This window comes from Clytia hemisphaerica, unplaced genomic scaffold (genome assembly GCF_902728285.1).
Source record: "Clytia hemisphaerica strain Z4C2 unplaced genomic scaffold, Clytia hemisphaerica genome assembly, whole genome shotgun sequence".
NCBI classification, from domain to species: Eukaryota; Metazoa; Cnidaria; class Hydrozoa; order Leptothecata; family Clytiidae; genus Clytia; species Clytia hemisphaerica.
The window spans coordinates 104,876-386,622 of NW_027104402.1; the positions used below are offsets into that span (position 1 = coordinate 104,876).

At 35.2% G+C, this 281,747-nt stretch overlaps 9 protein-coding genes and 1 pseudogene across 9 annotated transcripts; 5 read left to right on the top strand and 5 right to left on the bottom strand.

Moving 5' to 3' along the window:
- The first annotated feature begins 18,641 nt into the window (after positions 1-18,641).
- Positions 18,642-21,365, top strand: LOC136819945 (HMG domain-containing protein 3-like; annotated as a pseudogene).
- Positions 21,366-24,351: 2,986 nt separating this feature from the next.
- On the top strand, positions 24,352-26,218 carry LOC136819947 (uncharacterized). The gene is made up of 4 exons (XM_067076183.1): positions 24,352-24,433; positions 24,736-24,930; positions 25,323-25,436; positions 25,689-26,218. Exons 1-4 carry the CDS (start codon positions 24,410-24,412, stop codon positions 26,187-26,189), a joined length of 834 nt encoding a protein of 277 aa, XP_066932284.1. The 5' UTR covers positions 24,352-24,409; the 3' UTR covers positions 26,190-26,218.
- Positions 26,219-27,567: 1,349 nt separating this feature from the next.
- Positions 27,568-32,888, bottom strand: LOC136819946 (uncharacterized). The gene is made up of 8 exons (XM_067076181.1): positions 32,863-32,888; positions 31,766-31,872; positions 30,947-31,010; positions 30,592-30,759; positions 30,146-30,405; positions 28,871-29,847; positions 28,303-28,499; positions 27,568-28,106 (listed from the first exon to the last, which is right to left on the bottom strand). The coding sequence occupies exons 1-8, from the start codon at positions 32,886-32,888 to the stop codon at positions 27,686-27,688; spliced, it is 2,220 nt and encodes a 739-aa protein (XP_066932282.1). The 3' UTR covers positions 27,568-27,685.
- A 40,126-nt stretch (positions 32,889-73,014) lies between these two features.
- Positions 73,015-74,220, top strand: LOC136819955 (5-hydroxytryptamine receptor 1F-like). Its single transcript, XM_067076189.1, has one exon. It carries the CDS (start codon positions 73,067-73,069, stop codon positions 74,162-74,164), a length of 1,098 nt encoding a protein of 365 aa, XP_066932290.1. The 5' UTR covers positions 73,015-73,066; the 3' UTR covers positions 74,165-74,220.
- A 2,904-nt stretch (positions 74,221-77,124) lies between these two features.
- On the bottom strand, positions 77,125-82,679 carry LOC136819951 (uncharacterized). Its single transcript, XM_067076186.1, has 3 exons — positions 82,386-82,679; positions 81,778-81,933; positions 77,125-78,301 (listed from the first exon to the last, which is right to left on the bottom strand). Exons 1-3 carry the CDS (start codon positions 82,656-82,658, stop codon positions 77,246-77,248), a joined length of 1,485 nt encoding a protein of 494 aa, XP_066932287.1. The 5' UTR covers positions 82,659-82,679; the 3' UTR covers positions 77,125-77,245.
- Positions 82,680-112,199: 29,520 nt separating this feature from the next.
- LOC136819953 (calcineurin-binding protein cabin-1-like) lies at positions 112,200-208,236 on the top strand. The gene is made up of 54 exons (XM_067076188.1): positions 112,200-112,310; positions 112,490-112,570; positions 113,904-114,014; positions 114,365-114,502; positions 114,701-114,802; positions 116,435-116,513; positions 116,793-116,846; positions 117,085-117,151; positions 117,693-117,759; positions 118,138-118,241; positions 161,368-161,434; positions 162,805-162,859; positions 163,261-163,320; positions 163,750-163,844; positions 164,412-164,491; positions 164,865-164,933; positions 165,189-165,226; positions 165,511-165,556; positions 165,997-166,059; positions 166,478-166,555; positions 168,141-168,177; positions 168,537-168,601; positions 171,515-171,657; positions 172,317-172,387; positions 172,683-172,767; positions 173,220-173,272; positions 173,829-173,903; positions 174,162-174,236; positions 174,638-174,744; positions 175,000-175,075; positions 175,303-175,412; positions 175,553-175,702; positions 177,220-177,316; positions 177,627-177,692; positions 178,633-178,665; positions 179,047-179,145; positions 179,449-179,503; positions 192,415-192,505; positions 193,083-193,260; positions 194,027-194,079; positions 194,168-194,222; positions 194,760-194,810; positions 195,578-195,787; positions 196,093-196,182; positions 196,436-196,583; positions 197,259-197,780; positions 200,438-200,667; positions 201,163-201,279; positions 201,670-201,833; positions 202,459-202,501; positions 203,142-203,192; positions 203,935-204,021; positions 204,880-204,933; positions 208,078-208,236. The coding sequence occupies exons 1-54, from the start codon at positions 112,308-112,310 to the stop codon at positions 208,138-208,140; spliced, it is 5,061 nt and encodes a 1,686-aa protein (XP_066932289.1). The 5' UTR covers positions 112,200-112,307; the 3' UTR covers positions 208,141-208,236.
- LOC136819957 (uncharacterized) lies at positions 153,239-158,773 on the bottom strand. The gene has a single exon (XM_067076190.1). The coding sequence runs from the start codon at positions 158,771-158,773 to the stop codon at positions 153,239-153,241; it is 5,535 nt and encodes a 1,844-aa protein (XP_066932291.1).
- LOC136819952 (glutamate receptor ionotropic, NMDA 1-like) lies at positions 180,117-186,495 on the bottom strand. The gene is made up of 7 exons (XM_067076187.1): positions 186,237-186,495; positions 185,393-185,720; positions 184,904-185,036; positions 184,342-184,617; positions 183,466-184,033; positions 181,466-181,635; positions 180,117-180,771 (listed from the first exon to the last, which is right to left on the bottom strand). The coding sequence occupies exons 1-7, from the start codon at positions 186,441-186,443 to the stop codon at positions 180,261-180,263; spliced, it is 2,193 nt and encodes a 730-aa protein (XP_066932288.1). The 5' UTR covers positions 186,444-186,495; the 3' UTR covers positions 180,117-180,260.
- A 1,399-nt stretch (positions 208,237-209,635) lies between the features above and the next one.
- LOC136819949 (major facilitator superfamily domain-containing protein 6-like) lies at positions 209,636-211,345 on the top strand. Its single transcript, XM_067076185.1, has one exon. It carries the CDS (start codon positions 209,666-209,668, stop codon positions 211,133-211,135), a length of 1,470 nt encoding a protein of 489 aa, XP_066932286.1. The 5' UTR covers positions 209,636-209,665; the 3' UTR covers positions 211,136-211,345.
- A 70-nt stretch (positions 211,346-211,415) lies between these two features.
- Positions 211,416-226,162, bottom strand: LOC136819948 (uncharacterized). Its single transcript, XM_067076184.1, has 5 exons — positions 224,803-226,162; positions 214,140-214,405; positions 213,260-213,510; positions 212,643-212,799; positions 211,416-212,291 (listed from the first exon to the last, which is right to left on the bottom strand). Exons 1-5 carry the CDS (start codon positions 225,903-225,905, stop codon positions 212,131-212,133), a joined length of 1,938 nt encoding a protein of 645 aa, XP_066932285.1. The 5' UTR covers positions 225,906-226,162; the 3' UTR covers positions 211,416-212,130.
- Positions 226,163-281,747: the final 55,585 nt, after the last annotated feature.

The following is a 281,747-nucleotide window of genomic DNA, read 5'->3' on the forward strand; positions in this document are numbered from 1 at the left end:
CCCTGTCCTCAAACCATGGAATTGGAAGTCGAAAGGTTTCCAATGGGGAGGAATATAAAACTTCCCAGTGAGGCTGAACTGTATTATTTTTCCCATGTGAACAAAATTTGGCTAGATTTTTCAGTGGGTGAGTTCCCAACCGGTTTGTGAACAGGGTCTTTGGAATAATAGTGGTAAAATGGTTTAAAGCTACATATGAAATTTGCCTACCTTATTGTAAAATGTATGGATCGTTGGTATTATTCTGTAGAACTTACATCTATCTATGAAAGTCTAAACACTACAACTACGCCCAGGGAAGAAAGTAAACGATATAACACAATATATAATTTCAGTTGATAAATGGGATGTTGTATAATCGCTAATCAGATGAAAAGTTATAACTAGATTTTTGTATTTTTCTTAAAATCGTATGATTTCGCCCTGGTTGTGTTATGCATGCAATGAGCAGTCTTGGTGAATTGATTTGTACATACTACCAATCAGCTATCATAGATGATTAATACCAACACCACCCTTCTCAACCTGAAAATTGAAAACAACCCTCCCACCAAAGTCCCTATCCCATACCTTCTTACCAATACTACCACCCCTGTCAGCTCTACCCACATTCCCTCTACCCCGATCACTCCTTCCTATCCTACTCAAAACGCTCTCTCCCCCTCTCGCCCCCTCTGCCTCCCGCTCCTCTCGCTCTACTCCCCTCCCCGCCTAACCCCCTGCCCCGCTTCCCCACATGCCAAACAAACCACGGGGCATCTTCTCCACCGAGACTCTTCCATTTTTGATATGCATTATTGGATGCAGGTCCTGGGTGAGTGACCCTGTACAAATCGAAGGCTTCACGTGTCAGTTCCTAAAATATAATTTTGTTAAGGAGAAAATTATTTGGTTTTGGATTTTCGTTGACGAACAATACTTCCTATAGAGGTTAACGAAACCTCCTTGTTTTTTAAGTATCTTTTATTTTCGAAGGCTAAACTATTAGAATTCCTGATAATTTAAAGAATATCGTTCCCTTGTTTGTGAATGATAATACAATACAAATGACTGAAATTACTTCTGTTGGTGGCGAGTTTTCCAGTTCGTTTCCTTCCTCTAAAAGCATGTCTCTTTCGTCTTGGTTTTGATCCTCATTTTCCTCTTGGTGTTCTTTGATACTTTCCCTTAACTCGTTCATTTCTCTCTCGTGTTTCTCTTTCATTTCATTCATGCGCGCCTCCATTTCCTCTCTAACCTGCTGCTCTTTATTCACGACGAAGTCTGTCGTCTGATTGGTTGAACAACCCGTTGAACAAGCAGCTTTGGGGCTTTTTTCACAATAAAATCGGTTAAATCTTTTTTCCACTTTCATTTTAGTATTTTTTGCTGAAAAATAAAATAAATAACTTTAAAATAATAAAATAATGATATATGTATAAGATTGCCTGAATGTTACTTCCACACATAACATCAATATTCAAAAGTGTGGTATATATACATCTGCTTAACATATCAGATGGAATCATTTCATGAAATGTGAGTGGAACATACACTCAATAATTTTCACATTCATCAGCAGATTGCCTGAATGTTACTTCCACACATAACATCAACATTCAAAAGTGTGGCATATATACATCTGCTTAACATATCAGATGGAGTCATTTCATGAAATGTGAGTGGAACATACACTCAATAATTTTCACATTCATCAGCAGATTGCCTGAATGTTACTTCCACACATAACATCAACATTCAAAAGTGTGGCATATATACATCTGCTTAACATATCAGATGGAATCATTTCATGAAATGTGAGTGGAACATACACTCAATAATTTTCACATTCATCAGCAATATGACTACAACTTATCAGATTGCCTGAATGTTACTTCCACACATAACATCAACATTTTCAAAAGTGTGGTATATATACATCTGCTTAACATATCAGATGGAATCATTTCATGAAATGTGAGTGGAACATACACTCATTGTGTCTGGGCCTCCCTACCACCCTTCCAGACATGCATTAAACATAATGCCCAACTCCAATAACAACTTATACAAGTGACACCATTTCCTATTGCAACACTATTGTACAATCTACATATTTTTTATATATTTCACATCACTTTTCTCTGGCAACTGTTTATACTACTGTTCGTAACTAGTATTTTCTATTATTTATAGCTGATTCTTATGAATCAAACATCTAGAGCAACAAGGGTCCATGCAGTTGGAATCTGATATACCATCATCACAGAATAAATCAACTTCACGTAACATCTCTAGGTATTGTTCAATTGAACACGAATTGTCAGCAATTGTCTTTGCGGAGAGCTTCTGTAGTCTTTTTTCCTCTTCCTTTCTCAGTTTAAGTTGTGGGTTCTATTGATGTATTCCAAACGTTCAAAAGGAACGGTTCTGCTAAACACCAATCTTATCTTGTGTGACACGCGAGAAAGCAGTGTATGATGTTCCACAGTTTGTCTGTTCCATCCTAGTTCGGGGTGATAACTTAATAATGACATTTGTGACTTGTTGATTTGGTCCAATGGTCATACCTTGCGATTTAGCTATAGTGATAGCATAACCTGTGATCAATGGAAAACCAGTACGTCTACAACATTTTCTGACATCCTCACAAGTGACAACATTTGCCGTATTGGAACCCAAGTGGGGTGCAGTTCGTCCCAGACGGGCCTTTGTATCTTGGAAAGTCAACAATAACAAACTCTGGCATCTGGGGTGGTCGAACGTTAGGTTTATAAATAATACTAACGACAGTTCCTATTGCACCATTGTTCAACCAAGCCTAGTCATACACCCTTGATTTTTTGTTAAAATTACTCTACATCCTTCCTGCAGCGATTGACTGTTCTGTTCGGTATTTGTGACAAGGACTCTTTTGCAGTATTATGATGTGCCCCATGGCCAATACTTTTAAACTCGGCGCATACCACTTTTTCACTATTGTAAATTTTCGTATTTAAAACAGAACGGTTATACTTTTTGGCTTCTTTCCATGTCTCTGTCAAGCAAATAACATCCGAAGTTTCATTATCAAATTGAATTTTATCTTCAGCTGGTAGATTAGCATAACAACGATTATTAATTTCCTCCCAATCCTTTTTAGTAACATTACCAGTTCGCAGATTATCCAAGCGTCTCAGCAAAGCTGCTTGACCAGACTGTTGTCGCATAATTTCTTCTAATATAAATACATCAACAAAATCTTGTAGACAAGTCCACCTGCTATATCAATTGGATCTGTCGATTCAAGCACTTTATCATACAGATTGCGCTCTCCAATGGCTCTCAATTGAAATATATCACCAAAAAAATTGAATGTTGGTATACAACCAAAAGGGACATCACTCTCTGTATATTAAAAGATTCGATGACATTTCAGAAAACCGGTGATGGAACCATGCTAAGACATATTGACCAACCATTCCTCTTCATCTGCATTTAGGCACATGAGGGATAGTTTGCTATTATCGTTATCAAGGGTCAATTTCTTCAAAAGGCCACTTTGTTCTGCTGACATTGGGCGATCTGCTAGAGTAAATTTTTCTTTAGTCTTCCGTGGAATGTTGACACATGAATGTATAGTACCTCCTCCAGGTAATAACAGACCGGCTGCACTAGTGGGAGCAACATTCAATACAGCACGATTACATTGAAAAATTCGACGAACAAGACGTGTAATAATTTTTACAACCTGAGACTTACCTGTACCAGCACAACCCTGTATGATGAGTCTTTTACAATTGTCATATCCTACATTAAAATTCCCTCTGGCATATTCCAATAAAGTTTTGATGTTGTAGTATACTATTAACATTTGAATGTGATTCACCAATTTTGGGTCTACTTCTGGTAAATTACAAAGCCTTCCTTCTCTCTCATATGCTTCAGTTGCTTGTTTAGATACATCTGACAGCCAGTTTTTTTGTATCATTCATCTGTTCTTCTGAAAACGACTGAACACCTAACCATCTCAAACCATTTTGATGCCAGTCAAAATCATCTCCACCACTGTAGAGTACTTCTTCATCTACTGGGGCCTCTTCAATAGATGCTCTGTTCTCTCTTGCAAAATCTCTTAGGAGGCGATTTCCCATAGTGTCAATAACAGACTCTTGAGAAGCTTGACTATCCTGACTGTCTTGGCTACAAACTGTTGAGTGAGAAATATCAATTTCTTGTGGTACTACGCACTGCTGATGTAATCTTTTTTTTCTATCCAATTTTTTATCATATGCAATTTTAGCAAACTGCAACATCATTCTGACAGACTCTGGACAATAATCTGTATCTAAGAAATTAGCAAAGGATTCGGTGTATGTTTCAAAGCCATTTTTCAGATCTTCAACATTTCTCCAAGTACCAGGATGAAATTCATCAAAAGCTCTCTTGAAAAGTCTTCACCTGTTGGCCAAATCCAAAAGCGTTGACAGCCTGTAAACACAGGAACATGGTCTTTTCCACAAGATGTTCTTTTGGGACAATCACACTTTTTTGCCCAGTCAAACAAACTAATGTTAGGATTTTGTTCTCTTCTGGTATCACTAAGAAATTTGTCTAAGGTGTTCTGTTTAGTGACCTCACCATTTTTGGCCTGTGGGTCAAATAGTCTAAATCCACTCAGTCCAATTCTCTTAAATCTCCGACTACAATTATATAATTTACCTTTAACATTTATGAAGTCAGCAGCTGACGATGGGGTATCAACATTCCCAACTGTTTTCAAAATCAACCTTTGAGCTACTGACTGTAGTGATATTGTTGGGTCTGCTTTGTTAAGAATTTGTTTGTAGATACCAAGGAGCTCCTCGGTAGTAGAATTACCTTTACAACAGTATCCTGTAATGTACTTTATCAAGGCTAACAAATCATCTGTTACAAGGGCTTGGGTATCACATTGGGCAAGCCAAGATAATGGTCTAAGAAATATGTGCTGAACCATCCGAGGATGATCATTTCTCCCTTCATATCTTTGTATTTCACCTTTAGTTAGTCTAGGAGTGAAAGGATTTGTTTCTTTTCCCATGGATGTTTTAGTTTCCTCATCAAACTTACCAAAATGATGTCTACAATATCTAATGACTTCCTCAATCGGTTGACCATTTTGATTTTTTTCTTTGGTGGTAATAGTTTTACGTCTGAGACAATATGAACTACATGAATGTAACAAAACCTTGTTAACTACATTGATATGAAAAGATTTAAGTTCCTCTTGGTTTCCTTGACATAACAGGCATTTTTTAATATATCTTTGTCAATGTTAGATAACGTTCCATGAGGTTGAGGCCAATTTTCTTTGTTTGGAATCCATTCTGATGGTTTATCATCAAAGTTTTTTTCCTGTCCTCCAGCTGGATGCATAGAAACAAATTGAGGTGAGAAGATATTTTCTTCATTCAATTCATTTGTTTGCAACCATCTTTCTAGATCCTTAGCAATATTAACACATGGATCATTTTCATCTTGTGCTAATATTGCTTTGACAATATTATAGTGCGAGTTAGAGAAATATAAGGAGTGTGAATGAATTTGTCCACGTGATTTAGCAAATTCATATCTACTCCAACACTCATCATATTGGAACAACTCCTTTAACACTGTTTCTTTATAATTGTTATGTCTCACATCAAAATATGTTGTAATAATGTGTTGATTCTGCAAAATGGCTTGGTGGCGGAACCTAGAATCACTATTGAATTTAGCTCTCATATCATTTTCTGGTTCTCCATTTATTTGGGCAAGGTATTTGATCAAAAGATTGTGTAGAGGCACCCAATGGTGCTCTGCACAACTATTGGTATCAAAGTAAGTTGGATAAACATTGTTTTCTTTTAACATAAAGAAACAAAGAGAATCCAACTCATGTTTTCTCTCTCGCCAATATGGGGCTGTGTCAACAAGGTTAGCCCCCATAGATATGAACTTTCGTGGGATAGATTGGTCATTATTTTCTAGCTTTTCAAGTAATTCATCCCTTGTTAGATGTTTTTCATTTACTTGTTGATTAACACAAAAACTTCCTTGATTTAAAGCCTTTTGACGCAAATTAATATTCATAAGATGAAATTTTAGGAATCTGTGTGCAGGCACTCTGTTATCTTTACAGTAATAGATATGCTCTATCCATTCCTCAAATTTCAAATTCCGTGCAGCCTTGATGGTATAATCACATGACCCATTAATAAATATATGGGGATAGCACATGGTAAAAAATCCTTCTGTCGAGAGTTCAGGAATAGGTTTATCTCTTCTATTGTTTTCATATAGTTTCCCAACATCTGCTACACCACCTGCTGCAATAAATTCTTCAATATTAGTATTCTCCCCAAGGAATGAACGTAATGCATTTTTAATGTTCTCATCAGCATCAGAATTTTTAAGTTGGGCTGCAAATCCAGAAGAAGTTGTCAATTCTTCATCTACAGCAAGTTTTTCAAACTGGCCAGGGGCTGGGCCTCTGTCTTCCTCAGAGTTTTCTGTAGCACTATTACCCTTAGAAACAATAGGAAGACCTTCAATAATTCCATGATGCTCAGGAATATTTAGGAGACGGTCATTGTCAATATTAACATCAAAATGATACGAATTAGGCTCATACAAAAAATATTTTCCCTTTAAAATTCTACCAGATATATGATCTCTACCCTGATATTGGGTATAACCAGGTTGAGGATTATACAAACCAAATATTGGATAACCAAAGATTAAACCGTTAAGTGCCTCTTGTATTCTCTGTCTTGAAGCCATATAGGCTTGTGAGCTATCATTACCACTCTTGATCAAAAGAATGCCTATTTCAGAGGGTAATTGAGGTAATTTGGTGAAAATCTTTAAATTTGAGGGAATAGCAACGGCATGGCCTTTTGAGGCTAACATGCCATATTTCAAACAGTGAACATAAATGGCAACTGATACTTTTCTAATTAGTAAAGTTTCAATAAAAGTTAACCCTCTTAAAAATGGTGGTACAGAAAGAAAATTTTGGTTATTGTGTAAATTAATACCTTGGTCATTGAAACAATCTGTAGCTTGGGAAAAAGTTCCAGAAAAAAGGAGTGCTTGATTAAGATTGCCTTTAACTTTTTTGTTGAGTTCATTGTAGCACCTAACACATCTTTGATCCCTAACCTTCCAAGACTCATCATTTTTTTTTTAGGTACATGAGAAAAGAAAATTGGTCTAACTTCATGACAAGTAATGCAAGTTGCAACAGTATGCAAATCTTCCCCTTCGATGAACTTTGTTATACCCTCTTTTACTAAATGATTTTCATGGATATGAAGATCTCCATGATGATGTTCAACTAAAGGGTTAGCATTTTGTGATTCTGTTGGTTCTGACATCTCAATATCTCCCTGTACAATGTTATTTTTAGTTTTTTGCTGTTCTATACTTTTTGTTGGTAGTAAAGAAAAGTCTATGTTAGATACGTAATTTTTGCTTTTTGCTTTTTCAGTTATAATAGGTTCATTTGATTTTGACAAATCATTTTTTTTTAAATTTTCAAATGAAGTGATTTTTGTTTTAAATATACTGCCCAAGATATTATCAAGCTCGACATGTTCTTTAGCATTACGATGCTCATACTTTTTGAAGTCAGTTTTTTTTCTTGCAGCAACTTTTTCAAAATCAATTCTCAAGCTGTCTCCACAAGACTTCTTTTTTTCAGTGCAAAGTTTTTTTGTTGTAATTTCAATTCGCATAGTTTTTTTACGTTTCCTCTTTTGCCTTTCTGATTCATTTTTTAAAGGAGGTAAAAAAGTGGCATTATGCAAATCATATTTTTTTTGTAGCTTATCAGGTTTTTCCTCTTGAAATACATTTTTCTTGCTGATCTTCAAATGTTGTGTTTGGGCTTTTGATGACATTGAATATTGTATATTTTCAGAGTCCATTGCATTATTTTCTTTTGAAAAAAAACTAAGACCTAAGTTTTGATTATTGGTTGATAGGGAGATTTCACTTCCTTTATGGTTGGATTTTTTATAGATAAGAATGTAAGGAGCAATGTTATCATTGACTACACAGTTGAAATTGGGGTTTTGAATATTTGAGACTATCGCATCATTGACCCTATACCATTTCTCCTCATATTTTACAGCGGAAGTATAATGACCACTACTGAGACTACATCTCCATGATGAAAGACTACAGCATGCAAATTTAGCTTACCTAGCAATACATTTTCAAAAGAATTTTCAACGTGTAGGTTAGGGACAAATTTTCTCGAAGTGTTTGTAGCACGATCATGGCGAAATAAAACCAGTGATATAATGAAATAGTCAGATATGTTAATAATTGTTTTACACTTTGTAGCCCTTGTTGGAGTAGGGCAATTTTCACAGTTATACAGACTTTCAAGCAACTCTCCATGTGGGTCACTGACCAGCCTGGAAATTTCATTTTCAATTGAATTATGATTAAAACGATCAGTGAATTCAATAGAGAATATTTGATCAAACACATTCATCTCTGATGCAGTGGAACAACTTTGACATAATATTGACTGTATGCTAGTTGTTTTGAAAATAGATTCTCCAGATGAGCTATTTTAATGTGATGCAAAAATTTGATTGAGAATATATGTCATACATTCATGAGCGTCAAATTGTTGGAATCGGCTGTGATTATATTCATTATAACTTGGCCCAAGGTCAAAAGAAGGAATAATATGGTAAGTTTCTATAGGTAAGGCAGATGATGTGATAGAGGAAAATAAGTCTTTGATTGCTAACTTTCCTGAATTGCCAATATTGGTTTCAAATTGATACACAAATTCCCGAAAGCTTTTAACCGAATATAAAACTTGAATGACAGAATTGAAAAAAACACACATTTTGACCAAAATTTTCTAGTCCCAATGGAAATTTTCTTGATTCATGTGACATAATTTTTGTCCGAAGCAATGGCAAAAAGTATTAGATTAAATAAAGTGTTGTTTACAACGAAAATAATTCAATTATCTATTTGGGAGATTTTAATACTTAAATTTTAATTTTAAGGTATGTGTTCACCTTCCTTGACACATTCTCTTTAATTGATCATATCTTTAGAACAACAAATTTTTATACATCAAAAGTATATATTTTCTGAAAGCCAATAATATTCTCTTTCTGATGGTAAAAGTTTCAGCTGAATTTAAAAAACTGGGCAGGATATAATTAAATCTTAAGAATTTTAACCTTACCTACTTCAAAGAAGTTAAAGTCACCCATAGCTTTTGAAATTTGAAAAAATAATTTCGATACTATGTTCCCAATAGATTGAACCAAAAAAATGTCTTAGGATTTTTTTTTGGATCGACTTTAACTCGAGAAAACTTAAAAATTGTTAAAATTTGGAAAAAAATCATTCATTTCTCGAGTTTTTTCCACTTAACCTGAAATTTGTGAAGCTTTAACTCGATTAGAAAAAAAATCCTAAGACATTTTTTTAGTTCAATTCTTTGCCGAAAATATTAAAAAAAAATTAAGTTCATAGCTAAATGCTATGGGTGACTTTAACCTCGATAAAACTAGTATGGTGTGGTAAAATTTCGTTTTTTTCTACATCAATTTGAAATTTTTAACGAGATGATTGCTGTTAATTTGAGTAATCAGTGAAATGTGTCAAAAATATTACTATTCAATAGAGGTGAGAATAAACATCAGCTGAATTCTCTCTTTTGTCTTTGTTGTTTCCGAAAGAGACAATTATTTGAGTAAATAATCCATCATAAGACGAACTTTGTTTTGAAATTTAAATGGTTATAACTCTGGATCTAAAAAAGATTTTAAGATCGCGATTTTACCAAAATGAAATCCAGTAACTTTTCTTCCACTTTGAATGAAAAAAATTTTTTTGACAAAAAATCGGAAAAAAGGTGTACACATACCTTAAGTTTCAACACAGGCACAGCAGGTATGACAGGTATTAGTGAATTAGTGAATACTCAAACCTGTGATGGGAAAATGAGTAAAAAAGATAGCAAAGATACTTCCTTGACACCTGAAAACTGAATCGTTGCTTACAGGAAAGGCAATGTTGAACAGTCTTTGATCTTTCCAAAACAACAAAGAGATTTTTTCCAATTTTTAAAAGAAAGGATACTTCCTTTACCAGTTAAAATGAAGAACGAATTTGAAAATAAAGTCAAAATGAATGGTTCAATTACCAGCAATCATAAAAAATTGTTCTTTTTCAGTGGGAAAAAAAATTGGAGAGAGTTGTTTTGAGGAAGAAGGATAGGAACCATGACAACTAATTGAAGTTAGCCAATCATTTTGATGAGGAAATAGGGATAAGCCAATCAGATGATTCAGTCACAATCGAAAACTTTGAGCAAGTCACTACTTCAAGTCCCGCACTTCTGAGCGAGCAGGGTTGAGGCGGTGTGATCCGACACTTTCTCCAAATTGCAGAAATTTAACATTAGGGAGATAAAAACAATTTCTATTTACCGGAACGGCAGGGGTCAATGTTATCTCCGTAGCTTTTAAGAATTGGTATATCTAAACGCACGAGGCGACACTTTTTGAAAAAAACGAATTAAACCATCCATAATTCCAGGTCTCTCCGCCGCGATTCTAGGTTTGATCTAAGGAAGGGCGGACGGCTTTTTCAATCATTTCTGCGTTTGAAAGATTGGATATATATAGTAATTTTTCATTTGCGCTCCCCAGCGTAGGTGAGATTTAAAGGTACATATACACGATAGCAAAACTGCTTCGCTCATGTATATTCGCTTCGCAAAAACCCCGAGCTGGAGAATTTTACTGAGTAAAATCCGTCAAGATCCTCTATTTTCTATATCTTTATTATTCATGCTTGTAACGAGAAATCTATGTAGCCTGTCTTTGAGACTTCGAGAAGTGCTTAGATAACTTCCAGAACTGCGTAGCTACAAAAGCATAAAATTTTGATAAAATTAGTCTGGCTTTGAGACCACTAAGCCTGGATAGCTTTGTATACGCCAGACGGCAGACTTTGAATTATTTTCCTAAAAAAGAACAAAGCCCCAAAGTTTTTATTTCTTGCAAGCTTGCTAGACACTAGCACAAATTTGTCGCACAGTCGCTGAACGGCCTGTAGAGTTTCTGTCCACCCTACGACCATCACATGGTATGGGTTGGTCCTAGCAAAGTAGCATTTATTTTTCATTAAGTAAAACACAGCACCGAGTTGGAGTTAGTCCTGATCTCCTAGACGACGGTCAATACTTGGTACACTACTGCGCCTTCACATGGGATAAATCATATCTGGACGTCTATCTTCCATTGTATCTTTGAAGCGAGCTTCGTTGCCGCCTGTATTTTAAAATTGGTATAAAAAATCCGTTGATATTCCGTCACAATGCTATTTCTTTGAATTACTTTAGGTTAAATGATTGATAGATAGCTTGATAGTCTGAAAATCTGTATATTAATATGCTAAAACCTGTGTGTTTACAACGTTTTATAAACAGTTTTCAAAAATCTAACAAAGCTCTACAAAGCCTCCTATCTTCATGGCGTTGAACTTTTTTCTCCTTTCTTTTATAAAATCAAAATCTTGTCATCAATCAGCAGCTATCTTTCTTCCGTTGGGTTTTTTTTAGATGTATAGTGATGTGCTGGATTGGGACACGCAGCGTGTGACGCTGCGCATACGGCTAGTTACTCTTAAGTCACAAAATAATTATTTTTCACTTTTGTCATTCCAATTAGTTTTTTTATTGACTTGAAAAAAAAAGTATGCCAAAGTTGCGCGCCTGTGTCATAAGAATATCATAATTTGAATCCTATACTCTCAATCCTATACAGTATATGGCCCCCAAAACGAAGACGGCCCCCAAAACGGAGGTTTTCATTAAAATGAAGATTCTGATATGTATATTTATCAGAATTAAACGATTTTTGTTTATTTTGAAACAGTGATGGTTATACTTAAAAATGAGCATGTTTTTGCTGGTTTGAGACAGATTCAAAGGAAATATTTTAACACCAAAATTAGATAAAAATTGCATATAACTCACTCTAGCTCCTTGGATATTGAAAATAAGTTATGAAAACGGGGTATAGGAAACTTTCTACACCTAATGCCGTTCAGAAAATGCAAATACATCTATGACTTTAGAGGCTGGGTAAAAGATATAGCATCTTGTAGGTCAACCAGTATTTTGGAGCCCTAGAATCAGCATTGACAAAACCGAAAATTCTAAATATGAGAAAAAGCTTGAGTTAACTACATCCAAACTTGTATGCAAAAATCGGCAGTCATAGGAACCACTGCAATATTAAAGAAAGTTTTGAACTCATGAAATGTCTTGCTTGTTTGTTTTTTTTTGTTGTTTTTTTGTTTGATATTTTAGCACGGTTTTTTAAAGCATATTTTTATATAAATAACGAATGGGCGGGCCCTGAGAATTAAATTATCCTTTTACTTTATATATATATTTTTTCGTTTTAGTAGAATCACTTATCATTTATACTCGTGTTCCTAGCCTTTTCGTTCCTGGTCAGGAACCGGGGCTAGGTCCTATACCCACCAATGAGTGAATACCACCTCCTCGTTGAGTGTGTTCATTTGATGAAAAAAAAAAAAAAAAAAAAAAAAAAAGAAAAAGCTTGAGTTAATAGTTTATAACAAAAAATTAACATTATATATAAAAATGTTCACTGAATCAGCAAAAACGGCAAATTCTGTCATATTTTTGCAAAATATAGGATAAAAATATCTTTAAAGCTTAATATTTTCAGTTTCAGTTAAGACTTTTTTTCTAAAGTTTTCACAGCTTATTCCATACATGAATGGAACTATTTTCAAAAGAGATTTGTTTTCAAAAACTTGATTAAGACGTTGTTTGTTAAATCAAAATTGTCTTTTTGAGAATTTCTAAATTTTCAGTTTGGACTTTGCAATATCGAAAATCTTGAAATATTTCATAAAAATCATAAATTTTACACCCATCGGGTCGTAAATTTAAGGGAAAACACAAATATGTTCATAGTTTTTCCCACTATTACCACTGGGCTTAATAATTTAATTTTAACTACACCTCCGTTTTGGGGGCCCCAAACCTGCATTTTCACAACCAAGAGTATACTGTAAAATTTTTATCAAATAAATCTATGCCCAAAACCCTCTAAATCATATTTCAAAACTATGGTCAAAATTTTGTATTCATATCTTAAAGATATCTCGAGAAATCGCTAAAATTTCAAACCCCCGTTTTAGGGGCCATTAGAAAAAAGCTACCTATCTTTAAGCGATTGAAAAATATTGTTGAAATTGAAAATTTTGAAAAAGAATTTCCAGGAAATAAAGTAGAGATGTTAAAGGTTTTCATGCAGCAAAAATTTCTGTAAAATCTCTTTTCCTCTAGATTTGAGAGAAATTTCAAATTTGATCGCCGTTCTGGGAGCCACATACTGTATACTCGATATTATATCATCGGAGTTTTGAAAAATGACGATGATTTCGCATCTGTTATCTTTGTTTATGATATAGATAAAAGACTGGAGAAGAGTAGAACAACAGAGACTTTGTGTAAGTTTTGACGTTGTTTGCAAGGTATTCCCAAGGTAGATCATCAAAACCTATTGTTTCATTTTATGTTTTAACGAGGCGGCTACGAAGCTAGCAGTGCTTACGAAGGAGAAGGATGTCCAGTCGTTTGTTCATCTTCTGACGAAGCCACAGAGACCACCAGATGATTCTAAAACTTTAAAACCTCATGAAGGGAAAGGAAAATGGGATCAACATCAGCAAGCCATATCCGAAACAAATGAGAATTTTAAAATTAAGATTTCTTAATATTACACTTATATTTTTGTAAGAAAACGGGGATAATTTGGACATGTAACTTAAAACATTATTTTATATGGCAATAACTTCTTTAAAGCGCTTTTAGTTAAAATTCCTACAGTCTGGCTTCTTCAACTAGCTGAAGGCGTTGTGTTGCATTCATGTAGTTAAAGCGGATATACAATGATGCATTGGGCCATTATACGCCTCTTATAATTGTAACAGTAACCAGAATAGCTCCAAGCAGGTTCACAAATATGGCTCCATCACTAGGCTTCCTACAATGGCCTAGGATTATCGCCTCTCGAAGCCATAATTATGCCGACGTTTTTTAGCCCTACAGACAACACAGGAAGATAAAGGAATTGGCGAATTTTGACGGATTAACTCAGGAAATTCTCAAGATCGGGTATTTCTGTAGTAATCCAAAGCATTTTAGGACAAGACAAGCTCCAAGAATCACTTAAATCTGGTCTGTAAAATACGGACTGTAACGATTTACATTATTCATAATTCTTTGCATTAGTCAATCTAAAGAACAGAAGGTTCTCGTTTAATGTTGAGATGCAATGAGGGAATTTTTCATTAATTATTTGGAAATTTCACTGTTTTCGGTAGTCATATACCGTAAATCATACTTGTAAAGTGCTGACCGGACACATTTAGCCCTTACTTGTTGCTAAGTACCCCTCTGAGTGAGATTACGAAGAAGTGATTGGTTCTAAACCCTATTGGGAAACATTTCACTCATTCATTTCAGACAAAAAGGCCAATTTTGAGAGAAAAAGATCTTTTTTCGACGGTAAGGAAAGTGTACTCTGGTCTGTAAAATACACATTTTTACTGAAAACTTATTGAAAATTTGCACAAACAATTTTTAATGCCTTTTCTAGGAGCACATAAAGTTTTGATATGTTTAAAAGCATATTTCTTGAGATATGACTAAAAGAATTGCCTCATTCCATGAAAGCCCGCCTACAACTGCAGCCAAACCTGAGAAAACGAAAGTGATTTATATCTCGAGATAGGAAAGTTTTCACACCCAACTCTGTATCAAATTAATCAGTATCAAATTTCCGATCGATTGATATATATTATGCCTATATTTGGGTTGGAAGAATTTTCAGTTTTGCCTACGGGGGTCACATGACCAAAAATCCGCCATTATGGATACCCAGGTGAGAAATCCAGGTGGCCCAGAAGCTTAAAATATTCTTATTACCATAAGGAACAAGAAAAACCCCAAGAAAGTTAGTCCACCAAATGGATAAGATACTTCGCGGCTCGTACCTGTCTATTTGTACTGCTCAGCCAACTCTAGCACGTATGCGTTCCACTGGAAGTGGTATGCCTCTCAGATGGTTCTTTGACAGAAACCTGCTCGTCAAAATTAGATGCAATACTTCTGAGCATATCATAGCTGCAACCAATTCGAAGAATCGATTTCTCAGTTATTGTTCCCCGAAGTAGTTTAATTTCTTCTTTTGCCCACTTGTTGCGGTGCTCCAGCTCTCTGTCAAGCTCCACATTTGAACTTGCGTATCCTTTATTGTTGACCGCCCTGTTCCAAGTTATCTCATGGGCTAAAGCTTGTCGTTAACTTGAGCCATTAGTTGAAGGGTATATAATGCATATTTTAGTTCATACTTAGTCTGTGAGTGTGAAATATAAAATGAAATATTTATGGAGACGAATAATCCTTTCCCTGTCTGCACACTTTCTTGCATCCATAAACGATTTAACCATGTATCCGAGTGCAAGGACATTTTTTGTGTAGTTGGGTATACTGTTGGTTTGTTGGTGTGGTCGAAATTCAATTTCCTTTTCCATTTGATATGCAGGCATCAAAAATGTTCCTACCATCGCAAATCTCAGTATAGTGTTGTATAATATAGTAGTGCAGTATATACCATGTAACTTGTAACCTTTAACCATGTAACTAGTAACCATTTATAGTAAAACGAATGTTGAAAGCCAACCTTCATCCCTCTCCCTTTTTACTAAGGTTTTAAACGGTAAAGAAAATTATTTCAGGGGGTCCTGAATTAATTTATCTGTTTTGATAAAGAAAACGTGTTATTTTGCACCTTTATGCAATTAAACCTTTCTCAGATTATGACAAATTGCCAACAAATTATTTTTGTCAACAAATCTCTCTAAAATATAAAACCGTTTCTAGCCCAAAACTAGAAATTTGGTCACCATACTAGTTTTAACGAAGTTAAAGTCACCCATAGCATTTAGTTATGAACTTAAATTTTTTTAAATATTTTCGTCCAAAGATTGAACTATATTTTTTCTAATCGAGTTAGAGCTCCACAATTTCAAGTTAAGTGACAAAAAATGAAGGTTTTTTCCCCCAAATTTTAACAGATTTTAAGTTTTCTTGAGTTATAGTCTATCCAAAAAAAATCCAAAGACACTATTTTAGTTTGATCCTTCAGAAACTCGGTCGTATATTTTTTTTAGAAAAAATCAAAATCTATGGGTGACTTTAACTTACGCTAAGTCACCTAGGTCGAAATTGCTTAGAATTTTAAAATAGCACAGATGGATGCAGAATATTATTAGCTTTCAGAAAATGTATACTTTCATAGTTCTAAAATATGACAGTCGGAAGATATAGCAAATTAAAGGAAATGTGTTAAAAAAGGTGTCCACATACCTTAGCAATATAACCATGTAATCTGTAACCATTATAGCCTGTAACAATAACCTGTAAGACTAAAATTAAAAACACTTCATAACAAAATAAATTTCTTTTGAAACTATAAAGAATAGGATTTGTACAAGTTATTATAAAGGGAAAAGTATTGTAAATGATGCCAATTACTATTATTTGGTCCAATAAACAGTTAGCACAGTGTACTAGGAGGGTAATATAAAAACTGCTGGGTGAGGAAAATTAGTTCAGTGTACTAAAAGGCCTAAACGGGTGGTATCAAAACTCTGGTAGTGGAGAAAAGTTAGTACAAACATAAGTCCCATACATACCTTCATTTTGGTTCGTTTTAGGGTTGTTCAATGCTTCAAACAAGATTTTGGTGGGTTTAGATATAATGCTTGAGTGGAGAGAATATTTGAAAGATGGAAGACCGCCTACAAACACCATCCATAGAAAACTAAAAGCAATGCTATCCAAAGTAGAAAAGGTTATTTATTTGATTATTCAAAGATAAGTTTTGGTTGGATGATTAAATTCAATTGTGTAATTTTTACATTTATTGTTTTACAAGCTTGTTTTAGACACATACACAGTGGTTTATGCACTGATTATAACTTCAATGTTTTTATGTCTCGTTTAGACTTTGACTTTATTCTGAAATGTTTAAATTACTTCAGGAGTTGCACCCTACTGACAATGAATTGGAATACCTTGTCCGGACGCTCTACAATGCGTATTATGCATTTGAAATGATGACAGAGCGAAATTTAGATGATGGCATTTGTGGATATTGTGGTATAGTTGGAAGGATATATTATGGTGATGGGAATGAAAAGAATTGTTGTTCTATGGCCCAGGTATTTCATAATTTGAAATTTTGAACAACAGAATTTTAATTTTAATTAGGGGGGTCCTTAAAGGTCTGGGGGCTTAATGAAATTGCAAAGATAAACAAACAGGGGGCCTGTTTATTAGGCACCAGAGAGCACAGTTTTGATTAAAATTAGTACTTGATAATAATGATAACCCTATTTAGAATGGGAGACATCTCTGCCTCTTTCTCCCCCACAAATTGTTTTGGTGGAGGTTGTGGACTTTGAGCTATTGTTTTGAATAGTTGTTTTGCAAGTTTTATTTATCTTCATTTTCATAAAAAAAAAATCCTAGAACTGTTTTATTTGATAATAAAAAATGACCCAATTTTAACGCTTGATTTTTAAAAAAATACAAACTTAAATATCTTTGAACCAATAAAAGTAGGGCTTTGGAATTTTGACAGCAGGTCGGAATAATGGTAAGGAGCATTAAAAAAATCCTTTGTGATGACGTCATAATTTCATAATGGTCCACCAGTTTCAAAGAAATAGTTTTACCAGTTTAAAGATATTTTAGCCATTTTCTCGTAAATTTCTTATAAAAAACTGCTGAGGTCATCAACATTTTTATCTTAAAGTTCTTTAGATTAAGTTGCCCACTAAATAGTATTTTATGTTGTACAATACTCTTTTCTCTTATTAAAATCATTTGGAAATTTAGATTGACATAACCAGTAAGTCTGTAGAGGTAGAGGTAAATGTAAAAGGGTCTAAGAAAGAAAATACCAGCAAATCGGAAGCAACCAAGAAAGAAAATGCTGATAAAACTGAAGAAGCATCTACAAAAAAAAGACCAACGAAACCGAAGCAGTATTCGAGAAAGAAAAGATCAGTCAAACTGAAGAAGAAACCACGAATAAAAAGACGTCAATCTGGATGGACAGACTATCCACCTATATATTGGAACGGAATGCTTATGCTAGTCCACAATCTCCACAATTCAAAATAAATATCTCTGGTATTCCTCCTCTTATTGCACCAATGTTAAGATCTGATGAATGCAATACTGAATCTGAAAAGAAAAGTAAATAAAATTGAAGGTAACTGATACATGATTTATGAAATGTAATATATATAATATATGTAATATATCACACTGCTGAACTCTTTATTTTGGAATAGCAGGCGTGTGAGGAGAGTTTTTTCAATAGGATAATCTAAAGTTTAGGCATGTGATTGGTTACAATCCTGAAATATTGTTTAAGTGTTTGATTTTAGCCATATGCCTGTAAAGTATTGAAAATTGAACATTTTTATGCCTTTTTTATATATCAGGAGATGCAATGGTTCTGTCCAAACTATTGAGAGAGAGCAATCTTACCATGGCTGATGTGGATAAAATGAGCAAAGATGAGGTAATGAAAATTGCTAAGATTTGTAGTATACAAGTGACAAACGAATCCATGGTAAGACCTAAATTACCTTTTATATATTTAAAATGATATGTTGTAGTTATCAATACAATACAATACTGTAAAATGTTTTAACAAATTTTCAAGGTTTGGTCATAATATATTCCAGACAGTTACTCCTGAAAACGCCAAACGTTGGGTGGTCTCTCAATGCCAAAAGTTTTTCGAAAGATTTTAGTAATTATGTGTTCAAAATTTGGGTGGTGGTATGTAAAAAAATCAATTTTAGTTCTTAGAGATTTTAGTACTGACCCCCCCCCCCACCTATTTTAATATTGTGTTGTTTATACTTAATTATACGATATATAGTTTTTATCGTGATAATTTTCATAATATTTTTTTACTTAGGACAATCTTAAACTGAAAGGGAGACAATTGTATGCATCAATTTTGGTTGGAAAGTCTGCTTGTCACCAGTTTGTAAAGTTAGCTGGCCATACTGGTGGATATTATCATTTTGTTTGTCCACATGGGGTAATTCTTTCAATTACATTTGGGAAGTCTGCTTCTAAACCCCGGGGGTACTAGGTTTGCGAGGTGACGGGTATGTCCGAGCCGAAAATCGAAAATCGACCCTTTGAGAGACAAAATTTTGGTGATTTTGGGACCCTTTGAGAGACTTTTTCCTAAATTTTGGTCCATTTTTTCCGAATCTTGGTTTGATTTTCACCAATTTTTGGTCAAAATTTTTGGAAATCGTGACCCTTTGAGAGAGAAATTTTTGACTCTCGTGATTTTGGGACCCTTTCAGAGACTAACTTTTGAATTTGTACCTCTTTGAGAGACTTTTGAGGAATGAGGAAAGGTACCCTTATGGCTCGCACAAACCTGACACCCTTTTTGCCTAAGTACCCCCCCCCCCCCCCGGGTTCTAAACTAATTAATCAATTTTTTTTGTCCAAAACGTGGATGATATTCAAAATCCAACTAATGAACTAATATGGATTTTAACAATAGTCTGCGGTAATTTTGCGCATTCCTTCATATTTAATTTTGAGTTAAGTCCCTCATCTTTCTAAATTTGTGATGTCCTCAAAAGTCTCAAAAGCACCTCTATATTCGTCAGATTATGGAAGACTATTTTTGAAATTAGACATCATTTTCAATTTTCACTAATTACATTCTCAAAGATTTTCAAAGTCACACTCAAATGTCTACACACAATTGCTAAGGAATCTCTTTTTGTTTTAATGGTTCAATGGTCCAGTGTAAGCAATTAATTTGTGGTTAAAGTTAGCAACGCAACGGTCATCTTTTAACCTTGACTTGGACGTTTCAATTATTTTTTAGAGTATTCTCCTATCTCCTCAAAAAAAACTAATGAATTAGTGACAAGTCGTCTGTGATGAAGGCCTGGGCCCGCTAGTTTAACCTTTTGTTGCTTGATTTCAGAATGGACTAATTTATCCTTTGCACATTATAGACAACAGTTGCATCGAAATTCATGGTGCTGACAGAATCTGTCAGGGACGCAGCCGACTTATACTTGTCGCTGAAATATCCTCCAGTAATGTTAGTGTGTGACACACCCTGCACATTTGTACAGCACTTGAATAACAGGGAACCTAAGAAAGCCGAAGAATACTGGATGAATATGATGGTTGCTTCGAAATTCCAGATCTAGCAAAACCACCAAAAGATGTAATAGATATTTCACCTTACCTTTTTCTCCTTCTAAGATCATAATTCTCCCCATTCAAGATTTTTAAAAGTATTTGAAACAATAATTGAATCCTATTAAGTCCGAGAAAATACGTCTTGGTTCCTTGCTACACAAAGAAAGACAAAATGTTTGAATTAAAAAAAGCTATATTTCGTACTACACTAACACTCATTTGAGGGCCAAATGAGCCTTGACAGAAACTCTCATTAGAATTTCAAGACTTACCTACTGAATGGCTAAAAACTACTTTTAGGCATTTAGTGGGGGGGGGGGCGTTCGGAAATGCGGAGAAACAAATTTGTCCCTTTTTTTGGTCGGATTATCGGAGAAACAGTCAATTGTGGATTTGCGGAGTTAAGAGGTAATTGCGGAGTCGGATCTACATCATTTCACTATTCGGAGTAACATTAGGACCAAATTTATCATGCCTGAAAATTTAAGTTAGTCTATCCAATTTTGGATTTAATAGTATTGAGCTCAACCAAGACTTTTTCCAATCTTAATGTTTATTCATTAATTAATATTAATGAAGATGGGACTGAAAAATGTAAATATTTCTATTTCGATAAGAATTTGAAAAAGATTTCATAAAATAAATATCAAAGTTGTATTTTTTCTTCAGATGCAAAGTTTTCCATCGGTTGTACCATTGGAATTCCAACCCCAAAATCTACCAACACCATCAAACCTGGAACCTTTTGACCACCCTCTGACAGGAGAAAAGCGCAGATTTGTGTGTGGTGATAGGTTTCATACGAAGGTGAATCCGCATAAATCGAAGCTTTGTGAATATCATAACATTGACTTCAACAATAAAGACTAGTTATCAAGAATCGATCAATGGAAAAAACAATAAAAAACGCAATCGATCTGCCTGTACTCAAGATATCACCCATCATATGTTCTACAATTTTGTAATGAACTTTTATGACAATCTGGAGATCAGAGAGAGCAACAGAAAAAGAGTTTAATAAAGGCTGGGGAAACGAACATTCGTAGAGATCAGTATTGGAGGCTCATTTATGATGAATAAACTTTTTTTCATTTTATTTTTTTGGTTATGTAACTGAGCTTTTTTCATATTTAGTCCGAGCTTAACAAAGGCTTCGATACAATTGCACATCTTGATAAAATATGATATCAATCTTCAAGATCTGGCCCAAGAAGATGTTATGGTCTTTCATTTTACAATTCATTGCAATATCTAAAATTGCTGGCTTATTATTGATGAAACATTGTTCTGGATCAATTAAGTTGCTTGGAAAAGTCTGTGCATTGGCCAATCTTTTCCTTCATTATGTTTTTTATGTGAATAATAAGTATTTGGTTAATGAGATTTATTAACCTGAGAAGATATAATTAAAAAAGGTGAGGTCAAGCTCAATATACATCACTGAGGGTAAAATAAACCCAATAAACAATGAAAGCTTATTCGATATATGTTTCAATATGGGCAGGTCTAAAACGCCTAATACCTAATACCTAATACTTAATACCTAATACCTAATATTTACTGTATATACCTCAGAATTGCTCGAAAACACCTTTAAAATAATCAGCATGCCCAACTCGACCTAATCTGGAAATTTGGTGTTAAAAAAATTTCAACTTTTTGTCTTATAGCGTTTTGAAGACATGAAAATATTTTCTCTCTTTTTTTCTCTTCACTTTATTTTCCCGCGCTTTTTCTATAAAGTTTACAGACTGCACAGATTTTGTCGAGAAGAGGAGAAGAATATTTCGTTTGCTCATTCATATTAGCATTTTTTATAAGAATCAGTCGATCTGAAAATTTAAAATAAGTGAGTATCCCCCTGTTTCATTGGAGCAGGTAACTTAAGTAGATGGCCGAGAATATTTTGGCTTGACTTGATTTTATTACAAACCTGATTACAAATGACCCTTTCGAAACTTCATTATAGTAAGAATTATTAATGTGCTGAATAAGATGCTTTAAATATCACTAGATAGAAATTTCTAGTAGAAAATGCTAAAAGAGAGATTTTTGGAGGTGAAAATTGAACTTTTGCCTACGAACCAATCTCAAGAAGTATTATGACACTACTCGATATGATGCAGATAATACAAAAGGATACAATTAATGACTTATATTTAATTTCGAAGAGCGTTTAAATAAAGTTTTAGCCAATTGGATCTTTATAAAGGATACAGGGATGTATAAGAATAACTGATTTGAATATTTACATATGTTTTCTTATAATTAGATCAAAGTCATATAAAACACCAGGAAAAATAAAAAAAACTAAGATACAGAATGACCTTTTGCTTTGTACTTAAATGGGGCGAAGAAAATATTTACTTTAGTGCAAATATTTAAATATTCTTTTAGATAACACATTGAAAGACTTTAGGTAAATATAAAGCAAAGACTGTTAGCATTCAAATTCCACGAAACTTAGGGTGCATACCATAACATGCGAATGAGAGTCAGGGTCTGTATTAAGTATTAAGTAGTAAGTATTAAGTAGTAGGTATTAGGCGTTTTAGACCTGCCCGTTTCAATATATACCTAGAGGTAAAAGCAAACCATACATATTATCAATGCCCTATAAGAAAATGAAGACAAATTATTTTTGTTGTTTTGACACAGCTTCTACCAGACATGGTATAGAGCACTCTGATGAATTAAAGTTAAATGAAAACACATTATCAATGTCCAATGCTTCATTTAAATAGAACTTTCAAATGTTTTTCATTTTTAATGATTTTCTTAATTACTTTGAGAGTCATTCAATTCAAAAATGAATCGACAATAAAAGCAGCAGAAAATTAAACTAGGTAAAAGTCATTGATAAAAAGGTGCTAGCTACCATGGTTAAATAGCCATGGTATATCAGGATTTATTCAATTGCTGTTTTTGCCTATATGTATAATAATCCCACATGTTATGAGGTTACATGATTATATTTTGATTTACAAGTAATGCAAGTTAATGTCCTTTTGTTTTCTTAGTTTGATCTTAATTATTTTTTAGATATTTTTGACAGTACTGACTTTTGGGAAAAAACCAGGGTTGCATGGGTTGTCATAGTGTCCTCCCCCCCTGGATTCAGGGGGGAAATGGGTTTTGAAGTCAAAAGGACGTATAGGGGGGAAAGAATTTTTTTTGAAGCCAGGGTGGGGGAAAACGAGGGGGGGGGAATGGAAAATTTTCATTCTAGGCATGGGCGGGAACTCACCAAAATCAATTCAAAATTGAAAAACATCTGGTTTTACTATCGCTCAATTGGGTGTATAGCATATGCTTAGTTTTTCATTTATTTCAACTAGCAATATTACGGTTTGAAAACAACCATCCTTTCCATTTATTATTCTTGAATTAGAACTACCTTAGGGAAAACAATAAGCGTTAAATTCATCAAATTACAGCTTTTTATGCTTGAGGGGGGTGACAGAGAAATTTTTGGAGGCAGTGTGGGGAAAAATGAGGGGGGAATGGAAAATTGTCATTCTAGGTATTGGGGGAAGAGACCCTGAAGGACACTATGGGTTGTGGTGCTCCTAGGTCCAGACCTATTGGTACAGTACCACGGATTTCATAGGATGCCAGTGGTATTTTTATGGGCTAAATGGCTTGCGAATTAGTAAGACATGTATCGAGTGGAATAAGTCCTGTAATTGGAGTTCCCTTTTTTGGACCTACCTTAAAGAACCTATCTCCGACCACAGTAACGTGTTTTGGTTTGTTTCGATAGCCCAGACGAAAACGCGCTCACTTGAATTGTCAAAACGGGTGTAAGCGAGTTTCTATTGTAAAATCAAAACATCAACAAATATGGCGCATTATTACTCGACCCAGTCTGTGCGCCGTTTTTGTCATCAAACTAGCTCTGATTTCTCAGTTTTGGCGGGGAAGCGAGGAGACAAGTTACAACACAAGGATAAGATAAAAAGCTGTTTAGATAATCTGAAGTGATATATGATAGATAGAGCCCCCATTCAAATAACAAATCTATATATGCAAATTCTGAAGTGATATTGTTATTGTAATAAAATGGAAACTGTGTCAAATGGAAAGGTACTTTCACTTTACTTTGTATTATTTTGATGTTTTTGACAAGAAGGGATTCTATAAAAAGTTGCTGCTTTTATATAAAAGATCTGACCCCTTGCACTTGCTTTATTATGTGCAAATTGTCGTTTTTTTTATTTTCTCCCTCACATTGAATTATTTTTGTTCAGTGTGCAGCACAACACCACATGTCAAGCACATTTTTCTTTGAATTGAATGTGTAGTAGATACATGACACACAGCACTGAAACAAGAAAGATAACCTTTGTTTGTATGTTTTCTAAATCCATGGTTTATTTACTTATTAGAGATTCTGCAAATGCAAATCAATGTGCAGCAAAAAAGAAGGAAAGACAGGGAAAGGTGGCTGTCCTTGTAAGACGAGGGGAGAGAACTGTAATGAATTATGTCAATGTGGAGTATGGCGCAAGAAAGAACTTGTAGCTGGCTGCAAGAATGGAGGACCTACAATGACGCAAAACACAGTCCGCACCACAAAAACGGTTAGAAGCTCTATATTCTTGTAAATTAGTTTGTTCTAGCTGACCTGAGGATCTTTTTAAACGTAATTACACTAAAACTCAAAACAGAATATACTAGTAGTGATCTACTGTGAGATCGGTAACTTGCTTCAGTGGAGGTTAACATGCATAGTCCTCGAATGATTGACCTGGCTGGTCATTAAAATACAAAGTTAAATCAAAACAAAAATGGTAGAGTAGAGCTGCGTTCATTTGTTTTGAAATTTTGCTGAATTGATTGGTCAGTCATTTTATGGCTATGTAAGTTTCCCTCTACTGATGCAAGTTACCCAATCTCACGGTAACATTTTAGAAGTTCTTTAGCAAGAGAACTCGTACAGTAGACTATAAATCTTTTCAAATTTCATTTCCAGATCAACCTTAATCAACAAGCTGGTGATGCCAACTCCAATCAAACTGTTCAAAATCGATCAGATGGCTTTATTTTGATGGAAGAGGAGTTGGAAATAGCAGAACGAAAAATTAGGGTTAGTATCTATAAGTTTTTACCACCACCAGTTATGTTTCTGGAAAGCTGTGACGCTAGTTTAACTAAAAAACAACCACAATCATCTCTATTCTCAAATATATTCATAGCTTCATCCCCCTTAGGAGTAGGGAGCTTCAATTTGGGATTTTCAAAAGTTGCCACTAGGGGGTAATCAAGTTTTGTGACTAAAAATGACTATGCTCACTTTTCTGGTTTATTGCTTTTCACATAAATTTTCAATTCCTTTTAGGCCTTCTTAGATTCATTGTCACGAGAGGACCTCATGGAGATGCTAATTGTGGCTAATAACCATGGGAATGGGTCCCTCCAAGCCTTGAAGGACAATCTTGCAGAAGCCAAGGATGAAACACCAGAACCAGAGCCTGGTGAGCCAGTCATTTTGGCACCTTCTTGGTGTAAATGTGGGAAGTGCAAAGAGATGCCTACATTGATAGAAAATAAATGCTGTATGCGTAAACATTGTGTTTCCAAATTAACAAAGTTTAATAAGTATTGTTTGGATGAAGATTTGTTGGTGCTAAATATCAAAGCTAGGTGTGATGTCCGTGCAGACGTATGGAATTTTGAGACACGAGAACTAAGAAAAGCAGCATATCGTCAATTTACCCTGTGGAAGTATGGTCGGCTTGGAAAGAACAATAGGAGAGTGGTTCCATCTTGCTGTGTTTTAAAGGTGAGGTCTGAGTTTCCAAGTCCTAATGGTATTTACCTTGGATATAAACCTAACTGAACATTAAAATCTATGACTCTTGAATTTACATTTTTTGAACATGCTTATTTTTGTACATTGCTATTTTTATTACTGTATTTTTGAAAGTTTTTGCTATTTTGATTTTTATATAGAATGAATATTTTACAGATCTTTTTAGTATCCAGAAAAGTTAAGAACAAGGTTAAATAATGCATTTTGGCTCGCCCAATGACCTTTTCCAAGAAGATCACATCAATAATGGTTTCATTTATGAAATGGGTTTCATTCTATTTCTTTCTCTTGTGTTTTTATGTAAATATCGTGATCAAATTTTTGAAGAGATTTTGTTTTCATGAACGACTTCTTGTCAGTATCAAGTCAGTATATAGTATCTTTTGTTACAATGTATAGCAATGTGCCCTCCCGGTTGCCCTCCTTGACACGAAAAGAATAAGATCCTGACAATTCGGAAAATTGCATAGACCCGAAACGTTGCGAAATTGCGAAACTTTTGCGTTGTCGAATTCCGCAGTTTTACCGTTGCATAATTTCGCGGCTCTTGCCTTTGAACCGAAATCAAGATCGCATGGCCTTGACGGGTATTCTAAAGCATGTGTATTTTGAAGTACAACCCAAAAGTAAAATTTTCACCCTTCCCTTTCAAAATCGCGCACTTCAAATGGCAACGCTGCAAAATATGCGCCACATTTTTGCCGACGGATTGAATAGAGCGGTTTCTTTGTATTCGAGTTGTAAATTTTTTCAAAATCTGGCGGTAAATTCAACCGGCGTTTGTGTACGCAACGTTGTGGATCTTTGCAATGGACACCCCCAGAAAATGTTCGTACACCCCGGGTGGGGGATATATTGTCCGTAGTAAAAATTCGTCTAAATTTGCCTTGTCCGGGGGTAATTTCACGTTGTCCGGGAGGGTTATATCACTGAAAATTGTTATATTCTCCACCCCCGTTATACAATTTTTTTCTGGAAAAACCCATTTTGCCGAACTAATGCGCAGTGGAATACAAAAAATTCAAAAGTAATCGGGTATCAGAAATCTCGTGAAATAACGGTAAGACCTGAAAAGCTTTTATTGTTGAGGATAATTTAACTCAAAGAAGACCAAAAGAGTGTCAAAAAATTAGGGATACCATAATCCGCGGTGATTTTTCTCAATATTGGCAGGACTGAAGGAAAACGAAGAAAATTGATTTTGGATGAAGTATGAAATTATAGACACTGTGCTTACTGTAGTTTACACCTTCGTTTTTATACAATGTTTGTTAACATATACATAAATTTACAAAAATATATAAAAATGAGAAATTACCCATTAAACCTTTTGTCCGAACTAAAATCTAGAAGATGTTGTAACACAGTTTTGAGAAGCCCTTTATTAGTAATTTTCAAACAAAGTGTCAAATTGTTTTCTAAAAATTTCAATTCATTGAACTAAAGGAAGAATAAAATAAAAAAATTAAATGTCATACAGTGTCATACGTTAAATAGAATATAAAATGAAAAGTACTGATGCATCATTTACTTTGATCTACTCTAGATATATGTTCTTTTATAAGTATCCTGGTACTCGGAGGTTTGCCACCAATGGTTGGTAATATAAGCTTTGGATCATTGGGTAATTTAGTTGCTCGAGGTGGCAAAGGATTTGTATAGTTCTTCCGTCTTTTGATAATCTTAGCCATAATTGTAGAGGTGTGAGGGTAGGATTTAGGTGCCTTAAGTGGTTGTGCGTGCCACCTTTTAGTCATTTTGCCATATTTCCTTGCGTAAATTTGTCGTCCACTTTTGGTTTTCAGATTTTCACGAAAAAGGTGCAAATTATGGTCCACAGCAGCCAGGTACATCCGGTCAGTATAATACTGAAATTCAAATGCGTTACGTTTAGGAGCGTATTTGAGCATCATACTGTTGAAATTCTCAATTGGGCCAGTGTGTCTATGAAAGAAAAACAAATCATGACTTTAAATTCAGTTTCAGAATTTACTCCCAGTGAGTTCCTTTTCATCATTTTAATGCAAGGATTATATAAGCGGAAATTGGGGGAGAGGCTTGGAAAATCTGTGAAGTTTCAAAGCGATCTTTCTGATATGGACAAGATGGATTACCTAAAATAGTAAAATTAGATCCTCACCTGAATCGTGTGTAGAACTTTAAATGATCTACAAAAGTACGATCCAATACGATCTTTCTCAGCAATTCCATAGCTTTAGAATCTTTGGCCAAGGGAGTTTTCTTTTCGTCATCTTTATGAAGTTCTCCATGGGAGCATTCACCTGTTGCCAATACGTGCTCACCACATACATGGTGCAGGACACCAAGCCACATATCCTAAAATATAAAAATTGAAATCTAGTTAGATATCCAAATCCATGAAAATTTTCTAAAATGTTGCTGTAAAACTTTTTGCGGGAAGAAAACTTATATCATTGGCTGCTGCAATGTATAAAACAGAAATGATAGTCCAGGTTTTTGGTCAAAATGCGTAACGTCAGCAGAGGGAGGGGGGGTCTTCCTATGTAAGGGAGTCTTGACTCCTCCAGAGACTATGAACAGTCAAAAACTTTTAAAAACAACTTCAACCTTCTAAAAATTGTTGTCACACCATCCCAAGTCAAATATCTGAGTAAACCTACCGGGTGATGTACATTTTCCTATGAAAGTAAATCAAAATAAAATTCGAATTGAAACGAGTAAATTACCTTTAATTTGTCCAAGTCAGTGTTGCAGTTTTGACAACAGTGCCAGAAATGATTGACAATAGGCTCGGCCCAAACTGATAACGGTTCACCTTCTTTGGTTTTGCCTGCGGCTGAAAGTGCCTTTCGCAGAGACTTGGCTTTGTGCCAGGTGTCCAGAGAGTGAACTAATTTTGAAAGACTCGGGTATTGATCCTTCAGTTCCCTGACTGCTTTTATAACTGAGGAAGAAGCATCTGTCGTAACTTCAGAGATATGGAGTTTATCTTGTAATTTCTTCAAGAGTCTTACAAGACCCTCTTTTTCCATCCTTGTGGAAATTCCTTCCGTTTCTCTGCAATCAAGTACAGCCAAGTCCACCACTATACTTAAAACATGGTCCATCATTACATAAGTGCAATAGCGCGCACAGTGTCCTGGAGAGTCAGATCTTCCATCACCACTAAGCCCTACGTCATCGTAATCTCCAAGTACTTTCAATATACTTGAATGCATAGAATCCCAGAATTCACGTATTTCAGGAGAGATGAATAGGTTCTGCATTCGATGAAAGGCGTTTCTACCAAGAACATTGACTTTCAATGCTTTGAAGAGTGCATCACATTTGGTCCAGTTATTGCCAGTTAAGACAATACCACTTGAAAGAAGGAGGTCATTCAGATAGATTGGTCGTTTGTCTCTGTAAGCAATTATTTCAGAAGATTCCCATTTCCCATAATGATTTTTGGGACAACTCCATCTCAACGTTTTGCATGTCCCTCTTCCCTTCATCCACATGAAAGAGACTTTCTCGTTGCAAAACCCATGCTCTAACTGATGTTGACAAACATCCCCACGCAGCTTGACCAACTTCTCCAACGAAACAATTACTCGTTCTTTATCAACATCCAATACTTCATCACCCCCTGTTGAGCATAGGTCATCAAAGCAAGACTGCAATTTATCACGGATATGGGCAGCATTACCTTCCAGTGGCGCTTCTGAAAAAAATAAAATTTAAACACAATAAAATTTGTGGCTACAACGAGGGGCCACAACAGTTTGAGCACCCCTCTTATGTAGGGGGATGAGACAAAGAACCGAATGATAATGTATGACAGGTGAGAGTTGAGGACATTCTTATAAGTTTAAAAAGAGTATTTTTGCTTAAAATGCAAGCTTTTAAACAAAAAGAGAGCAAATTTCTCTCATTCCAGTGCCACGCAAGCACAAATTTCGATAAATTATATTGACTTTACTTTCTCTCTAGATCATAACAGTACTTTAAATTAACCTTACCAATAAGATTTATATTTGCATTAATGGATTCATTCATTGATAAACTCATGTCAAGATTTGTGTACGTTGTTTGGTTTATGTTTGCGTCTGTTGGATCATTCATAGATTTATCAATGTCAATAGCTGCAAAAGTTGTTTGGTGGCATGATTCATCTTGCCCCTCAGGTTGGTCCAATACCACGATTGCTTCAGGTAAGATCGTGAAATCAATCGCATCAGTATCATCCATCTCGACATCTGAAGCTTCTCTTTTTGCTGACCTGAATATTGAAACGTATTCAGTATGCTTATTTCTGGTTGAAAGTACTAAAATTGTTTGAGAAATCAATGAGTGGATAAATTTTTCATTTTTAGAGACATTGTTTATGAATGTTAAAAGCCACAATTCTAGTTTACCAAGCCATGGGTGGGTGATAGCACAATTTAACACAACAAAATTTACTTACAAGTACTCTTCCAAATTATCAATATCAGAATCTAGTACTTCATCAGAATGTTCACTGGCTGTATCAGTTGCTTCATCTGCAGAATTGTCAGAAACCTCAGATGCAGTCAGAACGTCCTCATTTTCTGAAGCTGTCATTGTTTCTTCAAAAAATTCCAAGCACTGTTTCCTAAAAATCGAATTGATGAACATTCTAATTCAAGCCAAGTAAAAAAAGGGGAAGACTTTCTTGAATAAATAGTAAAAGATTCAGAAGGGATATCTTTTTATTTTTTGTTTGACACACAAATCTCTTGTTAACAAACCGCTTGAAAAGTCACTAAACTCTCAGAAAGAATGGACAAAACAAAACTTACGCATTTTGACTACCGTGACATTTACTTCCACTGGGTGTTGATTCAAGATGCAGCGATGTACTTCCTGTAAAAAATCAATAACAAAAAATTTCAGACATTTTACTTTAGAGTGTGTCAATAAAATACGCTTTTTTCAATTTTAATAACTTTCTTTTCAAAAAAGCCTTACAAATGATTTTGTAATTTAGAAAAATTAGGTTCGAATAAATGAGGGATCAGAAGTAGCCTGGGAATCCAAGCGTTAAACTTTTTTCACAGTCTAGTTTATGATATTTTTGCTGCTGGTTTAACGCTTGGTGCAGGTAACTCGCCTGCAGGGACATTTTCCCCTGCAATGCAGGTTCGGCCTGATTGGCCAGCTTTCGGCGTATTACTTAGCAGTACTTTCGCGCACATTTTGATGATTTCGATGCGCGCGCATAATATATGGAAAAAGCTGACTTTGCAGAAAAAAGGAAAACAAATGAAAATGAAAACATAGATTCATTTAGAAACAAAATGGCTGTTGACTGGAAGTCTAAATACATGTGGCTGATGTTTTGATGTGGTTTTTAGTAGTTTTGAAAGTCTTTAGAGCTTGTGAAAGAGTTTTTATGGTAAGTTGATTATGTGTGTTTGCCTGGGTTTCCAAAGTTCAGCAAGTCTGTCAACAAGGGTTCACACACAGACTGTTTATAACATTCTGTGTCAGACTAATCTACCTGCACCAAGCTCTATAATTTTAGAACTTTGTGAGGTGAGGTTTTTTTTTGTTTTTTCTAAAATTATGAGCTTGGATTCCCAGGCTAGATCAGAAGCAAAAAAATTCAGATTATATACCTTGAATATTTGGAGTATTAATACTTCCATTGATATGTGCCAAATTACTGCTCAATTCATCATCTTTCGATAAACAAAGGCTATCTGCTGAAGTTTGACTATATCCCCTGAAAAAATGGAAAATCTAATAAATTAAAAAATCAGAAAAAATTGAGGAATCTCATCAATATTAATTTCTTAAAGTTTACTCGATTAGCTACAGTGAGATCAATAACATTGTTCATTCGATCGATTGGATATCGATTGGTTCCGATAATCGATAGGTAATCGAGCCTTCTTTGAATTCCCCAGATGATCTCAATCGAACGGAATCGACGATCGAACCAATCGAACCAAATCGAATTGTTGAACGCAATCGAATCTCAATCGAATATTACCGCAATTTTCAAATTCGATTGGTTCGATTGAAGGCATCGAACGTAATCGAACAAGATCGAACGTAATCGACAGATATCTAATAACATCGAACGCTAAAATGGCAATCGAACAAATCGAATATTACCTAGAATCTCGCCGTTTGATTGAGATTCGATTGCGTTCGACAATCGAAATTCAATCGGTCGATTGCGTTCGATTTGTTCAATCGTCAATTCCGTTCGATTGAGATCGTCTGGGAAATTCAAAGAAGGCTCGATTACCTATCGATTATCGGAACCAATCGATATCCAATCGATCGATTGAAAAAAGTTATTGATTGTATCGAGTGGGAGAGTCTGGAATAATTGATTTATAGGTCAAAAGAACTGTGAATATAGATTAGTTATCAATGACGACCTTCTGGGCTATTCTACAAAACAACACACATTCAGGTCCAAAAGTCTTCAGAAATATCTGGAGAGATGATCACACTTACAGTCTTGTGTTTTGTTGTTGGTCAACAGAAAGTATTCCCAGTTAGTCCAGTGATATCAACATCATCCTCTTCGCTGTTTTGGGATTCAACCATTGTAATTTCTTCTTCTGTTTCACTCCAGAGAGCTGACTGATCCAATGGCAATAAAGTGAGCAGATGTCCAGCAAATTGACTGTGTGATTTTTCCCCATAACCATGTTCAATTTTCCTTTTGAACCAAACATTAAAAGTGGTTTCAACTAACCAAATCCTCTTGCCTTGTTTTGTCATTTTATTAAATTTTACATATCTTTTCTGAAATGCAAGTGAAAAGCTGAGTGAAAAGTGAAAAGTTTGAGCATACATCTGTATTGCTAAAACAGTCCATTTTGCACTTTTCCAGATTGACTACTTTATCCACAAATATCTTTCCAATCACTGTGATTTATCCTTAGAAAATTAAGATGCAGCTGTGAAAAGCTCATCAAAATGTTTCCAGGGCAAAATTGTGTAGTATACGACTCCAAATAATCTGCATTTTTTCGATTTCAAAACATAAGTTTTGACAAAAATCTCGAACTGATATCCCGTCGCCATTTTAAAATATTTACCAGAATTTGTTAACTCGCTCGCTCGGCTCGACAGTACAAATGCGGGCGCGTTTTCGTCTGGGTTATCAAGACCAACCAAAACAAATTACTGTGGTCGGAGATAGGTTCTTTAAGGTAGTGTCCTATAAATTAACCCGTGTTCGTTAGTTAGTTCGTTCGTTAGTACGTTAGTTACCAACTTTTCTCGAGATTGGCTCATTCAATTTTTCTTTTCTTTCTTTTTCTGATTTTTTGCACAAAAGTGCATTACTATAAACCCTCGAATGTGACGGAGCCCGATTTTCGAAAAAAAAAATTTTCCGGCCGGTAGAACCGGAATTGTCCCAAAAAAAGCGGTTTTTTGAGATTTTCTCGAGATTTTATCATTAGTTTTTTGCGATTTTTTGCACATAGATGCACATTAGTACTGCCGAAAAAGTGTCGAAAACCGTTTGCCGAAAAAAATTTTTTTCCGGTCTGTAGAACCGGAAATGTGCCGGAAATCGTCGTTTTTTCACATTTCTGTCACATTTTTTCAACTTATTTAATTGTTTCTTTACAGAAAAATGTTCTTTATGATGATGCCCAAAACTTAGCATTGTTTGATTTCCAAAAAAATCATCCTTTGAATCCGGAACTCCTTAAAAATCGCCGGAACAGGCGAAAACCGGCGTAAAACGGTTTTCCTTCATTTTTTCAACTTATACTCGACAGATTTTCATGATTTTTCGCACAATGATGTAAAATGGCAATGCCCAAAATGTGACGGAGCCGAGTCTGATTCCTTTAAAACGGAATTTTCCGGGCGGAAATACCGGAAATATGCCGGAAATCACAGTTTTTGGGTATTTCGGTCAGCATTTTAGAAACAGTAATGGTAAAGCTTTTAGACGTATTTTTATGATTTTCACAATAAACAAGGGTCAAATCCATGGTAAAAGCCATTTTTGCCAGTTTTGCTATCGTGTGTGCGTACCTTTAACTATCCATTCCTTTCAACTCTCTATAAGGCAGGAGATGGGAAAAACGTTTCAAATCTCCGAGTTGCGCGATACCAAAATATAAAGGAGATAAAATACAAAGGATATTCAACAAAATGGTAACTCGAATTACCTCCGTCATATCAAATTTGACGTATACGTCAGAATGATACGAAGAACGAGTAATCCCTCCGTAACCCGTGACGCCAATGTTTAGGAGATAACAAACACGAAGAACATCCAGGGAAATGATAAAACAAATTACCTCCGTTATAGTAAATTGATATTATTTGAATTTATTGCAAAGCGAAAGTGATGCCATTATGCTTTTTCAAAAATCAAAACAAACATGGAAGGTTGTTGCTATTCTCTTTTACTTTGTTGTCTTTGGTGTTCATGCTATTAATGAGTTGAATTGGATCAAGATTTTTGTATGATTGTCACAAGAAATGGCTTATGTTGTAGTGTACTTATCATTCTTTCCTGAATCGAATGTTTTGTTTCCATTTTGACGGTTTGAATGAGAGATCCCAATTTCTTGCAAAAAAAGGACAATTTTGTAATTTTCAATGACTTAGGTTAGTCTTCACTCAACCTTAGATCAAAATCTTCTTCTTCTGCAATATTGACTTAACTGAATTAGAAAAAGGTGAACCAGGAGAACCAAGAAGAACGGAGGTGAACTCATCTGGTAAACCGGCTGAATCGAGGTGAACCCAGAACCCAGATTCTGCACAACTTCTTACAGTACTTTGAAATTTTCTTTGTGCATTTTGAACGTGGAAAACCTTTGTTGTCAACACACTTTTGACAAGCCTTTAAAACATGGAAAATTTTTTGTTGTCAACTATAAAAATTTTCCTCCACATTTATCTATTTAAAATGTGAAAAACTTTTGTTGCTTATATGAGAGTTAATTCATTTAATCTTTACAGCTCACCCTAATAGAGACTTACACGCATACATAATTTTGCGTTCTTTTAAACCACATGTACCGTGAGATTGGGTAACTTGCATCAGTGGAGGCTAACATGACATGNCCCCTGTCCATCTGGAAATTTATCCAAAAGATATAGCGCAGAAACTGAGAATAAAAACTTATTTTCTCCATTCACAGGCTTCGAAGTAACGTATCACCATTTAATTGCGATGGAAAACACGACCAATGCGTCAGATATTCAACAGCCTATACGATAAAGCGTCGAAAGACAACATTTTCAAAACCGAAAGGTCACTCGCTCGCGCCTTGAAATCGGAATTTCCTAACTCCATTAAGAAAATACGAATTGGATACAAACGCATTACTGTTTATTGTGGGCTGAAAATAATGGATAAAGATGAGGAGATAAGCGATTTGAAGAAGAACAAAGAAGAGCTTGAACGAAAAAATTCGGTATTGGAAAAATCACTAAAAACCTATCAAAGAGAGTTTGTTAGCGAGAGAAAAGAAAAAGAAGAGCTTTTAGATAGTTTTAAAAAGATCAAAGAATTTCATCTACCACCATGTTTTTATTTACGATCAGACCATTTGGAGGCAGTACAATCGAATTTGACAATCGGTAGTGGAGCATTTGGAAGTGTTGAGCTTCGCCGTTTTAAGGGTGAAATTATTGCAGCAAAATTGTTAATAAATGAGAAATACACTTTCGAACAGCACCACAATTTGGTTTTAAAGGAGGCTAAAATCATCGCGAATCTTCGATTCCATAATGGTCTGCCCTCTTTGGTTGGTGTCTGTGTTGATAAGTCCTTTGAAATTGGTGATGCAATTTTATTCTTTTGAATGTGGCCCGAATCTTTGTACGCTTTTTTGAAGGAAAAGGTTCCCGTTGATATTCATAAAATGCATTTCATATTTCTTCAGATAGCAGAAGCACTTAATGTCATCCACTTAATAATGAGTTAAAGCTTGATAACGTTATTTTACACGGGGATCGAATTACGATACAATCCGTTATCATTGATTTTAATTGAGAGAGGTAAACATTTTCAATTGAGTGCAGAAGAAAAGGAGAGGTACAAAAAAACTCGTCGCCACGTTGCACCAGAACTGATTGAAGGTCGAGACGCCCAGTCAATAGTTTCTGACATCTTTTCGTTTGATTACATGCTGGAGCAAACAGTCAGATGTGGTTTTAAGTCAGAATAAGCTATAAGCAAAAAGCTCGCACCAGAATTTTTTTTTAAGGTTAAAGCATAATTTAATTTTTTTGAGTTCTTTTTGAAGCCTTCACTCTTAGAAATTCAAAATCTACTCAAGATTCCGCTTTTAACGATGTATAACATGATAGGGCTATTCTCAGGCTATGATATCGGTTCTGAAGGATTTTTCGCTCAAAAAATGGCCATTTTTGGCCAAATAATTGATGAAACACTAAAAATCTGAAATGGAAATTAACATTTTATTTTTTGCTTTCTTTGAACATCTACATAATCATACAAGAAATTGTCATAAATAAGTTGCAGAAATGAAAAAATGAAGGTAAAAAGCTCCAACTATACTGAATCGGGAAATTTTGCCGATAATATCCCAAAAACGACAATGAAACATTTTGGTAAAAAAAAGGTAATCACAACTTGAAAGGTCTGTATTTATTTGAATTTAAAGACTTGAAATCTAAAATTACTATTTTTTCGAAGTTTCAGTTTAGCTAAGTCTAACACAGCAAAAAAAACAGACCTATCCGGATCAATTTTTTTGAGATTACGCATTTTTGGACACTGCTCTAAATTTTCCGTCACGCCGTAACGAAAACTCAATGACCTCATAAAAATTTTTCTTAGTGAGTATTTTCATTTATTTTCAGGTATGTGGTTACCACCAATGGGTCGAAGTTTCATTGAGAAAATAAAGAAGTCATCAAAGATTTTCCGTCACGCCGTAACGAAAACTCCTAATTGTATCTAGACCGATTTTGATGTAGATGAAGCTTGAAAAAATATGTCTATGCTCTTTGAAATATTATTTTAACATGTAAATATCAATTTAAAATCAAATATCTCCTATGTTATCAACTGGAAGGTTCCAAAATGCCACTTTTTTATATTACAGGGTATTTCAAGGCGCCAGCCAATATAGCTAAGAATCAAGTTTCTCAAAACATGGTCATGTTACATATCAAATTGTGTAAAATTTAATGCTGAATTCAAAAAACATCACAAGTAGGGGTCAAAAATCAAGCCAATTAGAGATATTACTCAATTCGTATCAACGATTTTCGATTGAACTCAAAATTTTGACAAATAACGGGAATCAAATTATTTTGAAAATCAAATTCTATGTCATGATGTGATCTTCACGAATACTTTCATCGACCTTTCTTAATACGACTATTGGATAAACAACTGCAGTTTCTTGAGTCCAATGTAACGATTGGATTTCTTCTGGTAACAAGCACGTATAATTTTCGGAAAAATCGTGAATCTTTAAAATAGTGTGACATTCAATCGATGCAGGGCAAACTTTTCAAGTTGTTTCTTCAGAATTACCACAATCTCACTTGGGGTGGGTGTTTTGTCTACAAGCGAAAGTTTCTTTTTTTCTTTGCCTTTATGCTGGTAGGTAACTCGATCAAACTGTTTAACATTGATTGTATGATTGCTGCAATCTGCATTGTTCTGAAAGCATGTTTTGCTGCATTTCAGGAGATTGATGTTTAATTCATCCAAGCGTTCGAAATGTTTACAATTTTGACAGCTTCTGTAAATACATTTTGTAGATGATGGATTGCAAATGGCAGCTGAAACTAAAGCCTCACTATTGGGAAATGGGCTGGGCTTGTTGTTTTTTCTGAAGAGAAGATTAATACACTGGCGCAAATAGTCCATATTGGTATGATAAGTGCAGCAGCACTGAAGTCGCTGAGCGTATCGGCGGAGTCTTATGTATTTGGGCCTCATTGACTCAAAGCTGCGCTTACAAATTTTGGAGCTAGGATTTTTTTACTTAAACAGCTTATAAGCTTTGTCAAGGGTTACCTCCATTACCCGAACAGGTACACGAGTAATGTTTCCATTGGCATCTTTTATTTTACGCGTTTGATTTTTATACGGAAGTTGTCTCGAAATATTGTCTTGGTTAAAAAATTCAACAACAAGCTTGTGTTTTTTGGAGTCTTTTTTGTAAACTTTTTTTGTTTTGTAATGTTTTGTGATGTCATTAATGTCCATTGAGGATGCACTTTTGAGTGATCTCCAACTCAATCTACGATTCGACTTTTTCGCTGATCTTACTGAGCCAGACTTTTGTACAATATCACTCATTAACATTCGTCGGGCTGCGTTGGAAACATGGTCACGGTTTTTTGAAAGGGAATTAAAAAGAGTTTTTTCAGTGTCCACTTGATTGGCAACTGCCATCTTTGAGCCTGGAGTTAGTGTATTTGAGCAATCGACTATTGCACTAACTTTACTTTGAGGAGAGAGAGTAGATAACGAACTCATTATTGACCTTTTAGCCTTCACAATTCTGTTCTTTCCGAAGTTCATTTTCACTTTCAGAGCTCTATGCTCTCTGACACGCTCTGTCGAAGTTTCAATGCTGGCTCCTTCTTTGCTGTTTGCTTTTCTATGCCTGTCTTTAACCTTCAGCCCATATTTCTTCTGTCTAGAAATATCTAGTCTCCATTTAGCTTTCCGTACTCTATCTTGTTCCCTTTTCCTTATCCGTTCTTCGTCACTTCTCTTTCCTGCAATTGCCTTTCTTGCCTCGCGCTGTTTCAAATTTTGCTGCTTCCCGATTACCTTCAAAATTAGAGAAAATTAGGAAATCAGTTATATTTAATCTAATAGAAAAAAAGAGTTTTCTAAATAGAAATGTGTTTAGACTTTTAAAAAATTGTTAACTGAATAAAATGGAAATTTGCTTAAAGAGTTGAAACTATTGCAGGCCAGTTAGTCAATTTTTCTATTATTACAAAAATTCCCTTTCATATTACCTTCTTTTTGATCTCCACTTTTCTTATTCTTTCTGCATTACTTGTTGGGTTCTCTTTCTTTGGCCTTCCCATAGTATTTTACTTTTACAATGCTATATCTTATTCTGTTTTGCTAATTTTTTCTTAGAGTCTAAACGAGAACAAACATCAATATATTTAATATCAATAATGACGAAAACGTCAAAACGTTTCACCCGAAACTTTTGCCTTATAGTGGGATGTGGGAGAGACTTCAGAAACTGAGATAGGCATTGAAAAGTCATAAACAGCATGCTTCAGTTTAGATCAAGATTATAAAACATCCCAAGAGTGAGAAAAAGGTCTAAAGTCTCAAAATTTTACTATCTGGGTTAAAAAATAGTTTTCGTTACGGCGTGACGGAAAATATGAGCAACCTGAAAGACTGACGTATTGGATGAAATCCATTATGAAACTAACAAACTCGTGATAATTTCTACTCTACAATCATCCCTCTTCCCTCTGAAGCAAGTTTGAAGCCTTTTTAAACTCTTATTCTCACAATATAAGGATTGAAAAATGAAAAAACTGCGAAAAATCTTGTAAAATTGACAAAAAATTGAGTATGCAAGCTCGTTTTCGACGAAAAAATTTTTTTTATTCACTTTTTTTGTTTTGGTAAGCTATTGTGGGACTATTCCATCATTTTCAAGTTAATCTGGAAAAGAAAAAAACATTAAATGTTGTTTTATACCTTACATAACCATAATGTGTATTTCATAAATTTTGCGTCTACCCTTGTGTATGCCGCGCAACATTAAAAAAAATTTAAAATAGATTAAGCTCTGATTTTTTTTGCCCTTTGTCCATGAGTGATATACCTATCCATAAAAATAGGTTATCAAAAGATTTGAGGACCTTCAATTTTTCCCAATTTTCAAAAATTCTGGTACGAGCTTTTTGCTTATAGCTAATAAACCAGCTGCGCTGGAAGGTCAGCCCAATAAGCTTAAAACGAATATAGAAGGAAGTACAATCAAGAAACCTAATTTGATGTTAAAGCCAAAGAGGTTGAAAAGCTCATTTTGGTTGAACTTAAGACAAAAAAAACTTTAACACAAAGTTGAATTTGTCCAAAGCAGACAGAGATGTGATAGATTATTTCACATACGTAAATCTTTTCGTTAGAATGTCCTAAACCTGTTCTTTATTCTCTGAGAAAGTATCCGAGGCGGCCGCTTTATAATATGTTCACTGCGGCTTTCGTCACTTTTGTTCATTTTTGGCATTTTTATGTTGATTTATGTATTTTTTCTCCAGTCAAAGCCGCCCTTCGTTTAAAGTTGAGTGTGCACGGTTCCAGGGAGGGGGGCATTGACCTTGGCGGCCGACGGGGACGTGCCGCTGGAGTTTGAAAACTGGACTCTGTCAGATATGAATTTTTGATAAAATTGGGACCCTGGTCAGAACGAAAAATTAAAAATTTCCCAATTTTGCCTCAGTGCCTCCCCCAGGCACAGTTAGCTGTCTAGTACACGCTTTTTTTATAAGAATGGTGTAAATCCATTTCATCATGGATATTCTTAACTTTTTTGAGAAAATCATCCTAAAATATTATTATAGCATTTTTAGGTTAGGACTAGACTTAACATTTAGTACTACGTCTCAAGCGTGGGCATTTTATATTGAGGAAGCTGCTTAGGAAATTCCGTCCAGTTTCGATAACTCAATCAAAAGTTATGACGATTCTAAGTTTATGTTACGCCACACTTTGACGTTCCTTTCTTACACACAAAAACTCTCCAGACAAGAAAGCCTCAAAACAACCAATCATAAAAAACTTTCTTTTACACTCTCTATTTATTTACAATGCAATAGCTTCTTTCAATTTATTGAATAAACAAAAAAATCATTTTTTACTTTTTTCTTTTAATTATAGCGATCTTTTATTATTATGCGCAAATCTTTTATTTATTGAAGTTATGTGTTTCTTTTCTCTTCCAAGAAAAAATATTTTTCGCGCCAAAGTTAGTTTTCCTGATAACTTGTTTCCGAAAATAATCCAAAATCGGAATTATACCAATAAATCGGAATAAAAAGCAAGACTGGAGACGCTGGAAAAAAGAGATTTGAAGGGTCACCGGGGCTGACCAAAAATTCAAAAAGATCATAAAGAATACAGTGGCTTATAAAAACTGGAAATATCGATCATCATTAACAGCAATCTGCAACGAATTGACGGAGTAATATAATATTGATTTTTCCGAAAACTTCTTTTAAACTTGTTGCAAAACTAAAATTTCAAACTATATTCAAAGTTCCAATGATTTATTTTAAGAATTGATTATCATTTATTCTTAATCTACTTTATAAAAGATTTATGGCTGTACATTTCAAAACGAAAGAATAAGAATTCTTTGTATTTTTCCCGTATTTCCTCATCTGCGAAATTAAGTCCAAATGGAATTTTATACCGTCGGAGGGTATTTTATTATACTTTGAAATTTCAGAAAAAAATGAAAATTGTTTATGAGGTTACATAAAAATCCCTTTAGAGTTAAGGGGATCTTCAGAATTCTTTCGAAGGCTTTATTTCTGTCCCTACGGTTATTATATTATACCTTGTTAACTTTTGAATTTTGGAAATCCCGAAAATCACTCAAAAGGTAAAAAATAATTCCTATAGGGTGTTCGAAAATTACCTGAACGGGTTTTCAAAAAATCGTGCCACGGAAGGTATTATCTTAATCCTTAAGGGCTCTGGCTACCGTGAAAAGCACAGCTCAAAATCATATATTTACGCTGTGCCGACGAATCGAGATTCTATTCATCGCGCAATCAGCGAAGACAAAAGTAACCATGACGACCATCCAAGATCTTGGATGAGCGTCATAGTCGATATTTTTATTCCCGTCGTTGAAAACACAACTTACAAAAAGTCATCAATGCTTTGTAAAAAGAGTCAGTGATAGAGAATCATAACATAAAGTCTGTCTATTATTTCGATTCAATTAAAGTGACATTTCCATAATTAAAAGTTTAATTACTGTTATACATTTGGGGATCATGTAAAAGATTTCTTTCGAAATAAACTCATTTCAACTACACTTGGAGGTTTCTGGGGAATTCGTAAATAGTAAACTGCATACTGATACAGTCTGCTAGACATTAATATGGTAATATTTGCTCTTCATCTTTGATTTTTTCTACAGTGATTAGATTGACACATGCGCGATAAAATTTCTATTATATGTCTTCAGAGGTTACTATTTTCTTTGAAAACTTAACCTGTGATACTCAGGGTAGGCTCTGGCCATAGTGAATTTTTCATAATTGCCGTGTTTAAAATGTGTTTTCTGACTGATGTAACCAACAAAACTATGGCATGTTATACATTTTCTGTTAGACAAACTATTCCTGAATCTGAAAATTCAAAAATTGCATTGAAAAAATTTGATGAAGAAGAAAATGAAGACTTTTGCGAGGAAGAGTATTTCAACTTTGAAGAGCTTAGTTTTGGCGAAGAAAAAAAATTTTGAAAAAATTTTTGCAGTAGATGGTGTATCTTTTACCGAACAATAAAAATTTTTGCGGAAAATTTTTGTAAATGCTTCTTTGTCTCGAAATCTTCAAAATAGTGGTTTTTCATCAATTTTTCATCTGGATTTTGCTTAAAAAAACAGTCATAACTTTTGACACATCTTTTTAGAAAAATTTTCCGCAAAATTTAAAATAGTTCAATTCATTGCGGACAGTGTAAAGAAATTTTGAAACAAAAAGTTAATAACCCATTAAAACTAAGCACTTTTTGTAAAAGAGGGTGATGCAACATATTATTAACATCTTTTAAAAGTTCATAACGTCATTTTTGCAATTAAATTCTTAACTACTCTTAAGGGATTCGATTAAAAATCAATTTATAAAGGCAATTCTTTGTTAGAAGTGTTAAGGAACCTGAAATATAACTTTTATGTTCAAATACCAAAATCAATTTTTGGACTATAGTCAGAGCCCTTAAAGGAATATATTTATTCCCAAAAAGGGACGAACTTGTTATCTAAAGGTAAACACGATAATTAGAACCCCAAAAGGTACTAAAATGAACCGCTAAAACTTTCAGTGTTGAGATTAATAACTTATTGGCAATTACAACATGTTTTCGTAAACGAAGGTACGCTACCTGAATTCATCTAAGATGTAACTCGGTCATCAGATAGATCACTTCATTATAAAAAAGAACAAGTCAAATTTATTTATCGACGCTGGTGTTACACAAGTGTTGTTGATTCTGACCACCAAGCTGTTATTTGTAAGCTTCGTTTGATCGTCAAATTGAAGAAATCCTCTGGAGCTAGTCGACGCCTTATACATCTAAATTGAAACGATTTGAAATTTAACGAGGTGAAAGACAATTTTTGTAACAGAGTTTTCGAGAACTTTAAAAAGCAATCAGACAATAAAAGTAAATACAATCGTTTGGCAATCTTTGTTACATCTGCTGCAAAAACTTGTCTCGGCCGTAAAACAAAACCGTCACAAGGCTGGTTTGACTCCTCGAAACAGAACCTGTTACCTCTAATACATTGAAGGAATCAAACTCTGACCTAGAAGTTTCTGTATCCAACTCGTTCTTGCGTTAAAAATCTCAGTCTTGCCAAAGCAGGTAGTTATAAAAACTAAAAATGAATGAATCACCACAAACTGCAAGTCTGCAAACGATGGTTGTATCTCTAACGATTTTGGGACATTGTCAAAAAGCTCAAAGCTGTCGATTAAAAAAACTTCAATCTAGCAACAATAGAGCCATGAGGAAGAGTGATGGGTCGATTTGCAAACCCCCTGAAGAAAATGCAGAAGTATTTCGAAGTCATTTTCAACAACTGTACGGTAGGGTACCTTCATTTGATCCGTTATTAATTCTCTTGAGCAAAAAGAGCCCTTCTCAAATTGTGATCACACCCCCGATGAGGACGAAATCCTCAAAGCAGCCTTGAAATTGAAAGATAATGGGCCTGGAGATTCAGGAATTTGCCCGCAAGTATGCAAATTCCTTGTACTACCGTGAAAAGCACAGGTCGAAATCATATATCGACGCTGTGCCGATCAATCGAGATTCTATTCGGCGCACAATCAACGCAGACAAAGGTAACCATGACCATCCAAGATCTTGGATGAAGTTCAAAGTTGATATTTTCATTCCCATCGTTGAAAACACAACTAAAGAATGTCATCGATGCTTTTTAAAAAGAGTCAGTGGTAGAGAATCATAACATAAAGTCTGTCTATTATTTCGATTCAATTAAAGTGACATTTCCATGATTAATAGTTTAATGATTACTGTTATACATTTGGGAATCATGTAAAAGATTTCTTTCGAAAGAAACTCATTTCAATTACACTTGGAGGTTTCTGGGGAATTTGTAAATAGTAAACTGCATACTGATACAGTCTTCTAGACATTAATAAGGTAATATTCGCTCTTCATGTTTGATTCTTTCTACAGTGATTATATTGACACGTGTGCGATAAAATTTCTATTATTGGTCTTCAGAGGTTGATATATTCTTTGAAAACTTAACCTCTGATACTCAGGGTACCCTTGTACAATATGAAAATTGGATGCTTTTACTGAAATCCGTCATAATAGATTTCTGGGAAAAGGAAGTTACACCAGATGAATGGGAAATCGGATTACTTAATGTCCTCCCCAAAAAGGGGGATATCAGACTCCCAGGGAACTACAGGGGTATATGCTATTGGAAACAGCTTACAAAGAAATTGGCATAATATTACATAATCGTCTCCGTCCAATCGCTGAAAGCTTAGACCACGAGACCCAGTGTGGTTTTAGACCCAGCAGAGGATGTATAGACAGCATTTTCACCGTCAAAATGGCCATGAAAAAGAGGAGGGAGCACGGTCAAGAGTCTTGGATTGTTTTTCTAGACTTGGTCAAAGCTTGATCGAGTACCACGGGAACTATTGTGGTTAGTTTTAGGAAAGTTTGGGAGTTCAAAGAAATTGATAATACTCCTAAAGTCGCTTCATGCTAATGTTCAAGTAAAATTTATTGTTAATGATGTGACTAAATCAATCGAAAGTATAATCGGTGTAAAACAGGGGGATATCCTCGGTCCCCTGTTGCTCATATTTTATTTGGCCGCAGTGATGCTGACTTGGCGTGTAAACCACGAACGTTCTGTCTGTATCTTTCACACTAAAATAGACGACATCTTAACCGGTAGGAGATACAACACCGTCAGAGATTGTGAGAAATTTGATATTCCTGATTCCGAATATGCAGACGACACGGCCGTCCTGTTTCCATCTCCGTATTTCCAAAAGATGATCAACGCTGGAGTTCCCCAAGGCTCTGAAGGAGTCTAGCTAGTTTGGTGGTACTTTTTTTTTTTGAATTTTCATTTTTTTCTAAGTCATGTTGGATGAAATGTTGGATCCATTGAAGTAAAAGCCCGAAGGGCTAGAATCGAATTTCCTTAGTAGGATTTGAAGCCAACAAATCCTACCAAAGTTGCGCGGCCTAATGCGGCCCATCTAGTTTTTACACAAATGGTAGATTGAAACTTTACCGCTAAATTTCGAAAAAAAAATCACTCGAAAACAAAGGATTTGCCAGATTGAATCCGTCGTCAAAAATACGGCGCATATTTTAAGGCTTCACTTTTTCTTGCCTGAGATAGGTTAGAGATTCGATTCTAGCCCTTCGGGCTTATACTTGGTTGGATCGGTTTGCCCCGGCCTTGATTTTCGCTTTATCCAACGCAAGTTTTTCCATCAAACATTTCATCCAACATTGGAAAATCATGCTAGATGAAATGTTGGACTGGTTTGCCCTGGCCCTTACTTCCATTTAAGCACTCGTTACTTTTTGTTACCTACTCGTCACCTACTCGTTACTTCTTGTTACGTCTTGTTCCTCGTTATAGTACAACCGTTTGAATCATAAAAATGTTTTGTTGATGGAACGAGGAAAGTCTAAAAAAGAAAAGAATTTTGAAATACTCGGCTTCGCAAATGTCTTCATTTTTTTCTTCATCAAATTTGTTCTTAACTGTGTTCTTCTTAATTCTTTGTTCTGTAATTTTTGAATTTTCAGATTCAGGAATAGTTTGTTTAACAGAAAATGTACAACATGCCATAGTTTTGTTGGTTACACCAGTCAGAAAACACATTGTAGACACGACAACTTTCAAAAATTCACTATGGCCAGAGCCCTTAATTAGGGTGTATTCACACTTTTGCTTGAAGGTTGCTTGAAAACATGGGAACAAAGAAGGGGCAAAGAACTGCAAGATCTTCTCTTTTGTCTCTTATTATCTAAGTTTGCACGAGTGCGTGACTTAAGTATTTCAAGAAAACTTCAAGCCAAAACCATTTATGATCTTGTTTTAATAATGATATACATTCCTTTGATCAGAGAGAAGACAACCATGAAGTGTATATCAACGTGAATTCGTTTTATTTCAAAAAGTTAAGTAATTTAAGTTCATTGTTTCAACGTTTCAAGTTGCTTCAAACCTACGCTGAAGAAACAAAAGAATGATTACTCTCGCTTGAACGCTTCACGTATATCAGCAAAAATTATTTTCTGACGGGGTACTCTTCTGGGAGTACATTTGGACATGTTCACGAGGAGCCACAGCAAACGAGTTAGATCGACCACAGAAATTTCCTCACTTTGTCCAGTTTTCCTTGAGTCAATGACAAAGTCATACATATCAATTTGACTAGCACCTTCGAGAAAAGAATCTCTTGAGTAAGTCTCATCGCACATTTTTTCGGACTGTATCAAAATTACAGTATCCCTGGTAGGCTGGTATCTCGTTCAGGTATATATTCATCCACGTCTCAGCAAATAAGGGACTTTTTTAGAAAGCTTAGTAAATTATCTTGAAGCTAGGCCAAGATCGAAGTATAAACATTTGAATTCGTAGAGTCCACGTAAATCGTACCAATTTGCATGAGCCCCCCTCCCCCGGGGGGACACTCGATTAAGAAATGACCGTATGTGCAGCCCAAAACTAGGCCTTTGAAATCTAACCCTTACAGTGAAAAGAATATCTAGCCAAATTTGAGTAAATTTGGTCTAAAAATCGACCCTTACGCTGCATTTTCTTGAAATCTTTTGAATATTTTAAGGCAAAATATGGTTAGAATTTCTGAATTTCACACCCTTAGCATAAACTGTTTCCTATTTTGACTCTTATAATGCAATTTGGGTAGCTTGGAAAAAGGACCAATAATAGTCCGGGAGCCAAACCTGAAAAATGGCATTTCGCTTAACCCAAGATTGTACAGGATAAACTATACATTTTTGGAATCCTTAACTATCCTAGTTTAAGAAATGGTCGGTCCCCAAAGCTAACTCCTGGTCAATTTTTTTCACTGGGTCCAAATTTAAAGGGTACTTTTTACCCTTTGTAAGGATTTGGTAAGGAAAATATCTTTCCATGTATGATATAATTTGCTATATCTCATGAATAAATTGACCAATTGCTTTGAAACTTTGCCAAAAGTTTCAAGATAGATTGGTGATCATCATTGGCAAAAAGGTTTTCCGAAATATTATTTTTGGGGGTTTACCTGGGGGAAAATAGAGAAAATTTGGGTATTCCACTGAATTTTGACACTTTATAAGACTGGGACCTACCAAAACAACTTTTAATGAGGCACAAACTTTGCGTTATGATAAATCTTACTGCGATACACCAGAAAAATTTCTTGTCAAAAGTATTTAGTATCATTTTCGACGCTTCAGGGGGGTAAAAATGCCCATTTTATTGAACTTTTACATAATTTGAGCAATTTTCACTGCTTATCTCGCCTAAAACATCTTCGAAAATAGTTTTAACTTGATCTTTCTGTAATATACACTAGAAAATTACAATGCTGACTTGCAACTCTCACATACAGGGTGAAGTTGGAGAAACCAGGGTTAAAATTGCCCATTTTTATTGAACTTTACCTAATTTGAGCAATTTTCACTGCTTATCCCGCCTAAAATGTTTTTAAAAATTGTTTTAATTTGATTTTAAAGTGATATACACTGGAAAATTACAATTCTGACTTAAAACTATCACATTCAGAGTGCAACTGGACAAACCAGGGGGCAAAGTTTCAAAGCAATTGGTCAATTTATTCATGAGATATAGCAAATTATATCATACATGGAAAGATATTTTCCTTACCAAATCCTTACAAAGGGTAAAAAGTACCCTTTAAATTTGGACCCAGTGAGAAAAATTGACCAGGAGTTAGCTTTGGGGACCGACCATTTCTTAAACTAGGATAGTTAAGGATTCCAAAAATATATAGTTTATCTTGTAGAATCTTGGGTTAAGCAAAAGTGCTTATTTAAGGAGATATAGGATTTGGCTCCCGGACTATAAGGGCCGGACGTACGGTAGGTCGTTTAACCTTGAGTGCCCCCCTCCCCCCGGCATGAGCCCTCCTCAAGAGTTGTGCTGAAATATGCGTCCTTCAAGAAATCTCAAAACTTGTTCTCTCTCTGAGGTCGATCACATGCTCTCTTTGACCTTTAGACCAACTTTTTCGGGGACTAGGTAAATATTGCTCAGAATCCCCCTTCTGAGCCCCTACACCAGAGCTAATTTCAATGTCTTTTCCAGTGACTGTTAGTAAGTGCTTTAGCCATGCTGGCAAAGGCTGGGATTCTGTTTGAAGAAGATGGGTACTGCAAGACTTTGTGTAAATAGGTGCTTTTTTATAAAATGAAAAATGCCTTTGTACCAAATGATCCTTGCTACCTTATCTTTGTACTAAAATTTGGTCTTTATAACGCCCTCCACAGTTGCCCCTTTTGGCTGTTTTTTTGGATGGGAGGACCCATCCGAAAGGGCCGACGAAATCCTAATTCAACAGCAAAACGCAATTATTCACCTGAGAATTATAGAAAGCCTATCTGGACTTTTTCTTGTATTTCAATCATTCCTTTGACTGTATTTTAAATTATTTTCAAAACAAAACCTCATCTCCATTCTTCTCTATAGGATTTCTTTCTTCTTTAAACATGGCTGATACCAGATATATGTTCCAAAAATATAGAATAGAACTTCTTCCTATCGTACATCAGTGCATTAGAAAATTGGCCTATAAGCAAGACCGACTGCTCTAATAGTTCCGCAGTACCTTAGAAGGCTGTCTTCTCTTCTACTGCTTCATTCCTCACTTGTTGGCTCGCAGATGACAAAGTGGACCCATTTTATAGAAGTATTCCTCGCAGCCATTTAGATCAAAATCAACCACTATTGTAGTTCTTTCGGCGCTCTATAATCACACTATGATATCAGACTTTAAGAAAGGGTCGCTGTGCGAAACTATTCATAGGTTGTTAGATCACTGATGACCACCCTCTCGCCCGTTTCAGAGATATTACCTTAGGGAGCGGTCATAAAGTATCTACTAGAGGGGGTGCGTAAAATCTTTGCCGCCCTTAGGGGGGGTGTCTCGAAATGTTTTTGCCATCCTTAGCAGGGGGGTACGAAATTGTTTTGACATCCCACCAGGTTGATTTAAAAATAAAGTCTTTTTTAATCATTTATCAGAGCCTTTTTTGAAAAAAATTTATCAACTTTAAAACTTTACACCAATCATGATCTATTATTTGTCTTTGCATACTGCAAAAATCTCAATTTTTAAGAAATATAGCTCGAAATGTTAGTCTTATTCCCGCACGAACAGGAAGCACTAGGGTAATCTAGGAGGTGCATTGTCCCTGCACTGTAGTAATTTTTAAATTTTTGTGATAGACTTTTTAAGAACATAAATTTTCAGGTTTTAGCTAAATGAGACGTTTAAAAATTCAGAATGTTCTCTGTCGGCGCAAACTGGTTGTGCCTCAGTTATAACACTCACAACGATATAATTTCCCAAAAAGAACACACAAAGATTAAAGGATATAAATGAGATTGTAAAGTACAGGAAGGGTGCAAATTTTTTTCCCGATTTATTAAGAACAATCCTCCACCCCCTCTAGGAGATACTTTATGACCAACCCCTTATTCAGGCCAGTCTCACAAGAAAATCTACAAAATAAGTAGATGTATAAATTTTCTTAATTCTACGGATGTCTGTAGAATTACGGCACTCGTTAATATCGACATATGATGTAGAATGTAGAATTCAACTGATTTTGTAGATATTATAGAACGATTTCACTTTGTGCGCGCTCGAGACTCTAGCTCCAAACCCCTGACCCAAGAACTTTTGTAGTGACCAGTAAACAGTCTAACTGACGAGTAAGGCTAACTGTCTAGATCGCTATTTATCCGGTATTGCGCCATCCACAACCCCGACCCCGACCCCGACTTGTCAGCGCTAAATTACTTATTGTGGTGTATACAATATAGACTCTGTTGTGTAGCAATCTACTAATTTGCCGTAATTCTACAGATGTCTGTAGAAATATGAAATCTACATATTTTGTAGAATAATAATTCTACCCTATATACCCTTCTATACAATATAGACTCTGTTGTGTAGCAATCTACTAATTTGCCGTAATTCTACAGCTGTCTGTAGAAATATAAATCTACATATTTTGTAGAATAATAATTCTACCCGTAAATCTACAGACATCTGTAGAAATTTTAAATTTACACCATCTACGTATTCTGTAGAATTATGTGTGTGCCTTATTGCAGTCAATCTATTTAGAGGAGCGTTTTCTTGTGCCTGACTAAGCGCTATAATATTGATACTTTATCTTATTTACTACACGCAGGGGATTAATATGATACGATTTTTACGAAGTGTTAATAGGGTGGGTTTACATCTGTAGGGGAGAATCGATTTGTCAATAACAATTCAGAGCATAAACGCAACAAAAGCTCAAAATCGCTTCTTCTTTTATAAACATAATCGACCTTCCCCTCGTTATTGCCATTGTTACAAGAGGTAGGTTTGGGTACCTCTGCTTAAGACAAAGGACGTAACGAGGAGAAGATCCATTAAGTTTTGAAAAGAAATCGTGTAAACGATTTTTCCAATACATTTTAAAGTTGTAAAGAATTGGAAAATGATTTTGATGAAGATGATGACAACTAAGCAAATTACTTTTTTGACCAAGCTTATACTATGCAGCATGAACTTGTATGGTGTCCAGTTGAAATGTATAGACGGTTGAATATACAAAAAACCATATTCGGATTCTAGCTGTAATAGAATTTAAACCAAGCAGAAAGCTTAGAGAAAATCAATTATGACTTACAAAGGAATAGTGATGGAATTAAAAGAAATCGTGCTATTATAATTGTATTTCTTAATCGATTCTCCCCATCCATAGCTGATAAATAAATAAAGTCATCTTCGTTTAGTTTACGAATTAGAAAATAACGTTTAATTTTCAACAGCAATTAAGAAAACAGCTACATCTATTAATTTGATGAGTTTGGTTTGGCAGAATAGCCTTTTGACTTGTGGTATACTTTTGTCAAGACAACTTTTTGACCATTACCGTAATTTGATCAAGAATCTTTAGTAGATCAATTTTGACAAAAAAAGCCAGTTATTTTGTGTTTGGGAAGTACTTTTGTTTTGACAGAGTAATCAGAGAATTGTTTTTCATTTAAAACTATTTCCTTCCTATAGAATTTGTGGTTAGGTCTGAAATTTTGATATTTTGCACTTTCCCGCTTTTACTTTTGATGTTAATGACTTGTTCTTTTAATCGCCTTAGATCATGTGAACTGAATTTCGAATCCGTAAAGCGGGGAAAGTAGACGTTTTGTGAACGTCGAACCAGCGTCTTGTGGAAAATCCTTGTTGATTAATTCTTACCTCAATACTTAAGTAGTTGACTGTAGCGTCGTTTTTTTTTTTGGGGGGGGGGGCACCGAAATACAAAGGGTGCAAAAAGACGCCTCTTATTACTAATTTTGGCGCCCCTTTGCTTTTTAACACCTCAGAATTGCCAGCTTTAGACCAAAAAGAGAAAATGCCCAAACATTTTCGTGCTCGCTTTGCTCACCTAATTTTTACAATAACCTATTAACTTTTGATAGGGCGCGCCAAAATCAAGAATTTCTGATTGATTCTTCAGTTTGCCCAAATGTTGGTCGACCCATCATGCAACAGTCACTGTAACTTTGCACTTGAAAGTTTGGTGCTGCGATATTCAGTAAATATTAATACCTCGCGAAAACTCGATGAAATAAAAAGAAACTGAGAGAACGTGCTGATATTTCACTACAGTATTTTCTAGAAATTAGAATTAACTGCCCTGTGTTTAAAAACCCTGTCCGAGAGGCGTGATCCGGTGATAATATTCTTAGGTAGAGTCTGAAGTGTTGATACAATTCGCACTATACTGGTTCTTTTCCCCCAACCTTTTAAATTCTATTAGGAGAAAAGTAAACTTACGATAATTGGCCCAGCCGCGCAGCGCAAGTGGGCCTTTAAAAAGCAACTGACTAAAAAGATTTTGGCTTTGTCGGAGCCTGTGCGCGCAATAAATTAACAAGTCCAGTAGTCCAGGCTAAACCAGCGGCCGATTTAGAATTTTTGCCTCGCCTACCCGCACGATGTTTGACCTATTCTTATATTGGATTGAATTGGTAGTAAAGTCAAATTTCATTTTCTTTATGGCAAAGTATTTTTTGATGTTTTCAAGATGGATGGAGTCACGTCAGGGAGCAAGTGGGAGCATTTGGATGTTGGAGTTTTATATTTCCAGCTTGACAGAGACTTTTTTCAAGTAAACTTATGTTGTAAGTCATTTAAGGATACTAAAATGCATCTCATGTGTAAATTTGAATAAGTTTGGAATGTTTTTCACGATGCTACCCGTGAAGATGGTCAATTTTGGATTTATCGCTCTAAACGGTCGGTGGCTGGATTTTTCAAACCTGACAGAAAATTTTTCCATGTAAACTTATGTTGTAAGTTATTAAAGGATACTAAAATGCAGCTCATGTGTAAATTTGAATAAGTTTGGAATGTTTTTCATGATGCTACTTGTGAAGATGGTCAATTTTGGATTTATCGCTCTAAACGGTCGGTGGCTGGATTTTTCAAACCTGACAGAAAATTTTTCCATGTAAACTTATGTTGTAAGTTATTAAAGGATACTAAAATGCAGCTCATGTGTAAATTTGAATAAGTTTGGAATGTTTCTCATCATGCTACCCGTGAAAATGGTCAATTTTGGAGTTGTTTGGATCTATCGCTCTAAACGGTCGGTGGTTGGATTTTTCAAACTTGACAGAGAATTTTTTCAAGTAAACTTATGCTGTAACTCATTAAAGGATACTAAAATGCAGCTCATGTGTAAATTTGAATAAGTTTGGAATGTTTTTCATGATGCTATGCCGTGAAAATGGTTAACTTTGGATTTATCGCTCTAAACGGACGGCCAGTATGGATTTCGTGTAACTAACGCTGAAGATCTTCGGCGTACAACTGAAACGTTTTTGGCGCATTGGCGTAAGGGTATTACAAAGATTGTTTATGATTTTCAGTTGGCGTAAAGTAATAATTCCAGCTCGGCGTGAATGACTCCATAATCATCGATTTTTAGCTCTCATTTGGCTAAATTTGCTTATTAATTATGTTGGCGCATTGGCGCATGCGCCTCTTTTCCCATCTTGCACCCTTATTGAAAAATTGAATGTTGGTACAAAAGAAATTTTGCTTGGCGTAAGGCTTGCTGTACGGAAAAATATCTTCGGCGCGAGATTTCGTGGAATCCATACTGGACGGACGGTGGCTGGATTTTTCAAACCTGACAGAGAATTTTCCCAAGTAAACTTATAGTAGAGGGCATTTTGTAAAATCGCTCGACTGTTTTGTTAGAAGCACTTGTTATACATTTTTGGAAAGCTAAGGGGTAGGGGAATCGAAATTACTATGTTTCCAATTTTTTTTCGGACACTTTGGTGTGATTTTCGGACAAATATGACGGTCTCAGGCAAAAATCATAGGGTTAAAAATTAATGAAAATTTTAGCTCGAGAAAACGGAGACCTGTTGTATATTTTTGGAAAGCTCTCAAAAAATTAAGATTAGAGATATATTGCAAGTATAGGTGATTTCTGTACCTAACTCGAGATATTAACCCTTGAAAACCGTGTTTTTCAGCCAGAAACAGCTATTTTGTCCAGTTTTTGCGCTTTTTGAAGCTCAATATCTCGAGTTAGGTACTGAAATCACCTATACTTGCAATATATCTCTAATCCTAATTTTTTGAGAGCTTTCCAAAAATATACAACAGGTCTCCGTTTTCTCGAGCTAAAATTTTCATTAATTTTTAACCCTATGATTTTTGCCTGAGACCGTCATATTTGTCTGAAAATCACACCAAAGTGTCCGAAAAAAAATTGGAAACATAGTAATTTCGATTCCCCTACCCCTTAGCTTTCCAAAAATGTATAACAAGTGCTTCTAACAAAACAGTCAAGCGATTCCAAAAAATCGAACAAAATTCCCCCTACTATTATGCTGTAACTCATTAAAGGATACTAAAATGCAGCTCATGTGAGTGTAAATTTGAATAAGTTTGGAATGTTTTTCATGATATGCTACTTGTTAAATTGATATTTCTGAACTTTGGCGATCAACATTTGACATTTGAAGTTTGTGAATTTATTTAAACCGATTTTATCTTTCATACTAGTAACAAAAACATCAAGTAAATCTATTATATACATACATTGCGTATCATTTATCATTAGAATTTTCCCAAGTAAACTTATGTTGTAAGTCATTTAAGGATACTAAAATGCAGCTCATGTGAGTGTAAATTTGAATAAGTTTGGAATGTTTTTCATGATGCTACGCGTTAAATTGATATTTCTGAACTTTGACGGTCAACATTAGACATTTGAAGTTTGTGAATTTATTTGAACCGATTTTTTCTTTCATACTAGTAACAAAAACATAAAGTAAATCTATTATATGTATACATATATTGCGTATCATTTATCATTACTGACCTTCCAGGGCAGCTGTTTTTTTTTTGTTTTTTTTCATTCAGCCAATTTTCGAACTTTTTTAACTTTTTGAATGTTCTGTATTTCAATCTCTGCCGAAAATGTGTGCATTAGGATTCTAAGATTCGATGTTTTCTTTCAAACCCTAAAATTGCAAAAATACGATTCCGCGAACATTGGTTCTCTTAAGGTATATACCCAATACAAACGACATTTGGTTATTGCCACGTCAGCTGGGCCTTCATGCCGCTTCGGCTTCTTGTTTTAGGATTAGTTTGGGGTTAAGCTTTCAAACTCAATTGTTTACAAATCGAAAAAACTCAGCCGAAAAAAAATCTGACCAAATATTTTATGAGACCTTTTGTCCAACGAAGCTCAAACACTAAAAGGAACCTGACCTGAATTCAAATACTCTATTTCAAAACTGCTTGTAATAAATTTGAAAGCTAATCGATTGATGAAGTCTCTTACACCGTGGCTTTCTTATACTATGCTTACACCAAGAAACTTTAAAGTCTATATTCACGATAAATGTGCACTCTTTTTTCATTTACTTATAACTTTTGAAGGAATTTTTCAATCTTTATAAATTTGGTATCATTGGAAAGATATTAGTTAGTGCAACAATTTGAAATAAAAAAATCTTTAAAATGATTCTAAAAATGAAGATCTTGTAGAAAAATGCTATAACGATCATTTTCACTGAAGTGAAACCTTGATTATCGAACGACATCACCGTAAAAAAACTTCTCAAAACCAATTATTCAGTCAAAAGATATCAAACAAAGTTATAAGCTAATTGACGTCTAAATACGCTGTTTTCTGCTGTTTTCTGCTGTTTTTTGGGGTCAATCACTTATTGACTTTGTATCATAACTTTGTATTGAATAAATATTTTTAAAGTTATAGCACTTTTCTACGAGATCTTCATTTTTAGAATTCTTTTGAAGATTTTTTTATTTCAAATTGTTCCACTCACAAATATCTCTCCAACAATACCAAATTTATAAAGATTGAAGAATTCCTTCAAAAGTTATAGGTAAAAGAAAAAAGAGTGCACACTTATCGTGAATTTTTAAATTCTAAAAAGGTAGGTTTAACAGGACATAAAAAAAGTTATACATTAATCTTTTTAAAATTCAGAAATTGCCATTTAAGTTGGTGTAAAATCGAAAAATCGGGTATGTCCAGAGCCCTTAGGTCGGGCAAGAATTGCCACTTTTGCTTCATTGGATTTTGCGACTTGGGAGGGGTTACGTGGCTTTCAGGCAATATTTTCAGCCTTATTGGAACATTTCTGAGTTTTTAGATCCTGAGATCCTAATGTCTTATATCTTAAGTCTGATGTTAAAGCTCAGAGTTAGAACTCTCCTTCCGTACTGTACTTCAAAGCACTTAAAAATCATGTGCGGTTTCAAAGTTTTGAGGGAATTCCCCTTTTGTAGCAAATATTCCGGACCGATTGAAGTCCAGGTATACGTAACCAAGCATTTGTAAACATTGCTCGTTTTTTAAATATGGCGGTTTTCAGAATGCTTTCCGGCTGGGAGTGAGTTATATCGGATTGCCCAAAGTTACCTTCATTTTTTTATTTTATTTTCTTATCCACGGATCGCTGACTGTCACCCCGGAATCTGTGTTTCCGGGGGTTTTGTTGTTTGGAATTGATTCACCAACAGTTAGGTAGGGTCAGGGTTGCTAGTAACGGCTCGAATTTCAATCAGGTTTAAAAAAGGGGTATTTTTACCCATATTATAATAACATTACCCCCGTCTTTTGCCAGTTCGGTATACAGCAGGTATGATCTTTTTTACAGGTAGAAATATAGGTGTGGGATTTAGTTGTGTATAACAGATTATCAGTTATTATTACAGTAATTATTTCAAAAGAGGGATTTATGGCAGGGGTTATCCGGAGGGGGGGGGTACTTGGGCATTTGAGCAATATTTAATCAATATCCGATAATCTAATGACATTTAAGCCAGACCACCCGGATCAATCGAACTTGTCGAAAACCAATTGAACAATTTGAACTCATCTATCATTGAACGATTAAAGTTCAAGTAAATAAATTAATTGAACTGTAAGATTTAAAAGTTGTGAGTGTTTGTTTCAAGTTTGATCAATGGGTTGGTTCCATCAGTATAATTTTTCAATTTTCGGCAAGTTTGTTTCATACAGGTCTGGTTGTTCATCAGGTCCTTAATCAGGATGTGATTAAGGAAAGCTTAATTATATACCAGCTGATCGCTTATTCAACGGTTGGCTCTAAGCTCTAACAGATTGATTTGTTAAACGGCTCCAAATTCAATCAATCATTTCAATCAGTCAATGATACAAATAAGTCGTGGTGACAGGAACCAAGCTATTTTTTTACAAATGGGCTATTAATGTCAACATCCCTAAAAAGATGTTTTCCTTTCTGACCCTTTACCTTTATCAGCGATTCCAACCTTTCATTATTTTATTATTCCCAGGTTTAAAGAAGGGTATTGGAATTAGATGAGTTGAAAAACAAGTTTCTAAAAGTTAGGCAATTTCATTAAAGATTATCATTCCCGATTATCCTGGGGAAGATTAATCTTCAAAGATTCTGGTTAACAAGAATCTTAGTGCCGTAATGACAATCTTCTTAAGGGAAGAGATTTTTGCGGAAAGAAGTTTTTGCAGAATTTAATTGTGCAGTTGAGAGGATTTTTCGTTTAAAATATGGCCCATTCCTCCTTAAATAGGCGAGAATATTTAACCGCAAAATTAAATTCCACAAAAATTTCTTCCCTTAAGATACAATCAGGTATATATAACGACGATATGAATCCAGGGCAAGTAACAGCAGTAAAAAGGTTTAAGCTTTAAATTGTCCTGCGAAATCCAAACTTAATTCCCACCCATAAGTAAATTTAAAATATTTCATGTATTTTTCCAAACTTGTGCTTGTTGAGCTGGAAAACAGTCATTATTCTTATTATCAAGTAAAGTTGAGCCAACAATTAATATTATTTTATTTTTGACTATATATTTCGGACATAATGTCCATCTTCAGGTCTAAAAGAAATAATATATAAAAACATTAAAAACAGTTAAAATCCATATCTACACTCAAAACATTTCATACACACTCATATCAAAACACATACAAGCTCCTCTCTACAAAATTACGTTTGAAAAATGAACTATCAAAGTTTAACTATCAGAATTCCGTAGTGCATTCACTAGGGAATAAGATAATTAAACTTTGATTGTCAAGGCCCTACTTTTGTATTCATCTTTTTTATTTAAAGTTGGTTTCAATTCATTAATGAACAAAGCTTCCAATGTCATTAGATAGTCTTCAGATTTGTTAGTTTGAGCTAGTATTGTGACGTCATCCATTGTTATTGTTGTATTGCATGCTTGTAGGTGTCGGCCGACTGGACTGCTTGATCGTTGATGTTCTTTAATGCGCTGCAGAGTGTGTCGGTTTGTTTGCCCGACATAGCATGCTTTACAACATGGACATAGAATTTGGTAAACTACACCGCTTTTGTAACATTTTTCGATTTCGGTTTTCAACGATGGCAAGATGGTTTTGATTTTACGGAGTCTAAACACTACTTTTACAGGTGCACCTGCATTTCTCAATGAATACTTATTCTTATTATATTTAGCAATATATTGCAAATAATACCCCTTGATGGCCAAATTTAACTCCTGTCATATTTCTTTTTCAAGGTGTCAGCCAAATTAAATACCTACCAAAGTTGATCGTGTTTGATTTTGCTCGATTGAGGTAGTACTGTTTCTAATGTCATTAACCATTATTAAAAAGTATGTGCATACTTTACTTTTTAATCATCTTCTCAGGACCCATTTATAAAGTAAAAATTTATTCATCGTTGGAAAGATATACAGTATATGAGGGTTGAATAATCTAAAAGATTAAAGGTTTTTTAAATTTATTGAGAAATTTTGAGAAAATGAGGAAAAGTAAAAGAAGATTGAAAATGAAGATTCTTACATCTTGCTTGCGATGACTTTTGGATCTCTCTCTCTGCACAATTTTTACGTACCTTACTAAGATAAAAAGTTACGAGCCCTGTGGAGTAGGACTTAAACACCCAAAAATGACCAAAATATAGCAGAATATATACTTCGAGCTTTTAAATTTTAGGCAAACTTTCACTTTATAGTTATTTTCGATACCACTTATTTTTCTTTTTTTGTGTAGTCCTTGAGTGTTTTTTTCACAGTCTTTCACAGAGTTTTTTGTCCCAATTTTGGAGTCACTTCAGATATTTTCTGGCTGGTGAATATATCCAGTGCCTTAATATTTAGCAAATTTATTTTGACAAAGAAATTTGATAATCTTAAAATAAATTTTTTCTTTAAAGTCCATTTCAAAAGTATGTGTATATATCCAAAAATTTTAAAACTTTCTTGATATATCTTAATTTTTTTTTGACATTTTCACAGCCGTCATTCATGCAATCTGTGTTCAGATTTTCGTATCTTTCTTGGATAAAAGTAGGCCTAAGACAGCCAAAAATAACCAGAAATAGCAAAAATAACCATCTTAAGTCGTTTAATATTATTATTTCATTCTATGCTCTATCTATCATCTTTGAATAATTGGTACTTTTTGCGAAATTTTCGACTCTAAGATGTCTTGTTGACTTTGCGACCACCAAGCATCGGGCCTATCAATAGCATGTCACTGTCCGTTTTTTTAAAGAGCAGTACTTTGTCAATTCGGGATCAATTCAAATGTGCTCAGTGACACTTCATACCACTTTGGCTTCTTGTTTTGCTTCGCCATTTCAAGGTTTTCAGCAGTTCAACAATCGGTATTTTTTATTCAAACACGCTTTTTGACTTCGCCCCCAGTTAGTTTTACATCCCAGATAAGAAACAAATCTGAATAAGTTTGCGTTTATCGACCCAGTGATATTCATATTGGAAGTTTATCTACCCAATATTTGGGTGCCTAACATCCAGACAGAGAGGCGAAATGGTAATTAGAGTAATGAGTAATATCGTAAATTTATCATAATTTACCTTACTCCTATGGTAACATGGGGATTCATACCTTGTAAGGAAATTACACTTGATAATTATGGGTAATCAGAAGGTCTATTAGTACAAATAGTGGGGAAAACATTCTCAAAATTGCCCGATGATGGGAGAAGAATCTCTTGAAACGTAGCCAAACGTAAATCTCGTGATCCAAGCCCCCGGGGGGGGGGGCACTCAAGGTAAATGACCTACCAGACGTTCGGCCCTTAAGGGTAGGTTTTTCATAGTTCAGCTAGTGCACTGTAAGGGTAGGAAATTACAAGACTGCACTGAACTGCACTGTAAGGGTAGGAAATTATTTTTTGGTAAAATTACCTCAAAATTGGTCAATTTTGGAGGAAAAATTCCACATTTTCTTGAAAAATTGCAAAAATTTTCGCCCTTACGGGCGAGAAATTTTGAAAAAGTGCACTGTAAGGGTATGATTTTTCATGGAAATTCACTGCACTGTAAGGGTCCGATTTTAGAAGCCAAATTTTGGGCCGAACGTATGGTCGCTTTCAGATCGAGTGCCCCCCCCCCGGGTCCAAGCCACGATAAACTTCCAATAAGAAACTAATGTTGCGTTGGCTGGAATTCTCAATGTTTTGGCCCATGCGAACCATCGTAGAAATGATTAAATGAATAAAGAAAGCGTCATGTTTCCTATAACCTAAAATACGAGTGGGGTAAGATTATAAACGATTATCACTTTGACATTAAATATCCCCTGCTTTCTAAGCCACATTGACACTTAAGATAAGGAAGTCAAAGATATAAACCATCGGATATTTTCAAAGAGATAATTAGAAGGGATTATCAGTTATTATTCTCTCTGTTAGTATACCATTCTTATAAGAAAAACCTTAAAAAACTCTTGATGTCATCGGGTGTCTTAATTTTTTGGATTTGAAACCAAAAAATGTTCTTTAAAATCTTCTTATTTTTCAGCAATTTGAAATTTTTTTACTGTAAATTTTCAAAAAGATTGCATGTTCTAGATATCACAAAGCCTTAGAATGTTCATATAATACGCTTGTATACTTTATTCTTACATTAAAAAATGTGTAAGCTTATTTTGTAGTTCTCTGCAGGTGCTCATTGTAGGTTTGATAATTGATGTTGTAGTTGGCAAACGGATTTAACTAAGGAGAGTCTACGGTGAAGAGTTTTGACTTCCGAATAAGGAAATATCTAAAAGATTCAACACTCTTTATTAAAACTTTAAACCGTCTTTGTTGAATCAAGAACCTACAGTGTAATACGGATAGTTCAATAGTTTGTTTGAGGTGTATTAGATTAGATTCTTGTACGATTTCCTGATTATTTCCGATGCTTGATGCTGACAAGGATATTGATGTGTTTTTGGAAATAATGAGATAGGATCAACTTTCAGTTACTCTAGCGCTGGCAAATTTTTAGACACCACCCGGGAGGATTTTTTAGGCCAGTATGGGCTAAAATAACGGACTGAAACTGGATGGGGATTATAATATTCCCAAGTTTTTTAGGGTAGGGGGTTTGAAATCCATTGTTTTCAAGTCAGAAAATTCATTGGGGTTGGGAAAAGTAGCAAAATATTTTGTAGCGAGGTTTTTTTTTATTTGATTATTTTCAGTACGGACATAAATTGGAGAATAATTTTCACTAGGGACGATATTTCTGTCCAACTTTTCCAGTGGGGAGAGGTCCCACCAGGTCTTTGAGATGGGTGTGTCTTTAGTTCCTAGGGCTGATGAAAGTTCAGCATTATAACTCATAGGGATGAATCATTATTTCTGAAGCGATATGTTGGTCAAATTTTTCGGTTGATAAGCGGATTCCACTGGGTCTGTTAGAAACAAACAAAATAATAATGATGTGTATAGTACTTTCAACCCAAAAATGATCTGACAAATATGTATTCAACAAATCTCTCCATTAAGAAATATTTTTGGTTTGGATCGTAGGTAAACGATTGGTATCTTAAAGCTTAAATTTTTGTTTGATAGTGGTTGGGGAAGGGGTTTGAGAGTTTCCTTGTTTCACTAATTTAAAAATCTTTGTTTTCCTTTTTTTAAATAATAAGTTGGGCGTGGTTAAGGATTTATCTTAAAATTTACATTCAGTTTAATCAAATTTTAATTGGTTTTCTTTTAGAATTCCTTTTGAACCATCGAAATTTATTTCATTTATGTCCTAAAGGGAAAATAAATTTTAAAAACATGTTCAAATTTTAAGAAGAAATAGATGTTTAGTTCATTACTTAATCAGGAGAGTTTGTTTATCACTGATGACGTCACTTGGGAAAATAATGTAAATATAATGGCCTGTAAAACCTATGTTATCTTTATACGGTTTTTAAGAGATTTCATACATTTTTTAAGATATGGAACATATCGAAAATTGTCTCATGTGATTTGCTCAAATACATCTATTTTGCTTTCTTTTTTATAAAATTTTCTCTATCAATCTTAGACACCCACATACTTTTTCATCAAAATTTTATAGCTACAAGTGATTTTTTTCGAATTTTGTTTTCACTTTGACCTAATCTAGGTTGGTTATTTAAATGGCAAAACATGGTTAACGAATTAGCTCGAGAGATTTAAGCTATTAGGGAAGTGAAATTTGCTGGTATAACGTCATATTATTGCAAAAATGATGCTGTTTAGGTAAAAGTTTCATTTCTGTCTCAGTGACCTGTGTGAATCTTTCATATTGGTGGTGATGAGTAAATGGATCTAAATCCAAACAGGGCTGTTAATTTTCACACTTTGAGGCAGGAATGTTTACTCTCGGCTGATACCTTCAGTAAGATAAGGAAGTTGAACGATGTAAACCATCGGTTAATGTCGCTTTGAAATATAACCTATGAATTAAAAAGTCTTCAGAATTTCTCACAAGATTTGAAAAATTCACGTAAATGTTTTGAAGTAGGTAGTACCCTCCTATATTTCATTTACGAAACGAAGTCCACCCAGTTATTTTCACGGACAATACTTTCTGGCCCACCAAAAAGTGGTAATGGATTTAGCAATCAAAATGAGATATTTGAAATTTAATGAATTTCCTCTACTTTTGTCAAAAAAATGGTTCAAACAAGATCGTCAACATCGAGGAAGTAAGTAATTTGTCTGTACCAATTGAATCGGCGCCTTGAAAAATTTACTTCTTAAGACATTACCTCGTGCAGTTTCCAATGTCTTAATGTTAATTTCGTTTAGTAAGTAACATTTACTTTCACTGCTCCGTCCACCAACACAACCCTATCAAGTATTGAATCCCAGGTCGACTTAATTCCGGGGGTACTACACAATCAGTGCAAAAATACTTGGCACAAAAGAGAAATTCTCCATAAGATTTTATAACCACAAACAATTTGGAAGCGCTCTAAATTAGGTTGGAAGGGTAGTGTTTTAACTCTGAGTTTTAACGCTAGACTTAACAGTTAGGACCTTAGGATCTGGGGATCCAAAATAGCCTAGAAACCAATAAATTCCTCCCAGATCGAAATGTTCGATGAAACCAAGTTGAAGGCCCGAAATTGACATTCTCACTCGAACTTCAATTTTCGAAAAATGGTAAAAATTGCCAATATGTTATGGCACTGATTGTAGTTTTGAAGAATATATGCGCAGGTCGAACTGTATACTATAGAGGGCAAAAGCAAAAAGGTTACACAGACAATTTTAATACCTTTGCTTTGCAGGGGCAATAGTAAAAGTTGGAGATAGGATAAAAAAGTGTACCATAATTTTATGGATTAGTGGATAAATCCATTTGATTTAATGGAAATTAGATTATAAATTTCATATAGATTATTAAAAATAGAGAAAGGTAGATGTACATTTTAATTTATTCTGAGTTTTTGCTCAGTGTCAGCTTTTGAAACAAGCATTTTTAAGGTAGATGGAGACAAATAGTCGATTGAGATCATAATAGATTGAAGAGATAGCTTTTCAGAATAAGCAGAGCATTAAATTGCTTATACACTTTCTTAAATGCTAATTCAAAAACATTTAAAAGCTTCCTCTTTCACTCAATGTTTAAGATTTTTATCTTGACATTATTTGATGACCGCATTGCGCAGAATTGACGTTACGTTTTGTGTCATGCATTGAATCCGGGGGTTTGACGTCACTTTTTTACGTCAAAAAGAGAAGCTTTTTAGAATTTTATGTTTTATAGCACTTTTGTATCATCAGTTTACAGTCTTTAAATTTATTTCAAAGGGCTAAGTTTGGTATTTTTGAAACCCTGAATTTTTCTTCTTTCGATTGATATCAAACTTACATTACTTATGAGTTATGACATAAAATTAAAAGTTATTTTACAAACACAACTTTTCTTACAATATCTTAAGAAAAGGCAAATTTCTAAGTGTATTTAATGTAAGAAATATTCGTTTTGTAATTTGGCACCCCTCTCAGAAGAAACTTCAGTTCTCCTTCTTTCCAACGATGTATAAATATCTATTGGTTGTAATATTTTTTCTTTACGCTAGCTTGGCTAAAAGATTTGTCACTCCTCAGATGCCCAAAAAAATCCAGCTTGTAAAAATTGACGTTACTCACAAAAAAGCTTGTATTGAAAGGGTCAGCTGGACCTAAATTTGGCACCTATCCCTGGAGAAAGTAGATAAAAAATGCCAAAAAATGATGTGTAAAAACCTATAGCTTGTAAGAGAATTTTCGTACGCACTTGTCCTCTGAAGTTTCATGAAATATTTTTCGAAGTTAGAATTTCAAGGTTTGACGTCGCTGACATAGATACTTTTTACAAATTGGTTTTGTTTTGAATGTCTGATGTACCAAAAAATATTTTTACAATGATAAAAAGGATTGAAGATTGAAAGTTAAGAGATTGAATTATCGGACAAGTTTTAATTCAAACTAGCAGCAAAAATTTAAAGATTTGGCTGTATAGAAAAAGAGTCAAAACAAAACAAAAAGTTTGAAAGAATTTCTTATTTTCACAAAGGTACAGACAAATGTTTCTATCCCTTTTCTTTTGGCATCTTTCATCTTCAAACAAAAAACAAGACTTACTGTTTCTCCTTGGGAGTTCTTGATATCCAAAAATGAATTACCATTGATCAAATTAAGCTTTAAGATAAATACAATCCTTCCAAAACCGAAGGGAAATATGTTTACAGTGAAAACTGAAGCAAAGCATTACAAATCCTTACCTTTCGTACAATCAAATTTCAACATGGAATGAAAAGTAGTTTAAGAACAGAACTTTCTCTTTAAACCTTTTCCAAGTTTTTGTAAAAAAAGAATTATAAAATCAAGAACAAAGTTGGGTTTTATTTTTTGTTTTGAAAAGTTGATGTGTTCTTTTCAAAAGCCACTCACAAATAACTGACGCGAATTGTTTTTGTTTTCATGAAACATTTCGAATTTTTTTTTTTTTTTTTTTTTTTTTTTTTTCTAATTCTCTTTTATCACCAAAAAAAACAGTTGGTATATATTTTACAAGTTCCTCTACTCTGCTATATATAATAAACAAATATATATTTTCGTTTTTGATTAAAAATTTCATTTAAAAACAGAGAGTAGCAGTAATAAGATCTCACTGAAATTGTAGAATGGGATGTCCGCTTGCCCTCTGTGGAGAAGGACCGGTCTTACTAAGCGGGGCCTATCCGGTGTTCGGAACCGGTCCATCCTCCAAAAGAGCCAAAGTTGCGGACCTCCCGATATAGCCGAGCTGGCCACTAAGAAGAGCCAGAACTTTGGAGTAGATAATTTCGGACCTAGACGGACAGAAGACTAGCAGGATGTAAACAAACCATCCACAAAAAACACACAAACCAAAAACAACGAAATAGGCGAAAAGCAGGAAGCTGGACAAAGTGGAGTGGAGTGTAGTGATTGGAAGCTAGATTAAATTAGGGCTTGGTCCTCAAGGTTATAGGGTCATATCAAAAAGGAATTAATTTCAAACATTATCACTATATCTATATAATAGATTTTAAGATAAATAGAATAAATTAAATTTCTGAATTATTACCAACACATCATAGAAGCAAAGCTAGGCTGAGGGACTGAGGTTGCAAAAAATTGGTTTCCTCTGTAAAGAGTACACCCCGATAGGATGATAGGACAGAAAGCTTATAGCTAATGGCTAAATGACGCGAGAATAGACTGAGAGCTAGGTGAGATGAAGTTAAGTTCAGGCAAAAAAAAAGAAGCTGGGCTCATGAGAAAATGGCTAGGTAATTTATAGGATAAAATTTCTGAAGTTAACATAAAATAAGTAAGATTATATATGTATTATGTGTTAATATTTCTGTTAATGATTTCACGCATTTCAACTCTGCATTCATGAGCATCCCAATTAGCAATAAGGGTTCTCAATCTTTCAACCAAGTCTAGACCAATTTCATTAATCATTGAATCTCCAGGATTAGAAACTCTAAAGGGTTTCTGGTAGTAAAGCACTAGCTCAACAATATTAATACTTTCTCGTGCACAAATCTGCATTATACTTGGGATAATCGAGTACTGTCGGTCATGACAAGCCAGAATGTGAAGAAGATATTTTGAAGTTTGACAATTTTTCATTAGCTGAGCGAGAAGGCCTACTTTTCGATTCTCGATGAACGGTGTAATATCTGCCACTTGGTAATGTTTTTCGAATGCGTGACGCAATTTGATTGGCGGGGATTCGAACACGCGCGAAAAACACTGCAACATCTTCTTTTTTTAGATGACACAAAACGTAAGCGCGATTCTCTGCCATGGATCTTTGACTTAGTTTGTCAATCTATGGTCAAAACTAATATGAAATCTTGTGCAGTCAAGTTTTCGTAAGAGAGAATCTGTACAGTATCTTAATATTTTAGCTGTCAAAGTTTAGAAGAGTTTAGTGCGCATGTTCCATAAAGGTAACTTATACTCAATACTCATCAAGAGGTTAAAATATGAGTTAATGGCGAACTGGCTCAATTTTCTACGAATTAAACTTTCAGTTATGATGCTGAAGCTTAAGACATTCGCTATTTGCTCTTTATTTAGTAAGTCAGTTTGCAACCGTCGTCGAGGGCGACCCAAAGGCTCCTTCCCCTCCGTTCTCCAGTAACCCTTGATTCATCTCTTTCATCGCTGAACATCAAGTAGTAAAGTAGTAAACACACCATTTTGAAATCTTTGTCATGACCTGGAAAGGGGTCGAACCTTCAACTTGCGCGCCGTTGCTAGATAACCTCCACCGTCATGCTATGACCACTCTAAATGGGATTCCCGCTTGTATTACCCTAAGCTACGGTGTATGCTGCATAAGACCTGCCCTATTTCAACACATAAACTCAACAACAATACAGTAGGTGCATTTAAGAAAAGGGAAAATACAAAAAGAGTAATTTTAGGATCCGCCTTTAAGGGACTTTTGACGAGCAAACATATTTGATTGGACAATTAGCTCTTGATTAACTAAATAATTATCTCTTTTAATTCGAAATTTTTATTTCATTAGTGTTACAAAATTGGCAGTGTACTTAAATGGTGATTTGTTTTGTTGTTTCTGAACTGACGTGGTGTAAATTAGAAATAAAACACTGTACCTTTAGATAACTCCTCATATCGTCTATTGCTTTTTGGTTATGATCGTCGGTGCCTGGACAGTTGCATGAGGAAGTATTTTGGATTTCGGTATGGAAAAAGGAGAAATCTCCCGGGGGTACTAGGTTTGTGAAATGACGGGGGGGGGGTGCAATCCGATTTATCAAAATGGGAAGTTTTAGTGTCTAAAATCGAGAAGGAAACGGAATTTTGGGACTTATACCGGGACTTTTTTGTTTAGGGTTATATATTGGAGTTTTTGGTTCTTTTGTAACCGTAAGGAGGACTGGAATTAGAATATTGTGATTTTATGGCCCTTACATGGACTTTGAAGGTCCAAAAAAGGCACCCTAAAGGGCTGTACCCTCCATTTCCTGGTGGCTATCGGCAGAGCAAATTTTTTTTCCGTGATCGGTTAGAAGAATCTTTCAAAGTTGGAAGAATTATTTAAGGTTGGAAAAATCTTCACTATTAAGGTTTGAAGAATCCTTGAAGGTTAGAAAAATCTTCAAATGTTAGGAGAATCTCTGGCTTTGGAAAATAATTCTTTTCAAGGACAAATTAGCAGGACAAATTTGACCAATTTTGACCAAATTTCGATCTTTTAGAGGGTAAAAAGTTGAAATTTTCCTATGATTTTTCCGACCCTTAGCGGGACTTTGAAAGTCCAAAAAAGTTACCCTTAAGAGCGGCACATACCGTATCCTCCATTTGCCTAAGTACCCCCCCCGTAATCCATTTCTTTTGGGTGATATTCCGTTTTTGGTTATTTCTTCAACGAGTACACAACTGCTTAATTTGGGTTCTATCAAAAGTTATAGTCTTTCTTTGTCTCCACTGCGGATTAATTTGAGACAGACTTTATCACTTTCATCAATGGTAAGATTTTCACAATCTCTAATAAATACAAACAGGAAGTATTAATTGAAACACCCCCTTCTGACAGACCCACTGGAAACCATTCCCACTTGAAAAATTGGCCAAAATATGGTCCCCAGGGAAAAATTATACTCTATCCTTACTAAATCAAAACAGGAAGTATTGATTGCATCTGTTGGAATTTATGCAGCTTTTCAGTAATGTATCAGCGTATCAAGTGCTCATCGTTGAAATATTCTTAGCTACAGAAAATGAAACGGTGGTGGTATGATACATTTGATGATGAAGTAAAAAGTGCTCTATTATCGTTGTTTGAGATACATAAACAAATTGCTCTAAAATTAGAATAATTACTGAAATTATATGTGGTATTAACTTTTTTTGATGTTTACGTATTAGCATTGGATTACAAAAGATTGATTTTTCAAAATGTTTCATGTTTGTTTGCTAATTAAACGATGATCTGGCAATGATCGTAAGGATATTAAGGGAAATTCACATCTTTCTGTTTTTGTTAATCTCTGCTAAACCACGAGATGGAGTCTCCATAACACGTACGGGGAATACAAATTTGTCCGAGTTAAAGGAAATTTCGATTTATATAGCAAGGTCCACAAGAAATAAAACATAAAACTTTTTCGAGTTAAGGAGTTATTTGAGTGATAGAGGTTTTTAGTTAAAGAGACTCCATTCTAGTTATACATAATGGTGGACTTTTACCTGACTCTACCGAGGCTATGATAAAAGAATAGTAAAAAAGGGTATGGGTTTCGAAAGTTGATATTCTTATCAAAGTGTTAAAACGGTCTTAAATTTAAGATCGTGTATACGGCTAGGAATTTCATCGTTCCTTTAATTTTTGATAAAATTTCAAGGCGAGACTGTAAACAATTCTTCAAATTATTTTGCTTGTCTTTGATTGATTTTGGTTATATAGGTTAATTTTTTGAGTGCATTAGAAAAGGCTATCGCAATCCATAATTTGGAAGTTTAAGCTGCCATTGATTTCTTAGCCACCAAATATTTGATCAGGCGGATGGGAGCTGAGAGTAGGTATGGTGCTCCACCTCAGCATTCAATCTCTCAGGTCTAGCGCAAATAGAAAAGGGGATAGACTCCCTCACTCCCGGTTCCACCGACAGCCACCAGATTAATATACTTACTTACTTAAATATGTATTTGGTACTTCCTCAGCCTTATGAAGCGAAGTAGTTTGATCAGACCTAATCAAATTCAGGAAAAGAGGTTTCAAAAACAAGCTTTAAGTTTGAAAAAGGAAATTCTTTTTGAAATTTGAAAATCTTCGCTTAAAGTTGATTATATAAACACGTTTCCCTTAATCTCAGTTCAGACAGGGAAAATCAATTTAACTTCAAAATTTTCAAGTTATTTATATAGGATAGCTTTTATTGTTTGTTTCTCTCTTTTTTTGAAAAGTGAAATTTTTAGAATATCGTTGTGGAACACTGGAAAGAATCATTGTCTGTTTGATGACCAAAATGACGGCGGTTCAATACATTTAGTAATTTGACATGGGACATAAGGAAGACATGGTATAACAAATATAACACCCCTTTCTCATTGACCGGTGAAGTTTTGGAATCCACCGGGGTGATTATGAAAAAACGATTTTTCACTAGGTTTGAGTAAGAGATCTAAAGTTTAAAACGTATACATCTCAGTACCATTGTTTTTGTTTGTGCAACTTTTCATATCTAGCTGCTCTTCATAATAAATAATGACGCATGTGTCGAGATAATTTGCATCATTGACAAAATGTAAACAACTTTTTATACTAAATACTGTAATTCGTTATTTTAAAATGGTTGGAAAACAGTTGTTTGGAGTTTAATTTTGATTCATCAGGGTAAAAGAGTCAGAGGTGAAAGGTGAAAGTGCCAACGTTTTTGGAAAAAAATCAACCAAAGAAATTTTTCAATTTTTCAAGACGTAAGAGGTATTGTTTTTTTTTCTTATCAAAAACAAACAATATTTGAAGAATTCTTATTTACGTTTCTACCGTTTACGCAAACTTTGAATCATTCTTATCTTGGCAATATTTCATTGTTTTTCCTCTTTCTAAAACTCATTAGTTTGAATATACAGTGTACGAGAAAAAACAACATTTGAGTTATGAAAGTACTTTAAGTTCATCTTTATCGAATCGTCAGAAGTCCAAACAGGGACAAAGGGACAAGCTTTGAAGTTGAAGCCTTTTGTGGTAGAAATCGAGGAAATATACTATCAATCTGTTTGAATACGACCATAAAACGAGCCGCAACGAATGCTGTTTGCCGTGCACCTTTTCGACCGTAGCAGTCAATTGCCGCACGGGCATTTTTTGTCCGATTTACCACCCTAAAACTGCCCCAGTTATTTTGCACCTAAAAGATAATAGTAAAGATTGCAAAAAAAGGATTAGATTGAGTTTAGGGTGGTAAATTGAATGATAAAGTGACATGCGCCTGACCACGCAACTACGGTCGAAAAAGTGTATCAGGCGTTTGTATGAGTGTAGTGGAAACGTGTTGAACGTAGGTTAGACATCACATCTGACACTCTGGCTAGGGATACTCACAATCCTGTCTCATTTTTTCAATCATTAGTTTCAATCCGATGGAGGAGGGTGTTTATCTACTTCTATGAATGCCAAATAAGGTCACAAACGTACTCTGACAAGAAATTTAATCCTTAGTAACACCCCTGTGTAACAGACTGGAAAAGTTTGGTTAGATTAGAATTTGGGTGGTAAATATGGGATTTTTTTTTCAATTCAAGATCATATTCCCCAAAACTTTTAGGAAAACTTCCAACAGTAATACTGAGCCTATTTTTTTCTCAGAGGCAATTCTTCGTCTGACATCCACAACTTTATTGTTTAATTCATTATGACGTTCCAGTTATAGAGACTAGACTGTATAAGATATATTTATTGAAATTATGCAAACTCTCTAATGATACCTTGATCAGGAAATATCAAACGGCTGAGAAGAGAGAAGAGATTATTTTGATTGTTTTGGTTTGAACATTAAAGATTAGTTCCAACATAACAGTCAAAACAACGAAGAAAATAATTCAGTTTGGTGAACGATGCAAACCAAGTTGAACCTCAACTAATATGCAAGAAATTTATAGTCTATTGTTGTGGCAGTCTAGATTTTTTGTTTTGCCTAGTCAGTTGATACAGCGGAGCCTCCGTAGCTCGATCCTCTATAAGTCGTATGTCTCCATAACTCGAACAAGATGATCCCTTCAAATTGAGCTAGTTTTGATTTCCCAGTCGTGTTTGAGTTATGGAGACTGCGCACTGCAGTAAGATTTTTTTCGCGATAGGTGTAGGTGCAGTGTAGTGAAGCTTTATTCCACTGGGGGAGGGGGTACATAGGCAAAAATGGGTGCTGGGTATGTGCAGACGGTAAGGGGTGAGTTTTTTTCACCCTTTAAAGTCTCTCTAAGGGTCGGAAAATCAGAAAGTTTTAAATTAGTCTCTCAAAAGGTCGGAAAATTCACATTTTTAGGAAATTTTTTTGATTTCAAGTGAAAAAGTTGTAAAAGAGTCTCTAAGGGTACCACTTTTTCAAAAATCGAAGAAAGTTTTTCAAAAGAGTCTCTCGAAGGGTCGCGGTTTTCGGAGGTCCTGTCCGCACATACCCCTCATCTGCCAGCCCTAGTACCCCTCGAGCTGTAAGCTTTCTAAAAAAAATAATCATATACTATTTACAGTTTGTGTATGTGTAGCTGGATAAATTGGGAGTTAATAAGTATCTGCGAGAATTGACAGTTCAACCGGATCTCGAAACTTCTTTCACTCATTTGAAAACAGTTTCGACGATTCATGATATTCATGACGCGATATTTTATATTGAAGCACCCAAAATGGCCTGGGCTTTTGCCATTATTTTTATTGCCTAAAATTCAGATTTAGTGACGAACACCCGTTCTTTTAGGGTTCTCGCTGTGTAAATCATTACGTCATAAATAACATTAATGTCTTTATCTTTCTTCGAAATTTAACACGTGAAGATGGACTATCAGACTTTTATCGCACATGTTTCAATCTCCTTATTTTTCAAAACATCGAAGATGTAGAGCACCACATATCCTCATGATGTTGAGATTGAGCAGATCATACACCCCCTCTCACAGACCCACTGGGACCCCTTCCCACTGGATAAATTTACCAAAATATCGTTCCCGGTTGAAAATGATACTCCAATTTTTGTCCCCGCTGAAAATAATGAAATGAACCAATCCTCACTGCAAAATACTATTTTTCCAGTCCCTGCTGAATTTTCTGTCTTGAAAACAAAAGAATTGAAATCCCCTATCATAAAAAATGTGAGAAAATCGATCCCATCGAGTTTCAGTCCGTTATTCTTATCCCCACTGGCTGAAAAAATCCTACCGAATCTGTGAGAAGAAGTGTGATTATATAATGACATATACACCTAGTTTTCTAGCAATTCTTCTGAGAATCACGAATATCAGGTCATCCAAATTAATTTTTTGTTATTCTTTTTTCAGCAACACCATGATAATACAAGAATAAAAACGAAAAAAAAACACAAAAAAACAACACAATGCCTTGGTTTTTACCAATCCTTTTAACCATAGCTGTTCTTGGTATCATTGCCAATGGATGTATCTTATTCTCAATCTTCAAATACAAAATACTACGAAAAAACACTTACGCGTTTCTAGCTAGTTTGGCAATCTCTGATTCGTTAAAAGTCCTTGTTATCATTAACATAATCATATACAATGAAGTGCAAAAGTATAGTGAAGTTGGCTGTATGGAGATCAGCTTGATAGGATTTACATTGTTATGTTGCACAACTTTACACCTAGCTGCTGAGGGTATCCATCGTTATTTGATGGTTGAGGAACCGTATAAATATGCTCGGACTGTTGTAAGCCGTACGAAACATATTGTCGCCGTCGTAGCCCTATTATGGGTACTACCAATTATATTTGGTATTGCTGTACCATTGGCTTGGTTTCAAGATCATTGGAAAAACAGATTACATTTCCATGCTAAAATGTTTGGATGCCCTATTGATAAGACTTCAATGCAAGGAAATGAAGCTTATATCGTTATTATGTATGTTATTTTCTTTGCGTGTCCTCTGGTAATCATGATTCTATCGTACGGGCACGTATTAAAAACGTCGTACTCAGTGGCTAGGGATTTAAGACTAACCGAGGTACAGAAAGAGAGGACGCCAGAAATGGCGGTACGGAAGACGACTTATGCTAACCCAGTCATTGAAATGGTTAGTGCCACGTATGGAGCAAGTGTCTTATCAAACGAACTAGCAATTAAGAATAAAATTGAACATCGATCGGAACGGACTATGAGTCTTGCCCAAGCGCAAACAAATCTAAAACGTAAAATAAAAACAAGGAAACGAGAGCTAAAATCATCAAAAACTGTCTTGATTATGATTTCAGCTTTTATTGTATGCAACGCACCTATCTTCACAGTGGTGTGGTTTACAGATCAATGGAATGAACAAAAAGCTGATAATCTACTGAAGGGATTTTTAGCGTTATCGCAAATTCAAGTTTTTGTTAATCCTTTAGTTTATTTCTTGAGATTACGTGACTTTAAAGATGCAAGGAAAACGTGTAAAAATGTTGGGAGCACCATTATCAGGAAGACTATTCGAAGACTTTGAATTACTTGTTGTTCATTTTTGATTTTTGTTTAAATATTTTGAGAGAATTAGAGATATTTAAAAAAATAAATAAATTCTGTTATTTTTCACTGTCGAAAAAATTCCCCAACATTTACTTAATCATCCTGGCCGAAGTTTCTCAGGGTTTCACTCTTACCAGAAAAAATCAAACCCATATTTTTTTGCCTCTTTATCAATCGGAATTAGTGGTTTGAATGTCGAATTACGAATTCTTTTTTCGGACGAATGAAGGACAATTTAGTCGGGTTAAAGTGACTTAGCTGCGAATTTGGTCAAACTAAATTTACAAATTAGAAATTTTGGTCGGTAAAAATCCCTCTGTAAACTTTAAGGCGACTTCAAAAAATATCAATTTCCGGGTCGGCCGAAAGATTGAGTACAGTCATAATTACTTTGTGGGTTTCCTTATCATTTTGATAAAATTCTTATTCTATACGCAACTTTCGATTTTCAATTTCTAATGAGGAAATTAGTTGCATAAAATCATCTCAATTCATGATTATTACTGCCAAACCCAAGCGGTACTTCCTCCTTGACTGACACAATTACAACTCACTCGGACAATTTCCCCTGGACAACTACCCCCTAGAACAATTATCTTCTGAACAAATACCGTCCCAGAAAAAAAGAAAACTAACATTTTACTAGCCTATACTAGACGTCACCCGCGTTTTTTTACGCAATTATTCAGTCACTTGCCTTGTCACCACAATTTAAGTATAATATACAGGCAAATTGCAGTTAGTTTGTTCTGAAAGTTGACAAATATTGTATCCATCCTGCTGTTTTTTTCAACCAACCAACAGGGAAACAAAACAGACTTCATAATTAACCATTTCTTGTCAAAAACCAAAGAAAAATTAAGAAGGCGACCAACAACAGTCACAGTTGTTGTACGAAGGTGGTACCTCCCTCCTAGTTAGTAGGCTATAGTTTGGCAACAACAGCACTTTAATCATCATGTAGAAGGTGTAGATAACTCTCTTTGTTGTTGAAACAGCAGAAGAAAATTGAGGATCCAAATCAATGAAACGAGATGAAAAATCCCGGTTTTTAGTAAGGTGCTCGCTAACATTTTACTGAAAAAACACCCCTGTCTCACAGCCACGGTGGGACTTTTTTCCTCAAAAATTCCTATTGAAATCCCAATGGGGATTGAAATTCTATTGTTCCAAAGCAAAGAAATTCAGTAGGGATGGGTTTGGAGTGCTAAATTTTAAACATGGAATTTCACATGGGGAGGAAATCAAACTCAATTCCCCAATGGGGCTGAGATTACATGGTTTTTAAAAGGATACATCAAAGTTCAGTAAAAATTTCCAGTCTCACAAATATTTAATTATTTTAATAAAACGCTAACCCAGCTATTTTGTTTAAACTGAACCCTTTTTGGTGCAACATAATTTCTTCAAGAAACCGATAGGCCATACCATACCATCACTTTTGGCATGAAGTTATTTTCCTTATATCTTTGCTGATTTGGTTTTATTATTTTCACTATAAAAGTTCCTTGGTATAATCAGATGATCTGGAGTTTTTACAACGTCGGCTAAAGATTTCTTCCTGTGTATTTTACCGAACCAGTTCTATATTCGTGATATTATGCTGTACACCCCCAAAAAATACATGTACCTTCTAGGTTCCGAAGGTCCCGAGGTCCCGAGATGACCAAGGGGGTATATGTGTATTTTGGGGTGTAGTTGGTGTATTCTCATCTCGGGACCTGGGTCAAGATGAACATTTTACAAGAATTTTTGTCATTGGATTGGTCGTTAACTATTCAAACAAAAACTTTTATTATATTTTTCTAAAGAACGCGTCATCTCTATTGTTTTGAATAAGCAATTATGTGAGCATCTTATAAAAACTTCAAGACAACTGCGGGACCTCGGGACCTTTGGGACCAAGGGGGTATATGTATATTTTGGGGTGTATTTGGTATATTCTCATCTCGGGACCTCGGGACCTTTGGGACCTTGGATAAATGAATATTATAGAGGTAATAGTGTTTCTACATTTACATTACATGTCTTATTTTTGCCAAATCTAAGTCTTTTGTTTAAATGAATTTTAGGGTGAGCAAGTAAATGCTTTTCTTGCTGTTCTGTAAAATTCTAAATATTTGTGTCTTATAAAAACCCCAGACTGACCCGGTATAATGTAATGTAAAGCATTTTCATTTTTTTCTTTAAAGAATAAATCGACCCTCTAGTAGCAAATTTAAAAGTGCAAGATAATTATTGGTGATGAAGAAGGGTCATCCTAAGGGGAAATTGAGGGACAATTTGACAGGGGTAATTGTCCCCCGGGGGGGGGCACTGGGTTTGCGGACTGACGGTATGTGCGGGCCAATATTGGCTTTTAAAATTGCACCCTTACAGTGCAGCAAAAATCATACCCTTCAGAGTGCATTTTCCCCCAAATTTTCGATCCCTTTCGTGCAAAAAATGGTCAAAGTTCTAGCATTTTCGGTCAAAATATCTAGATTTTTCAAGAATTTTCTGAAATTTCTACCCTTACAGTGCATCTCTAGTTTTTCCGACCCTTACAGTGCATTTTAAACATATTGGAAAAGGTACCCTTGGGACCCGCACATACCCGTCGGTCCTTTTGCCCAGCTGCCCCCCCCCGGGTAATTGTCTCAGGGGCCGAATGTCCTAAGGGGTGATTGTCCGGGGGAGAGGGCAATTTTCTGTGATCGTATGATCATACAGCTTTTTTCAGCAAAAACAACTAGTTTATGACGTAATTATAACAAAATACTTTGAAAAGTATCTTAAATGGGGATGAAATGAAAGCTGATATGTAGGGTTTTTTTCCTACCATGGGCTAAATTTTCTAGTGGGGCGGGGCTCCCTCTGGGTCGTTGACACAGGGGTGGTATCGGGATCCTCCTGGTTTTGGGGAAACCATGTTCTATTAAAAGTATTTTGATTTTATTTCCAAGATTGGAACTTTTTGGTGCATTTATTTTCAAAACAATAATGGATTTACAGTACAATAGAGCAAAAATATAAATAATATGGTGATTGATAGGTAGAAATAATAATTAACAAATACTCAATAATGAGCTGCAGATCCAGTTAGCCTTGGGAAGACAAAATGATGATGATCATATCCTCTCAAAAGTTCTCCTGGTGCAAGCAGCCGTTCATGGCTGTAAATCTGACGCTCAATTCTATAGTCTAGATTATGTAGTTCTTCTTTATATTCACCTGTCAAATGACGAGCGTTAGACATTGGGTTGTTGTTTTTTTCGTACGCGTGCTTATAAAGAGAATGTTCAATTTCAGGTGCTTTGAAAGAGGTAGTCGGAAAGTAATGCCTGTTGTTTAATTTCTCAACAAGGTGCAAATCTAAGTTTCGTCGGTATAGATCATATTCTTTAAGGCTACGCATTTGTTGTACGGGTGGATAGTAGGATCGATAGTGAGTTGGTGCTTTGACGCCGTGGTGTCGTGGAATCGGGTCCTCGTGATCCATTTTTCTTTTGTAAAATTCGGATCGTGGTGATGTTGATGAAGGGCGGCTCGAAGGGCGGTGTAGAGTGTACGGATGATAGGCTTGGTATCTTTCAGAATGTTTCTTCCAGGCATTGACTTGGAGTGCTTTATGACTGCTCAAAAGCGGTGGCCTATTGTTGGCTATTGTCGGAGGTACAGGTGAAGTTGACCCGTTAAAGGGACTGATGGCTGCGGGTTTTTCAACACCCCCAACTGGATCAATTATCTCATCTTCCAAAGAATCAGTTGGACTGCTTCTCTGGTTATGGCTTACTTCCTGGAAAGTGAAATGTAAGGCTTCGTTTTTCTTGAAAGGGCTCAGTGACGGTGGCCGACTTGGGATGAACGGACTTAAAACAGCTGATGAAGTTGATAGTGAATCAACGGAGCCACCATAATCAGATCTTCTTCCTATTGGTGAGTTTCCGTTACCATTTTCTCGAAGTGGCGGTAAAGAAGTGTTTGAGAGCGTTGGTGAATGCTTATCTGCATTGTTTTGTCTGTTCTTTGATTGGATTGGTCCATACTTTTGAATTCTTGGTTTGCAAGTGTCACAATTTAACAAGTAGAACGTGATGACTTCTCGTGGAAGAAATGCATAAGTGTCTGACACCTAAAATAGTAAAAAATGATTTTATGTTTAATTACCAAGTTCGACATTTTCATGAGGTTTATTTATTGATCGTTCGAGATTTTCTGGAATCTAAAGTTGCAATTTTCTGGAATCTAAAGTTGCAGACTTTAATGAAAAATCCATACGTTTTTTAAAAGAACAAACTATACAAGAACAGCATTATTTGCTGGCTAAAATATTATGAACAAAAATAAAAAGAATATTTTGAGGCTTTGGGAACTCAAATTATGAAAGTACGAACACTTATTAAGACATCTTTAGATTTGAAACTTGAAATGGTAAGGTCATGCGAAGGCTAAAAACATTTGGCCAATCTTGTAGGGAAAGAACGTGTATTAACTTTTGATCTAACTTTAATTCAAATTTGGTCACCTAAAACAAGTTCGTTAAGGGCTTTAGAAACGATTGATTAAAGTTTTGGTAACTTGAAGTAAAATATTTTGAAATGTTATGTGAACCAAAGAATTTAGTCTGAAGTTTGCCACAGGTGCCTAAACTAGAAACTGTTTTCAGATCAGATGAAGTTGTACCATCACAATTAATATTTTTTTAAAAGCTGTTTTTCAAAATTAATCATTAATATGCTCCATGCTGAGCTTTGGTAATCGAAAATGTTAGCTTTTTTTTGAAGATTATAAGATCTTAAATCTAAATTCAGACATACTAAAACAACTTTAGACCATGCAAAATAGACTAGAATGGAATTCCCAGCCTCCAGAAAAATCGGTAAAAGGTTCATCCACGCAAAGGAAATGTTTTCTGGAATTCTTGTAAGATTTAAACTTGAGTTAGTCACTGTGACAGGGTTGTCTAAATTAGTATCAACAGAGTAATGTCATAAAACGCATTACGTGTAGGTATTATTTTGGCAGCCTTAAGCTTATCTATCAAGCAAAATTAAAATTTTCGTGGTATTCAACATGAAATCGCTTATCCGTCATCATATAATTTTCCCGAAACAATGTCACGAATTTGAAATACATTTGTAAGAAATACGTCCTATTTAAAGCAACTCCAATGGTTTTGGTTTATACAAGGGACCTTTAATCACATTTTTCGTCGGCGCACGCATATAGCAGCATATAATAGCATTACAAAAATATTCTGTCATAAAAGCAAGGGATTTGACCTTTATCTATTCAAAAGAAATTTCTTAAACGGGATGATTATATAGAAAAGACAGAGGCACGAAAAGGGAGTTACAAATACTTGTGATATAAGCGCAAGTCACGGACAAATTTTCTCTTTATCATTCATTAGTCTTTTCGTGCCCCCTTATATCACTATTGTTTAAGTTTTTTAAGGATCTATGCTTTTGCACGCCTTTTTATAAGAACCAAAAATTTAGCTGAGGCTCGGCTGTTCTTGTTTTGTGATTTTTAGGCATAAATCTATTTAAATTTTTATACTTTTATTACTCCATTCATTTACTGACTAAAAAGGAACTTAAACTCATAAGTAAAGCTGGGGTTGTCGGATTGTTATTAATAGATTTTGGAAAAAATTGAGCCAAATGTTCTTATAAAATTATTCTTATAAAAAACTTGTATATTTATTGAATAATTATGATTTAGAAAGTACCATTTGTTTCTGTTTTGCAATGCTAATGCTAACCGTGCAAAAACCAACTGCTGGTCGCGTTTTTCTGCTGGATAAATTAAGAGAAATAAAGAGAGAGAAGAAAATAAACTTAAAAGTCACGATTCTGTTCGTGCTAGAGAATTAACAATTATGAGTAGCACGAATTTAGAAACGACAACTTATGTGATTTTTTTTTCTTTTGTTATTTTTGTTTCATGTTTTTAGACTAAAATCCGATAAGCATAGCATAATGAAACACAGTTTTAACGCCCCTCTTTAATGATACTTCAAAGATCTTATTTGCCCCCTCTGTTTGCACACTATACTTTAAAAATAGGATGGCAGTAACTCGATTTTCCTCCACTTTTTTTACAAATGTTCTTGTTCATATGATAACTTTATATAAATTTTACCGAATTTTCCTAATTCCATACCCTTTTTCCCATTCAAACAATGGTCTTAGAATGCCAATTTGTTCTCAGGTCTTTTGATCTCTGCATGTTCCACCCTTTCTCACTTCCTGCACAACTAAGCAATAGTCTACAGTGTTGCCATTATGCCATGAGTTAGTCCCAGCTTGAAGTGTAGTCAGTGTCTGACCCTTGCTATACTTTAGTTTTTATTGAAAATTATAAGCATCTCATACTCTCAGCTTCTTTACTTCTTTGCTTTATTAGTCCCGTGTAGGTGGCGGGCGGAAGGTGCATTTTGAGAAAAATACCCATTGACTTTCTCGTTTTTTCTTAGCGGTGAGCTTTGCTGCACTCAACTATAGATCTAGACTTCACGCGTCCCCTCTGATATGTTTTGATTTAGGGGATGCTCATCTATGTCAAATTTGGGTTAACTCTCGAAATGGAATTTCGATTAGCATCCCCTATATCAAAACATATCAGGGGGTGCGAGCAGCCAGTTCCATAATTATTGTTATTAATAACCTGTTCAGTTTTTATAATTTTTCATAATTACCCAGACTCAGATTATAAGTCTACTCGAAGTTTAAAATGATTTTTTGATCAATAGCCCGGTCAAATTTCCGGGACTCCGTTGGGGGCACTGTGAGCTGACAGGGGTGATGACATGAAATAGCTTAGTTTGAACAGACGCCATAATTTTTAGAAAACTGATGAATCATCCAATAAAGGGATTTTAATGTATGGGAGGGTTTGATGTTAAATTTTGAAACGAAAAAAGAAGACTTAAAATTCTCCAGAAAAAAAGAAAGTGTACACAAAAAAGAGAAGCATGTGCTTAAATCCCCTTGAGAAAAAGAAACAGTAAAACAATTTAATTTAACAACGTAAGATATGTTAAAAAGATAAAACCCACAAAATTTATAGGAATTTTATTCTTCAAAGCAAATCCTAGACTATTGATTTTGATAATGGGACTATTTTTTGGCTATTTTCCCACAATTACTGTATTTTTTTTGTGGAATTTTATGTATTTTTAAGTAGTTAGATTTTAGAGTTTAGTTTATTTTTTATATTTTTTACTGCCTAAAATTTGATTATCAGACTTTATTGCGATTTTAAAAATAATTCTTCAAAGAAAATCTCTTCCTCCAGCTGCCTGGGAAAGTTTTTTTGATAAGGATCTTCTTTGGTACGACTAAGAGCCATGTGGACCGAACAAAAGATTTTAGGGCCTCCTTTCCCCAAAAAAGAAAAGGTGCTAACTCGTATAATACGATTAAATCGAGTATCTTTAATCTAAATCTTCAAAAAGCATCCGGCCGCATAACATTTGTTTAAAATTCACCCTGTCAAAAACAATGTAAACTAGATTTATTTTAAAACTGTACATCATTAAAAATGGATGATAGATCAATGGCTACTCAATACTGAATAAGGCTCCAGGCACTCTTTACTTACCAGTCTGTATGTCTTCTTTTGCCCTGCATGTTTTCCTTTTTCATCAATGTGCGCAATTTTAATGATATCGTAAAATTCGTCAACCACAGCCACTTTTCGGAAAAACGAAATCGGTGGCAAATTTGTGCGCAAGAAATTTTCGATGCATGTTGATTCCTAGGACATGAACAAATGAAAATAAAAATGCATTTGAACGCGCTAACCATCTTCTAATTTTCGCAGGATTTTTTTCTCTCTTTAATTTCAAATATATAAACGTTTGTCAAGATCTAATCTCATTTCACAGATTAAGCGGACATAGCTTGAGAAATATAACTTACCAACCCTATTTTTAAAGTCAGCTCTACTAGGCATAACAAACTTTTTACCCTAAATAATTTTCATCTGTTGATACTATCAACCCGGGGGTTAGGCAAATCAGGTGACCGGCATGTACACGGAAAGAGGGTATCATTTTTTCATACCTCAAAAGTCCCTCAAAGGGGTAGGTTAGTCTCTCAAAGGATTCCAAAATCACTAAAATCGAAAATTTCCCTCTCAAAGGGTCAGAATTTTAGAAAATGTTGACCAAATTTTGGAGAAAATCGTCCACCAACATAATTTTTTACCTCTTTAGCATGAAGTGAAACATAAAGTTTCCCATTAACAACATCGTCCTCAATTTTGTTTGTATGTCGATCATGTTTCAACAATCTGAAACCTTTAGAGCGAACCCAAAATCGAAATTTAGCATTACTGTTCATCTGTTCACCACGAAGTAACGCGCAGATCTTGATGTACTTATCTTTGGTTATGGTTTTGGTTCTTGAGTTGCCACCATAGTTTTTACGAACCCAGTCGTTAAAAAGTTGACGATCGGGACCAGATAATGCGTCATTCATTTTCGTCGTTTCGTAAATCTCTCTAAATTATTAGGTATTAAAATTATAAATTTTCCAAATAAATCACCAAGATCTCTTTCTTAAAAAGATTTGGCTAAGGAATCCAATTTGGACTATTCCATATCCCTTGGTAATAAAATTAACCAGGAGTTCATTTCATTGGATTGATTCATATTGAGACTATCGTATTTAAATCTTAAGGCTATTGGAATGCTCTTTGAAAATTATAAAATTTTTCTGTTCTGAGTATGGTTGCACCAACGCAGTGACCCAGAATGAATTATTGGTCAGTGGTAAAAAATTATGAACATTCCTCTATTACTAAGGAAGTCAGAAATAGGCAAAATAAAAAACACTATTTAATGAAAAAGGTATCAGATTGCAATTTCTTTGGGACTAAGATGAAAAAGCAAATGAAGACAATAGTCCGAAAAAGTAACTTGAGAATTTGCGAAAATGAATTTTCATTCTTCTAAAACATGAAATCTCGTGCATTTGTAAAAAAAAGTAACAGGTCGAAGAAAATTGGTAAAACCTTTTCAAAAGGTTTAGAAACCTTGAGCAAATACCTTGGAACGTTTATTACGAAACTTGAAATTAAAATTTCTAAACTCCTGTAGATTTCCGCATCAATAAAATAATCATCAAAAGTCGCTAACAACAATGAAGAAGAAATTCACTACAAATTAGAAGGAAAATCACTTCAATTAATTTTGGTACTTTTGATGATTATTTTACTGATAAGTTTAATTCCATCTAACTAACAACCGAATTTTTACGTTTAAATCTAACTTCAAAGTGTTCAAATAACCTTAAATTTGTATCATTTAAGTTCTTTCAACAAGTACCAAAGACAACGTCCTAAATATGACATGTCCCTTTTGTGAATAAGACTACCCCATGTCGGCCATGCGTGTTCTGTAAAAGTTATTATTACATTATATTAAAATTTACAAAGATAAAGAGAAAACAGGGGGAGAAACAAAAATAAAACAAACCCCCTTTTTGACCCATAATACAAAAGAACGGATCTTTTGTTTAAACGAAAGAAATAATTTTCCTTAAAAAGAAATGAAACATTGTTTCACATGTCGAACAAAAGAAACAATTTTTAAATAACATTACGTGTCTTGTCGGACTAATCGATTTTTCTTTTCTTTAATTCTTAAAAAAACGACGATGTTTTTAGGACACGAACCAAGCGGTGAAAAAGACATGATACAAAACATTTCTTTGTTCATTTTTTATTCAATTGACAAAAGGTTAAATCCGTGAGCATCCGTTTTGAAATTAATACAATACAAATAGCCTGTCGACGATTATAAATCAGATATGCCAATTTTATTTGAAAAAAAATTAACATTTCCCTCAATTTTTATTCCCCTCCTTATCTTTAAGGTCTTAAATGTCAAAGAGCTCAATTTAAATCTTTATTTTTCACGGGTCAGTCTACAGTCACGTTTAAATTTCGGCCTATAGCAAAGGTCACTTTTTGAAATGATGCATTGCCATAATGTCAATTAAGATTGATTCTCTCCATAACAAAATCACCTGTGAGGTGAAACACATTCAGTATCTGCTTCATTATAAGTGCCTCAGTAACGCTGTCTCATCATACTAAGTTCAAGATCCCTTTTAAAAATTACACCCAAAAACTCAAAACTACTGAAGAAATCCCAGGGGACGAGAGTTTTCTTATAATTTAAATTCCTAGAAAGCTAGACTGAGCACTACACTAGAATATAAATTTACTGTAAAACAAGAAATTTATTATCTTTTCCGATTTTTAAATCTAAAGAGGCTAAAACTATTTTCACCTGGTTACTGAGACAGGATATAGGTTTGCAACCCTTCAATTCGAAATCTGTTTTATGGACCCCACTTAATGCCTTATTTAATCTCCATTAGGGCATTAATCTCTTCAGAGGTTAAAAGAACGAAGTAACCCAATGTATTTTAACCTCGACAACCATGCACCAGTGAGCCTCCATGCCATCTTAACTTGCTAGAATTAAGAAAAAAACGCCAGACACGTTTATTTTTATATGACAACGAAGCCAAAGATTACGATAAAACCCCCAAACTGAGAGATTTCAATTTGTCCCGCGCGTCACATGCACATGTCCTAAGTTGAATGGTAGTCCTGGTCCGAAACGTTTGAACATTTTGATCAAATATTAAAGAAGTTTACTGTTGCAAGTCCAATAGGCTTATTGAAGATGAAATATGAGCTCATTCATCGGTCCCTTTTATCGAAATCAATTTTTCACTTTTTGAAAAGAAAAGCACCCTTTGCTATTAGATTGTAACAGTTGGAAATTGGAGACGTATTGTTTCATTTGTATGGAGGAGGAACGAGACTGCCTGGTGATTATTACGTAGAAGCCTTCATCTTCAACACGTACCCTCTTATTAAATGTTTACAAATTTTTCAATTGTTTCTTTGTATATATTTTTGTTTAAATTTGTATTGTTTTATTTTTTCAAAGAAACTTATTTTGAGAAGGGGCCCTAATATTGTAACTGTAATATCTTGGCAACAATACTAACGAGTTTGATTGATTTTTATATATTTTTTTGAAACTGAGTTTTTCCTCTATTTTCTATTTTTGAAAATGAATGAATGCAGACACTACCCCGCTGACCCGCTGGCTACTTTGATTGATTCTGTGAAAACCCTAAAGAGGAAATCGTTCGAGAAAAATTCAACAGCGAATGTAGATCTCAAGCAATGATCGTGTCTAGCTATACTATATTTATTTGCACAGTCTGGGATCCCATTGGGTTTTTAGCAGGGTTGTTAAAAGTTTGATTTCTAACTGTATAAAAAGATCTATTTTATGAAAATAGTTTACTATTAATATTTCTTTTTAAAAACATCCCTTTCTTGACATTATTCTCTAAAATTGTAATTTTGTTTCAGCTCTTTGCGCAATAAGTTTTATTTTCTACGCAGAATTTCTTATCAAATGGCTTTCATTTTGTTAAACTAACTTTTATGAAATAGAAATTCTGGAAATTTTCCAATTCGTCAAATTTCAATATTTTTCGTTGTGACGACACACTTTTACGAAAGTAAAAAATACAGAATATCCTAAACTAAAGGGTTCGACTTGTTCGGAAGTTTTTATAAATCCGTCATAGATCTCAAAAATAAAATTAAATTGATAGTGTATACTAATGCAGGTAACTGAACATATCTATACCATTTAAAACCCGTTAACTCTGATACTTCCAAATAAATGTACAACCGTGTATCATGATACTATTTACAGCTCAGCGAATAAGTAGCTTAGATTGATTGATCTGATCTAAGCGGTAAGTTACTGAGAGTTGAGAGTCCACCTCAGCATTCAATCTCCAAGGTCTAGCTTAAATAGAAAAGGGGATAGAACCCCTTAGTCCCGGCTCCGCCGACAGCCACCATCAGATGAATATGCTTACTTACTGGCCGTAAACCTGAGGAATATGGAACAAAATAAAATTTATAACACATTATAAAGGGAATTTGGGATCAGTGCTGAAATAGATTTCAATTAGGTTTTTTTGTTTTGGAGCCACGTGACCTAAGATCTTTCCAGTTGTATCAATCCATGGTGGGTCAAGAGCTGTTAAAACAAAGTTCGAGGATATTTTCTTTTATATAGAAACAATACCTTCATTTGAATCATCCAAAAATAACTTTAACTGTTCGGTGGTCAAACTATTGGTAATAGCTCCTGAAGTAATAGAGCTATTGCCTTGAAATTTTCTGTAAATTCCTAACTTTTATTCAGCTTCAAAATAAAAGAAAATTTGACACCTAAAAATTTTCACACCTTGAGTATGATGACATTTCTGACAGTAAGGTGTCACAAAAATTGACACTTTTCCAATACAAATTTATTTTTAATGTCAAATATATTGTTTAAACCGTAATTTATTGAATATTTAGGATAAAATAAGCATTTTAAACTGAGACAACTTTTTTCTAAAGCTTTTGTTAGAATACAATAGCTATTTATAAGAACAAAGGAAATTTTCGGTTTTTGCTCACTTTGGGCATGATGAGTGACGTCATCAAAAATTTCTTTTGTCAAAAGTTACCTTACGTGACAAAGATCTTATGTGCCAAATTTCATCCAAAAAGACCCACTAGATCAAAAGTTAAGGGGTAGGTACAGGAAGAGCCCCCCCCCCCTAGTTCTGAACCGCCCCTAAAAGCCTAGGTTGAATAGGGTTAAAACAGTTCCACCGGGGGTCTTATTGAGCTGCCTTAACCAGCCATTGAGAATACCCCTGTCTCACAGCCCCGGTGGAAGTTTTTGCACAGTGGTGATAAGAATTTTATTTTTCAAAATCGTACGATGAGGATAGAAATTGTAAGCTTAAAAAAAGCTAGTGGGATAGTTTTTGAGTGCAATTCTTTACATGAAATTGGCGATGAAATTAAAGTCAATTTTTTAGTTGAGCTGACATTTTAATGTATTTTTCTCACTGGGGACGAAATTTGGCCAAATCTTTCAGTGGGGCGGAGGTTTCTGTGAAACATGGTTGTCATTGACTACTTGTTGATCTCTCGGTTGATCTCTCTACTTAATCTGGTAATAGAACTCAAGCCTACACCCTTTGCTAGTCAGTAAGAACTCGACATGTAGGGTTGTTTTTAGTACTTTCAAAAAAGGGAGCCAAAGAAATTCATTTTGTTGAATAAAAAGGAATACCTTAGGCATTGTGGGTTAATCTGGTATCCTTCATACTTCACCAAAACTCTGTTGTACTTCTTCCTCCTTTTACTTTGGTGACTTCCCTTTTTCTTCTCCATTTCGTAGGGTAGCGACTTAGTAAATATCGTCCTTGAATTCCGTGCAGGACTTGATTTTTCCCCTCGCTCGTAGCGGTTCTTTTTTAAAGTGAATAGAATAGCCGTAATGACGGCTGCAAACCCCGGTAATTGTCATTTTTGAATAGCGAACCATTATGAAAACATCTTTACGTGATCCTCCTTTCTTAATATATCTAACATAAAATATAAAATAGTATATCCTAGTAAGTGCGAGCGCAAATGCAAACCAAATCGGGAAATCGAACCCGACTATCGTGATTAATCGGATTTACGCACAATTACAAATGAAAACACTGATTTTAAGAAGCTCCTTAACCGGAGTTTAATTGCACTTTCACCCTGGTCATCCACACCATGTAGGAAGTTGATCACTATGTTGTGATAAATGAGGTGAAGAACTGTGTTGTTCACTGTAGTTGCGTGGACGAAATTCTCATCCTTCCTGTCCTGTAGCGTTGTAGATACGCCAAAACTCCAGTGTGTTAACGCTTCTGGAGCTACCATTTTTTTAATATCTTAGTCAGGAAAGTCTCGTCTACCAGTTCCTTATTTCAATCTTTTAACGTTCTTGCAAGTAAATGTAAAAAATTAAGTGACCCGAAATTTTCTAAATTGATTAACTTAATTTTAATGAGCTTTAAGGGTTATTAAAATGATCTGTTTATAGATATAGGAAGATGCTTAGGGTCAATTTTTCATGAAACTTTTTCAACTTTTTTTTCTGCTTTAACGTGTTTTCGTCCTTGCAAGACAAAAATCATTAATACTAGGTTTTAATAGGTTAATAATGAATGATGAATTATCAAATATAATCAATTTTACCTAAAATGTCGAGACATTGAAACATTATAACCTATACACTTTAAGTCAATATTTGGTCTTGGAAACTACACATTATCCTAAACTGAGGTAATAAGCTTCTCAAATATCATCATTTGAAGGCTTTCAAAATTATCAAAGTGTCAAAAAATTATATGATCATTTAGTGCAAATAACAGCTACTTCATAAAGACTCAAAGTCTAAAAATTTATGAGAAAAACAGAGTATAATATTACAACGTTTCACATATATTATTTGCTCAGTTATCAATATAAGGGTAATAATAAATCCTTTGGCGACTTTCATAAAAATTGAAAGAAAAAGGGTCGAAATCTTTTCATCTTTAAGTGCGTAGGTATTATTAAAATATCATCATCATCATCAAAACAATCATATGTGTGTATATCAACAAGTAGGATAATGGAGAAAATGGGCTGCTAAAATGTCGCAATTTGATAGTGGCGGTATTCCTTTGAAGCTATGTTTCATGCTTTCATCACTGAAAGGTATATTCTTCCAAAACAAACACGGTTGGATGTACTCACAATCTAGAAAAAGAGGTACATGATTTTTTATAAGAACAAACTATATAAGAACAGGGTTTTGATGACGAAATTTTTTAAAACAAGTTAAGAATATTTTAAGTCTTTATAGGCTGCTAAAATACCCGATTTCTTAGGAAAATGGAAACAATTCTTCACGAAATGGCGAAAATAAGAACATCTTGTAAAGAATATTTTTAGGCTTGAAACTCAAAAACTGAAGAACATCCGAAGGCTTCCCTATAGAAAAACGTAAAGGCGTATACTAAGTAATACTTATGCTATACTAAAAAAGACTTTACTCGAAAACTAAATATTTCCTATAATATTATAGCAATGACCATTGTTATGCCGCATGATGATCAAAATTTTCTGACCTCGACCTCCGTTTTACCTATGATGTCATCAAAACGGTGGATTTTTTTGGGTTTTGCTCAAAGTTTCAAGTTAACAAAGGGATTTTGTACCTGCTGACTACACAGATCCATGAAAACATTTGGAATACGCTATGGTAAATTTATAGAAAAAGTTCATGCAGTTTTGAAAATTCTTAAATAGGGTTCCTCGAGGGGTTCCTTACGGTTCTTGAGTAATAGTAAGGTCTGGTAGCACATAATAATGCTACAATACTTCAGATGGTGGCAAAAAGGCTGAAATTCAGCACAGATGATCCTTAGGGGAAACGTAAATTTTAAACAGACTAACTTGATTACCTTATCTGACAACCTATCAGATGAAGTCATCAGTTAGCTGGGATTGAAATATTTTTTTCTGGAAATTTTCAAATTCTGATGGTTTCATCGGAAAGACCATGACATTTTGATGAAATTTGATGTAAAAGAGATGCCTTGATAATTTTATATCAAAGGTTATGAGATTCATTCATATCAGAATTCGGTGCTCTTTCTGATGGTATTGCCCAAATATCATTAAAAGCTTTAAAATTTGCCAAATATTCCACATTGATTTTTCATTGTGTTTTCTTGCGAGAAAGGTGCAGAGATTTGCCTTAAAAATCTTGAAATTTGATTTAGAATGATGAGTAAAATTATCAGAAAGAGCGCCGAATTCTGATGTGAATCCATATATAAAACATCAAAATTGGTCAACCAGCTTCAAAATTATGAGTTTTTTCTGTTTTTCCCGGAAAGGCTACTCTTGTCTCCCGAATAGAGGAAGGGGGTCCGAATAAGCAGGGGGTAGGACAATTTTCTAAATTCTAATAAGCGGGGGGATGGAATAAGAGGGGGGGAGGGTAGTTTAAAGACAGATTTTTTTCTAACTGGTATCAATTTCAACAACAAAAAAGAAATTTTAACAAATAAACACGTAAAATAAGAACCAATACCAACAAAAAGGAAAATTTAAACAAGGTTAAGGTCTATCTACACTGTAATCAAATATTGAATTATTCGAATTTAATTAGCAAGGGGGTCTTAATAAGAGCGTGGGGGGTTGGACTTTTTTTGTCTCTTAACAATTAGCGGGGGGACGTCTATTCGGGAGACAAGAGTAGTGACAATGTCATCAAAAAAGTTTGAAACCTCGAAACTTTTTGACAAGAAGATTTTCAAGACATGTTTTATATCTCAATTTTCATCAGTCTTTCCGATGGAACCATCAGATTTTGAAATTTTCCAAAGACAAATCTTTTTGTCAACCCACCTGACGACATCACCTGACAGGTTGCCAGCTTAAAATTAAGTTTCACAACTGCTAATGGTCATCTGTGCCAAATTTCAGCCTTTTACCACCCACCGGATTGTAGTATTGTATCATTATTATGTGCTAACAGACCTTACTATAAATATCTGGGACAGTTAATTATAATCTTCCAGCAGCAACGCTTTAACTCTTCTATCGGCCAAGACATATGCTAGTTGTAAAGACCTAAAGTTAAAATCCTTTGCCTTAGCAGTTTGGCTCGACCATGAAGCAACCGCTTCTACAGTCTCGAGTTTTAGATTAGAAATAAAAACTCTTCCCAATGGTATTTCTGAAAATAGACGTTAAATAGACCCTGGTATTGACTGGTGAGAATTTAGATTACAAGATACAAAATGGTTGCAAAATTTGACATTCTTCAACAAATATTCTTCTTTTGTATTGTCGCACACGGAGATTTAAGTGTGGATCTCCCTGGATATTTCACCAGACAGTTTAACTAAATCCCGAGGCGCAGTGTACCCTGAAAGAGTACAATTTAAGAAGATAGTAACTGGACGATAGTAACTTCGATCGAATGAATTTTATATTTACATGAAAGTGATCACTAACGTATATACTGGTTCTATTAAATTTTCCGTCTTAATATTTCAATAACTCCAAATAACTGTTCCTTAATATAGTTGTCTAAAAAGTCGATAACACGATATCTCCAATTGATGTTATGGAAGGTTCCAGATCTAAATCAGTGACAAGTCTCTTTACTAATAGTACGGTTCGTAACTCTCTAGCTTTCCAGCATGTTTCGACTCTCCAGCACGCTTCCAACTCTCAGCACGCTCTCCGACTCCCAGTATGCTCTCCGACTCCCAGTATGATTTTGTGATTCCGGTATTTATAGTTTTTAGTTCTATGAGTATTTAGAGGACTGGATTTAGAGCCTGGGATCAATAGTCACGTTGGTTTAGTTGTCCGCGTCCATTCATGTGGTTGGGATTGCTTCCTCGATCCCAGCTCATAAATCTTTCAGTGTTGTGCGTAGATTGATTCAGTCTCTTGGTTTTGTTCTCGATTATCTCAGTGTGTCAGTGGTATGTAAGATATTAGTCACGCTTGGGCCAACGGGGTTGCAGTCCGTTTTCCTCGATGATCTTCATGCGTAAATCTATTCAACGTGAATGGTATATGATGATTTTCCATTGACTGAATGCTGGTAGCTAGAGAAGGTCTTTTCATGGTCTATTCCTGCGTAAGCACGTTGGACTTGAATGGATAATGTAGATTGTTTATTTTGGGATGAGTGATGTTTTCTCAAAATATCTCTACTGTCACACCTCCATATAATGATAAGTGACGTCCTCGTCACTAAAGTATTTATTTCAAGTATAAAAACGATTCTCATACCATGTGCGCCTTTTCAACATCCATTCCCATATGTATATAAAAGTCACTAGTATATGCCGGCTTACCAGTGTCTCGCCAATACACATCAAAATGAATGCCTGGTATATGAACATCATTTCGTATTCTTAACAATTCGCTTGGGTACCCTTTCCAATTTCGTCTGTCTCTATTCATCATGTATTTTTCGGCCTTTTCTATTATTTGTATTAATTGATGCGTATCGTGAATTAGTTCGTAATAAAACGCCACGTTCATCGAAACCATGTTTATCGTGAATTAGTTCGTAAAAATACGCCACGTGCATCATTGTGTTATCATCGACTTTGTTTTTCGATATTGTGTACCAAATTAACTAACCAGTTTCCAACTTTAACTTTAATTTCACAAAATTTTAGCTTCTTTAAAAATTATTTCCAATTCTCAGTAAAATTCAAAAAAAAAACAATTAAAAATCCTTAAATTATTCCACAACTTACGAAAAAATAATTACTAATAACGAAAACTCGAGTTCCTAAAATGTCAAATCTAAATATCAAATTTTACGTACAATATGTCAGAAGAGAAGAAGTTTTTTTCTTCTCTTCTTTAAGAAATTCAAACATTTATATCAAATTTTACATTAGTTACAATTAAATACTCATAATTCCTTTTTCACAGTAACTTCCAGTAGTAAAACAAAACAAAACTTCTCAAAAAAAATTTTACCCACATAGTTTATATATACAAAGTTTTTCCTTTCTTTCATTATTCATGTAGGGTTCGAATTCGACATTTAGCATTCAATCTCTGGTATTCGGTTGTACCATTGGATTTTGATGTATTATGCATGATACCAAGGATCATTCTTTCGGAATTAGATATGTATTGGTTTAGAATCCTTGGTACCGGAAATTCGATAACCACAATATGTTTTGTTCGCTCTGATAACACTTTTCCAGCTCGAACATGCAAAATAGTTGGTATCTTGACAAATTTACTTGTGAGATTTCCAGTTGGTAAATATTCTTCGTTTGATGGATTCTTGATCAAAGTGAGAACGTACAGGATCGCAACCGTCAATGCAGTAATAGCGGCTATAACTGCTAGGATACTCCAAAATCTGGGTGTTTCTTTTCGTTTGTTACTCGCAAAGAATCTCTTTCTCCTGCTCGCACTGGTTATGGTTTGTTCTGAAAAGTTGATGATAGCCTTCTCCGAGCTCAAAATATTCATTCCAATGATTACATCTTCTTCAATGTTTGGGACAACCATAAATTCCTGGGTTTTCAATGACAGTGGGTCTGCTATGCTAGCTGGTATGATTGCACTTCCAGCAGTCTCAAGGACACCTCCAGTAGATTATGCTAATATAGTCCCTTCATTGTGGGTCAGAAATGGAGCGATTTCAGCCTTATCCCAAATTCTTTTGTTCAATAAGGAATGACTAGAACCAGTGTCCACCAGAGCAATAAAGGTCTTTGTTTCTCCTTCTATGGATAAATAGACTTCTGTCTTGATGCCATGTTTTTGCTCTTCTTGGTCAGTTGATCGGCAATGTATTGCCAGTACATGTCCATGGTGTCGTTTGGTCTTATGGACGTGGCTTCTTTTCTTTCCAGTATGAACGTACATGAAGAGATCCCTCGTAGCAGGTTCTTCTGTTACAGTTTCGAATGTTTTCCCTTCATTAGGCGTTTTAAAGCAATGTCTTTGATGATGACGGTGGTGACGTCGTTCCCTATGCATTTCTTTATGGGAATGTTCTTCCTCTTTTTCTAACCGTTGCTGGGCTGGTGAGAATTCCATTTTGGTATTTTTCTTGAAACGTTTTATTATGGAGCCTCGGTTCAGGTATACAAAAGCTCCAATTAAAGCTAGAAAGACGACCCATTTAATAGTTCCACCGACCCCACCAAAGATGTTGAGGATACTTCCTATTCCTTTCCCAGCAGATTCCACTGCATCGCCAGTAGAAGTGATGATATTACCTGCAGCTGAACCAAGGGAAGTAACAATCTTTTCATCCAAGTTACCAACTCCAGTTAGGACACCTTGTATTCCACTTCCTAAAGCTCCAATGATTTGGCTTGTTCCTCCTGCAGCGGCTTCTAAAGCTCCTCCAAGTCCAACTCCAATACCAGTGAGAAGGTCGCCATTTCCACGTTCTATCTGTAGTTGTTTTACTTCCTCCATAGCATCATGAATTTCGGAGAAGATGTTTAGCATGGAGTATGGTGCCAGGTGTTGAGGTGGTTTTTGAATCATTCTTTCATCGAATCCTCTAATCTTTTGCAACTTCACAAAACTGGATCCATGGAATTGCTTCTTTGTTTTTGTCTTGGTTACTTCCCCTTCTTGGTCTATCACATCATATGAGCCTTCGTTGTTTTGTAAATACGTAATAGGGGGTCTGGCTGAGCAGTTGATTTTGTGAGATTTTTCTACTACCTGTCGATCCATAATTCGTAAAAATTTAACTTGGTTATGATAGGGTGCTTTTACTGGAATATCGAAATAACATGAATTTTCTACTCTTCGATTGGTGATCAGACGGTAGTTGGTAAATTTTCAAACAGTGATGTACTTGAAGGGCTTCTCCGACTATGTGGACGGTGACTCCACTTTCTTGGTGAATCCATCGGGCTGCAGTTGTAGGAAAAACTGCTATCATCCATCGTTGAATTCTCGACACTTCCTGTTGTATGAAACAAAGTCTTTCCCATTCTTGAATAATGTCCAATTTCTGGTTAATAAGAGTACGCAAAATGTGAGCTTGTAGGATAGGTCCAAGAGTGTCGGATACCATTCGTTTGGAATATGCAGTCACCATGTCTTTAAGGGCTTCGAACATGTTTCCTTTCATCACTGGGTCCTTCAGTAATAGACCGCTATCAAGCAAAAGAGTAGTTTTGCTTTCGCCATATTCATTTTGGATGCTTCCACCAACTTTGAGAGAAGGAATTAGAACATGACTCTCCATTTGCTTTACTTCATGTTTTCCTAGTGAATGCCAATCGATTGCTGGATGATGTGGGTCATTCCAAACTAGAGCACTTTTTGGTGCATCTTTCATGGTACAAGAGCCGTATGATTGTCCTTTTGGAATTTCGCTTGGGCATTTGCTGTTGGTTAAGTGTTGTTCAATGTATTTTTCTTTACCAACGACTTGAGCATCGAAGGTTCTAAGGGTCAATTCCTTGATTTTTAACGTTGTCTTCTTCCAATACTTGCATTTAGCCACTTTTCCATCAGGGTGTGTACTGACAAAACGATGTCCACTTTTTCTTTCAAGAGGGTTTCCATTGTATGTTTTCGTATTGAATGCTTGGATACAATCAGATGGACTGATAAAGATTTCCTCCGAATTAGACGTCTCCTTTTTGGAGGAAACTTTTCTGCTCCAGGCAACTCTTGGTTTCCAATCGCAAATTGTGGTGGTTTTGTATAACGTGCAGTAATGGATGTTAAAGTGAGTGATGTTCGGCGAATACTTAAAGACTTCCATTTCTTTCGTTATAAGCTCTGATTTTTTTGTCATCGAATGAGTACATGTAGGTATTTTTGGGAATTCGTATATTCCTAGTGGAGTAGTGGTGGTGCAATCGTAGAGATTTCCCAGTCTTGATCCAAATATTATTGGCATGAACATAAGGACCAGAAATAGTGACCATTTTAGCGAAGTGGGCTGGCTTCTTCTGTATGAGATGGTGTTAATCGATAGATTGGGGTCTAGGAATCTCTTGACCAACTCCGCGTTTAAGTTCTCTTCAGGTTCCCAGGTGTTTTCGTCGTGAGAATATCCTTGCCATTTTATTAAGAAGTATCTTTTGTTTCTCTTGAGCTTCATTTTCAAGATATCCTCCACCACGTAGATCGGTTCATCTGCTTCCATTTCTTGAGAAGTTTCAAAAGTTTGGTCTGGATCAGGTTGGGTTTTATCTTCTACAACAGTGTCATTGACCTCTTCTGGTCCAGTCTGCTCTTGATTTTGATTTCCAGATGTGGATGAGTCTGTCTCTTCGTGCTCTGATTCTTCATTCTCTTCAGATACGTCACTCAAGTCATCAGAGGAATCATCGTTATTAACACGAAAGTTTGGATCTTTAAATGGCTTCATTCGGTTGACGTGGACCACAGTCGTTGGTTTTCTTTTATTGAGGGGATCATTCAGCTCATAATTTACTTCGGATATCTTTTTCGTGACTCGATATGGACCAATCCACTTTGCCATCAATTTTGGACTCAGGCCCTTATAACGTTTTTTATTGTGTAGCCAGACCTTATCTCCGACTTTGAACTGAGTGTTAGTGGCCCCTCTGTCGTAGTAGTACTTGTCTTTTCGTTGGGCTTTTCGTAGGTTCACTTGTGCAAGCTTCTGAGCGGTACGCACTTGATCAACTATCCTTTCACGATGATCCTCAATTGAAGGTGATAATTTTCGTCCAGGATTGAACTGTAGGTCACTTGGTAGCGTAGCCTCTCTTCCAAACATTAAGTAGTATGGCGAATCCTGTCTGGATGCATTGATACTTGTACGGTAAGCGAAGAGTACTGAGGGAAGATACTGGTCCCAATCATTCTGTCTTGAAGCAACAAAGTGGGAAATGCCTTTAACAATGGTTCCATTAAGTCTTTCTACAATTCCATTAGATTGAGGATGGTATGGGGTGGTGCTAATCTGTTTGATATTCAACATCGCACAAACTTCTGCCATCAAATGAGACAAAAAATTGGTACCTTGATCACTGACAAAGTATCTTGGAACGCCAAAGCGAAATATGATATGATGTAGTAACAATTCAGCAATAACGTGTGCTTCGGTCGAGGCAGTCGCGAATGCCTCAGGCCAAGAGGTGAGTCGTTCAATAAAAACCACTACGTATCTGTTCCCAGCGTCTGTTCTTGGGAAAGGTCCAACTACATCACAGTGAAGTGCGCTCCAGGGTTCTCCAGTTGCTATAGGTAGTAATGGTGCTTTCTTTGATGGTGTTCCTTTATCCTGTTGGCATATAATGCAGGTGTTGACCCAGGTTTGGATATCAGTCAACATCCCTGGCCAAAAATACCGTCTTCTGGTTTTGTCGGCGGTCTTTGCAAAGCCAAAGTGTGCTGCGTTAGGTTCATCGTGATTGTACCTCATGATAGTTGCGCGGAACTTCTTTGGGATTACCAATTGTTTCCATACACCTTCGGGTGTAGTGTTCTTTGGGCTATGATGTGGTAAAGAACACCTCCATCCATGAGATAGTTGTCAATGTCTCTCAGAACAGTATCTTTTTTGCTTGCCTTCAGGTAGAGTCTTCTTTTGCAGATATTCCATTTTTGCTTTCAAATCAGGATCTGCAATTTGGTGTCGTTGAATTTCGTGTTTGTCGAAGGTGTTTTTCGTAATAGCAGCGAAGAAGAGGTTGTTGGCTGCTTCTGATGGACTTTGAAATGTTTCCTCATCATTGATATTTGAAGGACCGTCTTCAGCCTCTCTGGTTGTATGATCAAAGGAGTTTATTTCTTCGTTCATTCTTTCCGGAATATCTATTGGTTCGTTTGGTCTTCTCTTTTCCCAATCAATGGTTTGTTTTTTCTTTTGGATACTTTTGGTTTAGTTTGGGCTTCTGCTTGTAGCTGATCCCATGGAATTCTTGACAAACCGTCTGCGTTCTCGTTTGCTTTTCCCGGTCTATACTCGATGATAAAATCATAAGCTTGTAGATATAGACTCCAGCGACTAATTTACCAGTGCTGTCCTTTGTGCTCAGGATGTAGTTCAGTGGCTTATGGTCTGTTAGAATTGTGAATTGCCTACCATGAAGGTATGGGTGAAGTTTCTTTACGGCAGTCACGATTGCTAAAACTTCTCGCTCGATAACAGATAGTCTTTGTTCTGCTTCATCCAAACGACGTCCTCCATAGATCACGGCCTTTTCTAGCTTGTCATACCTTTGGCTTAAGGTCCAGCCGATTCCAGTATTAGACGCATCGGTTTGTAGGTAGAATCTCTTTGTAAAATCTGGTAGAGCAACCACAGGTTCGGACGTGAGAGTATGTTTCAGTTCCTCAAATACCTGTTGACAGGTGTCATCCCAATTTAATTTTACTCCTAATTTCGTCAGGTTGTATAAAGGTGATGCCAAGTTACTGAATCCCTTCACAAATCGTCTTTGTAAGTTGTCTTCTGGACCAGTTACTCTTCTATCAGTTTGACTTGTCTCTTGGATCGGTGCAATTGTTGTTATCTTTGTTAGGGTGCCCAGAAGAGAACCGGCAGGAATTTTTACGGGATTCTCACTGAAACTTGTAACTTTCAAGGTAACTCTTCCACTGCTTCCCCGAAGAATTGCCGGAGTTATGTTCAAGGATGTTTGTTGTTTCAGTTCCTCTGATGGTTCGAAGAGATAATCGTCTCCAGATGAAAAATCATATTCGAATTGCCAAATCGTCTCGCAGAGTGGTAAAATGTTCTTCTTCCTTCTTGAAAATAGTTCAGTTGTGGGCTTGCGTTTAGACATTGAACGTAAAGGTATCGCCTTGAGGTGTTCTTTTGGTACCGGAAGTGATGGTTTATCAATTTCGAGAGTTAAACTTTGTTCCTTGTAATTGATCGTTCCATTGTTTTCAGTAAGAAAGTTATGTCCCACCACTATGCTGTGGCTCAAGCCTTCAACGATGTATAGATTGGTCATATATTTTTCCTTTTCGATTTCCAAGGGTATAAATATGGACCCTTGTATTGCTAGTTCTTCTTGGTTGGCGGTTACGACACTAGGAAGATTATTTGTTGAGGGTGAGATTGTTGTTAAGCTCTTGATTTCATCCCAAAAATCTCGACTGATAGCTGTTATGGCAGCTCCACTGTCTATCAGAAATTGACAATCTAATCCAAATATTTTACCCCAAATTCGGACTGAGGTAGGACTTGTCTTTTGTGCAAGGACATTTTGAAATAGAGTTTTGTGGTTTCCATCGACTGTTGTTGTGTCCTTTTCATAAAACTGTTCCTTTTGAACGGGGATTAGTTCGATGCCAAATAATGCTTCATTACTGTCTCTTGTTGATGTTCCCTCGACCGTCTGGACTTGAAAGTTCTTCGATGTGGACTGAACTTCATTTTCGTCGTGTAAAGATGCATTAATGTCAATTAAGTTTTCAACTTCGTTGGTCTCACTGCTCTTTGCTGCAAAGTCAGATTCTTTTTCATCATCGTATGTTGTGTCAAAGTTGGCCTCTTTTCTATCTTGATTGTCTTCAAATGATACTTTGAGTCCGTCTGGTTCGGGGTTTCTGCTTTGAACATCATCTTCTTCATTCTTTTTGTCTCCAGAGCGAAGGTAAGGGGTGTCGGATTGGGAGGAATAACTGGGAGGGGGAGAGCGTGGAGTATATTCTATTTCAACATCAGAGTCGCCACTGTCACTACAAAGTTCAATGTCTTCATAGTTGACAGGCTCATCATGTTTCATTTCATACCAAGGAGATGAGGGATCTGGAGGATTATGTTGGGAATTAGCTTTTAAATCCCTTTCACTCGACGATGGATAGATCATACAGTTAAAAGTGTTCCGTTTAGTCGTATATGCATTGTTGTTGCTATCTCTTTTCGTAGAATGGTTCTGTTGAGCTTCTTGTTGATTTGTTGCCGAAGAGGGCCTTGTGGTCTTGACACAAAACGCCTACCATCGTTGAATGGAATTCGTGGGTCCCTTCCACGTCCTTCAATATTGTTCTGTTGTCCTCCATGATTGCCATCTTCTAGATAGTTGTTGCCTTGGTAGTTGTAATGTCCATAATAATTCGTATTTCCATCGTATCTGTTACTGTAACCACCGTAGCTACCTCGACGATTGTTGTTGTACCTGCCACGACCTCGAGCTTCGCGACAAACTCTCGAGGTATGGCCGACACGTTGGCAAGTGTAACATATTGGTTGACCATCGGCAGAGCGCATGTATCGACTATTGAATCCAATACTTTTGTCCCTTGGGGGCCTTCCGTTACCCTGTTTAAGTAAACGAACTTCATTCCGTAACCTGTTGATTTCTCGGGAAGAATCTGTTGTCGACGCCAAATTTGTTTGACCAAAAGCATTCAATTGTTGGGGTTGTGCAGCTGTTAGTTGTAATTTTTCCTCCAACATCTCTGACATTTTTCTTTCTAAGTCCTTTTCGAAATTTTGGTTGCTATTCGAAGCCTGGTTCGGTTGAACAGAACACGCTTGTCCACTTGATAATTTTGCATGTATTTCTTGTATCATCTTATTCGAGTCTTTCGTTGAGGCTGTTATTGGGTCTTTCAACGTAATGTAAGGTACCGCCTCCTCAAAGGTTTTGAATTCCTTGAGTATGACATCTGTGCGAAGGGGTTCATCCAAACCACTGAGCAGGGCCTCCAACTTTTGCTCAGAGGTCAGGCCCAATTGAAAGGCTATTGTCTCTAGCTTGAAAATGTAGTCGCCGAGAGAAGTAAAATCAGATCGTTTCAAAGCTGCCAGTTGAGCTTTTCTGGAGCATCTCGTTTGCATTGATGAGAATCTTGCAATCATTGCTGCTTTCAACTTTTCATAGGACTTCTTTGTATCGGCAGGGAGTTGCATGTAGAAGAAACCCGCACTCCTCTCGAATGTAATTGGTAAGATCTTCAAGATTCTATCGTCACTCCAATCGTTGCATAAAGCAAGCCTTTCAAAATGTTCGAAGAAGGACATGATGTTGTCAGTATCCTCACCTGTGAAGACAGGTAGGTCCTTCTTTCCTACCGTGAATGTACTGATGTGCCTGTCATCCTTTGATCTGGCTTCTCCTCTGTTGTTATCAACTTGACTCTGTCTGATATCATCCATTCGATTTCCTCTTCCGCTGGCATTACTGTGATATCCTCCTTCACCATTGTAAGTGTTCAGTTCCTCATATGTATGGTCGTTGCTCGTCGATGAATCAAGTATATCTCGATGATTAGATCGTATCTGAGGATGGCGCAAAGGGGTTGCTGCGTCAATCGGATCCGGGGTTTCTTCTGGGAAGGATCTTCGTCTCCTCGGTCTCCGGATTTGAAAATTCGATGCCATCATGAATAATTCAGGTACGAAAGTAAGAAAGTTCTAACTTACAGTTTTGGATCCTCTCTCTTCTTTTTGCTTTGAATAATTGACAAGCGATAAAAATAGATACCGTTGATGCAAAAAGTTCCAAAATCAATAATTCAACGAGTAAAGAAGAAACAATCAACCATGCAAATCAAAATAAAATTCAAAATGCAAAGTCACTTTAAGTTAACCATGTAACAATTTTCAATAATTCAAAACGTACAACGAGATAAAATAAATGGTCCAACAACTTCAATGAAATGTAAATTGAAAATCGAAATAAATCCACTACACACTGGTAAAATAAAGCAACGCTTGGTGTAAATCTATTGTACTTTGAATGTAATGTAGCACTCTTGAGAAATCCAACTTGAGTTCTAAGGTAGACCCTCCAATGTCGCACACGGAGATTTAAGTGTGGGTCTCCCTGGATATTTCACCAGACAGTTTAACTAAATCCCGAGGCGCAGTGTACCCTGAAAGAGTACAATTTAAGAAGATAGTAACTGGACGATAGTAACTTCGATCGAATGAATTTTATATTTACATGAAAGTGATCACTAACGTATATACTGGTTCTATTAAATTTTCCGTCTTAATATTTCAATAACTCCAAATAACTGTTCCTTAATATAGTTGTCTAAAAAGTCGATAACACGATATCTCCAATTGATGTTATGGAAGGTTCCAGATCTAAATCAGTGACAAGTCTCTTTACTAATAGTACGGTTCGTAACTCTCTAGCTTTCCAGCATGTTTCGACTCTCCAGCACGCTTCCAACTCTCAGCACGCTCTCCGACTCCCAGTATGCTCTCCGACTCCCAGTATGATTTTGTGATTCCGGTATTTATAGTTTTTAGTTCTATGAGTATTTAGAGGACTGGATTTAGAGCCTGGGATCAATAGTCACGTTGGTTTAGTTGTCCGCGTCCATTCATGTGGTTGGGATTGCTTCCTCGTTCCCAGCTCATAAATCTTTCAGTGTTGTGCGTAGATTGATTCAGTCTCTTGGTTTTGTTCTCGATTATCTCAGTGTGTCAGTGGTATGTAAGATATTAGTCACGCTTGGGCCAACGGGGTTGCAGTCCGTTTTCCTCGATGATCTTCATGCGTAAATCTATTCAACGTGAATGGTATATGATGATTTTCCATTGACTGAATGCTGGTAGCTAGAGAAGGTCTTTTCATGGTCTATTCCTGCGTAAGCACGTTGGACTTGAATGGATAATGTAGATTGTTTATTTTGGGATGAGTGATGTTTTCTCAAAATATCTCTACTGTCACAGTATTAACGGTGGAAGCCATTATGTCAATTTGGAAAGATTTTTATCAACCCTGCACTTTTTTTTCAAAAATCCATTACTAAAAATCCACCAATCGGAATTACGCGAGGCAGGATGTTTCACGAGCATCTTGTTTTTCCGTTTCGTCATTAATGAATATTCAAGACACAGCTAAATGTTGTAGACCACATCAAATAATGTTTTGAGCCAGCAGTTTTCAAAATAAAATTCGAATCACTTTTGATTAACCAAGTACATCTTGGGTGAAAAATGTTCTTTAAACCTTTCATCAAATTTTTTTGGTAGCTTTACCAACACTGAGTGTCAAATGCGACTAGATACGATAAATAATACGATTGGAACTACAAAGATTTGCATCGACAACAGGGTAACTTCGACCATTAGTTGGTGATTCAATATGACTTTTTTCGTTGCAAAGATCATTAAACAAACAACAACGAGAGCGAGCAGGTTGGATTGTGCTTGACATGATTTCGGAAAAGAAGTTTATTTATTGAAGGTCCATTGATTTAATAATATCAAGTCTAATAAGAGTTTTGTTAATTCGCTTGGCAAAATTGATGTTATTAATGTTACTTTCACAAGAAGCTTCGATAAAACCACCAACCTAACTGGGCTGAATTCTAATTATCTAAATTTCAAATTTTCCCACCTAATTTTATAGCCACAAACGATTTGGAAGCACTCTAACTTAGGTTGAAAGGGTAGAGTTTTAACTTAGAGTTTTAAGCTTAAAATCTCAGGAAACAAATGTTCGAGAATATTTTCGATTAAATTTATCAATTAGCCCAAAAGCAACTTTCTCGCCCGAAATTTAAATTGCTGAAAACGAGCAATTAAGCTGCCAAATTTTGCTCTACAGGGTGTTTAATTTTAAAATAAAAGCTTTTTCTTCTGTTAAAATGTCCGTTTTTTCGAATTAACATCCAAAAACTCAGAAAAATTCAAAATTTTCTCAAATATTGGCATTTTTGGATTTTCGTAAAAGTGACCTTTTCAAAAAGTGAACTATTTCACAAAATACTGATTTGGAAAGTTTTTTTTCAAATGCTTGGGCTTTTCTCGTAATTTTAGACCCTCCAGCAGAGTAGAAATCGGTATTTTTGAATTTCAAAGACAATGAAAGTCATAATATTTGAGGAAAAAGGTAAATCCCCACCAAATCTTATAGCCACAAACGATTTAGAAGCGCTCTAGCTTAGGTTGAAAGGGAAGAGTTTTAATTCTGAGTTTTAACGCTAGACTTAAAACTTGTAGGATCTCAGAATCCAAAAGTCAAGAAATGTCCAATAGGGCTTAGAATATAGCCTGTAAGTCTATAAACCTCTCCTGAATTGAAATATTCGATTATATTTATCAATTTAGCCCAAAAGCGAATTTTTCACCCGAAATTTATATTGCTAAAAACGAGGAATTAACAGAAATTCTCAATAAATCTTAACCGATATTGTAGCTGTAATATCCTGAATTCTATTAATGCACCTTAAAAATAAAGTGAACAAAAGATTTGACAAAAGGTCTTGAACTAAGTATTTTTACCTATTTTAAATGCAAATACGCACTCTTCGGGGTCTAAAAGTTAAACAAAATACAACTTTCTCTTTTATATCACCAGATATTCCGATGTTGGTTTGGCAACAACCACCCACACTAAATTTTTAAAAAGAGCAGGCAAATTCGCCTATTTTATAGGATTCGTGCATCTTTTACATGTTTTTTTCTATTCAATTTAAGGTGGTTTCCTACCAAAAGCGCTAAAAGGCTCATTATTGGTCCAATTAACTTGATTTTTACTCAAATGAGAACTCTCAAAGTAAAAGAAAACTTTTCAAAAAAGAAAATTCAATTTCTCGAATTTTTCTCATTTTGAGGAAGATTTATAAGCCATTTAGAGGGTTCCACCAAGGAATTATAAGAGACACTGGAAAAATGACTCATAAAACCGTGGAGAGCGAACATTTTATTTTCCGAGTATTTTCTTTGTTTCAGAAAACAATTGATGTTCTAGCTATGTCCGCAAAGGACTAATGTCATGGCGGCTCAAATGTATCCGATTTTGAAAAATGCTTATTAATCTCATTTAAAAAAAGTTCCCTAGCGTTTTCTTTTCGTACCTTTGCAACGAAAAAACATTTGAAAGTAAGGCTAGAATACCAAGCCGTATACATTTGTGAGATGTAATGTTAGAAAAACATCATTAGACGAGAAAAATCAAACAAAATGCTTATAGTAACACGAAATTTTCAATTGGGAATATCTTTCCAAAACTGTTACCACAAGAGCTAAAAGTAACATTAGAATTGAGTGTCTTAGTGGCACTGTGGTATGAAAATCTTTTGGAGGCACGTGGTGGCAAGGTGTTTTTTTTGTGGCTGAAGTTTGAAAATTTCGGTGTCAACATTCAATTTCTTATACACAACACATCTTTTGCATCTTTCTCACAACTTGAAACGTCATAACGACTTATAATTAGCAATTAGCTTGAAGAATTTGACTCTTACAGGAAAGTTTTAAGTCTCTTTTGGGAATTGGATGAGTGATTTTCGATAAGAAATGCAATAAAAATGCCTCGAAAAATCATTTAATAAGGGAAGGAGGGTGAACAATAATATCATTACTGCGGACATAGCTAGTACACGAGAAATCAGCATAAATCAGGTATATCCAGTGTATAATAAATCCTTGGTTCCAAAATCAACTTCAAATTTTGCATGAGCATTGTAGATCAAATGCCCTTATAAATTTCTTAGAAATTGAATCATTTTTCGCTTAACTATGCTATTTTTAGTACGCAATTACTGATTCCTCAAAATCAAGAAAAAAAACAAAAGCTCACAGTGACGTCATCTTTTGTTATTTTGAATAGAAATTATAGCGGATCTTCGTTTTATAATTTATGGGTGCTTTTTCAACGAGACTGGCTGGCGAAAATCGATTGGCTGAAACAAAGAAAATTGATAGGAAAACATTACTGACTCCCAAAACAGTTGTCAACGCGTTTACGGCCCTTTGAATTTGGAGTTAATTGCAGCATATGGTTGACAAAATTTAATTGAAAGTAATTATAAGTCAGTCGTTTTTATAAAAGTTCTCCAACAGTGGAGGCAGTTCTTTCATTTTATAAAAACCAAACCATTTCACTGCTGATAAATGTTGATGCTCTGAATGGATATTATCAAGAAGGCGACGTTTAGGAATCCTCCTTATGCGGAAGGCAAGGAAAAGAAGAAACTCGTTTAGTCGGCGATTCCATAAATTCATTTTGAATGAGCTATATCACGCACAATGGATTAGAGAGGTCGCCATATCCCTTCACAATGTACACACAGGTTGTGTTCAGACCAAGGTTTAAAGCAATTAGATCTACATGTTTCTCTTATATTCCTTTTGTATTTAACGGCACGCTTCTCATTAGTTAAACCAAAGTTTAAAAAGGAATCACCCTATGGTTTAAAAAAAAGTTTTTACGATTTCGTTACAGTTTTCTGAATAGACGAAATCAGAATTCGCAAGTGAAAAGCATGCTCCTTTTGTAAATGAAGGATAAAGAACGTGAAATTTAGGACTGACGGAGGATCTCTAGCAGTAATGGCTTCAACGAACACGAATTAGTGTTTTGCAGAGGGATTCCCTGAAATCTTTTTTGTTTCAAAGTATCTCAAGAAAGAAGATTGCATGATTTCAAGTTAGGAAAGTAGATTCCTCGAGATCGCCAATCGATGATGACAAAAGAAAAGTGATTATAATTGAATTCCCATATCAACAAAGTACTACTTAAACCTTAAACTTAAACTTTCAGGTCTGAATACGACCACAAACTTCAGTAAAACACCTCTGTCTGCTATTTTATTTCAAACAATCTATTTTCGGTGTATCTTTGGTTTAATTGGTCACTAAGCCAAGAGAGCTCTGCTTAAGAGGTTTAATGACCATGGAAATTTATGAAAAGGATCGTTGATGAGAACCACTTATCTATCTAGCGTAGTGAAAAAGCACCCTCTATTACGTTTAAAGTTTTTTATTTGCATTTTAGCCGATAAAAGGACAAAATATGCTCAAGATGTCAATTTTTTTTGACTTGTTCCAAAAGGTGAACAAAAGTCATTTAAGTCATTTAAGTTTTCAAAGTCACTTTGGTCACAAACGGCGAGCACTAATGTTGTCTGTACACAGACCCAGGTCGTGTTCAGACCAAGGTTTAAAGTAATTAAGTCTACATGTTTCTTTTATATTCCTTTTGTATTTAGCTGCAGACTCCTCATAAGTTAAACCAAAATTTAAAAAGGAATCACCCTCTGGTTTAAAAAAAAAAGTTTTTACGATATTATCACAGTTTTCTGGAATAGACGAAATCAGAGTTCGCAAGTGAAAGCATGCTCCTTTTGTGAATTATGAAAGGAGAACGTGAAATTTATGACTTAGAGACGCTCGGAGCGTCTCTAGCAATTTAGGCAGCTAATGGGCTTTTAATGAGAATATCATGGATCGAAGTATGGAGATTCCCATACTCCGCAACAAAACTGTTTGCGATCTCCTCTATCAAAAACGAAGCCTCACTCAAACATTCAAAATGGGATTCTTTTTTCCTCTCTTATGTAATCCATCTAAAAGATGAAATAGCAATTAAGTCGTTGTATTTCTTAATTCCCATATCAACTTAGTACTACTTACGCCTTAAACTTAAACTTTCATGTCTGAATACGACCCCAATATCTACGGTTAATTTCAAAATTCATTGCCCATAGAGGGTCTATTCTCATTTGAGATTTTTCAAACTGACCAAGATCAAGGCTTTTTGTCATCATTCAATTGACTTTAGAATTTATAAATCATGAACTCTTCCTGTTCCATTGTTTTTGCTTTTGTAAAACTAAATTCGCAAACGAGTGCTCAAATTGATTATTACGAAGAAAAAATGAAAAACGAATAAAAACGGCAAAAACAACAAAAAACGACATTAAAGGATAAAAATTTTTGTACCATCCACAACCCTGACCGAAAGCGATTGTACCATACTACCCCCACGTAATTCATCCCCTTAGTTCTTTACACTATTTATTGCCGCCCCGCAGGAGCGCAGCGACGAGGAGGTACTCATAGCTTCACGCATAGATATTGGAAATGAATCTCGATTGTCTGCTATTATATTAATAACTAGCTTTATTGTTTATAAGGCTTCTTGGGCTTTAAAGACCATCATATGGTCGTAACTGGAGAAAGTCCTTCTTAACTTGGTAAAACAAGATATCGGCAAAGTACAAAAAAGTTGAATGTACGCATAAGTAAAGTTGAATCCAAAAGTGGTTGAATGTGTTGAATGTCAATCAATGTTTGTTTTTTTGGTCTTCAAAATAGATTTACCTCACTTAGAGTGTTTTCACTGTTTGTTCAGTGTGGCAAATCTATTTTAAAAACCTGAAAAAGTTTGTTTACATTCGTTTAACTTTACATGCGCACGTTCATCTTTTCCATGCAGTTGTGATAGCCTAAATAACTTACGCTTCAGGGGTTTGGTGAAATAGCTCCAATACTGGCTTTCCAAGCTAGGAGGGACCTTCCCGACGGCATTTAACGGTGGTTAGACTAGGCACACAGACAGTCATACAGAAACACCATAAAGTGAAAGTATATAGCTATAAACTCAAAAAGTCTAGCTTCCTGAAGGCCCGTCTCTTCATTGTCGAGCTTTTCCAGCTTTTCCTTGAATTTTATCAAATTGTTAAGCTGCATATGTATTCTTCAAGTATTTTGTTAATGGAATATAATTTTTTTTCAATCAATATGACTAGTTTTAACCACTTTTCTTTAAATTAATGTCGTTTTTGTCGTTTTTATTCGTTTCTCGTTTTTTCTTCGTTCTTTCATGGTCTCTTTATGGTGGTCTCCTTTTGGCACTTCCACTCCCTCAAAAGAACGCATGCGCAGTATGTGGGCTCCCATTTATCTCCAATTGGCACATCCACTGTGTGGATGGCGGAGGGAAGAAAAATATCAAGCAAGGGTTCACTTTCACTTTCGATCACGGCTACCATTTTAAGATATACTTTATTATGATTTTATTTGCATAAATTACCAGGACTTGGTTAATAATTACTCAAATTAAAACTTCATTGGATTGTAGATTAATTATGCAAAAAATAATAATTTATTACTACTTCGTTCTGAGAAATTTTACATGCGCGCAAAGAAGAAGGAAGCAAGATGGCACCCCAGTCATACCTAAACATTCAGATAATCTTCAAATCTGAAATATTACTGTATTTAGTTTCATTTTTAGTTTTGTGAACATATAACAAGGAATCCTTGCATCGAAAGCATTCAGCGAAAGGTTTCTACAAAATATCTGTCTTGAAGCTACACCTGGATAGTAATGAGAATCTGAAAATATAATACACCAAATACAATGGGCTCTTCCAGAAAAAAATCGATATAGGGCGGGAGTGGATGACAGGAATTTTCAGATAAAAAAAAGCACTCGGAATTACCTACTGACCTAGAGTGAGACAAGATAATTTATCATGTTTTTATTTAGCCTGGATATCCAGACCGTAAACTATTTCACCGTCTAGTTTTTTATAATCTTGTCTCTGGTTTACGGTCTGGTCCAAGCAACAATGTAAAAATAATAGATAACCAACTACCTCTAGAAGGCACTTCTTCCAAGAGAACAACCATTGTTTTCCTATTGAAATGAACACTCTATTAAAAAGCTCAGTGTGCAGTGCGTGTTATGCTTTTTGCTAGATTTTGACACACTTTTTGACATCCACTGAATTGATAGAAAATTGAATTGTTATTTACTGCAAATTTTGGAAATTTTTTCAAAAGATAAAAGGTACCAATCTTTAGACAAATTGACTACGGATCGGCCTGATACCACTTAATCTTCATCTGGATAAATAAATGCTCATAAAATGCTGTTATCTGAAAAATATATGTGTGATTTGAAATGCGATATCTCACGTATGAAAAGTGCATGAAGGTTGCATGATACAAAATAAACAGATGAATGTTTATAGAACAATAATATCTAATTAAAAAATTTTTTCTGTGAGACTGCCTATAGGAAAATACATTTTTTCTAACCCAAATTTTGGAAAAATATACATCACGTGATCGATTCTGTCCAATAGAAGGTTGCAAATGAAGCAAGTTTTTATTTAATTGCACTTTTTACGATGCAAAATGTCATTAATAATTTTACAACCGTAACACGGATGTTTTTTGAGAATCAAGGCAAGTTGGTTATCTATTATTTTTACATCGTTGGTCCAAGTAACTCCTCTGCAGGGATATCTGTCCCTGAATATGCGATTGTCTCTGATTAGTCAGTACGCACCCAGTCACTGAGCAGAATTTTCGCGGGGTTTACGATATTTTTCTATGCGCGCGCATAATTTATGGAAAAAAGCTGACATTGCAAAATAATATAAACAAATGAAAATGAAAACACAGGTTCATTTCTAAACAAAATGGCCGCTGGAAAGGAGCCTTTATAAATCTGGCTGATGTTTTGATGTAGTTTAAAGTAGTTTTGAACGTTTATTGAGTTTGTAAAAGAGGTTTTATGGTAAGTTAATTATGTGTGTCTGCCTGGGTTTCCAAAGTTTTGATAGTCTGTCAACAAGGGCTCACTTACATACAGTATCAAACAAACTGTATCAGACTTTTTTAGTTGCACCAGACTCTAAAATTTTAGAAACTAAAACTTTTTATATTGAGGTAAAACTTTTTTTGCTGAAATTTTGAGTCTGAATACCCAGGCTAGTTTTCATTGGCTGAGAGATAGAAAGTAATGTATTGTGGAGTATTAGTATTGGCGTTCGCCAAACCATCTATCCTGTCAATTTTTAAAAGTGCTGTGGAAATTCCGCTCCATTTTTTATTCAAACTCTTGGAAATTTTATAGAATTTGTCAAATTTTTCAAAAAAGTATCGAAAATTTCAGATTTCCCATCAAAAAATTTATTTTGTATTGAAAACCCAGGAGTTTCAATATTGTTTTCGAAAACCCGCAAAGCTTCTGATTGGTCAATCGCTGAAATTCTATTGTAATGTCACGTGACTTTTAGGTAGGATTTCCTACCTAACCACGGCACACTTTTCAGCAAAAGCTTTACTTCCAGCCCTTGGGCTTTATAAATCTATGGTTGCGTAGCACTTTTTAACGCAAAAAATCTTTGAAAAATTGCAGATAAAAGTCTTAAAAACACTGGCAATGCTGAATATTCAAAATTTTTTGAATAATTTCGCTAAAAAATCCGACTAATTTTCCAACTAGAAAAGGGCCTAAGGATTTTTAAGATGGAAAGTCGATCGGTCGGAGGGCGCAAATACAACTTATTTGTGACTGTTGCCTTAGAGGAAAAATCCACGTACCAGGAAAATTAGATCTGTTCAAATATCAAGCTTAATATCTTTTCTGGAATTTTATTTTCTCAGGCTGGACTTCAAAAGAACGTTGGTTTTCCCTTTTTCACAAAATTTTACTTTCCAAAGTTTTCCACTCCAACCCTCTAGCAGTCTGTTCCTCTAAAGAATCTTGTATAGACCTTTTTTCAAAGAGGATGTCCTGTTGAATAATTATGTAGTCCAACCATAAAAACAATGATAGAGCCATGCATAATTACTTTATCATGCATATTGGTAATAATTATGCATGGTTTTCATTGTTTTTCTGCTGGACTACATAATTATTCAACAGGGTGGCCTCTTTGAAAAAAGTCTATTGTAACGCGCATGTGTAATTTATTGTTCTTTAAACTTTTAAATGTAGTTAATGCCCGTGATGATAAACAAAAAGGAATGAATTTGTAGGGGTGGATAAACTATGTATAGATAATGGGCCCTAGGACCTTTTAATACTTAAAATATAGATGGATAGAAACTAACCAGGTTGGGGTTGTGAACAACAAAAATTTGACGTTTTTTTATGAATTTTGTCTATTTTTAGAAAAATAAAATTTTTGACCTAGTTTGTTTTTTTATTATCCAACCAGGCTGTTTTATTTACCAGCAAGATTTTAAAATGGTAGATTAGACCAGCAAGGGGAGCTGCATAGCTCTGTGTGTCGCATAGTTGATTTTAGACCAAAATGTGGAGAAAAGTGGAACTTGTGCATAAAATATCTCAAGTTAGGTAATGAAATCGGCTTTCGAATTGTATACATGATATTGTCTGAAAATAAGTTTGAAATTTTCAAAAAATTTCGCCCTTAGGGTTTTGCCTGAGGAAAATACTCGGGTAAATTAATGCGTGTCCAAATTTTCGTTAATTTTTCGGAGGCAATTCCACCCCTCCTAGCATAATAAATTATACCTTTAAAGAAGCGCATTACGATGTAGAACATGAAAATCGGTGTTACTTAAATTTAGGTTTTGCCAATTTTGTGAAAAATCACAAAAACCAAAAAATGCTGACGTCAGCAAAACTTGTTTTTTAAATAACTCCAGTTTGGCTAATGGTATGAACATGAAATTTGGACCAAAGTTGCACATTATTAAAAGGATCATTTTGAAAAAATTTTTTTTTGAAATTTTGCTGATGTCAGCACTTTATTACAAACTTTCGTATTTTGCTGATTTCTGCTGACGTCAGCAAAATTTGACGAAAAACCGAGAAAAGCGCTAAAATTAATTCTTGCGAAAATAAGTTCCAATACGTAAGGTAGGTAATATTTTTTTCCTAAAAACCTGTATTTTTGTAACACGACCACATTGTAATGTTCAACCCAAACAAATGTGTTGGGTGTGACCTGTCTTTACCAAGTCACATGTTTACAAACAAGTTTACCTGGGCCTTTAATATCAGACCTGTAAAATAAAACAATAAATAAGACTTACACAACTTGCATTACTTTACCAACGTTAATGTATTTATAAGCGGAACTTTTATCTAGTACAATTCTATTAAATATTTTAAGTAAAATTGATAAAACCAAAAACTTTACTTCTCATGGGAGAGCTAGAAATACTGACTTCTCAAGTTTCTGGAAGATGGTGAATACTTGGAGACAATCAACCCTATAGAATTATGGTAAAGTTTTAATTATTATAATTTTAATAGTCCATGATATTATTAACAAAAGTTTTCAAAAATTCCAAATCATTTTATTGAAAAGGTTTGCATAAAATGTTTGTTTTTAAAAGTGGGTTTTACTGTTTTTGCAAGCTCTGTTGACTATTTGACAAATTGACAAATTCATTGAATTGTAGTTATCCTTTGGAGCACTCAATGCAACAATATCTGAAGATTCGTCGTCTGCAATATTCCATGAAGTTCAAAAGGAAGAACAGGTAAATATTAGTTAGTTCCATACAAGACAAAGCACCAAATTAGTAGAAATAATCGCTATCCTTTAACCCTATTCGTACTAGGGGGAGGGAGTTGTTTCTGTTTGGGGGGGGGGTGAAAATAATGTTAATAGGTCCTGAAATAATAGAGCTTTTGGCATGAAATTTTCTGTAAATTCCTAACTTTAAATTAGCTTCAAAAAAAAAAATTTGACACCTAAAATTTTTCACACCTTGCGCATGATGACATTTCTGACAGTAAGGCGTCACAAAAATTGACACATTTCCAATACAAATTTATTTTTAATGTCAAATATATCGTTTAACCCGTAATTTATTGAATATAGGATAAAATGTGTCATCACAAGCGACTTTAAAAATACAAATAAAACGGAGCATTCTAGCAAAACGAACAATAGTGAACGTTCTTAGAACGCTAGAGTACGTTCCTTATTGTTCCCTGTTATTTACTAGTTTAGGAGTGTCTACATTGTCAGGAACATTGCAGAACGTTTAAGAACGTTCATGTACGTTCCAAATCGTTCCCGAACGTTCTTATTGAGTAATCTTAAGTATTAACTTTTGGACGTGAAGAATCGTTCACGAGCGTTCTGGAACGTTCTCCAGAACGTTCTCGAACGTTCTGGGATGCTCCTGAGCGTTCTAAAATGTTCTCGAGTATTCTGGAACGTTCCTGAGCGTTCTGAAACGTCCCTGACCGTTCTGAACGTTCTGAGATGTTCCTGAACGTTCTAAAACGCTCCTGGACGTTCTGGGACGAACTAGAACGTTCTGGAACGTTCCAGGAATGCTATGAAACGTTCAAGAACGCTTGAGAACGTTCCATTTCATTTGTACTTCAAATCGCTTGTAATGACACAAATAAGCATTTTAGACTCTAGGAACTTTTTTCTAAAGTCTTTGATAGAATACAATAGTCAATTATAAGAACAAAGGAAATTTTCGGTTTTTACTCGCTTTAGGCATAATGAGTGACGTCATTACATTAAAATAATTTTTTGATAAAAAAGTTACCTTATATGACAAGGATCATGTGTGTCAAATTGCATTCAAAAAGACTAACCAGATCAAAAGTTAAGTGGTGGTACAGGAAAAGTCCCCCTAGTTTTGAACTGCCCCTAAAAGCCTAGCATGAATAGGGTTAAACACTTCAGTTTTGTTTGTTAGAAATTCATTTTTTTGGTCGGACCTCAATCCTCCTTGTACATATTTTGAAGCTTTAGGTTGAAACCTTTTGTTGATTGTTTTTTTTTTGATTTCCTTACAGACTTGCTATTTGTTTTACAAGCTTTTACAATCATGTTTTTAATTCTAGGAAGCTACAGCTCTCCATCTCTACAATGAAGCCTTGTCGGCTGAGAAAGAAAATTCGGTAGAAGCCCCAGCAAAGTTTAAAGAAGTTTTAGAATGTGAACTGCTGGTCGAGGTTAGTTTTTCGCCTGTATGTTATTAAGTTAGTTCATATAGGTCATATTTTGGTTAACCTAAAAAATTATTTAATCAAAACCTACCAGGCATTAGATTCTGCCTAACCAAAATTGACATTGAAAATTAAACTGTTGCATCTATTATTGAGTGAAAATTTGATAAGTTGACAAAATGAAATTACTTTCCTCCAGATTGAAAACAAACCAACGTAGTCCTAGTTTCTTCTTTGATCCTTTCATCAAATGTTTATATGCTAGCTAGAGATCATACTTACTTCCCTTGGACAACGTTAACAATACGATTTTTTGACTTCATCAATTCATATTTTTTCATTCACATCTCTATCAGGCCCCAGAATCACTTCAAGAAGGTGAAATTCTATCCCAAAATCCTGCACTATTCTTGAAATACAATGTACTGAAGAAACTTGCAAACATTGCAGAAAAGGATGCAGAAAAGGAGAAGGCTATTGGGTTCTTCCTTGAGGTATTTCTATCAATTCCATTATACTGTTTATATGGTTGGTTTATTCCCTTTACTCTTTGGATGGCTAATGTAAATCCCTAATCAGCCCTGATGGGTGTTAACATTTTGGCTGCATTTACTAGTATAATTTTTCTTTACATGATAAATAATGAACAATTTTATCTGGCAAAACCATTAAATTTTTTCCAAAATTTTTAGGCTGCTTTGGTAGATGAATCTGATCTTTGGTTATGGTGTAAAATTGGCCAACTTTCCATGGATGTGTTAAACTTGAGGCTTGCAAGATACGCTTTTGAAAAGGTATTTGGAATTTACATTACAAAAGGGTTTGGTGTTGTAGTAGCCCAATCACCCTCGAGTGACTTAGGGCAAGTCTCAAAAACCTAACAGTGTACCCTAAGTTTTTGCGACCAATAGCATCTAGATTCAGAGATCCCCTTAGGGCTCTAAAGTACCTCTATACCTTGAAGTTTATGAATCAGGTTGTGACTTAATTAAATACCACCCCAAAAATCTATTATTAAAGAAATTGTATTCGTGGCGTCATAATTTTCTTCGAATTTGGTGACTTCATGAATGTCCAATCCTTTCCAAATTTGAACCAAAGATGCATCTAAATGAAATGTAACTTTTTGGAAAAATATTTTTCAAAAAATTTTTACTTTGAAAAGTTTGGTAACATTAAAATGCATCATTGGTCCAAATTTGACAAAGCTTTGACTTGCACTTATATTATAGAGTTAAAGCTATTTTACGATTTATGACATCATAATTTGATGACGTCATAATTCACACTTTCTTTAATAATTAATTTTTGGATTAATATTTAAGTACGTCACAACCGGGTCCTGAAACCTTAAGGTATATATAGTATGAAAATATAAATGTTTTCTCTTGTCAGACCTACAAACAACAAAGAGTGGCCGAATTCTTTTTCCTCTTAGAGAGACGATGTTACAATGAGAAGGTAGCAAATCTTCTCTGGGTCCCTCTGTCTTTATCCTGGCTTGGGACAGGCTGACTGTCATTTAAGACAGTCAGGCGACATTACCCCAGCGGCCTGTACAAGATGTATAGGTGATCTAAAAATCCATAAGTGAATTATTAAAAATTTGTGCTATTGGTCGCGGATTCGGTATTTGTGATTTAAAAAAATATAGACACGCCCTAACTCACCCGAGCCTCCTGACTCGCAGGTTGTGAGTTCAGGGCCTAAACATTAGTTGAATAAAATCAAAGTAATCTTTATAATTAAATCACCTCTAGTTTAGACGACCCACATCACGCATTACCTATTCTAATCGTGAATTACAGTTGTTAAAAAGTTGGCTGACTAAAGTCAATGCATTTCATTTCCCTCTTTTGACTACAATGCAATGAATTTTTTCAATCTTTTTTCAAGCAAAGATTTTAACTATCAACTTTGCTCCCACTTTTATGGTCTAATTTAACAATCAGAATAGGCAGGGCAAAAAGCCATCTAAACACCTGTCTCGCAGCCCCGGTGGAATTTTTTTCCTCAGTGTTGCTTCGTCGGGATAAAATTTCCTATTGAAATCCCAATGGGGATAGAAATTCTATTGTTCCAATGCTAGAAAATCCAGTGGGATGGTTTTGGAGTGCAATTTATAAGCATTGGATTTCGAATTGGGATGAAATCAAAGTCAATCTCCCAGTGGGACTGAAATTCCAGGGTATTTTTCCACCAGGGACAAAGTTTTTGCCAAGTTTTCCAGTGGGGCTGGGGTCCCAGTGGGTCTGTGACAGGGGTTTATCTAAACTAGAGCTCTCACTTTTTCACTTTTAGGTAAGAACTTTCTTTTAATATTTTTGAATATTTTTCATGACATGAATTTTTCGAAACTTTCTATTGATCATAACTTTTTTTATGTTCATTACAATTTCAAAGATATGATTTTCTTCGTCTTTCAGGGTCTTGTTTACAGTCCAAATCATTGGAAATGTCTGGATCAATTAATAAGTGTTTTATACATTGTTGGAGACTATCATGGTATTTGTTTATTATTATTGTTCATCAGCTGTTACTAGCTGCTATACCTGGAGGCAAAAATAGACACTAGATAGTTAATGATATTTCACCCCTATTATTTATTGGTTAAACCTTCTTTACTGAAATTTTGCTCTTCAAAAAGATGGTTATTTCTTTATGCATATAATCCATGTGAATCAAACTTTCTTTCAAATTACAACTTTTTTTATTCTTTTGTCGAAAGAGTGTAATTTAAAAAAAGTTTTCAACTCAATTTTCTTGAACTATCTTTTGTTGCAGCATGCTTGAAGATGATCTGCCATGCATTTGAAAGAAATTCAAGTTACCGTAAAGGTTTGTCTTCTATCTAATTCATTGATTTTAAGATACTAAAACAACTTCTTGTGCAAAAGGCATGATTTACATCACTCATCTACTTTCTGCTGATAAATAAAATCCTTTTTGGAGCGTCCAGGTATCTTTTAATTACTTGGTTGAACATTGAAGATACACATTCCAGATAATTATAACCTGAAGTTTGATCTGTGCAAAATTCTATTGTTTTTAACTTTTTCTTCTTTGTTAAAATTAGGATTTGCATTTCGTGATCAAATTTTTATGGAAGAGCCACACTTCAAAAAGGAATTCTTGTCTCTAAGGTATATAATGCTTCTTTATTTTACGTACCTCAAGTGTATATATTTTCACGACGTTCGAAATCTTAAAATTTGCGGATGAGCTCAACTGCTAAATTTGATCCCGGCGAAAATTAATCCCATTAAGTATTGTAGTAGATTGGAGCTATCGCCCCATACTCTGTATGCCATATTAGGCTTTGCTACAATATACAATCCCCACCGTAATATTTGGCTAAAAGGTGAATTCCCTCAAATTTGAAAACCGCAAGTGATTTTTAAGTGCTTTAAAGTACGGTTGGAAAGTAGACTTTTAACTCTGAGTTTTATACGAGACTTAGGACCTTAGGATCTCAGGATCTAGAAGCTCAAAGATGTTCCAATAAAGCTGATCTTTAAATTCTGAAAAACATTAAAATACCCAAAAGAGGGCCAGTATATTTCGGCGCCGATTTGTAGTAAAGAAACCTTCAGATTGAAAATATGGCAAACAGATTAATTTTGTCCCCTTTAAGAATTCTATTGAAATAATGCTTTCAGAGATTCACTATAATTTTTTTATTAGTGCTTTGTATCTCTCTGATTCTGAAGATAGCGAGGACGAGGACAAGGAAAGTGAACCTTCATACCAGGTAATGCAAATATTATCTTGTTAATATTTTTAACAAAAAAAAACTAAATACATAAAACTGATGAAGCTATGTAAAAAAACTATAGCTAGTTAGGAGAGCAACCTAAGTAAGACTTCAATACATCACGTGTCATCACAAATAAAAACATAGAATGTTCCAGTAAAATGAGCGATAGATAGGAACTAGTTTAAAATTGTTCCTGGGCGTTTTTATTGTGTTAAATGTTAACCCCTGGACGCACAGGATCGTTCGCGAGCATTCAGAAACGTTCAAGAACGTTCCATTTCATTTGAACTTCAAATCGCTAATTATATGATAAATTACGAGGTAAAAGGTTTTAAGTGAAATGCAAATGAATACATATGTTACGAATCATAGAAATTCATCGAGGAAGCACTGGTTATCCGTGGAAGAAGAAATTTACAAGCAAAGCGAGAAGAACCAAATTTATTTAGGGTTACAAAACCTCTACCATATTACTCGTAAGTTTTTTAAAACTTTATCTCAATATTTTGTGCACTAATTCTTTTCTACTCGTGGATTGTGAATGGAGTCTTCACATTTTAAACTAAGACAAAAAGATTGTGGTTTTGCAACTCGGGGAACTTCACTATAAGTCATTGTGGAACCTAATAGCCACTGAACCTACCACTATCTTTTGAAAATAGTTCTACTCATATATAAATTAATACAAATCCAATCAAAATTGTAGATATTTTGGATGAAAAAAATAACCATATTCCTTTTTAAAAGCAATATTTATATAATTTTTAAGTTTTCTACCCTCTGCTTTTCTGTTGTTCAATTCAACAACTGTACTAAGTGACTTATTTGCCTTGTATTTCTGTACCAGTATTGAGTCTCGCATTGGCTTTGGATTTCATATCTGCCATCCTCATTTCCCTGAAATAAGCTTTTGTATTTTTGTCTGGATAAGCCAAAATACGGAATGCCTTCTGCCCATATAGTAAAAACAGTACAATCAATGTGTTTGATGCCACTGCACCGAATTGGAAAACCTCCTTGTCAACTAGCTTTCGGAAATGCACCATGGCAAAGTTAGCGCTGAAAACAATGGTCAATGTGAATGTGGTATACATTAATACGATGCCATCGTTCATGTGACTTGGTAGATTTCGTCCTCTGAAAGCTTGGATAGAGCATAACACCTGTAGCACCATTGCACAGCCTGTAACCAAATTCACATGTCTTTGAGTATTACAAATATTTTGTTTTGTTATTGTAGGAAAGTCTCTAATTTCAATGAGTTTTATTGGCTCCTGTTGAGCAAAAATACCCAGAACTCCGTTCACCAAAATAAGGAAAAGAAATAGTATAAAACCTTGTATCACCACTGTACGTCTTGCTTCTTGAACTGTCAAGCGCACTTGACTTAAAAAAGCTTGGAGTAATTTCTGTGATTTAATAAACACTATACCAATATTCAAAACGTAAAACACGCTCACCAATAACACTCTTGAGACACAATTCCAATTCTTTGTTGGTTTAGTTAACAAGGCACATAAATTTGCAACGAATATAAGACCGCATAACGTCATATGTGCCATAGACAGTTGGTAGTCTGATAGTCTAACCATTGGTGTATCTTTCTTTAGTGTAAATACTGACATATTCAAAAGGGCCATTATTAATCCAATTGCACATAATGAAGCTGCAAATATGCGCTCAAAATCCATTTCAAGATCTACTTCTCTGTAAGGGTCAATGCATTTGGTTCTCAGCCCATTATCAATACTTTGTATACCTTGACAAGGAATGCAGTGAGTGTTTCCAAATGTTGGTTTGATATGATTGACAGGACAAAACTCACATTTCCATGTATAACCACCAGTAACATTACCATATGTCTTCTGAAAACCAGGTCCACAAGCTAAATGTGGGCACATATTCTCTCCCAGTTCCTTCTGTCTGCCGATCAACGCTAAGGTATCTTGGAAGGACTTCCCGTAGCTCTTGGCATTATATGACTTTTGATAAGGGAAATTGAAGTTGATATTTCTAGCCAATCTCACGTCAGTATGGGCTTCTTCTCGGCGTAGTTTGAAAAAGACTTGTTGGCTCTTTATTATGCTATTACTTTTAGAAAATAGAGCCACTCTTTGAAAATAGAAGAAGTACAATGCAAAGAATTTACTGATCACTCCTATTCGAACTTCTTTTGGTAAATTATTTCTTTTCATTTCTGCCATTGTTGCTGGATGATTAAAACTCAAAAATTTTCGATAGGAATCTGTGATCACCAGTAGCTTTGGGACCATTATGACGTATTCTGCTATAGTGTCTAATTGGTACTGTAGTAATTCTAAACTGATGACATTTTGTTTGGTAGAGTTGAGCAATTCACTATTCTGCTTTAAGAATGAAAGTTGACTTTGATAATGACCAAATAGTATGAGAACTGGTTTCTCTTTTGAAAGCCAAAGCTCATTAAACTTGTTGTGATTTGCCAATGATTTTGTTTCATTCAGAACTTTATAATGAAAACAAAATCTCTCCTCTTTGAATTGATTGATACTCTGGTGAAAAAGCTCACGATACAAATAGTTATCATATTTTGTTGGTTCAAGTGATAGTAGCAATAGTTTACGCCAACGGAATATCTCAAACATGGTTGTCAATGATTTTGTATAGAGCCGAAATTCATCTTTCAAAATATCTTTGATATTGGTATCGTAAATTGGTATACCATGTATAAGTGATTTCAAAGTTTTGGTCATTGTCTCTGGCATGTACGTATGAATTGCTCCTATTGAAGAGACGGTCTTATTGTCTTTAGCGCGAAGGAAATTATGCTTTTTGTCCAAAAGTATAGTTTCCACGATCCTCAGTAATGCTGAGTCGTTTGTACAGGTGTCAAAATTGTATGAATCGATTATTAATTTACTCCCATACTTTGTCGCCAAGAAATTTCCTAATCGGCTGTTGAACTGCCCGAAGAATCTATTTAAGAATTTGGCAATCCTGTTGAGCTCTGTGTGATTGGCTTTCCCTTGATTCCCAAACGTAGTGTTTTTGCATTCTGAAAATATCCCTATAGTCTGGACATTCAGTTCTTGGCTATTATAGCATAAGTCCAATATAAAAATAAACATAAAAGTTATTTTTAGTACTCTCTTCATGATGTAAGTCTTGAACAAATAGATACATGTATATTAAATCTTATCCATAAAGGGCATTACGGAGACATTGTTGGTTCTACCATTCAATATCAGCTGATAGATTACTTGTTTTCCTTAAAAAGCTATAAACCATGCTCCACTCCTGTTACAAAACATCTCTAATTGTTTATCATATTTAATTATTATAAAAACTATCATTTTGAGGCCAGCTAGACAGGTGACTTACAGATAGAAAGTTTTTTTGTTTTTTTTTTGTTAATTTGTTTGAAACTGTTTACATCCCAGTTTCATAGTTCTATAACTTTTAGCTATCCGTGCAAACAAGTATTTCGAAGGTGCTATAACAAATTAAAATTAATTATTAGACCATCCTATTATGAAAGGGAAGAATCGAATTTGATATCAATTGATATTTGTTCTTTTGAAGTTTTTTTAATTAGATCTAGCATTGGCCCATTCCATTTTATATCCATGGGGTGGATGAACATTTCCAGGGGGTTATCGGAGAAAAATTTCCAGGGGTGTTTTTTATTTTCCCAAGGGGGTAAAAAGTCATTGTAAAATTCCAAAGGGTAAAAATGACTGAATTTAGGTCGTCCACTCTCACCTTAATGCACGGAAAGATTTTTTCAAGGGTATTTTTTGAAATTTTGCCATTTTCCACAGGCTATTCAAAGATTTTCAATATTTTTGACTTAAAAAGGTTCGTCCACCCCCCTGTATGGTTTTTAATGGAACAGCCCATTTCTTATTATTTTTTTAGGATTTGGCCTACATTCTGATAAATAACGAGATTGCTCACGGGAATTTCTAACCCGCGCGAGCAAACCTGCATCTGTCAATCATTTTTTAGCATTATTTTCTGTCAGTTTTGCTTTCCTTTTCACATGTGGTTCTGAAAAAAGTGTTTGTAAGATGATAAAAAAAGACGAAAGTCCATTTTTATGCATTTTTTTAGCTAAAAGTTTCGGATTACTGGATTTTCAAGAGAAGGGATAGGCATGACTCCTGACTCTTGACTCTTGACTCTCCACACGCTAACCAACCTGATCCATTTTGAAATACTGTACTTGAGTCAAACTGCACTGAGGTGACACTACTTAAAAAACTTTTGTTTCACAAATTATAACGGGAATATATCAATAAGAGCTCATAAAACCAGAAAAAGTTTGGTCAATGCTGACAAAGTAACACTGACTTCAACACACCGTATAGGATTTGAACTCTCAAAAACAACTTTCTTTTACATGCCACTCCGCCACCTTATCCACTCGGCCACTTGAGATGTAGATTGATGGTTTACAATGATTAACAATACCATATCTTTATTTGCCATGACCTGTATAATTTTATTGACGAAGATATGGGACCTGACATTACCCCTTGGTAGCACTTTTCTGTGAAATATCAAATCTCCAACTTTTAACCAAAAACGGGGGTAGTGATGTTAAAACAGTTTTTCAATCAAAACATATTTTACGATCTCTTTTTAATGACTTCTTAGCCAAACTGTGCTTAGTGTTTTGGGAATCAGCAAAGGCCTTTAATAACTTAAGGTGGTAGTTGTAACCTGAGATTTGAAAAATTACCGAATCTACAACCCTTCCTGAGAGTGCCCTGAAAGTTTTAAAGTCATATCTCAACTATTTGGGTCACAGGAAGCATTTTTATGGTCATTGAACGACTTCATTACCAACTTACTATGGTACCTTTTCTGAAAATAAAACTCCAGTCTTCAGTAAAAACGAGCGAAAAATACTGTATGAATTTAGTCAGTCAGATAGAAAAGACACTTTTTTATTCTGCCACCGGCAGTTTCATGCCACTTTTGTGACAATCTTCAGGCAACTAAAAATAAAAAATATACGTTACATTATCTATTTTGAAAAAACAATTCATTATTTATTTATTTATGAATTTAGAAATCCTAGCTCAGTGTTACTCTCTTTGGTATGGACTGCAGTAACGTCATTGCATTCTGAATATATGCCAATAGTCTGAAAAGCAAAATCTTGCCTTGAGGCTGTGCTAATACTGATGAAGTTAATTAAAGTTGTTGCTTTTAATATCATGGTTTGTTTAAAGGATATCGTATATTTCTCGATTTTGATGCTGCAATAGTATCACTATTAAAACAAGATCATGATATCACCCATAATGTATGTTCTAGATTATCCAAAGGTACAATCAGGAGCCCCTCATAACAATCTTAAAATTGTTCTATCTAGGCTCAATTTCCATCATTGTTTCTCCATCGAGGTCTGGGAATGAGTCTCAACTTTTAATATTAAAAAAAAAACCTCGGATTTTCTTTTTCCTGAAAAGACTACTAACATTTGTAAAGAAATTCTCGTTTTGGTTTTGTTTTCCGAAATTCGACAAAATTCATCAATATAATTTTTCAGTTCAATAAAGGAACAATTAAATACGTAAAATTGAAGCAGCAATTTTAATTTCAGCAGTATCTCGGTAATGAAAAGGGAAGATTTTGAATTCATATTGTGGCCCTTTTTATAAAGTTTTGATTGGAATTGGATGTTTTGTTAATAGTAAGTTTGCTAATTGAAAAGTTAAATAATAATGTTTTAATATCGTATTGATTCTAATCAATGGTCTAATTTTTAGCAATCATTGATTTATTTAATTTCAAAACTTTTCAGTGTTTTTCTTGATGTTTATCACTAGTCCAACGATGAAAATACAATAATGTGTAATAAGTAACCTTTATGCAAATTTGAAAACTTTGAAATAGAAGAAATATTTTATGGTTTTAAGAATCCACAATACCTTATAAACTTCGATACAAACTGGCTGGACAAGCTAAGCTGATCCATGTGGCAATAAAAAGCGAGACCATATGCTTAAGAAGGGCCTAAGGAATTGCTCCTTATATCGTCTTCTAAAACTGGTCAGATTATCTTGTCATCAATATTTTCAAAGTCTCAATGGATGCTAGCTTTTGGCCGTCTTTTTATGCAATAAAAGGTACAGGAATTAGCATCCGCGTCATTGCTGTTATTTTACTTCAGTTAAAATAAATGATTTGAAATATTTATTAAAATAAATGTACAATGAAAGTTGGTATAGAATACACCGTTTAGTAGTCTCGCTATCTCCACGGTACTCCACCGCAGATGTGGTAGCTAAAAATGCGCACTTTAGTACCGTGGAAGGTTAGAGGAATGTAAAACATAGTCAATTTTTTTCTGATATGATCATGATATCAATGATAATTTTATGGAACTCTCCTGAACAAAAATTCATGTAGAGGAAAAGAAGTTATGATTAAAAGGAGTTATGATTAAAAGGAGTTCTTTACCTACCGTTTCTCTGCTGGGTTTCCTTATGAGAACTAGATTTTTACCTACCGTTTTTTTACGGTCTCCCCCGTGGTTTCAAGCAGTCGCTAAAATAAAAAAAAAAGAAAAATGTTTGGACGCGTGCGCAGTCAACACTACTAAACGGTGTATTCCTTTAACTTATCTTAGAATCGAGAATCCTTTTATAGATGTCCCATCCACACGGTCTTCTTTTTCTTTTTTTTCCGTTTGCAGTTTTGTTCAATTGAAAATAGATATGATTTCAGCCATGCGCATGTGTACAAAGTTTACGAGAGGTTTTAATGCAGATTTAAGATTTAACGTTCTGAAAGAGTATTGTTATTAATCTTAAGATAAGAGGGAAAAATGTCTATTCAAATAATTTTATTATCTGTTATCCATTTCTGTACCAGTATTGAGTCTCGCATTGGCTTTGGATTTCATATCTGCCATCCTCATTTCCCTGAAATAAGCTTTCGTATTTTTGTCTGGATAAGCCAACATACGGAAAGCCTTCTGCCCATATAGTAAAAACAGTACAATCAATGTGTTCGATGCCACTGCACCGAATGGGAAAAACCTCCTTGTCAACTAACTTTCGGAAATGCACCATGGCAAAGTTAGCACTGAAAACAATGGTCAATGTGAATGTGGTATACATTAATACGATGCCATCATTCATGTGACTTGGTAGATTTCGTCCTCTGAAAGCTTGGATAGAGCATAACACCTGTAGCACCATTGCACAGCCTGTAACCAAATTCACATGTCTTTGAGTATTACAAATATTTTGTTTTGTTAGTGTAGGTAAGTCTCTGATTTCAATAAGTTTTATTGACTCCTGTCGAGCAAAAATACTCAGAACTCCATTCACAAAAACAAGGAAAAGAAATAGTATAAAACCTTGTAACACCACTGTTCTTCTTACTTCTTGAACTGTCAAGCGCACTTGACTTAAAAAAGCTTGGAGTAATTTCTGTGATTTTATAAACACTATACCAATATTCAAAACGTAAAACACGCTCACCAATAACACTTTTGAGACACAATTCCAATTCTTTGTTGGTTTAGTTAACAAGGCACATAAATTTGCAACGAATATAAGACCGCATAACGTCATATGTGTCATGGACAGTTGGTAGTCGGATAGTCTAACCATTGGTGTATCTTTCTTTAATGTAAATACTGACATATTCAAAAGGACCATTATTAATCCAATTGCACATAATGAAGCTGCAAATATGCGCTCAAAATCCATTTCAAGATGTACTTCTCTGTAATAGTCCAGTAGAATTTCGTCTAAAAAAGGGTCAACCTAGAAAAAATTATTATAAAAGGTTTCTATATACCGTTGGAAAGATAATTTTATCAGCTTTTCAAAAATGAAACCGGTCAATTTTTTCGTCCTGGGGAAAAAAAGTTATGGACCAAACAGTGACAGGTGGTAAAAACCCCAAAATGCAGAAAATGAGTTTTTGAAATATCTTTTAAATCGTCTGTAACTTACGATTTCAGCAAGGTATGACCTTAAGATTTTGCAAAAAGGTTGAAAATGAAATACTAAAAGATAAGAAAAAACAAAAATTACAAAAAAAATGCCCAAAAATTGATGACGTCATCAAAATATGCATTTTCAGACAAAAATTGACTTTTTTTAATGTTTTTCAAAAATCGACTGGGGTAAAATTTGACTTCAAAATATAAAGTTTTCTTATTCTTCTGATTTAAAGGATTTCATAATGCTAAGGATCATTGTTTTTTACTTTATATGCAAAAAATGCTGATGTCATCAAAAATTACAACCAATAGCAATACTTTGTACAAAACGTGACAGAAACAAGTATGCATGCTAGCTTAAGTAATAGCTTCAAATAAAATCTAAAAACATTATGCTAGACAATGTATCTAAATAAAAAACGATCAAGCCTTGTCATGAAAAATTGAAAATCGAAGCATTTTTCATATAAGAAAATCTTTTATAAGCACATTTGAAGCTACGAATTAGCTATTATTAGTTTCACTAGTCATTTATCAGTCAGTTTAGAATTTTCCTGCCTCCTGTAATCAATCAAAATTTAAAGATTTAAAATCAAAGATCAAAAATTAAAGATATCCATAAAGTTCCTTTCTTCGTCTTCATTATATATAGCATTAAGATCCTCCTCAGAATCGTTAGTATCGTCAGTTTCATCAGTGTTCGTACAAGAGGTGCCATGGCACTCCTTACAAAGGTAAGTACATTTCAGTCCAGCTTTACGACACGTGCACCTGTAAGTATCACACATACCTTTACAACCACAACGAATAACTTTCAATAGATCAGAGGGACCAGCTTCAATATCTGTCATGATTGGAGTAAAAGATTCAGAAACCATCTGCCACCCCCAGTTAAGTGGCATGTTGTCGGTATTTCTGAGCTCTCGCCATACTTTCAACTGGTGATACACGCGTAAACCATGGTAATAAGCTGCCCTAGGTGATGGTGGTAGCATTGAAGGGTCGATGACAGCACGATTTGACAAAACCATTTGCTCGTACTTCTTCTTCCGTATAGTTGGCAATGTATCCGTTGAAGAGTACAAGAGTTCAAACAGCCTTATCGTGATATCACCAATTTTCTCGGGAGAATTTTCTTTGTAGAATTCTCTGACGAGTGACTGAATTTCGGTTGATTCTTCTATTTTGTTGAAGATTGACGTCTTTCCGAAATTGTGAATTGCCGATGTCGTATCACAACCAGTGAATGCGTGGGCAAACAAAATGAAATCGGCAATACGTGTGTTGCTTTGGAGAATTTCTGATACGTTGTAGCATTCTCTTTGCTTGCCTTTCTTTTTAGTCATATCGACCATGAAAATCTCTTTCAGTGACGAATCTTTGGCAATGTGATGCAACAGCAAACAAAGAATATCAGTGTCGTCAGAGTAGATAACAACAGACGAATCCTTAGCAGCATTCAACGCCTCTTTGACAATGGTTGTGTCTGCATCGCTTGGACACTCGACCACTTTGAAGTTGCGCTCTCTTAGGTAACCTGCCAGGCATGCAACAAATCTTTCTTTGTTATGGTAGTTCCCAAGAAAGGTTTTTCTGTTGGCTGGACAAGGATTCGCCTCTTTGATTTCGACTTCTTGAGAAGCAGTCCCAGATCGCTTTTGGTGTGTTGAATCTTTAGTCGACAAGCTGTATCCGTCAAAAACTATTGTATCGATGTTGTGATTTGTGAGAAATACTGCATACCTTTGAAAAATGACGAGGAATGTTTCATCTCTTTTCCAGTCACAACACCACAGCAGACCACCACCATCAACAATACGAGTTGTTTCTGGAATGCTAACAGCGGGATTCCCACTTCTAAGGTATGGTTTTAAAACTGATTTCGGTGATGTTCGCATGATGCCATCTTTGAACAGGGACATTGGATATGGCGATAACTCGTAATTGAAGTAATCAACGATATCATTCTCAGGCTTTCGTTCAACTAGGACGATCAGACGTAGGAAGAGAGTCAGCGGGTCGACGGATACTTTTTCTTTCTCGATGCTGACGTTGGAATACAAGCTTTGCAAATTTGTAATTTGTTTACTTCGTTTTATGGTACATCCAGAATACGATTGATCTTCTAATTCTTTGTGGATAGCAGCCCCGATTGTGTCGGCTTTGTCACATGTCAATCGGTTTTCTAGGTCTACCAGCCCTGTGTCCAGTGAAATAAGATCTTTACTGATGGTAAATGGGTTTCGGTCATCAAACCAGCTCTGAAACCAAAGTATTTATTCTCGTTAAATACAACTTCTGTAATGGGTAATTCAGCTAGGTTAGACTTGGAGTCCCTTGTTTGAATCAGCGATCCAAACAACAAGAGACCCATAAAACTAAGTAGGCCAGGCAATAGTCATGCAAGCACAGTTAGAATAGGAATGGAAAGAATTTCGAAATCAGAAAAAATGAAAGTTACCTTAATTTTGAGGAAATCTTCGTAATCTCGCTTGATTCTACCAACAAACAGTTCTTTGTGTTTAGGTGTTGATTGTGGTTTGGTTGAGACGATTGTGTTCATGGCGTCTGATATTTCCGCACATCGGTGCATCGTTTTAGTCCAGACTTGTAAAACGTTTTCGGTAATTCCTTTAGCCACGACTCCCGATCTACCCTTCAAAGACTTCATCAATATTTGTTCAATCGAAAGATCTGTCCAAAGACCAGCCCAATTCTTTAGGGTTCTTCGGACAGTGTGGTTACCCTTCAACATCTGATCGTACATCTCCGGTTGCGCAGTTTCCAATTCAGTGACAGATTGAAGATACAATCTGCAGGACTTAGCGTAGTTGTTGTGTCCTGTTGCAGCAAAAAGATTGAGCATGGCATAGGTTGAGGAGATGTGCAATTTCCAATCATTAGTTCTTTCTGCCCTGATGAAATCTTGCACAATGTTGACGTAACGGATGTAGCTTGACCATAGGGCAGCTGTCCTGGATGATTCTGATAACTCTTTATGTTTTGCTTCAACCCATTTGCTTAGCTTGGTGCTGATTTCTTCTCCTTCGTGCACGGAGGGGTCAATAGCATTGTAGCACTGCTCCAGTTCTTCTTTTTCTTTGTTGGTGAGACTGTTCCAGAACTCTTCCATCAAGATGGATTGTACGCCAGTTGCACAAAGTAGATGACCACGAACGGATCTGGAATATGCTTTTCCAGTGAACATATGTCCAACTGTTACAGGTGCATAAACTGTTTCGAGAGCTTTGTTCAACCCAGATCCCTGCATAAGGTTTCCAATCGAACCAAGAAAGCTCATCAATTGGTGAAAGCCTCCAAGTCGAACAAATACGTGTAGCTTCTTCGACATAACAATCTCGTATGCTTTGATGTACAATTGTTGGTCAAAGGTGACACATGGTAAATTGATTCGGAGCTTCTTACTTTGGTCGATTAAGTAAAGAAGTAAAGAATAGATTGCTGTTGGATCGGTGGCATGCAAATCTATGATTGGAAGCATGGTCACACGTGATTTTGGCAACGGTTGTTCGTTAACTTTGGAACTCATGTATCCAGACCAACTTGGGCACATTTCTTTGAAAAGATAACTCGATGTCCAAAGCAGATCGATAAAATGGAATGTCGGCAATTTCCCCTATGAAATAAGTATTGAGTATAAATTTAGTAAGAGATACTTGATGCGTAGACAAAAAAACAGAAGAGAAATACAGATACAAGGGCTAGACTTACTTATGATCGTGAGGATATTATGAAATTTCTTTACCTGTATTGGTTTGAACATTGTTTTTGATAGTGCAGATGTTTCGGGCTCGTGGTATTCATGGATTTCGATTCCATTATTTCCTTCGACGTCTTCCCATTTTTCCCGTTTATCTCGTGGGATACGATGACACGGTAAGTTGTAATCAGTGAAATTTCCATTTGCGATGGCCAAGGATCCTAATCCGTGATGGGTTTTTTTGCCATCCAGAGTAGCCATTTGTTGATCGGAATTGTCCGACACGTATTGCATAAAGGTTGTTCCTTCAGGAGACATGATTTCGCGTGACTTGTCATGCTTGATGACATTTTGTTTGAATCGTATCACCTGTGAAAAGAAAGTTTATAGAAAATGACTTGTAATTTGATATTCACTATGACAGAAAAGTGTTGAAACAACATTGGTCATCTACTGTAAACTGGTAAAAGTGTTTAAATGCAGGGGATCCTGTCCTTTTAGAAAAATTTCAGTATAGTCACCTCGTCATAGCTAACTGATAGCCCCAATCTTGATAACAGAATGTTTAGCCATTTAGATCCAATTTGATTGTCCGTTGAGATTGCCAGTCCGAACTGTAGTGGCATGATAGTTCTTGGTCTTGTTGCAGCGACGATTGCATGTGATATTATTGCTTGTTTGATTTCAGTTGTGAAAAGTTCATTCAAAAACATTTTCAAAAGATTGGGTACGTGATTCATTGGTGATCTTATATCGTCGCATGTTGGGTAAGTTGTTGAGTCATTTTCGTAATTTTTGATGGCTTCTTTTAACAAAACTCCAGCTGTTCTTACAATACGAATAGTTTCATCACCGATTCCATTTTGTCTTTCTTTGTACCATTTCTCCGATAGTACTTCAGCAGCTCTGTTCAGTAATATAATATTGCTTTTTCCTTCTCTGGAAACAAAGTTAATGCAATTTTTGTACTTTTCTTCCAATTTATTTTTGGTCATTTTCACGGAATATACTTCATCGCCAAGGGAAGACATCATATTGTGAAACTCTGTAACTGTATACAATTCGACATCATCTTGAAGAAAATCAGTACACGCTTGCTCGAACAACTCGCTTTTCGTTGTGCAAACTGGCCGACCAGGTGTTTTACGGTCAGGAGGAACTTCAAACGCCGTTCTACAAGCAACATGATACCTTGCTTCTGGTGCAACGAGATCAACAACAGACAGCAAACGTCTTTGAACATTCATAGCGTGATCATCATTACGCGATTGACATATGTTAAGCGTTTCCTTAAAGATGTCTGTATCTATCGTTTCAACTTTACAATATTCTTTAAAACGATCAGGGTGTCTGTCATCGAATTCGCACAGACTTTCACAGTAAAAGCATAATTTTTTAAAGTCAAAAGGGTTGCCACAAACACGTTTGCTTGACCTTGTCGTAGTTTCATCTGACGATTTCCTTTTTCGAGCTGCGTTCCTCAAGTTTGTTCTGCAAGATTGATGATTGTACGTTAAAATGTTATTTTCTTTGTTCCTCGTGAGCTTAGCTACTAGTTCGTCCAAATCACATTTTCTGGCTAAAATTATAAGTGAGTTTATGGGATTGTCCTTTTGGTTTTCTCGATTTTTCATTTTACCCACTTGACTCAAAACTTCTTTATCAGCTCCTTCACCACATATTATACAAAACTGATCCATCTCCATATTTAATACTGTTTATATCACCATGTATTATTTTTTCATATTTTAACTCTGAAGGAAAATTATCACAATATTAAATACTCACAAATACAAAAAAGCCTTATTCGTAACTTAAACTGTTCACAATCTGCTCCATGAAAGAACTCAAAATTAAATGAATGAACTCGGTATAAAAAGCTCGATTTTTCTTAAATAAAAAGCGGTTGAAAAATATTAAACAAATACACAGAGGCTGCTTATGTTAATTGCTAAAAAAAGGTGTGAAGTAATTGATATATAATTAAACATTAAATGCTTAGATATGAAGTCAATGAATTTCAGAGGGAAAATATCAAAATTGCTGACCAATTAATCCCAGTCATTTTCACATATCAAGCTTATTAGCGAGAGGAGTTCTGGTCATTTAATTGATTTTTGGGTAATTTTTGATGACATCATCAATTTTTGGGCATTTTTTTGTAATTTTTGTTTTTCTTATGTTTTAGTATTTCATTTTCAAGCTTTTTGCAAAATTTGAAGGTCATACCTTGCTGAAATCGTAAGTTACAGACGATTTAAAAGATATTTCAAAAAACTCATTTTCTGCATTTTGGGGTTTTTACCACCTGTCAGTGTTTGGTCCATAACTTTTTTTCCCCAGGACGAAAAAATTGACCGGTTTCATTTTTGAAAAGCTGATAAAATTATCTTTCCAACGGTATATAGAAACCTTTTATAATAATTTTTTCTAGGTCGACCCTAATTTCTACTGGACTAAAGGGTCAATGCATTTGGTTCTCAGCCCATTATCAATACTCTGTATACCTTGACAAGGAATGCAGTGAGTGTTCCCAAATGTCGGTTTGATATGATTGACAGGACAAAACTCACATTTCCATGTATAACCACCAGTAACATTGCCATATGTCTTCTGAAAACCAGGTCCACAAGCTAAATGTGGACACATATTCTCTCCCAGCTGCTTATGTCTGCCGATCGACGCTAAGGTATCTTGGAAGGACTTCCCGTAGCTCTTGGCATTATATGACTTTTGATAAGGGAAATTGAAGTTGATATTTCTAGCCAATCTCACGTCAGTATGGGCTTCTTCTCGGCGTATTTTGAAAAAGACTTGTTGGCTCTTTATTATGCTATTACTTTTAGAAAATAGAGCCACTCTTTGAAAATAGAAGAAGTACAATGCAAAGAATTTACTGATCACTCCTATTCTAACTTCTTTTGGTAAATTATTTCTTTTCATTTCTGCCATTGTTGCTGGATAATTAAAACTTAAAAATTTTCGATAGGAATCTGTGATCACCAGTAGCTTTGGGACCATTATGATGTATTCTGCTATAGCGTCTAATTGGTACTGTAGTAATTCTAAACCGATGACATTTTGTTTGGTAGAGTTGAGCAATTCACTATTTTGCTTTAAGAATGAAAGTTGACTTTGATAATGACCAAATAGTATGAGAACTGGTTTCTCTTTTGAAAGCCAAAGCTCATTAAACTTGTTGTGATTTGCCAATGATTTTGTTTCATTCAGAACTTTATAATGAAAACAAAATCTCTCCTCTTTGAATTTATTGATACTCTGGTGAAAAAGCTCACGATACAAATAGTTATCATATTTTGTTGGTTCAAGTGATAGTAGCAATAGTTTACGCCAACGGAATATCTCAAACATGGTTGTCAATGATTTTGTATAGAACTGAAGTTCATCTTTCAATATACCTTTGATATTGGTATCGTAAATCGGTATACCATGTATAAGTGATTTCAAAGTTTTGGTCATTGTCTCTGGCATGTATGTATGAATTGCTCCTACTGAAGAGAAGGTCTTATTGTCTTTAGCGCGAAGAAAATTATGCTTTTTGTCCAAAAGTATAGTTTCCACGATCCTCAGTAATGCTGAGTCGTTTGTACAGGTGTCAAAATTGTATGAATCGATTATTAATTTACTCCCATACTTTGTCGCCAAGAAATTTCCTAATCGGCTGTTGAACTGCCCGAAGAATCTATTTAAGAATTTGGCAATCCTGTTTAGCTCAGTGTGGTTGCCTTTCCCTTGATTCCCAAACGTAGTGTTTTGACATTCTGAAAATATCCCTATAGTCTGGACATTCAGTTCTTGGGTATTATAGCATATGTCCAATATAAAAATAAACATAAAAGTTACTTTTAGTACTCTCTTCATGATGTAATTTTTCAACAAATAGATACATGTATATTAAATCCTTAAAAAGGGCATTGTTGGCTCTACCATTCAATATCAGCTGATAGATTATTTGTTTTCCTTAGAAAGCTATAAACCATGCTCCACTCCTGTTACAAAACATCTCGAATTGTTTATCATATTTAATTATTAAACTATCATTTTGAGGCCAGCTAGACAGGTGTCTTACAGATAGAAAGTTATTTTGATTTTTTTGATTTGTTTGAAACTGTCTACATCACAGTTTCATAGCTCTATAACTTTTAGCTATCTGTGCAAACAAGTATTTCGAAGGTGCTATAACAAATTAAAATTAATTATTAGACCATCCTATGATGAAAGGGAAGAATCGAATTTGATATCAATTGATATTTGTTCTTTTGAAGTTTTTTTTAATTAGATCTAGCATTGGGCCATTCCATTTTATATCCATGGGGTGGATGAACATTTCCAGGGGGTTATCGGAGAAAAATTTCCAGGGGTGTTTTTTATTTTTCCAAGGGGGTAAAAAGTCATTGTAAAATTCCAAAGGGTAAAAATGACTGAATTTAGTTCGTCCACCCTCACCTTAATGCACGGGAAGAATTTTTTCAAGGGTATTTTTGCAAATTTTGCCATTTTCCACAGGCTATTCGCAGATTTTCAATATTTTTGTTTGACTTGAAAAGGTTCGTCCACCCCCCTGTATGGTTTTTAATGGAACAGCCCATTTCTTATTATTTTTTGAGGATTTGGCCTACATTCTGATAAATAACGAGATTGCTCACGGGAATTTCTAACCCGCGGAGCAAACCTGCATTTGTCAATCATTTTTTAGTATCATTTTCTGTCAGTTTTGCTTTCCTTTTCTCATGTGGTTTTGCATTTTTACGCATTTTTTTAGTTAAAAGTTTCGGATTACTGGATTTTCAAGAGAAGGGGAAGGCATGACTCTTGACTCTTGACTCTCCACACGCTAACCAACCTGATCCATTTTGAAATACTGTACTTGAGTCAAACTGCACTGAGGTGACACTACTTAAAAAATTTTTGTTTCACAAATTATAACGGGAATATATCAATAAGAGCTCATAAAACCAGAAAAAGTTTGGTCAATGCTGACAAAGTAACACTAACTTCAACACACCGTATAGGATTTGAACTCTCAAAAACAACTTTCTTTTACATGCCACTCCGCCGCCGCCTTATCCACTCGGCCACTTGAGATGTAGATTGATGTTTTACAATGATTAACAATACCATATCTTTATTTGCCATGACCTGTATAATTTTATTGACGAAGATATGGGACCTGACATTACCCCTTGGTAGCACTTTTCTGTGAAACATCAAATCTCCAACTTTTAACCAAAAACGGGGGTAGTGATGTTAAAACAGTTTTTCAATCAAAACACATTTTACGATCTCTTTTTAATGACTTCTTAGCCAAACTGTGCTTAGTGTTTTGGGAATCAGCAAAGTTCTTTAATAACTTAAGGTGGTAGTTGTAACCTGAGATTTGAAAAATTACCGAGTCTACAACCCTTCCTGAGAGTGCCCTGAACTGAAAGTTTTAAAGTCATATCTCAAGTATTTGGGTCACAGGAAGCATTTTTATGGTCATTGAACGACTTCATTACCAACTTACTATGATAATTTTTCTGAAAATAAAACTCCAGTCTTCAGTAAAAACGAGCGAAAAATACTGTATGAATTTAGTCAGTCAGATAGAAAAGACACTTTTTTATTCTGCCACCGGCAGTTTCATGCCACTTTTGTGACAATCTTCAGGCAACTAAAAATAAAAAATATACGTTACATTATCTATTTTGAAAAAACAATTCATTATTTATTTATTTATGAATTTAGAAATCCTAGCTCAGTGTTACTCTCTTTGGTATGGACTGCAGTAACGTCATTGCATTCTGAATATATGCCAATAGTCTGAAAAGCAAAATCTTGCCTTGAGGCTGTGCTAATACTGATGAAGTTAATTAAAGTTGTTGCTTTTAATATCATGGTTTGTTTAAAGGATATCGTATATTTCTCGATTTTGATGCTGCAATAGTATCACTATTAAAACAAGATCATGATATCACCCATAATGTATGTTCTAGATTATCCAAAGGTACAATCAGGAGCCCCTCGTAACAATCTTAAAATTGTTCTATCTAGGCTCAATTTCCATCATTGTTTCTCCATCGAGGTCTGGGAATGAGTCTCAACTTTTAATATTAAAAAAAAAACCTTGGATTTTCTTTTTCCTGAAAAGACTACTAACATTTGTAAAGAAATTCTCGTTTTGGTTTTGTTTTCCGAAATTCGACAAAATTCATCAATATAATTTTTCAGTTCAATAAAGGAACAATTAAATACGTAAAATTGAAGCAGCAATTTTAATTTCAGCAGTATCTCGGTAATGAAAAGGGAAAATTTTGAATTCATATTGTGGCCCTTTTTATAAAGTTTTGATTGGAATTGGATGTTTTGTTAATAGTAAATTTGTTAATTGGAAAGTTAAATAATAATGTTTTAATATCGTATTGATTCTAATCAATGGTCTAATTTTTAGCAATTATTAATTTATTTCAAAACTTTTCAGTGTTTTTCTTGATATTGATCACAAGTCCAACGATGAAAATACAATAATGTGTAATAAGTAACCTTTATGCAAATTTGAAAACTTTGAAATTATACTTGCCATTATCTATAAATAGAAGAAATATTTTATGGTTTTAAGAATCCACAATACCTTATAAACTTCGATACAAACTGGCTGGACAAGCTAAGCTGATCCATGTGGCAATAAAAAGCGAGACCATATGCTTAAGAAGGGCCTAAGGAATTGCTCCTTATATCGTCTTCTTGAACTGGTCAGATTATCTTGTCATCAATATTTTCAAAGTCTCAATAGATGCTAGCTTTTGGCCGTCTTTTTATGCAATAAAAGGTACAGGAATTAGCATCCGCGTCATTGCTGTTATTTTTAGGGATCTATGTTAAAAATGGATTTTTGGAATCATAAACTGATTACCCCTTCAAAATGTGCCAAAACATCTATAATTTCAGAAAAAGTAGAACAAATTCGGTAGAAACCTTTTTTGACTTCCCTACCGGGGCCTTTAAGGCCACGCCCACCTCGGAATCTCACTGTTAGGTTGCCTAAAAAAAGAAAGAGGCTTTTTTAGTGTAATTGTGTAATGTCTTAAAAGATTCATACTTTTGCAATTAATTCATACTTTCATTATATTTTTTGGAAGACCTACATGAAATAAACATAAGTGCTTATTTTCTACTGATACCATACATTTTGAATCTACAGGATCATTTTAAAAATTTTAAAACTATAAAACCAAGGATAAAGGAGCTTTTTGACAAATAAGAAATTTCGTTGCTCTAATCGAGAACAGTCGAAGTCCGTCAACCTCTCAAACCTTATACTATCCAAAAGATATTTTACAGAGTTTGAAGGGTACTTCCTTTGCTATTAGATTTTAAACCTAATAAATTGAAATTGAAATATTTTTGACAACATCTTATCCTCGCAGTTCCAAGATATTGGACTTTGATTTTAGTTGCAATTACTTGGTCGACAGATGTCTTAATTATTTCAACTTTTTCAGGGAATGTCCAGTTGTGTCTGCTTTTATCAGTTGTGTCATGTATGAAACTGTTACTGGTTGAACCTTTTCTACTACTCCTAAATGTCATTTTGTCTTATTACCAATACCCTCATGCCAAAAGGCAATAACATGCTCCCCAATATCACAAGTCTTTGGACTTTACTGCTCCCCAATATCACAAGTTTTGTGACTGTATTGTTTCATCCCCTTGACCTTGTAAAGGAGAGTGAGTGTTAGTGATTTACTATCATCCCTCTTACCCACAATTCCATGTATAACATTTCTAAGATCTCCAATAGTTGTCTAAGAGCAACAACGTGCAATACTGAGGTAAGAGCTCAAGTTTTCAACATACGCTTCTGTGGAGAGGTTGCGAAAATCTTTTCTCAAACGAAAGACTGCAGCTGTTCGCTTGAGAGACATTCATGTAATTTTGGCATATTTCACTTCATCATACATCATTTTGTTCTTAAGTTTATCATCCAAGTTTGTTTCTACGTACTTCTTAAGTAATTTCTTCTTCCGAGTTATATGGGCCTGAGATAAGTCTCCAATAATGAGTACTTTTTTGACTCTTCACTCAAACTTGCCTTTTCTTTTTCAGTAAAGGCTTCAGTTTTCTGCTCCTTGACTTTATCAGCCTATTCAAGTTTAATTACCTTGACTTCTTTGGAGGGTTTTATAAACTTTTTAAAGTGATTTGGATTTGTTTGCTCAAGAATGTCATGTTTTTATTGAGTACCATTTTCTTCATACATGTACTTACTGAGCTCTTCAAAAAATACTGCTATCCTATGACAAAAAGTCTGATTTACTCAACTATGTATGATTTTTTTGAAAGTATTGATCAAAGTATAACGATTTGGATAGGGAAATGATTGTAAGAGCTTAATATACTAAACATGCGTTTTTAGAGGGAAAATCACAAAATGATCATTTTTTAACAGGCATAACTTTTTATAACCTCATTTTTAGTTACTACTTGTGACCTTTTTTGGAATCTGCATGAAATTCTCTTTCCAATGAGGGGTCACATGACCATCTTTTGACAAAGAAAGAAAATCACTCCTAGGGCGGCCCCCTTTGAGCAGTCGGTGGACCCTAAATACCCGGGTAGGGAAACCAAAAATGGTTCCTACCCTAAAAATTGATGTTTTTTCAAGTTTTTATAACCTATGGCACATTTTAAGAGGGTAATCAGCATGATCTGTTCCTAACATAAATCCCTATTATTTTACTTCAGTTAAAATAAATGATTTGAAATATTTATTAGAATAAATGTACAATGAAAGTTGGTATAGAATACACCGTTTATAGTAGTCTCGCTATATCCACCGTACTCCACCGCAGATGTGGTAGCTAAAAATGCGCACTTTAGTACCGTGGAAGGTTAGAGGAATGTAAAACATAGTCAATTTTTTTCTGATATGATCATGATATCAATGATAATTTTATGGAACTCTCCTGAACAACAATTCATGTAGAGGAAAAGAAGTTATGATTAAAAGGAGTTATGATTAAAAGGAGTTCTTTACCTACCGTTTCTCTGCTGGGTTTCCTTATGAGAACTGGATTTTTACCTACCGTTTTTTTACGGTCTCCCCCGTGGTTTCAAGCAGTCGCTAAAATAAAAAAAAATTGAAAAATGTTTGGACGCGTGCGCAGTCAACACTACTAAACGGTGTATTCCTTTAACTTATCTTAGAATCGAGAATCCTTTTATAGATGCCCCATCCACACGGTCTTCTTTTTCTTTTTTTTCCGTTTGCAGTTTTGCTCAATTGAAAATAGATATGATTTCAGCCATGCGCATTTGTACAAAGTTTACGAGAGATTTTAATGCAGATTTAAGATTTAACGTTCCGAAAGAGTATTGTTATTAATCTTAAGATAAGAGGGAAAAATGTCTATTCAAATAATTCAAATAATTTTATTATCTGTTATCCATTTCTGTACCAGCATGGAAAAATTCCCAGGGAACAACAATCGGGGGTATTGGTATGCTACTCTCTTCTAGAGCAGCAGAAAATCTTTCATCTCTCCGTAAAATTTCAAATCGAATTATTGTTGCCGAATTTAATAGCAACCCTAAAACAACCTTTGTAGCTTGTTACAGTCCAACTAATGTCTCTGAACAGGTTGATGTCGATAGTTTCTATTCCATTCTTTCTCAAACTATCCTTTCTATTCCTGCACATAACTTTCTTATATTAGCTGGCGACTTTAATGCCCAGTTAGGGAATGATAATGTAAAATTTTCATACCATAAATCGACAAATAGAAATGGTAATAAACTCTTTGATTTTATGTTACAACATCAGCTTGTTGCTACAAATACACTTTTTATGAAAAATACTAATAAGCTCTGGACTTTCCAACATCCCTCTGGAACTAAATCCCAAATAGACTATGTCCTTGTCCGAAATAAATGGAAAAACAGTGTCAGAAATGCTCAATCATATTTTTCTTTTTCTTCTGTTGGCTCAGACCACAGAGTCGTTTCTGCACACATTTGTCTAAGTTTGAGATCTTCTAAAAAGTGTAAACCCAACCCTCTGAAATCTATTGATTGGCAACAAGTTTATACAAGTTCTAATCTTCGCTCTATTTATGCGGTTGAAGTGAAAAATAGATTTGACCTCCTCTCTCGTCCCGATCACAATATTGAAGAGAAATACCAAACTTTGGTCGACGCAAATGAACATGTCTGTCTCTCTCTTTGCCCAAAAAAGTTAAAACCAAAAGAACACATCTGTCTGAAAATGATCTTGTCATCGCAGCACGCAATGAATACGATAAAGTCAAAGCAAGGCACCTATCTCGCGCAACCAGAAGAACCTCAAAACGCCTTGCTGACGCCCAAAAATATTTAGATGAAGCTTATTTAACAGCTGAAGCATCTTTTATTCAAGGTAAAATTGACTCTATTTCACATCTTCATTTTTCCAATCAACACTCAGCTGCTTGGAAGACAATCAATGAACTGTCAGGGCGCAAGGATCATCCATCGATCCAGCTCAAAGGAGGATCTCCAGAGAAAAGAAAAGAGAATTGGCTTGCTCATTTTAAGTCACTGCTTGGAAATCCCCCACTTCTCGGACCTGACCAACTTCCTCTGAACCCAGTTTTTGATCTCTTACACATTTCAACAGAGTCTTTTACTAAAGATGAACTTAAAATAGCTTTAAAATCTTTTTCTATCAATAAATCTTCCGGTCTAGACAATATACCCACAGTTTTATGGAAAGACCCTATTTTTCTTGACCTCCTTCTAGAGTTTTGTAACCATACATTTAACGATTTTGTGCCACCTTCTGCATGGTTAACAGGGGGTATCATTCCAGTTCCCAAAAAAGGTGATCTGACCTTAGCCTCAAACTACAGAGGTATCACCTTGATGCCAATTGCCGCAAAAATTTATAAAAAACTTTTATTTAACCGTATTGTTCCTATTCTTGACCCCCTCCTTAGGAGAAACCAAAACGGTTTCCGGAAGGGCAGGAGCACACTCTCTCAAATTTTATCTATCAGACGAATTCTGGAAGAAATGAGGAAACTCAATAAAGATGCTTTTATATGTTTTGTTGATTTCAAAAAGGCCTTCGACTCGATCAGTCGAGAAAAAATGTTTCAAATTCTAGGTCTCTATGGTATCCCTGAGAAAATTATAAATGCTATTCAAGCATTGTATACTTCTTCCAAAGCGAAGGTTGTATCACCTGATGGGGATACAGATATTTTTAATATTCAAGCAGGAGTTCTTCAAGGAGACACTCTTGCTCCTTTTCTTTTTATAGTTGTTTTGGATTATGTTTTAAGAATTTCTGTTGATACTTTTAACAAAAAGGGAATTCAAATTAAAACGCCCCAGGGCACACGCGATCCTGGCTTGTTTGTGACTGATCTGGATTTTGCTGATGACCTCGCACTTGTTGCAGAAAGTATTCAAAATCTCGAAATTCTACTCCATTCTTTAGAAACTGCAGCAAGTCAGGTCGGTCTTTACTGTAACGAGAAAAAAACAGAATATCTTTGCTCCTCTGAAAACTTTCTCCCTTTATTTTCTTTGAAAGGTGTTGACATTAAAAAAGTAATCGATTTCAACTACTTAGGCTCTCTTATCAACAGTTCTGATAGCGACTTTAAAACCAGGAAAGCACTTGCGTGGAAAGCTTGTAACAAGCTCAACAAAATCTGGCAATGTGATCTTGACAATAACCTCAAGCTGAAAATTTTCAAGTGTCTTGTGGAGCCCATTCTTCTTTATGGTTCTGAAACCTGGACCATGACAAAATCTATGGAGAAAAGTCTTGATGGGTGTTATACCAATCTCCTAAAAAGGGTTCAAAATCTTGATTGGAGAGATCATCCCAACCTCGCCCAAATCTACCAAGGTCTTCCTAGAATCTCTTCTGTTCTTTTTTCCAGGAGGTTAACTTTCTCCGGCCATTGTTTCAGAGCAAAATCTGAAATCATTTCAGATATCTTATTGTGGTGCCCTACTGGTCCTAGACGCTCAAGGAAGCGAACTTTCCTCGACAATTTGAGGCGGGAAACAGGGCTCGAGTTAGAAGAACTGAAAACAGTTATGTCAGACCGTGAGCTGTGGAGAGAGAGATACTCGGTATTTCCGACCTAACGGTCGAAGGATGATGATGATGATGATGTACCAGTATTGAGTCTCGCATTGGCTTTGGATTTCATATCTGCCATCCTCATTTCCCTGAAATAAGCTTTCGTATTTTTGTCTGGATAAGCCAACATACGGAATGCCTTCTGCCCATATAGTAAAAACAGTACAATCAATGTGTTCGATGCCACTGCACCGAATTGGAAAACCTCCTTGTCAACTAACTTTCGGAAATGCACCATGGCAAAGTTAGCGCTGAAAGCAATGGTCAATGTGAATGTGGTATACATTAATACGATGCCATCGTTCATGTGACTTGGTAGATTTCGTCCTCTGAAAGCTTGGATAGAGCATAACACCTGTAGCACCATTGCACAGCCTGTAACCAAATTCACATGTTTTTGAGTATTACAAATATTTTGTTTTGTCATTGTAGGAAAGTCTCTAATTTCAATGAGTTTTATTGGCTCCTGACGAGAAAAGATACCCAAAACTCCGTTCACAAAAATAAGGAAAAGAAATAGTATAAAACCTTGTATCACCACTGTTCGTCTTGCTTCTTGAACTGTCAAGCGCACTTGACTTAAAAAAGCTTGGAGTAATTTCTGTGATTTTATAAACACTATACCAATATTCAAAACGTAAAACACGCTAACCAACAACACTCTTGAGACACAATTCCAATTCTTTGTTGGTTTAGTTAACAAGGCAATTAAATTTGCAACGAATATAAGACTGCATAACGTCATATGTGTCATAGACAGTTGGTAGTCTGATAGTCTAACCATTGGTGTATCTTTCTTTAGTGTAAATACTGACATATTCAAAAGGGCCATTATTAATCCAATTGCACATAATGAAGCTGCAAATGCGCTCAAAATCCATTTCAAGATGTACTTCTCTGTAAGGGTCAATGCATTTGGTTCTCAGCCCATTACCAATACTCTGTATACCTTGACAAGGAATGCAGTGAGTGTTCCCAAATGTCGGTTTGATATGATTGACAGGACAAAACTCACATTTCCATGTATAACCACCAGTAACATTGCCATATGTCTTCTGAAAACCAGGTCCACAAGCTAAATGTGGGCACATATTCTCTCCCAGCTGCTTCTGTTTGCCGATCGACGCTAAAGTATCTTGGAAGGACTTCCCGTAGCTCTTGGCATTATATGACTTTTGATAAGGGAAATTGAAGTTGATATTTCTAGCCAATCTCACGTCAGTATGGGCTTCTTCTCGGCGTAGTTTGAAAAAGACTTGTCGGCTCTTTATTATGCTACTACTTTTAGAAAATAGAGCCACTCTTTGAAAATAGAAAAAGTACAATGCAAAGAATTTACTGATCACCCCTATTCTAACTTCTTTCGGTAAATTATTTCTTTTCATTTCTGCCATTGTTGCTGGATGATTGAAAACATTTTCGATAGGAATCTGTGATCACCATTATCTTTGGGACCATTATGATGTATTCTGCTATAGCGTATAATTGGTACTGTAGTAATTCTAAACCGATGACATTTTGTTTGGTAGAGTTGAGCAATTCACTATTTTGCTTTAAGAATGAAAGTTGACTTTGATAATGACCAAATAGTATGAGAACTGGTTTCTCTTTTGAAAGCCAAAGCTCATTAAACTTGTTGTGATTTGCCAATGATTTTGTTTCATTCAGAACTTTATAATGAAAACAAAATCTCTCCTCTTTGAATTTATTGATACTCTGGTGAAAAAGCTCACGATACAAAAAGTTATCATATTTTGTTGGTTCAAGTGATAGTAGCAATAGTTTACGCCAACGGAATATCTCAAACATGGTCGTCAATGATTTTGTATAGAGCCGAAATTCATCTTTCAATATATCTTTGATATTGGTATCGTAAATTGGTATACCATGTATAAGTGATTTCAAAGTTTTGGTCATTGTCTCTGGCATGTATGTATGAATTGCTCCAATTGAAGAGACGGTCTTATTGTCTTTAGCGCGAAGAAAATTATGCTTTTTGTCCAAAAGTATAGTTTCCACGATCCTCAGTAATGCTGAGTCGCTTGTACAGGTGTCAAAATTGTATGAATCGATTACTAATTTACTCCCATAATTTTTTGCCAAGAAATGTCCTAATCGGCTGTTGAACTGCCCGAAGAATCTATTTAAGAATTTGGCAATCCTGTTGAGCTATGTGTGGTTGCCTTTCCCTTGATTCCCAAACGTAGTGTTTTTGCATTCTGAAAATATCCCTATAGTCTGGACATTCAGTTCTTGGCTATTATAGCATAAATAAACATAAAAGTTATTTTTAGTACTCTCTTCATGATGTAAGTTTTGAACAAATAGATACATGTATATTAAATCCTATCCATAAAGGGCATTATGGAAACATTTTTGGTTCTACCATTCAATATAAGCTGATAGATTATTTGTTTTCATTATAGAAAGTTATAACCCATAAGCTGTATCTCTTCAGTGAGGCCTATTCACTTTTGAAAGATATAACTCTGCAGGCAAAGGCTTGAAAACTTATTATTTTTAGAATAAAACATTTAAATAAGAAATAAGAAAACACCAACAATCCCACCTAAAGAAAATAATTCCCACCTTAACTTGTTTCTCCCACCTAAAACCTTAAAATGTCCAAATTCCACCTGAAAATGTCCAAATTCCACCTGAAAATCCTTTTATAGATGTCCCGTCCGGACCATGAGTCTTTTTTTCTTTTGTTCTTAGAAGATTATAAGACAACAGTTTTTCATTTTGCAGTTTTGTTCAATTGAAAATAGATTTGATTTGAACCATGCTTCACTCCTGTTACAAAACATCTCAAATTGTTTATCATATTTAATTATTAAACTATCATTTTGAGGCCAGCTAGACAGGTGACTTACAGATAGAAAGTTATTTTGATTTTTTTTTAAATTTGTTTGAAACTGTCTACATCGCAGTTTCATAGTTCTATAACTTTTAGCTATCTGTGCAAACAAGTATTTCGAAGATGCTATAACAAATTAAAATTAATTATTAGACCATCCTATGATGAAAGGGAAGAATCTAATTTGATATCAATTGATATTTGTTCTTTTGAAGTTTTTTTAATTAGATCTAGCATTGGCCCATTCCATTTTATATCCATGGGGTGGATGAACATTTCCAGGGGGTTATCGGAGATATTTCCAGGGGTGTTTTTTATTTTTCCAAGGGGGTAAAAAGTCTTTGTAAAATTCCAAAGGGTAAAAATGACTGAATTTAGGTCGTCCACTCTCACCTTAATGCACGGGAAGATGTTTTCAAGGGTACTTTTTGAAATTTTGCCATTTTCCACAGGCTATTCACAGATTTTCAATATTTTTGTTTGACTTGAAAAGGTTCGTCCACCCCCCTGTATGGTTTTTAATGGAATAGCCCATTTCTTATTATTTTTTTAGGATTTGGCCTACATTCTGATAAATAACGAGATTGCTCGAGGGAATTTCTAACCCGCGTGAGCAAACCCGCATCTGTCAATCATTTTTTAGTATCATTTTCTGTCAGTTTTGCTTTCCTTTTCACGTGGCTCTGAAAGAAGTGTTTGTAAGATGATAAAAAAAGACGAAAGTCGATTTTTATGCATTTTTTTAGTTAAAAGTTTCGGATTACTGGATTTTCAAGAGAAGGGAAAGGCATGACTCCTGACTCTTGACTCTTGAGTCTCCACACGCTAACCAACCTGATCCATTTTGAAATACTGTACTTGAGTCAAACTGCACTGAGGTGACACGATTTTTGTTTCACAAATTATAACGGGATTACATCAATAAGAGCTCATAAAACCAGAAAAAGTTTGGTCAATGCTGACAAAGTAACACTAACTTCAACACACCGTATAGGATTTGAACTCTCAAAAACAACTTTCTTTTACATGCCACTCCGCCGCCTTATCCACTCGGCCACTTGAGATGTAGATCGATGGTGTACAATGATTAACAATACCATATCTTTATTTGCCATGACCTGTATAATTTTATTGACGAAGATATGGGACCTGACATTACCCCTTGGTAGCACTTTTCTGTAAAACATCAAATCTCCAACTTTTAACCAAAAACGGGGGTAGTGATGTTAAAACAGTTTTTCAATCAAAACACATTTTACGATCTCTTTTTGATGACTTCTTAGCCAAACTGTGCTTAGTGTTTTGCGAATCAGCAAAGTTCTTTAATAACTTAAGGTGGTAGTTGTAACCTGAGATTTGAAAAATTACCGAATCTAGGGTTCCTGAGAGTGCCCTGAAAGTTTTAAAGTCATATCTCAAGTATTTGGGTCACAGGAAGCATTTTTATGGTCATTGAACGACTTCATTACCAACTTACTATGATACCTTTTCTGAAAAGAAAACTCCAGTCTTCAGTAAAAACGAGCGAAAAATCTATTTACTGTATAAATTTAGTCAGTCAGATAGAAAAGACACTTTTTTATTTTGCTACTGGCAGTTTCATGCCACTTTTGTGACAATCTTCAGGCAACTAAAAATAAAAAATATACGTTACATTATCTATTTTTAAAAAAACAATTCATTATTTATTTATTTATGAATTTAGAAATCCTAGCTCAGTGTTACTCTCTTTGGTATGGACTGCAGTAACGTCATTACATTTTGAATTTATGCCAGTTTGAAAAGCAAAATCTTGCCTTGAGGCTGTGCTAATACTGATGAAGTTAATTAAAGTTGTTGCTTTTAATATCATGGTTTGTTTAAAGGATATCGTATTTTTCTCGATTTTGATGCTGCAATAGTATCACTATTAAAACAAGATCATGATATCACCCATAATGTATGTTCTAGATTATCCAAAGGTACAATCAGGAGCCCCTCATAACAATCTTAAAATTGTTCTATCTAGGCTCAATTTCCATCATTGGTTTTCCATCGAGGTCTGGGAATGAGTCTCAACTTTTAATATTAAAAAAAAAAACCTCGGATTTTCTTTTTCCTGAAAAGACTACTAACATTTGTAAAGAAATTCTCGTTTTGGTTTTGTTTTCCGAAATTCGACAAAATTCATCAGTATAATTTTTCAGTTCAATAAAGGAACAATTAAATACGTAAAATTGAAGCAGCAATTTTAATTTCAGCAGTATCTCGGTAATGAAAAGGGAAGATTTTGAATTCATATTGTGGCCCTTTTTATAAAGTTTTGATTGGAATTGGATGTTTTGTTAATAGTAAGTTTGCTAATTGAAAAGTTAAATAATAATGTTTTAATATCGTATTGATTCTAATCAATGGTCTAATTTTTAGCAATCATTGATTTATTTTATTTCAAAACTTTTCAGTGTTTTTCTTGATGTTTATCACTAGTCCAACGATGAAAATGCAATAATGTGTAATAAGTGACCTTTATGCAAATTTGAAAACTTTGAAATTATACTTGCCATTATCTAATAGAAGAAATATTTTATGGTTTTAAGAATCCACAATACCTTATAAACTTCGATACAAACTGGCTGGACAAGCTAAGCTGATCCATGTAGCAATAAAAAGCGAGACCATATGCTTAAGAAGGGCCTAAGGAATTGCTCCTTATATCGTCTTCTAAAACTGGTCAGATTATCTTGTCATCAATGTTTTCAAAGTCTCAATGGATGCTAGCTTTTGGCCGTCTTTTTATGCAATAAAAGGTACAGGAATTAGCATCCGCGTCATTGCTGTTATTTTACTTCAGTGAAATGAAAGTTGGTATAGAATACACCGTTTAGTAGTCTCGCTATCTCCACGGTACTCCACCGCAGATGCTAAAAATGCGCACTTTAGTACCGTGGAAGGTTAGAGGAATGTAAAACATAGTCAATTTTTTTCTGATATGATCATGATATCAATGATAATTTTATGGAACTCTCCTGAACAAAAATTCATGTAGAGGGAAAGAAGTTATGATTAAAAGGAGTTATGATTAAAAGGAGTTCTTTACCTACCGTTTCTCTGCTGGGTTTCCTTTTGAGAACTGGATTTTTACCTACCGTTTTTTTACGGTCTCCCCCGTGGTTTCAAGCAGTCGCTAAAATAAAAAAAAATTGAAAAATGTTTGGACGCGTGCGCAGTCAACACTACTAAACGGTGTATTCCTTTAACTTATCTTAGAATCGAGAATCCTTTTATAGATGTCCCATCCACACGGTCTTCTTTTTCTTTTTTTTCCGTTTGCAGTTTTGTTCAATTGAAAATAGATATGATTTCAGCCATGCGCATGTGTACAAAGTTTACGAGAGATTTTAATGCAGATTTAAGATTTAACGTTCTGAAAGAGTATTGTTATTAATCTTAAGATAAGAGGGAAAAATGTCTATTCAAATAATTTTATTATCTGTTATCCATTTCTGTACCAGTATTGAGTCTCGCATTGGCTTTGGATTTCATATCTGCCATCCTCATTTCCCTGAAATAAGCTTTCGTATTTTTGTCTGGATAAGCCAACATACGGAATGCCTTCTGCCCATATAGTAAAAACAGTACAATCAATGTGTTTGATGCCACTGCACCGAATTGGAAAACCTCTTTGTCAACTAACTTTCGGAAATGCACCATGGCAAAGTTAGCACTGAAAACAATGGTCAATGTGAATGTGGTATACATTAATACGATGCCATCATTCATGTGACTTGGTAGATTTCGTCCTCTGAAAGCTTGGATAGAGCATAACACCTGTAGCACCATTGCACAGCCTGTAACCAAATTCACATGTCTTTGAGTATTACAAATATTTTGTTTTGTTATGGTAGGAAAGTCTCTGATTTCAATGAGTTTTATTGGCTTCTGTTGAGAAAAAATACCCAGAACTCCGTTCACAAAAATAAGGAAAAGAAATAGTATAAAACCTTGTAACACCACTGTTCGTCTTGCTTCTTGAACTGTCAAGCGCACTTGACTTAAAAAAGCTTGGAGTAATTTCTGTGATTTTATAAACACTATACCAATATTCAAAACGTAAAACACGCTCGCCAATAACACCCTTGAGACACAATTCCAATTCTTTGTTGGTTTAGTTAACAAGGCACATAAATCTGCAACGAATATAAGACCGCATAACGTCATATGTGCCATGGACAGTTGGTAGTCTGATAGTCTAACCATTGGTGTATCTTTCTTTAGTGTAAATACTGACATGTACAAAAGGGCCATTATTAATCCAATTGCACATAATGAAGCTGCAAATTATGCGCTCAAAATCCATTTCAAGATGTACTTCTCTGAAAGGGTCAATGCATTTGGTTCTCAGCCCATTATCAATACTCTGTATACCTTGACAAGGAATGCAGTGAGTGTTCCCAAATGTCGGTTTGATATGATTGACAGGACAAAACTCACATTTCCATGTATAACCACCAGTAACATTGCCATATGTCTTCTGAAAACCAGGTTCACAAGCTAAATGTGGACACATATTCTCTCCAAGTTCTTTCTGTCTGCCGATCGACGCTAAGGTCGCTTGGAAGGATTTCCCGTAGCTCTTGGCATTATATGAGTGATATAGTTTTTGATTAGGGAAATTGAAGCTGATATGTCTAGCCAATCTCACGTCAGTGTGGGCTTCTTCTTGGCGTAGTTTGAAAAAAAATTGTTGCCACTTTATTATACTATTACTTTTAGAAAATTGAGCCAATTTTATAAAATAGTTAAGGTACAATGCAAAGGATTTACTGATCAACCCTTTTCTAATTTCTTTTGGAAATTTATTTCTTTTCATTGATGCCATGATCTTCGGATTATCAGTACTCAACAAATTTCGATAGGAATCTGTGATCACCAGTAGCTTTGGGACCATTATGACGTATTCTGCTATATTGTCTAATTGGAACTGTAGTAATTCTAAACCGATGACATTTTGTTTGATAGAGTTGAGCAATTCACTATTTTGCTTTAAGAATGAAAGTTGACTTTGATAATGACCAAATAGTATGATAACTGGTTTTTCATTACGGTGACATTGTTGGCTCTACCATTCAATATCAGCTGATAGATTATTTGTTTTCCTTAGAAAGCTATGAAACATGTTCCATTCCTTTTACAAAACATCTCAGATTGTTGATCATATTTAATTATTAAATTATCATTTTGAGGCCAGCTGGACAGGTGACTTACAGATAGAAAGTGATTCTGTTTTCAGAAGTGAAATATCAACGATGTAACTTCATTTTATTTTTATTTTACTTGACAATATATTTCGATACTTTCGTATCATCATCAGGTCTAAAAAATAAATAAAAGATAAAAGTTAAAAAAAAACAGTAAAACTGCTTGCTAAAAAACTTCAGTATTTACACGTCAAATACTCTCTATATCAGCACAACTCAAAGAATGAGCTCAAATTTTCAAACGCCAGTCGCCAGAAAGACCTGATGATGATACAAAAGTATCGAAACTGTCTACATCGCAGTTTCATAACAAACAAGTATTTCGAAGGTGCTAGAACAAAAAAATTAATTAGTAGGGAAGAATTGAATTTCAACTGCTTTTTGATATAAATTGATATTCGTTCTTTTGAAGTATTTCTTATATTTTTTTAACCCTTTTTAATTGCTTTTATAAATTTCATTATAAAAGGGTTGTTATTTCTTATCTCTTTCTCTCTCCGTATATTGTTTTGTAATGTCTCGCTAAACGCCTGTTTCCATCGATCGCGTGAGCGTTTACGCTCGGTCAAAATTCTTAAAATAGATTTGGCCGCACACTCCGTGCGATCAATGTTTGATTTCCATTTCCATGATTTCCATTTTTATGTTTACCCAGCAGCTTTTCTCTATATTGATTGGTTGAAAGATTATCGATTGAGATGTGCGCTCATGTACGCTCAAAAAAGTTAAAAATTTTCAGCGTAGAAAAGAGCACAAAAGCGTACACATTTTGTGTACATGGAAATTGAATTCATGATGTCAATGTGCTATTTTAGGAAATTTCACCCTAGCGTGCACGCTCGCGCAATCGATGGAAACAGGCCTTAAGAATTTATTGAAAAAAAATAAATTAAAGGGAATTATTTTGTCGTAGAGTGCCCTCTGAGGATATCAAACTATGTGGACTCTTTTCTTCTCCTTCTATTTCCTGTATTACCTGTATTAAAATTTCAGCCAAAGTTTTCAAAATTTGCCTTGCCTTGCCTTGATTCATCCGTGAGGTGAAGCATCGACAAAGTCTTTTTTCCACTTTTGACGATCTGACATGACTGTTAGCAAATCTTTACCGGCAAGACCAGTTTCCTCTTCAATAATCAATTTGAGGGTGACATAGGGGCGACCGACACGTCTTGGGGCATCTGGAAGCCATGTTATCAATTTTCCGGCTGGTTCGTTATGTCTTGAGACATGACCTGCAAGTTTGAGTCGCCGTTGGCGTACAACCGATGTGATACGGGGAAGATTGCCGTAAATTTGTTGGATCGTAGCATGTTGCTGCCAAGAAATATTGTATATACGCCTTAGCATTTTAGTATAAACTCAATCGAGTCGTTTACTTCGTTTGACATTGAGACACCAGGATTCGGATCCGTAGAGGAGAATTGATTCTACGCAGGCTTTAAATACATCAGTTTTTGTAGATCTTTTAATGGAAGCTTTCCAAACATTAGATAGGGAATGCAGGGTGCTCCAAGCTTGAGCGATACGTACTTCCATGTCGTGGTTGGTGTCAGTGAAGCTCCTGAGATATTTAAAATCGTCGACTCGTTCAATTTTGGATCCATCGGATGAGTTTAATTGTGTGTTCGAAGAGGGATTGATATGCATGTATTTTGTTTTTGGTGCATTCAGAAAGAGACCAACGTCTTGACAGGCTTTTTCAACAGCTGTTAACAACTCTTGAGCAGCAATTATTTCGTCTTCGATTAAAGCGATATCGTCAGCGTAATCTAAGTCAGAGAGACGTTCAGTTGGGTAGCGACGACTTTGACGACGTTTAAGTGTGAAACCATAGTTAGAAGTAATCGAAGTTCGAAGAGCGTAATCCAAGACTATGACGAAAAGAAAGGGTGCGAGCGGATCGCCTTGTAATGCTCTTAAAATGGCTTTCCGAGCAACTACTACATCGTGAACGTCAGCAGAGTTTGTTTGAGGAGGACGATCCCTTGTAGGGAGAAGTTGAGAACCTATTTTGTTGGCAATTTTGACGAACGAAGAGTAAGTTTGTTGGTTTCTTGGAAGGTTATCAAACTGGGTTTTAATTGAACTATCAACACGATTGGAGAGATTTTTGTCCCTAGGTAGATATTGCCAGTATAACTTCTTCACAGTTGTAGGAGGAGGGCGACGGACGCTAAGTTTTATTTTTGCCGATACAATTCTGTGATCACTGCCAACAGGACGAGAAGACGAAAATGCTTGACAATCAAGGACACTGTTTCTCCATCTTTTTCGATAGATGATGTAGTCGATTTGGGACAGTGAGCCTGTTGGAGATCTCTATGTCCAAAGTTTCGCCGTAGGTTTCTGAAAGGACGTATTTCCAATGATTATATTGAATTGATTAGTAAAATCTTGTAGGAAAACATTTCTGTCGGTTATAGTGTGCAAAGAAAATCTGTTGTTAGTTCTTGCGTTCATATCTCCACCAATGATCAGCATATGGTGGGGAGGGATCGTATCAACGATATGACATAAATCATGGTAAAAATCAGAAACCATTTCTTCGGGTAGTGAATTATGTGGGGAATAGCATGAAATGATGACAGTTTTGGGATTTCCTTGGAAGGTTGCGATAACAATACGTTCGTTGATTTTCTTTACTGATAAAAGAATGGGAAGAAGTTTAGAGTTAATGGCGATGCCAACACCATGAATAGCAGCACATTGATCGTTACGTTTGGCAGAGGCAGTGTTTAGGGGATTGACAAAGTTCTTGTAACGATTTTGTTTGTTCGTTATATTCGTTCAAGCTAAAAACACGAGAAAAAATTATACAAAGTAACTTGACATATTTACATACATAGGCCTATGTTCGTAGTCGGTTAGTCAGTCAAAAAATATACAAGTCAAAATTGTACAAGCTATAGTCAAAGTCTGAGCCAAAATCTAAGTCAAAATAGGATAAAAATGGCACAAAATAGCATGGAAAATATGTACAAGACAGAAATATACTTACAAAATATTGTCGGCAAACTATCCCAAAAACAAATAAAAGACTTGACTTGATAACTAGTCAGACGCTATCAAAGTTGCAGTTTTGTCAAAGTCAGACATGACATTTTCTTACTAAAAGGTCGTCTTTTCTCTCACAGCTTTCTTGTGTCTTGTCAAAGAGAAAATTGTGTCAAAAAAAGGCGTTCAAAGTTTTCTATATAAAAAGGCAATAAAAAACACTAATTACTCCGGCAGGAGAGCCATCATACCAAACCACTCCGATGGAGAGCAAATTCAATGACGTTATGCACTTGGGAGTTTTAACCAAAACACTCCACCCAACAGAGATTGCGTCTCTCCAAACAACCAGTGCATCACACAAGCATTTGCCATTTGACCAACAAATCATACAAACGCAGACTGCGTTTCATGTAAAAGTTCTTTGAGTTACCAATGCGATTAACTCATATCAAAGTTCATTTAGTAGAATTTAACACAACAATACCATAATTACAACCAAGCTGGATTTCGAACCACGCTCGTTAAGACCATTTCATCGAAGACAACGATCACTGGACAGCTTCCAGTAATCCTAACCTCCCAACGGCTCGTTTAAAATTGCTCCCGTTCTGCCGTCCTCTGATGGAATTACGCTTTGGATTCGTGCCAACGGCCACTTGTGTCTGGCGATTGAGGTGTCCTTGATGACCACAAGGTCTCCTGGCTTCATGTTTCTCGTTTCGCTCGTCCATTTTGACCTTTCGTTAAGCGAGGGCAGGTATTCTTTCACCCATCTTGACCAAAACGTTGCGAGTGCCTTTTGGACTTGCTTCCATTTGCTCCTTAGTCCGGATGCCTCGCTCATGATTGGATAATTTGGTGCAGATCGACCAAGAAGAAAGTGATTTGGAGTCAGGGCTTCATAATCGTTTATGTCGTCACTAACAGGTGTAATTGGTCGGGAATTGAGGGTTGACTCTACCTCAAGTAATAAGGTGTGTAAAGTCTCCTCATTAAACATTCTGTCACCCACCGTTGCCCTCAGTGCTCTTTTTGTCAGCTTGACCATGGACTCCATGGCACCACCCATCCATGGCGCGACGGGTGGGTTGAACTTCCATTCGATGTTGTTTGCTGAAAGTTCATTAGTAATCCTTTTCTGGTCTAATTTCTCGAGTGCCTCCCTTAATTCTCTCTCTGCCCCCACAAAATTAGTCCCGTTGTCACTTCGGATAACCCTGGGGTTACCCCTTCTTGCCCTGAATCTTCTAAGTGCTAGGATAAAACAATCAGTGGACATGTCACCTGCTAGCTCGAGATGTATACTTCGTGTCGTCATGCAAGTGAACAATGCACCGTATCTCTTTGCTGCACCAGTGGTTCTTCTGGTTCGTCTTCCTTGTTTGATTAGCATTGGACCAAAGTAGTCCACTCCGACATTTTGGAATGCGTGACATCTGGAATCAACTCTTTCAAGTGGTAAGTCAGCCATCAGTGGATGTTTCGTCTTGACACTCTCCTTTTTGCAGAAGAAGCATTTCGTTAATATCTGTCTCACCTTTGATTTTGCGGCTGTGATCCAAAATTTCTCCCTCAGGATGGACAATGTTGCGTTTCTTCCGATGTGATGATGTTTCTCATGTGTATGTCGGATGATGAGTGTGCTGATCGGATGTTCTTTAGATAAGATGATTTGATGCTTCGCTTGGGTAGGTAACAGTGCTTTTGAAAGTCTGCCTCCTACACACAGAAGTCCTTCCATCTTTGTTGGCTGAAGATTCGTCAGTCTTTGTGCGGACAAACTTGCTCTGGATTCTTCTTGAGAAATTCTGCATAGTTCTCGGCTGGCTCTTTGAAGATCATTGGCGGTCAGAATTGACATATCTGTCTCCGAGCTACCGTGTCGTTTGAATTCTACCCATCTCCTTTTCAGTTTCATGATCCATGCGTGAGCTCGTTTGATTTTGTCCCATTCTGAAAACTTCTCCCATCTGATGACATCCGTCATTTGATCCTCTAATCTCTGGATGCTAGCTGTCGATGCCTCTTTCGTGATTTCTTCTGGTAGGGGGTCAACTTTTGCCTCCTCTTCGAATTTGATTAGATCAGGATGTCTCAAAAAATCAGGACCATTGACCCACTTGTCAATTGGCTTGTCTTCTGGTTTTTCTGTGATTGGTCTTGTCCCAAGATCGGCAGGATTCAACTTTCCAGGTACGAAATTCCAATCTTGAACATTTGTCTTTTCTCGGATCTCGTTTGTCCTGTTCATCACGTAGGTTGAGAACCTCTTCTCTTCATTACGTATGTATGATAGTACCACCATTGAGTCTGACCACAAGAATGATTTGTCGATTGGAAGTCTCATCTCACTGTTGATACAGTGTTTTATCCTTGAGGCAAGGACTGCAGCTTGAAGTTCTAGTCTTGGAATGGTGTTTCCTTTGATTGGCGAGAGTCTCGATTTTCCAACGATGAGTGAACATGTAACATCTTCGTCCTTGACCGCTCTGAAGTAAGCACAAGAGCTGAATGCCTTCAATGATGCATCTGCAAAAACATGAAGTTCTACACCATCCCTTTCAATTGGAAAACCAAACCATCTTGGTACCTTGACATTTCCAAATTCAGGCAATGTAGACAACCATTCTGTATAGGTATCTAGCAAGCTCTCTGGAATAGGGTCATCCCAACCAACTTTTTCCTTCCACATTGATTGGAGAGTGATCTTTGGTGCAATCAGCAATGGAGCCAAGAATCCTAAAGGGTCGTAAATTGAGCTAAGAAAACTCAAGAGCCCTCGTTTGGTTTTTTGATGTTCCTTCATCTTGATTTTGAAAAAGAATTCGTCCTTGTATGGATCCCACCATACCCCAAGAGTTCTTTCATGAGGTAAATGTTCCAATTCTCGACTGGTGATCTTTGGGGATACGTCCTCCGTAGGCATAGCTTGCAGCAATTTTGGTTCATTTGATAGCCATTTCGTCAACCTAAACTTCCTTCCTTTCACAACTTCTGCGACATTAAAACAAGTCTCTACTGCATCCTCGGTGTTGTCAAACGAGCTAAGGAAATCGTCCATGTAAAATTCCTCAGTCACTGCTTCTGTTACTCTATTTTTATTCTCCTCTGATAGATCTTTGAATGCTTGAACCTCTTTACCTTCCACACGGGTGATGCTGCTTCGTAACGCCCAATTGGCACAACATGGAGAGTCGATCTTACCGAAAAGATGAACCTGCATTTTATATTCCGTGATAGGGTCTGGAGGTTTATCCCTCCAGAGAAAGCGGAGTGCATCTTGATCCTCTTCTGGAACTAAGACTTGGTGATACATTTTCTCAATATCACTGATGACTGCTACTTGACCTCTTCTGAACCTCGAAAGTACGGTGACAAGATTATTGAGCAGGTTCGGACCAGGTAGCAAACTTTTGTTCAGGGAAGTGCCTTTGAAATTTGAGGAAGCATCGAAGACGATTCTAATTTTTCCTGGTTTCCTTGGTTCCAGGACAAAGTGATGTGGGATGTAGTTAATTTTGTTCGAAACTGACTTCGCCTCTGTATCTGACAATTTCTTTACATGTCCCAAAGTGATGTACTCTTCAATCTTTGAGTGGTAGATTTCTTTGATCTCTGGAAATTTCTCAAGACGTTTCTCTGTTGATAGGAGCCTTTTCTCAGCTAGGAATCGATTGTTCTCGAGCTGAACTTTGTCCCTTTTCCACAACATTCCAACTTCACACCTTCCTTCGACGAAATTGGTACCGTTTTCGAGAAGTGTGAGAGCTCTCCTCTCATCCTTCGTCAAGAGAGCAGGTGATAACATTGATGTGGTTGCATAAGACTCTTGTTGCCAAAACCTTTCAACACTCGCCTCCAGTTTCTCGAAAGATAGGAAGTTTGCGGTTACAGATTTTTCAGAAGATCGTCCTCCAAAGAGTGTCCAACCAAAGATAGTTTTTACCGCCATTGGATCATTTTTCGATTTTCCTTTGACAAAATCAAGGTGAAGCAAGGCCTCCGGAGTGTCTGCACCAATGAGAACTTCGACATCTCCCTTGAGAGGCTGGACAATCGATATATCCTTCAGATGATCACAACGTTTCTTTAAGTTTGGTAAGTTGTAAGGTCGCATTCTTACATTCAGGTTGTCGACTACCCAGGCATCTTGAATTGGGATGGCTGAATTGAGATTTTGGGAAGCTGGTGAAATTGTGAAATTGACGGACTTTGATTTGAACGACTGCTTCTTTGTTAGGACGTTTGAAATCCTCATAGTTTGACTTTTTCCAGACAGATTCAGTTTTGAAGCGAGACTCGACTTTATCAAAGTTGTATCCGAACCAGTGTCGAGAAGAGCATTGACTTTGATTGTTATTTCGCCATTTGAAACAGCAATTGGAATGACTTGAAGATAAGTATGGACGTTTGATTTTCCATAGTTGGATTCAATAACTTCTGGTGTGTCATTTGAATCGACGAAGTTGGGGTCATGTAGTGAGGAATGATGGCGTTTCTTGCAATGTCGACAGGAAACTTTTGACTTGCACTCCCGGACAGAGTGTTTTGGTGATAGGCAATTATAACAGCATCGCTTTTCGTTGATTAGCTTCCTTCTATCAGTGATTGTTTTCTTTTGGAACTCGTCGCATTGCCATATCTTGTGTGGTTTTTGGCAAACCCAACAGCTCAATTTCTTGTCGTTGCCAGAATCAATGTAGTTGTTTTGGCTTTCCTTGTTGCCACCTTTCTTATCTCTCCTCTTGTTTTCTTGAGTTGCAATTATATCTGCTATTGGATTGTAGAATTCCTTTAACGTGGCATCTAAGAATGTTTCAAGCTTAAACAGACTTAGATCAGTGTCATCGAAGTCCTTTGATTTCTTGTAAAAGTTCTTCCTCAGGTTGTCTGGCAACCTAATGACCGCCTTCGACAAGTTTTCCGTTGAGTGAATGGCGGAAATATTGCCAATCCTTTTTAACCAAGTCAAGGTGGATTTTAATTGTTGGTGGAACCTTTTCAAAGCTGCTCTATCATTTGACACCAGTTGAGGTTTATCCAGCAGAAGTTTTAGTTTGGCATGGGTTACCACTGTAGCATTGCCAAAGTCTCTCTTTAATGACTTCAAAGCGGTGGCGTAGAATATTCCTGATGTCCCAATGCACTCAACACCTTTTCTTGCTTCTCCTGTGAGGACACTCAGCAGTCTCTCTATCCGATCATTGTCCGTGAATGACAACTTGAAGTGAACTCTTCGACTGAAGTTTTCGATGAATTCAGGCCATTTGGCACTATCTCCATTGAATTTAGTTAGCTCGATAATTGGTAACGTCTTACTTTCAAACTCATAGCGAAGTGCTGCGCTAGCAGTGACAGGGTTGGATAGACCAGCAAGACAAGTCTCTTCTCCCTCAACCAAATCATCAATGAAGTTATCAATAGACTGCAAGAACGTTTTTTGAGGTTTTGTAGCAGCAGTTGGATTTTGGGTGACATATGTACCAGAAGATTGACTCAAGCTATCTGAAAAGGCTACTTTTGATGGTATCTGCCTTAATCGGCGAAAGCTGCTGCGGGACTTCGCTGTCACAGAAGATACCGATGGTGGGGATGGGTTGGGAAATCTGAAATTCTGGATATTCTCTGATCTTGGACTGGAACTTCTTCCATTGAAGTAGCTTGGTGAATGATAACCAGATCCACCACTACCACAACTTCCAGCGTATTCACTTTGAGCACTGTTTTCACTGGATCCTTGACTGCTTGAATAGACACTCGATGCTCGTGTTCTGCCACGAATTTCCCTTTCAACTTCAGCTATCCGGTTCGACTCCCTTCTTTCGCTTTCTTCACACTCCTGGATCTTCTTTGGATCAGTTTCCATTGACATGTATTCTGTGTTTGTAGCTCTAAACTTGAGGTACGTTGTCAACATAGTCTCTTGTAACACAAACGCATTTTGAACATCTCCTTCGTTGAGACAAATGAGAATTTGGTTAATGACTCTTGTGAGGCTAGAAAGCTGGGCTCTTCTGGAATTTCGTAATGATACGAGTTTGTTTAGCTCATACATCTGTGGATCTTCAGCTGGTTGTTGACCTGCAATTCTATTTGATCTCCTCATTGTAACAGTCTTTGATGCAAACAGAATCAGTAGTCAGAGTAGATATGTTCAGGAATGAGCCGAAAAAGACGAACGGTTTTGGAACTGGACCGGAAACAGGCGAACGGTTTTGGAACTGGACCGGAAACAGACGAACGGTTTTGGAACTGGACCGGAAACAGACGGAACGGTTTTGGAACTGGACCGGAAACAGATGGAACGGTTTTAGAACTGGACCGGAAACAGGCGAACGGTTTTGGAACTGGACCGGAAACAGACGAACGGTTTTGGAACTGGACCGGAAACAGACGGAACGGTTTTGGAACTGGACCGGAAACAGACGGAACAGCTTTGGAACTGGAACGGAAACAGGTGAAACGGTTTTGGAACTGGACCGGAAACAGATGGAACGGAACAGACAATGTCCGGAACAGACGATGACCGGAACAGACGATGACCGGAACAGACGATGACCGGAACAGACGATGACCGGAACAGACGATGACCGGAACAGACAATGACCGGAACAGACGATGCTCGGAACAGACAATGCTCGGAACAGACGATGCCCGGAACAGACGATGACCGGAACAGACAATGCCCGGAACAGACGATGCCCGGAACAGACAATGCCCGGAACAGACAATGCCCGGAACAGACGATGCCCGGAACAGACGATGCCCGGAACAGACAATGACCGGAACAGACGATGCCCAGAACAGACGATGACCGGAACAGACTGTCCGGATCTGATGAAGCCCGGAAATAACTTAGACTTCACCACCCAAATCTTGTTGTTGAGGGGCCCATAGGAACTAAGACAGGCAGAGAGAGAGGGAAACGAATGCTGTAAGGTATACCTGAACCACACTCCAGTCCAACAATCTCCACCGCTTATCTCCTCGGCGCATCAGAATATTTTCTTGAAATTTTGTTTAGGGGATTGACAAAGTTCTTGTAACGATTTTGTTTGTTCGTTATATTCGTTCAAGCTAAAAACACGAGAAAAAATTATACAAAGTAACTTGACATATTTACATACATAGGCCTATGTTAGTAGTCGGTTAGTCAGTCAAAAAATATACAAGTCAAAATTGTACAAGCTATAGTCAAAGTCTGAGCCAAAATCTAAGTCAAAATAGGATAAAAATGGCACAAAATAGCATGGAAAATATGTACAAGACAGAAATATACTTACAAAATATTGTCGGCAAACTATCCCAAAAACAAATAAAAGACTTGACTTGATAACTAGTCAGACGCTATCAAAGTTGCAGTTTGTCAAAGTCAGACATGACATTTTCTTACTAAAAAGTCGTCTTTTCTCTCACAGCTTTCTTGTGTCTTGTCAAAGAGAAAATTGTGTCAAAAAAAGGCGTTCAAAGTTTTCTATATAAAAAGGCAATAAAAAACACTAATTACTCCGGCAGGAGAGCCATCATACCAAACCACTCCAATGGAGAGCAAATTCAATGACGTTATGCACTTGGGAGTTTTAACCAAAACAGGCAGTGAACAGTGTAGATGGGCCAAGATTATGAGCAACGATGTCAGGGTCTGTAGGTTTATGAACAAATCTGTGTTCTTGAATACAAGTAATATCAATGGTTTGTGAATGAAAGGAGCTTATTGAGTTCAACTATAGACGAGTCGGTTTGTTGTTCTACAATTTAATGATGCGACTTTGAACATCTTGGAAGGTTTTGAAAGGCCATTTTTACGATTGCGAGCATCAGAGTTTCTCCGCCGATTATGGTTGAGGATAGTCTCGTCATTGGTTAAAATTTATTTCAAAATTTAGTTCTTTCAAGAATTTATCACCCATTCGAGGGAGGCGATTTATGATTTTCGTAACCTTGAAACCCTTACAGAGACTCCATTTGCCTTTTAATAGTTTTGTGGGTCTTTCGAGGGTGTGAAAAAGGGACCCTTATGGCTATACCCAGTATTTTACCTAAATACCCCCCCCCCCTCCGGGCTTAAGGCTGAAGTGATTTATATGTAGCCAGGCTTTTAATAGAACATCATAATTGGTATACCAAAGTGCTGTTCTTTTCTTTTATTTGACAAAATAAGCTTGCAAAAAAAATCTGGTTACAGACTACTGAAAAAAAGGAAGCTTTCACTGCGGGGGACTACGGGTTTAATAGTAGTTTTAGAAATATAATATCTTCCTTTTCATAGTGTGCAAGGGGGTTCCAGGTTCCACCTAAAAATTCAGGTCCCACCTAACCCTAAAATTCCCACCCTCAATCCAGACTCCCAGATCCCAGCTAAAAATGCTATCACCGCGAAAAATTATACTATTTCGAGGAACGAAACAAAAATTCTTACAATAATAATAGTAACGATGATAAAAAGGAGAAAAGTTTAGCATAGTAAAAGAATAATTTATAACATATAAAATTTAGAAATAAGAAAAAACTAACATCAACTTGTACCAAAACACCAAAAATCCCACCTAAAGAAATTGATCCCCACCTTAACTTGTTTCTCCCACCTAAAACCTGAAAATTTCCAAATTCCACCTGGAAATTTTCGACCGAAAACACCAAACTCCCCACTATTCTGGGGCGGAGGGTGCACACTATGTTCTTTCCCTTTATTGTTTTCAGCTGGTACTGTTTCAGTGAGGTGCTTCTTCACATCTATCATGAATCCAACAAAGAGAATTCAGAATATGTAAGAATCTTTTTAATCTTTTTCAACAAAGAATAAGATTAGGCGAAAATAGATATAACATTTTTAATATTTTTGGATTTTGAGGATGAAGGAACGGCCGTTACATGAAAATTTATGTGCAGCTTTTTGGGAAGAAAATACAATCAAAATTGTAGTTTGCATATAATCTTTTCTTTCTTCAAGATTTGCCTTTGTTTCGATTGTCTAGAACGCCATGCTAAAACTTCAACTTCTTCATCTTGTTTTGACAAAATATTTTAGAAGATTTAATTTCCAGAAACAATTTTTTTCAATCTTGAAGCTCCTCTATCGATTCAATTGTTGCATTGTTAGTCGCATAAATATAATGAAAGCGTCTAACTATTTTTATCTGGAAATGACTAAATTTCTGTGATATTAATCATATATCACGATAAAGACAAATTGACAAAATATTTTAGAAGATTTAATTTCCAGAAACAATTTTTTTTCAATCTTGAAGCTCCTCTATCGATTCAATTGTTGCATTGTTAGTCGCATAAATATAATGAAAGCGTCTAACTATTTTTCTCTGGAAATGACTAAATTTCTGTGATATTAATCATATATCACGATAAAGACAAATTGACAAAATATTTTAGAAGATTTAATTTCCAGAAACAATTTTTTTCAATCTTGAAGCTCCTCTATCGATTCAATTGTTGCATTGTTAGTCGCATAAATATAATGAAAGCGTCTAACTATTTTTATCTGGAAATGACTAAATTTCTGTGATATTAATCATATATCACGATAAAGACAAATTGACAAAATATTTTAGAAGATTTAATTTCCAGAAACAATTTTTTTCAATCTTCAAGCTCCTCTATCGATTCAATTGTTGCATTGTTAGTCGCATAAATATAATGAAAGCGTCTAACTATTTTTATCTGGAAATGACTAAATTTCTGTGATATGTAATAGTTATCGGACAGTTGCGAGTACAATATGAGAAATATTTTACGAGTTCCGAGATTTTTCCGTACAATATTTTCCGAGCCTTTAGGCGAGGAAAATATACGGAAAATCCGGAACGAGTTTAAAGGCTCGCCTAAAGGCTCGGAAAATATTGTACGGAAAAATCTCGGAACTCGTAAAATATTTCTCATATTGTACTCGCAACTGTCCGATAACTATTACATATCACGATAAAGACAAATTGACAAAATATTTTAGAAGATTTAATTTCCAGGAACAATTTTTTTCAATCTTGAAGCTCCTCTATCGATTCAATTGTTGCATTGTTAGTCGCATAAATATAATGAAAGCGTCTAACTATTTTTACCTGGAAATGACTAAATTTCTGTTGTGTATTAATCGCATGTCACGATATGAAACTTTTTTTCTGTTAGTCATTAGGGTTTAGTGTTGATATGTCCACGTTACGACGTACTCCAGAACAACAAGGTTTGATTTATTATTTAAAATTCTACCGTTTCAAATAATTGGACCGTGTGAATCTAGTCAATTTTAACGCTGACATAGTTTTTTTACCCTTTTAATGTTTCTGCAACTCTACTTAGTTCTACTAATTATTTACTTATTATTTCACCACGCTTTTAATGACTATTTTTAATGAATATCATAACAATAGCTTCTAAGAACAATGCGTGTGTTAGAGGTTTTCTGAAATCACTTAAAATCAAATTCTGATTTTAAAAGAAAGTAGACGCATTTAAGTTCTAAAGCCTGGATTTCGTTAAAATGGGGATCGCTGAGGCATAAAGCTTAAAAAACTCAGACAGGTACTCTATGAATTACTTGCAATGTTAATAGAAATCACTCCTCTGTTCTTTCGTTTTTATTAGCCAATTTGCCAGTGCCCTCTCCAGACGTTCTGGCAAAGAAATATGCTAAATCAATAAGAGGTATAAAAACTGATTGCTTGTAGATTTTAGTAACACGATTTTCGCTTCAAGATTAAAAAACTATTTTTGAAAACTTTTTTTTACTGTTTTGCCCATAACTTTTCATTCAGAGTTCATTATGATTGCTGTTTACTCAATTTACAACAGACAACATTTCAAGAGATGGTATAAAGGAATATTTTATCGTTGTCAAGGCAAAAGGGCAAAACTCATAATTAGTATCAACAAAAGTGGAACATTCTCTATAAGATAAACCTTTAACAATGAGATTCGGCCTTGGATCATGCGGATGAATCTCTCCTCTATAAGATGAAAGGGCCAATTTTATTGTCAACGGTTCATCTTATAAGGATTATCAATATTCTAAGAGACTCATTTTGAGTCTGCTTTGATAACGAATGATAATCATTATTTTGATTTCACTTTTAGATACAGACGGCGTTAAAGGTGTAAAGAGGAAGAAGTTGGTGCTGACTCCGCAAGAAAAAGAAATGGAACCCCAACCTAAACGAAGATCAAGTCGTGTAAGTGAAATTCTGTTAATCACGATCTTATACAATATAAAAAACGTGTAAAGCAAAGCTTGTAACAAAAAGAGTTGGTTGAATTAAATATCGATCTCGACAACATGAAAGGTTTATCGTTTTTCTTCAACTAAGGCGATGTCAATTTAATTTGTTGTTTTACGGACCAAGCTACCCAAAAAAAGAGCGTAAAAATAAAAATAAAAGTAGAATTTTTACCTATAAAATCTCCCTAAAAAGGCAGCAAAAACTACTATATCTTGACAAATAAAAAGACACAAAAAGCTCGAATTCATAGATAAAATTAAAAATTGAACATAAAAATTCTCAAAATTTTGGAAAAACTACCGAAATTTTGAAAATTTCGCAGTCTGCAAAGCAATGAAAATAAAGGTGTACTACCAAAATCAATTTTATTTTTATTTCGATTTTTGGAATTTCAGGGTCGGTCGGGCACGTGAAACACCTAATCGAATTGGTTTCGCCTAATGAAAATAAATGATGATATTTTAACGTCTGAAAGTTTTAAAGGAACAATTTACAACCTACAATGCTTATCATTTTCAGGTCAGCAAACAATCAAAAGCCAAAGAATTAGATTTTAATTTGAACGAACTTGTTTATTCTTTTCTCCCTTCAGATTTCAGGTAATTAAATAACTTTTTATCAATCCTTACCGACTACATAGAGGTTTTTCAATTTGAAGCAGAATCTATATTTTCAGCTTAAGTATAAGTGGTCTAAACCTGGCGATAAGGGTTGCACTGGTATTAACGGCCGGCTAAAATATAATTTGAAGTTTTCTATTTGCAGCAGGGAATATACTCATTCAATTCACAGAATTCCCCTGGGAATTTCCCTTATGTCCACTTCCATAATTATGCCAGATATTTTCGGAACTTGAAAAGGAGACCCTTACCGGCAGCATGTCCCTGTATCCTATTTTGCCTGAGTGATCATCCCCGCGGATCCAAAATCAGGAGCGATTCATTCAATTTCATCGTCCTTCTACGGTTATAGACCAACAGCTGATTCTGAAGACTCTCAAGAAAGCAAAGCGTCCATTGAGGTGACTGCAAAAACACCAAGGTAAAAGGTTGTATACAAAATTTTGTGAGTGAAAAATTTGAAACGAACATTTATACAATTCAATTACTCAATCAATTTATCTGGAAGATATCTTAAAGCCAAATGTTTCGTGTTTTTTTTTCTATTTTTACTCCTGGGCCCACTTATATAGTTTCTCAAAACATCCTTCTTAGATTCGGGAATTGGAAATGTAATTCCCGTGTTTCTTACTATAGATTATTTTTAAGTTCTTACATTTTTTTTGCTTGATTCTAGTCAACAACATTTTGGTACAACTGAAGACCTACAGAAAGGTAAGCGTTCGAGAATGTTACTATACTCCTGGCCGTTTTTTCCTGGAGCCTTGATATTTACAAAAGTTAAAAATTCTAGCTTTATTTAGGTAATACTTTTTAAATTTGATACACTCAGTTTCTTAGTTATGAACCATTCAATTCTAAATTCACCTTTTGAAAAGTGAAAAAAAAAACACTCAAACAGGGTTATGTACCTAAAATTGAAACTACTTGAAACTAAGGTACTTTCTCCATTTTTTTATTCATTTTATCGCCCTACCACGCTGCCCTATCTTATTTAGAATCGATTGCAGTATCTAACTTCATCAACAAGAATGTGCTGAAAAAGTAAGAAATTTAGTTTACCTAAGACTTGTATTATATTTGAAGAAATTCATTAGCAACTAGCTAAAAATATAATACAGGATTACTTTGTTCAATCAGTGAAAATAAGTGCTCAAGATAAATGAAATGGGGTTTCCAAAACAGATCGGGTAATTATATAATGTGTTAAAAATTAGGTAGGCTGAAGTCGTTTATAATGCGTGTAGTACAGTAGTATATAGGCGTTAATACGATTATTGTTACGGGATTTAGTTTATGAACTAAAATTTGTTCCCTCCATTACTTTTTGCTTTATTTCTACTATAATTTCTAATTAGTCGGCTAGCTTGCTAAACTATATTAGAAGGATTTTTAATTTATACTAATTCAGTTCCTCCTAATTTTGACACCATTATATTTTTGCGTAAATCTTGATAGACCACTTTTTATCTTTCGTGTTCCAGGACTTGCATCACTATTATGGAAGAATTCTTGATGGCATTGTCAGATGTTTGGCATCACAAATGGTACAACATTAAATCAGAATTCGTTAAGTATATATACTTTTTTTTGTTATCATGTAGAAACCGTTCCGGTGTAATTTTATTAATTTCATCGAGAGTAGTTTCCACTTGATGGCAATAAAGATTGTACACTTAAAGCGGATGAGCTTTGAAACACTTCATCAAAGGGAATTACTTAAATTCCGTCTTGATTTTTTTAATCAAAAAGCTTGTATATGATCACCTTAATCGCGTTGAATAAATGACGTCCAAATAATATGTCAGTTGATTTTTTCTGATCACTTTGTCATCCATCTTAAACCTTTTTTCAAGCAACTTCTTGCATACCTTTGAGGTTCCCCAGCGCTTTAAAGATTTGGGAAAATTCAATCAATTAGTTTTAAATTCTTGACTTTTACACCATTCAATTTTTTTGTTCCAGGGAAACAAGGCTCACTTCAAAATTCATCAAAATCTATCATACATATCGCAAACACACCCAATTACCCAATATCTTTGAGTAAGTCTGACTCCATATTTGATTGGAGTCTAGGTAATGTTCTAGTTAGTGAGTTGGGGAGTTGGGGAGTTCGTAAAACTTTACGGCGACCGAAAATTTTATAGTTTAAACTAATGTAGCCCAAAAGTACAAATTTCAAATTAGCCAGTACCAAACATATTATTGACTTTAAGATCATGAAAATGGTAAGGTGCTGGCTAGCAAAGCCAAAATACTTAGTACTGTTATGTCATTGTCATAATGCTGACACCCGGGGGGGGGGGCAATGGGTTTACCAACTGACGGTATGTGCGGCGAAAAAATTGGCTTTTAGAATCGCACCCTTACAGTGCAGAAAAAAATCGGTGAAATTCATACCCTTACAGTGCATTTTTTCAAATTTTTTTAGAGCAAAAAAAATCAACATTTTCGAGCAAAAATTTGCAATTTTTCCCAGATTTGCTGCAATTTCCACCCTTACAGTGCATTTATCAAAAGTCCACCCTTACAGTGCATTTCCGATATTTTGAAAAATACCCTTAACCGCCGCACATACCCGTCGGTCAATTTGCCTGACTGCCCCCCCCCCGGGTGCTGACAACATGACACGTTCTTGTAAAAATATTGACAAAATCTTTAAATACAATGATTGTCAAACAAATTTCCCAAAAAATATTGATCATAATGCAAGTGATGCTTATTGTATGAAAGGATATAAGTTGACAGTCATCTTAGCCTCAAAAAATTCGTAGAGATAGCTTATAGAGCTAGAAAAATAACGACACTTTCTTTTGTCATTTTATCATTGGAATTGGCACTTTTTAATAAAAATTTTGATCACATTATAAAATACAATGGTTCTAAAGTCACTTTAATCAAGAATTATATTTATACTCAATGTGATGTAGGAAATATTAATGGATATGAATTGACAGTAGAAAATAGCTTCCCATGCTCTCAGCGCACGTGTTTAAGGCAAAGAAGCATATTACAGGTGGTATATGTATTAAACGTATTATATGTGTTATATATCGTACTTTTGATGTATGTTATTCTTTTTCGGTAGCCGGTAATTTTTTAACTCCCCAACTCGAAACTAGCAACTCCCCAACTCGAAACTAGCAACTCCCTAACTCGCGGCAAGTATGTGCCTCATTTGATTGCAACATTTAAGTAGCATTCCATTTGGTACTTAATCACGAATTTGCGCTACTTTATAATACCTTTATACAGACCTCAAAGCAAAAGGACCACTCTCAAAATTACTCTTTAATCTGATTAGGTGACATTAAATTTAGGGACCTGCTATTATAGGTCAGACAGTCGTAAAGCGTAATGGGTAATCAGGACCGCTGCGACCAAAGTTTTGAAAGATTTTAAAGATTTTTGCGTCTAGCCAACGGGAAGTCGTTATGCTTATGGAGGTGCAATCAGTCCTAATTACCCATGATTCATTTCGACTGTGAAATGGCCTATTAACGAAGGAAGACCCCACTTCCGATTGTAGAAGGGGTCAGTCTCAACATTTGAGTTTGTTTTGATGGCAGAGTAAACAAACACCTAAGGAAGATCATAATGTCGTATAGGAAAAATTTTTCAATTCTAGAAATGACAACCTTGAATATGCAGCCAAAATTGGAAGGGTATGTATGTACCATTACTCAAAATAAGTAAAATCCAAGACAGGGACTCAATTTTGACGAAAAAGTGACCATTAAAGAGACAACTTTCGAAAGATTTTCTACCCTTAGAAAGAGATTTTTTTAAATTTTCGTGATATTGGTACAGTTAAAGAGTTTTTCGACCCTTTGCTTTGCTTTTTTGTCGTTTCTGTAACCCATTGGGAGACTTTGGGAGGTGAAAAAAAAACCTAAGTACATCCGGTACCCTTACTAAAGATGTAAAGTTTATTGTAATCTTGAAGTTGAATTATAACACTGGCTAAGTTTACTGGAGAGTTCTCTATATTGTTGCATCTGATATAGTTTGTTATTTTTATCAGGTTATCTTGCTTGGTTTGGAATTGCAGTTGGATAGCTGGTTAAACCAAAGAAGTTGCGGAGTCAAGTAAGACGTTTTTATCTTTATCAATAATTTCAGTTGCGCAAGTTTTCTTTTCATCCCCATTTAAAGAAACAATTTCATTGAATTTCAATGAAATGAAGAAAATTCATCGAAAAAGGCCAAAAAATCTGGTAAAATTCATGAAAATACATCAAATACGGCTTTCGAGGTAGATCCAGCCTTACATAGACTTTATCCAGTCTAGAACCAAAAAAATATGAGGAAAATTTCGGTAAAAGTAAATTAAAGTGATTTTGTTGAAGTTTTAAAACCTCTGCGACCCTTCAGTTTCAAAATTTATGTGTTTAGTTACTGAAAATGCTCTTTATCATGTAAAGGCTATTGTGATTGCCAATTTTAAAATAAAAATTTGATAGGTCGATTTTTAACGATTTCGAGCACTTTTCGAAAGTAACTTTTCTATTCAATTGAACATAACTTTTGATCTAATGAATCGAATTTAATAAGTGACCCATCAAAATTTAAGTTTATCTTTCTTCTTTTCAATGCAATGGGAATGGTTCTTTTAAAATCTTTAGATTTCGAAAAAATTAGTTTCAAAGAGAGAAACTTTTTTGTGGCGCACCCGGTATTAGAATTTGCAATTTTTTTTTCTCTAATATTTAATTGATGCTTTCTGATTCGACAATGAGCTCCTGTTTTCGAAACTCGAATCCTTTACACGTGCAAATGTCAAGGGGTTTACCAAACAACTTAAAAAGATTTTCAGCGCGAACATTCATGTATACTGATTCGCATCTATTATGCGCAAATATGTAATTTGTGTTCAAAAATGACATCGAATCTTGCCTAGTATTTTGCTTTGTCAGCTCTATTATTCAATGTCTACCTTGTGTTTATTAGATTAAGGAACCTTCCTATCCGATACAGTCCTGTATTCAATAAAAAGTCTATCCCCTTGAAAATCGAATTAGAAAGCGTTAATTGTTACTACTTTTTTTGGTATTCAATAAAAAGTCTCTCCCCTTGAAAATCGAATTAGAAAGCGTTAACTGTTACTACTTTTTTTGGTATTCAATAAAAAGTCTATCCCCTTGAAAATCGAATTAGAAAGCGTTAACTGTTACTACTTTTTTGGTATTCAATAAAAAGTATATCCCTTGAAAATCGAATTAGAAAGCGTTAACTGTTACTACTTTTTTTGGTATTCAATAAAAAGTCTATCCCCTTGAAAATCGAATAAGAAAGCGTTAACTGTTACTACTTTTTTTGGTATTCAATAAAAAGTCTATCCCCTTGAAAATCGAATTAGAAAGCGTTAACTGTTACTACTTTTTTTGGTATTCAATAAAAAGTATATCCCCTTGAAAATCGATTAGAAAGCGTTAACTGTTACTACTTTTTTTGGTATTCAATAAAAAGTATATCCCCTTGAAAATCGAATTAGAAAGCGTTAATTGTTACTACTTTTTTTGGTATTCAATAAAAAGTCTATCCCCTTTAAAATCGAATTAGAAAGCGTTAACTGTTACTACTTTTTTTGGTATTCAATAAAAAGTATATCCCCTTGAAAATCGAATTAGAAAGCGTTAACTGTTACTACTTTTTTTGGTATTCAATAAAAAGTATATCCCCTTGAAAATCGAATTAGAAAGCGTTAATTGTTACTACTTTTTTTGGTATTCAATAAAAGTCTATCCCCTTGAAAATCGAATTAGAAAGCGTTAATTGTTACTACTTTTTTTGGTATTCAATAAAAAGTCTATCCCCTTGAAAATCGAATTAGAAAGCGTTAACTGTTACTACTTTTTTTGGTATTCAATAAAAAGTCTATCCCCTTTAAAATCGAATTAGAAAGCGTTAACTGTTACTACTTTTTTTGGTATTCAATAAAAAGTATATCCCCTTGAAAATCGAATTAGAAAGCGTTAATTGTTACTACTTTTTTTGGTATTCAATAAAAAGTCTATCCCCTTGAAAATCGAATTAGAAAGCGTTAATTGTTACTACTTTTTTTGGTATTCAATAAAAAGTATATCCCCTTGAAAATCGAATAAGAAAGCGTTAACTGTTACTACTTTTTTTGGTATTCAATAAAAAGTCTATCCCCTAGAAAATCGAATAAGAAAGCGTTAACTGTTACTACTTTTTTTGGTATTCAATAAAAAGTATATCCCCTTGAAAATCGAATTAGAAAGCGTTAATTGTTACTACTTTTTTTGGTATTCAATAAAAAGTATATCCCCTTGAAAATCGAATAAGAAAGCGTTAACTGTTACTACTTTTTTGGTATTCAATAAAAGTATATCCCCTTGAAAATCGAATTAGAAAGCGTTAACTGTTACTACTTTTTTTGGTATTCAATAAAAGTATATCCCCTTGAAAATCGAATTAGAAAGCGTTAACTGTTACTACTCTTTTTGGTATTCAATAAAAAGTATATCCCCTTGAAAATCGAATTAGAAAGCGTTAACTGTTACTACTTTTTTTGGTATTCAATAAAAAGTATATCCCCTTGAAAATCGAATTAGAAAGCGTTAACTGTTACTACTCTTTTGGTATTCAATAAAAAGTATATCCCCTTGAAAATCGAATTAGAAAGCGTTAACTGTTACTACTTTTTTTGGTATTCAATAAAAAGTATATCCCCTTGAAAATCGAATTAGAAAGCGTTAACTGTTACTACTCTTTTTGGTATTCAATAAAAAGTATATCCCCTTGAAAATCGAATAAGAAAGCGTTAACTGTTACTACTTTTTTTGGTATTCAATAAAAAGTATATCCCCTTGAAAATCGAATTAGAAAGCGTTAACTGTTACTACTTTTTGATGACTGAAGTTTTTGAGATTTATCATAATGGTCCAGTAATACTTTCAATTGATTAATACTGACTCCCTTTACCACAAACCCCTGAGGTTCTATTCTTTCTAACACTTTTTTGTATCTTCTTGGTAGATTAAGTCATTCCTCACCAGCGTTAGATCAAGAGGAGATGAAAACAAAATTCCAACAGGATTTCAGCTATTTATCTCTATTGGCTTCAAATAATGATCTCTTGTTGAACGAAACGAAAGATACACACCATTTTGTCGTTCGTTGTAAGACTTATTGTTAAACCATTACACGTTTTTTTAGAAAAACAAACTATATAAGGACATAAGGCTTCCCCGGCCAAAATGTTAAGAACATTTTAAGGCTTTATGGAATCAAAAACACTCCATTTCTTAATAAGAAAATGGGTAAGAATGGTCAAAAATTGATTAAAATGAGAACATGTTAAGAACATTTTTAGGGCCGAAATCCAAAAAGTTAAAAAGCTTTGAAAATTTTGGATGTTCTTATAAAAAAGACGTGTAAGACCCGTTACACACGTTACACCCGTGCCCTGTATTTACTAGCCCACGAGTTTGGAGTGAGAAATTTTAATAAGGGTGTGTATATACGCATTTAAATTGTTTTAAGATTATTGATTTAAAACATCTGATAGAAAAAATTATGGAAATTATGAACTTCTATCCTAGCTATCCGAGAATGTTCTTTTATGGGTATAAACGTCCCAATCTCATCAACGAATTGTAGTAAAAAAACTGTCTATATTTTGATCAAATTAGATCTAATTTTCTTTATCATTCTGCTTTCCTACAGACTACATAAAGCAGAATAAGAGCTTCCAAGTCAACAGCTGATACCCTTCAACCCCTACACTTTACTCATAAGTGTCATCGTCTCCTTTCTAATTTTGATGCTTACGTTTTAGTTTTCTATCTGTATGGTCGATCATGTATGGATGGCAATCAGATACCACAGGCCACAAATGCTTTCTACAATGTTAGTAAAAATTTTAAACCTTTTCCTTAAGGGTAACTTTAACAAATATAATGTGATTTATCACTGTGAGGTCACAATAGACATTGTTATGTTTTTTCATGTTACGTAATTTCTGCTAGCAAAGGTTCGAATATGTATAGGTGATCACATTCGCTTCTATGATGGTGGAAAATACGAAACTTAACTAACAAAACTTAAAAAGCATTTATCAAATTGAAATTAGGTTTCTTATTTTATCTAAATTTGTTATGTAGCTAAAACTTTACAAATGATAAATTGTTCTATTCTATTCCAGTGTCTCGATTATCTTGATAGTTATGGCGAGACGTTTGAGGATATTGTTCTTCACAATTGTCAAACAAACAATATCATCAATAAAGGTATTAATGTTATCCAGCACAGTTTAAAACCTCTTTTGTGGGAGACAACGCCAAATTGATTTTCGAAACTAGAGAAGATTTTGAGAAACATTTGCTTTGGAGAGGGGCCGTAAATGTATGACACTGCTGTTAAACTTGTTCTTTTGCTTCTTATTATATGAGCGAGTTAAAGCCAGGTTAACAAGTCTGGATCGCTATTTGAAGAAAATGTTGAGAATGCAAAAAACATTGAAAGTTTAAAACGAATCACAAAAACAAAATAGTGCGCGTGATCTGACAATAGCATGTCTTTTTTCTAAAATTGCATTATGCAGGTCATTCATTTAGACGTTAAAAATCTTTAATTACGTTTTTGACGAATCAAGGTAGATAATTTCTATTGCTTTAGCAAGATCAGCAAACAGCTTTGTATATGTTTAATTTCATTTGTTAACATTTTTCCTCGTCTATAGAAAATGTGGACAAAATGATTGAACGATTGAATCAAAGTCAAACCACAGACGAGGTAAGTTACTGAAAGGCTTTTCTGTGAATCTTTCTTTAGAAAAGAAATTGGTCTGATGATCAATAGATCTTTTCATGAATAACGTTACGAACATCACTTGCCTCGTTTTGAAATTATTGCCACGGTGATTAAATCCCAGCAGATTTTATTAAAACTACTTCCTATTCATTTAATGTATCGAGAGCCATGATATGGTAATTGTTTGAATACGAGGCAAGTGATGCTCGTGACTTAATTTAAGAAAAGGTCTATACTGGATAAATTTTTGCCTAGGCTCGCTTCAAATTTTTCGTTTGTTCTTTGAGTTTCAAATTGTTCTAGTATTCTGCTCTTATTTTTAGGACAAAACTGTTGTATTTGAATCTTCATCCCATAAACTTTTATTTTCATTAACTCGTAAATTGCTTGAAAATTTGCTTGAAATCCAGCAATTCAATGCTCGGTCAGCATTATTATTATTTTTCGACGATTTTGAGCCTCATTGTTCTTTATGAGAGTAGACTAAATATGAAAAAAGAGAGAGTATCGGGGTTGTTAAAACCGACTTCTTTTTCAGCTTCAACAAATATTCGATAGCAAGGAATACGAGAAGATCGTCACTATGCTTGAACCATGTTTGATGGACCAAAAGGTTTGAATCACAACCGTCTTTGTTAGATCGTTTCTTATTACTTTAATTGATAAATTTTAGCGAGGATTAAATTTTGCGGATTTCGCGGAAATTTGGAAAGGTTAAACAAAACTCAAAAAATGTCAAATAACTACTTTCAAAATGTTAACTGGTATCAAAGAAGCGCTAATAATGCGTATTTCAATAACTCGTATGTATAATTTGGCAGTAAAAAGACACAAAAGCATAAAACATTTTGTTTTCCGTTTTTTTTCTCAGGTCGCCAAAAGCAAGGAAAGACCAACGCAGCTTTACCTCCTCACACAGTCTTACAGCAATACGTCGTGTCATGAGGTGAGATATTCGGTTAGAGGGTTAGAGTTAACCCACTTTTTGGAAAGTGTTAGTCTACAAAATGCACTCAGGATACAGTGAAATTAGCAGAATCATGTGTGGTTCTTTTCATACCTTAAAAGTTAGCGTGGGCGAACTAAAATCAGTCTTTTACCCCTGGAAAAATTCTCCTTTATACCGTCCTGGAAATTCTAATATGGTAATAACAAAGGACCAAAACGATTGATTCAGTATTGGATTGGCTCACAATTAAATCACATGATCAAACAGTGAGCAAAAACTAGAAGAAATGGACCAAAGTTTTTTATGCGGACTCAAGTTGAACAGTTTCTAGGAAAAGATAGCTTAAAGAAATAGCCATTCTGCTTCCGTTTTGAGTTCAAATACATTATTTTATCTAGAAATGTTTTGGTTGTATCAAGTTGATTTTGAACGAAGCTATGTCAAACAATACAATCGTGGACGGATGGAAAGTCAATTTTAACGAGGTCTTAAAAGTTCTTGATAGGTACAAAAAATCTAATTCCTCTGTTTTTAGCTGTTTTTTCCTGCAATAGTGAACTTTTTACCATCGCGTCATTTCTGGTGCTACCTCATTCTTTGGGTCTATGCGTTCGATTATTTAACAAAATTAACTATAAGCCGACACTTTCTTTTCAACCTTTTTTCTATTGTCTAAATACTTTTACTTTTTTTAGCTACAGTACAAAGCTTGACACTTGACGTACATAAATAATGATTTTCCTTCTTCCTTTTTTAACAGTTACTTCGTTTGTCAGGAGAAGAAAAATTTGCTATCTGACAATTTTGTACAATCCTTGTGTGAACAATTGGCTAAAGTAAGACATTCTAAATTCTTATATCGTTACTCTGTGCGACCTAAACTTTGACTTATTGTTACTTTGAAGGTTATTCCAGTATTATAGATAAGCCAAAGGAAACAAGTTGCAGACTAACAAACACAAAATATTACTTTAGCAGTGATATATATATACTTTTTGCGATTCCACTTTTCACTTTCTCTCGCATACATACATTTTAACTACTATGAATCCTTCCCTTTTAGCTTTTGGAAGCAAATGCTGATTGCGAATCAAATGATGACTGCGACGTCACTACATTACCATGGTTACTGATCTATCGAATTATCAAATGGAAAAATATGCCTGAAACTAGGTAACTAACCAACGCCAGAGTTCCGGTCGTTTTGTATAAACCAATTTTGTTGGCTGATTTCCAAGCAAACTCGCACGAAAATCCCCGTCAATCCTCAATCAACTTTCTTATTAATTTATTATCGTTTTTACTTATTTTAGTACTCAAACGTCCGACCAATTAAATGAAGAAGAGGTCATCCACGTAGACGACGATGTATCACAAGGATCGGAGGACAGTATAGATTCTACTGCTTCATCAAAGAAGGGTGGATTACAGTTCTTGAGAACTGCCCACAATCACTTAGCAAGGTAGACATGTGTATCAGTATTTTGGTCGTTAGCCAAAGAATCTGACTCCTGGAGGGGGGTACTAGGTTTGCGAGGTAACGGGTCCGAGCAAAAAAATCGAAAATCGTCCCTAAGAGATGGAAAAAATTGGCGTTTCTGAGATGGGATCCTTAGTGACTTTTCTCAAAACTTTTGTCCAAAATTTTGAAAATCACGACCCTTTGAGAGAAAAAAATTCGATTTTGGTGAGTTTTGGATCCTTACATTTACAAAGACCAAAGACTCAATTTGCTTTTTTATAGTTTCTGTACCCCTCTGAGAGACTTTCGAGGGTGTGAAAAAGGTACCCTTATGGCTCACACATACCCGGCTCCCATTTTCCATTTTGCCTAAGTGGGGGGTACTGTATTTCTTGGATCTGACTCAGACTATTTTCTGTATAATAATGCTAGAAAGAATGCTGCGAGAAAGCTAGATAACACTTATCTACACATCCCTTCTCATAAAGTTACGAAGTGTTAAAATTATAAGCCTTTTGTTAAAAAATGTTTGCCTTTTCCATCTCTAAAACATTGTCCTTTTACGCGATACAGAGAACTCCCCCAAGTAATTCTTCGTACTTTAATTGCTTTCTGTAGATTTCTAATCCAATCAAAGTATTAACACTGGAAGCTGTGCTAGGTCTCTCCTGGCAGCCTAACCCGTTGCTAAAGCAATTGCCATCATAGAGATCGAAATGATCGAATTCAGCAAACGGTTGTCTGTTGAAAAAAAAAACATTGTAATTTTTTACCAAAACTTGAAGGTTCATTTTTGTCTATTGTGCAATTTTGACTAGGGAGTTTCAGTCTGTTTTATAGTTACCTTATCATACTTACCTTATCATACTTAAATTTTCAACTTCAGTTGTGCTAGAATCTGAGAATGTGTGTGTGAGTCTGTGTGTATGTCCCAAAACTTTGGGGCGGCCTGGAGACTTCAAAATTTGTCGGATCTGGCTGAAATTTGGCACACTTGTTCCTTGGGTGAATATGTGGGAGTGATTTTTTCACTTTTCAAAAATTTTGATTTTTTGAGCAAGGCTTCAAAATTTGTCGGATTTGGCTATAAATTGGCACACTTGTTTCTTTGGTGAATATCTGGGGGGTTCTATTTCATTTAAATTTTTTTTTTGAATGTTGGGGCCTGGAGATGAGGCCAAAACGAGGCTAAAACTTAGGGGCAGTCTTGAGATTTCAAAAATTGTCGGAATTTGGCACACTTGCTCTCTGGGTGAATATCTGTAGGATGTTTATTTCATTTTCAAAATTTAGACCTAAATGGATGTATGCACTAATCTTTTGTTGTTTTTTGCTACAATCGGACCTATAAATAATTTGAAGCATCTGAAGTTGAGCCCAGTGCGTTGCGCATGCTCGTAACTAATCAGTTACCTTATTACACTTATATAGTTGTCCTGATTCGTCAAACTGCTATTTTTTGCTTTGAAGAATTAATACCAAGGTTTAATAGGATTTCCCCCTTTCTTCTCAACATAGAAAACATTGGTGTTGTCACGACGATGGAGTGTTGCTACATTGCTTGGTCGACGAATTGTCATCAGCTCTACATATGTCTACTGGCAAAGAACGAGAGGTTTCAGTCATATTAACATAATTGTCTAAATTTCTAAACATATTCTTCACTAAATATTTTACGTTAATCTGGAACGCTTGCACAATTGTAACATCCCAGATAAATTAATTTTAGCTGAAAGAAGGGTGGATTCAGCATTATGTTCCCTCTATAAAGTTTTATTACTGCCATCCGCCAAATGAAATGAAAATTGATTAAAATTTGTGCTTTCTCATACATAGTAAGAATGAGACATACTGTACTCATTTCAGAAATGGATTTTTCCTTTTAAACGGAGGAAAAAACAATTTCTTCAAATCTCTCTTTCTAGGCACTTTCCAAGGAGTTGGAACAATGTTTTTATTGTCTTTATGGCAACCCATGCAAAAAGATTAAAGTGAGTATCGTTGCAACAAATCTACCTGGTCATTGTATCATCAAGAGTTAGTATTACCTCAAAAATAAATTCAAAACAAAGGGTAGACCTTTTCATAAATTACGTCACGAACATCACTTGCCTCGTATTCAAACAATTACCATGGTGATCATGTCTCTTGAGACATTAAATGGTTTTTTTTATGAATAGGAAGTAGTTTTAATAAAATCCGCTGGAAGTTAATCACCATGGCAATATGTAATTTAAAAACGAAGCAAGTGATGTTCGTGACGTAATTGATGAAAAGGTCTATTGGGAGCATATTTTATTATATTTAATGGATGGATAGTTAGATGGTTGGGGATTGCATGCAACACCCCTGTCTCAGTGCCCCGGTGGCATGATTTCAGGACATGATTTTTTTCAGTACATGGTTTCAGTACATGATTTTTTCCTACGTCACTGCAGTAATCAAATTTTTATTGCACTCATTTGTAATCATCCTAAATGGCTTGGGAATTCAAGAACTGTTTTTTATTGTCGCTGTCTTTATTCAATTTATATCTCAATTCACAAATGAGTGCAATAAAAATTTGATTACTGCAGTGACGTAGGAAAAAATCATGTACTGAAATCATGCCACCGGGCACTGAGACAGGGGTGTCATGCAGTTTCCTTCCATTGCACGTTTTCTTATAAGAACTTTCAAAATTTTTGAAGTCTTCGGATGTTCTTAAACCTTTCGAATTTTAAGCCTGAAAATGTTCTTAACTTCACCATTTTGTGATTATTTTGGTCCATTTTCCTAAGAAATCGGGTGTTTCAGAGTCCACAAGCCCCGAAATGTTTCATAACTTGTTCTTAAATTTTTTGTCATTGATGCTTTATGTTCTTATATAATTTGTTCTTATTAAAAAATGTGTATCCTGTCTCTATCATTACTAAACTGTTTATATTTTAGACGAAATTGGTGGTTGACCATAACGTAGAGGCTGTAAGAATGTTTACTTTTCATAAGAAATTTTAGTTTTCATAAGAAAGTTTACTTTTCATAAGAACAATCCTTTGCTTAGATTCAGTACCCTAGTTACGGTCAACAATCAAACAAGTTGATTTGGCTCAATTTTATCTCTTAGAAATCCAACCAATTGATTGTTGTCTTTTGGGTTGTTAACCGTTACTGCTTCGATGGAGTTTTAGTCCAAAAACACGGTTGAACTTCGATATTCATATATGGGGGGATGGACCAATATGGAACTAGAAATAGCTAAATTTTGTTGAAATTTTAGGATCATATATTTCAAAGTGATTGGATTTTAAACAATTTTGGTTTTATTTACATCCTGAAATAACAAAGTCTGTCTTTTCGTTTCAGGTTTCTCTGTCTTGGAAGAATTCAAAAGTAATGTACGATTTTTACACACCAAATGCAATTCCACAGTTGAACATCAAAACGCATACCATCTCTCTTGAGGTTTGTTACCCCTCTCGCAAATAGCAATATTTTATGCTTCACTGCAACGACTTTATAAAACCTTCTGTTTAGTGTTATGATGTAATGAAAACATTAAATTTACTTGTAAAGAAGAGTGATCTCCATTTTTTTGATAGCTTTATACCGAGAATGAGTAAGGTAAAGAATTATTAGCCATGGTTCTAAGTTCATATGATTTGATAAAGCAAGTTCCTTGGATAAAGTAACCATAATATTAGCTTGCAAAGTCAAGCAATTTTCGATTGATTTTTTTAATAACTCTCAATTTTATAATTTCACTAGGTTCAACACGTTTTGAAGAAGATCACAACAGTGGTACCACAAAAACAAGTTGAAGGTAAGAGCAATAAAGTATTTATCAAGTATCGTTAAACTCTTCCAGTGGCGGTAGACCCATACATGATTAAGCTAAATGGCCATACAGACATAAACTAGGTCACAGTGTGGATCTAAACCACACTGAAACGACCGCCTGCCATCACGCATCACGCTCGCGAAAGAGCGCGCGCACATTATTAATGCCTACATGTCATCTCAAGTACATTTTAGATTATTCATTGAAAACAGTTTACAATATAGTCATTTTTCATGTCTCTATTACTCAATTCCGAATAAAAGACATTCAGCGAAAAAAAAAGAGAAACACCTGGGTAATCTAGTTAAAAAAACCAAAAGTAAATGGTAGACGAAGTAATGAGCTAAGGCAAAACGAGATTAGCGTACCACTATGAAAGAAACCACCTCCGGCGGTCGACAAGTTTATTTAACCACCGTTGCAAAGTAAAAAGAAAACTAAGGTTTTTTTCAAACATTTTTTCTCGTCGGGGAGGGGTTAAACGAGAGGTAAGGCTTTAGAGATTCAGCTCTAAAGTGATATTTTTGAAATTTTTATGAGGGGTACGTGGTAATGAAATTTTATAGTGTTTAGACTGAGGAGAACAATAAAAATCGAGTCTTAGGCTCGTATTTTGCAGTTTTTATCTCATTAAATTTCAATTAAATAGGGACAAAGGTAAATTGTGAGTATTGTGAGGAAAATTCAAATTCTTAACATATTTATCAAAAAAAAAAAGGTTTCAGCATTTGTATTTTAATTACAAAGACGATGCAGTCATGTACGTTCCACTCTGACCAAAATGAACTTTCCTTTCGTCGTATTCATGAAATTGTTTTTGTAAAGCTCGGTTCGCTTGGAACATTATTTTAGTCTGTGTAGTCAGCGAGTTCGGTCTAAGCTTATCACCAAAAAGGAAATACTCAACCAAGTTGGCAATGAACCCAAAGGCTACACCACCAGCCACTATCAGTAAAAAACTGGAAAAGTACATCCATCCGAACTGGGCAGGTTGTATATTTTTCGGGCACGATCCTAAAGTCCATTTTCGTTCAACTTGCTCGACAAAGCCAGGCTCTTGAGAAATTCTTAAAATGACATTTGATATAGTTCGACCGTATGTGAAATTTTTCCGATATGCTAATCCGAGACCATGATTCAGAACAGTGTCATTGTGTGTCTTTATGTTGCCAGCGCATACTAATTTCTTCATCGTAGCTGATAAGAGGAGATCGGTTGTTTTAATATCCGCAATGAATCCTTGCAGAGAACTGTAATGATTAAAAAAGAGTTTGATAATTTTGAGTCAGTAGTTTTAGAAAAGGGGGGGGGGACACCAAACCCGTTTGAATGAGGAATCTTTTGAATATCTTTGTGTTTTATAAAGCTTTTGGAGAAGCCATTTTGGATTGTTTTCGAATTTGAGGACAGGCTTCTGACAAAAGTAATTTACTTTCAAACCGGAATTGAAAAACAAACTCAAAGAAAAAATAAATTTAAAGGATAGGTAGTCTAGCATGCTAGACGACAAGCAAAAATAATGGAAGGGAAAATTGTAGTCATACAAACTACCTTAAGGGAAGAAATTTTCGAATTTAATTTCGCGGTTGCAGGATATTTTTGGCCAAAAGCGTTATTAAATAAGCCAAAATCCTGTTTTAAGGCTAGAAATAGTACGAATTTGGGGGAATGCGTGAAATAGATTAAATTTCGCGGGAATTTAATTTCGCGGTTCGACGATTTTGTAAAATTTCGCGGGAACTTAATTTCGCGATTTTAGGCAAAATCCGCGAAAACCGCGAAATTTTGTTCCCGCGAAAATTTCTTCCCTTAAGGTAATACTATCCCGTAACAATTATCATATTATCATATAACACACCCATATTACCGTTTTACACGGGTTATAAACAACTCTAGTTAGTTTGCTAAAGGAAGAGGTTAAGTTCGAACGACAGCAAGACTCACCCATTTAGAAGAGCTTTGATTCCTTCTTCAGGTGAACGTACAAAATAGCCTTTCATGAAATGATACATTCTACGAAAATGTTCATCTGTATTATGCTGGAAGAATTCCTCTTGACCAGAACCTATACCTCCTTCGATTGAAAACTTGTACTCCGGTGTTGGATTTAATAACTGAAAATGCAGAATAGAACACCTCAAAACAATTATTTCGTTACATACGCCGTACTTACCTTTAACAATCCAGAATCCCTTAGCAATTAAACGCGCCAAGATGACCAAAATTGCTGTACTGCGAATTAACAATTAAACGCGCCAAGATGCCAAAAAATGACTGTACTGCGAGTATTTGCTATTTTGACGCTTTTGATTTTAATGGAACTTTTTGATTGTTATAGGTTAGCACTGTAGTCTGTAATTATTACAAGGAGCAGTGACCGAGTCGTCTAAGTGGGTCAGCACCGCACCTTCAATGTACCATATGACACTTGTATAGCGAAGCTGGACTGAGTAAAACAGCTATTTCTCCTTCTCTTTTTAACACATGTCTGTCGGAGAGAATCCGCGAACCCTGGTCAGCGGTTGAGAATATTATTTTTCAAATTAATTGAAATAATTAGTTGTAACAAAGTTTTTCAGTTTCCATGAGGTTTTATTTTATCTTGAATGAAGATTTTCTGAATAAAATATAAGTTTGGTCAATTTATAGGCCGAAAACCTTGAAAAAAGGGTCCTTCGAAAAAGTTAAATTGTAAATGACGTAAAGTTATTTTAAACAACTCTTAGAAGGTTGAAGTTGAAAATGACGAAGAAAAAAATGAGTAAAAAATAGCCTAAACTCGCCTAAACTTTCACCAAAGTACCCAAATCTTATTGTGGCTATAGCAAGATGTCGAACAAGGAACGGAATAAATCATACTACAGCTGCTGAAAGCAAAAATCTACACATCATTCACGAGAAAGGAAATTTTTTCTTTTTCTTAATTATTTGATTGTATAAAGGTGTCATAAAACTCATTAAAAAGTAATTGTTCAATTGTTGTTTTCTTGTTATTGCAATCATGTCAAATTTCATAAAATATCTTTAGCAACAAACTTTGCATGTAAAATCCATCTGTCTGACGATGGTTTTTCATTGTGGAGTACTTTTATTAAAAAGTATTTCTGATTGGTTGAAAAACATGAGGAACGATCTCTTATTGCTTGGTCAAAGAAAGACAATATCTATTATTACGACGACAGACAATGTTCAAAGGAAATAAATTTGTGCTCAGTCCAGCTACGCTATACAAGTGTCCTTGAATGTACTGTCCAATTCATAGATACATAGCTGATCCAACTGGTGGTGAGTCTCATGAAAACCAATTAAGAGAGTGCCTAATATTTTAATACTGTACTATCCACGTACTCTAAGGTGCCAAATAAACGCCCCCCCCCGCTTGTTAATTTTTCAAAAATTTTCCAACCCCCCGGACCTTATTAAGACCCCCCCCGTTTATTAACTTTTAAGAATATTTTCAGTTAGCAAGAAGAAGTCACCTTATTTAGCACCAAAAAGCCTGATTTTAGCCTATACCTATATATTTACCTTATTTTTGGATTTTCTCCAACCCCCCCCGGCAAATAGGTCCCCCCGTTTATAAAAATTCGAGAATGGGCTTTTCCAGAAAAAGCCCGTGCCCCCTGTTGAGGATATGGGATAACCCAGGGGGTTAAATATCTAGCCGTATATCTAGCGGAGCGGATGTCCAAGGGGTAAATTGTCTTTTCAAGTAAAAAATACGATATCCAGGGGTAGGCATCTTTATAAGAGAGGATATCCAGGGGGTTGAGCATATTTCTAAGAGTGGATGTTCAGGGGGTCTTTACTAATAAAGTAGGATATCCAGAGGGCTCGATACTTCGAAAAATCAATATCCTCAACAGTGGGGGCTTTCTGGAAAAGCCCAATGTCAGGTGAAAACTAAAAGGAGAGTTCTCTAACAAATAATGTAAAATTCCAACCTTTTCATCTTTGAATCCTCGAAAGCCATCATCCACTTCCGTTATGATCGTATTCGCTGTGATCATAGCAGTGTAAATAGACATAATCACCACCATGCCAGAAGCGTAACCGAGCGCCGCCAGGCGGCCAGACCACATCCGTGGGTTAGTACCACCCATATCACGTTGAAAAGTCAATCCGAAAACATAAGTCATACTTTCACGAAACGGGAAATATTTAGTATCAGCTTTAATGCGCATAAATACATGATTCTCAAGCGCAAATATAACCAACAATGCAAAAATACAAGTACCAATGATCGCCCATCTTAAATGTTCTGACAGCGGTGTCATGAAATCCCAACTTGGAAATTTCAAAACTCCAGGTTTCTTGATACGATATATGCCGTAAGATGTGTGCATGAAAGGTTCGGCGAATTCAACAACTTCAGCTCGCTTTTGGATTATGCTCAACAAATTTAAGGCAACATCTGCCTTGTTTTGTAACAGGTCACCTATCATTCCATTCCATCGTCCATCTTGTTCTTGGCTTCCCCATTTACCGTCTTCAACCACATATAAAGTATATCTGAAAAGCAAAGTTTGATTTTCTAACAATACATTTTTACACCTTTCAGAAGAAATGACTGATAATCTTTTGGAAGAAATGACTAGTATATTTATGAATTGTAGCAATTGTTGAATCACGAAATATTGAATAAGCCACTGGAGGTGCCTAGATACAGATTTAATCGATACATAGTTCTTAGATGCCTGAGAATTTTATATGATTTCGATCATAACTAGAACCCTAGAACCAAAACCATAGTCAATCATTAAATTCTTAGTCAGGTTGTCGGATTTTTGGCTCAAAAATCTATCACAAAAAACCCTTACTTGAAACCCAAATCGTGGCGAATCCTTTCAAAGATATCAACCACTATTCCAGTACAACATCCTATCCTCCATTTCACTGTTCCGTTATCCTGCCTGTCCGGAATCTGACATTCAACAGCTATTCCGCATTTCTGTTTAAACATAGGCGTCTCTAGGACAAACGGTGCGAAAAAGACTGTTACAACTCGTACTGCTTTTAGTTTCTTTGTTTTCATTGTATCAATGTTTTGTATCATGTTATTGGGTCTCATTGACGAGATGAATTCCGTCTTGGAACTAGTAGGAGAAGGAAGGAAAGATAAGAGTTGGTACATTCACTGACGGAGCTACATTTTTTAGATGTAAGAATGGATTTCACTGGCGCATTTAAGACAATAGAGCAAGTACGTCGGAAACATGCGAAGGAGTGCAACGTTCGTTAATTGACAATGAAATTACAATTACAAATCTCTTCCCCTGATAAGTTGGACAGGGTCTAAAACCGCCTATAGATTTTTTTCTTAGAATCTGCTTGTCCATATCGAGTAAAAATTTGTGATTCGTTCAATTGAAAAACACTTACTCTAGTTTTGAAGGTATAGTTGTACGAACGATTTCCATCAGTCCTATTGCCACTTTTTGGGTCACTTTCACCTTCAAATATTCCATGTTAAAAACAGGGTAACGATTTTCGAAGTCTTCAAACTCTTTGAAGCCTATGGTATTATGGAATACCGTATTAGTTCGAATAAACGTCCCTCCCTGAAGGAAAAGCTTTCAATAAACACCTCCTCAAATAAACGCCTCTTTCGAATAAACGCCTCTCCTCTAAGAGCGGTGTTTATTTGAAACAAGTAGCTGGCGAAAAAAAATTTGACGCTCACTAATTCGACGTTCTATTATTCGATACGCTCTATTATTCAATAAGCTTGAAAGTCACCGTAAACGTGAAACTCTCATAAACGACTCTTTACTATTCAATATGCTCTCTTATTTGATGAAAATCCTATTCCCCTTGAAAATCGAATTAGAGCGAGTCTAAAGAGCGTCAACTGTAGTTGATTAAACTTACTGATTCCTCCGATCAAAAGTAATTTGTTGCTCCGTCGGCTATCGTACATTGTTTCGTCTGATAGAGACTCCAAATAAAGTCTAAGAATGTCTCCTGGCAGTAGAACTACAAATTCCTCATAACGTGTTCGGCGTTCAGGGAAAAACGGATACATTCCAGTCGTAATGCGCGTACATGCCACGAGAGTATCAATTTCAAATCTGGCGATAAGCATGCCTAGAAAGGGTGATTCTGGGTGGCATTTCCCGTATGTGAGGACAACTGTGTTCCCGTATTCGTCTGCGTATTCTTTTACGAGACGTGTGATTATTGAATGGTGGTATTCTACCTGCAAAAATTATTGTTACAGTAAAATTTATTAGTTATCCTTCTTGGACCATGTAGCTTAGCATGATAGACGATCACTTTATTACACTTACATTTAACTTATCAAGTTATTAACGCGAATCAGTTACTCTCGCTTTAATTACAACCGTTTAACAAAATTTGAGCCACCTGGTGATTTTCGAAAACCCTGCTTTTCGCGTTAGTAAATTGTCGCATTCATTTTTCCTGTGTCAAATACTTAATAAGTTATATAAGTGTAATAAAGTAGTTAAGACATAATAGAAAATAAGCAAAGTAGGAATGGACAAATTGTAGTTTATATGCAAGCTTATGTTATCCCGTAATATTTATCGTATTATCATATAGCACCCACCTTTACTGCCTGGTCAATTTCGTCTTTAAGGAGTAGTCTCTCACGGTTACCTGTTTTTTTTTAATCGAATTAATTCAATTGACACTTCGGAAACAACCAAAATATTTTCGCGAGGTTCGAACAACGAAGAGATGTTGACTATACCTGCACTAGTTTCTCTTTGTGTTTGTTATGACCATAGCTTAACGTTTGTTGTAGATTATGATTTAGATCATCTAGTGTCCCGTTTGACTCTTCTCGCAAGACATTCCATAAGCTTTTCGGGTTTAGCTCGTCATTCATGATGATTGGTGTCGTGGTCAGACAGTAAATGTAAAGCACAAAGTATAAATTTCTTGTCACCGGCATCATTTGGTTTATTTATCTAGATTTGAACTTTCAGTTTTATAAATTTTCGATTTCTGAAAAAAAGAAGAAATGGAGAAAGAAAAGATTCCTTTGCATCGATCTTGCATCTCCTTTGAAATGACTACCTTAAGGGAACTTATTTTGGCGGGAAGTAATTTTGGCGAATTCGGTGAATTTAGACAAAATTTGCCAAAATTAGTTCCCGCCAAAATTAAATACTTTGCTCACTCTATTGGAATGAAAACAAGACGACTTGAAGTCGAAAATTTCGCCTAAAGTTCAAACTTCAAACTGCATGGGAAAAAACAAGAAGTAGAGATGGAAGCTAATCTGAAGTCTACTTTACATCGTGCCAAATCGAGCCTTGATGAAACAATTTTATATGAACAACGAGGCTCAAAATCGCTAAAAAGATAAGATTTACGAACAATGGTTGTTTAATTCTTAAGAACTAATAACTGAGAGGCATATCACCATCTATAAAGAGTTAATAATTTGATTCTTATAGAGTATATTCTTATATGAAAAATACCTTATCAGGGAAAACTTCGTCGGGGAAAAATGACGAAATTTTGGCCAAGTGACGAATATTTTTTCCCGACGAAAATTTACCTTGGCCTAATGCGTTTACCAACTACCAGCAAGTTACGAATATTTTTCCCCGACGAAGTTTTCCCCGATAAGGTAAAAATGTTCATATTGCGCGCCATCCCTTGATTACTTTGTAAGAACTAATTACCGAAGGCTATATCACCTTCTATCAAGAGTTATTGATTTGATTCTTATAAAGTGTATGCTTATAAGAAAAATAAATATGTTTATATTGTGCGCCATCCCATGTTTATTTTGTAAGAACTAATTATCGAAGGGTATACCACCGTCTATCAAGAGTTATTGATTTGATTCTTATAAAATATATGCTTATAAGAAAAATAAATATGCTTACATTGTGCGCCATCTCTTGTTGGTCAGCCTAAGCTGAGCATTCAAATAGGTAAAATTTTCTTCCATCAGCGTCATAAGACGACAAAAAAAAAATCCGATTTCCCGATCTTACTTTGATTTCTAAACTTTCTTTCGATCGGGTTAACTTTTTGGGTACTTTTAGCGTGCGTTGTTTTTACAGATCATAATGTGGTGTTTCAAGATGGCGGCTCAAGCGATAAGTCAGATGTCATAAGTCAGTGTTGTACCAAAGTATTTCCAGTGTAAATGATCTGTTGCAAGCTTCAATTTCTGTTATTATATTTCACATGATTTTTATCAAGGGGATTCTTTTTCTACATCTTTTGAAGGTTTAAAGCCGTTTGCTCAAGTTTTTGTTTATGTTGAATTTTCTGATACTTTTTATTGCTGCTTTTTATTAGTTTTTGCAATAAAAACATATTTTTCTTGTTTGCCTCTAGGTGGGATTGATGGTGTTATAATGTTATTGGAATTTGATAAAGTTTACAAAAGTACAGCTACTGTCTAAATTTGATAAAGACTGGATGATGCAATCGTGCTTTTTTGGACTTGGTTTGGACGTGTTTGATAAGGCGAATCGCAAAAAATTGTTTGGTTCCCGTCATTTCTACTTCAAAAAGTGGGTCGAAAATATTTTTCTTTTAAGAAGCAGCTACATCTTGTTGAAAGGGAATCCGTGTGGACTGATCCGAATTAAGAAATTGAGAAACCGTGGATAAACTGGTTTTCGGTTTACTCTCCATTAGCATGCGGCTCGCTACTTCGATTTGAAAACTTGTAAACATAGAGCGTGCAGAGGTTGACAGTGGAAATCCAGCAAAGCAGCGGAAAAGCTTTCCGACTCTCCAACTCTACCTGCTGACCGTAAATCAGGGTCGGTCAGATGACGGGAACCAAATGATGACATCACATCTCCTATTATTGGACTTGTAAAATTATGACAAATGGTCTTTGGAATTTGATCAATTATATTAATATTAATATATACAGTTCTTGTTGAAATTGATCAAACTATTTTTCACGCAGTTCCGGACGCAGATTGTGTTTTTCTAACCTTTTCTAACCTTGGCGCACGTTTTGACTGAATGATGGAATGGAATGAACGGCGATAATTAATTGCTACTCCGCTGCCCTGTTGAATTTATTTATTATGGCCGTGTGTTTATTCCGCCAAGGCGGTAAAGCAATCGCCCAAATTCAAAGACCAATCAAAAGGGAGTTTAAAGCAAAATGGGGGAAAAAAAGCTTCCCTGCATAGTTATGAATTTTAAGTTTTGCTTTTTATTATCATTTGCGACCAGCAAAGTCTTCTAGATGGTTGTGTGCATGTTGTGTAACTTGACGGTACTAAACTACAAAATTTATTTACGAAGACTGGATGTAAATTATGTTTTTCTGACCTTGCCAAATTTTGGCTTTGACTGAATAGCAGTCAGTTACGTACCTCATTGGCCTTGCAGACAACTGACAAATGGTTTCTGTAATTTGACCAAGTCTACCAAAATACAGTTATAAATGCTATAAATATGAACTACGTTTTGAAAAGATTTTGATGCAAACTGTGTTTTTCTGGAGTTTAAAGTGTTATTGGAGTTTTATCAAGTAAAACAAAAAGTACAGTTTCTATGTATATTTGATGGATAGCTTTATTTCTGACGTTTTGGCAATTTTCTTATTTATTTCTAGATAACACTTTGGTCAGATATGGATATTGTCTACATCCAACAGAAAAAATGTATCATAACTGACTGGAATGAAATTAACAAAAAGTTTAATTACACTATGTGTCTCTTTTATTTTATAGTAATGAACTATAGCTTAATTGTTTGATGTCATAGAAACATTGCTACAATGCTAAAGAGAAGTATACTTTGATCTTCTCGTGGGGGGGGTGGGGTTGGAGGAGCTCTCAGGCTTGTTTTAAATAATTTTAAATCATTTCAAGTTATCAAATGTTTCACATTTCGTACATTATTCAACATTTTTAGTCTACTTTGTTTCAATACATCTCTTACATCTGTTAACCCACTTATTAAAGCTATCTAGCTAAGCTCTAATGGCTGACCTTCCAGCCTCGGCTGGTTTATTTACTTTGTAAGAACTAATTATCGAAGGGTATATCACCTTCTATCGAGAGTTGTTGATTTGATTCTTATAAAGTATATGCTTATAAGAAAAATAAATATGCTCATATTGGGCGCCATCCCATGTTTACTTTGTAAGAACTAATTACCGAAGGCTAGATCACCTTCTATCGAGAGTTATTGATTTGATTCTTATAAAATATATGCTTATAAGAAAAATAAATATGCTCATATTGCCCGCCATCTCTTGTTTACTTTGTAAGAACTATTTACCGAAGGCTATATCACCGTCTATCAAGAAGTTATTGATTTGATTCCTATAAAGTATATGCTTATAACAAAAATAAATATGCTCATATTGCCCACCATCCCTTGTTTACTTTGCAAGAACTAATTACTGAACGGTATATCACTGTCTATCAAGAGTTATCGATTTGATTCTTATAAAGTATATGCTTATAAAAAAATAAATATGCTCATATTGCCTGCCATCTCTTGTTTACTTTGTAAGAACTAATTACCGAAGGGTATATCACCGTTTATCAAGAGTTATCGATTTGATTCTTATAAAGTATATGCTTGTAAGAAAATAAAGAAAAAATCCAAACTGTGAAGCTAAAGAAACAAAGATATATGACGTAATCCAAAGAAAACGCGCGAAAATCGTCCGTGGTTATACGAGCGTGTAATTTGTAAATTGAATTTAGTGAGTTTGTCCACCGTATCGAGTACTTTCGTTTTCTAATTTTTTTATTACACCGCCGCCGCGAAAGGCTATCGTAATACTTTCGCTAGGCGAAATTAAAAATCTCAAATATAGTTAATAAAAAATAAATTGTCTCGATTATTCAGTATTTCTAAGAAAATTAAGAAAGCGGCGACCTTGAAAATTAGTTAAAAAACAATTTCAAGCTCCTTTTTTCCATTCCAAGTAAAATAATTTCGATGACTATGAAAAACGTCAACTTTCCTATCATCTTTCCTATCATCTTTCCTGTTGATGATTTTTCAATTTTTCAATAAAATTAATAACAAATTTATTTTCATCCTACGAAAAAATAACCAATATCAATCAACAATCTTAATACACATAAACACTTGTTATGGAACTGCTTTTTTTGACTAGCCGATTGAATATGATATTGAGTAAATTGTTTGAAAATCATTAATCAAAATCAGACATTTTTTTCTTCATTAATTCATAAAATTTATTGACGGTTGTTAAATAATTTGTTTCATTTTTAATCTGCTATAAATTCTATAAGTTCTATGACGTAACTAACAAGACTGAATTCGCGCCATTCCAGCCTCGATTCTTGACCCTCGTTGTCTTTTAATCTTGCTTTCCTGGTTATTTCAGCCGATATCTTTGACGAAAATGTCGTTTGCCAACAACATTTGGCGAACATCATAGATCAAAACTGTGCGGGTCTTCCTAACCTTTAATTGTGCAAAAAGTTTTTGAAAAGTGTAACAATACGAATTTTTATTGAATGTTTTCGTCTGCTAGATAATATCTCGATGAAAGTATAATCTACTTTTGGCCAATATATAAGTCGAATTCTTACATCAAAACACTTAGACTTTGCTTTAAAAAATACTCCATAAAAATGTTTATTAATAATATTATTTGTAAACAAATTGTTTGACTAGAGTGTTATTGGCACCTTTTTACGACTCCTAGGCGATAAGATCTTTCTAAATTAAAATATTTCCCCTATATTTCAGAGTTATGTTTAATATAATAGATCATCCATTCTGCGCATACCATGTTCTATTCTAGAGAAGGAGATACCCTTTGTTATAAGAGACAGTAAAATTATTTGAGGCACGGCTGTTCTTATTTTTTTGGAACTTCGAGCCTCAAATTGTCCCTGTTCTTATTTGTAGGGTGTAGGTGAGGTATTTTAGACGTTATACCCAATCTTTACTATCTTAAACCCCTAAATTGCTTGAAATTGAGTAACTTCAGACTCGGCATTGTTCTTAAAATGTTTTGATTTTTTTTGGCGATTATGAGCCTCATTGTTCTTATAAAATTGTTCTTATAAAACAAAAGTGTATGACGAATGTGATGGTCGACCTGATTTGGTTTTTCAGCAAAAACAATCAATACTGCGTTGCATTTTACTTGAATGCGAATGCAAATGCGAAAGCCACCTGGTTTTAGTGTTTATGTTTATGATTGACATTTTTAGCGTGAATATATTTTGCATCAGCTAAAAGCCGCGCTTAAAAGCTTATTTACTTGGATGGAAAAAGTCCCACTGTTGGGGATATTGATTTTTCGAAGTATCGGTATCCTACTTTATTAGTAAAGACCCCCTGGATATCCACTCTTAAAAATATGCTCAACCCCCTGGATATTCTCTCTTATAAAGATGCTTACCACTGGATATCGTATTTTTTACTTGAAAAGACACCTTAACCCCTGGATATCCGCTCCCTTGTAGATCCGCTGCTTTGTAGATATTTAACCCATGGATATTCAATTTTGAACAAAAATCGTTGACCCCCTGGATATCCGATATCCTCAGGGGGGCACGGACTATTTCTGGAAAAGCCCATTCTCTTATGGAGTCATGACCTTTAGAGTGCAAACCTGTCAGCGTAGAGTAATAAGAATCTGCTTGGAAATTACTTCACACCACATGCTTTCAGAACTGGGTGCTAATTCATGATATGCACCACTGGAGAGTCTTCCAAAAATTTCAAAAATCTCCACCCAGTACGTCACTTTTTCTATTCTTAAAGTGACGTATTGGGTGGAACATTCTAAAAGTATACATGGTAGATATCACTAATTTGTATAATTTGCATTTGGATAGTAAAGAAATAGCGATAAAGGGAATTTGTTTGGCGATGCTAATGACTTCGATAAATACACAATACATTTCTTAGAAATTCTTCTTCTTTATTCCCAGTCATCTCATTTGAAACGTTACAACATTTCATCGATGGGAGTGGATCATTACCTAGCATCGATCACGAGGACGCCATCCGGAAGAAAGAAAGGTAAAGGGAAGAAATTTTCGCGGAACAAATTTCCGCGGAATTCAATTTTGCAGTTTTTCGACAAATCTGCGAAATTAACCTGCGCGAAACACAAATATTCTCATGATTAAAAAATCACATACACAATTGGTCTTTTTAGGGCAAAATAGGACATATTTCAAACAAAAATTCCTCTAAGCTGCGAAATTAAATTCCGCGAAAATTTCTTCCCTTCAGGTATACTGATTACTCCACCCTACCTTTGCTTAAAAGTGGGTAAAAGTGATAATCGTGTATGTACTGCCAATAATATTATCTCTTTATTATTATTTTATACTCACTCTCTGCTTGATTTATTACTGAGAACTAGATTTCTTGGTTTTGGTGACATTTCAAGATATAAAGCTATTCACGTCGTAAGGGATTTACAAAGAGTGCTTTTCACAAACTAGATGACACGAATTGATTTTGATTGCCGTCGGTGTTGGATATGGGACTGAATTGATTAAATCATTCAACTAAACTCTCGCTTCATTGAATTTACGTTGTAATTAGTTTCCTGCTTAACCGTACGCACTATTATCGTTTTTTATTGCAGCTGTAATGGGATGGAAGATTTATTTTACTACCTTGGCGACTTCTACTTCAAAAATAAGGAATTCCAAAAAGCATTGAAGTTTTACATGCATGATGTCTGCTTGAATCCAAACCGCTTTCAATCATGGGCTGCAATGGCTTTTACGAGAGCTTCGCGACTGGAAGAAAAATTGAACGAGGTGTGTTATTTTATGAAAGACGCGCAACTCTTATGCTGACAATGCAGTATAAACAAAGGATTTCTCGAAATTTGGGCTCACGTGGGACGGGAAGAAAAATGAATTGTTAATTTTTTGTTCAAAAATCTTGAGTAAGCTGATGGTAGGAAAAACCTTAAATGATGTTCTTTTAATATACTTTTGTCTTAGTTAAAGGATGATGCAAGACACTTTTGCATTATGTCCCACTCCTACCACGGGTGATTTTTTGAAAAATCTTGCTGTGTGTCTTTTGGCTGCCAAAAAGAGTACAGTACATTTTTGTATTTACTTGATTGGTCAATATCAAACGGCTCTAGGGAAATTTCAAAAAAGAATCTAAAAGAAGCCATAAAAAAGTCAAGCAAAAACTGCAAATAGTTTCTGTGCTTTTTGGGCTGTTCCAAAACATTTCCATACAAGGGGTGGCCGAACCTTTTCAAGTCAAAACGAATTTCTTTGGAAGGGTGGGGTCAACCTACCATGAAACATTTTGCTTAATCGCTACTAAAAGCCCTTTACGGGACAAACTATAAAGTTATATTAAGAATTCACTATCATACCCCCCCCAGCGGTTAGCGTAAATGCGTGAATGGGCTTTTTCAATTGTGTGAATGCGTGAAAATAACAAAAAACTGCGTGAATGCGTGAATTGAAGGTCCGCTGGGGAAGCCTCATTATACCTACTTTTTGTTCTACTGTGCTTCCTAAGAGGCAACAAGAATGTTAAATCTATGTTTTCTCTTAGTGCGAACAGAAGTCGGACGGTCTGGTGAAGAAACTTATCACATCGACTCTGAGGTACTGTATTCTTATTGGTCAACTTTAAGATCGTAATCACCTGATCCTTATCAACACATGCACACTTTATGATTTATTTATTTTCTAGATGTTTTGAGAAGGCCATCAAGATAAACAGCAAACGATGTCTTATTCTGGAAGAGGTATGCTTTGAACACATTTGTCGTCAATTTTAAAAATTCTTCCGTCTCTGACGAATTTCCGTGTCAGCAGGTGTCAGCGCAATATATAAGTATATAAAGAGGCTTTTCTGTCTCGAAGTAATGCAAAATTCACCAAAATTTTAAGAAAATGATCCTAATGTGTAGAATTCATGTGCCGTCTTAGACGAAGAAGCTTTATTTGACCACTGTTTCATCATAATCCTAAACCTTGCACTTCTAACTGAAAATCTCCCAATGATCAAAGAAATAAGTTAGAACCTTAAGTTAGAACCATTCTATTAGATTTCCGTAAAGGGTGAACCTCTTCAAGTCAAAAATCAGTTTTTGGAAATGTATGGATAACTCCCTGGAAACTGGCAAAATTTGCAAAAGGACCCATGGAAAATTCTTTTTTCAAGTGATGGTGGACGAACTAAGATTAGGGTTTTACCCCCTGGAAATTTTAAAATATTTTTTTACCCCCTGGAAAAATTAAAAAAACACGTCCATCCTCGTTACTTTTCCTTTGTTTTTTAGTATGGACAAACAGCCTACATGATAAATTCTTACGCCTCAAGAAAACTAAAGGTAAGAATTATGTTGAGCAACCCTCTATGCTCTAAACAAAGGGTCAATTTTAACCCCTAATACGCGTATTTTATAAGAACATCCATTTTTTTTAATCTTTCAGATGTTTTTACCTTTCTGGATTTAAAGCCTAAAAATCTTCTCATAAAAGTGTTCACAATTTCACATTTTTGTGCAATTTCCTAAGAAATTGAATGTTTTTAAACTTGTTATTAATATTTTAGCTTTGAAGCTTTATGTTATTATTAAGATTGTTCTTATTAAAAACACATGTACTTCTCTTCTGCCTTGATTAATAGTTAAGGAAGTAAACTGTTACAGATATACTCTTCAAATCACATAATCTCATAACAGATCATCCATTATGTGCATACTACGCTCTGCTCTAAAGGGATGTGGCGAATATGACGATCCTAACTGGTTGTTCAGCCAAAATATTCAAAACCGCATTACTTGTTGCTTGAAAACGAAAGCGAAAGCGACTGGGTTCTAGTGTTTATGTTTTTAATTGGCGATTGTTTTGTTTTAACCAATCACCGCCCTTAAAAGCTCATTCAATATTCATTCCAAAACTTGATGAAAAATATGATAGCGCAGCGCTAACCTGAGCAGATTCTCTTACAGAGCCATGGCCTTTAGAGTGAATACGTGTGATGTGCGGAGTAACGAGAATCTGCTTCGGGATCACACAAATCACAAAGCACAAAATTTTGGACCCGTGGCACTGGGCAAAATAATATTAACCGTAAAACCTGTTTTCTTTTTAGGGATTAAAGGAAAAGCTTGACTCTTCACAGCTCGCTTACTATGCTAAACTTCGTAAAAGTATGCTGTTGTTGACAGAGAAATGTTTTCTCGATGCATTTGACTGCACCACAAGTAAAGAGGGAGAACAATGGCTTCACCTCTACATGCTTGGCAAAACGGCTGAAAAACTGGGCAAACCACCTACTGTTTTTCTTGAGTATTACCAAAAGGTAAGGCTGCTGGCAGTAAAAAAATTAACAGAGGAAATTTTGTAGCTTTGTGTAGCTATCTGGCTTTTTAAAGCAGGTTTTTCATCCTGTCAACTCTTGCTAATTCAAACTAATGCGGAAAGTTTGATCTTTTTGATTCACCGATAGATTCGAACTATAATTATTTCACGATGATTTCTCCATGACGGGAATAAATAGTTGGTTCGAATTATAGAAGTTCCAATTAAAAAGATCCCATTGTAACAGAAAGAATACCGCAGTTAATAATGTTACTAATTAAGATCTTTATAAATTTCGATTTTAAGTCGATGACAGAATTGTATCAATCTGGAGGGAAGTTCATAAAGAAGATCACATACAGAAGTCCACCTCAATATTCCATTGAATCGGTCGAGGTATGAATTCCATCTAGTTTTTTAATTTAACTGGGTTTTAATGGCTATATTGGGCAGCATAAATCTAAATAAAAGGAAGTTTTATGGGGTGAAATGACTTAAATGAACTTAGGTCATTCGACCACTCAACATTATCTTGCAAACGATAATTTCTTATTCCTCTCCAAAGTCTTGATCTGCTTGATCTGAAAAATGTATGAACTGTCAATTTAATTTTAGAATCGATATATTGTTTTGAATTTTCTCTTTTTAGATGTTTTACCGTGTTCACGCGTCTATCATGAAACTGTTGAAATACAGCGAAAATTTGAACTATCAATTGATGGAAGAACACTTAGATCGCGTGACCAAGCATGCGATTTATTTGGACATTTTAGAAATGGATAACTCTGTGGTCAAAGGTATTAAAAGAGTGATTCATCTGAAGAAATTTCAACGTTTTCAACGTGTTTTAATAAGAACATCTGGAAGGTTTAGATTGCGGAATTTTGCAAGACTGCGTCAAAGGGTTTTTGCCGTGGGAGGCCTGATATCTAGCCCTCATTCCGGGGATTGACGGCTCTAACCGAAGTATTTTCAGGTTTACGCACAAGAGTAGTTGAACCCGACTTGAGATGGACATGATGCATATGACAGGCCGACTACCATTCCTCTCCGATATGAAATTTGCCCGCTCCTTTAAAGCTTTAGCCTGGGCGGTTACTAATCCGCCTTCAGAATATCAGATAAAAGATTCATCGATAACGTTTACTGGTACTTGCCAAGCCTTCCATAATATCACAGAGGGCATAGGGCACGGATAAAGCTTTTTTCACATGCACGTAAAATTTTACTTGAGACCTTAGAAAATGGGAAATTCACTCAGCTCACGTAGTGTTTTAAGTAGAGTTTGCTTAAAATTTTGAACGGAAGAAAAAGTCACATAAAACCCTCTTAATCAATAAAAACTCTACGCAAAGTCGGGGAATTTCCCAAAAGACAGCCTTACGAACGATTTTCCGTAAGCTCTTAAGTGAAATTTTACGTGTATGTGTAAATATAAATCAAATATTTTTACTTATTTTTACTCGCTATAGATTACTACAACACGTGTCGATCGAAAGACCCTATCAGGCTTTTTCTTCATGAACTCGTCGATGAGATTTGCCAAAAAGAAGAAAATAACATCATTCAACAGGAATGCCAAGTCATACTCGATGAAATCCTTGATAAAATAGCTCCCAGCCAATCAGATTGTTCGAAAACGCCGGATTCAAAGCCCGAAACACCACTTATGGAGACAGACGAACCAATTCTTAATTTCAATGCTCCGAAGGCTGGCGGCTTTTCAGTCAAATCAACTGCCGAAGACAGCCCATATATAGACATCTACTCGAATAACATGGAAACCTGTGCTACAAATATGGAAATAAATGACGAACCAAATATGGAAATTGATGAAGAACCAATACAGATAGAGGATAGCAATGACCATTGTTATGTAGACCCTGCTTTGAAAACTGCCAAAGACATTTTGGACATGATCATCTCAAAAGTTTGCGAGAACACAGAAAGTAACGATGATAACGATTCGAAAGTTGTCGAAGAAATTTTAAAAGGTATGTGGATGTAGATTCTTTAACCATACTATACATATTTTTTACAAACAACCCCAATTTTCGGGTCAAGGCTGGGGTTGCTTAGCATTCTAGCTCATTTTCTAAAAATTTACCACCTCTGATATTGTACCATATTTATACTTATTGGATCAAGGGCTATCGTTTACTATGCTTAGATTATTTCAAGGATTCTTGATGATATTTGAAAAGCCTGATACACATATCTAAAGTTCAATAAACCAGCCGAGGCTGGAAGGTCAGCCAATAGAGCTTAGCTAGATAGCTTTAATAAGTGGGTTAACAGATGTAAGAGATGCACTGAAACAGAGTAGACTAAATATGTTGAATAATGTACAAAATGTGAAACATTTGATTACTTGAGAGCTCCTCCAACCCCCCCCCCCCCCCCCCGAGAAGCTCAAAGTATACTTCTCTTTAGCATCGTCCATATAGTACGTACGCAAAGATTTTCCAAATATTTGACACCCCCTCCCCCCTTGTACGCAGAGAACAATAGAAATGACTTTGTTTAAACAATAGATGTACGCTTTTGCTGAACCCCCTCTCCCCCCTTCACTGTGTACGTACCAATGGATGGCCCCTCCAGTCTGGGTAAATAGATTTTGTAGTTTAGTAACCGTCAAGTTACACAACATGCACACAACCATCTTGAAGACTTTGCTGGTCGCAAATGATAATCGAAAGCAAAACTTAAAATTCATAACTATGCGGGGAAGCTCATTTTTCCCCCGTTTTGCTTTAAACTCGCTTTTGATTGGTCTATGAATTTGGGCGATTGATTTACCGCCTTAGCGGAATAAACACACAACCATAATAAATAAATTCAACAGGGCAGCGGTGTAACAATTAATTTCAACTGGGAATCCTCTCTTCTTGCCAAGAACTGGCAGTGTTTTTTAAAATTTAAAACAATGTTAAATGAAGACCAGATTGATCTGTTTGTTATGGCTGTTGCAAGTTTTTTGACGAGAGTGTGTGTGCATTGTTGTGTACCTTGACGGCCAGCCCGCTTTCGGCAAGTCTGATAATCTATAAACTGTTATCACCATTCATTCCATTCCATCATTCAGTCAAAATGTGCGCCAAGGTTAGAAAAGGTTAGAAAAACACAATCTGCGTCCGGAACTGCGTGAAAAATAGTTTGATCAATTTCAGCAAGAACTGTATATATTAATATTAATATAAATGATCAAATTCCAAAGACCATTTGTCACAATTTTACAAGTCCAATAATAGGAGATGTGATGTCATCATTTGGTTCCCGTCATCTGATTTACGGTCAGCAGGTAGAGCTGGAGAGTCGGAAAGCTTTTCCCCTGCTTTGCTGGATTTCCACTGTCGACCTCTGCACGCTCTGTGTTTAAAAGTTTTCAAATCGAAGTACAGAGCCGCATGCTAATGGAGAGTAAACCGAAAACACCAGTTTAATCCACGGTTTCCCAATTTTAAAATTCGGATCAGTCCACACGAATTCCCTTTCAACAAGATGTATAGCTGCTTCTTAACAGAAAAATATTTTCGACTGACCGGCCGAACGACTCCCACTTTTTAAAGTAGAAATGACCGGAACCAAACAGTTTTTTGCGATTCGCCTTTATCACAAACACGTCCAAGTCCAAAAAAGCACGATTGCATCCAGTCTTTATATCAAATTTATACAGTAGCTGTACTTTTGTAAACTTTATCAAATCCCAATAACATTATAACACCATCAATTCCCCTAGAGGCAAACAAGAAAAATATGTTTTTATTGCAAAAACTATTAAAAAGCAGCAATAAATTAAGCAACGTAAACAAAAACTTGAGCAAACAGCTTTAAACCTCAAAGGATGTAGAAGAAGAATCCCCTTGATGAAAATCATGTGTTTGATTTGCCGAGTTAAAAAAATAAATGACAGAAATTGCGAAGCTTGAAACAGATTTACACTGGAAATACTTTGGTACAACACTGACTTATCACATCTGACTATCGCTTGAGCCGCCATCTTGAAACTACATTAAGATCTGTAAAAACAACGCACGCTAAAAGTACCCAAAAAGTTAGCCCGATCGGAAGAAAGTTTAGAAATCAAAGTGAGATCGGAAAATCGGATTTTTTTTTTGCCGTCTTATGATGATGGTGATGATGATGGAAGAAAATTTTACCTATTTGAATGCTCAGCTTAGGCTGACCAATTACTTGTTAATAAAATTATAAATATATAAAATGCGAGTAAATTTTTATATATTTGAATTGAGAGATATTGCGATTTTGAGTTTGTTAAAAAGATAATCACAAGTCGGATATTGTCATTTAAAACAAATTGAAAAAAATCCAAATGAAAACACAAAAAAAAGTCTTCTGATACCCTTAAAGGTAGAATAAACTTTTTTGATTTTACGGACAACTATTTTGTGTAATATTTCACTACAAATCAACGTTCAATGTGAAAAGCTGGTCATACCTTATAAGATATATTGTTGAATCTCGCTAATTTGAACTCGATCGGAGAATTTTATTTGTTCGAATTAAAGAGAGATTTGAACTATAGAAAGTATTTTAAGAGTGTTCCTCCTTGACGGGGAGAACTCGAAAGATTCGAATAAGCGAGAGTTTAGTGTAGTACACTGATCGAGATTTCAATTCTTTTTCCAAGGTCTTATCGATCAAGTTTGTGAAGAAGACCAGGATGATCAAGGCGTAAATACAAACATTAACAGAACGATTCTGAATCGAGATTTCGCATCGAACGAGGAAAAAGATCGATATTTATTGATAGCCGATCGATGTCTTCAAGGATTTGGTTTTTGTTTACGGCGTTTTCATGAGCATTACAAAAGTCAATATTCAATGGCGTACTTCTTAGCTCACTCGCCTCTTCTTAAGGTAAGACTTATTGAACACCTTTTTATATTCGAAAAAAAGATGAGAACATACCCTTTGTGTGAGATTCTTAATCAGAAGATTGATTTTAACTCGTTATATCTATAGACCGATTCGACAAAATCTAGCTAGGGACTATCTTCAAGCAAACCTCAAGCAAGGTACCTGTTCCTAGCTGACATAAATTTAACCAACAAAACAAAAAACTGTGCGCAGGTCCAAATGGAAAATATTTGAAGACTTTGAGCTGTCAAGGTGTTACTAAATCATCCTGTACATATTCTTTCTATCATTTCTAAGAAAAATAGCTGATCGTGGGTGAAAATGACGTCACACGGAATTGATCTATAGACTAGAGTGTACTTTTAAACTTTGCTTTCTGATGATCAGCTACCAGCGCTATCCAGTCCATCAAAAATCCATATGTGGCTACGGGGCAAAGGTATCTGTTTGTTTATCTTTCAACTGCTTTAAACAACTTACATATCTTGATTGTAGAATTTACAATGGAGTCGCGATTTGCTACTTGGGACGTTTGGAGACCCTTCAAAATATTCAATTCCACTTCCAAATCATGGCATCTTCTCTGGAAGGAAAAAGACCAATATGTTTCAGGTATGCTAATATAGTATCTTTGAATTGAAGTTTTGAGAAAATAAAGGAATTCCCTTGCAAAAATTCAAAAACCAAAAGTTAATTCAATTATTTTGCTTTCGGGAATTCGAATTCGAATTGCCAAAGGTTTTTTAGGTCTCATATTCCATGAAATTTATTTATTTGTGCTGCTATTAATTCTTTTGAATTTTTTAGGCTTAATGTTCTTACGATGTTCTCAATACTATATTTAAAACTCAATGGTTTCTTAGTAATTTTTGAAATCTGAGACTATCTGAGATTGCTCTGTGTTCTTATAAAATTGTTCTCATAAAAAAGCATCAATCTTAAGTATAAATTTGTTTTAAAAATAGCAATCAGTTATTAATCAGATATATTTTCCATTTTTAGTATATTTGGAGAGTACCTGTCAACGAGATTGATCGACCTGGAAGCTTTTGTCACCATAACAACCAATCCACTGTCCTGCTGTTACATGTTCTCTACCAATTAAAAGATTATCCTCTTCTTCTGCATGTCTCCACATTCCTTCATAAAACACCTGATAAAGAAAGGTAGGACCAAGCTTTTTTCATTAAGGGATTTTTAAGATTTGAAGAATTTCAAAATTTCTCATACACCGTGTTCAGATAAAAAGCAGTATCAAATACATTTATAACTATTCTCATAATTTATAACCTTATCACTTGATTCTTTAAGTACCTTGAGGGAATTAATTTTGGCAAGAACTTATTTTAGCGAGGAGCGAAATTCTTAAAAAAAGCATTTTGGCTAGGACTTAACGAACAGTAACGTAATTTTTTCAATTTGGCGAGTTTAACGCAACTTTTTGATTTCGGTGGAAACAAACTTTTTGCCCAAAAATAAGCGTTTCGGCGAAACTTACTGATGGTTAAATTTGGAAATTTAAAAAAATTATTTGGTGAGATCATAATTGTGTCGAGGTAGTAAATTGTTCTGAAATTCACGATAACTAATTTTGGTACCTTGGCATTGAATATTTATTGATTGAATCCGATATTAATTGAACGGAACATAGAAAAAATGAGAGCCCATGCATTCATATCGAGAACATTTAAAAGGCAAGACCATCGCTACTAAAAATGAACGCAGGCAGCGGTGCTTTGAGATCTATGTTCGATCACATTGCTGCTATCTATACGGTTAATTATCATTTAGAAAATACTTACGTGATGAAGATCGTAGCACACTAGCAAACAAGGTATTCATTTTATATGTATTCATCTATAAGGAAGCCATCACGTTATTGGTTTAGTTGTGAGGAAGATCATAATGGCCGACTTCTCGCAGAGACCGGTCTGAAAATTATGAAAAATATAATTCACAGTTTTTTGATGTCCTTTTAAGCTTCTAGTCTATACTTTTCCGTGTGAAACTCTTCGAAGTCTTGAGTATCTAGGGATAAGGGATCTCATTTACATTTCACCCCCTATATGTACACCCCTATGTTTAAAATTTTTTAAACACGCACTAGCTACAATGGTGGTTTAACAAAGGTTTTTATATGCAAAAAGCGTCAATTTTCTATAGATCGTGGATGTAAATGGCGCCGCATGCGAATATTCTGTTATTTGCATCACCTTTTTTAGCGAATACCTCGACGTTTCTGATTTTATAGGGTTTATTTTATGTCCATTTCATTCAGAAAAGTCTCATCTCCCTATAAAGCTTTTCTTGAAAAAAATTAGAATCCCCTTAAAAAAGGGGGAGATTCACTTTATACTTTTCTAGCCAAGAAACTACAAAGTACCTATTGAGGTCAATCGAAAAAAATGAATAATTATGTTAGGCGTTCGAATCAATTGAGGTTATACTAATGATATCTATACCTCGCTTTTTAGGCATTTGATATGGTCATAGAAATTATGGAATCAAAACTTGGATCAGAACAAGTAAGGTCTTTTCCGAATCCTTTTTGTATCCTCGATGAAAAGTTGTCGGAGACCCGCAGGCTCCTCTTTCGATAGCTATCTACCCAAAGATGTAGGGTGCAACTCTTTCACCGTGGATCGCGCCACTTACCCTTCATCCTTCTCTTAATTGCTGAGCATTAGGCTGAGAGGCAGAAACTACCATTTAGTACTAAGTACTAAGAGGATTGAACCCTGCCACGACCATGCGCATTATAGCCGGATTCTCTACCATTGCACTACTGTCGCTTTAAGTTGAAATTAGGCTTTAAAGTGAGGGTAGATGAACTAAAATTATTCTTTTACTATGCCATATCATTATACCCTTGGAAAAAGGAAAGCTTGACGATGCTTGATTTTCTTCTAATCGCCCCCTCCCCCGCCGTCTAATAATTTATAAATATTTTCAGCTTTCAAACGAAGAGTCCCTTATTTCTCTCGAAATAACCAGGTTTTAGTCTCTTATACCTTACTTTAGAGGGTTTATAGAGGTACAATTTCCAACCCCCGGTAAATAGGTTATAGGTTATTTTTAAAATTTGAAGACTTTGGTCAACCAACCCGGTCCCCGTTTATTAGGCACCTGAGAGTACGCATGTGAGGTCAAAATTAATTGGAAGGAATATTCCGGGGGGTGGGGGTCCCTGTCACCAAAAAAAGCCGGGGTACACATGTGAGGTATATCTTACATAAAGTTGGTAAATTTTTGTCATCTTACCTTTAGGTGAAAACGAAGAAAGAATGGAAACGAATGCTTATAGATTCTCACGAAGCATATAAACATTCGCAGAAGATGTGCAACGATCAAAAGGTGAAGCCAAAAGTTATTATCCATTTTAAAGGATACGTGTTTTTTTATCGGCGAATGTCTACCCCTATAACATGCTGCCATTACGCTTAGCATTCTATTATTCTTAAAAAATAAGCCATTGTTTGGGTAACAATAACTGAGACTGCGTATGCTTATAAACGTTATGCTTATAGAAAACAAAATATGTATCCCACAAACTTGCTGGAAACAAAAACGAAAACTATGACTTCAACATAAGCCACCTCCTTCGCTGTATTGATCATCAAAAAAAGATCAAAGATAGATGTTAGTTAGGCGGCGAACCAGCCTTAAAGTATTGCGAGTGAAGCGAGAATATTTGTGAAAAGTTACAGGCAGTATATGGTGCTAGCTAGTTCCTTAAGTTTTGTTTATCTTGTAAAACAAGCTTTTATTCCCCAAATATATAGGTTTCATGCATGATAAAATATTACAGGTGAAATAGAAGCATAAGACTTGGCATGACTTCATTTTAAACAGTACAAAGTAATCATATCACCTGGCCACCTGCCAAATGATATCATCAAGTGTCTAGGCAATTTTTTTTGAGAATCTTGATAGTGTGGAAAGAGCATAAAAATCAAGTTATGATATACAGTCGACTCTCTATAATTCGAACCTCTACTATTCAAATCTTTCTATAATTCGAACTAAAATATTGGTCCCCTCAGCTAGAAACTAGTATAAAATACTTTCTGTGATTTAAATTATTCTCTAATTCGAAGAAAATTCTTAGTCCCATGAAGATTGAATTAGAGTGTGTCAACTGTAAAACATTCCTTGAAAGTGTTTCTATCAGGAGCTCTGAAGGTTAATCGGTTAATTGTGTTTTATTTATAGAGAGTTGAGACGCTGGTTTTGGATGTCTACCGAAAATTCACAAAAGTTAACGAGGTGAAAAATATTTTTCTCATCATATACAACAATTTTTCAAACAAAGAAAACTAATAAGTGTTGGATTGAGTTTCAATCCTAAGTTCAAAAATAGAGATAAGAAATTTTCACTAGTAAAGCTAAAACCCTTTCAAATCCCAACTCCTTGTTCTAAATCTAACTTTTCTACCATGATTAAGCCTACTATAGCAGTCAGCAAAGGTTTTTTCTGATTTATTTGATGTTAATCTGACATAGTAGTAATGAAATGACTGAAAGAATATTTTAAATTGTTGCCAGCTGCATTCATTTTCTTCTTACTCAATTCTTGATAAAACTCCCGAAACAATCCCACAATGCATCGCTTTTTTAGAAAAATCAAAAATTACGAAAGGATCAATTCTTGATATTCTTGACGTTATCTTTTGGACGGAAACACATGTAAAGCACTGACCCTAGGCACTCGAGAAAGAGCGCATTTCTTGATATTTTGAGACGATAAACAGGGCTAGGGGTTGAGGAACTAGGTGCTGCAATGTCTGATGGCGAGGTGTGGAGGGAGGGTTATTGTTTGTTTCCGACCTAGGTGCACTCGGACCTTGATCAAAGGATGATGATAAAAACACTGTCCGTTTGCCACCAGTTTTATTGTTCAAAATTGGGCTCTTCCAGAAAATGTTTGTACATGTAGGGGTACAATGTCCGGGTGGTAATAAAAAATCTACAAAATTTGCTTCGTCCGGAGGGTATACTTGGTCTGTTTGAGTGTATTTTTGCTCGAACTGAGGGTTATTTTGAATGTCCAGGGGGTTAACTGATGCTTGTGCGGGGGGGGGGGTCAGATCTGCTATCCGGGGGGTCAAAAATCATTATGTCCGGGGTAGGGTAAATTTCCAAAAAATGTTATATCATCCCCCCCCCATATTCAGTTTTTGGACCTACCTGGAGGTCCTATAAATTAACCTCTGTCCGTTCGTCCGTCCGTCCGTTCGTCCGTCCGTCTGTTACCAGCTTTTCTCAGGATTGGCTCATTAGTTTTTTCTGATTTTTGGCACAATGATGCAAAATGGCAATGCCCAAAATGTGACGGAGCCCGATTTTCGAAAAAAAATCATTTCCGGCCAAAAATGCCGGAAATATGCCGGAAAAACCGGTTTTTTGGCATTTTCTCAAGATTTCATCATTAGATTTTTCTGATTTTTTGCACAAAGATGCGTATTAGCAATGCCCAAAACTTGGGCCGAGTCCAATTTTTGAGAAAAAATCTTTCCGGTCGAAAATGCCGGAAATATGCGGAAATCGCCGTTTTTGCAGATTTTTCATGGACTTTTTCCTTATATTTCGTTGTTTTTTTTCATACAAAACATTATTAATAGCATGTCCACGATCAAGCATGATTCAATTGTCAATAAAACTGATTTTGAAGCCGGAACTTTCTAAAAATCGCCGGAACAGCCGATTTTTCGCCGGAAAAACAGTATTTCTTTTTCCTTTCTTGAGCTGTACTTTATATTTTTTCATGAAATTTTGCACACTGATGCAAAATGTCAATACCTAAATTGTGACGAAGCCCGATTTTCGAAAAAAATTCATTTCCGGCCGAAAATGCCGGAAATATACCGGAAAAACTGGATTTTTGGCATTTTCTCGAGATTTTATCATTAGTTTTTTCTGATTTTTTGCTCAAAGATGCTTATTAACAATGCCCAAAACATGGCCGAGTCCGATTTTTGAGAAAAATTTTTTTCCGGCGGAAAATGCCTGAAATATGCCGGAAATCGCCGTTTTTCTAGATTTTTATTGGACATTTTCCTTATAATTGGTTGTTTTTTTTTTCATTCAAAAACATTTTTAATATAGCAATGCCCCACTATCAAGCATGTTTCAATTTTCAATAAAATTGATTTTTGAAGCCGGAACTTTTTTAAAAGTTGCCGGAACAACCTATTTTCGCCGGAAAGACAGTATTTCTTGAATTTCTCGAGCTGTCCTTTATATTTTTTTATGAAATTTTGCACACTGACGCAATATGACAATATCTAAAATGTGACGGAGCCCGATTTTCGAAAAACATTTTTTTCCGGCCTAAAATGCCGGAAATATGCCGGAAAAACCGTTTTTTTTTACATTTCCTCGAATTTTTATTTTTAGTTTTTTCTGATTTTTTGCAGAAAGATGCGTATGCGCAATGCATACATGGCCGAGTTCGATTTTTGAGAAAAAATTTTTTCCGGTTGAAAATTCCAGAAATCGCCGTTTTTGCAGATTTTCATTGGGTTTTTTCCTCATATTTCTATGTTTTTCACACAAAAACATTAACGATAACAATGCTCACCATCAAGCATGATTCAATTGTCAATAAAACTGATTTCGACTAGAACTTTCTATTTATTTTTTCCCTACAACCCTTCCCTCTCCCCCCACCATCAATCAATGATGAATTTCCTGCGTTATGCATTTTCGCTAAACGCTATGTTTTCTGACTGATTTTTTTCATTTTTCTCCTTGCATTGCTATCTAACTTTCATCATCAGGTAGGTCCATTCAGCATCTAGCTTGTTTTTTCTGGAAGAGCACATCAAGACTTTTCCCTCATGAATATCAACAATACAAAGTTTAATTTTTTTTCAATCTAGTTTTGCTTGTTTCAGTTCACTCTCCATAACTGAAACCTTCATTACTCGAACAATTTTCCTACTTTAATGGGATAAACTTTCGCGGGGATTAAATTTCGCGGTTGGGCCTATCCGCGAAATTCAAAAATTTCGCGGGTTGCAATATTTTTACGATTTTGTGACCTTTACTGTCAAATTATGCATGTTGGTTGTTGAAATACGCATTATTTGCGCTTATTTGATGCAAGTAACCATTGAAATAGTATTTATTTGACATATTTGAGCTTTGTTTAGAAATATTTCGCGGATGAGGCCGTTCCAAATATCCATTGTGACTTATTTTCGCGGGTGACACCCAAATCCGCGAAATCCGCGAAATTTAATCCCGCGAAAGTTTATCCCATTAAAGTAGCTAACAGAATGTTAAGCTATTTTGTCATTTTGCGATTCGCATTTTCTGGCGTTAGATAGTTATGAAAATCCAACATTGCACTGCCTTTACTACAAAATCTCATTGATTTTCTATCAAGGGTTTTTTTTCGTTTTTTAGGCACTACCAGAAAAGGAAGTTTTAGAAGAAGCCATCAAATTTTGCCAACAATTGAAGTGCTGAATCATCAAACAACCCCTTCTCATTTTTGTAAGAAGGGTTTTTCAAATTTGCATTTTTTTTAAATTTATTTATTCAAAAAGATAGATCGAAAAGGAATTTTACCTTAAATAATTTTATCTCCCCAACATGCTTTTTGTGATGTTGATTTGAAGCGATCGTTGTGAAATATGCCACGCCCATCACTGGTATTCATGAGAACAAACCTATAGTTGTATCTCTCAACCCAGTATGAATTGTTAGGGATGCGTTTGTGGTTGAGTTATTTTCTCTATACCTACAGCGCCTATCAAATCATCATTAAAAAATAGTTCACTAAAAAATCTTTGAATCAAGTCCAAGAATCTGATAAGATTCACACATCTAACCCCTTTGACCTTTAATAGTATCGATTCGCTAAAAAACTAGCCTCTATTGATATTAAGATTATGCAAATTCAAAGTGATTCATTGCAATCTCTTTTCTATACCGATATTATATTACAAAATCTATGTTCTAAAAAAGCTAGGATTGAATCATTAAATTGTTTATACCTATTTTTGCTAAACCTAGGAGTTGAAATGCTGAGGTGAAGTGCCACACCTATTCTCGGCACCTCTCATACTTAGTTACCCCAATTAGACCTGATTATCCAAACTAAGCGATTCGAACCCACAACCCTTGAATTGCAAAGCGAACGGTCTAACAACTGAGCTAATCAGCTAATCAATTAGACTGCAATAAATTCAGGAACCCTAAAACACATCCCAATCCCAATTATTCCAAGTCATCACACCCAGCTGGCACACAACGTTGTTTCAACGTTTATCTAACGTTCAAAACGTCCATATAACGTTAGGTGAACGTTGAAACAACGTTGTGTGCCAGCTGGGCACCAAAAAAATTCTCTTATCAATCAAGCATCACGCTTTTTAAAATCAAAGATTATGCCATCACACCAAAAAAGGCTAATCACGCCAGCCAGCACGCAAACCGCTGAGGGGGGAGTGGACTCGACACTCCTATATGTGTGTATCTGCTAGTATGTGATTGTCTGTAGCCAAGTAATGAATAATGAGGTGTGAATCGAAGTATGACTCTCTTCACATCTTTTATGAAAACGCGTTTTGAATTTCAATGAAAAGTTCAACTTGTATCCAATTCTGATAAACATATCATTTTCATCAAACATTAGATGGTTTCTACTTAAGTCAAATTACTTTTATTGTTTATTGGTCTTTGGCTGATACTATGCCACATTCTCAAGTTAAAGATATCGTGATTTTTAAATACTGTTGTCCTTCTAGGCCACTTTAATTTTTCAATTCCACGTTTTTCGACCTTATTACTGTTAACTAACAACTTTAATCTCAATCCTATGTAACTTACACGGTACCCTCTTATTTCCTTAAAAGAGGTATTTACGACCGATGCGCTTCTTTTTTAAAGAAACCAGGACATTCTAATTTGAAATACACAGACTATCCCTTTCCTATATATTTTCAAAACAAGTTATTAGCACTTGAAGTAACGTTGTCTTAGCAGCAAAATGGCTTCAGAAGATACGATCTCTACCTCTCGTTCAACTGATCAAATCTGTAATAATGACCCTGAAGAAAATTCCAGTCAACCAGCGAATCGAATGTTACAATTCTTCACACCGGATCTTCGTATGGTACCTTCCAAACTCTCCTACTTATTTTTCTACGGAGCGCAAGCATGCTACATCACATATTTCAATGTTTTCTTTACCTCATTGGGTCTGACGGCTACGCAGGCTGGCCTTATCACTGGGTTACGTGCAATCCCAGCTTTTATTGGAGCTCCTTTATGGGGCATGTTGGCAGACTATACAGGCCAACGTAAGGCATTACTGCTACTTCTTTCTGTGATGCATCTTTCAATGGTTTTCCCGATGCCGTGGATCGCGAAACACGTCAACGACTTTGAACTCGGTAAAAATCACACCTCTTATAACAATGGAACAATAACTTATATCGATATTAAATACTGCACGGCCGAATGTGGAGACTCAACCATGTTTTATGTCATGATGTCTGTCATGCTTGCTTCAGGATTTGTAGAGCTTGCCATTGGTTCATTCCTTGACTCATTCGTCATGAACTTGGTTGAAAAAAGTACCAAGAAGACGAATTTCGGTCGCCAACGTTTGTTTGGAGCTATTGGTTTCGCTGCAACCAGCTTCGTTGCCGGAATCTTTGTAGATCGTTACGAGGATGAATATTTATCGGACTACACGGCTGCGTTTTATGTTTTTTTCCCGATTTTCTTAATCTTCATTCCCATTTCATTTTACGTGGCATACGAAGCTGAAATCAAACCGTCAACTGGTGGCCCTGTCTCCAGCACCAAATCTCTCTTAAAACCGGTACTCAAAACCTGTGGAAGTGTCTCCAACATCATTTTTTTGATCACGGTCCTGTTATCTGGAATCTGTTTAGGATCAGTTCTTGGCTTCATTTTCTTGTATATGGAAAATGAACTCTCTTCATCCAAAACAGCAATGGGTTTAAGCATAGTTGTTGGTAATATCGGTGAAGTCCTTATGTTTCCTGCATCCCACAAAATCATTAAAACGATCGGTGACATCCCGTGTCTCATATCTGGCATCTTTTCCTATTTCTTACGATTCTTGTTAATGTCGGTCGTCACCAACCAATGGGTCATGCTACCTATACAGCTATTACACAGCTTCGGGTTCGCTCTCTTCTTTGCGGCCGCCATTGAACGGGTGGAAAAAATATCACCTAAAGAAATCCACACTACAATGGTTAGTATTGTCAACGGGCTCAAATTTGGTTTCGGAATTCTCATTGCAAATATGGCGGGTGGAGCTACGTATGATCGTTATGGCGGGAAAGTGTTGTTTCGAGGTATGGCTTTTATCTGTTTGGGCTGGTCCTGTGTAATGGTGTTTTATTTTTATGGTTCAATGCTTATCGATAGATTGAGAAAAACACCGGATAATGATACGAAACAAAATATCGAGGAGCTGTAAAATATAAAAGTCCGATATCTGTGTAAAATATATTTTAATACCTTGATATACAATGAGAGACATGACGTAACGCCGGATTGGTTTACATGCTATCCGAACTAGAAGCAAAAACCTATACTGTAATATTTTAAAAGAAAGTCTTTGAGAAATTTTGTTTTTTGTTTTTGATAATTTTTTAAGCTACCTAACTAAATGAATATACATTTTTGATATTACTATAAATAAACAAAAATAATATTTTAATAAGATTTTTTCTCAAAATCTAAAAATGCTCTATAGTAGTTATGCCATATATAAATAACTTTGCCTTGACTTGACTTGAATTATCAGTATCCGGACAGTTCCCCGACTGACCATTCCCCAACCGCGCAATCCCCCGACAGACATCTTCCCGAGCCAAAATTGTCCTGTTGGGGAGTTGTCCGCTCGGGGAATTACCCGTTCGGGGAGTTGTCTGTCGGGGAATCGTCGGTCGGAGAATGGTCCGGGATTCGAATTATCTGGGCTGATCTTTCAAATAAACGAGTCTGCTTTTTATCAGATTTGTCAGCCCAAAAGTACCTTGCAAACGCTTACAAATTAACATGAAATACTGAAACCTGATATTTAAAGGGGAAATCAGAAAAATTAGTGAATCTGGACTATTTATTCTGGTCGGCAATAATTTTTTAGCTTGACCAGCGCTGGGATCTAAAAGTTGTTGGTATTTATAGTGTTTTACTTAGATCTCGCATTTGCAGATATAAACTTCAGTTTCAAACCAGGGATTCGCGGTTCTCCGCTCCTTCCAATGTTCCGTTCAGTTCATAGATAGCCAAGCTGGCTGGCCGTGGACCCCGTGAAAACAATCGAAAGACTGCCTAAAAGTCCTAGATTACTTGGCTATCCACGTTAGATATCGACTCTATCTATCTATCTATCTATCTATCTATCTATTAATCCTGTTCGAATTCGAATTAGCGACAGTCAACAGTGCTACTTCTCGGTTCTTTTTTTCAGTTTTTGGTTCCATCCCATGTATTTTTATTGGAATGGTAGATATGATAATAACCAGGTAACCGATGGTGAATGACTTCCATTTTATTAATCAATACACGATCCACAAATTCCCAATCCTCCCCGCCCCATTTCTGTGAGAATCGAGTCTCATTCATACCTAAAAGAAGTAATTAAAGATGATTTATTTCAAGGTTGTGGCCTTTTTTGAGCTAACACTCTAACAGACTAATACATTACTTCAAAGACACCCCCCCCCCCCTAAAAGGCCAAAAATCAAAATACCGATCCCCTGGTACCCCTGAAGGTCGACTTTATAGTTAAACTCTTTTTTGAAAGGCTTAAACCCAAATTTTTCATTTATGACCCCCAAATGGCTTGAAATTGAGTAATTTCAGCCTCAGTATTGTTCTTAAGTTATTCTCATTTTTAGCGATTTTGAGCCTTGTTATTCTTATAAAATTGTTCTTACAATAAAAGGAGTGACATGCTAAAATAAAAATTTTCGCACCTCCAATTTTTAACCAATCAGATTTGAATAGAGCGATCATCCCATAACCAATTTCTTGCCAAATTGATTGGTCAGTTAGCTTTGTGAATGCCGTATGTTCGCCGCAACCCAATCGTAATAGAATTGGAACGTAAACTGTCTTTTCACGGAATGTATGCTAAAAAGAAATGTATATAATATCATATAAATCAAAAGCACCCCATTTCACAAACATGGCACCACGTTTTGAAAACCTAGAAATTATCTACTAAAAAGTAAATCGCCAAAACTTTAACGTAAAATTGAATTTTTTTCGAATAATGACCAACTTTATCAACAAATTTTCAATTAAAAAAAAATCGTTCATGTATCTTACAGATGTTCTTAAAAATATATTGAGGTATTAAGAGGTTCTTCCCAGCGGAACACTGTTGAAAGGGTATAAGAAAGTACCTGAGAGTGGTTGAAGGGGTAAGTACTGTCGATTTTTATGGGGAACAAAATGCTCTAATATCACTAGTTGTTCACCTGTTTTCTATTTAAGCCTAAAAAATAACAGTGTTACTAAAATACTGATTTTTTCGATCTGTCTCCCCAGGCTCAGTCAAACCGCGACATTCCTGCCTGAGAGTACTCACCTTTCTAATATAATCAAACAGGAATATCGGTAGTTGAAGTTGTAAATCCAAAATAAAAATGATGGGGTCTTCCTCTTGGATAGAACTGACTGCTCTGTTTAAACCAATCACTTTGCTGAATTTTTGTTCGTTTCTCATGTAAGAATGCTCGAATGTTGCTTGTTGTAAAATCTCTTTCAAGTTGGCATCTGTACTTCCGAAATCGTATAGTATCAGGTGGATATGTCTTTCATTCGTGTGTGCCATTATGTCTGAAAATGATGAAAGTGAAAGTGAGAATATAACTGATGCCATCTGAAGCTTTGTTGTAAACGGCTTTCTGATCAGGAATTTTGATACTTCTGGACTAAAATTGTTAGGGAATTGTTAGTATACCGTATACAGTAGACTCCTGGCTATACGAACTTGTACTTATTCGAATAATTCGGTTATTCGAATTGAGATAGTGTTTCTATTGGATCTGTTACCCAACTAGGTAAAAATACTTTACATTGTTCGAACTTCAGTTATTCGAAGCGATTTCTATTCCCTTTGGGGTTAATTTATTATAATAGTTCAATAACCCAGCTGCCTTTCATCATTATACATTATGGAGTTAAAAAATAAATCTGTTGTATATAGACGTATAGATTTACCACAACCGTGTGACACAGACCTGGGGGGGACCCCCTACCCACTGGAAATTTCGCTAATTTCGGTAGAAAAATCGACTGGAAATTTTTTTCATCCGTATTTAAAATTCAATAGAGAGAAATTGCACTCCAAAACAATCCCACTGGTTTTTTCGACCTGGGAACATAAAATGTCTATCCATCTATCTAAAGGAAATTTTCATCCCTGCTTTGGGAATAAATTCCACCAGGGCTGTGAGTTGTCTTACCATTTAGATGCTTAATCATAAATCTGACCCATCTGGCTTGATTCTTCACTGGTGTGATCAAATAAATCTTTTCATCCCTCTTCCATTTATAACCACGTGGCTGACAAATTTCACTAGATTCATCTTCTTTAACAATGATCCATCCACTGTATCGATATAGTGCTTCGCTACCATGTTTGTTTACGTCAACTTCTATGAAATATCGTTTGAGTTGCTTTGTTTCCTTATTTTCTTCAATATGGACGATATGTTTGAGTTTATATTCACTGTAAGAAAATTGTTTATATTACTAGTCTGTATTTTCAATTCCATTGAAATCCTACATCAATGTTCTTAGTCAAATTACTCAATTTTTTTATGAGATAGATGTTTTTTTTGCTCATGAGGGCTTATTTTTGAAGAATATGTGTGTTTAGACATGAAATTTTGGTTACTTGGCGTGTTTTTATAGAGAAACTGGCAACATTCGATATTTATTTATAAGCACAGTATCAAGTACTTAGATATTAGCTTTTCTCGAGATTGGCTCTTTGATTCTTTATGATTTTTTGCACAAAGATGCATAACTATAAACCCTCGAATGTGACGGAGCCCGATTTCGAAAAAAATGTTTTTTTAGCAAATTTGGGCCAAAAAACGGCTAAAAAACGGGTTTTTTGGACTTTGTGAAAAATTGGATAATTAACTTTTTCTGATTTTTTGCATGAAAGTAGAGTACCATCATAGGTAAAAGATGGCTCAAGCAGATTTTTGCAAAAAAAATTGTTGGCTTAAAAAACGCATGTTTATGTATAAGAATCACTATTAATGCTATTAATTGCTGATGTTCCAACGAAAACAAATATTTTTAATCAATTCTTTGCAAATCAGTGCTCTCTCATAGACACTGATAGTGTATTGCCGCAACAAAACTATGTAACTAATCTCAGAATAAACAATATACCTCTAGATCAAGTCAAAATTTTAGCCCTCATTCGCGGACTTAAAACTAACAAAGCGCATGGTTGGGATGACATCTCTATACAGATGGTTAAGATCTGTGACGAATCCTTGGTTAAACCTCTTATAAAGATCTATCAATATTCTTTAGATTCATGCATTTTTCCATCAAACTGGAAAAAGGCTAATGTTGTTCCTATATTCAAAAATAAAGGGGACAAGAGTGTAGTAAAAAACTATAGACCAGTGTCTCTCCTGCCTATTTTTGGAAAAATCTTTGAAAAGTGTATCTTTGACTCCGTCTACACCTATTTCGAAAACAACAATCTTTTCACAAATTCCCAGTCTGGGTTCCGCAAGGGTGACTCCTGTGTGTCTCAGCTGTTATCTATAACACACGAATCTGAATGGTTTTTTGATGTTGATCCACCTCTAGACACTCGTGGAGTATTCCTTGATATTTCCAAAGCTTTTGACAGAGTTTGGCACGATGGTTTGTTATTCAAACTCAAGTCATATGGTGTTTCTGGCCCCCTTCTTTCATTAATCCAGAATTTTCTTCATGGGAGATCGCAGCGGGTGGTTCTTGATGGTCAGGCTTCTGATTGGACAGAAACTTGGCCGGTGTACCCCAGGGATCTATTCTCGGACCCCTCTTTTTTTTGATTTACATTAACGACCTCCCTGAGGCAATCCTTTCCATAATCAAAATTTTTGCTGATGACTCGTCCCTGTTTTCACTCATCCTAGATCATATTCGCTGTTCTCAAGAGTTGAACAGTGACATGCAGAAGATAAGTGAGTGGGCTCATCAATGGAAAATGTCCTTCAACCCTGATCCTTCTAAACAGGCAGTTGAAGTGTACTTTACCAGGAGGCTAAATCCACCTGACCCCCCAGAAATTACATTCAATAATGCAAGCCATTGCAGTTCAGGATCATCAAAAACACTTGGTCTCATACTCGATCAAAACCCTTTGACCGTCACCTTGATGAAAAATAAAAAAGGCTAATCAAGGTATTGGTCTCATTCGCAGACTTCGCAAGTTTCTACCCAGGGATTCTCTTGTCACTATATACAAAACCATATTTAACCACACTTAGATTATGGAGATATCGTATATGATCGTCCTGGTAATTCCTCATTCTCTGAAAAACTCGAGTCTGTTCAATATGATGCTTGTCTTGCAATAACCGGATGCTTCAGAGGAACATCCAGAGAAAAAATCTACCTTGAGCTAGGATTTGAAAGCCTGGCAAACAGGCGGTTAACTAGAAGACTCGTATTTTTTATATAAATAATCAATGCTTTGCTCCTGCTTATCTACGAATATTCTTCCTCCCCAGAGAGGAGAGGAGAGCGCAATGCAGGGCGAAGGATAAACCACCACTCGAGGCACCTTTCTGTAGAACCGAGCGCTATCGTGCCTCTTTCTTTCCTTTTTGCATAAATGAATGGAATAACCTCGGAGATCATATACGGAATCTTCCAACTATTAAGTCCTTTAAGCAAGCAATTCTCCAATTCCCAACCCAGTGCTAACTCAGTTTTCAAAGCTAGTGACAACAAGGGCGTGGTTCCTTAACCGATTAAGGGTTGGTTTCAGTCATCTTCGTGAGCATAAGTTCAGGCACAATTTTGCTGACACAGTCGACCCTTTTTGCAACTGTCGACAAAATTCAGTCGAAACAACACAGCATTTTTTGGTGCATTGCTCGATTACTCTAACGACGACTTGTTATGTTGACAGCCTTCTTCAACTTGACATAACTTTGTTTCCATTTAATCCCAGAACATTGTGTAGAATACTTCTTATGGTGACCCCGAATTTAGCGTTGTCCAAAATCATGATATATTGAGCATAACGATAAAATTCATCTGCGATACTGGACGTTTTGGGGGACCGTTATTCTAGTCTTATGCTCCAAGTGCTCTCCTAGCTCTTTCTGTTTATTTTTATTTTTGTTATCAATTATTTTCTGTAGTTGTTTTGTTGTTTTTTTCTTTTTTATATATATTTTTTTTATATCTATTTTCATTTCTTAGTCATTATTGCTCATTTTGTAAGCTCATTTGGGGTTCCTTCCTCCTGGCGGTATGATCTGGTGGTCCTTTTGCGGGAGGATAGGAACCTTTAGATTTGTACTATTTGTTCGTGGGACTATACTATAGATAAAAAAAAAAAAAAAAAAAATCACTATTAATAAGCATACATCAATGTTCTTAGCCAAATTACTCAATTTTTTGATGAGATAAATGTTTTTTTTTGCTCACAAAGTCTTGAATATGAAAGAATATTTTAAGAGCATGAAATTTTGGTTTCTAAACGTTTTTTTATAAGAAACAAACGACTAATTTTAATAGATCGGCACTATTTGTGTTCTGAATGATTGTTTAATGGTCACACTCACATAGATATCAATTATAATGTGTTAAATGCATAACCAGGTAGGTCTATCATAAGTGTCACTTGTTGAGTTGTGTTTTCAACGACGTGAATATGAATATATCAACTTTGAACTTAATCCAAGATCTTGGATTGTCGCCATGGTTACTTTTATCTGCGTTAATTGCGCGCTAAAATGAATTTCTAATCGTCCTTACAGGTCGGAATATGAGTTCGGCGTGTCATTTTCACAGTAGTGAAATTCCAATTTAGTACTTGCGATTGACCACAATTTTTGTATACAATTGTCAAACCTTACATCAGATACCTTTTCAAACATTCCTGTTTTATGGAATATTTTTAATAAGACGGGTGTCCGAAAAAAATAAATTTTGGTGGGAACTTAATTAAGCAAAACCCGACAAAATAATCTTTCTGTCAAAATAATCTTTCTGTCAAAATATTCTGGATGACAGGATTGTAATTTAATCAAATTTTCTAAATTTTATATCCAAATACACCTTTTCGACCTATTGCCGCGCGGCATTTTTTGGTCCGCTTTATCCCACTAAAACCGTCCCAGTCCTTTTTTCGCACCTATAATACAACAATGACCGGTTAGTGAGGGCTGTACTGAGAAATATTGCCCGAGGTCAAGGTCGCTTTATCCAGGAAAAATAGCGAAATAAAGCGAAAAAAAAACAAGGAAAAAGATATCAAAAATTGTTTTATTTTCTGACGTAGGAAGCAAAAAATGAGAGAAATGATGTCAACGCATTGTTCATTTTCCTTTGAATGAATGAATTTTCACAATGAATTTTCCTAACGACGGGCAACTCTGGGCAGTGTAGGCCCATCGTTTAGCGAAAAGAACCAATTGCATTGCGCAAAAAGCCGTGTAGCCCGCTTTAAAAAAGTAACCGGTAAACAATAGACAGTAGAAAGTGTTTCAAAAAAGGATTGGATCGAGTTTAGGGGAATAAATAAATAATTAAGTGACACGTGGCTGACAGCGCGACTACGATCGAAAAGATTTATACAAATTTAACCTCTCTAGAAAAATGAACTGTGCAGCCCCTTGAAGATATCCATTTAAATGTTTTTTGACATGTATTGCATGGACTGTTGATTACTTTTTGGTCAGCCTAAGCTGAGCATTCAAATAGGTAAAATTCGTTTCTTCTTCCATAAGACGGCAAAAAAAAATCCGATTTCCCGATCTCACTTTGATTTCTAAACTTTCTTCCGATCGGGTTAACTTTGTGGGTACTTTTAGCGTGCGTTGTTTTTACAGATCATAATGTGGTGTTACTTTGATTTCTAAACTTTCTTCCGATCGGTTAACTTTTTGGGGACTTTTAGTGTGCGTTGTTTTTACAGATCATTAGCCTCCGTCTCGGAAGAGGACTGGGCCCGAATTTGCGGACGTTTTCACAGTTTCACTTTCGTTTTCGGCTATACGACAGCGTTTTCAAGCAGAAAGCAGAGGAAATCTGTGAAATTATGGCAGGGAATCCCTGCTAACCTATTTTTCCAGTGTTTCTCAAGATTGGAGCAAAATTATTGTTCTAGAAAGTTCATAAAGGCCTAATAGTTTCAGATTAGTATGATTTCATCAGAAAAAACATTTACACCAAAGCTCCTTATTGATATGTGAAGGCTACCAAAAATAGCAATGTCCTCCATCAGAACAACTTTAACATAAGGGACAAGGACATCAAGAAGTCTACTTTGTTTGAAAAATTTGCACAAAATACTTAGAGAAAATGGTACTATGGAAGCCCATTCTCTACTCCTAAATGATAGTTGAAAGATCAGCAGTTGAGAGTGTTGATTAAAATAGAGCTCAAAGCACACAATAAAGTATACATATATATTTGTCCAGAAAAAACATGTTGTTTGCTTTGTTTTGGTGTTTAAAAATATGTACTTATCAGTCCTAAAAAATACAAATTCGAATATAATGAGGGCAATGAGTCTGGTTAAATGTTACTATATTTACAAGAAAGGATTACTGAAAAAATACTACTGTATGTACTACTGATGAACTAAACTTAAAAACTAAAACTTTACCATAAATTTACATTACGACAATTTAAAAATCTATCTTTAATAGCAACAAAGAAAAAAACATGACTCAAAGTTTTAAAAACAGAGCTAGTCAGAGCTTCAATATAGAGCTTTCAAAATTTGAAAACAGACACTACATTGGTTACTACAAGACATACTATCCACACGTGACACGGTTTTTTCGATTCATGAAAAAAATAAAGTATTTATCAAAAAAAGGTTCTCTTTTTTTTGGTAATCGATTCCAACAAACAACAATCAATATAACAGTTTTTTGAAAACCATCCCACAGTGTAAACATTATCAACCAACTAAACCCACACCGCCAAAATTGTAAAAATAAGTCAATATAATTTCTATCAACAATTTCTCGTTACCATAAAGTTTTTTTTCCAACATTCTGATACCAATCATGGCTGGAGGCATCATGTGTAGAGTGACTGTGTGGCATTTCATTGCTTTTAATGATCAGGATACCAAACATCAACTAAACAAAACTGACGCCAAGCCAAATCTGTCGATTAAAAATTTCCATGAAAATTATAATTGAAACTTATCTCGTAAAAACATTCAACATTCTGGAAGTGTTCAAAGTTAGAGGTATCATATGTAGAGCCAAGCAATACATGAAAAGTCATTTGCTATCCCATTTGCCATGAGATATATGAGTCAACAAATCAAACAAAAACCAACAAATCATGTCTTTTCACTTTCATGTCACATCGTGTTTATATGGGGTATCAGAAAGCCAATCCACAAGAAGAGCCATCTTCCTTTATTGTGGAGTGTTCCAAAACTATTGGTAGATTGTTTGGAAGTTAAGAAACCCACACAGTTTGCTTTATTTTGAAGATTTAACTTGAAAACAAACTGCATCTTTCCAGCAGAAACTCATGTTTCAACCTGCTACATAACATTGGTCAGTCGGGTCTGCTACTAACATGTAATAGTTTTATTGTAGCCGAGCTTGAGAATCCGTAGGCAGAACTTGTAACATGTATTATATGTATAATTATGTCAGTCGACTTGAATCATGATACATTACTCACATTTCACTGGATGCATTTTCGCTGTGAAATTATCCGCAAAATTTTCTGACCGCGTTCTGAGACGGAGGCTAATAATGTGGTGTTTCAAGATGGCGGCTCAAGCGATAAGTCAGATGTGATAAGTCAGTGTTGTACCAAAGTATTTCCAGTGTAAATCTGTTGCAAGTTTCAATTTCTGTCATTTATTTTTTTAACTCGGCAAATCAAACACATGATTTTCATCAAGGGGATTCTTTTTCTACATCTTTTGAAGGTTTAAACAAGGACACTTGTATAGCTACGCTATACAAGTGTCCTTGGTTTAAAGCCGTTTGCTCAAGTTTTTGTTTATGTTGAATTTTCTGATACTTTTTATTGCTGCTTTTTATTAGTTTTTGCAATAAAAACATATTTTTCTTGTTTGCCTCTAGGTGGGATTGGTGGTGTTATAATGTTATTGGAATTTGATAAAGTTTACAAAAGTACAGCTACTGTCTAAATTTGATAAAGTCTGGATGCAATTGTGCTTTTTTGGACTAAGGCGAATCGCAAAAAATTGTTTGGTTCCCGTCATTTCTACTTTAAAAAGTGGGGGTCGTTCGTTCATTCGGTTGAAAATATTTTTCTTTTAAGAAGCAGCCCACATCTTTGAAAGGGAATCCGTTGTGGTGACTGATCCGAATTAAGAAATTGAGAAACCGTGGATAAACTGGTTTTCGGTTTACTCTCCATTAGCATGTGGCTCGCTACTTCGATTTGAAAACTTGTAAACACAGAGCGTGCAGAGGTCGGCAGTGGAAATCCAGCAAAGCAGCGGAAAAGCTTTCTGACTCTCCAACTCTACCTTCTGACCGTAAATCGGGGTCGGTCAGATGACGGGAACCAAATGATGACATCACATCTCCTATTATTGGACTTGCAAAATTATGACAAATGGTCTTTGGAATTTGATCAATTATAGTAATATTAATATATGCAGTTCTTGTTGAAATTGATCAAACTATTTTTCACGCAGTTCCGGACGCAGATTGTGTTTTTCTAACCTTTCCTAACCTTGGCGCACGTTTTGACCGAATAATGGAATGGAATGAATGGCGATAACAGTTTATACATATCTCTTATCAGACTTGCAGAAAGCGGACCAACGGATTAGAATAAGTGGATTAAGAACTCATAGAAAACACTCCTCGTTAGGTTATCAAACTTTTTTACGAGTTTGCTAGCAATTAAAACTTGATAAGTTGTAAAAAAGTTGTAAAAAATCATTACTTTCAACATTTTCATTGGTCATTACGTATCACGTGGTACATTTTAAATAAGAAAATGCACTTTTTTAGCCCTTTCTATCCAATGCAGAAATTAGCCAAATAATTTGAAATTTATTTTCCCAATTCTAAATACAGTCTTCTTTCACCAGTATGCAACCCATTCGTGACCCATCGATAGTTTCTTAGTTATAGACCATACAGTATATGGCCCCCAAAACGGAGACGGCCCCCAAAACGGAGGTTTTCATTAAAATGAAGATTCTGACTTGTAGATTTATCAGAATTAAACGATTTTTGTTTATTTTGAAAGAATGATGGTTATACTTAAAACTAAGCATGTTTTTGCTGGTTTGAGACGGATTCAAAATAACATATTTGCGTCTAAAGGAAATATTTTAACACCAAAATTGGATAAATATTGCATATAACTCACTCTAGCTCCTTGGATATTGAAAATAAGTTATGAAAACGGGGTATAGGAAACTTTCTACACCTAATGCCGTTCAGAAAATGCAAATACATCTGTGACTTTAGAGGCTGGGTAAAAGATATAGCATCTTGAAGGTCAACCAGTATTTTGGAGCCCTAGAATCAGCATTGACAAACCGAAAATTCTAAATATGAGAAAAAGGAAAAATTCTTGGAATTCTATTCCTATCACCTTGAGTTAATAATTTATAACAAAAACTTAACATTATATGTAAAAATTTTAGCTGAATCAGCAAAAACGGCAAATTATGTCATTTTTTTGCAAAATATAGGAGAAAAATATCTTTAAAGCTTAATATTTTCAGTTTCAGTTAAGCTTTTTTTCTAAAATTTTCACAGCTTATTCCATACATGAATGGAACTATTTTCAAAAGAGATTTGTTTTCAAAAACTTGATTAAGACGTTGTTAAATCAAAATTGTCATTTTGAAAATTTCTAAATTTTCAGTTTGGACTTTGCAATATTGAAAATCTTGAAATATTTCATAAAAATCATAAATTTTACATCCATCGGGTCGTAAATTTAAGGGAAAACACAAATATGTTCATAGTTTTTCCCCCTTTTACCACCGGGTTTAATAATTTGATTTTAGCTACACCTCCGTTTTGGGGGCCCCAAACCTGCATTTTGACAACCAGGGGTATACTATAAAAATTTTATCAAAACAATTTATGCCCAAAACCCTCTAAATCATATTTCAAAACTATGGTCAAAGTTTCGTAAACATATCTTAAAGATATCTCGAGAAATCGTTAAAATTTCAAACCTCCGTTTTGGGGGCCATTAGAAAAAAGCTACCTATCTTTAAGCGATTGAAAAATATTGTTGAAATTGAAAATTTTGAAAAAGAACTTCCAGGAAATAAAGTAGAGATGTTAAAGGTTTTCATGCAGCAAAAATTTTGGTAAAATCTCTTTTCCTCTAGATTTGAGAGAAGTTTCAAATTGGATCGCCGTTTTGGGGGCCACATACTGTACGTTAATTTTCACTTATCTGAAGATTGCCATTGACAAAAGATTAAAAATTTACATTAAAACTGGTCTAGCGTTTGTTGATGCTAAAACTTAAGTGCAGGATTTAAAATATTTGCAAAATCATCAAAATTGATCGAATCATAGGACAAATTCGTTTTCGAAACTGTATAAATTGGAAAATTGTTCTTATAAAAACAATGAAAAAACCAAACGAGGAGTGCGCAGAGTCATTTACAGATTTTTCTTGTAACAATGAGAAGACAATGGATCTCTCTTGGGAGCAACGAGAGAAGTTAATCCACCTATTCTAATCCGTTGAGCGGACTGCAGAAAGTTATGAAAAATGGTTTCTAGAATTTAATGAATTATATCGCCAAGTTACACAACAACAGATCCATCTGGTCTTCATTTAACATTGTTTTAAAGTTTAAAAAACACTGCCAGTGCTTGGCACAGAAGAGAGGACTCCCAGTTGAAATTAATTGCTACTCCGCTGCCCTGTTGAATTTATTTATTATGCTTGTGTGTTTATTCCGCCAAGGCAGTAAAGCGATCGCCCAAATTCATAGACCAATTAAAAGCGAGTTTAAAGCAAAACGGGGGAAAATAAGCTTCCCCGCAAAGTTATGAATTTTAAGTTTTGCTTTCCATTATCATTTGCGACCAGCAAAGTCTTCAAGATGGTTGTGTGCATGTTGTGTAACTTGACGGTACTAAACTACAAAATTTATTTACGCAGACTGGATGCAAATTGTGTTTTTCAAGATTTTGTGATTTTGCTTCAAGTGCAAAGTAGATATCTTTATTTGGTTCTGACGTTTTGGCACTTTTCTTATTTATTTCTAGCATAACACTTTGGTCAGATATGGATATTGTCTACATCCAACAGAAAAAATGTATCATAACTGACTGTAATGAAATTAACAAAAAGTTCAATAACACTATGTTTCTCTTTTATTTTACAGTAATGAACTATAGCTTAATTGTTTGATGTCATAGAAACAGTGCTACAATGCTATAAAGAGAAGTATACTTTGAGCTTCTCGTTGCGGGTGGGGGGGGGGGGTCGGAGGAGCTCTCAGGCTTGTTTTAAATAATTTTAAATCAAGTTATCAAATGTTTCACATTTTGTACATTATTCAACATTATTAGTCTACTCTGTTTCAGTACATCTCTTACATCTGTTAACCCACTTATTAAAGCTATCTAGCTAAGCTCTATTGGTTGACCTTCCAGCCTCGGCTGGTTTATTCTTTTTTGAAATTATCAATGTTTTAAATAATCTTGTCATTTTTGATATTTTAACTATATGACCGTCTATACTCACGAATATTTGACAAATCAAATGCCCCCTGGGATATGATAAGCAAAAATCTACCTTATTATGAATTAATCCTTGGATATCCAAGCCTTTAGATTTTCATGCCCCCCTCCCTGAATATTCCATACATATCCTTTATACCTCCACAATTTCTTATTGGAAAATTTAAATTTATCAAAACCTTACCTGCTTAAAGTTCCCATAAATTTCTTCGCTACTTTCATTGCTGTTTTTTCATCAATATATAAATCATAATAACCCCTGGGATCATGGTGTTCTATCAACACATCTTTCGGGTACACTTTATCAACTACCACATAAGCTACACCATGATCAGGTGGAAACCGGTCCGGAATATAACTAGCCCAGTATTCACATTCTTTTACCATTTTCTGTTCAATATTTTGAAGCTGATGAAACATAAGACGCCTGTCTTTTGCCAATAACTCAGATTTCTCTGTCACTCTTACATCGTATTTCACGTTAGGTAAAATATCAGTTACTTTTGGTTTCGAATATAAAGTTGTGAGAAGAGATGGATCGATTTTCATATAGTGTTCTTCTTTTTTACACTTCCATTTTAAACGTAAGAATCCTTTACCGGGTAGCGCATGAAGAACGTCAATTAAGTATTTTTTACCTTTTTGTAACAAAATCTCATGGCTAGTCACCGTGTAAACTTTTCCCGGTTTGTTTGTATTCTTTTCGGCTTGCAATTGTCCTTTGTAAAGACCAAATTGCAGCATAAACGTATCATAATGTCTTTCTTTACCGAAATATGGGCCCTCTATAATACGGACTTCACATCCAGTTTGACTTTCAATACGAAAGCTATAATTTTCGGTTAGATCCGGTTGCAAAAATGCAATCATTCTTCTCGAGACTCTTTCAGAATTTACAATTCTTTCATCGTAAAAGTTTTCCTGGAGTTCAGCTTTAGCAGGAAATTCCGGAAATAGGATATTCCATTTTGTTGCATAATTATCATAATTATGACATATATCGATATAATAGTACACGTTTATGTAACCGCGCTTTAAATGCGTGGAATCAAGAAAAGTGTTTTTGCCTATAGACCCTACTCTTGAATCTAATTTTCCTTGTCTTCCGTTCATAATATTCTTTTTATCGTGGTCCTGTTGTGCAAGAAATTCATCGAAACGATCAATGAATATATCTTTTTCGGACGGTTTTTTCTGGTCATCTTTTTGTGTCATTAAAATCCATACGTTCCATATGATCAGAAATGTCAATATCATTGAAATTATTTTTCCAAAAATGATATTCATTCTTTTTGATAGCGATTGTTTGATACCTTTTTTCAAAATATATTGATCAAAGAAAGTCGCAAAATTTTACACAAGTATCTCCTGACCGTGCCTGTAATCTTTTGGCTCACAATTTAAACATTTCTAATATTTTTTCCTTTCTCCGTAAGCAACTGGTACATTTTTGCCCTGTGATTCTTCATTTAAAAGAACGTTATGCCGATGTATAACAAAATCTAAAAAATATCATTTTTCTCTATAACTGAACTATTAAAATGTTTTTCCTTCTTCTTCTTAAATTTTTTGGAAAAGAAATTTTTATTATCATGACTTGTCTCAAAAATATTTTTGCAACTTTTTGCTTGGCAACCATATAATTTTTACGCAACTTTGTAACACATGTTTTAAGGTAACATGCGATATTTATCGTATGGCCCTCCATTGTTTTACATTATGATTCTAATTAACCAGTACCTGTATTATAAGATGGTTGAAATACTTAAAGATACATTCAATTTGTATTTGAAGCTTACATCACCCAGATACTGGCTACATTCGTTTTCTCAAATATGAATCTGTGTAATTTCGGGGCACTTTAATCTATTTAAGATTTAACATAGTAGCATGTATTTCAACGATACGCAATACCCTTCTTACCGATTTCTTGATTCATATTTCAAACTGTTTCTTATAATACCGTATAATATCGTGAACTTTCTAGCAAGCTAGACGACTAATTCAGACATAGTAGAAATAAAGCAAAAAGTAATGGAGGGAACAATTTTAGTCGTCTAGAAACCTTTGTGCATCAACTCCAAACAAAAGAAAAGTGTCAATATTGCAATTATAATTTGTTCTTGCTTTAAAAAAATTCTTGAAATAAATTGTGTGTGAGTTTTGCATTTGAGTTGATTTTGTTTTGAGAGTTTGTTGTTGCTTGATAAATTGTTTTCTCGCAACGCAAGATTCTGCGTAGCTAGCCGGGGATTCTATAAGGCTGGAACACCGGATTCTTCCAGTCGTTTATACAAACTAAACCCCGTAACAATAATCGTATTATCATATAACGCCTATACTTCTTACTGTATTACACGCATTATAAACGACTCCAGACTATGAATTTGAACGTGTTGTTTGAATGCACTTCTTTGTCATCATAGTTCATTGCGGTATCTTTTGGGAAAGCGGTGTGTGCGTGGAAGAGATTGACTATTTGGAGCATTTCAAGAGCATTTACTTCGTTGAAAACAGGATGTTAAATTGAGAAGCGGTCTGGCCGATAAATATAATGCAAATCTTCAAACGTAAAACAATGTATCCCCTGGAATCCCTTAGCATCCCTCTAGTTAATACTTTCGGATCAGGTGTACTTATCGGTACCCAAGGTAACATTCCTTACCAGCTTTATTACTGGTAAAGAATGCCACCTGGGGTACCGATAGGTGCACCTGATTCATACTTTCTGACCTCTTCTCACCCTCTTTTTGTCATTTTAGTGGAGTTTTTAGGAAAGGCACATTAGATTTGTTCGACAGATTCCAAATGAAAATTTGCAGAGTCTTGGACTTTTTTTTGGCTGATGAGTCTTTGAAAAGGTCGTTGATTCACGTCGTATGACTCTTCAAATCGTTCAAGTGGCCCTAAGCATTCCTAAGCATTTCACCCCATCAAACTTGCCAAAGAACAAATATGCTATCATCTAACCACCACCAGAGAACTATCTATCCACGGAAGTACTGCCAATTACGTAATGACATATTCAACATTTGATAACCGAATTCAACTGATGATAAAGGAAAGAGTAATCTAAAAAAACTACAATTTCAAAGTGAAATAATAAGTACCGATGGTCTTTCAATCCATTTCCGAAAGTCTGTCTCAAAAGTGAAATTTGTTATTAAATGCGTTTTTTTTCCGTTTTACGTTTTTTGAACGTTTTAGGCCTACTTCAAATAATAGGGGGCCAAGCCTGGGGTTCCGTGACATCTTTTCTACCACCTAACAATTTTTAGTCTATTCCAAAGAACAGTATATTATAAGATATTTTTGAGAGGGAGTACGCGGATTAGGCCCAGGAAAACTTTTTATAACCAAAATATTGACGCCATAGACAAAACTGCAAGGGAAAATAAGGGGTAAGAAACTACCTGATTTTCAAAAGTCAAAATAAACGAAAATGATTAAGACTCTACTCAGCTCTACTATGATTTGACGTCAAATCTTGTCTTGATCGTACTGACGTCGGTATGTTTTTGAACTTCAAGCGGCTGTATTTCTTTGTGTGTTTTAGTCAGAGAGTTGTTGTAATAGATTTTTTTGCTCAGAATTTCATGCTCTTACAGATGGTACCAACCATTTTCGTTTATTTTGACTTTTGAAAATCAGGTATTTTCTTACCCATTATTTTCCCTTGCAGTTTTGCCTATGGCGTCACTATTTTGGTCATGAAAAGTTTTCCCAGGCCTAATCCGCCTAAATATTTTATAATATACTGTTCTTTGGAATAGACTAAAAATGGTTAGGCCGTAGAAAAGATTAACGGAACATCAGCTTGGCCCCCTACTAAATGGTTATAACTTTTTATCCAATAAAGATACGAAACGCAGATTTTTAAATAGTATTACAGACTTTACTCCTTATTCTAATTCGCATATCTTTGATATTACCCTATTGGTCCCGACCCTTGATCCACCTCGAGCACTAAAAGCCAATAGTGCCAGCGAAAAGATCTGATAAGGTATTTGTTTTCGTGTATCATTATTTGACAAAATAAAATTGTTCATTTTAATTGAAAAATGTGGTAAGGTAATTGCACTTCCTCCTTTATAAAAAAATTCATTACATATTTTGTTAATTGTCCAATTTATTTCATTATGAGATTAAAAACTTTGAAAACATCAGCAAATTGACCAAAAACCTCTCTAGGATTGTACTAGAAACTTTCATTTCAATATTTCCTGGTGTAAAAATAAGCGAACAAATGTTTCTTTGTCATTTAGGTCCTTAATTTTCTCTATTTAATTTGTGATTTCCAATTTTCAGACTTTCAGAAATTGCTAAGATAGAATTCGGAAGTTTTTTGCATAATAATACGACCAGCAAGCTCGTTGACCCAATATTAACCCCCAAGTCGTGAACTAGAACTGATCCATTATATATATTCGATGAAAAGTCTGCATTATCTTTTTTCAAGAACTTTCGATTTCTTTTAAGTCGTTTTGTGACTAACGGTTTTAGTTTTTCCCCTTTTCTTCAAATTTTTGAGGCATATCAAATCTTATGATCCAAATGTGGTTCCCTGTTTTTCCTCACACAAACATAAAAAGACCTCACTACATGTTTTTTTTTTATAAGCTTACAAAAATCCAAAAGCTGGCTCGGAAATGCTTAGATCGAGAGATTTACAAAGCTGAAAAATGCTCTGAGGGATGCCTATGTTAAGCAAAATGTTAGAGAAATTTCGAAAATCTGTAAAATTCCAGTAATGTTTAGCACATGCTTAAATTTTTGCCATATATGAGCCTAGTTATGCTTATAAGCGCAATGCTTATAAAGAGGAAAAACATGTATCCCATCAGCAAACTACACACCCCTGTCTCATATCCCCGGTGGAACTTTTTTCCTCAGTGGGGATAAAAATTCCTATTAAAATCCCAATGGGTATAGAAATTCTATTGTTCCAAGGTTAAAAAACCCAGTGGGGATGGTTTAGGAGCGTTATGATCAAACATTGAATTTCGAGTGGGGATGAATTAAAAGTCAATTTCCCAGTGGGGCTGAAAGTCCAGGGTATTTTTCCACTGGGGACGACATCTTTGCCAAATTTTCCAGCGGGGCTGGGGTGCCAACAGGTCTGTGACACAGGTGTCACTACCTCTCTTGATAAGTTATTTAGTTACTTGTATCTATCCAATTTTTGCGTTGGCATTGAAATAAATGTCGTTGTCAACTCGGTTGTCAAGGGTCAAATGCTTTTATTGTTGATTGCCAAGTTACTTAGAAAATCTTACAATTACTTTTTACATTATAGTTTTCTTGAAGATATCATTTATCTATCACCTTTTAGATTTAAGAGTTAATTTTGATTATCGACTTTCAATGCCTAATATCCCCGCTTGACGCAATCACATGCAAAGAAAAACCTTTTGGGCTGTACGTGCGTCTCATCAGAATTCGATATCAATATGAAATAGCTTGGCAGAATGTAGATTTTTTGTAGATCAAACTAGCCGCCGCAGGGTATCTATCAGTAACTTAAAAAGACCTTGAGAAGTTTTTCTGATAAAAAAGCTAGATTAATGTAGAAGGAAAATTTGGGATATACATTAAACTTTAGAGATTAATTAATATGTAGGCACGTTCAATAGACCATGGTTTCTCCACTTCATTAAGTTTTCAAGTGTATAACTCCGCTTGAGTTCTTGAAACTAAGAGGATTATATTAGGAAAACAGCAAGCCAAAACGGAAGTATCGGGTTTCTAAGACTTCAACTCGCATACATTGCTAAAGCACATGCTTGGAATCTCGAAGGCTCGAAGGCTAGCTTGACTCCATTTCATTGAATTTACTATGTGTTTTTAACAAGGACACAGTAATCAACCACCACTACTAGTAATTTGGTGTTTCATTATTTTTATAGGTCTTATACAGGTAGCTTAAAATTCATTTGGTGACAATGAGCCTCTTCTCTCTCCAGTTGGAAAACGAAATTTCATATTATTCTTCATTTCGAAAGAGTTTTTTCGCCAACTTTTCCAGCGCGGGTGGGGGTGTTCAACGAGTCTGTTATTGAGTCAATACTACATAGTTTAGTACTAGTATTTGTCTTGATTCGAAATCAATGTGATTTATGGTTTGTTCGAATTAAAGAGTATTTCATGAGGGTTTCCCCTTAGTGGGAACTGAGAATTAATTTGAATTATAAAAAGATTGGAACAAAAGAAGTTTGAACTACTTTATCAGGAAAAACTTCGTCGGGGAAAAGTATTCGTCACTTGGCCGAAATTTCGTCACTTCTCCCCGACGAAGTTTTCCCCGAAAATGTATTAAAAAGTTCACTGTATGCTAAAAAGGGATCAACATCAATCAGAAATGAAAAAGCTCACTAAAAATTGTGGTTTTAAAAGCCTATGGTTATTAACCACATCATTCAAACCTCAACATAGTATTTTCTCTATAAAGTGAAGCGAGTTACAAAACCTTTAAAAGGTCTACTGTGTTTTAACGTCATTTGCTTTTAAATTTCATTGATTTCGTGTTATGTCACATGACTCTGTCGTACTGGCGACCGACTGTCCCTCGTGATATAATCGAATCTATATCGAGCAAAATCGAACAGTTATTAAGTTAACGAAAAATCATATAGAGAAAACATCGTGGCAAGGAACATAGAATTTTGCATAAGTCGTATTGGTTTTTAAACTGTTTTATTAAATTGAACAGTTATCGAGTTAACTGAATTCGTTTTGGGAAGTAGCCATTGCTTGAGATCTTTACATAAATCATCATAGGGCATAGAGTTATCATTTTTTTACTCGTCTCTTGGCTTTCGTTGCTGGGTTCTTAGATAATAATCTTTCTATTTTTACTCATATCATCTTCAACCCGATTTAAATGGTAGAAGCAAGAATTTATTATAGACACTGGATATAAACCAACGAGCTATATTTTCATTGATTTCTCATGTTCTAGCCTTGTCCGCAGTAATGACATTATTGTTCACTCTCCTTCCTTCATTAAACGATTTTTCGTAAAATTTTAATCATTTTTTTCATCTTAGCACAGTCATTTCAATTCCTAAATGAAAATTAAGTTTTCCTTATAGAGGCGAACGCATAAAATTAATTGCTAATTACGTGTCTTTATGACATTTCAAGTTGCAAGAAAGATACGAAAAACATGCTATGTATGAAAAATTGAATGTTGACACCAGAAATTTTCAAAATTTAACCTCAATAAAACCACCGATCCACGAGCCTCCAAAATATTTTCATACCACGGTGAAGCCAAGACACTCAAGTCTCATATATGTCGATCTTAGCTCTTCTCAGAAAGATGTTAGAGAGATATTGCCCACTTAAAATTCTGTGTCATTTTAGGCCTTTTGTTTGATATTTTTGTCACAACAGATTTAATACATGTATCTGTTAAGTATTTTAGCATTTATTTCCAAATTTTTTGCGAGTAAATGTACAAAAAGATAAAGATAGAGGACTTTTTAGAAAAGAGATTATTAATCATTTTTCAGAATCAGAGAACTTCGAGCCGCCATGACAGTTGTCCTTTGCGGACAAAGCTAGATCCTCGATTGTTTTCTTAAACAAAAGAAAGACAATTCATCGCTCTCCACCGTTTAATACGTTGTTTTTCCAGTGTCTATAATAAATTCATGGTAGAAGCTAACACATTTTTTCTCAAAATTCAGATTAATTTCTAATTGCCTGAAAATCGCTTGTTTGGCTATAAACAGAATAATAAAACGAAGCTTTTTATAGTTTAAATAATAAATAAATTTATATTTAGTAAGTGTTTAGTATGGAAGGATGTTTCTATTCAATCTACGTCACTTGTTGCTTAATTCTGACCCCAACTTATCTCGATTAAGAATCCGGCTAAACCGTTATATGCCTTTGCACGACCACTTAACAAATGAGCTGACCAAAAGTAATTGAAATGAAGAGAATATTCCCTAGGATTACATCCAAGACTAGAGGCACGGGAAGTTTTTTCACGTTGGTGCAATGCAACATGCTCCATCCCACCAACACAAGGAAAAAGTGCGTGTCCCATGGTTTCTTGAGACAAAAATTGAGGGAAATACCCAAAGGATTTTGTCTCCGGGAAAAAGTGAGATTTCACTTTTATTGGTAGAAAGAAAAACGGGGTGGAGACAGCGTTTCAGGTCGGTGGGGTGGATCATGTTGCATTGTAACGCAAAAAAAACTTCTCGTGACCCCAAGCCTTAAGATGTATATCTCCCAAACGTAGCCAAGAAATTTTCTAGGCTGTAGGCCCTGGTTAAGCTTTCGTTTTAGATTTTGAGGTGTGCTCATTCGCCCAAAGCGGTAATCAATATGATAAGTGAACCGGCAGCAAAAGTAATTTATATCGTAAGTTAGTCTAATATCGACACTCCTCTTCTACTCCCGACACCCTTTTTTAGAGTTAAGAAATAATATGAAGGTCGGAATCGCTGAAGTAAACTTTTTTCTTTGCTTAGGGATCAGAGTGGACAAAATTTTGATTCCGACCCTCCTATTATTCTCATCTCTAATAAGGGTGACATTAGACCAACGCTATTTCAGAAGTCACATGCGAATCAAATTTTTTATGAAGTTGTATTAAAAATAAGAGCAGAGAATATATAATACTTCTAAACAAAAAGGACCACCTTAGATTCTTAGATACACAAATAAAGTCAATAAATCGAAATCAAATTGAATTTTCAACAAGAAACCACGTAACATATAGCCTTTTCAATATTAACAGGTGAAAAGCGTATCTCAAAATAGAAACATCATTAATAAATGATTCCTACGCTAAAAAGGAACATAAACGTTGTCAGAACAACGACTGTTGCTTTGTTAGTTGTTACAGAAGTTTCAATACAAGAGACTCTAACCTGGAAATTTCATTTTATGATCTGATAATTAGGAAAGAACGCGACCCACAACCAAAACAAACAGTTAATGAACTAGCCAGTACTATAGACATTCAACGCAGTGTAAGGAACTTTATGAAATAAACACTAAGACTGACTACTAGTATCTACTGGCTATTGCACCGACTAATTTCTCGTGTTAATACAATGTGTTAGTGGCGCCTTAATTCCACCGTGTCTAGGTAGGGTAATTAAGCACGTGCCTAACCATTAGACATGTCTAATGAGGAAACATTTGTCGCCTGTATCGCTTTTTTAGAAAAATAAAAGATTCCGATAAGGTCTATTCAGAGACATATTCTTTGAACCATTACTACCCGTCCAGGAAGTGTTGTACTTCTGAGTTTAATGCATTCTTTTATAAAATTTACTCCTGTGTACAGAATTTACACCCTTCAGTAGCGTAGACAGGGGTAAAGAATAATCTGCGTAGAAGAGCAGATTTTTACGACAAAGCTCTTACCTATTTGTGGTATGAAAACATAATTACTGTGTCGTTCAAATCTGCTCTCCTAAGCAAATGCTCCTTTACCCCCCCCCTTTTCTACGCTACTCCTCCTGTCTCAATGCCAGTGGCGTGGTGGGAAAATTTCTCTGGGGTGGCCAAGGCAAATATGGCGCCCTTTTTAAAGATTTTTTGTTTTTGGCGCCCCTCTCTATACGCTCATTATGAACACAAAAAAGGGAGTGTGCGAGCGAAGCGAGCCAGAAAATTTTGAGTTTTTGAGGTGATGAGGGGCGCCATTTTTGTTTTTTCATTTGTCAATCTTTCGATATGGGCGCCTGAAAAATCCTTCTTGGCGTCCCTTATTTTTGGGCTCCCCTTCTCAAACGGGCTCCGCTGGGGGGCTTGGCCCCCCTGGCCCCCCCTGCCACCACGCCACTGTCAATGACCCATGAGAGGAATCTTTATGGATAAGATAAAGAAGCCAAAGGTGATGGAAATCTGCCTGTTTTTAAGGGATGGGATCAAATCCATTAGAGACTAAAGTGCCTTTCGAGTGGAAATGAGAATTCAGTGATGAAATTATCAGGATCTTTTGTCACAGATTTATTTTCCTAGTAAAGATTTGTTTTGTTTTGCCTATTTTTGTGCCTGCCATAGATCACGTTCTTTGAGCCATCTTGTGTAATGGCAATGGATTTCCTTGTCAATTATCAAATTTATTGCATGTTTGATGGGAAACAAACTAAATCCTCTGTAATTAAAGGTTTTACTTTTACATGTTAGTGATATCGTTTGCTTATTCATAAATTTTAATTTAGAAGCTTTTTCACATTGAATTGACACGAATGTGGATCAGCATTGTAGTAGGGGGAAATTTGTAAAATCGCTCGATTTTTTTAGTCAAAGCACTTTTTATACATTTTTGGAAAGCTAAGGGGTAGGGGAATCAAAATAAATTGGGTGCCAATTTTTTCTCGGACACCTTGGTGTGATTTTCGGACAAATACGACGGTCTAGGGCAAAAATCATAGGGTGAAAAATTAATGAAAATTTTAGCTTGAGAAAACGGAGACCTGTTGTATATTTTTGGAAAGCTCTCAAAAAATTAAGATTAGTGATATATTGCGAGTATAGGTGATTTCAGTACCTAACTCGAGATATTGAGCTTCCGAAACGCAAAAACTGGACAAAACAGCTGTTTCTGGCTGAAAAACACGAAAAAACACTGTTTTTAAGGATTAATATCTCGAGTTAGGTAAAGAAATCACCTATACTTGCAATATATCACTAATCCTAATTTTTTGAGAGCTTTCCAAAAATATACAACAGGTCTCCGTTTTCTCAAGCTAAACTTTTCATTAATTTTTCACCCTATGATTTCTGCCTGAGACCGTCGTATTTGTCCGAAAATCACACCAAAGTGTCCGAAAAAAAAATTGGCACCCAAGGTATTTTGATTCCCCTACCCCTTAGCTTTCCAAAAATGTATAACAAGTGCTTTGACTAAAAAAGTCGAGCGACCTCAAAAAAACGAACAAATTTCCCCCTACTATTGGTCAGAAAGAGGAAATAAAGGGCGTCTGATCCCGGCATATGATGATAGGGCTAGAAATTTAGGTTTCTGCTCTTTGGAAGTCAATTCTGGAAGAAAATTCATTTTCGAAGTCAGTAACTGATCCTTGTTTAAATGAAGTTGTTGAGATTTCAAAAGCATCAAAATCAAAATCCCTTTTTGAAGGAAATGGAAAATTATACTTTCAGTTTTCCTTGGGAAGGAAAGATTATCAAAAAAGATTTGACAGAAAACAAACAAAGGAATCTTTACCTCAATTCATAAAATTTTATACACTAATCCCACGAAATCCCTTTTTCCTAGTAATTTACATAAGGTGTGCCTTGATGATCCGGTCAGAGGATGCAATGACCTGTCAATAATTTCAAAACATCTTCTTTAAATTCATTTTGGTAATGGTAGATGAATTGTGAGGCCAACAACTCCATTGAGATCTTTGGCTTTTATGTATCCATTATGAGTTTTTGAGTATTCATGTAATCTTGACTTCGGCTTGTGAATTTCACCGATATCACCCCGGGGTGGTACTTAGGCAAATGAAGGGTACGGGTATGTGCCACACTTAAGAATGTCTTTTTTAGGACGTTAAAGGCTCTGTAAGGGTTGGAAAACCAAAAAAATTATATTTCAGTCCCACTAAGGGCTGGTACTTTTGCTCCTCGAAAGATCAAAATTTGGGCCAACTAAGTCAAATCAATAAGGGTCGTAAAAATCGCAAAATTTTCCTATTTTTCTCCTTTTTAGTCCGGCCTCGAAAGTCAACCCTAGTAACTCCCCCCCCCCCCCTCGGGGATATCACCTTATAGTTAAGTCCTAAGAGACTGGAAGGTTTATAAAAGACCAATAGTTTCTGTTCAAAATTATTTACTAACATATTGGACATAACTAACATAATTCGCTTTAAGGCTTGAATTTCTGGCCATATTTTACGGAAAATTGAAAGTAAGACAGACATGGAAAATAAAAAAATGTAGCTAATTCTTTACCCCAAAGATTAACATAGAGACTTTTTTACAAGGTCATTTTTCTTAAAAACAGAAACAGTAACCAGCGAAACAACAAAATTGAAATTTCGCTTTTTCCGAAAAGCGGAAGTAGAAGCATTAGCTTTAACGAGGATCTTGTAACCTTGAGATTAATTATAACATGATTATAAATTGTATTCCCCATTCCTTTTCATGACGGCTTCGATTCATTTGCGGAAGGTAGTTTAAACTTTAAAGAATGTCAATTTTCAAAATATTTGTTTTACTTGATGATTTCAACAATTTTCTTCCGTAGCACGATAGCGTAATATCAACGTCCATCTAAGATTTTGTGACCGTTATGGATGTTGAAAAGATGTTGTTCTGACGTTCTCAACCAAACTTGCAACGCAATGATGACTGCACATAATTCTGTTTTCCTGTTTTCACAGTTTACCTGTACATTCTGCTTCTGAAAAATTCACCCTTCAAGCCCGAGTGATAAATTTGCCAATATACTGAATTTCAAACTTAAGGCTATAAACTTGATTTTAAAAGACATTTATTTTAGTCAATGAGTTATATATAACATATTTCTCGAGAAATATAAAGTAATATGAAAAAAAAAAAAAAATTTAAAAAGGCATTAACTAAATGTTTTTAGAAAGAGTAAAAGTTACCTTTCCAATGGTACCAAAATCATTGTTTAACTCTCAAGTTACAAGCTTTTATGCCAGTTTGTCGGTGTTTGAAAAAATAAAGTGACGATATTTGGGTGTAAAACGGGTGATGGGGTGAAAGTAAAGGATTTTTATCTCGTACCTGCCAAAAAATATTCTGTGCGGGTGAAACACGATAGGGAAAACCGGCCATTATATAAGGATCAATTCCCCGATCAATTAATGCAAAAAAATATACAGATGGCTAATTTTATACCATAAAGGTTAATTTTTCGCTCAGTTTGTGTTATCTCAGTTGATTTGAGATGAAATGTCACTCCTTTGGAATGACTGGAGCTGATACCTGCATATGAACGCTATTTGAGAACGCGTAGACCTAGATTTGCTGGCCTTGTAAAGGTGAATGTTAAAGATTCCTATATAACCTTCGACTTGAAACTCAATGGTTGTATGTCAAATACCGGGTCATGATTAGCTTTCACAACCTCGCTAATTTTTGAACTGCTTCTGTTGTAAAAACGTTCGGTATTTCATTTAAAACACCCCTGTCTCACAGCCCCGGTGGAGCTTTTTCCCACAGCGAGGATAAAATTTTCAATCGTAATCCCAATGGGGATGGAGATTCTATTGCTCCAAGCTTAAAAAATCCAGTGGGTATGATTTTGGAGTGCAATTTTCTATTCAATTTAGAATGCGGGGACAAAAACAAAAACAATTTTCCAATGAGGCTGAAATTGTAGTGTATTTTCCCAAACATGGACGAAATTTTAGCCAAATATTTCAGCGCGTAGGGGGTTCCAGTGGGTCTGTGACACAGGGGTGTTTTAAATGACATCATTTAACGTAGCTCTTACCATTTGCTTGCACAGCATTTTTATACAAAAGAAAGAGCACGCCGCTTGACCACAAATGTTTACAATTGTCTACCTTATCGGGGAAAACTTCGTCGGGGAAAAATGACGAAATTTTGGACAAGTGACGAATATTTTCCCCGACGAAAATTTTCCCCGGCCTTAATGCGTTTACCAACTACCAGCAAGTGACGAATTTTTCCCCGACGAAAATTTTCCCCGACGAAGTTTTCCCCGATAAGGTATTCTGCTTTGTCAGCATCGAGGTACATCTCCTTTCTGAATCATAGGAGATATCTTTAATTCAGCGCTGAATCATCTAAGAATGCTAATGAAATAATGTAGCAATAAGAAATAACAAGTTTTACCATTAATTCAATTTGTAACTGATCCAATGTTATACCATTAAAACGAATTTGATCAATAACTGATCTAATTATAGATATTTTCGAGCACTTAAATTTCATCTATTTCTTGATTCTAATTGTTGCAGTATCAATGTCTAAATCCAATGCTAGCAATATTTCCAACTAGCTTACTAGCTCCTTATATGGTCTTATTAGCAGTCTGCAACATAAACTTAAGTAATATCTTTTTAATCTAATTATATAAAATTAGCTACTTTAATTAGATATTTCAAAGGGCGGTGTTTTGATATTATCGAGTAATGACATTTATTTCATAATATGTCAGAAAGTCATCGTCCTCTAAGCCTAAGCCTCCGGAATTACATTAAAGCATACTTTCTTTTTTATAAGAACACCAGGCTTGTTCTTGCACTTTGAGCCTATTGTTCTTAGCCTGTTCTTATTTTTAGGGCAAAACCGATATATTTTAACATTTAGTACCCTATTTTGATTATTTTGGTCGTAATTTCTTGAGCAGTAGCAACTTTTTTTTATTGAAATACTAAATTTATTTAATTGATTCAATTAATTCGAATTTAGCCTTTTCTTGCCATACGTCGAGATTTGATCAAAGGATAAATTTATGATGAAATTAAAATAGATTCAATTGAAACTAATTTTAGCGTATCTTGTGTAAGAGTTGGTTGATTCTATTTTTTTGCAAAAAATTCCATTTTTGATTGAATTTTTCAATTAAAATTTTTATTAATTTAAGGATTGATTCGATAATACCTCTAATCTAATTTTGAATCTAAAATTGATCCAATCGATTCATTTTCAGATTATGTTCATCTAAATTGATCATTCTTTTACCATAAAGCACATCTCTGTCTCACTTGCCACTTCCACCATGATTTTAACCTGTTGTCAAGATCTTACCAACCAACATTTACACACCTCCTTCCCAGAGACCCACTGGGACCTCTTCCCACTGAAAAATTGGCGAAAATATCCTCCTCAGTGGAAAATCATACTTAATTTTTGCACCGCTAAAGATAATCAGATAACCAAATCCTCACTGCAAAATATTGTGCCAATTTTCAATCCCCACTGAATTTTCTAGCTCGAAAACAATGGAATTTAAGTCCTAAGTCATTTTACCCCCACTGGCTGAAGAAATCCTACCGGGCCTGTGAGAAGGGGGTTTTTTATGCAAAAAGTCTGTCTGAAGTGTAAAATACCAATCATGCAAGTGGCTATGAAATGGTAGTCACTTTCTTTTGCAAATATCTATCACTTTAAATTGAATCCCTTGACCAAAAAAATAAAAGGTTGCTCTGGACGGTACAGTGTACTGTGAATGTGTGACAATTGTCACGGATACTCGTGCAACTGGATCATGCCTCGTGTATGTTTCGACGTCTAAACATGTGAAAGATAATATTGTATAGCTGCTTTTGTGCTATAAATATAACCATGAAACTAAATAAAGTTTATACGTCCACGATATAATGTCATGCTTATGATCTAAATACAGGTTTTGACGGCGTGACAGTATTAGTCCTTCATTCTGTCGGTGTTTCACTGTTTGAAAGAAAAGTAATGGTTTTTCAGTGTCATACTCGCCATGTGGTGACAAATATGGATTTTAGCAATTTTCGCTGTCAGCGCTGATGGTGATCAAAGAAATAAACGCCGGTATTTCGATGGTCACAGCCCTGGCTTAAAAGGAGCGTTTTTTTAATAGCTAATTTTAGTTGTCTGTAAGCTTATAAATACAATCGAATCTTATAGTAGCAATATTTGTCTACAAGCCATAACTCAAAGAATGTCGAGTAATATATCATCTAAGTAATTTATTTCATATCTTCAGAGCCCATAATTTGTAGTATGGGGTGATCACTAATTGGCGTATCATTATAAATATGGGTTGTTCTGAGAATATTGATTGTCGCCACAGGCTTATTAAGTGACGCGATCTTTATTTTCGTCCATTAATCATTTCGTGTACTGTATATACTGTACTTAATAGTCAGTTAGTCAGAAAGTTCAATGGGTTAGAGTTCAATTATATTAGAATATTTTGCAATGAGGATTTGTATATATTTGGAATATAATTTTCCACTGGGGACGATACTTTAGCCATTTTTCTGAAGGGCTCTCATTGGGTGTGAGATGGGTGTTATTACTTATTTTTCGCTGAAAATTAAACAAAATATTTAGTTATTAAATTTGCTCCACGAATGATTGACAGATGACATGTTCAGGATAATGTTTCTAGATTACTAACTATATTAGGGATTATGACAAATCATCAAGACGTGATCATTTCGTATTTTGACAGGTCTAAAAAATCAAAATGTCATCATGCTCATGATGAACACACCTAAGTTTGACCTACGTTCCATTTTCATCTTTAAATGTTTTAAGGTCAAACAATTTAAGAACATTAAGTTTTGATGGCCAAAATACCAGTAGAGATTTACATTAAAGGAAGAAATTTTGGCAGGAAGAAAATTTGGCGGATTTGGCGGATTTTATTAAACTCCCGCCAAATTTAACTTGCTCTATTTATTCCCCCAAATGTTAGGCTGCATGCATCCCCAAATTAGTTTTGATATATCAAAACTTATCAGAGGGGATGTGTGCAGCCTACCCAAATGTGTGCTATTTAAGGCTTTAAAACAGGTTTTTCCTTTTTTAATGGCGTTTTTTGGACAAAAATATCCTTCGTCTGCCAAATTTAATTCCCGCAAAATTTAATTCCCTCTGAAAAAACTTTTTCAGCCATCCGCCAAATAAATACTTCCAATACCAAAATACTTCCAAAATGATAAAATGCAAAAAGTAAATCACGTCCGAGGGCTTAAAATTTTGAATGTTCTTATAAAAGAACGTGTACTCAAATTGTCCTAACTCTACTTTCCTGATTTCAAATATCTTATTTCATTTTGTATGGCATTTCAAACAGTAAAACTGTCCAAACGTGCTTGTGTCAGTGTGTATTTCACTTTACCAACCCAGCTGGCACACAACGTCGTTTCAACGTTCATCTAATGTTCACAACGTCCATATAACGTTAGATGAACGTTGTAACAACGTTGTTTACCAGCTGGGAATGTTGTTACAATCACCAAGTGCCTCTAGTTTGAGAGTAAAAAAATTAAAGTATTCCTTTATTATTGTACCAGTAAACCAATTTTATTAAGTCATTCATAATTAATCTACTTTCTAATCTATGTCCTTCTAAAATATTGTTTTCTAGGAACAATATGGTCAACTCGGTCAATACGAATGTCTGTCAAATGTATGTCTATCAAACAAAGATCTGACCAGTAATTCAGTAAGTCAATCCTCTAATACACCCGGGGGGGCAGTGGGTTTACCAACTGACGGTATGTGCGGCGAAAAAATTGGCTTTTAGAATCGCACCCTTACAGTGCATTTTTTCAAATTTTAAACTCTTTTAGAGCAAAAAAAATCAACATTTTCGAGCAAAAATTTGCAATTTTTCCCAGATTTGCTGAAATTTCCACCCTTACAGTGCATTTATCAAAAGTCCACCCTTACAGTGCATTTCTGATATTTTGAAAAACATACCCTTAACCACCGCACATACCCGTCGGTCAATTTGCCTGACTGCCCCCCCCCGGGCTTAGACCTGCCGGGACTCCAGCCTCACTGGAAAATTTGGCGGGCAATATTTTGTTCCCGGCTGTAAAAATACCGTACACTTTCAGCCCCACGGGAAAGTGGAAGTTAAATTTGATCCCATTCTCATTTAAAATTCAATAGAAAAAATTACACTCCAAAACCATCCCGCTGGATTTTTTGATTTGTGAACAAAAGAATTTATATCCCCATTTGGTTAAAAATTTTCATCCCCACTGTCGGAAGAAGTTCCACCGGAGTTGATAGATAGGTGTGTTCCAAATGTTCAGATAAATACATCCCTGTATCATTAAGCCTTTGCCTTTATGTAATTGTTAAAGATTACAATAGAAAAATGGATGTATGATTTGCCAAATAGTTAATCACTCGGTTTACCATTTAACTAAGCAAAGGAAAATTTTGTTGCTAAAGTCTGTCCACATATAATTGGCAGTGGAAACAAAAAAGGCTGCAACTTTTGATACCTTTCGAATCAGATAGCGTTTTTGCGCTCGTTGAAAAGATGATCACGAGTGGAATAATTTCAAATAAAAAAACCTAATTTTATTTTGAAAAACGAAGATGAAAAATGAAGAAGAAAAAAATCAACTTCTTCCCTATTTGAGCTTTAAATACTTTTTCTTCTTCATTTTTCATCTTCGTTTTTCAAAATAAAATTAGATTTTTTTATTTGAAATTATTCCACTCGTGATTATCTTTTCAACGAGCACAAAAACGCTATCTGATTCGAAAGGTATCAAAAGTTGCAGCCTTTTTTGTTTCCACTGCCAATTATATGTGGACAGACTTTAATACTGGGTGGATTCGATTTGGTTGTTGCATCCATTAGACTGAGAAGTGACTTAAGACCACTGAGTTCGACTCCGTCCTTAAGAGATTTGGTCAGAATTCAAAACTCCAAAACTATGTTAAGTGATGTTATGTTAAATTCAGAGTGAAGAAAAATCGTGATAATGGAATTTTCATAACAAAACCTCAACAGTGATATAATATCATAAAAACAGTATAATTCAATAACAGTAATATAGGGTGTGGAAAAAGATTACTTTTAGATACGCCACTAGTTTTGTTTAGGTATACAGTATCTACTTGATTAAATCTATTATCTTTAAAGCATTTTTCCTCTTGTTAAATAATTGTAAACGATTTTCCCATCGCACCAATTTCCCCTTCTTATCTCACAAGGTTTGCTAGCTGGCTATCTATATGTATTGGGTCTTGTATGGGTCTTTTGTATATATTTTTACTTTATTTTCAATTTCAACTCTTTCAGTACTACCCAGCTAAATCTATATTATTTTTGAGTTTTACTTTCTGCTCCCAGTAGTTTTGATAGAGGATTAGGTTTCAAGAAAGTGGCCCGCTGAAAAGATAGATTTTGAAAAGAGCTTTCCAACGAACGCAAACATGAACTACCGCGGCTTACCGTGGCTTTGAAACAATACTTAAATTTCAGTTTCCCTCAGTACTGAAAGAGTTAACTATGTACAGTGACGTTAACCTTTTGATACTAATACAAGGGAAATCCACACAGCTCAATTGCAAATTATCCTTCGTTTAGCTCAAAGATTTGCTTCACTCAGCAAAAAGAATGATGTTTATTATGGTACATACAATACAATGTTTTGAAACTAGGAAGGATCTTCACTCAACAATACTCAGATGATGATCACATTTTCCTTTGCTAGTATCTTAGGAGCGACGCTTTTTGTCTTTGTATTCGTCACATATTGATCGGGAAATCGAATATCTTTTGCAAATTTCGGTATTTTCAAATGCCTGTTTATTCTACATATTGATAAAAGAAAATCAAAAGGACGTTAGTTACCTCGATAGTCATTTTGATGATATAATACAGAAAAGAAGGCGCCTCATTTTTATTTTTTAATCTTTTATCCCATATCTATCTAAATGTTGGGTGATTAATGTCAAGTAAATGCTTCAAGGATTCCTTCTTAGGGAATTAAGCTTAGATTTTAGCTGATAGTTCTTATAATTAAGGGATATATTTAATGGGGCTTACAATCTAAGATTTTAAGGATCAGAGATCTGGGTGGAAGGTATTATACTTATTCCTCAAGAAATTGGTCGGAGGCTTTTATCCTCGGAACGTTATAACAAAGAATATTATATCCCCCTTCTCACAGACCCGGTTGGATTTTTTATAGCCAGTGGGGGGTAAAAATAAAGGACCAAAACGCGATGGGGATCGATTTTCAGTGTTTTTTAAAGGTCGGGGATTTGAATTCCATTGTTTTTGAGCCATAAAATTCAGTGGGGATTGAAAAAAATAGCACAGTATTTTGCAGTGAGGATTTGTTTATCTGATTATTTTCAACGGGGACAAAAATTAGAGTATAATTTTCCACTGGGACGATATTTTTTCCTATTTTTCCAGTGGGAAGGGTTTCTGGGTCTGTGAGAAGGGTGTGTGTCAAGTTTTAGCATTTTTCATTGTATTGAATGAAAGTGTAGGTATTTCACAAATTTCAATTTAGTTTGTCAGTAAAACCGTGGTCTGAAATTGATTTTCGATTTTTTTTTACTAAATACCCCTTTTGGGATTGGTCCATTATTTAATCACATGATCAAAAAGTGAGTAAAAGAAACCATTTTCATACGCAAGTTCGAGATTTCAATAATAGAAAGAAGCAATACTTTTAGACCAGGGTTTTTTATGCGGCCTATGTTCTTATTGCTATCACTGACTCTGAGATGGTGACAGACCTAATCATTCATTTAAGAATCTTGAGATAGCAAAGCAAAGAAAAAATCGAGATAAAAGCAAGTCAAATCCACATTATACTCAAGTTCCGAAATCTAAACAAAAAAATACAAAAAAAATCTTGTAGAGCTATTTCATATTTTTGTTAATTACGAATCGAAATGATTCTTTTATTCTCTGTCAATCTTTCCTGCCTTTTTATTGTACAAAAAAGAGACAGCCATTTGATAAAAAATGACGTCATGACGTCATGATAATGAATGATCGCGTGAGACAATAGATTGAATTACTATATAAGAGATTGATTTCTAATCATTTGAATCAGTACATCACTAAATGCTACACAGAGTAGTTACTCAGAAGAGAGAGAGAGAAAGTAAGAGAAGATATTGAATTGAAGACCCTGAAGAAACATAACTTATTGCAGCATTTTGAACGTCAATTTATTTGGAGAAAAAAATGTATATCGCTGAAAGTATAAACGAAGAAACTTGCCAACAACATTTGAACGTCGCCAAAGCTAGTCCTCATCATTTATCACCTCGACGTTGCTTGAAACAAGACGCCATGGTATCATCCCGACCTCGAGCCCGATCAGAAAGCTTAACGTCAAATCGTCATAAACGTAGTTCAAGTGTCGACTTAAAGAAACACGTCAATAACAATACCAAAACGAACAAACCGACATCCAATACGAATTTATCGCCATTAACGCCGGCATCTTTGTTATGCTACACAGTCATAAACCGTGACGAAATCTTATTACAAAAACTTTTATCACAATACCAAAACAAAGTCAACGAACTTTCAGAGGAAGGGTTAACGCCATTACATTTAGCATCAATGGATGGTAATACTGATATTATGAGGATTTTATTTCAGCATGGAGCTTCTTTGGATAAAGTAGATTTTAACAATCGAAGTGCATTGGAATATGCAGTTCTATCAGGACAATTCGATGCTGCTCAATTCCTTATTGAAAATGGTTGCGATACTTCTTTGATACGAGATGGCTATTCTTTCTAAATTATCTTAAAATCCTTTAATAATTGTTTTTATTTATTTTTTACAAGTTTAGATTTCAGTTAGCTTTATTTTAGAGATTAAATTTTCCTTCTTTATTATTTTTTGACTGTTTCAAAGGTCCTTTGTTATATTTTAGTGTAAAAATGAGAATTTTATATAACTTGCTGGATTTATTAAACAAAAAGTTATGCCTAGTTTGTATAAATAAAGAATTTAAGGATGGATTGTAAATATTATGTAAATATGAATTTTGACATTTAAAAAAATATATTTTTATTATGATGAATATAAGAAAAATACGAAAAAGAAAATCATTCAAATTACTGCAAGATAAGACAAAGTTTATTATTTGTTGTTCGTTTTTTTGTTGGCCTTCAGTTTCCCAACTATAGGGTCATACCCACTTTTTTTTAAGAACCAGTAAATTTTTAGCTTAGGCTCAATCTTTCTTTATTGGCACTTTGAGCATGAAATTGTTATTATCCTGTTCTTACTTGTAGGTCACAGTAGAAGTATTCGGACTAAATTTTATCTCTTTCACACACAAATTGCTTGAAATTTAGTTCCAGACTCAGCTTTATTCTTAAATTGTTCTTATTTTTCAGTATTCGTGACCCTCATTGTTCATACTAATGTGTGAGTGAGTCCAGTGTAAATGTTTTATTTGAATGAATGAATGAATGAATGAATGAAACAAGGTTTAAACTTTTAAGACTTCCAAGACATACTTTTTTATCTCTCTACATAGTTCGTCACACAAAAACACAATCCAGTTTCGAAAGATAGCACCTTGTCAATACTCGGCATCTTAAAGTGTCCGGATGATAAAATCAAACGATTATCGTTTTTTTTTGATAGATGATGGGTTCTGTTGACGAAAATCTTTCGAGAGTGAATCAACGATCTCTAATTTTTTTTTCCTTTAAATCGATTATACCAGTTATGACATTCATCTTGCTTTGTGTCATGTAGATTTTTGCCTTAAATTCAATTAAAGATACCACTTATATCGGTGAATAATATACAAAGTATACTGATAGATTGCCCAACACACTTTTCAGTCAATCACGTTTTCACCATTGCTTAGTTATGTCTATCTATCAACGCACCGATGAAATTTCAGAAGTATTCTGACTTAATGGCGACATATGTACCTTAACTTACTTTTGTTACTTTATTTATTTCGCCGCACCAGAGACGTATTTTGAAAACATAAAATCACGTTTTTAAGTAGATCAAATCACAAGAACTACGTTCATTCAAAGTTGATAGTTTATATTTCGGCAAATTTGGTAACATAAGTAGCCGTGTAGTGAAGGTTATATTACCCAATAAAGTACTATCAATATTATTGGTTTTAAGAATTTTCTACTCTTTCCTTCTCTTCTTTGAATGAGTACTGTATCAAATTTTTTATAACCTTTAAAAAAACTTAAAAGCCTCAATTCATACTTTAGAATATAAATTGTGGTCAACCTTCTCAAAACTTGTAAAGCCCTGTTTTTTTACTAGTATAGATCAGATAGTATTTGACCAGTATAGCAATTATGCAAATTAGTGAACTTTGATATTTTTATTGAGATATTCTTTCCATTCCTTATCAGGGAGTTTATGGAGATTCAGTCTCGACAGCTAAAATGAAGAAAAAAAATGAAAAAAAAGACAGAGCGACGTTCTTCCACCTTGAATTCGGAGGATGGCGTACTTAGGCAAAACGGGTGTCTGGTATGTGTTGGCAATAAGGGTCCCTTTTTACACCCTCAAAAGTCTCTCAAAGGGGTACAAAAACCATAGATTAGCAATTGGGTTGCTGAAGGTTTCCAAAAATTACGAAATATAAAAAAGTCGACGCCTTCAAAGGTCGTAATTTATATTTAAGTTTGAAAATTTTGGCTGAAAATTAGGAAAAATAGTCTTTTAAAGGGTCCCAAGAACGTTAAAAATGTCAAAATTTCAGTCTCTCAAGGGGCGATCTTCAAACTTTGGCTCGAAGTACCCGTTACCTCGCAAACCTAGTAAAGGACCTTGAATTTATAAGAAAAAGTCACGATGATTTTTTTGCTTTTTCCTTTGAATCCTGTGAATTTATAAACGAATGCCAACAATTTTGATGATTTCTCAATGCCTCCAGCTTTTTTGTGCCAGACGCATTGAAATTCAATCTTAAAGCATGTGGAATTTTTCTTCTCTGTCAAATGTCGTGTCTCTGCTTTTCTCATATCTTCAGAAATACTCACGACTTGCATCAAATGAACCGGACAAAAATTGAGTCATTCCATAAATTGAATGGTGGAGGTAAAGCACTTAAAATTCCTCACAATTAAAATAGTTTCTATTTCTGAAACATGTTAATATACCTTTTAATTTAAAATAATAGTTGCAGTATTTAGTAATTGAACAATCATCTCGATTGCTTTTACACGCTTCTTTTGTAAGAACGTCCAAAATTTTTAAAGTCTTTTGGATGTTTTCAACTGTTTTGATTTTAACCTTAGAGAAATGTTCTTAAAATGTTCTTATTTTTGGACCTACCTCGGAGGTCCTATAAATTAACCGATGTCCGTCCGTCCGTTCGTTCGTTCGTTCGACCGTCTGTTACCAGCTTTTCTCAGGATTGGCTCATTAGTTTTTTCTGATTTTTGGCACAATGATGCAAAATGACAATGCCCAAAATGTGACGGAGCCCGATTTTCGAAAAAAAATCATTTCCGGCCGAAAAGGCCGGAAATATGCCGGAAAAACCGGTTTTTTGGCATTTTCTCGAGATTTCATCATTAGTTTTTTCAGATTTTTTGCACAAAGATGCGTATTAGCAATGCCCAAAACATGGCAGAGTCCGATTTTTGAGAAAAATGCCGGAAATCGCCGTTTTTGCAGATTTTCATCGGACTTTTTCCTTTTATTTCGTTGTTTTTTTCACACGAAAACATCATTAATAGCAATGTCCACGATCAAGCTGGTTCATTTGTCGATAAAAACTGATTTATGAAGCCGGAACTTTCTAAAATCGCCGGAAAAAAGCGATTTTGTCTGGAATATTCTGAAGTGTACTTTACACTTTTTTATGAAATTTTGACCTGATGTAAAATGACAATACCTAAAAAGACGGAGCCCGATTTTCGAAAACAATTTTTTTCGGCGAAAAGCCGGAAATATGCCGAAAAACTGTTTTTTTGGCATTTTCTCGAGATTTTTCTCATTAGTTTCTTCTGATTTTTTGGCTCAAAGAGGATTAATATTGCCCAAAACATGGCCAAGTTCGAATTTTTTGAGAAATTATTTTCGGATTAAAATCCGGAATATGCCGAAATCGCCGTTTTTCTGATTTTCATTACTTTTCCTTATAATTGGTTGTTTTTTCATTCAAAAACGTTTTGAAGGCAATGGCCACCCATCAAGCATGTTTCACGTTTCATAAAATTGATTTTTGAAGCCGAACTTTAAAAAAATAGCCGGACACCTATTTTCGACGGAAAGACAGTATTTCTTGAATTTCTCAGCTGTACTTTATAGTTTTGATGAAATTTTCGCAAACTGATGGCAATAGGACAGACCTAAAATGAAGGAGGCCCGTTTTCGAAAAAATTTTTTCCGCCGAAAATGTCGGAAATATGCCGGAAATATGCCGGAAAAACCGGTTTTTTTTACATTTTCTCGAATTTTCATCTTTAGTTTTTTCTGATTTTTTGCAGAAGATGCGTATTCGCAATGCTGAAAACATGGCTGAGTTCGATTTTTGAGAAATTTTTTTTTTTCGGAAATCGCCGTTTTTGCAGATTTTCATTAGATTTTTTTCCTTGTATTTCTATGTTTTTGACACAAAAACATAATTGATAACAATGCTCACCATCAAGCATGATTCAATTGTTAATAAAACTGATTTTTGCAACCAGAACTTCCTATTTATTTTTTCCCTACAACCCTTCCCTCTCCCCCTATCAACAATCAATGATGAATTTATTGCGTTATGCATTTTCGCTAAACGCTATATTTTCTGACTGATTTTTTTCTCCTCGCATTGCTATCCAACGTTCATCATCAGGTAGGTCCATTCAGCATGTTGCTTGTTATCATTTTGAGAATAATTTTGGGTAATTTTCCTAAAGAAATTTGTTATTTTAGAGTCTGCAACGCCTTAAAACGTTATTCTTAACTTGTTCTTAAACGATTTGGCCATCAAAGCATTATGTTCTTATGTAGTTTGTTCATATAAAAACAATATCTATTACCTCAGTTCTTAATGCTATACGTAACAAACCACACAACAACATAACTTGTAAACAACATTAACAACTTGATTTCAAGTTTAGAAAACAGGTGGTAAAATTAATCTTGAATTTTAGACATTTGTACATTACGTACAGTATATCAATTCTGGCGAGAACTCATTTTGCCATTGAAGCATTTTTATAAATTTTTAAGAATGACAGGAAAAATTGACTCTTTGTTACCTAAATTTTGCCTACTTTGCCAATTTTTTTTTTTTTGGCAGAGGTTTTATTATACAAGTTTCATTAATAATCTATTCTTAACTTGTAAATTCTTAGCTGGCACACAACGTTGTTTCAACGTTTATCTAACGTTCACAACGGCCATATAACGTTAGATAAACGTTGAGACAACGTTGTGTGCCAGTTGGTATGCATATACATTTAATCTGATGCTATACAACAGGTCATTCGATATGTCTTGTAAATTGACTAGTCTTTCCTGGTCTCAGATCCAAAAACTTTCTTTAAATATAAATGCTTTAAAAAAATAACTAGCCCAGTCAAAAATCAATGAAAATCTTTCATGGCATACTTTGGAGTTAATATTTTCTTCAAATTTTCAACATTTTTTTCTTTCGTCATAAAATAACAAAATCTCCGGTTCTTAAGGTCACCAATATAATTAAAGGATTAACTTCTGGCATTTTGATGCCAATAAACTTCAAAATCATTCTCATTAAAAAAGGGTCATTATAAAATTTTGCTCGTCCAGCCAAATAGGAAATTAATTGCGTCTATCGGTGTTTCTAGTTTTGATGTAAAAAAATTATCGAAATCTATTTTTAAGTGGGTTCATAGACTGAAGTACCAGTGGATACCCCTTAAAACCCACAATAAAAAGTGGTACCCTCTATCTCATTGTTTAGTTGGAGTGTAAGGCTGAAACTTTTTGGGTTGAAAGTACGTTGTCTACGATTGTCTTCCCTAGCAGTGATGTTTTGTAGAAAACAGTTTTCAGTTTTTCACGAGGAAGTGAAAAAGTGCAGTTTTAGCTATTTACCCCTTAAAACCTACAAAATGGTTTTTCTCGAATAACTTTTTACAAAAAAGTTATTTTGACCTCAAATTTTGAACAGTGATTCACTGTAAAGTTACTAATGTTATGAATATACCATTAGTACCTAAATGATCTCAAAAATATGTGTTAAAATCAAAATACCCCTTAAAACCTACAAAAATAAGGCTAAAAACCACAAAGTCCGACCCTTGCTAACGGGATACTCAAGCTGATGGATACAAATTTGGTGCTGCTTCGTGATTCAATGGTTCAAAGACTTGCTAGAAATTCATTCCCACAACAATATTTTAATTTTTCAGGATTTCATGCCCATAATGCAATTGTGTGTGGTTTTTTCGTCAAAAACGGCTACGAAAGGCCAAAACCTTCATTCGCTTCATTTTTGACCTATGGTTCTAATGTTTTTCTAAATCTCCATCAAATTTTGTGACATTTTGGTATGCAACATGACCAGGTTTGAGAAAGTCGATTTTCAGATTTTATTGATCATCACCATAAAAGTGCTTTAAAGTAGAATTTTAAGGGCCTGTCATTTTCGTTGGGGTCTATTCACGAAGATGAAAATGATTTTTTCATACCTACCATAAGTATAGGTATCTAAAAAGTATAGGTTTTATGACCTTAAATTCAATTGTGTAATTTCTAGGTCCAAAAAACCTGATTTTTTGAAGGGATTTTTGATAAAATTTTGAATAACTTCGAATTTTAAGATACTTTAGCATCTTTAAAATCCTTAAAATTTGGTATTTTATGAAAGAACATTTATAAGAGGTTGTAAAAAAGTGAAACATACCACATAAAATTAAATCTGGTAGTTATGAAAGCCAAAAATGCAACATTGTGGGTTTTAAGGGGTATGTGGTTTTAAGGGGTATCCACTGGTAGATCAAAAAACTTAAAGGTGTTGTTTGGAATTCGCTTTTACGTCAGATTGCAATTTTAGTCATTTCCTTCTTTCAAAATATTTAAAGTTAATTGTCAATTTCCCTCGCGCTATTTTAAATGAATGCTTTTTTGAGTAAGTTTGGGTGGTAAATTAAAGCTTCTCAAAGTTTTGGAAGCAGTGAAATCTATGTACGCTTTTTTTCCATTATCTGTTATAAAGCAGATGTTCCCTTTATTCATGGTATGGGTAAAGGCTTGGGGACACGACATTTTTCTTTCTACCAATAAAAGTGAATCTACCCAAATCAGCGTCTTTTGTGTATTTCCCTCACTTTTGTCCCATTAAACAAAAAAAGAAACCATGGGCAAGCACTTTTAACTTGTGTTGGTGAACATGCTGCATTCCACCAACGCAAAAAAAACTTCTCGTGTCCCCAAGCCTTAAGTCAAAATCATTCGCTATTTCTTTCAAACGGAAACACCCGAAAATCCAGGATTTTGCCACCGTATGATTTAATATAAAATGAAGGTAAATTCCGGAGAATAAGTCTAGCAAATCATATATTGACGGAAGAAACAAGAGGATTTCAACAAAAATGATTCACTTTTAAAATCCTTTTCTTTGTTTTAAAAAGTACATAGTTTGTCAATATTCGGTTGAAGTGGTTTACGAGAAAGATCCTCCTTCAAAACCAAAAAGGAAAGAAATTTTTTTGCGTGGTTTCAAAGATAAACTTTCCAGGGCTGAATATACCACAAAACCTGTTTCTCAACGAGCTGTTAATATGATTCTATAACTCAAGAATCTTAAGCCAATATGACTCAAATGTGGTGAAATTTGAGATAGTACAGTCTTTACTGGAATCGATGGAATTTCTGATGAATCCTCAAATGATACTTGAAAAGCGAGGTAGAACTGTTTTATAAAACATATCATAGACTTTGAGTTTGAAAACACAACTAAAGCTATGCGATACAATTATACGTACATCTTTGGTAGAGATTGTTGGCCAATCTGATCAATGTCTGTGATATGACACGGCTAGGGGTTCGAACCAACAACCTTGCGCCCAGTAGCCGGATACACGCTTTTTTTATAAGAATACACTTTATAAGAATGTCCATGATAAAAATGGTCAAAAAATTAAGAATAATGCTAAAGAATATCACCATCATTGAATTTTGCTACTCAAGCTAAGAATGTCATTTTTAGAGCATTTTTCAATTCACTGCAGGATGGCTTAATTTTCCGATTCCCGGGGAAACATTCTTTGCGCTTATTGTCAGGAGATCTTTTCTGTTTCTTTTACTGGGCATACTAGCGAAGCTTATCAAACTTAGTTTTCCAGTTTCCTTAGTCTTTTTTTCGATGTGTGCTAGAATTTTCCCGTTTCCATGAATCTTTACTTTATCATATGTGTCATACATTCTTATCAAATGTGGTTGTTCTGTCAAAATGATCAGACTGTTGATAAAAATTTACATTCTAATGATAAAATGGACAAAATGAAGCAATACTTCTAAGATAAGACAATCAAAAGAAAACAGCCTTTTTGTATCGCAGGGTGTTTTGTTATATCAGCGTGGGGCATTTTCCGTGTAAGGGTTGGCTTTTGGGGTCACTAGATGTGTTATTATGAGCCCACCTTTTTCCGCAGTAGTATTATGAAAGTTTTGAAACTTTAATTAGTTTGCCTACTCTTTAGAAAACTTCCAATCGCATAAATCATATCTCAATTCCATATAAACCATGTTATGAATGAATGGTTCAGGGTTGGCATATGCTCATAAACGGTCTTATACGTGCGAGAAAATAAAATCTGATACATAACAAGAACAATTTCTAATTAAGATTGAGCTTTGGTTCCAGGCAATCTTCTAAGTGTTTAGTTTAGATTGTATAATTCATAGACTTCTTTGGTCCGGCAGACGTGTATACACGTTTTGAATTTACTAGGTATGCTGAGTCCCAGCTATAACTCCTTACCACTTGGTTTAAAAGGGCATAAACCGAATAATGTTGGAAATTTTCCCATTTTTCTAAAGATGTTTTTTCTAAACAATGGTATATAACAACAAGTCTTTTTTAGAGTGTACTTTTAGGAAATTCTAGGGGGGAGTGGCCCGGGAGTAGAGATGTTAGGAATCCCAGACTTGTTAAGGTTGACTTCTCTCAATTATCCATGAATGACGTCAAAACGTAACTTTCACGTCAATTTTCTCGAGTCACTTAGGGAAATCGACTATATCCACTTAAAAGTCCTCTATATCGTTTTCGAGAGCTTTCGATTGGTATAAATGGTTTCAGGCTTTATTGACTTTGAAGTTACTCAAATTTCAGGGTTCAAGGGGTTTTGTCTGTGACGTCAGTTTTTGGGTCCCAAAAAGATTTTCCTATACTTTATCAGGACCCCCCTCTTTGTGAACAACTCTTTAAATATTTCATTCTTTCTAATGGACCATGTTTGGTTGCGTCGCACAAAAGATGTCACGGGTCCTAAAGGTTTGCCCCCTACTCCTGTTAGTAACCACTTTATCAAATAGACCCTTTTGCGATCTAAACGAATCATGGGTGATCAGGACCACCGCACTTCGATAACGTCTTTCTGTTGCTCTAAATTTTTCGAGGTTTTAGTGTCTAACGGGAAGCCTTTAGGGGAGTACAAACAGTCCTGTCTTTTCGACCGTTAGATGGTCTATGTGTCAAATGTGGGAACTAATAACAGGAATCAAACGTCACTTTCAGTTCAGGGTATGTTGACCTGTTACAAATAAAATTTGCAGTATAGAATACATCTCATAATTGACTTAAAAATTGTTTTCCAGTAGACAAACGGAAACGAATCTAGAAACCAAACTATGTATGATACATACCTATAAGTATTATATCAATGTTATTACCCATAATCCTTAAGACAAAATAATGTTGCACAACTTTAGGATTTTCTGTTACGTCAAGCCTCTATCCTGCTGTGCTTTTATTAATCCCGGGCTTTTCCAAATCAACCACAGTTGTTTTTATGAGTAAAAGATTTCAAATTCCAAAAATAAATTTCATAAGTTTAAATTCTCGGTTAAATCAGAATACACGTTTTTTTATAAGAATACACTTTATAAGAATGTCCGTGATGAAAATGGGCCAAAAAACTAAGAATATGCTATATACACCATCATGGAATTTTGCTACTCAAGCAAAGAATGCCATTTTTAGAGCATTTTCAATTATAAATTGTCAATAACCCCAAAGTAATGGCAAAAATGCCATTTTATACTTGAGATGTATGTACTAAATGTTAAATCTAGTCTGAATTAGGATCCTAACCAAAGAATGCTGTAAGAATATTTTAAGATGATTTTCCAAAAAAAAAAACTAAACCAGCAAGGTAGACTGTATTTGTTGTAGACTTAAAAGCTCCTTTTTTGATAAATTTTCTATAAATAGGTATAGAGGTCCACTCAATTTAGAATTGCTCCAGTTTACTCTTGATCACCCTTCCTGGAAGCAACCCTTCAGTTGCCTTAAAAGCTTTTGGACTTTTAGAGCATGCTACTTTAAACATACTCTCAGATACCTAGAAGCCGTCCCCCTCCCCACTAATTAATTTTTCAAAAATTTTCCACCCAGGACATTCTTATTCCAACCCCCCCCCCCCCCCTCGAGCTTATTAATTTTTGGGAAAATGTTTTTAAAAGTTCCCTCTTTTGTCCTAATATAACTGTATTAGCCTCCTTTTCAAAAAATTTCCACCCAGAACATTTTTTCCCAACCCCACTCCCCCGGCTATTAGGTACCTGATAGTATGTTGTTATAATAAGTTGAGACAATTTTTGAAGGTCTGGAAAGGACCCAATGGATGAAAAAAGCTCAATTCGCGTAAGGGATTGCCTATACAAGATTCGAACGTTTGCTTCCATAATGGCAGAAATTACGTAACGTACGTAACACGAAAAAATGGATAGGGATTAACGGGCCGATTTTTTCAAAAATCTGGACGTATTTTTGTGTTTTATCAAAGAAATATAAGAGTATATTTATTATGTCTTTGGTTTTATTATAGTTTCAAGAATTGTGACGGGATGTTTTTAAAATATATTTTTGTGTTTTGATGTTTACGTATAATTTTTTATCAACGAAAGTGGAAAGATCTAGTCCAGGTCGAGACAAAAAGTATGAATTATTTTTTCTCCTTATCTACATCGTTGACTCTTTTGTTGCCTAAGGTTACGCGTTACGTAAAAGCGTAATCATTTTCACATTATATAAATCAAAAACAATTGTGTTGGCATCTCAGATTTTTTTTTGAAGTATGTAACCAACAACCTTGTAGATTTTGTGTTTACCTTCTGTTTTTACCCATTCGTTTCCTTGTCAAAGTGTCTGGCTCTGAATCATTCCAATAGCGCACCACGCTGAATCGAAAAATGGATTTTATTTTTGACGTAATCATAACTCTCGTGTCGATGTGTTTGTACAAGTTCCAATCCCATCAACCTTTGCGTTAATCTCTTTTGCATGTTAATTGCATCATTTGACAAAATATATATAACAACTTGCATATATCTTTAATTGAGCCTGCATTGAATTGTGGGTACCCTGGTGCACACAGGGTCATAGTCATGAAGAGGCACAACTTTTTGTTTAAAGAATTCCCAAAAGTTATTACACGTAAAATAATTGTTTTCTCGTGGTTTCTGAACCGGTCAAAATATGAGCACAGAAAATTGTAAGAGGTCTGTGACGTTATTTAAGTCATCAACATCGTGAAAATCGCAAAGACCAGATTTAGCAAACGGGTTTTCATCGCCAAGTTTCTCTGGAATCTTCGTCAAAAAAGTCGGGGTAATTAAATTTTTATTAAAAATAGTCAAATATTCAAATCATTTGGCTCATGGTGCAGAAAAACATTTGACAAAATTAATTTAGCATCCATCGAAATTGAGGCTTAGTGATCTTGGCAAACAAAAGTCAATCAGATATTAAAAGCATGGGCTGTTAATGAGATTTTAATTGCTTTATATACATTGCGTTAATTTCTGTTTATCATTTCTACTTTCGCTTTCAAAGCAAAAAGTCGTTGCCCAGATTTGATATATTTGCAGCTCTAATTTTTTTCAGATATCATATTCCTTTTAACAATTGATATGTTTACTGTTCACAGATTTCCAATTGAAGTGTGTCCAGTTTTAAAGTCAACTAATCCGCCATGTTGTTTTTTATTTTACGTCCCTTTTTGAACGTTCCAATTTCAAAACGTTCGAATCTGACTGTTAAGAACCAGAAAGGATAACAACATGACACACCCTTGTGTCACAGACCCGCTGGGACCTCGTGGGACCCCAGCCCCACTGGAAAAATTTGGTTAAAGCTTCGTCCCCATTGGGAAAATAACCTGAAATTTCAGTCCCACTGGGAAAATGACTTTGATTTCATCCCCATTCGAATTTGCACTCCATACCCATCCCCATTGGATTTTAATAGGAGTTCTTATCCTTACTGAGGAAAAAAGTTCCACCGGGGCTGTGAGACAGGGGTGTAACATGGTAGACTTTTCAGCTTCATTTACAGGACACACTTTTTTATTATATGGAAGCCCGATCCCTTTAGGCCCAACCCCACTCTAAAAAGTTACAGATCAGTGGATCGTGCCTCTGATTTTAATAAGATTGAATAAGTTGACTATATCAAGTCAACATTCAAAAATGTTCTAAATCTTTCTGAATTTGGGTAATTTTTTAAAAGTTTTATCTAAATGTAGTGTAGGAAGTTGAACAAGATTGCTCCAACAAATACCTCATGAGGCTATTTCAAGCTTTGCTAATCATTTTCTCTGATGTGTACCAATTTTAAATCAGTTGAAATATCTGAAAAATATGGGGTTAACAGAGATAAGGGAAAAGAATTCACGAGGCCTGTCAAGTCCGTCTTTTTATGATCTATTCAATGATATAATGATATTTTGAATTTACTACGGTCTTATCACTGATTCTTGTCAACCTTTGTGAGAGTAAGTAGATTGGGCTTTTCCAGTACATGGGGGGGTAGAGGATATATTATCCGAGGGGGGGTAGTGAAAAATCATCAAAATTTGCCTTGTCCGCGGGGTAAATTTGCTCTGTCCGGGGGTAATTTGGGTTGTCCAGGGGTCCAAAAGTCACTTTGTCCGGGGTTAAATCACTGAAAATTGTTATATCCTCCACCCCCCATATTCAGTTTCGTTCTGGAAAAGCCCATTTTAAATCCTTCACCCAAAACCTAACGCTGAATAATTTCTATTTGTTTCTTTATCCAGGGTTTGCTTTATCCATGCATGGGATACAATAAACTAAATACGATTACACGCAATTTACTTGAAATATCATTAACTTTGACATTTTTTTACATTTTATACTATATCGATGTCTGAAACATTTTTAGCACAGCATGCCGACATTGATTCAATTATCAATGCTTGGTCAAACTATAAGAAGTGGGTTTCTCAACTTGGCTACAGACGTCATCAACTTATTTGACTGAAACAACATTCCTTGCCCAGCATGCTATCGTGGACAAGCTGCAATTTCACCTATTTGACCTTGATTGAGCTATTCCAGAAAAATAGTTTACTTATCGTTAACCCTTCAAACATCTTCCTATTTTTTTACTAGGGGTATAATCTTGAGAGGGGGCCTCGAGGCCCCCTTAAAATCTTAAGATTGACAAGTGCTATTCACCTTGAAATTTTGACTGTGGTAGATATGGATAATTGAAGATGATTTACAAAATTTTGGTTCGGTCATCTGTCTGGTTGGTATTTTCCAGATCAGAATGCGTAAACTTGGCCAAAATCATGTATTAACTGATTGACTCGTTCGATTTGACTGAAATTTCTTCCTGAAGGCTGAATTGTCAAATAAAAGAGACTAATAAGAAAAAACATTCGTTCTCATGAGTATTTGACACTTTGCAAACTGGCCTGTAAAATACATGTCAATCACCTGCCGGAACTCAGGAACTCCAGGAGCTTTTAACTATCACAAGTGATAGAAATGACCATCTAAGACAATCATCAATACCTAGCACTTGCAATACCCAGCAATTTCAAGTCAATGGCATTTTCCAATCATTGGATATAGTATACTAGGGTTGTTTAGGCAAAAAATAGCAACAGGTGGCAAAAGAATTGACCCTCTGCCCCAGCAATACATGTCACGTTGAGTTGCCTCGCAAGGGGGGGGGTTTGTACTTTTACGGTGTGACGGGATTGGCCCTTTTTTAGTACGGTATTACGGGATTTGACGAAAAAAAAGACGGGAAAATGGTATTTTAAAATCAGACGGTGACGGTATTTGGCCTTATTTTTTGTCATTATGCCGGTATTTCAACCTATACAAACCGGTGTGACGGTGTTATGATTATTTTCAATTTTCGGGATTCCGGGATTCAGCAAAAATTTTGACGGGAAAACGGTATTTCGAACCCCTACAAACCCCCCCCCTCGCAAAATTTGAGCAAAATAAATCGAAGTTAGAAAAAGTCAGAGGGGTCCTATTTTCAGTATTTTCAAACAATGATGACGTCGATGAAGAAAACCATATCTTCACGAAACGAAAACGAAACGAGTCCCTGAATTTCGCAGTGGATTTGAGGCCCGAGGGGCACTTCAAGGCAAAATGGGTGTCTGGTATGTGCAAACCATAAGGGTCCCTCTTTTACACCCTCAAAACTCCCTCGAAGGGCTACAAAAACCACCAAAATCTTTTGAATCTCTGCAACAGCTTCAAAATTACGAAAATCAAAAATCGACTCGCTCAAGGGGTCATAAATTCTTGAAATTTGAAAAATTTGGCTAAAACTTTGGGGAAATAGTTTCTCCAAGGATGGCAAAAACGTCAAAAATTGGCCAAAATTTCCGAAATTCAGTCTCTATAAGGGTCGATTTTCAAATTTTGGCTCTGACATTCATTTCGAAAATCTAGATGCCATCCTCTGGCCAAAAAATCTAATCTTCTCAACATATCTGGTCAAAATAATGTGGAATGCACCCGGGAATGGATCAACTGGGCTAACAACGTCATCCAATGAAACAATTTTAAATTGTGTAACTTACTGTAAATTAATAATCTATGTTTTGATTCATTAAAATATGGAAACAGACAAATTTAGTGACTTTATCAAACATCGCCGTCTGTGTTTTTAAATAGATTTGCGCTGTTTTCATATGAAATTATTGGATTATCATCTTATACATTCTAATTGGGAGGGTTTATCTCATGTATTTTTGATACCTTTTTTTACATTTAATGAATTAAATAGGGAAAACTGTGCTATGTTTGTGTCGAGAAAATATGAAACAATTCTAAAGTTATATCATCAAGAAACGAACATTCTGGATGACCTTTGGATTTGGAAACTTTGAAATTATATAAGTTTAAGTTTCATGGGAAAATATTGGAGACATCGTCTTCACCTAATCCTTGACTTTTAGTCATTGTTTCAAGCTAAAATTACATTCAACTATATTTTGAGGAAGATGAGGAACCTGTGGAGTATTCAGGAGTGTTAAGTATTTATTTTTTGTAAGAACAAACTATATAAGAGCATAAGGCTTTGACGGCCAAAATGTCAAAGCTAAAAATATTTTAAGGCTTTATGGACTCAAAAACACCCTATTTTTTAGGAAAATTGACAAAAATGCTCACAAAATGGTCAAAATAAGAACATGTTAAGAACATTTTTAGGCTTATAACTTAAAAAGTTACGAACATCTGAAGGCTTCAAAAATTTTGGATACTCTTATAAAAAACGTTCACGGGGGGGGGGGGTCTATAAGAAATTATGTTCGTGTATGGCTCCAGGAAACCACACTCTTTAGCAATCCTTATGGTTGCCATGGTACGACCTTAAATACGTAATTACGGGTCACCGTCAATTACTCAGTGCTGATGACACTTTTATAAACACTCATTTTATCCTCTTGCCGGCAAATTAGCGCCCTCGTGTGACTTTTCCCTATCCCTACATTAGCCGTTTATTTTACTATCCGAAGAATTGTGCCGCAGGATATTAACCTCGTTAAAAATACAATTAGTATTTCAATTGTTCACTTATTACAGCAATAAACGCGGTATCTTAATATAGAAGAAAATCTTTTTCGTAATAGGTTTGATGTAGAAAATTTCAAAATCTCTTATCAAGGCACCTTTTGTATGTCCCTTGCCCTTCAGCTTCTAAAATAAATCGGCCACTGGTAGAACTTATTTTTTCTATCTATAGGCTCTCTGAGCTTATTACAATGTATTATTTTCCAAAGTATATCCTATTCCTACTATCATCTGTATAAATGATTGACATCAAGTTCTAATTTTAAACCAGTAGCAAGGAGTCTGAGACCGAATGTTCCTCTTCTGATTTCTACATACTCGGAGGTAGGGAAAAGCGATATTCTTTCTCCCTGGGTTGCTCCGTTTACCCGGCCAAGGATGAACGACGTTGCATCACCATAGTCGAATGATCTTCCTTTGCACAACCCTTTCTCATTGACCCACCTGGCGGGACTTGAATTTTATTTATTTAAAGTCGGAAGATTCGGTACGATGGAAAAGTAGCACATAGTGGGAACAAAATCCACTGAGACTATATTTTGACCAATTTCTTCAGTGGAATGGAGTCCCGATGGGTTTAAACGCTTTTTTAATAAGAATACACTTTATAAGAATGTCCATGATGAAGATGGCCAAAAAAATAAGAATTGCTAAGAATATCACCATCATGAAAGTTTGCTACTCAAACTAAGAATGCTACTTTTAGAGCATATATTCAATCATAAATTGTCAGTTACCCCCAAAATAAGGCTCACTCCTTTCACAAAAATGTCATTTTATGCTTGAGAAGTATGTACTAAATGTTAAATCTAGTTAAAATATTAAATTAAGATTCTAACCTAAGAATGCTGTTTAAATATTTTAGAATGATTTTCCCAAAAAAGTTAAGAATAACCATGATGAAATGGATTTACACCATTCTTATATAAAAAAAAACGTGTATGAGAAGGTTGGCATTGTTTTATAATTACCGCAGTTTCATTGATTGGTAGTTTGCGAAAATTGAAAAACGGGATGCTTCTTTCAGCAAGGACTTTAAGACTTTTACTGGGGCACTGCAGTAAAAACAGAAATCTACAAACGAACTGAAAATTTAAATTGTTGTTTTGTTGTTCTAAGTCAGAATCATTTTGTTAATTAGATTTTTTTCAGTTTTTTATCCTTTGTTTTTTCTTTGGTGTCTATATTTATATCGAAAACCTCGCGATAAACACTCAAAAATCGTTGATTTAACTTCCTGTGCCCAGTTGGTAGCATTGTATTGAAATTCACAACCACTATCTCGATTCCAATGAGATGTTTTTTCTTCAATTAACCTCAGTTCCCAGTGATGGTGGGAGGGGGCTATAATTGGTTATCCATAACGGTTCAAAAGCTTATTAAAACTTCTTACAATCAACGGATTTGTGAAGCATAATACAGTTTTTGTTATCAGCTATAGGAGCTCAACAAATTTCTGGTTCATTTTGATGTTTTTAATTTCACAATTTTTCTTTCGTCTATCCAATATAAGTTGCGGAACATCCCACCAGACAACTGCTGACGTGATACATGACTTGGTTTACGTGTGTGGCGCGCCTAAGGACTGCCTTCTTTCAGTCTTCTTTTAGAGTCAGATATAGGCTCTCTTTCATTATGTTTTTATCTCACTTTCGAAAACAATAATTATTGAATAAAAAATTGATCCTCCTAGCAAGGTACAAGGGAAGTTCTATTGAAACCGATAACGAAAGTCTGTTATATTTGCCATTTTTCAACGAAGGCTTCCAATACAACAAATCAAACACCGTTGAAAAGATAATTCGGAACACTATAATTTTTGAGAAAAACATTTTTTTTTAATTTTCAAAAATGCGAAGATGCAAATGAGGAAGAAAACTTTTATCCTTTAGTGCTATAGAAACTCTGTTTTGGTGCGAAGGAATGTACTTTGAAGCCTCCTGATTTCCTGCACAATTTTATAAGAACAATGAGGCTCAAAATCGCAAAAAAATTAAGAACAATGCGAAACTGGCTCTTTATACGGCTGTTTATCTTCTTTGCACACCTAAACAGACAACGGTATTTTCAGGGGGGGGTACCAAGTTGTGGTACTGGACCAGTGCCGAAAAGTTGTACTTTCTTGTTTTTTGAAATTTATCTTAGACCACCACCACTTAGTACCCTGGTACTAAGTTGAATTTACCCCTTAAAATAGGTACAATCTTGATATCACCATTGAGAAATGACACACCACCCTTAAGTACCCTGTACTAAGTTGATTTCCCCACTCAAAATAGGTATACCACCCTTTAATTCTTAGTAATTTACTTTCTGGTCTTTGGTTTCTGGTACTTTCTGGTACACCTCCTTTTAAATTTTCTAAAAAACTTTACAACACTGTATTAAAAAACATACCACACCACTCTGAAAAATCTCTGTCAAGGTCAAGTCAAATATCATTTTCAAGCCAATTTTTTTTTGATCAAAAGAAATAAAGTTTCAAATAAGAACATATGTATAACAAGCTTATAAAAGAAATTAAAAGAACTGATTGAAAGATAGATATGCCCTCCGATGCATCGGAATGGGTCCTACCCACGATGGAGTAGGAATCACAGCGCAAGCAGACATTGCAACCCTACAGATGCGAGCTGCCGGTTTAGAACCTCCTAAGTGTCTCAGCACACCACAATGACTGGATTATCTACTCATACTCTTGTATCAGAGTTATGGTACCCAATTCCTCTCACAATATGGCATGGGTTGACCCAGGTGCAAGAGCATTCACTTGCCAGTGAATGGGTATCGGACTCGGACCTCCTGGACAGAAGTTAAGCACGATAACCACTATATACCACTACAAGAAGAACTAAATTACAATACTGTAAATAAACTAGTCTTGAAAAAAATGAGAAATAAGAATAGCTAGGAGAAAAGCTAAAAATAGTTTTAAAACTCTATTCATCCAAAGGTTAAAATGTAACAACTATCTCAATAAAATCCTATTATTGAATTAAAATCACTTCTGGCCCTGCTGGAAGTTTCAAATTTGATTAAAAAGCTTTCTCTTCAAGTCATTTTCTTGCATTTTCTTAAAAATTGTCAAGAGAAAGTAAAAGAACATATTTTTTGATTTTGCAGGATTTTGAGTACCAGATACTAATTGGATGCCTCATATTTGGTATTGAGACCACCATTTAGTCCCTTGATACAAAGTCGTAAAACAATTTTTTTCAATAAGGACCACCACTTAGTACCATGTACTAAGTTGTTTTTTACTTACATTATCAGACCACCACCCGGCACTGGCCCCAACAACTTAGTACCGACCCCCCCCCGGTATTTTTGTGTTTTTTTCTGTCGTCGAGCAAAGTGGACGGTGATTTTGGACGCATCAATTTTGTTTTATACCATGTCCTGCGAATTATCTCGAATACATAAAATCGCTAGTCTTGTATTGACCGGGAGCGACATAGTGGCCAAGAAAAAAATTACTTATTTTGAACATTTCCTTTATAGAAAAAAGGTTAAGATTTTGACAAGTTACCCACCAACCAAACCAAATCAAAAAAAAAAGTTTTTCGGAGGCTAGAGGTGGAGGAATGTAACCCAGCTGGCGCACAACGTTGTTTCAACGCTCATCTAACGTTATATGGACGTTGTGAACGCTAAATAAACGTTGAAACAACGTCGTGTGCCAGCTGGGAAGGTGTATTCAGATTCAATATTCACCATAGCCTCCTTAAAAGTACAAGAACCTTTCTTCATTCAAGTTATTTTTGAAAATTATTTAATTTCTTTAGCGCAATAGATTTTAAAGGATTTGGATTGGGGATGATCAGATCATACCATCTTTCATTTAGGCGTTGAGCAAACCGTTGTGCAACGGTAGAGCATCCGGCTACGATTCGCAAGGTTGTGGGTTCGACCCCCAGCCGGGTCATACCAAAAACTCTCAAAACGGTACTCGAGGCCTCTCTACTTGATGCTCAGCAATTAAGAGAAGTAATCCAGGGAAAAAGAGTGGCGCCCTCCCCTACCTTCGGGTAGATAGCTATCGAAAGAGGAGCCTTCGGGAAACAGACTTACTTACTTACTTTTGGGTGTAGTTGACGCTGTACGTTGTAGGAATTAGTTTAGGACAGGGGTAGTTGAGGTGTATGAGAGTAGTATCAGTAGCATTCGACTTGTTCGGTCGTTGACCAAAAACCAGCAAAAAAGTCATTTTAAAATGAAGATGTTTACTTACTGTAATGTCAAATTTCGCTCAATAGCCTTTTTCAGAAAAATATTTTACCCCCACTGTTGAGGATATCCACTCTCAAAAATATGCTCAATTCCCTAGATATCCTACTTTATTAGTGAAGATCCCCTGGATGTATCCACTCTTAAAAATATGCTCAATCCCCTGGATATCCTCTCTTATAAAGATGCTTATGGATATCGTACTTTTTACTTGAAAAGACACTTTACCCCGTTGATATCCGCTCCCTTGTAGATATTTGACCCCCTGGATATCCACTTTTGAACAAAAAACGTTAACAGGGGGCACGGACTAGTTCTGGAAAAGCTCAATACATCAACTCGTAATGTAGTACTAAACATTTCTGTCAGGTGATTTTGAAATTAACGGCGATAGTGTATTGCCCAAGTTGGATTAGAATGCCAAAGTTAGAATTAGATAGGATCTTAGAAGGCCTTAGAATCTGGTGATTTAATGCTCAAATTTTTATTTCAGTTTTCAAATCAGGATTGAACACGGGTCGACTTATGAAATCTATTCTTGTGCTGATTTGCCAGTGAGACTTTCTATACATATAGTTTTAGTAAATTTTTGTGTAGTCTCTCAGGTAGGTCACTCAAACACTGTATTGACATGCTTTGTCACGCAGATTAACATAATTGTCAGATGAGCTGATTTTTAAGTAGAAATAAAACTGGTTTCAAAAGATTTGAAAACAATACTCGATAGAGTCTCAGGGAAGGAAATTAGCCATTCTATTCGTTTACCCCAGACATTGTTTTCCATTTGAATCAACCACAATTTTTTCTTGTCAGATATAAACAAAAACTTTGATGTTTCTAGATTAAAATGCAGATCCTTACACTTAGAAAGGAAATCTATTCAAAATTTTTTTCTTTTCGTCAGGTGATATCCCGTGGGATAGTTAGGAAAATATATGTGCTTGGCATGCCCGGACGATAAGGCTTGATAAGGGTGCTTTACCTCCAAAGTCTCTCCAAGGGCTAGAAAAAGAAAAATGAAGTCAAAATAGTCTCTCTCTAATGGTCGGGAGTTTTTCAGAAATTGTCACTTTAATGGTCGCTTTTTGTTGATTTCGTCTCTCTAAGCTTAGTTTTTTCACAAATATTTAGTCTCTTCAAGAACCGGTCTTCGGAGATCCGGTCGGCACATAGTCGACATTTTCAAACCCTAGTAAATGACCGCCTAAGAAATTGAAATTACTTTTGCACCGTTGATCTTTTAACGTTGTGTGGCAATGGAAAGTTTTTGGCGGGAATGAGAAAGTTTCGAGTACAATCAGTGCCATAACATATTGGCACTTTTGGCTAATTTACCATTTTTCGAAAATTGAAGTTCGAGCGAGAATGTCAATTTCAGGCCTTCAACTTGATTTCATCGATTATTTCGATCTGGAAGGGATTTATTGGTTTCTAGGCTATATTTCAAGCCCTACTAGACCATCTTTGAACTTTTAGATCCTCAGATCCTAAGTTCCTAAGTCTTAAAGGAATTATACGGTGTTATATACACCCGACTCGTCTGAAACTGATGTCAGCAAAATTTTAATATAAGAGTCCTTTCAAATTTGTACATAAAAGAAAGAAAAAATCTTGCTCCACATTTTTCTTTATTCATTACAAAAGATTCTATTTATGTCTTTTATTGCAATATGCTGAATCAACATACATTATAACTATGTAAAAGGTCAATGGCTTTAAGTCTAATGCTACTTTAGAGCAAGGACACTTGTATAGCGTAGCTGGACTGAGTACAACAGCTATTTCTCTTTCTCTTTTTTAACACATGTCTGTCGTAGCGAATCCGCGAACCCCGGTCAGCGGTTGAGAATATTTTTTTCAAATTAATTGAAATAATTAGTTGTTGCAAAGTTTATTAGTTTTCATAAAGGACTTTTTTGCAAGATTTTATATTTGACTTTATCCTGAATGGAGATTTTTAGAATAAAATATAAGTTTGATCAATTTATAAGCCAAAAACCTTGAAAAAAGGGTCCTTCGAAAAAGTTAAATTGTAAATTACGTAAGTTATTTCAAGGTGTAACAAATATTTTAAACAACTCTTAGAAGGTTGAAGTTGAAAATGACGAAGAAAAAATGAGTAAAAAATAGCCTAAACTCGCCTAAACTTTCACCAAAGTACCCAAATCTTATAATGGCTATAGCAAGATGTCGAACAAGGAACGGAATACATCATACTACAGCTGCTAAAAGAAAAATCTAAACATCATTCATGAGAAAGAAAATTTTCTCTTTTTTAATGATTTGATTGTATAAAGGCGTGATAAAACTCATTATAAAGTAATTGTTCGATTGTTGTTTTCTTGTTATTGCAATCATGTCAAAGGAATTTCATAAAATATCTTTCCGTGCAAAATACATCTTTCTGACGATGGTTTTTCATTGTGAAGTACTTTTATTAAAAAGTATTTCTGATTGGTTGAAAAAACATGAGGAACGACCTCTTATTGGTCAAAGAAAGACAATATTTATTATTACGACGACACACATGGTTCAAAGAAAATAAATTTGTGCTCAGTCCAGCTACGCTATACAAGTGTCCTTGTTTAGAGCACTTACAAATCGATTGTGGTTTCAAAACACCCCGGTGAATTTCCCTTTTGTGCCAAGTATTTTGTCACTGATTGTAGGTTGTTTGTCTATTTTCCTGTCGAAACAGCTAAAAATAAAGGTTGAGGGTTCTCACCATAGTAAATTTTTAATATTCGCCACGTACAAAATATAAATCTCTGCCTGATGTAGCTAACTAAACTTTTTATGACCAAAATAGTGACACCATAGGCAAAACTGCAATGGAAAATAAGGGGTAGAGAAATTAGCTGATTTTCAAAAGTCAAAATAAACAAAAATGATTGGTATCATCTGAAAGAGCATGAAATTTGGAGCAAAAAAATGTATCGCAACAACTCTCTGACTAAAACACACAAAGAAATACAGCCTTCTTCAAAAGAAATCATCATGAACGTGCAACCATCTCTTTTCTTCCACAAATTATACAGTATTATAAATCATTTTATATTTGTCTACGATTCAGACTAGCAGGAGCAGGGAATTCAAAAATTGAACTTTCCAGACAAATAGCAACATTCGCAAAATTTTCAAAATATTCAAAAATTCTAAAAAAAAATCGAGGCTGCGCTTAGAGTCTATCTACAAATACGGGTCGATTTAAATTAGTGATTAATCGGTTGAACTCAAACTTTTACGCTAAGTAGAAATCAGTCATACGATTATGTGGGTCTTTACTACAGCCTGATTGTACTTCAAAGGTGACAAAGCAAAATAATAATCGAATTCCCATGCTTAGTATCGTCTTGAGTACAAATTCAAACTTTCAGATTTTAGAACATATTAGATACTGACTTTGACATGGAAAGGTTTTGAATTTCTCTCTTAAAGTGAATGCTGTTATCAAATTCTTCTGAAAAGAGGCAAATATTTATTTACACACATCGAATATAAAAAAACCATCTCCAATTAAAAATTTACATTCTACTTTCTTCCTCGTTCGGTTTAAGGAGATTCTTACTATTCGATTGAAAAGTCTTTTGTTGAATGTATGCCAAGGTATTTTTCTCCTTCTTAAAGAGAACAATAAAAAGTTTCTTGCCATAACATAATAAGATGTAAATACTCAAATTCAACGAGATGGCAAGCCACATGATTGATGCTTGGAAATGTGGATCTTGACTTTTGAATCTTAGCAAAATAAACATTACTGCAAAAGACATATTTGACGCAAAAGACGCATACAATAAAGACATTGATTCGTTGAAAATGTCCGGCAAATTTCTTCCTTTGTATGCTATAATAAATGTAGCCACTTGTAAAAGACCTGCAAATCCAAGTTGAATCGTTTTTGGTAGCATATTCCTACAAAATAGATGTATGATTTTGTATAAAATTTTTCTTCGAGATTGAACGGTAACGGGCTGCGTTTCCATAGCAACAATGGTCAAAACAACTGAAGATATGGTCAAAATGAGAATTGTAAACCATTGCTGGAGAATGGTGTTTCTTTTGTTTTTTGCTGACAATTTGTGCATTGAGTTGAAAGCAGTCAATATCTTATGTGACTTCATTAGGACTATTGCAATGAAAAAGGTGTATAAATTCCCGGCAACAATGGTGTCAAAGAAGCAGGTGAACTTTCTTGGTTTCGTATGTGGTGATATCACTGAAACTGCATTGATCAAAATTGAGGTAAACAAATGAATTATAGTCAGTATAAAATCTGAGCTTTTAACAATAGGTGTTTTGTGATATATGATAAAGATGATCAATGTTAACACACAAAATGCAAGATTAAAACCGGCTAATCCAAAAGCCGTGAAAAAGATGGTGCTTTTGACAAAATATTCCTGACGGTATGGGTCAAAACATTTGTCGTGTTTTTCGTTGGAAAGATAATAACGAGGACATTTTTGACATTTTTCATCGTTCCCTTTATTCAATTTGATAAAATTTCGTTGACATTGCTTACAAGTGAAACCATATTCGAAATTCCATTTCGTGAATTGTTTCAAACGTTTTCCTCTGCTTTCTTCCCAGCCTGAAGAACATTGATATGATTGGCATGTAGTTTCAATTGAAGCATCTATTAATGCCGTGCCGATTGAATTTTTCAGATCTTCCACCAAATTTTCTGCGTCAAGGAAATTCATTGTATTTCTATATAAAATATTACTCTTTCTTATCCAGACCTCACACCTATTTTTAAAGGGAAATCTTAATGCTGAGTTTATCCGGGATCTTTTCGCTCCTTCCTTACCAAATCTCTCGAATATCTTATCAAATATGGCAAATGCTATTTCGACCACCGTTCTATTTTGTTCTGATTGTTTTTCAAATAGAGATATTTGGTTTTTAAATTTTTCATGGTTTTTGATGATTAATTGACGTATGTTAGTTTCATAGCTTAAAATGTTGACATTATCTCCTCCATCGAATGGGAAAGATGAATCTATCATAGATGCTGGTAAGTCATGCGTAAACCAGATAAAATTTGTATAAAAATTTTTGTTGACAGTTTGAACAAATTTCATTTGATCGTTTGGGCTTCCAAAAAGCACCAAAACATTGTACGATAAATCTCGATGTAAAATGTCAACAGCCCTGGTAAAGTTGGCGGAATTGAGAATGTCAATAGTATCTGTAAAATAGCAAGTATCAGAAAGGTCTTGTTGGCTTATTGTGTCAATGAACCTTTGGTGCATTTTAGAGTAATATTCACTAGAATCTCTTTCTAATCCTTTTAAAAGTAATAATCCGAAACGCTTCCAACTGAAGATTTCAATGTGCTTAGCAAAAATCTTCGATTCTAGCTCTAAGGAGTCAAATAAATTAGTATAAAAAATTTTTTCGTCTAGGAAACCTCGTATTATTTTACAGTTTTGGTTTAAATTTAGCACATATGAATGCCGCCTTGCTGTTATCAACTTTGAAAATAATTCAGTCATTTCTTTATCCATGTAAATCATGAAGAACCAAATTGTGCTTTTATTTTTCATTGGATGTCTTGATGCATTAAATGGTCTATTCACTTTATGATCCAATACAAAGGAGGTTGTTAGACGAAGCAGCATTCGACGATCTTGACAAACATCCAGACTTAAATATTGAAAGTTTTTCAATGTTGAATAATGTTCTTTGGCAAGATTGAATGTTTCAGTAATGACGTTATGATAAAGAACAGCTCTCCTTTGCAAATCTGTCTTGTTCAAATTTCTATCACATTTTGAAAAGATACCAACGATTTGTTCTGAGTTGGTAAACGTTAATGCAACAGCCATAAGTAATATTTTCACAATCATTCTAACCATTTATTTTAGATTATTTCAGGTAGCCAAGCTTGAAGATTTTATCTTTTATTTTTAGTTTCATATTTTTTTCAAGGCGTTTCTAGTAAATTAGAATTTTGATTGATTAGCATTTATTGATTCAAAAGATAGAATCATATCTTTTGCTAATTTTCTACCCATGTTTCTCGATTTAGAAAGAAATAGAAATATCAAAAACACCCGGTAGGGGTCTTATGTCCTACAGACTTTTCTCCTACTTTTTCAAAACTAATATTTTGTTGCAAACTTTATTTTTATAGAATATTGTTTTTATTAATATTAATATTTAATTAAAAAAAATATATTAATATTAATTAATTTTTTGTTTTGACCAAGGAATTTGAAATAAGAAGGAACTCGGTCGAATTACATATGCGTGCTTATAGAATTAATTTATGCAATAATTTTTCTGGAAAAAAAACAGCAAAGATGGTAGAAAAAACATAAACAGATACTAGCAAAATCTAAAAAACTCGAAACAAGCTGCACAGTCACAGTACAGCAGTACAGTATAATTAATCAAAGATGGCTGAAGCTTTAACAGTTCAAGACTTGGCACAATGGGAAGAGGAATTTGTGCAAGAACTTCTTGATGAAACTCTTTTAGATACTGAAATAACCTTTGTCAACGACATTGAGATCAAAGATATTATTCAAAATTTCTTAGAATTTGAGCAGGAACTTTTTCTGGTCACTCATCATGATGATACTACTGTTGGAATGACGTTTGTCAGTGACGATGAAGTTCCTGATATTATTCACAATTTCAAGGACGAAATCGAGGAATGGGAAGCAGAAATTGAGGATGAACTCTTGCTGAAAACACCGTCTGAGTTCGAAACTTTTGAGGATGTTAAAATAACTCTTATCAATAATGATGGTGTTGCTGAAATTGTTAAAAAGGTTGAGCCTATCATTTTGAATGTAACACCAAACCCTTCGTCTGTGTCAGCAAAGGCTAATGGAGATACAGCAGGAAAAACTGATGTTACTAAACTCACTCCAGCTGAAAAAAAGCCAATCGAACCCTACAGTAGAGCTATAAAGTAGAGCAGCCAAAGATAAAACCTACAAGAACTGTAGACGAACTTAATGCACAGAAGATTATCCTAAATGCTGTTAAAAAGCTTCAAACAGACCAAATATACACAACTATTTGTAGCAGCGAGATACAAGAAATAAGAAGAAAGGAGCTCATTACTTTGAAAGCAGCTGTTAATGAAATGAATGCTTCAAATCTTGTAGAATAGCTCTACAAAGTACTTTCTCAATGTGAAACATGCACACTATTTTCTGAAGGAAAAAAGAGAATTTGGAAGAGTTTGTACAAATCACTAGCAGATGATAAAAGTTAACTCATTTTATCTTGGAAAGCAATTTTGGTCCAAGTATCCTTCCTCAGTAGAGATTTAGTTCGTCAAAAACTCACAATCTATATGATCGAGATTCTTATTCAAAAGAACATCACACCTGTCACTGAAGAAAATGTTGATATTGAAAAGCTACCTGAAAGAGAGCAAAACGTGGTACGCTATGTTGCCGGACACATTCCTTATCTTCTTGAAAAGCACTTTAAGAAATACTGTCACAATAATCAAAAGTTCAATCATATTTTAGAGCTGATATCACTTTTCCGAAAGAAATATGATACACAAAAATTTTTAGAATTCACAACATAATGGATCGATTGTAGAAACAGAAGAGGGCTCTTTGTTGTGTCCGACAACGCTTATCTGTTTTTTCGTAGCATGGAATATGCTGTTCGAAAAGTATTCAATGTTAATCTACTGAAAAGATATTGAGGTGAAAATCTACGGGAAGTCTTACTTCAAAATATGCTACAGGACAAGAGAAAAATTTTATGAAAAAACAAAAAATGATACACTCGAGTGTTCAGAAGAGTCCTTTCATTAATACTTCTCATAAAGGGTCAAATTGGTTTTAAGGTTTTACATTTTAATGGTCCATAAAAAATTAACTCTTCTGAATAAATATTCTTTAGAATAGAAAGGTCCTTTTTCAAGAAGTTTATTCCTTGAAATGGACTGAGATTTTATCTTATATACACGCTTTTTTTTTATAAGAATACCTTCTATAAGAATATCAGGGTGAAAATTGGCCAAATCTTAAGAATACCCTAAGATTACCTCCATGGTGAGTTTCACAGATTTTGATAAGAATATAGTCATTTTCTATTTCGTAACAAAAATAACTGGGGTTTTTGTTCGACTTAAATTGAAACTTTAGGTAGAAATACAATTTTGGCTTCAAATGTACGCTATAAATAACAAGAAACTCTCAAATAGGTCATTTCGGGGTCATTTCTTTTGTTTAGAATACTTGACCCTCAGCCAAAGTACTTATAAAAAAGCGTGTATTTTAGTATTTTTTTTGAGTGATTAGTCTTATGCATTTTTGTTATGTCCTACAATTTCTTCTGTCTGTTTGAGTGGATCATTCTTACTTTTCATCTTCAAATTTTAGGGGATATTTGAGAAATAAATTTGATTTTTCTTTGGACTAGGAACTCCACTATCAGCTCTTAAGTCTGGAAGTCCCATTTTCTCTTTTTTTTAAATACAGAATCTTCTATCGAAGAATAACGATAAACTTTTTATAAATATCCTCAATAAGATATCATGGTGAATTAGTTTCAATTCAGAATCCTAAGTGCAACTTTGGTAAATTTTAATACAATTGGTCAATTAGAACACAAAATTCCAAGGAGAACCAGTTTTTAAGTACACTGTTTAGTGCATTACAGTATTTGAACTATTTTAAAAGCTATTTTTTACAAAAGTTAGAGCTGTAAATATATACAAATATCATATTTACTAAAATGCATATATTTTATTAAAAATAAAAGTATGTTCAAAAGAACTTGCAAACTCAACAGTTCTCCCTATCTGCCAGACCTTTCTCGTACTTTTTATTTGCAAAATAACCTTAATCTGACAAGCCACGATTTCAGAGAATGAATTAATGTTAAGACTATCCCGAAATATCCCAATTATCTTAAACATAAATTAAACAGTAAGAATTTGAGGCTCAAAGTACTGAAAACTAGTTGTAATAAAAAAAGGTGAATGATCTTGAATATTGTACGATTTATTAGACTTGAAAAACAAACAAAGAACTGACACTCTTCTGCAGCTGAAGGGACTCCCAATTTTCTTGTCAAAAATCACCCATTTCCATTTATTAACGCCCGTCCCTATGGTTTAGCAATTTTACTCAAAATACCAACCACTACTGTAACACTCTCCCCTTATTTTGGTCAAAATATAGGACAAATTAGGACGAAAATAGGCTAGAAATTAGAACATTTAGTACAAATTTTCCGTGACATGTGTGTTTTAAATTTGTCTATAGTCTATATAGAAACAAAAAGTGCAATTTCAAGCACTAGCAAATGAATTTGGAAAGAAATTCAAGGAAAATCGCTGAAATTTAGAAACAATAGGACATTTTTTGCAAATTTCTCCAAAATTAGTACGCCTGAGAGCCCTGTTAAAAGTATCTTGAACTGAGATCCCACTGAGATTGAATCGTGAAATTGAAAATTTTAATCCAATTGGGCTCTTCAAGAAAAAAATTGTATATGGGGGTGGAGGATAATAACAATTTTCAGTGATTTACCCCTCAGACAAAGTGACTCTTGACCTAAAATGCAGGCCCTCCCCACAGTTAGCTGGCTAAGAGTAAAAGCCACTCTCAAAAGCAATGTAAATTTTGACCATTATAAGTTTAATAAGGTCATTATTTTTGGGAATATTACCATACAATAAAGCAACAAAAATAGTTTTATCAACAGAAGTTTGAAAAATGTAAAACCAACAAGCAGTATGTAACTTTACAACGTAAGACTAAATAAATTTAATGAAATAGAGTTTTTTTCCATAAATCCAACTTGATTCTTAGCTTCAACTTTGGTATTTCCTTTCAAACTAGCAACGTTTCTTGATTTTATTGATGCAAGAGCTTGCTCGTTATACAAAACTCGAAACATATTAGGATTCGTGCTACCAACACATCTACGACGTTAAGCGGAAAAGTGTTGTTCGATACGATCCTGGGAGAACTTTCCTGTTAAAACGTAGAATCCTTTGTAAGTCCTTAGCAGAGTTTGAAGCAGATCAACCATTGAATTGACTAAAAAAGAAGAAATTCGAAGAATATAATTTGACAAATATAATTTAAAATATTTCGACCTAGATTTTGGCAAATTCTTAAGAATACTTTCACCAAAGATTTATTATACACTGGATAAACGACTCATAAAACGATGGAGAGCTATCATTGTATTTTCATTGTTTCATAAAACAATCGATGTTCTAGCTTTGTCCGCAAAGGACAACTGTCATGGCGGCTCGAAGATGTCTGATTTTCGTTGTTACTAAAAGTGGTAACACAGGGTAAGTAACAGGGGATAACACTAGGGTAACAGGGGGTAACACATGGGTAACAGGGGTAACACTAGGGTAACAGGGGTAACACATGGTTACAGTTTGAAAATGGTGGCTCTGAGGGGTCGGAAATTTGAAAATTGACTTAACCAATGTTGTTGGTGAATACAATGATAGAATGAATGATGCTGGTCAATGCAATGATGGAATCGATGTTGCTGGTGACTGAAATGATGGAATCGATGTTACTGGTGAATGCAATGATGGTGTTACTGGTGAATGCAATGATGGAATCAATGGTGCTGGTGAATTTGAAGCCAAAGTCGCTCCAAAGTCGGTAGATAAACTGCCGAAGTTATGGTGACAAGTAACAATGCACACACTAATTGATGGGAAGCACAAAAACCAATCTAGATTTCAACATGGATGAGATAATTGTTTCATACATATAAAAATGTAACTTACGCTGTCTCGGACAGTTCTCAGCACCATTGATTCCATCATTGCATTCACCAGTAACACCATCATTGCATTCACCAGCAACATCGATTCCATCATTTCAGTCACCTGCACCATTGATTCCAACATTGAATTCACCAGCACCATTGATTCCAGCATTACATTCACCAGCACCATTGATTCCATCATTGCATTCACCAGTAACACCATCATTGCATTCACCAGCACCATTGATTCCACCATTGCAATCACCAGCACCATTGATTCCATCATTGCATTCACCAGTAACAACATCATTACATTCACCAGTAACATCGATTCCTTCATTTCAGTCACCAGCAACATCGATTCCATCATTGCATTGACCAGCATCATTCATTCTATCATTGTTACCCTAGTGTTACCCCCTGTTACCCTGTGTTACCACTTTTAGTAACAACGCTGATTTTTAAAAATGTTTATCAGTCTTATTTTTAAAAAGTTCTCTAGCTCTTTCTTTTTGTACATTTGCAGAAAAAAAGGTTTGAAAGTTAGGCTAGCAATCCAAGCTGGATATATTTGTGAAATCTAATGTGAAAAAAACATCATTAGACAAGAAATTCAGAAAAAATGCTTATAATGACACGAAATTTTCAATTGGTGTCTTGGCTCCACTGTGGTATGAAAATCCTTTGGAGGCACGTGGTGGGTGGTGGCAAGGTGGTTTTTTTTAGGTTGAAGTTTGAAAATTTCCGGTGTCAACATTAAATTTCTTATACACAACACGTCTTTTGCATTTTTCTCACAGCTTGAAACGTCATAACGACTTATAATTAGCAATTAAGTGGAAGAATCTGGGTGTTTTTCCACTGACAGATTAGAGAAGGATAATCCGAAGTCGTTAACTCGACAACAAAAGAATCAATTAAATAAATCCCGATTATGTTGGAAACACAAACTCTATCCATTGAAAGTTAAACCAAATTGAAATATCGTTAATCTCCCATTGTTTTATTTTGTCCAGTTGCGGTCTGGGTAGAGTTGGTTTGAGATATAATCGTTACATGATTAGTTTGGGATCTGCCAGTGGCTAGAATGGGTCCAGTTGGGTTGCTTGGTCCATTATTTGTTGTTGTAGGTGTAGTCTGAAGTGTTGATGGTCCGATGGATGTAGATCTAGACGATTGAAGACCTGAAACGAATAAAAATGACACCTTTTGTAAATATTTTTTGTCTTTCAAGTTTAAAAAAAGACAATACTCTCTTAACAAATGACTTTCCTTCTCAGTACATCGTAAAGTTAACATTTCTACATTTTTGTACTTTTTCACATTGTTTTCAAAAAGAAATTTATAATCTTCACATTGACGTCTACCTATTTTCAAAATTTTTGTCTTTCCAACAGTATTTGACAGCACTAGAGCTCTGGGATCCTCTTCCATTTCACAGATACACTGTTTATTTTTTATAAGAATTCTTTTTATAAGAATCATGAGGCTCAAAATCTTAAGAATTTTAAGAATTAGTTAAGAATCACTCTCAGCCTCAAATAATTTTATAATCAGCGAGAATCTATTCTTCAAAGGTACCTCAGTGTCAATCCACTAACATGAATTTCCCAATTTTTACATAATCCTTTATAACGATAAAATACCTTGTGTAAGTAAAACCGATGTAGATCTTGAAAAAAAATTCAAAAAGTCGACCTTGAAAATTTAAGAATCATTTAAGAATATTCATAGGCTCAAATTAGAAAAAAAATTAAGAATCATGAGGCTCATCTCAATTTATGTAATTCTTATAAAAAATAAACTGTGTATAGTCCGTAGAGGTTGGGAACTGAAGGTACCCACGGGATAACTTTTTTGTTTGACAGAGGCTACCTTAAGGGGTTCCCGGTCAAATCTAAGTTTATAGATCGTTTCGTCGAATTTACAATTTCGTTACCAAAATAAATCCTCGCCAAATTTAGAAATTTCATTATCTCGCCGAAATAAATTCCGCATGCGTAAGCCGTCGGCAGAAAAGTTGTGATTTTTTTCTGAAGTGCAAAACCTCTATGGTAAAGAAGGGGTTTAGGTAGAAAACTTATAAGATGGTAACTTCTCACCTTTTTGATTAATGCCAACTTGGAAAACATAAGGCAGTCTGTGCGGATCACGGTCACTTAAAACTTCATCGAATACCTCATAATAGGGACTCGTTTGAAGATCTCCCCCAGTTTGATGGTTGTTATGCTCTTTGGCCTTGTTGTATGCTTCCTTTAAGTTTTTAATTTTTGTTCGGCATTGCTGAGCTGTCTTAATTTTCGGTCCACTTTGGCTTATTGATTGTGCTATGTTGTTGTAAAATGCGTCAATCAAGATTTTACCGTAGTTGTTTCTCCACATTGATACCAACATGTCGGATTCTCCGGCGGTCCAGGTACAGCGTTCGCCCTGATGTGGTTCTTGCTGCCGTTCCTGCCTTTTCTTTGAATTCATTTGTTGACCTTGTGTATTCAGTTGTTGAAAAAATGTTTGGTTGGGAGCCTGATGCCTGTGACTTCCAATTAGTTGTGGGTAAGAATGATTGTACACCCACTCTTCAAAAGAAGGAGGTCGAATATAGCCATATTTTTTATGAAAGTATACCAAAAAATCTTGATATGCTGCTCTTTGATCCATCTTCGAACATATGCATACATATGACACTTCAGTGAAAGAAATTGTCCTATTTATTGCTAATCCACTAAAACTTGCTCAGGGGCATGTATGAAGTTACAAAAGATTTTACGATCAAAGCCTGATGTTGATGTGGGAATTAAAGCCCTCCTCTGAAAAGAAACCATTATCGTGTTGCATGCTTCTTTTCATTTCTTTTTACGAACTATAGAATTAACCTTTTCACAGTTTAACAACTATTTCATTAAGTATATTGGCTTGATTTTGTCAGTGGAAAAACACCCGATGAGAAGATCAAAAAGGCCAATAAAGGTATTGGCCTCATTAACAGACTTCGCGATTCCAGCAATAATCTTATTGCTGACGTCGCAACAAAAACAAATATATTTAATCAATTCTTTGCTTATCAGTGCTCTCTCATAACACCCCTGTCTCAGTGCCCCGGTGGCATGATTTCAGTACATGATTTTTTTCAGTACATGGTTTCAGTACATGATTTTTTCCTACGTCACTGCAGTAATCAAATTTTTATTGCACTCATTTGTGAATTGAGATATAAATTGAATAAAGACAGCGACAATAAAAAACAGTTCTTGAATTCCCAAGCCATTTAGGATGATTACAAATGAGTGCAATAAAAATTTGATTACTCCAGTGACGTAGGAAAAAATCATGTACTGAAATCATGCCACCGGGGCACTGAGACAGGGGTGTCTCATAGACACTGATAGTGTTTTACCGCAAAAAAACTATGTAACTATTCTAATCTTAGAATAAACAATATCGCTCTTGATGAAGCCAAAATCTTAGCCCTCATTCGAGCACTTACGACTAACAAAGCGCATGGCTGGGATGACATCCCCATACAGATGATTAAAATCTGTGATGAATCCTTGGTTAAACCTCTTATGAAGATCTATCAATATTCTTTAGATTTTTGCATTCTTCCATCTAACTGGAAAAGAGCAAATGTTGTTCCTGTGTACAAAAACAAAGGGGACAAGAGCGTGGTAAAAAATTATAGACCAGTGTCTCTTCTGCCTATTTTTACAAAAATCTTTGAAAAATGCATCTTTGACTCCGTCTACATCTATTTCGAAAACAACAATCTTTTCACAAATTCCCAGTCTGGTTTCCGCAAGGGTGACTCTTGTGTGTCTCAGCTGTTATCTATAACACAAAACATCCTGAATGGTTTTGATGTTGATCCACCTCTAGATACTCGTGGAGTGTTCCTTGATATTTCCAAAGCTTTTGACAGAGTTTGGCACGATGGTTTAATTTTCAAACTTAAGTCATATGGTGTTTCTGGCTCCCTTCTTCTATTAATCCAGAATTTTCTTCACGGGAGACGGCAGCAAGTTGTTATTGATGATTCTGAATGGACGGAAGTCTTAGCCGGTGTACCTCAGGGATCTATTCTCGGACCCCTCTTTTTTTTGATTTACATTAATGATCTCCCTGAAGAAATCATTTCCACGATCAAAATTTTTGCTGATGACTCATCCTTGTTTTCGCTTATCCTAGACCATATTCGCTGTTCTCAAGAACTGAACAGTGACATGCAGAAGATATGAATGTAATATAATAGAATGTCCTTCAACCCTGATCCTTTTAAACAGGCAGTTGAAGTGTACTTTACCCGAAGGTTTAATCCAGCTGACCCCCCAGAAATTACTTTCAATAATGCAGCCATCGCAGTTCAGGATCATCAAAAACATCTTGGTCTCATACTTGATCAAAAGCTGGTCTTTGACCGTCACCTTGATGAAAAAATAAAAAAAGTTAATCAAGGTATTGGTCTTATTCGCAGACTTCGTAAATTTCTACCCAGGGATTCTCTTGTCACTATATACAAAACTTATGTTAGACCACACCTAGATTATGGAGATATCGTAAATGATCGTCCTGGTAATTCTACATTTTCTGAAAAACTCGAGTCTGTTCAATATGATGCTTGTCTTGCAATTACTGGATGCTTCAGAGGAACATCCAGAGAAAAAATTTACCTTGAGTTAGGCTTTGAAAGCCTGGCAGACAGGCGATTAATTAGAAGACTCGTATTTTTTTATAAAATAATAAAAGACTTTGCTCCTGCTTATCTTACGAATATTCTTCCTCCCCAGAGAGGAGAGGAAGAGCGCAATGCAGGGCGAAGGATAAAACCACTACTCGAGGTACCTTTCTGTAGAACCGAGCGTTATCGTGCCTCTTTCTTTCCCTTTTGCATAAATGAATGGAATAACCTCGGAGATCATATACAAAATCTTCCCACTATTAAGTCTTTCAAGCAAGCAATTCTCCGATTCCTCAGACCCAGTGCTAACTCAGTTTTCAGAACTAGTGACAATGATGGCGTTGTTCACCTTAACCGATTAAGGGTTGGTTTCAGTCATCTTCGTGAGCATAAGTTCAGACATAATTTTGCAGACACAGTTAACCCCTTCTGCAACTGTCGACAAAATTCAGTAGAAACAGCACAGCATTTTTTGATGCATTGCTCTGATTACTCTAACGACAGCCTTCTTCAACTTGACATAACCTTCTTGTTTCCATTTAATCCCAAAACACTGTGTAGAATACTTCTTTATGGCGACCCCGATTTTAGCATTGTTCAAAATCATGATATATTGAGCATAACGATAAAATTTATCTGTGATACAAGTCGTTTTGGGGGACCGTTATTTTAGTCTTTACTCTAAGGGATAGCCCTAGCCCTAGCTCTTTTTGTTTTTGTTTTTCATTTCTGTTAGTATTTATCCTCTGTTTTTTTCCATTTATTAGTTTATTTATTAATTTATTGTTAGCTTAGTTTGGGTTTCTTCCTCCTGGCAGTATGATCTGTTGGTCCTTTTGCGGGAGGTTAGGAACCTTTAGTTTTGTACTATTTGTTCGTGTTACCTATACTATAGATAAAAAAAAATTATAATAAAAAAAACAGACTTCGCAAACATGTACCTAGGAAATCTCTGCTAACTATTTATAAATCTTTCATTAAACCTCATCTTGACTACGGTGATATCGTATATGACCGTCCAGGTAATGCC

Excerpts from the sequence above, each read along its gene's own strand:
- LOC136819947 (XM_067076183.1), top strand. The coding sequence starts at position 24,410 with ATGGAAACTGTGTCAAATGGAAAG. Across the intron at positions 24,434-24,735 it reads AAACTGTGTCAAATGGAAAG|AGATTCTGCAAATGCAAATC; the intron begins GTACTTTCACTT and ends TTTACTTATTAG. Across the intron at positions 24,931-25,322 it reads CAGTCCGCACCACAAAAACG|ATCAACCTTAATCAACAAGC; the intron begins GTTAGAAGCTCT and ends TTTCATTTCCAG.
- LOC136819946 (XM_067076181.1), bottom strand. The coding sequence starts at position 32,888 with ATGACAAAACAAGGCAAGAGGATTTG. Across the intron at positions 31,873-32,862 it reads AAACAAGGCAAGAGGATTTG|GGGATATAGTCAAACTTCAG; the intron begins GTTAGTTGAAAC and ends CCATTTTTTCAG. Across the intron at positions 28,107-28,302 it reads AAGTTCTACACACGATTCAG|ACACACTGGCCCAATTGAGA; the intron begins GTGAGGATCTAA and ends TTTCTTTCATAG.
- LOC136819955 (XM_067076189.1), top strand. The coding sequence starts at position 73,067 with ATGCCTTGGTTTTTACCAATCCTTTTAACCATAGCTGTTCTTGGTATC.
- LOC136819951 (XM_067076186.1), bottom strand. The coding sequence starts at position 82,658 with ATGAATGACGCATTATCTGGTCCCGATCGTCAACTTTTTAACGACTGG. Across the intron at positions 81,934-82,385 it reads TTTCACTTCATGCTAAAGAG|GAATCAACATGCATCGAAAA; the intron begins GTAAAAAATTAT and ends TTCATGTCCTAG. Across the intron at positions 78,302-81,777 it reads AAAAGAAGACATACAGACTG|GTGTCAGACACTTATGCATT; the intron begins GTAAGTAAAGAG and ends TTACTATTTTAG.
- LOC136819953 (XM_067076188.1), top strand. Across the intron at positions 173,904-174,161 it reads CATGTTTGATGGACCAAAAG|GTCGCCAAAAGCAAGGAAAG; the intron begins GTTTGAATCACA and ends TTTTTTTCTCAG. Across the intron at positions 201,834-202,458 it reads AAAACACCTGATAAAGAAAG|AAAATACTTACGTGATGAAG; the intron begins GTAGGACCAAGC and ends ATTATCATTTAG.
- LOC136819957 (XM_067076190.1), bottom strand. The coding sequence starts at position 158,773 with ATGAGGAGATCAAATAGAATTGCAGGTCAACAACCAGCTGAAGATCCA.
- LOC136819952 (XM_067076187.1), bottom strand. The coding sequence starts at position 186,443 with ATGATGCCGGTGACAAGAAATTTATACTTTGTGCTTTACATTTACTGT. Across the intron at positions 184,034-184,341 it reads CGCCACGATTTGGGTTTCAA|ATATACTTTATATGTGGTTG; the intron begins GTAAGGGTTTTT and ends TTTGCTTTTCAG. Across the intron at positions 181,636-183,465 it reads GAGGATTCAAAGATGAAAAG|TTATTAAATCCAACACCGGA; the intron begins GTTGGAATTTTA and ends CTGCATTTTCAG.
- LOC136819949 (XM_067076185.1), top strand. The coding sequence starts at position 209,666 with ATGGCTTCAGAAGATACGATCTCTACCTCTCGTTCAACTGATCAAATC.
- LOC136819948 (XM_067076184.1), bottom strand. The coding sequence starts at position 225,905 with ATGAATATCATTTTTGGAAAAATAATTTCAATGATATTGACATTTCTG. Across the intron at positions 214,406-224,802 it reads TTTATGGGAACTTTAAGCAG|TGAATATAAACTCAAACATA; the intron begins GTAAGGTTTTGA and ends ATTTTCTTACAG. Across the intron at positions 212,292-212,642 it reads TGATTGGTTAAAAATTGGAG|GTATGAATGAGACTCGATTC; the intron begins GTGCGAAAATTT and ends TACTTCTTTTAG.